The sequence below is a fragment of the Pipistrellus kuhlii genome, unplaced genomic scaffold (genome assembly GCF_014108245.1).
Source record: "Pipistrellus kuhlii isolate mPipKuh1 unplaced genomic scaffold, mPipKuh1.p scaffold_m20_p_7, whole genome shotgun sequence".
Lineage (NCBI taxonomy): Eukaryota > Metazoa > Chordata > Mammalia > Chiroptera > Vespertilionidae > Pipistrellus > Pipistrellus kuhlii.
The window spans coordinates 55,886,852-56,153,924 of record NW_023425573.1 but is presented as its reverse complement, the minus strand read 5'-3'; the positions used below and the strand labels follow the sequence as shown (position 1 = coordinate 56,153,924).

General features: G+C 44.3%; 1 protein-coding gene across 3 annotated transcripts; it reads left to right on the top strand.

The window, feature by feature from the left end:
• Window positions 1-23,543: 23,543 nt before the first annotated feature.
• KIF5C (kinesin family member 5C) lies at window positions 23,544-174,008 on the top strand. 3 transcript variants are annotated; one of them, XM_036421239.2, is made up of 27 exons: window positions 23,544-24,051; window positions 73,974-74,064; window positions 81,696-81,769; window positions 88,118-88,222; window positions 92,696-92,744; window positions 93,025-93,080; window positions 93,794-93,881; window positions 98,201-98,325; window positions 101,502-101,606; window positions 101,979-102,127; window positions 111,338-111,486; window positions 121,746-121,933; window positions 126,700-126,768; window positions 129,516-129,722; window positions 132,098-132,244; window positions 138,928-139,116; window positions 142,501-142,618; window positions 144,886-144,962; window positions 145,861-145,970; window positions 148,090-148,191; window positions 148,429-148,489; window positions 151,635-151,706; window positions 152,995-153,099; window positions 154,648-154,864; window positions 155,867-155,973; window positions 167,217-167,223; window positions 170,268-174,008. In XM_036421239.2, the coding sequence occupies exons 1-25, from the start codon at window positions 23,926-23,928 to the stop codon at window positions 155,971-155,973; spliced, it is 2,886 nt and encodes a 961-aa protein (XP_036277132.1). In that variant the 5' UTR covers window positions 23,544-23,925; the 3' UTR covers window positions 167,217-167,223; window positions 170,268-174,008. The 3 variants fall into 3 exon arrangements, with proteins under 3 accessions (XP_036277132.1, XP_036277131.1, XP_036277130.1); XM_036421238.2 differs by lacking the exon at window positions 167,217-167,223; XM_036421237.2 differs by lacking the exon at window positions 167,217-167,223 and having other exon boundaries at window positions 155,867-155,977.
• Window positions 174,009-267,073: the final 93,065 nt, after the last annotated feature.

The window sequence follows — 267,073 nt, the reverse complement described above, 5'->3', positions numbered from 1 at the left end:
CCTTGACCGGAATCGAACCTGGGACCCTTTAGTCTGCAGGCTGATGCTCTATCCACTGAGCCAAACCGGTTTTGGCAAATATGAGTGTCGATAGTGAGGGTCTGGAATCTTCAGGGCAAGGAGAAAGCCACCCACCTCCCAGCCCCAGAAACTCCTCACTGAAGAATGCCCCTTCAGAGCATTGGGGAAGTCAGAGGCTGGTTGGCTTGGAGGCGCAGTCAGTGCTCTGGGAAAGCAGATATGGTTCCCTCCCTCCTGGCCTTCTGTATCACCAATCTGATTCTCAGTGACACAGACAACCAAATGCTCACTCTGATCTTCTTCCAATTCGTGAACACTCGGAGTATGGAGATTTGCTCTGGCCAGTGTGGCTCAGTTGGATGGGCATTGTCCCATACACCAAAAGGTGACAGGTTTGATTCCAGGTCAGGACACATATGTAGGTTACAGGATCAATCCCTAGTTGGGGCACTTATGGGAGGTAACCAATCAATCTCTCTCTTTCTTTCTCTCTCTCTCTCTCTCTCTCTCTCTCTCTCTCTCTCTCTCTCTCTCAAATAAATAAGCATAGCCTTGGGTGAGAATTAAAAAAAAATATTTTAAGATTATGGAGATTTGCTGAAACCTATAATTTGGAATTTGAGATTCATACCCTGAAATGGCCAGTTTGGTTTTCATGAAAAAGATCCATGAGATGCTAAGGAACCGTTAGTTTGATTTTTTTCCTTCAAAGAAATATTTCAAAGTCATAGCAATTTAGTTTACTTCTTTGGGCATCAAAATTTAGATTAGACTAACTCTTTTTAAAAAGCTTTACTAAGATATAATGGGCAAGCAGTAACCTGAACATATTTAAAATTTGGTACATTTTGACATATACCTACTTGTGAAACTATTACAACAGCTAGGCTGACTTTTTATAAAAAATTAAAGTGTAGTAACTGCCCCTTTAAACATTTGCTCACAAATACACACACACACATAACATGGGCATACTTAAATGTTTTTATATGGTAGGAAGGACTACCCTGATCAGAATTCACCTTTAGGTACATAGGACATGCAGTACTCAAAATTTATTGGTTTACTACAATAGTTTTTGTTTGTTTTAAAATATATTTTTGTTGATTTCAGAGAGGAAGGGTGAGTGGGAGAGAGATAGAAACATCAATGATGAGAGAGAATCATTGATCAGCTGCTTCCTGCATGCCCCCTATTAGGAACCGAGCCCACAACCCAGGCATGTGCCCTTGACTGGAATTCTAACCCAGGATCTTTCAGTCTGTAGTCTCTATCCGTTGAGCCAAACCAGCTAGTGTGGCTTTCTGGTTTTTATTATAAAAACTTTTACTATTACAGTGGTTTTAGATTTACTGAAAAGTTGCAAAGACAGTGCAGGGAGTTCCTGTGTCCCCTGTTGGTAACATCTTATATTACTACTAGTAGCCCTGCGAATCTGTGTGCGAGTAGCTCGTCGATAGCTCATAGCTCGATGCTGCCCTCCAGTAGCTCTCTGCCCACTTCCCCATCCTCTTGTACCTTCCCCAAACCCCTCATAGCTTGCTGCCCTGTCTCCTCCTGTAGCTCGCCACCGCCTGCTTGTAGCAAGCTGCCCCACCCTCCTGCTGATTTGTGATCTGGTCGTTATATGGTCGTCCTTACACTTCACGGTGTAATGACCATTTGTATATTACATCTTTACTAGATAGGATGGCATATCCGTCAGAGCTAGTGAACCAGTATTTGAAACATTATTATTAACTAAAGTCCATATTCAGATGTCCTTAGTTTTTACCTAGTGTCGTTTTTTTCTGTTTCAAGATCCCGTCGAGGAAACTGCATGATACTTTGGCATCATAGTTTGTTACACCCTTCTTGGCTTCTTTTTTTTTTTAATATATATTTTATTGATTTTTGTACAGAGAGGAAGAGAGTTAGAGAGTAAGAAACATCGATGAGAGAGAGTCATCGATCAGCTGCCTCTTGCACACCCCCTACTGGGGATGTGCTCACAACCAAAGTACATGCCCTTGACCGGAATCAAACCCGGGACCTTTCAGTCCCCAAGCTGATGCTCTATCCATTGAACCAAACTGGTTTCGGCCCTCTTGGCTTCTTTGAGCGGGTCTTGACAGTTTGAGGATATTGATCAAGTATTTTGTAGAATGTCCCATTCCTTGGGCTTGTGTAGTGCTGTTGTCATGATTAGACTGGGATTACAGGTCTTTGAGGCAGACCATGGGGAAGTGCCATTCTCATCATGCTGTATCAAGGGTACACACTATCAGCACAGTGACTTACCACAAAGATGTTAAACTTGATTGTCAGTGGTGTTTTATGTCATCCAAAATGTCCAGAATATGTTTCCAAAAGAGATTCTTAAAAATGTCTACAAGTAGAGTGTAGCACCTTTTTTTTTAAAGACAAGATAAAGTAAATCAATATTTCATTAAGTCTGGTGGTTACAAGGCTTTGTGGCCTCACTGAGCCTTGTAAGACACAGGAGAGCAAAGGGCCTGCTGGGGTGGGAATTGTGTCCCTTAAATACCTGCCCTGACCGAGCTACTTCCTGCAAGTGTGTGTTCTCTTCTCCCTTAGCTCACAGAATCCTCCAGAGCGGGGACTGTGTCTTTGGATTGGTTTGTCTGCACTCAGCACCAGCCCTGAGCTGCCCAGTGCTCCACACAGCAGGTGCCAATACATGCTTGCTAAGTAGCAGAGCAGGTGCTGCATGGTTGGGGATGAGAGAGGACCTGCCTCCTGGCCTCGCCTTCTCCTGGCTTTTCCTTCCTTCCTAAGCCTCAGGAACCTCTCTGCTGGCAGGAAGAGGGCGAGAAGGAACCTGGGATAGGACGCCAGCTTTCGTTGGGTTCTTCAGGGGAGGGTCAAGGATGTGGGGCTTTGGAAAGAAGCAGCAATCATTTTTGCAGGGAAAGGAATGGGGAGAAGGACACAGGTAGGTGTTTAGTATCTTGTGGGTTGCACAGTGACCTTGCTTTTGTCCCACTTTATCATAGTATCAGGGTGTTCTGTGAGATCACCCAGGTCCTGACCTTGGTGTTCCATGCTATCCTTCAGGTCCTCATGCTGGTGTTCTGAGACGGTTTCTGTGCAGCAGGATAACAACACGCCTTAGCTGTGAGCATCAGAAGTCAGGAGTCAGGGGCTGCCTTTTCCTTTCTCAGTCACTTGGGTCTTCTTTTATTTCTCTTCCAAGAGCTTTGCCTAGGTTTTCTCCTTTTGTCCTCACGAGGAAGGCATCTGTCTCAGTTTGGCTTCTCTGGAATGCAGAGCCTGAGACAAGGATGTGGTTGGAGCTTATCTCAGGAAGCAGGAGGGAGAAGGCAGGGACAGTGGAAGAGAAGGAGGGAAAGTCACCCCAGAGGATGTTATAGAGATTGCCACTCTAGGCAAGAGAGCCTCTACTCCCCAGAATCTCCAGGAGCACGCAAAACACTCCCCCCCAGAGCTTCTGCCCAAGCCGGAGAAGCCAATTGTCCCCCAGCTAGGCCACGGGCCCACTGGCTCCCAGCTGCCTTTGGTTGAGGGTTGCTGAAGGGGACACTGACTTCCCTGACTTCCCAATCAGGGAGCCTGCTTCTTCAGAGAAGGGCCTGAGGCACCGAGATTGAGGCCTGAGGCTTGGGAGCACCTAACCTGCTTCTCAACTGCACAATGTTAGCAGGAGAGAGAGCCCCCAAAGAACCTTCGCCCCAGCTGAGGCTGAAAACAGAGGCAGCGCTGAAAGCATGTGTGAGAGGCTCCAGCATCCCTCCTAATGCACAGGTGAGGGGAGGGAGGCGTGGGGAGGTGAATTCACATGTCCGAGGTCACACAGCCACGATGGCACAGGCAAGGTTGTCACTCAGGCAGTGTCTTTAATTCATCTCGTACCTTTTAACCATTATGCTTTTCTGCCCACTGTTTGGTTGTGACTTGCTCATGACTTATAGATTCCATTCAGTACTCTAATCCTGATGCACTTGCTCCTGGCCCTGTGCCGGAACCCATCATTTTTTACTTGGCGAGGCCCTCCTAGTTCATTTGTCTCCCTTTCCCACTTTCCTCTGAGCCTTGTCACGACAGGCCCATGTCCTGAAGTGCTCCTTCCCACCTCTCCCCCTCAGCCAGTGCTGTCTCCTAGCAAGTGAGTAATTGCTGATATTCCCGCTTGTGCTGTGAAGTGTGCCCGGATTGGGGTGGGGGTGGGGGGGGGAGAATGTTAAGCCTGTGGTTGAGAGGAGCTCATGGCTCTCCTTCACCCACATCACATTGCATATGGAGCGCCCATGGCCTCACTTGCCGATGGTCCAGAGACTGGTCCCCATTCTCCCCCGCATGCCCACTGACCTGTCTGTGGTGTCAGACCTCATTAGCCACCTTAGTCTAACGGTTTCACCCAACCGGCCTTCATTAATCCTTCTATTTTAGGTCTTAAATCCCTAGAAGTTATGGACCATCTCAAGAGTAAAGTGGAAAGAGGCTTGCTGACTCACCCTGCAGCTGAGTCAAATTTTCTGGGTTGAGTAAAAAAAAAAAGAGTAGACAGAGACGCACAACAGCTGGGGCTGTGGTATCAGATTCTACATAGGACTGTACATGCCTATTTTATTAGCTCCTTGAGCTGAATAACCATGTATGTGTTCTTTCCTTTCTGTCCCCAAAATATGATCGCTAGTGAGGTCTGAGTAGACATGTGTCTGGGGATGTGTGGCTGCCTCCTGCGTCACTCACTGGCCGAGAAGTTGAACAGGGATGGATCATCCTCACGGGGCGTAGACGTGAGCAGTTAGGCCTGGATCCTGGGCCTGGGTCCTAGGGGGGTTGCTGTAGGAAAGCCTAGGAACTTAGACAATGATGGAGAAGCTCTGTAAGTTGAGGGAACTGAGTCCAGAATTTGAAATCAAAAAGGAGGCAAAAACAAACAAAAAACCAGGGTTCCAGCCAGCAGCTGGAGTCAGCATCCTGAGCATTCTAGAGATAGCCAACAAGAGCAGCAATAAGGAATGGGGCTAGACACGCAGGCAGAGCACCAAGGCCCCTCGCCGAGGCTCCCTCCTCTGCCGGCACATGCCTGCAGCCAGAGACAGAGCTTGGGGGCATTCATGACTCAGGCAGAGAAGAGGGTGGCTGGGCCTGTGGCTCTGCAGGCCTTTGGTCTTCTTGGCGTCTTCATCTCCTTGGACATTTTGGTCTGTCCTTCACTCCCCTGAGACCTCTCCTGGGGAGCTCACGGTCTGCTGGCTGTGCTGTTTTTTGTCTGGAGGTGGGCAGAGTTTGCAAGGAGGCAGCTGGTAGGTGCCAGCAGCAGGTGGAAGCAGAGCCTGGGGTCAGGAGATGGAGAGGGCTGGACACTGGTGTCCAGAAGGAATTTTTGCTGATCCTCTAGGACTCAGCTGCCCAATGTCCATTAGAGCTAGGGCCAAAGTGCCTTGGCAGTTTCAGCAGTATTAATGGTATCAGAGAGAAAATGGGGTCAATGTAAGAGAGTACAGTACTGGCACACTCACTAGCACTCCTGTTAAAGAATTTGGAAAAGTCCAAGCGTTGCTGAATTTGTAATAAATATTGAAGGTAGGTAAGTGGAAGAGCAAAACCAAGAGGAGGAAATGCCCCCAGGCAAATATTTCCTTTGTTTTCAGGTCACCATTTCTCGCTGGAGCCTCATTCCTTGCGTAAATCTCCCACCCACTAGCGTCAGTGACATCAACAAACAAGCATTGAGCACCTACTGTGTGCGCAGCATATAGGCAGGCACTTAAGACGCAAAGAAAGAAGTGGGAACATCCTGCCCTCCAGGGGCTCACAGTTGCGATAGGAAGGAGTCAGTGGAACTCTTACAAGGGGGCCTGGACTGGGTCTAGGTGAGGGACTGGGACGTTGCTGCCTGTGTAACAGATGGAACCGTGTTTTGCCTTTAATTTCAGTATTGTTCTTGGCTGACCGCTTCCATCCTGTGGCTACTTTTTCTGGCCACAGCAGCTGCTGGACAGGGTCCTTAGTGGCCCACACTGTTGTCAAAAGCATTGAGTCAGGAGCATTGGGCGACTGACTCATCCACTCTGACTTTCAGTTTGCTCATCTGTAAAGCAAGACAGTTGGACTTTGGAGTGGACTCTTATCAAAGGCCTTTTAAAGGCTAGTAGAGTGGTGCTTCTCATTCTCTGACATGCAGTTGACTCACCTGGGGTTCATGTTAAAATGCAAGTTCTGCCCAGGCCAGTGTTGCTCAGTGGTTGGCGCATCTACCCAAGCACCAGAGGGTGGCAGGTTCAATCCCCAGCCCCAACTGGGGTGCTTGCAGGAGGCAACCAATCTCTCTCTCTCTCTCTCTCTCTCTCTCTCTCTCTCTCTCTCTCTCTCTCTCTCTCTCTTCTTCCCTTCTATTCTCTTTAAAACTCAATGGGGGGAAAATATCCTCAGGTGAGGATTCACAGAGAAAAGACAAAGAGCAGTTTCTAGCTCGGTAGGTCTGGTTGGGCCTGAGAGTCGGTGCTATGGCTAAGGGGTTAAGGTCCCAGGCGATGCTGATGCTGCTGGTCCATGGGCTGCACTTTGAGCAGCAAGGAAGGTCACATCACATGATATAATGGGAAAATCCAAGGCTTCCCGTGAAATAGCCCTGAGTTTGAAGTCCGTGCTGCTCTGTGCGGTCCTGGACACATTCTGAAACGTCTCTGAACCTCAGTTTTCTCACCTGTTACATGGGGACAATACTACCCTCCCTGTTGGAGCCTCATTCCTTGTGCAAATCTCTCCTGCCCACCCTCCTGCGGTGGGGCCAATGAGATCAAGTTTGCAAAATGGGTCCCATAATGTTCCTCCGTAAAAGGCATCCAACAATCAACAGGCGCTCCCTGCCCCTCCCTCCCGGGAACCTCTCCACACCTTCGCCAGGACCACCATCACGGGACACACACAGAATCTTTTCATCGCTCAGGCCTCCGACGGGAAGTCACTGGGTCTGGGTGCCTGGTGTGGACTTTGCATGCATTTGGCTGCTACAAAGGAGCAGGATCTGCCCCGAGCTCTTTTGAATTAAACATTCCCTGTGGCAGCGAGGGCTGGCCTTAGGATGAGTAAATGTGCAGGTTGCCCTGGCGCTCTTGCAGGCGACCCTCACAGGCTGAGACTTCTGCCTGTACCCAGGGGACCTCTCACACGCCCTCACTTACTCCCTGACCCAATGTTTCCCAGTGGAGCTCCTGAGCGGCTTGAAGACTCAGTGATGTGGGAGAGATAGTTTGTCAATTTGGTATACAGGTCCTCTAGCCTGACCAATTTCTCAGCACTGCTTCACAGAAACAGAGGCAAAGCCCTGTGGCCTCAGCTGCCCGCCTTGCTGATGCTTGTCTCACCCAGTCCCCCTAGCCATGCAGAGGCTTCACTGATCGATCTGTTCCCTGTGCGATCCAGAACTGAAACTCGATTGGTCTTGGCAGTCCTAGAAAACTGCTCCTCAAGTGTGTTTCTGGCCAACAAATTCCTCTCTTTTTTGCAACCGGGTGTATCAGCAAATCCTTGTCAGCTCCGCTTTCAGAACGTAGCAGGAATCAGATCCTCTCTCACACCTCCCTGTCCACGGACCTGCCTCTCTCCTTCCCACCTCTGCACGAACCACCCAGCTGGTTTCCCTGTGTGTGAGTTTGCTAGGGCTGCTGTAAGGAAAGCACCACAAATGGGTGGCTTCACAGCTCTGGAGGCAAGAAGTCTGGAATTCAGGGGTCAGCCCTGCGCCTCTTTTGCCAGTGTCACTGTCTGATCACCCAGGTGTGGACGGTGGCCTGGCAGTGAAATGCCGGTCTGTGCCTCCACTGTCACAGGGCCGTCTTCCTCTGGGTGTCCCCGTGGCGTCACAGAGCCGTCTCCCTGTGTGTCTGTGGACACATTTCTTTCCTAAGGACACCCTAGTGACCTCATCATAACTTAATTATATTTGCAAAGACCTTATTTCCAAATAACGTCACAGACCCTAGCACTGGGGGCAGGACTTGTACAGATCTTCTTTTGGGGGGTCAGGGAGATAGCACAATTCAAGCCATAACACCCTGCTTCCAGATTTACCTAACCCCCTCATTGTCCACACATCTTTTTATAATTCGAATCAGATCATGACACTCCCTTGTTTAAGCCTTCCACGGCTCCCCATTCCATTTAAAATAGACTCAACACTGAATACTTGCTACGATGGCTTATGACCCTAAGGCTGCCCCTGCCCCCGCTGACCCCTTCAACTCCATCGCCTATGGCTCTTGGCCTGCTATTGCTCTGCGCCTAGCTCACTGCACCCCGGCACCTGGTCTTGCTGTTCCTCAAACTCTTGTGGTTGTTCAGCCTCAAACAGCCTCTGAGCCTGAGATGTTCTCCTTTCCCATAGTCACGGGGCCCACGCCTTTGCATCATCCAAGTCTCTACACCTCAAGCGCCACTTCCTCGGCGTCATCTGCTTTATTCATACCATCACTTATTCCCTTAACAGGCTTTTCCTTCACAGCACGCATCACTAGTAGATGTTCTACATCATAGCTTTGGGCACGGCAGTCTGCTCCCCTACTAGCCTGGGGGTTTCAGGAGGGCAAGGTCTCAAGCATGTCTGCATCCATAGAGCGTGGATCATGGCAGACGCTCAGTCAGTATTTGGTGAATGAATTCACGAACACGCGCCTCCGCTGGTGATCTTTCTGTTTCTTCACCAGGGCCATCTTTTCCTTTTCTTCATAATGCTCCACCTTCCCCATTTTCCCCAGTGCCCTTTCAGTGTTGCCATTTGCCGTGCAGTGATTTATTTTAAATGCATGGTGTGTATGTGTGTGTGTGTGTGTGTGTGTGTGTGTGTGTGTGTGTATCCTTGACATTTTCTTGTATTTCCAACATGACTTTTTTTTTTAAGCAGTCTCCAGGAAGCTTCTTATACTTCTTTGACCTTTAAAATGCTGCCAGAGAAGGATTTTTAAATTCTGCTATCTCGAAGATGCAGTGGTTCATCTTCTATTGCCCCAGGACCAACATCTGGTTCCTCCTCTAGACTTCCATTCTCATGCTGCCCTCCAGTTCAGATCCTCTGTCTCTTACTGGACCATTGCAATAGACTCCCCACTTCTAGATTCTCTCCTCCCATCAATTTTTTTTTAAAGAAATGGTTCTATTGAAATATAATTCACATACTATATATTTTATCTGTCAAACAGGTACAGTTTTAGTGGCTTTTAATATATTCACAAAGTTGTGAAACCATCATAGCAATCAATTTTAAAGTATTTTTATTCCCCCCCCCCCTCTGGGGAATCCCATTCCCTCCCCAGCCCTAGCCAGCCATTAATCCACTTTATGTCCCTATAGATTTGGCATATTATGGCATTTTATATAAATGAAGTCATACAACAGATGGTCCTTTGTGACTGGCTTTCTTTGCTTAACATAATGTGTTCAGGGTTTATCCATGTGCATTTATCACTAAATTCATCTCTTATAATTAAAAATATAAAAGATAATAATTCAGTTCTTATAATTGCTGAATAGTATTCTATTGTGTGGATACATGACAGATTTTAAAATTTTCTTCGTGGGTCAATTTCATTTGTTATCCAATTTATTGGCGTTCAGTTACTCATAGTATTCTCTTACATTCCTTTAACTTCTGTAAGCTCAGTAGTAATTTCCCCTATTTCATTTTTGATTGACCAAAAGATAGGTGCTACTGTGCTAAGAGATGCAGTTGACTGAAATTAATTGTAATTTACCAACTAAGTTTTCCCCTGGAAGTTACAGACTTTCAATAGATTCCAGAGTCCCAAAATAGCTGTATGTCCCTTAGCCTCAGTTCACTTTTCTTCAATCATTTTTTTTCTGTTCCTCAAACTCAATAATTTCTAATCCTCAGGTTTTCTTATTTTTTCTTCTGCATTATCTAATCTAATGATGTTTTTCACTTTAGTTATTATATTTTTCAGCTTCAGAATTTACATATATATATATATATATATATATATATATTTACATATATATATATTCATATATATATATATATATATATATGAAATTGATTTCAGAGAGGAAGGAAGAGGGAGAGAGAGATAGAAATATCAATGGTGAGAGAGAATTATTGATCACTGCCTCCTGCATGCACCTTGGTAAAGCCCACAACTAGGGCATGTGCCCTTCACCAGAACTGAACCTGGGACCCTTCAGTCTATAGGCCAATGTTCTACCCACTGAGCAAAACCAGCTAGGGCCAGAATTTCTTTTTGGATTCTTTTTTTTTTTTAAGTTTTGTATCTCTTAATTGGTATTTCTATTTTGCTGATACATTGTTTTCTTAACTTTCTCCACATTTTACTTTGGTTCTTTGAAAATCTTTAAGGCAGTCGTTTTAAAGTCTTTTTCTAGTGGATCTGCCACCAGGTTCTTTTTAGGGACAGTTTCTATATTCCCTTTGAATGGACCAAACTTTCTGTTTTTGTTTTTGTATGTATTGTGATTTCTTTTTTATTGTTGAAAACTGGACATTTGAATCAAACTATATGATAAGTCTGGAAGTCGGATTCTCTCCCTTCTCCAGGATTTGCTAAGCTTTGTTTTTGTCTTTGTAATTCTTGTAAGCTATCTCTGTGCTAAGGATCAGGCTGAGGTATAAACTTAAAGTCTTTTCAGGCATTTTCTGAGCCTATGCTTTTCTCTGGGCATGTGCTGTGAGTTTCTAATGTTCCCTGTATATGACTTTGCTTTTAAATGTGCTAGTCTTTGCCTTAGCTGGTTTGGCTCAGTGGACAGAGCATCAGCCTGTGCACCAAAGAGTCCCAGGTTCTATTCCAGTCAAGGGCATATACCTCTGTTGCATGCTCCTCCCTAGCCCAGGCCCTGGTCAAAACTCCTGCAAGAGGTAACCAATTGATGAGCCTCTCTCACTTTGTTATTTCTTTCTGTCTTTCCCTCTCTCTTCTACTCTCTCTAAACAATGGAAAAATATCCTCGTGTAAAGATTAAAAAATAAATAAGCAAATGTTCTAGTCTTCAATGATCTAGTTTTCAATGTCTGGCTCCAAAAATGAAACAACTGAAGAGGGAGGAGAGGCATTGGTCCTTTAAAATCACCTGGAAGTCATGCCAGCCAGAGGTGAATTGTTTACAACAATGGGCAGAGATGCAACAATGGTCATGGCCTCTTTGCACCTCTGTGATCAGAAGCAGCATTCAGTGTTCAGAGCACAGATCCCTAATCTTTGTCCAGCCTGGCTTCTCAAAGCTGTGTGCAAGCTGCTCCAGAAACATGCACATGGTAGCCTGCCCTTGGGGTGCGGGATGGAAGATGGATGGCTGCTACTATGCTAAGAGATACAGTTGACTGACATGAGCTGTAATTACCATCCAAGCCTTCACCTGGAAGTTGCAGACCTTCAGTAGACTCCAGAGTTCCAAAATAGCTGAATCACACAGCTTCTGCCTGGGCAATTGCTGTCCTGGGTGGGAGACACATTTCTGGTGCTGTCTAGTCTCCCATCTTCCCAGAAGCCTTCCAAGACTAGTTTGTGTTGTTTTTTCCGCCCAATATTTGAGGTTTGTTCTGACCCCAGAAGGGCTGTTTTTAACAATCCCTTTCCTTAGTCTTCTCTGCTGAACTAGCTAGCCGATGGTTTAGCTTATTGGCTCTTGATGAAAAGAAGCTCTTTTTTTTTCTAGAGAGCTTCCTGAATGATTGTACACTCTGCTACAAATAAAATGTGCTCCTTTAAAAAGAGAGAAAGAGAGAGAAAAGACTTTGGAGCTCTCTTTTCTTACACACTGCCTCTCCCCTTGGGCAAAACCTCTGAGCCACTGCTCTGAGCATGGGTTGTGTGGTAGCCTCCGGTCTTCTTGGCCTGCTTCTACCTTACAAATGAGCATGCGTGGGTGAGAGTGATTGAAGCCTCGGTGTTCTTGGTTTGTCATGCCTGGAGCATAACCTCTATCCTATGAGTTAGGCTGCATGGGAGAAGAGAGCTCTCCAGAAATGTAGCCTCTTTCATTTGGAGGTAGAGGGGAGGAGAAATGCTGGTGTCCTGCCTCTCTTAGTGAGACGCAGTAACCACCCATGAGGAGGTGAGGGGAGAGGAAGCCCTGTCTTCCTGTCCACACCTGCTTGGTGTAGCTTCCATGAAGCTGAGATGGTTGGGATAAGCAGAGGGAGGAAGTGGGTCGTGGCTCAAATGCCACAGGTGCTTGCTGTTCTTATCAAGTGTAATAGGTTTCCTTCAATAAATGTTTCTTCCTCTGTTGTATGCCCTTAGGACAATTTCCAGAGACTTCAAATGCTTGTTTTAAAAATAGTTTCACCAGCTTTGCTTGTTTTACTGGGGAATGGACTTCAGAGCTCCTCATGCTACCATCTCGAAAGTGGGACTCCAGTCCAATCCATTTCACACCACCCCCACCAGGTGGTTTTCTTTGGGGCATTGTAATTAACATCTTATTGTTTAAAAACTTTCAAAATGCCCATTTGAGGGACCACTAGTTGCGATTTAATATCCACTATCCCCTTCCCTCCTCAGACACTGAACCCCAGTGCTATTGTGGGCAGCAACCCACCCAGCTAAAAGGCTGCAGTAACAGGGTGCAGTTGTGTGTGTGAGTTCTGGCCAATGAGTTGTAAGTGGAAGTGTTACATAAAGGGAACTGTTTGGTCAGGATGGGACCCTTGGCCTTTCCTGTTTCCTAGAATATGGATTTGATGGCCGGCGGGCGTGCTGGCAGTCATCTTAGACAGTGAGGCAACCTCAAGAAGCCACACAGTGAGAATGGCAGAGTAGAAACATAGAAAACCTTTTTGCTCTGATCACTAGGTCTTTTGTCACCTCCTGGAGCTGCCATATCAGTTTTGGATTACCTTCTTACAAAAACTATAAATCCCTGAATGTTTAAGCCAGTATTGTTTTTGCTCAAGTGTCACCTCCCTAGGAAGTCTTGCTTGACCTTTTGACAGCTAGAAATGGCTTCTCTTTCCTTTGAATTCTTCTAACACCTGCTTCTAACTCCCCGTGGCGCTGAAACACGATGTAACAACCCTTGTTGTGCGGATGCTATTTGGGTTCATAGTGAAAGGAACCAGATGGCTAGCCTAATAAAATCTAGCCCAGATTCCCCAAGGCTGGCAGTGCGGTAGGGATCACCAAGTGAGAGGGCTGCTGGCTGGACCTCAAAGCTCTTATTCCTGCTCTGAGACCCACCCTTCTCCCGGGGCTCTCTCATTGATTGCTCCCATCGCCCACAGGCTGACTTCCGGAGCCTCTGCTTTACTTGTGAGGGTTCAGCCCACGTATGAGAACATACAACATACAACGCATCCCTTCATTCCATGTAGCACAGCTAAGAACACAGGCTAAAAGATTATTTTTTTTTAAGGTTCTTGAGTAACTGAGGGGAATTAAAGAAAAAGAGGAACGTAGCACTGTGTAATCTATCTAACTCCTCCCTCTTCAACCGGGGTCCCAGCTGCCCGCTTTGCTGCCTCCAGGCAGCAGATTCTTTCGGTTCCTTATCATCTTTAGGTCTAACAGCAAAACCATCCCACTCTACCCATCACGTTATCTTAAAACTGTTGAGCATGAAGGTATATTGGTCACTTGTATCCAACATGCTCAAACTGAGACCTGAATCCTAATATTTTTTGAAATCTCAATATTTAAGAAGATAAAAACAAACAGCTCTTGTTATTTGTAAGCTGCTTTTTAGAGACAATTCTTTTGGTCCTAGAATTACCTTCGAGTACACATTTTAGTAATGTAAATATAAAGCAAAGATCCTCTTCTCAATGAGACCAGTTCCAAGGAGCTAAACATTTTTAGAATTTAAGATAGTAAAAAGGTTGTTCTTGCTGGATGTTGAGTTGTGTTTCTGCAGATTTTTATTGCTTTTGGAGAAAATGTTATGAGCTAAGGAGGGTCATTAATAATGGAAAAGCTAACACAGTGCTGGAGTCTTGGACTTGCACCAAACCCCTATATTAATCAAAGAATGGAAGTTAGAAAATAATGGAATTGTTTTCATGGGAGAATACTTTAAATTTATATTATTGATGAGAGAGAGAGAGAGATGAAGAGAGGGAGGGAGGGAGAGAGACACAAAAAGAAACATCAATTTGTTGTTCACTTATTTATGCTTTCATTGGTTGATACTTGTATGTGCCCTGACTGGGGATCGAACCTGCAATCTCGCTATTTTGAGACAACGCTCTAACCAACTGAACTATCCAGCCAGGACCTCATGGAAGAATTTGTGAGATTCAGGGCTTAAGGCAAATTTTCAGGGCAAGTGACAAATTGTGACTAAGAGTTACTAATAATAATTAAAAACAATAATAGCAAGCAAGCCCTTAAGTAGTGCTTACTCTATGCCAGACACTGCTCTAAGTTTTCTGTGTATTATCTCCTTAATCTACATATACCTCTGAGGTAATACAATCATCATCTCCATTTTGCCATTTAGAAAATTCAGGCCAGAATGGTTAGGCAGCTTGTTCCACATGCTTCAAGAATGAAAAAGTGGTCCTCGCTGGTTTGGCTCAGTGCATAGAAAGTTGGCCTGGGGACCAAAGGGTTCCAGGTTCGATTCTGGTCAGAGGCTTGTACCTTGGTTGCAAGCGCCTACATGGCCCTGGCCCTGGCTGGGGCTCACGCAGGAGGCAACCAATGGATGTGTTTCTCTCACATCAAAGTTCCTCTTTGTCTTTCCCTCTCTCTTCCAGTTTCCCTAAAAATCAATGGAAAAATATCCTCCAGGGAGGATTACCAAAACAAACAAACAAACAAAAGGAATGAAAAATGAAATTGGGATGAAAACCCATGCAGTCGAGTGCTGGCACCGGGCCCTTCCTCTCCTCCCTGTGCACTGAGGGGAAGGTCCATTTCTCTCCACCAGCCCCTGCTCATGGCCTTTCACCTCCTTACGAAGCTCAATGTCCCTGATGGACAGAAAAATGGGGCATCTATTTATTTTTCATCTGGTCTCTTTACTGAAGAACTGTCATATTATTAAGTGTATTCGCTTTTTAGCTGTTATGATTTAGGACCGTGGTCGGCAAACTGCGGCTCACGAGCTACATGCGGTTCTTTGGCCCCTTGAGTGTGGCTCTTCCACAAAACACCACGGCCTGGGGGAGTCTATTTTGAAGAAGTGGCATTAGAAGAAGTTTAAGTTTAAAAAATTTGGCTCTCAAAAGAAATTTCAATCGTTGTACTGTTGATATTTGGCTTTGTTGACTAATGGGTTTGCCGGCACTGACTTAGGAGGACGGTAATCACCTTTCCTACAGTTATGTATAGTTTTGTTTCCACAGCTAGGCCTCCCATTTCTGTTTCTTGCCTTCCCACATTGGCTATAGTTTATGGAATAATAAAAATGGAATTAGGTTTTAGAGTGCCTATTGGAAGGATGAATATGAGATAAGAGTACGTGGGGCAGAGTGAGCAGCTAAGAAGCTACTGCAGTAATCCAGAGGTGATGTCATAAGGGCTTGATCTAGATGACATTAAGGACGTACAAAAATATATATATGGGAACTATATTTTAGACAAAGAATCCACTGGACTTAGTGATGTGGCTGAGCAACAAAATAAATACTTCCTACCTGAAATCTAACATTCTGCCCGCTGGTGACACAGATGTTAGTATCTACTGGAGACATGTCTGGCCATCTAAAAGGAGGTAAGAGGGAGGAAATGAATCGCAAGTCTGCGTTTTGGAAGAGCTTTTGTTTGTTAAATCTGTTCCTGAAGCTGGCCTGGCATTTGGAGATGGGGAGTAGGCTCTGCTGTGAGTCCTCCGGGCAGAACCAGAACCTTTCACACAACAATGTGCTTTGTCCCAAGCGAAGAAAATCCCCACACCATTTCTATTTGTTTTCGGAAGCAAGTGAGCGGGTCCCCGTCTCTATCTCCTCGATCCAAATCCTCCTCACCTTCCTGACTGCCTTCTGCTTGCAGATGGAGACTGCGGACAGTCACCACACACAGCCTGCTTTCAGATGAAGGAGAGTTGGAGTTTATTCATGTTCTTCAACAATCCACATTTTTTTTTCTTAATAGAGAAACCTTTTTCTCTTCCTCCCTTCCTTCTTGTGGTCATAAAAAGCCTCCATGTGCCCACCCCTGCCTTGAATCAGGCTTCCATAACAAAAAACCACCAGCTGGGAGGCTCACACAACAGAAATGTATTTCTCAGAGCTCTGGAAGCTGGAAAGTCCAAGATCAAGGTGCCAACAGGGGCAGGTTCTGATGACAGCTCTCTACCTGGCTGCAGCTGCAGCTGTCAGAGGGGCGGGGACAGGGGATACTGTGTGCAAAGGGTGAAAGGGTTAAGCAAAAAACAATAACCCCCAAAACAAACCCATAGATAGACAACACTAAGGTGATTACCAGAGGAAAAGGGGGTGGGGGAAAGTAGGAGAGGGTAAATGGGGGGTTAAACGGTGATGGAAGAAGACTTGACTTGGGGTGGTGAACACATAATACAATATACAGATGATGTATTCTAGAATTGTAGCCCTGAAACCTATGTAATTTCATTAACCAATGTCACCCCAATAAATTCCATGAAAAAAGAAAGTGCATGCACATTTTCACTTAATCTCTTGTATAGTTGGGCTTGCTCACTCTCCCACCTCTGCCTTGCCATGAGGATACGCCTGGGATTGTGCTGAGTCAGCCCGGAGAAGGGCAGGGGGCCTCCATGCCTTGTCATCTCCTGCACCTCCGTTCCCACCCACCCGGGCCTGGTGCCTGGAACCCACATGCTGCCCTGTGAATGCCAGTGCTCATTCCCAGGTACCCCTTCCCCACCCCCAGAACAGAGTCTGGCTTTTCTTTTTCCTCTCCTCTCCCTCCTTAGACTCAGTTGTTCTCCGCCTCATTTGTCAAGAGCCTGAATATTTTTCCGCATTTCCACTAAAGGTCTCATCCAGTAAAAGGAACCTCAGCCCATGGGTCAGCTCTCCTAGAAAAGAAAGGGCTCCCTTCGCCGGATCAGCTAATGCTGTGTCACAGGGTGTGATGGTCTTTGCTTCTCCCCACTGAGCTGGCTTACGGGGACATCTTGAACTGAGGAGATGCGTTTTAACAGACATCCAGATTTTCCATTCCATGGGCTAGATTATTTTTGCAGGTTTTAAAGGGATTTTTCAACATTTTAAAAAACATTTCATCTGTTCATTTGGTTTTTAATCTTCACTAGAGCCAGATATATATATATATATATATATATATATATATATATATATATATATATGTATATATATATATATATATATATATATATTTTTTTTTTTTTTTTTTTTTGACTTACAGGAATGGAGCTGGGCCCAGGCAATCAGAAATGATTAAACCCACACGGGACCTGCAGACCCCAGTGTTGGAGTTAAATGGCTGTCCCAGTGACTGCAGAAGACGGGGAGCTGATGTGAAAATTGAAGCAATTACCTAGATCACTCAGGCAGAAGAATTTCTGAGGCTTTTTTCCTTGAACAATCCAGATAATTGCATCAATTTACACTTTTTACTGGCAGTAGAGACTGTAGCAGAAACTGCTCTCTGGGAGAGGGCTGAAGGGAGAGAAAGCAGAGTGCTCAGAAAAATGATTCTGATCGCTCAGGGGAGAAAAATGGGATAATGGGGGGGAAATGAACGTGCTTTGGCCGTGATGCCTGCCAGTTGCCAGCAAGTCAACGTGAGACGGTTCATTGTTGCCTGAGTGATCCAGATAATTGTCCATTTTCTCTCTCATCTCAACAACGAAGCTTTGGGGCCATGCAAGGGTTGCTCGCTGAAGTGTAAGAAGAAACCTTGGCCAGGGAAGTTGGAGTCTGTTTGAGGCCCTTACCCTGTGCCTGGTGTGTAAATTCCTCAGTTCATTACTGCCCTCAGATGATGGTCAAATCCTGCTTGGAGGAGGCGCTGTCCTGGAAGAGCCGGTCACACTGTGAGCAACATGCTGGGCAGCAAGTGACTCCTTTCCCAAGGACCCTGAGAACTCATTTCTGGGATCGATAATCCACAGCTGGACAAATGAATGAATGATGCATGAAAGCATGAAACACATTTGTTGAGTTGCTATTTTGTGCTTGGCATTATGCCTGCCAGGCCTTGCAATAATTAACCCTAACATTTCTTTCTTTCTGTCATGCTTTTTTTTGGGAGGGGTGATTCCCTCAGTCTCTTTACAGCCGCTCCCAGATTTTATTTCCATAGTATTTTCTCACACATTTCTCTTCCAATTCTCACTTATCCAGAAGACGTAGTATTTTTAGCACCATGTCAACAGATGGGGTAAAAAGAAAATAATTCAGAGAAGTTAAATAAATTTTCCAAAGTCATAGAACTTGTTAGCAGCGGAGCTGGGATGAAATACGTAGGATTCTGAGCCCAAGGCTCCCTCAATAATGCAGTGTCATGATTTTCAGGATGATGTATTCACTGATTTGTCCTTGCCATTATCATGCTCATGATGGACATGGATTGATCATTCAGAAAATACTTACCAAGCATGAAGATAATACAGGATTCCCACAAAATGGGGAAAAGAGCAAGACATGCACACAAGACAGTTAGCATGAAGAAAAATACTGGGAAGAACTGGGGAACAGTGCTGGACGACAATAGGAATGTCATTGCAAGGCAGCAGGTGCTCATGTGCCAAATCTGAGGGACTGTTAGCCTAAGAAGGCACAGAGCCCCATGAACTAGGGCTGTGCAAGGAGGTGTTTTTGTTTTTTTTTAATGTAATTTCTTTTTCTTTCAATATTACATATTTTTAAAAATTGAGATATAATCGACATATAACATTGTATTAGTTTCAGGTGTACAACATAATAATTTGATATTTGTATATATTGTGAAAAGATGGATATTCATTCATCAACACACATGATTATAAAATGTTTTTTTAATGATGAGAACTTCCAAGTACTACTCTCTTTGCAATTTTCAAATATATAATGTACTGTTATTAATTATAGTCACCAAGCTTCTCATTACATCCTCATGGCTTATTTGTCTCATAACTGGAAGTTTTTACCTTTAACCACCTAAACCCATTTTGCCCTAACTCATCCTGACCTCTTCCAAATACCAGTCTGTTCTCTGTATCTACAAGCTTGGTTTGTATTTTTTTAGATTCCACATATGTGACATCATATGGTATATGTTTCTCTCTGACTTATTTCACTTAACATACTGCCCTTAACATCCATCCATGTTGTTGCAAATGATAGAATTTCATTCTATTTTATGGCTTAATAATATTTATATGTGTATATATATTCACATTATTATATAAGCATATATCATATATACTTAACAATATTCATATATGTGCATATCCTTATATGAATATACATTATGTATAAAATATCACATGTTATGATTCTCTCATCTGTCAATGAATACGTAGGTTGTTTCCATGTCTTGGCTATTGTAAACAATGATGCAGTGAACATGGGAATGCAGATAATTACATTTTTTATTGTAGTAAAATATACATATACATTTTTACTGTCTTAACCATCTTAATGTATACAGTTTAGTGGCATTAAGTACATTCACAGTGTTTTGCAACCATCATACTATCTAGTTTGAGAACTTTTTCATTACCAGAAATGGAAACCCTGTATTGGGAGGTTTTGGAAAGTCTTATAGACTCTTGAGGGATAGCTAGGATAAAGAGGCAGATGTGCTCTAGCCGGTTTGGCTAGTGGATAGAGCGTTGGCCTGTGGACTGAAGGGTCCTGGGTTTGATTCCGGTCAAGGGCATATGACTAGGTTATGGGCTCAGTCCACAGAGGGGGGCAAGCAGAAGGCAGCCAATCAATCAATGATTCTCTCTCAACATTGGTGTTTCTATCTGTCTCTTCCCTCTCCGAAAACAATAATATATATATATATATATATATATATATATATATATATATATGTGTGTGTGTGTGTGTGTGTGTGTGTGTGTGTGTGTGTGTGTATTCTATCTAATAAAAGAGCAATATGCAAATTGACCATACCTCTGCTATGCCCACCAGCCAATCAGGAGCAAGTTTGCAAATTAACCCAACCAAGATGGCTGCAGCCATGGAATGAGCAGGAGGCTTGGGTTTCCCTGGCAATGGAGGAAGCCAAGCTTTCCGCACACCCTGGCTGGCCCAGGCCTCCACCCCAGGCTACAAAGTTTCAATTATAGAAGATAAATAAACCCCAACAAAAATGGTGGCAGCCATGGAGCTGGAGAGAGTAGGAGGCTTGAGTTGCTCCTGGAGATGGAGGAAGCCAAGCTTCTGCAGCCCTGGCCTGCCTTGGCCTCCGCTCAAGGCTATAAAGTTTCAATTATGGAAGATAAATAAATCCCAGATACCAGGACCTCCGCTTGGGTCACTGGGAGGAGTGGCCAGACTGAAAACCACCACAGGCCCCTCACCCAGGCTGCCCCATGCCCCAAAGGAACTCCCACCCTGATCTGGGACACCCTTCAGGGCAAACCAGCTGGCCCCCACCTGTGCACCAGGCCTCTATCCTATCTAATCCTATCTAATAAAAGAATAGTATGCAAATTGACCATCACCCCAACACACAAGATGGCTTCCCCCATGTGGTCAAAGATGACTATCCCCATGTGGACACAAGATGGCCACCACAAGATGGCCAGCAGGGGAGGACAGTTAGTAGGGACTAGGTCTGCAAGGGAGGGCCGTTGGGGGCAATCAAGCCTGCAAGGGGGGGGGGCAGTTAGGGGTGACCAGGCCAGCAGAGGAGGGAAATTGGGGATGACTGGGCCTGCAGGGGAGAGCAGTTTGGGAGGAGCCTAGGCCTGCAGGGGAGAGCAGTTAGGGATGATCAGGTCTATAGGGGAGGGCAGTTAGGGTCAAACAGGCTAGCATGGGAGCTGTTAGTCATCAATCAGGCTGGCATGGGAGTGGTTAGGGGGTGATCAGGCTAGCAGGCAGAAGTGGTTAGGGGCAATCAGGAAGGCAGGCAGGTAAGCAGTTGGGAGAAAGCAGTCCTAGATTGTGAGAGGGCAGTCAGACATCCCTCGAGGGGTCCCAGATTGGAGAGGGTGCAGGCTGGACTCAAGGACACACACCACCGTGCACAAATTTCACGCACCAGGCCTCTAGTATGTGTGTGTGTGTGTGTGTGTGTATATATTATATATATATATATATATATATATATATATATATATATATATATATATATAATGTTTAAAGAGGCAGATGTGAGAGGAATCCACTGGGCATGTGTCGCAGCTGACAATGTGTCCAGTGAGAATGGTGAGGTGTGGAGGTTTATGAAGAACAGTACTAAGCAGTAAGGTTGGGTGACTCATGTGGCTCTTCCTTGTATAACAGCAGGATTTATCCTTCCTTTTTCCTTGTAGGGTCACCTTCCTCTAAGACCACCTCCCCTCCGTTGTTTGGCTCCTAAACTCCCTCTCAGCTCTGCTGTGGGGTCTCCACCCTCTCTGTTCTAGTCGCCACCTGCATCTCCAGGATTCTGGTCCACCTGCAGCATGCTGCTGCAGCTGTTCTAGTCAGCGGGCCTCAATCAGTGACTGGCGGAGCAGGTGGCTCTTTGTGTGCCCACCCTGGGCTGCAATTCCTCCTGGCACCATTGACACAAGACTGTGGAGCGTAGAAACTTCACCAATGGAGATTACAGGAGGGAACGGAATCCTCTTCATTTGGGAACCTTACGGCCATGGGATTTCCCTGTTCTTACAGAGTTCCTGCCTCCGGTTGAGTGGTCGAGGGCAGTGGTCGGCAAACTGCGGCTCGCGAGCTACATGTGGCTCTTTGGCCCCTTGAATTTTTAGCAAAGGCCGGCTTAGGAGTACTATAATTAAGTTAATAACAATGTACCTACCTATATAGTTTAGGTTTAAAAAATTTGGCTCTCAAAAGAAACTTCAATCATTGTACTGTTGATGTTTGGCTCTGTTGACTAATGTGTTTGCCGACCAACACTAGGTCTAGTGAGAAACACTAACCTAAGCCCAGGCCCATCACAGACTCCCTAGGATTTTAAAACTAAAACTCTGAAACAATAGCTCTTCTTATATAGTGATAGAAATTGAAGAATGAAACCCAGAGGTTGTTGGCAGCTGGGTTTCCTGACATTTGGAATGATGATCTAGAGCACATGTGTCAAACACAAGGCCCGAGGGCCAAATCCGTCCCGCCAGGCCTTGCAATGTGGCCCGCACCGCGCTGTCATCACTGCACTCCGCTGTGTTTCCATCACAATGACAGTTTATGACTGTTCAGTAAACCATTCAGCCCGCGATTTAGGCTGGATTTTAGATTTTGGCCCCTTCTCTGATTGAGTTCGACACCCCTAATCTAGAGTTAGAGTCAGTGAGGCCAACACAGAGAGAGAACAGGGACAAGAGAGAAAGAGAGAGAGGAAGGGAGGGAGGAAGGGAGGGAAGGAGAGAGAAATAGAGAGAGAGAGAAAAAAACAATGAGTCTCGGTAGCTTGCCCTTGCTGACTTGGCTGTTTCATAGTTTTGTGAACATGCAAGATAAATCTGTATTCTTCTGATGAGTACTCCTTTTGCCTCCATGGCTTCAGTTGGGTTTCTAGCACTTTCCACCATAAGAGCCCTAATCCTCGGTAAGAGGCATGAATGGGTGCCTCCAGGAGAGCAAAGGGCTTAAATAAGATATCAGAAGCAAGCAGAGCAAGAGGTGAATGTAGGAAGCCACACGGCATTTGTCAGAGTGTAAACACTCAGATAAGAGGTGGCAAGAAATGAGGCTACTAAGTAGGAAGAAATCTGATCATGCGATCTGGGTGTATTTTGTAAAAGATTTTGGACTTTATTTCGTATATATTCTGCATGTATTATAGGATTCTAAGTAGGCATTAGGCAGAGGTTCTTTAAACTGTACTATAATTAATAGTAATTAAGAGGTTCTTAACCTGGGAATCACAGGCAGGCTTACATTGTTCCCAAACCCTCTGAATAGTATAACAAATCTGTGGGTGTGTATGAGGCTGTCTCCATTGTTTTTTTTTTTGTTTGTTTTTTTTTTCCCTGCAATGGAAAAGGTAGCTAACTTCATCAGATATTAAAGAAATCCCTGACCTCAAATACAAAATATGTTATGAACCACTACTTATTTACAGGCATCTTCAGGAATAACTCGCTTAAAACACTCCTCCAAATTTCACTTTCACCCTGAATGTTCACTCTTGCACAACTGTTTAGCACAGAAAAAAAAAAAAATGCTCTATAACTGTTGTGTTGAGATGTAGAGATCATATAGACGTAGTTATTTATGGAGATTTTAACCGGGAGTATTGGATATGACCTCCATCCTGTGCTTGGCTTGGGCAGCCAGACCAGACCCGAAGGCTTTTGCAGGCTGCACCGAAGGTACCACCGCTGCCCTGGAAAAGCCAACTCCAAGCATCCTTGTCCTTGCACCTGCGGGTGGCACGACTACAGCTCCCAGGATGCCCCGCGCTCCGAGCGGGGCGGGTCCCAGCCTCGCGGCTCTGGCCCCGGGAGGCCCGGGGAGGCGGGCCGGGTGGAGGGCGGGCCGGAGTGCTGGTGCTGATGCGGGATGGCTGGGCGCACGGGGGCCCGGCAGCGCTGAGCCGGGCGAGCCTCGCAGCCTGCGCATCGCCTGCCGCCGGCCGCGTGGTCGCGGGCAGCGGGGCCGGGGCGCGGCGCGGGGCCGGGGCGGGCAGGTCTGCAGCCGGCGGGCCCGGAGGCCGGTAGGCTGCACCCACTCGGCCCCCGAGCGAGCGGCGGGAGCTGCCCACCTTCCGAATCCGCGGCGATGACCTGCTGAGGAGCTTCCCGGCGGCTGCGGGCGGCGGCCTGGCTGCGGGTGGCGGTGCGTGGCCTCCTCCCTCGTCGCCGATCCCGGCCCCCTCCCCGCCCCGCGCCCCCTCCCCGCCGCCGGCCGCGATGGCGGACCCCGCCGAATGCAGCATCAAGGTGATGTGCCGGTTCCGGCCCCTCAACGAAGCGGAGATCCTCCGCGGGGACAAATTCATCCCCAAATTCAAAGGCGACGAGACCGTGGTCATCGGGGTAAGTGGCCGGGGCGCCCGGCCTCCCCTCCTGCTCCGCGCGCCCATCGCCGGCTCCCCGACGCCCCAGGCCGAGCCCCGAGCTGCTCGGTCCGCCCCTCCGGACGTCCCCGCGGGGTGCTTTCCCTAGTGGACGGACGAGGGACCCCCCGCCCCTGCACCCAGGTTCCCTCCCGGGCGGGTGGCTGGAGGGGCGGCGGGGCGGGCCCCGGTGGAGAGGGTGGGGGCGGGGGGCGCGGACGGGCTCGGCGTCGCCATTGTGCGCGGGGTGGGGGCCCGAGTGGGCCTTTTGTTCCCCTCCCTGGTCGTGCCGCGTGGGCAGGGGGTTCAGGGCGCCCTCAGGCCGGGATGCCCAGGCTCCCTCCCCTTCAAAGTGTGAGCTCTGCAAACCCACCAGTGATCCCGGGGATCATCAGTTCGATTTATCGAACATTTTTTACCTTTTCTCACAATCTTAGCAAAAGAAGGAGAAAGGGTGGGGGTGGGGGGTGGGGGGAAAGGTCCTGAAAAAAAATCGTGGCCTCCACTTGGAACCTCCACGGCCGTGGAGATGTCCCTCTCCTCCCCGCGGCGTTTCACCTTGCTTTGCGCCCTGAAGGCGGGGTGCGGGAAGCACCGTGGCCCGGTGTCCTCCCCGGGAGGCCTGCTGTGCCTCCTGCTTTCCTCCACCCTGGCCGCCTGAGATGGACCTGGAGCCCGGGCCTGACCCCTCCCCAAATGGGGCGACTCCCCCAGATGATGCCCACCGCCCCTCGGATGTGTTTGCTGCTGAGCGCGGAGGACGGTGTACCCACCTCCGTGGGGTTCAGGCCCCCACCTCCCCCAACGCGGGCCAGCAGCCCCGCCGGGCGGAGAGCAGAAGTTACTCTGTGTGGCCGGGCCCCTTCCCTCTGCATCTCCCTCGCTCCCCCCTTCCCCCGCGACCCCCTTCCTCCCCTGCGGATGGGGCTGCTGGTGAGGGGGAGGGAATACCTTGAGTTTTTAGTTCTTAAAGGAATATGTCAACGGAAATAAACTAGCTTTGTTTCATCCCACCCTCCACTGTCCCCCGCGCGTGGGGCTGCGGGCGCCCCTCTTTGTATGCGAGCCGCGTGGAGAGAGACCGAGTGAATGGGAGCCTCGCGACCCCCCGCTGACACCCGTTCCTGGCAGCCCGCTGGCGGCTGCTGAGGCGGCCTTCCCGGCCCGGCATTGATTAAGTGATGTCATCCCGATCACTGAGCATGCTCCGCGAACCCCCTCCCTGCCAGTCCCCCAGTGGCTGGTGTATTTAGGTCAGGTGATGGACGGGTGACAATGTATGGAGGGGTCTCAGCCAGAGACTGCCAGGCCTTTCCCAAACCAAAGCAGGCCCCTGCATCATCGCCCAGGTTGTGTGCGGAAGCCCAGGGTCCCCCTGGGACCAGCAGGTGCTACATGGACCAGGAGGCCGGTCACTCTCCTCCCACAAGGCTCCACCTTGGCATCTGGGCTTCATGGACCTCCCTCAGGAAGGCAACTCCCCGTGATGACCTTTCCTCACGTCCCCATTCTCACATTCTCGGAGAAACTGACTTCCACATGCTCTGTGGCTAGGGGTTCTTTCTGAGAGTTGACCTATGAGGGGTGGAAAGAGGAATGTTCTCTGCTTCATGTTAAATTGAAGAGATCTATGCTGCAACTACAGATGAGGAGGAAGATTCTGCAATTAATGGCAGATATAGGAAATTGATCTATCTATGGCCAGTGCAGGGGGGAAATAGTAAGGTGTTTGGGTTACACACCCCTAAGCCGGGATCAGCCTACAGTCTGGGCTTGGAGTGGGAGATCCTGGGGACATTTAGTTCCTGCCCCTAGCCTTGTAACTGTTTTTTTAAACAAATAATTATGCAACACAAGAACATCTTCTGGTGACCCTATTTTTTTTCCCTTTCTTTCTCAGAAGTTTTAAAGAACAGCTTGGAGAAGTTTCTTTTTCTTCTCCTCCTCTTCCTCCTCCTCCTGCTCCTCCTCTTCCTCCTCCTTTTCTCCTCTCCTCCTCTTGTTTCTCTTTGTTTCTAAAATCAATAGACCAGGACTAACAAAGTGCAGTAATACAGGGTGTGGCAAAAGTAGGTTTACAGTTGTGAGTATTCAAAACAGAGTTTATTCTTGTATTATTATTATTTTCCATACAAAAAATTGTAAATCTACTTTTGTCCCACCCTGTATATCATCCTATTTAATTTTTGTGCAAGCCAGAGATTAAACAGATTCTTAATTTTAGGGTTATGTTTATTTAATATTATGACATTACTGTGAGGGTGTATTTCCTATCTAAAGGTAGATGTTATTAACCAAATCAGTGAAAGCAAATGATTAAAATGAATTTTACCATTAAAATGGTCACCATGTAAAATAAGTAATTTAAACAAAAACATTGTCTCTGTGAATACACACATAGCTCTTCAACTATAAAGTTAGATTTTTGTATTGATCCTTTAATATGACAGTTTTCAGATGAATTCCTATAGAAAGGTGTAATTATAATTGTACAGCTTGATGAATTTTTATAAAATAAACACTCCCTTGCACCTCTCAAACTAAGAAACAGACATTTTCCCAGGACCCCTTGTTCCCCTTCCTGGGCTAATCCCTCCTGCTTTAGGGCAACCATGGTTCTGACTTCTAATGCCATAGATTAGTGTTGCTTCCTTTTTTAAAAAAAACTTTATATACAGAAAACCAAACGATTTGTTCACTTTTGTGTGTGTCTTCTTGTGCTCCACATTATGCTTATCACATTCACCCATGCTGTGTGGCAGCCGTTTGCTCACCCTCATTGTTCTGTAGTATCCCATATGAATGGAGCACAGTTTGTTTGTTCATTAACTGTTGGTAGCCATCTGGATGGTTTCCAGTTTGGGGCTACTATAGACAGAGCTGCTACAAACATTCTCTTATACACCTCTTCGGTGGGTGTGGGTGCAGAACAGAAAACTGCTCCATACTGAAGGGTGTTGGGACTGGGGTTGGACCCATGTGCTAGGACCCTTGCCGTTCCTCATCCATAATGTGTAACTAAGGGAAGTGACAGTTCTGGCAGCCTGTCTCAGGTTGTGTTCACCAAGTAGAATAACTCCCCCGTCAGTTCAGTGGGAACCAGCCCCAGTAGCTCAGTTTCAGGTGGAGACTGCCCAAGGTGGGGTCCTCCCTTCCTTACTTGCAGGAATGTGTATGTGGGGATGACCGAAGAAGCCCAGAACCACCCAGAAATGCCAGTAACCTTCACCCCCAACACAGACCAGTAAAGAATGAATTTCTGTGGAGTTAGCGGTTAGTCTAAATTCAGAATCCCAGACATTCTGTTTTTGAAACTGGGGTAATTTGTTTTCCTCTTTCAAGTCCTGTTAAAATCATAGGGCAATGTATATTCACAGGGAGAATTTGCAGATAAGAGTTTCTAGATTCCTCCCTTTGAGAAAAATGTCCTGTCTTACAGGAATCATCTCTTTTCCTGCATTCCCCCCCCCCCCCCCCCCCCAGCTCCTGTGCAAGGCTTTCTTTCCCTGGTCTCCCCAGCCACTCTCTCTCCCCACTTTGAACTCATGTGGTATTTATTTTGTACATGGTCATATAATCTTCTGCCTTAGGTTATTATTAATTTTGATCATTTGTCTGATGGCACTGCAAGCCATCTGCAGAGAGAAACAAGGACCTTCTGTGTTTTGCTTCTTTGTACTCCCAGGCCCTTCTCCATAGAAGACATTGAACAAATGTTTATTGATCTCTTTGTTGAGTCTAGAAGTCTTTCCTTTGGCATATTTAACTTATTTTATGGACTTTTAATTGGCTGTAGACTGTGAGGGGTAGTTAAGAAACAATTTTAAAGTGAAGTGCTGTTCCTTTGAGCAGGGCAGGTAAGATAGCATACTGTCCTATACTTGAAATGGTGTGAGAAGGCTGGGAGAGAATGACGTTTAGTTTTGTTAAACAAGTAGGAGACCTAAGGGCACTGGTGGTGACCTAGATGTGGAGGGTGGGGTGGCCTAGAGATTAGCAAAGGGATGCCACACTAATTTTCCTGAGAAACATACTGGATTTATGGCATTTCTTGGAGGGCTCCTCCATTATCTGCTGAAAATTCTGGCACATCATCCATTACTTTGGTTTTGATGCATCTTTGTTGATGGAAACTGTCTTGGAGCGTACACGGTACGGCTCTTTGAAACGGACTTGCACACTTAAGTTTGGAGCTTTCCTTTCATTCTCTGGTTCAAAGTCCTGGGAAAGCAGTCTTGTTAAAGACGGGTGCTTCCTCCTGAGTCCGTAAGTCCCAGTCTGTTTGAGAGCCAAAGCGAAATATCAGCCACAAATCCTGCTCTGGGGTGTGGCGTGGAAAGTGGCTTGGAAAATGCAGGAGCTTGGATTAGATCTGGGCAGTGGATGAGCAAGGAGGCAGGAGTTGGGACAGAGACAAAGTTCCGAACCTCAGTTACATTGTGGTGATTGAGGACTGAAGAAGTGAGGAAATATGGCTTGACTTTTCTCTTGCCTATAGTAATGGTCTTTAAAAGCAAGAGCATTAAAATTTTTTTTTTGTAAATTTATGCACCGTCAGATCAACCTCTCTCGCTCTCTCTCCCTCTCTCCTCGTCTCTCTTCCCCTCTCTCTCGGTCTCCCCCCCTCTCTCTCCCTTCTCTCCCTCTTTCTTCCCCTTTCTCTCCCTTCCTCTCCCTCCCTCTCACTCCCCATTCTCTCCCTCTCTCTCTCTCTCTCCCTCTCTCCCCCCCTCTCTCATCCTCTTTCTCTTTCTCCTTTGGTTTGTATTTTGTAGGGAGTTTGACAAATACAGAGTTATGTAGTTAAGCTGTATTAGTTTTCTGTTGCTGCTGTAACAAATTACCACACACTTGAGGATTTAAGCAATGTGAGTTTATTATCTACAGTTTCTATGGGTCCGAAGTCCATCAGGTCAGCTGGTTTCTCTTTTAGAGTTGCACAAAGCCAAAGCCAGGTTGGTGTTGCAGGGCTGTGTTCTTTTCTGGAGGGACTCAGGGAGAATCCATGCTTTTGCTCAGTCAGGTTGGTGGCAGAATTCAGTCCTTAGTGGTTGTAGGTCTAAGGTCCCCGTTTCCATGCTGTCAGCCTGGGCTACTCTCAGGTTCTAGCCAATTTCTGCAACTTAAAAACCAGCTATGGTTGAGTCCCTCTCATGCTTCAAAGTATCTTTTTTTCAGTCTGGATTCTTATACGTATCAATAGTTCTTTTTTTTATTGCTTACTGGTATTCCATTAGATGGGTGTACCCCAGTTTGTTTATCCATTCATCTGTGGAAGGGCATTGGGGTTGTTTCCAGATTGGGATGATTATGCATAAAGATGCTGTATACCTATGAATATAGGTTTTTGTGTGAGAATACATTTTTAAAAAAATATATTTTTTATTGATTTTACACAGAGAGGAATTGAGAGGGATAGAGAGTTAGAAACGTCGATGAGAGAGAAACATCGACCAGCTGTCTCTTGCCCACCCCGGACTGGGGATGTGCCCGCAACCAATGTACATGCCCTTGACGGGAATTGAACCCGGGACCTTTCAGTCCACTGAGCCAAATCGGTTTGGGTGAGAATACATTTTTATATCTCTTAGATGAGTACCTGGGAGTGGGATTGCTAGGTAGATCATATCTTACCTCTATGTTTAATTGTAGGAAAGTGCCAATCAGCTCTGGCCGGGTAGCTCAGTTGGTTAGAGCGTCATCCTGATACTCCACTGTGGGTTGGATCCCTCCCTGGTCAGGGCACATACAAGAATCAATCTATGAACCCATAAATAAGTGGAACAACAAATTAATGTTTCTCTCTCTCTCAAATCAATCAATAAATATTAAAAAAAAAAAAGAAACTGCCGAACAGTTTTCCAAAGTGGTTGTACCATTTGCATTCCCACTTAAAAGCAGTAATAATTTAAGTTAGGGTTTAGAGAGTTTATTCAGCCACTTTGAGTATTAGTAGTGCTTAGAAGTGTTGAAATATATCAATCCTTCACTCCTCGGTGCCCTGAATCCAGAGATGTGTTCAGCACCTGAAACTGGATTAGTGGTTTCCTGTAAATACACCCTTTGAATTAGTGGTTTCCTGTAAATACACCCTGGAATGAGGGAACACATGAGAGTAGCCATAATCTGTCATGTGTCCCTGAAGGCTACTCACTGCGGTGCACACAGTCGGTGCTACATAAGTGGATGGAGTAGATGGAGGCATCAGGGAGAGTCAGACAGAAAGTATGGATTTACTAGCTGGCTGTAAGGCTTTTTAAAAGCTCCTTAGCTTCTCTGGGCCTCAATCCGCTCATTTAAAGTGGGGATACTTGCTTTGATCACAGGGTCATTTGGATGAAATTAAATGAAGTGGTCAAAACATAATCTGACACCGAGAAATGCTCAATACATTCTAATTACCTCCCATATTTCCTAATTCCCTCGTAATTTCCTTCATTTTCAGAATTATCTTTGTCCCTCAAATTATTGCCTTTAAGTCTTATTAGCCCCTGAAAACCCTCGTACATCCTCATCTCTTAGGCATTTGTCTGCCCAGCTCACTCCATCCTCCTGCTCAGAATAGCCGCTCTTCAGTTTATTTGTAGAATTTCTAACCATCCATGGGGGCAGAGCTCATTTCTCATGTCCTTATTTATAGACTTATCAGCTGTTCCTTTTCCTTACAATAGGAGTGTGTGTGTGTGTGTGTGTGTGTGTGTGTGTGTCCATGTCCTCCCCATGTAAATTATAAGTTTCTCAAGGACATAGAACTGTTTTTTTATTTTACTTTTTAACATCTTTGTCTCCTTTACTGTAGCTGTTTAGTAAGTACGGTATATCTTGATTATCGAGGGTTCCTTCCCCTCCAGTTTTCTACTTGGAATCAAGTCTCCGTAATTGCCAGTTTCTGAATTCCCTTAACTTGGGCATCGCTGGGGATTTTCCTCTGTCTCCACCTTGCTTGTCTGGCCAGACTCCCCTGTTTAATGACTATGTTTTCCACTCTCAGCTCTTCTCCTCCCTTCAAAATAGGAAGCCTCCCCCACCTTTGGGTCCCTTAGTCCCTGCCTCAGAATGATCACCTGTGTCTCCTTATTAAACAAGGAAAAAAAAAAACCACCTATCCCCTAATGCTTTCTCTCTAAAGAAAAAGTAGCCCCTTGACAGATCCAATTTCACCTTATTTCTCTCAGGTTTTTCATGAAGTCCTACTTTCTTTCTTTGTTTCTTTGTTTCTTTGTTTCTTCCTTCCTTCCTTTTTTTTTTCTTTTTTTTTTTTGGTGAAGAAAGCTCCTCCTTTAACCCATTTACTGCACATCAATCAAGTTCCTTTTAATAGGAATTGAGTTGTTGAGTCTGTGGTTATTTGCAAATATTAAGAGCCTGAGAGAAAATAGAGTTTTAGATTCACTATAATGTACCTTCCCAGCACCCAACCTGGACACCAGTCAGGTAGCCCAAGTCAAACTCCCAGCCCTGCTACTTCCTGGCTGTATGAACTTGGACAGGCTGCTAGGTCACACTGAGTTCCAGCTTCCTGGCCTGGGAAATGAGGAGAAGAACACTCTCCATGTTCTGGGGTTGTGAGATCCTGCTTGTAGAGTGCTGAGCACGGAGCTGGAATGTCGCAGGCCCCCAGAAAATGTGCTACTTAGGGCCCACTGGGGGGGATTTCTCTGTATTCTCCTCAGACTTACTAACCTGGGAAAGCCCAGACCCTTCAGTTTCCTCAGTCCCTCAGGTTGTGTTAAGAGAAAATTATTCTGACAGTTGTAAACATAGTAAGGAAGACATTGCCAGTGGTGTCAACACCGTTGCAATGGGAGATAAATCAGGTTCAATTACAAATGCAAATACAGGTGGAGCAGGATGAGGGGTTGGTGAGTGGACGGTTACTGAGAGGGACATATGGGATGGGGGGAATTCTTGTTGAACTGACCTAGCAGGATTCTTCCTGAAGGCAGGCCAGATAACCAAGGTATCAAGATGCTGATATTGAGGTTTCGAGGGTGATGAGATATTCTCTCTACACTGCCTTACCAGGGTTCTTGCTAAAACTACACTCTGCATGGACAGACCTGGAAGTCCAAGGTTGAGGCCCAGTTGAGAAGGCATTTTCAGAGGAGCCTGACTCAAGTTTGATCAAGGAGCGAGTCATTGTCAGATGGAATCCAGATGCTTCCATAGGAGCACTCAAGGTCCTCCATATTCTGGGCCTGCCTGCCTTCCTCACTCCACCCCATGTTCCATCTGTGCTGCCATTTTCTTAAAAGATTAGGCATAGTTGTACCTTCCTACCAACAGCGGCTCACACCCCGCATGGCAAGCACCCATTTACCCTTAGAATCTTATCCATGGTGCCCCCTGATTTTCTCCTGATGGGCTCCTCTTCCCTTCAATCCTGGCCAGGTTAGACCCTTCCTGCTGTGAACCCCTTGTACCATGCACAGCTCCTGGCTGGACTCCCCAAGAATTGCATTTCTTTGGGAATGTGTGTCCTTCCCTTCAATTAGACTGAGAATTGATATGATTTTCAGCTATTATTTATTCAGTTCCATTTATTCCATCTTCAAGGCCTGGAACAGTGCCCGGAACAGAGTAGGTGCTCAGTACATGATGTCTTTTGAAAGAGATGGAAGAATGCTGTCTCTTCCAGGCTGTCAGATGTCAGAGCCTGGAGATAGTTGGCATCTTTCCAGCTCTGGTGACTTGGTTTTCCTCCTTGGGCATTTCCATGGTTTTATTGTTACTGCTTTAAAAATAATAGCTTTTTCAGGGGTCCTGATAGATCGCAAGCTCATTGGGGGGGAGAAGGGAGGAAGCTTAAACCATTCAGAAAGCAAAAATCACTTTTATTTTATGAGTTAGAAAACACCATTGCTAACATCTTATCGTTTATTTCAGCTCTTTTCTATTCATAAAACCGTACATTTTGCTTTAAAACAAAGATGTGATTTTACAAAATCTGTTTTCAAACCTACAGTATACTCAGACATCCGCATTTTTAAAGGTTTAATGTCATTTCATCACATGTCTCCTCAATACTTCATTTAACCATTCCTTACAGATAGCTATTTGTGTTTTTCTTTTCTGTTACCATATAAGCAAAAGGGTGATAAACGTCAGTGGCCACATTTCTTTGTGCACTTGGCCTATTATTTTGTTAGAAAACATTTCTAGAATTGGGGTGGCTGGTCAAAGGATACAGATGATTTTAAGGCATCCATCGTTTTTGAGAGGGAGCAGTTCAGAGATGATGAATTGTCTTCTGTTTTATACTCTCACTTCTTTGCTTATTACCCCATAACATTGCTGCCTTTTTGTATCATAAGGCATCCATTCTTTCATACCTGAGTTAAACTAAATTCTTACAGAAAGTGTGTGTTGTTACACACTTTAACCCACAGATGCAGGACCTGGCAATGCCTCCAGACTTGTGATGTAAACCATAGGATTTTATAGGCTGTTTCATGTCTATATCCTGAATAATGTTATCTCTTGGTGGTGATCAAAGCTAATTCTGACTCTTGAGGCAGAGAGAGATAAGAGGCAAGATTGTAATCTTAAAGAAAAGGAGGGTAGCTATGCTTTCTTCTTGGCGCTGACATTGAATGGCCTGTGGTATCTTCTGGGTAGTTGTAAGTTGAGAAGGGATAGAATAGTCCCCCTCAAAATTGCCCTAGAAAGAGCTTTCCCCCCTGATTATTAGGTACTCTTTTAAAGAACGTACTATATAAAATTTCAAAATTATACCAAAATAGAAAGAATAAGAAAAATATACCCCCTCCCCCATGATGGTTTTAACCATCAATAAATTGTCCAAACTTATTTTATCTCTATTTTCCTAAACTTTCCCTCCAAAATCACTTGGTTGTTTTAAAGTGAAATTTCTTTTTAAAAATTGAATTTATTGGGGTGACATTGGTTAGAGTGAAATATCTCAAATTATTTTATTCCTAAATTATATATATATATATATATATATATATATATATATATATATATATATATTTATATCTTTAAAAGTTCAGGACTCTTAAAACCATACTAACATTATCAAATGGAAATATGAACAATTCCTTAATGCCAAATGTCCAAGCCCTCCTCTCCCCCAATTGCCTCATAAATTCTTCTACATTTGGTTTGCTCACATCAGAGTACCAGCTACTATCAATTGCAAGTGAGGAGAGAAAGAAATGCTCATACATTTACCTCTTGAAACAAGAAGGAGGCTTTCTTACAGAGTCACAAACACACAAAGCAATCAGGGCTAGTGAAGATTTCCAGCCCATCTCCCTTACCCCTAGGCACGTCCAGTTATCTTTTTTCTTCTTCTTCTTCTTTCTTCTTTCCTTTTCTTTTCTTTTCTTTTCTTTTCTTTTCTTTTCTTTTCTTTTCTTTTCTTTTCTTTTCTTTTCTTTTCTTTTCTTTTCTTTTCTTTTCTTTTCTTTTCTTTTCTTTCCTCTTTATTGATTAAGGTGTTACATGTGTGTCCTTATCCCCCCATTGCCCTCCCCCCACTCTCCTCACTCATGCCCTCACTCCCCTGTTGTCTCTGTCCATTGGTTAAGCTTAAGCATGCATACAAGTCCTTTGATTGATCTCTCCCCCTTACCCTCACCTTCCCCTGCCTTCCCTTTGAGGTTTGATGGTCTGATCGATGCAATTCTTTTAGGTGTTTATTACCTTTTTAGTCAATGAATAAATGAAATACCCACCCCTGATGTGAATTAAATACTGAAAATTAGTCCACAGAGCTGAAAGGAAAACATAGAGGTGTGTACAGAATTCGGTGCAACACAGTTCTTTAAGGAAGGAGGTTTGTAGTTCTGTTTTTATTTTTTCTTTCTTTACTCCCAGAAAAAGAACAAACTTTTGCCCAGCTGATGTGGCTCAGTCGTTGAGCACCGAACTATGAACCAAGAGGTCACATGATCTATTCCTGATCAGGGCACATGCCTGGGTTGCGGGATCGATCCCCAGTAGGGGACGAGCAGGAGGCAGCCTGTCAATGTTTCTATCTCGAACCTTCTCTCTCCTCTCTTTGAAATAAATAAAAACATTTTTTTAAAAAAAGAACAAACTTTTGAAGGAGAATGTGAGTGGAGAAAAAGTGCAAACATCCCAATAATTTATGTTCTCACTTCCTTGACTGCAGGATATGGTATTGTTGGAAGAGCTGCAGATCAATAATATCATCTTAGAAGCATTTTATTTAAGGATCTTGGCTACACACTTCTGGGTTGACAAGTCCCAGGGACTCTTCCTTTCCCGGGATCTCTCTTAGAGCGATCTCTCCCATTCTGACATCTCATCTTGCCTCATGAGAAAATGAAGAGCAGTCTGCTTCAGTTGTCTGAGGCTGTCATATCATAGTTTTTTGTTGTTATTGTCCCCCCCCCCCCCCCCAAACTGTCTGGCACCTCACTCCTTAAAGATTTTTGGTTTTCATCTGGGAACTTGGGGAAATAACTCCATCTGACATCAGAAACTTTGGCTTAGCCTTGGGGGGAGGGATTTGTATTTCTCTTTCATAGTCTGTCACCTCCTGCCCCACAGAGAGGAACAAATGCTAGTCTGATTGTCAGTGTCCAAACCTCTGTTGCCGGTGGGTGGGATTCCTCCCTGTGTCTGGCCCCTGTAAGCCAATCACAGCAGGATCTGGCTTCCTGGGCTGTCTTCCAGGGGCAATTTTTTGTTGTTTCTTTTAAAATCTTCTTTCTGTCCACTGCTGAGTGGACAAGAGAGGCTGGATCCACAGAGTCAGGCCCAGGTGAGCTGGTCTGCAGGTTCAGAAGAGGTTGGGCTGTGGGATGGTCTGGAGGTGAGGTGAGGAGGGTGGGAAGACCACGTAAGCCTTCTTACCTGAGGCACTGGCTAGCTTCAGTTTTGGGATGATTTGGGCTGGCACTCTACCCAGGAGGGGCCTTGTACCTGCTGTGTCACTGCGCCTGTGCAGAGCAAACTTGCCCACCCAGTGAAGAGGAGGGGTGACTGTTAGGGGAGTCTGGGTCCCTGGCCTTCTTGGGTCCCTGGTACTAATGGCATCATGGTGGCATCAAAACCTTCTCCTCACTACTAATAGTTTATTTACATATTTGTGGAAAGTAGACACTAGAAGTGTTTAGCTCTTCCGTAATAATTACTAAGCAACACAACCTACTAATTATCTGTTCAAACAAATGGGAGAGTCATGTGTGGCAGTAGAAGCACTCAGGACAATCATGGCTAATCAAGACTTCCAGCCCACCTCCCTTAACCATGGTCATGTACACCCGAAGTACTATATTCAATTGGGGTGCCCTAAGAATTTTTAAAACATGCAATGTTTGACTATTTATTCAGAGGCACTGACCTTTTCCCCCTTAGATTGTCAAATAAAAAATGATAACAGCCGAAACCGGTTTGGCTCAGCGGTAGAGCATCGGTCTGCGGACTGAAAGGTCCCAGGTTCGATTCAGGTCAAGGGCATGTACATTGGTTGCGGGCACATCCCCGGTAGGGGGTGTGCAAGAGGCAGCTGGTTGATGTTTCTCTCTCATTGACGTTTCTGGCTCTCTATCTCTCTCCTTTCCTCTCTGTAAGAAAAATCAATAAAATTTATTTTAAAAAATGATAACAGCCAACACAATAGTCATCCAATGTGAATAAATCAAAGATATACCTATTTTTTTATTTTTATTTTTTAGTCAGAGTGGCTAAAGATATATTTTGTGATATGCCGTAGAATTTTAGTAATTATTTTATGTGAGCCATAAGATGAAAGAAGTTGAAAATCACTGTTCTAGAGCAACAATGCTTGTTCATGTGTTTGTTAAATGTTCCTTAATAAATATGGCTTTTGATAAAGATTGGCTTGAAGATGTTTTGTAAGCATTATTTTCTGGTCTAGCCATTTATCCAAAAGAGCTTATAAAGGGGAAAATATACACCTATTTAGTACTTTGTTTCCTTAGTTCTATGAAACACAGATATGAAGAGGTAACATGCAGATTAACGGAAAGCTTAAAGTTCAGCGAGTTCGTTATTACTGAGGAGTGAGAGCTTCACCGAACACTGTGCTGTGATAGTGTCTAGGACAGTGGCCACTAGCACCTGGGACTGTGACCCGCCACATGTGTAATGCCCAAGTGTCATAAACCCCAAAGACTACCAGGGAGCCGAATCCGATGCAATTGCAGAAAGCCTGTATTTATTTCTGACTAGTCCGAGCCCAGTCTCACCCACACCAACGCGGGCATGGGCGAGAAAGAGGAAGAACTTAACATATCAATGGGTTTTATAGGGAGGGTGGTGCCACTACCTTGGCTGACCTGATTGGTTGGGTTAGGCCTAGGGTCCAGTTACCTGGAGCTGGACCCGCCCCAGCCTGCCCTCTCATTCCCCGCCCTGCCCCCTCACCCCACCCTGCCCTCTCACATGGTCTTTGAAAAATTAGTCCAAATTAGGATGTAAAGTAAATGTAAAATGTACAGTGGTTTTTGAAAACAATACAAAAGAAGGAATGTAAAGTATCTCAATTTTTCGTATTCATTGTATGTTGAAATGTTAATATTTTGGATATATTGGGTTAAAAACATAAGTAAAATTAGTTTTTCCTTTTTATGTTGATGTGACTACTAGAAAATTTAAAGTTACATATGTGAGTTGCATTTTTGGCTGTTATTATTATTTTTTATTGGACAGCATTGCTTTTACATTAAAGACACTGGCATTGTTGTCACATGTGTTAACTTCCATTCCATTTTGGTGTGTTGAGTGAGGGCTTACTAGGTATTAAGCTCAGTGCTAAGCATTTTACTAGTAGACTTACTGTATGTGCTAATGAGATGAGATCTCTGCCATCAGCAACCATATATATATATATATGTCAATGGAAGAAAGCGAGTGAAAAACATTGTTATGCTGAGTGTCTGAAGAAAAGGGAAACCAAGTCTTGTTGGAGTTAAAGAGAGAGCAAGTCTAGTTGTGTCCATGGAAACCAACCTCAGGCAGAGGGACCATTTGATCCTTACTTTGATGCACATGTAAAATGTGCTTTTTTTATCTTTAGTCACTTTGCATTTCTAGGGATCTGCTTTTGAATGTGGTTGAGAAAAGATGTGAGAAGGGATGTGTGCCACAGCCTCCTCTGTCTCTCTGGTTGCTCCCCTCTCCCCCTCACATATTTTGACATTGAGGATTGCCACTGAGAGCTCCTGGGAGGAGCAGAGCCCACCCCAGTCCTGTAATTAAGGACCAGCCATTTGCAGCAGCTGGTTTGTGAGGCATTTGTAGTGGATGACTTTGAAACACCAAGAGGTGACCCTGTGCACTGTCTTTGAAAAATGTCAGGATGCCTCCCTGCTGTCCAAGTCCTACCGCAGCCCGCCTGGGGGAGGACACCAGGCCCGCGGGCCCCTGCCCTGCTGGCCTGCAGCTCAGATCGGCCTTCCCCCGGCCGGGCCAGTGGTTTTTCATTTTTAGGCAAGGAGCACCTCTGTGATTGCAAATCTGCCACTTTCCTTCTGTCTCCATTCTGTCGCTAATGCTAGAATGACAACCCTAGTCCTGGGAATGCGTTGCCTTTAGCACAGGCTGCCTTCCCCTGAGGTCCCTCCACCCTCTCAACAAAGACGCCCATTAGGAGGACCTGTGGCGAGAGAGATGCTGTTGGAAACCTAGGAAACGCTGCCTTTGTAGCTCGCAGGTGCCTTTGTCCTGGCATCTGGGGGTGGGTGGGGAGGGGGAGGTTGCCTTGCAGGTGAAGGCCACACAGCTCTTTAGAGGAGCTGGTTCTGTGCTGGAAACTGCCTCCACCCCCACTCATGGCCCTGTTTGTGTTGATTGGCACAGAATTGATCTTTCCTCCTTTGTAAAAGGCAAAAACGCTATGGTGGTAGCACAAAGCCCAGCAACAGCAGAATCAGCCATCATCTCACCATCCTACATCATCCATTTTAATTGTTATACCTCCTCTTTCCTCTCTTTTTTGATACAAAAATAATTTTTAAAAATATTTATTGATTTTAGAGAGAGAGGAAGAGAGAGAAACAAGGACTTGTTGTTCCATTTATTTATGCATTCATTGGTTGGTTCTTGTATGTGCCCTGACAGGGATGGAATCTGCAACCTTGGTGTATGGGGACAACACACTTACCAGCTGAGCTACCTAGCCAGGGCCTGTTGGTTACTACATCACATTAAAAAAAAAAAAAAAAAAAAAAGTATAACTACAGACATACAGTTTCGCCTTTTTTCTTTTTACCTAAGTTTACTAAGGTTTTCCATGTTGTGTAGTCTCTTTATGGTTCTAATTTTAAGTGAGACTAAGTGTCTGTGGGGCTGATAGGTCACAACTTGCTAACCCACCCTGGGTGGTTGATCATTCAACTCTCCTTTCCCTTGCTCAGGGTGGCTTAGTGAACATCCTCATGCACAGAGCATTTTCTTTGTGGAGTTATTTCTGGTAGTTGACATACTGGATCCAATTCTGTGAACATTTTAATCGGTCTTGTTAGGTATTATCCTGTTGCTTTGTATACGGGTTTAGTAGTTCCTATGGCCTGCAGGGATGTGTGAGCATCCTGTTTGGCAGTGAATTTATTTTTGAAAAAAGAAGACGAATGAGTCATTCGAGAAGGTGATATGTAGAGCAGTGGTCTGAGATTCATGTGTGTTGGGTTTTGTTCTAGGCATTTCATTTGATTTCTATGAATTTTAAACTAATAGTATAACTATTTAATGATCTGCTTTAATTTGGAATATTGCTGTCAGTGGGCATTTCCAGGGTTAGGCTGGTGGGCAGGGGATCTCCTGGGCTATATAGAGGAAGGAGTTGGAAGGGTTGCTGTATTCTGCCCCCAACATCCATCAAAGGAATAGACTGGAGGTGATGATTTACACATGGGTTTCACTCAGGGCTCTTCTCACAGATACTAGTTTGTTTATTCTATTGCATTGGATGTCCCAAGAGCAGCACTCACAGGGATACACTTTGCTACATGCATCTGGCAGAACCCATTCTCCGGGAGTTGTGGTGACACCACACAAAAGGCATGACTTCATGCTTTGATGGTGATATACACTGCATGGCCAGATTATTATGATCTCTGAACGCAAATAATCTGGCCACTCAGTGTATATCCTATATAATAAAAGGCTAACATGCAAATTGGTCCCTCGACTGACCAGGAGTTCAACCAGTAGGTAGGCTGGCCAACTGTCCCCTCCCCCTGGCCAGGCTGGCCGGACCCCACCCATGCACAAATTCATGCACTGGGCCTCATTCTGGGGTAGCCCACCAACCAGGTTCAGCATCCTATGGGCATCACTGGCAATCCCAGGGCTAGGACAGAGAACCTGAGTAAGATAAACTAGAAGAAAGGTAATATGAAGAGGAAACCTGGGTCGGGCAGAAAAAGAGGAAAGCGTGCCACAGGTCCCCTTCCTTGGTGTCTTTGTTCTCTTGACTTACTATAGAAAACATGACACATTTACTTCCTTACACAATTTACTTTGAATACTGCTCTCTATTGCATAGTTTGTCACTCTTTTTTGATGCCTTAATAATTGTGTTGAGTACCATTTATTTAAGAAACTTATTGGTTTGTGAAAGTTTTACCTATGAGTCTGGTTAAATCATAGGTTTTAAAAATAGGATAAACTTGTGCACCCTCATGGTATAAAAACTAAAGAACACAGAAAGAGATAAAGAGAAAAGGAAGGATGGGATAGATTTTTTTTACCTGGGAGGAAAGATATGTAAAGTGATCACTGTGTGTTCGAGGGAGGGAGCAAGCCTGAGGGCCATGTTCAAGAGGCCTGAGCTTAGAGGGGGAATAGGGTGGTCAGATTAGACTTCACAGGAAGCAATCAGATGTGGAGAGACTTTATAGTGGGCCAGAGGAATTGAAATTTGATTTGGTTGACTTCATACTCTACTGTAGCCTATAGCTGGTTCAGAAATACTTGTACAAATCACTTATCCTTAAATGCCTCACACAAGCCTTTTCTGGGTCCCACAGAGGCAGGTACGATTGTAGTTTGCCTTTCGCAGTTCTGTACCTGGTAGTTCAATATGCAGTTCTTGTCCATTCCAAATGATCCACCTGTTTTGGGTTCTTGATTTATCACCCAAAAGGATTAATATCTTATATCTTGTTTAACCCCAATAGTTGGGAAGAAGTTTTCCTTGCTACTGGTTATCATATATGGATCACCAAATTTCAAGAATTTGATGCATAGTAAAGTAACATAACTTAAGTGGTATTTAACATGCTTTTCTGGTGATATAGCTGTTTCCTGGAAGACTTTTGCATTGCCCTTTATAACCATCCAGTTCTGAATATTGTGCATGTCAGAGGCTCCTCAGTGTACAGTAGTACTTTCATGTCTGTTGGTCTTGCTTATTTTAAACGTAGAGGTGATAAGAAACAACCATGTAAAGTGGCTGAATTCTGGGAGAAATTCTTTTTTTTAAAAAAATATATATATTTTATTGATTTTTTAAAGAAAGGAAGAGAGAGGGACAGAGAGCTAGAAACATCGATAAGAAAGAATCACCGATCAGCTACCTCTTGCACACCTCCTACTGGGGATGTGCCCGCAACCAAGGCACATGCCCTTGACCGGAATCGAACCTGGGACCTTTCAGTCTGCAGGCTGACGCTCTATCAACTGAGCCAAACCGGTTTCGGCTGGGAGAAATTCTTTAGCTCCACATTTCCTTCCTTAAGATAGAACTTACTCTGGAAAGTGAGTGTGAGAAGTTGCAGAGAGGTGCTTTTCAACTTAGATGCTTAGGGGGAGCATATTTGGAGATTTTGAGGGGGAGGGGAACAGAAAAAGAGAGAGAGAGAGAGAGAGAGAGAGAGAGAGAGAGAGAGAGAGAGAGAGACAGAGAGACAGAGAGAGAGACAGAGAGAGAGAGAGAGAGAGATCGAGATCGTTGTGAGAACAAAACATCAATCACCTCTGTCACCACCTTCTACCCTTCTATTGGGGATTGAGCCCACAAGACCACATGTGCCTGGATACCAGCAACCTTTCGGTGCATGGGAGGACACCCAACCAACTAAGCCATACTGGCCAGGGCTGTATTAATCTTTTTAAAGTTAAGGATAGCTTCTTTTTATTTTCTGTTTGCCTCACCCCACCCCAAAGACAGCTCCAGGCCTCAGTATGTTCAGTATAAATATTAGTTACTAGAGTGTCTTGATTAGCAAAACTACAGATAACATGTGTGTTACTGTTCTTCTCACAGACTATTTGATGAAGAGTAATTTCCTCCTCAAACCAATGAGGGTATATTCTTCCCTGATTGCTTGTAAAATGTAATTTTAACAGAGTAGTGATAGCATCTAATGAAATCTGCTTGACTTAACATTTATGTAAGTGCTTTACATATATTCACTCATTTATTTTAATCATACCATCTGATGAGGTAGCTACTATTGTCACAACCCCTCTCCCCATTCCACAGATGAGGAATCTGGAGAACAGAAAGGCTAAGTAAATTTCCCAAGGTCACACAAGAGTAAGTTGTGGATCTGGGATTCAAACCTAGGCAGTGTGGCCCCAGAGTCCTTGCTTTTAACTCCTTGCTGTGTGGCATCTACATGTTTGTTAACGCCAGGAGTTGAGAATGTTCGGGTGCATCACATTAGAGTTCTAAATTAGAGTTCCTCTGGGCCACTAGTCCTTTGAGTTTTCCCCAGGTACAAGGATTTGATGTCAGTTTAATGTAGGGAGTGGCTCAGATTCCCTGCCTCTTGGAGATTCCCTGCTGCATCAACAATTTTCCGGCAGATATGCAGTCCTAGCATTGTTTAACTTGGTGTTTGCCATCAGCAATCCATTGTGCTGAGACGTAGTTTGGGAACTGCTGTAGGAGAGGGAGCTGTAAACTTGGGCTGCAGGAAATGGAGGCTATTTTTCTCTCTGTTGATTGCCCTTGCATTGATATCAAATTACGTATGAAGGTCAATCAGCTTCTCTTGTTACTGCTATGATTTCCACATGAAAGACTCTTTAGGACACGGCATAGAACACAAAGCCAGTCCTCTCGGTGCGGTGCATTCACTAGGAACCTCGTAGGCTAGACTTCTGGATGGTGTAGGGCACTATAAACCTGCCTGACCTACCTGGATCTGTCCCCAAAGAAAAGGATTATGGTGCTTTTCTTATAAAAACCTGTTTTCTCCCTGTTCTCTGTGTCTGAAAAGGGGAGAGGTTTATGTCTGCTTCTTGGATTTCTAAGTCCATCTGTACATTCAGTCATGTTACTAAACTGTTTTCTAAAAAATTGTCAGTAGGTTTTAAAAGTTATATCATGAAGATAATTTTTATCAACTTCCAATATTGACAGTTTTGTTTTCTTCTTTCCAAAACATATACTACTTTTCAATTCTTATTTCTTTTCTTACTGTATTGAAAAATAAAAATGATGATAGCAGGAACCCTTGTCTTTTTCTTGCTCTTAAAGCAATATTTGATGTAGTGCTTAGATATTCATTATCAAGGTAAGGGAAGTACCATCTGTTTCCAGTTTTGTATGTTTGTTAAAATCATGAATAGGTGTTGAAGACCTTGATTGCTTCTTGCTTTGATTGTAGCCTTGTCTGCTGGCTCTCCACTCCCTCTAGTCTCTTGAACACTACAGCTAAAGTCTTCCTTCTGAAGTACTACTTGGGATATGTCAATTCTTTACTCAGACACTCCTTTGCTCACTAAAATAAATTTGAACTTTTCAACTTGGTTTCTGATATTCAGTAAAACCCTCCACAATATATTCCCTTGGTCCTTTGCCATGATCACTCTACTCCATTTCTCTGCCTTTCTCAAGCCTATCTGTATACTATATCCCAACATTAGTCCATACCTTCACTCTCAGCTTTTTATTCATGAGGTTCCCATCTCTTGGAGTGTCATTCCCATTTGTCTGTGACTCCTGAAATGCTCGCCCTCGAATCTCACTGTGAGCATTTCCTTTTGCCTTTAGCCTTCCCTTTTTGGATTGCCCCACTTAAGATATGAGTTCCTCTCTGGTAGGGGGTGTGGTTTTTCCTTCCTTCCTTCCTTCCTTCCTTCCTTCCTTCCTTCCTTCCTTCCTTCCTTCCTTCCTTCCTTCCTTCCTTCCTTCTTTCCTTCCTTCCTTTCTCTTCCTCTCATAACTTTTATTGAGCCATAATTGATCTACATTATTTTTTTACAAAAATTTTTGTTGTTGTTGACAGTATTAGATGTCTCCCATTTTCTCCCTTTTGCCTCCCATCCACCCACCCTGATATGCATTGTTTGATTTTTTTGCATATTGTCACCATATGGATAATAATGAGTACATAATACATGATGAAACAAATGAGTGACTAACTGAAAGAATATTCCTTGTGATTCTTTTTGCTCCTTTTTGTAATTATTTTTTGTTCCCTTGCCCCTCTCTCCCTCCCATCAGTTCTACCTGAGGACTAAGGGATCTGCTTGCTCACATATTTCTTTTGTGAAATTCATCATCATTGGACCAGATTGCATACAGGCATTCCTTATGGAGCACAATCCATTTATCCTGTCCTCAACCAAGTCACTATCTAGTAAGAGATAGACACACGCACAGACAAATAATGGCAGTATAGCTGATAAGTGATTAAGTAATACTGAAGGCTTATTGAGCATAAACACATTTAAAGTTGGGGGAAATTTTATAAAGTGGCTCCATTTCCAAAGGATAAAATTTATTTTGTATTGATTATCCAAAGTCTTTTTCATTCTACTCAGCTAGTAAGTTGGCCACACCAAAAAAGAAAGACATTAGAGATTCATTAAGTATAGAAAATGAGTGTGTTGAAATGATTTCCTCCTCTGCTAAAATGTAGAAGTCACACACAAAATACTTTTCTCTTGATTCATAACTTATAAAATTATTTCAATTTGAACTGAAAACTGGCATCACAAAGAAAGCCAAAATTAAAGACATTAATATAAATGAACCACACTTAAAATTCTATTGATAGTCCTCATTTCTGAAAGGGAAATGCCTTTACATTTAAGCAGATGTAATTGCCTAAATTGCCTTGAAAGGAAAAGAAGTAAGAGGCTTCCTTCCTTGGCTGTCTGTTTCCTGGTGTTTTCCTAATAATCAGGCTATAGAGTGATTGAATTATTATAACCCGATATGATTTTTATTTCAAAGGAGTATAGGTTAATTTTAGCTGAAGGTTACATGTCTAATACAGTAAGCATATATGTAAAATCCTATCTAATAAATATGGAATATGCAAACTGACCATCATGCCATCACAAATATGCCAGTGCCCATAGCCACAAGATGGTGGCACCCAGTCCCCTCAACCCCAGTGGAGTCCCCCAGTTCTTTCAGCCCCACCAGGGGGGTGGCAGGTGCGCAGTGAAGCTGGACCTGCCCTTAGCGCCCCAGCCACCTAGGGCAGGCCCAAGGTGCAGGCAAGCCTCAGATGGCGGCTGCCCAGCTGATGCCCAAGGTGCAAGCAAGCCCCAGATGGTGGCTGCCTAGCTGCCCAGGGCCAGCCAAGGCTCAGGTAACCAGGGCCGGCCAAGGTTTGTGATGCCGGCAGTGGCAGCACCAGAGGTGTGATGAGGGCGTTGCCTTCCCCTGATCGCTGCATCACCTCCAGCCCCTGAGGGCTCCTGGACTGTGAGATGGGCTAATTTTCATGCACCAGTCCTCTAGTATATAATAAATCAATATTGAGCCATTGGGTTTGAGGATCAGAATTATTTTAGATGAACCAATATATTTTTCATAAAGATGATCAAGAAAATGAAACAGGGAAGGGATGAATAAAACGACTGTAATCACAAATGTTCAGTAGCTTCTTTTTACTTCTCTTACTTTTTGACTTTTTATTCTAAATATAACTATTATGTATATACTTCAGGACAATCAATAAGATTTAAGGAGTCAAATTTGGAAAGTAAAAATGTCCCATATCCCCTCTCTCCAGAGTAACTGCTGTTAAGTGATAGGTGTTATATTATTCCAACTCCTTATTTTAATACATTCAATAGTAAAACATTTACTATACATAAAATAATATATATAACAGAATAAGTCGTGAGCGAAGCTAAGACAATTAATGCTCTGAGGTCACCGTCCACCTGATGGCATGTAACCCATGTGTGACTCTCCCTTGGGCCCTGCAGTTACCCTCTCATTCCAGGAGGAGCCTCTTAAGGTTTTACTGCAGACATTTTTTTTTAGTCCTCAATGATATATTGCTTAATTTTGCTTGGTCTTGAATCTATAAAATATTTATAAAAATATTGTGTATATTTTTCAGTAAGTAGCTCTTTTCTCTCAACATTTATGCTTCAAAATAACTACTTAAAGCCACTGTGAATTCTGATGGTAGCAAAAGATAGCTTGTTCAAATCCAGTTTTGTATAGATGGTGTATTAGACTGCTTGGATTGCCATAAGAAAATACCACACACAGAGTGGCTTAGCCAACAGAAATGTATTTTCTCATAGTTGTAGAGGCTGGAAGTCCAAGATCAAGGTGCCAGCAGACATGAGTTCTGGTGAGGTCTCTCTTGCTGGCTTGTGTATGGCACCTTCTCATTGTATCTATCCTCACCTGGCATTTTCTTTGTGCAAGCATGGAAGGAGAGGTTTCTGGTTTCTCTCCTTTTCTCACAAGGACACCAGTCCTACTGGATTAGGGCCCCACACTTATGACTTCATTTAACCTTAATGACTGCCTTGAAGGCCCTAGCTCCAAACGCTGCCACATTGGAGGTCAGGGCTTCAACATATGAATTGGGGGGGAGGCACTAAGGCCCTTTGAACACTGCAGGGAGTTCAGGGATGACGACACTCAGACCTTCCCTCTGGAGGTCATAGCCCATGGTGGGTTTCCTGGCTTTTTCCTAATTACAAGGCTAATGTTCCCCAGAACAGAGCTCTTGGGGAGCATGAAGACAGGGGGGTAAAGGGTGCAAGTAAGAGGATGCCAGCCTTTCCCAGAGCGGGCATTGTTGGGCTTTCAATCCCGAGTACTGGATGTGGCTTCCCTGACAGCCAGGCGCTGCTGTCAGTGAGGTGGATGGTGTGTGAAGCGTTCTGTGTGTTCAGCGTTTGGATAAGGAGAAACAGACATCAGGTGAAGTAAAGCATATTAAAGGGACTTATTTTATTGTCTTGAATGAGAAAATTCTAGGCATGCTTCTGCTTTGCATAAAAAATGAGGATTAATATTCCTCATTTACCGAGAGCACTGGTCAGCAATCTCATTAGTCAACAGAGCCAAATATCAACAGTACAACGATTGAAATTTCTTTTGAGAGCCAAATTTTTAAAACTTAAACTTCTTCTAACGCCACTTCTTCAAAATAGACTTGCCCAGGCCGTGGTATTTTAAAAAAAAAAAATATTTTATTGCTTTTGTACAGAGAGGAAGGGAGAGAGATAGAGAGTTAGAAACATCGATGAGAGAGAGTCACCGATCAGCTGCCTCTTGCACACCCCCTACTGGGGATATGCCCGCAACCAAGGTACATGCCCTTGACCGAATCGAACCCAGGACCCTTTAGTCCCCAAACCGATGCTCTATCCATTGAGCCAAATCGGTTTCAGCTCAGGCCGTGGTATTTTGTGGAAGAGCCACACTCAAGGGGCCAAAGAGCCGCATGTGGCTTGCAAGCTGCAGTTTGCCGACCACGGACCTAGAGATTCCTTAAAAACCGATTCAACAGATTTCCACCACCAAGTAGTAGGCATTTCTTCCTCCTGAATTCCGTGAGGTTGTGTCCTCACTTGTCCATTGTACCCTCGTGTCCAGCTCCTGAGTTATAAGATGGTCCTGGGGCAGGGAGGCAGCAGGATGAGTTCAGATCCCATAGAAAATGAGTGGTCCCGCCAGGCCCGGCGGCAAGCTTTGCGGAGGAGACCAGTACAGAGACAATGAAGGTTGGTAGCTGCCCCAGGATTTGGCTGCTCAGTCAGCTTTATTGAACCATTTCCTACTCTTCAGGTACCTTGTTTGTTCCTTGGAAGCTATTCTGCTGATTTGGTGATTTTTCCCATTTGCCTTCTCTGCAGCTCGATTTTCAGTATTCCCCAAAGTTCTCTACTTTGACAACACCTTCTACTTCTCAGACCTGGAAGCAGATGGTTTTCCTGATAATTTATCTCCTCTCAGTCCTCCCCCACATTATTATGGTCACTCTCTGTCCCATACCCCGCCTTGCCTCCCTTTTCTGTTTAAAATTTGTAGTCCAGTGATGGCGTGCGGGGGTGCTTCTCAGCGAACGTTTCATGCTAAGCCCAGTAAAGGCCTCTGATTTGTTTTCAAAACCTGGGGCATCAACTTTTAAATTATCCCTCATTCTTTCCTTCATCAGCAAAGGCAGATAATCGACCACAAGGTCTCGTCCCTGTAGCTAACCGAATCCTCTCCATCACAGGCTGGCCTGCCTTTGCCTCTTTACAAGCTTCCTGCCTCCTTTCTGACAGTCACTTTCACTGTGACAGGGAGTTTGCATTTAGTCACTTCCATAGCAACATGGGCCAGGGAATCGATACTTTAACTGTCTAATTACCATCTGCCGTGGGGAAAGGCTTTAACAAATATTTACTTGGTGCTTTCTCATTAGGTACCAGAGTGTCCCTGGTGACAAAGACTGAACCCCAATCTTACAGACAGGCGGGAAGAACAGTCATTTCAGAGGCCATTGAGCAGTGTTGGGGGCAGTGCAGGGGTGGGACCACAGGAAGGGCACCTTGTCCAGAATGGGACAGGGGTGGGGCAGGGAGCTGTATTGGAGGAGCCTTCACTGAGGGGTGAAATTCATCACTAGTCTCTAACAGGAACAGGCTATCATTATAGCGTTAGAACATGTATAAAAAGTCGCTCATCATGGTGACAAACCAAAAGGGAGGTTACTGAGGTGGGGGTGACAACCCGAATTTCTTTTATCTTATTTTAGGTCATGGTTAAATGATTTTCAAAATTATCTAGAATACTTTATATTTATGTAAATATGTAAATTAAAGAAAACTTACTATGCAAAAGTTCTCTATGTAGTAATAGATGGAAAGATCATCAAGATACATTAAATGATGAAAACAAGGTAGAGACAGGTATATATCACATGCCACTCTTTATGGCAGAAAGGCAGAAACTAAGAGTCTATGTCCATCTGCTTCTGTATGTACAGAGAACTCTGGGAAGATAGGTGTGGGACCAGCAGCAGTGGTTGGCTTGGGCAGCTGGGGGAAGGAGGACAGGGTTATAAGGGAGATTTCTCATTGTATACCCTGTTATGCTTTTGGTGGTTGAATCATATAAACATGTCTTACTCAAAAGATGAACAAGAAAACATTGAAATAGTACAAGGGAGGTTTTAAACTGAAGATATAAATGGTTTCGTCCTTAATAGCAGGTTATTTACCAATTAAATGTTTTTAAAGCGGCTTCCTCTCAGCACTGTCTGGCAACTAACCAGGCCTCTGTGCCACCCCCAAGCCGTGCACACCCACAGCCGGCTCCGGCATGCCTGTCCCCTGGGCCTTCCCAGCTCCCTTCGTGCCCCTGGAAACCTCCTCCCATCAATCTCTTGGGCACTTCACAGGAAACGTTATCTGTCCTCCCTTACGGGGTCTGGATAATGGCTTATGTGAAACATGGCCTCAGTCACAGCCTTTTCTTAATTGGCCTGTTTCCTCTACAGCTAGGGGTGTCGAACTCAATCAGAGAAGGGGCCAAAATCTAAAATCCAGCCTAAATCGCGGGCCCAATGGTTTACTGAACAGTCATAAACTGTCATTGTGATGGAAACGCAGCGGAGTGCAGTGATGACAGCGCGGTGCGGGCCACATTGCAAGGCCTGGCGGGACGGATTTGGCCCGCGGGCCTTGTGTTTGACACATGTGCGTCTACACGGACTAGAACACTTAGGACAAATGTGAACAAGGCATACTTTGAAAAAACTTTGTTTCGTTTCAGATATCTTTACTGAGATATAATTGACATACAGTAAACTACACATATTTGAAGTGTACAATTTGATAAATTTTGATATATGTGTGTGTATATATATATATATATATATATATATATATATATATATATTTATATATATGCAACCATCATGAGAGTTAAGATACTGAATAACATATCCATCCCTCCAAAAAGATTCTCAGTGTTCCTTTGTAATCATCCCCACTTCTCCCTCCCTCCCACCATTCCCAAACACACTAATCCTTCCTCAGTTACTAGAGATCAATTTGTTTTGTCTACAGTTTTATAAAAATGAAATCATATAGTATGAACATTTTTTTTACAATACACGAGTAGTGATTAGACATTTATATAACATATAAAGTGAGCATCCTGATAAATGTATTAATAGTACCAATGTGGCACCTTACATAATATTATAATATTATTGATTATATTCCTTCTGCTCTACTTTACATGCCCATGACTATTCTATAACTGCCAATTTGTATTTCTTAATCTGTCACCTTTTTCACTAATTCCCCTCGTATCTGGCAACTGTCAAAATGTTCTACCTATGGGTTTGCTTCTGTTTACTTATTTTTTTACATTTCTCATGTAAGTGAAATCGAATGCCATTTATCCTTCTCTGTCTGAACTATTTCACCCAGCACAATACCCTCTGGACCATCCATGTTGTTGCAGATGATAAGATTTTATTTTTATTTTTTTATGGCTGAGTTATATTCCATTGTACAATATATGTTTCACCTCTTCTTTATTCATTCATCTATTCATATGCCCAGGTAGTGTTCTGTGTGTGTGTGTGTGTGTATATATATATATACACACACACATGCATATATTAGCTCATCCAATCATCATAAAACCCTTTGTGATAATTACTATTACCTTTCTGGCTCAAGCTCAGAGAGGTTAAGTAACTTGCCTAAAGTCACACAGCTGCTAAGTGGTGAACCCAGGTTTTCAGCTTTAGGATCTGATCTTAACCTGTCTAATCAGTGAGTGAGGTACACTGAGCACTTGAGTAGGAGGCAGAGATTTGCATGTTCTTGGGAAGTTACTACCCTGGGCCCTAATTCCCCATCTTTAAAATACAGCATTGGGTACAATTGCTAAAACCCCTCCATGCCCTAGCTTATTTATTCTAAGTTACATATTGAAGACCTCTTCAAGCCACTCTCGTACTCACCAGTAATCTGCATGTGCAGGAGATGTAGACTGAAACAAAGACTTGAACGTTCTCTTAGCTCACACCAGAATTATAGCTTGTCAACGGAGAGAAACTTATTTTCCTAAACAATTAGGACACCCGTAATTATGTTTAATTACATATTGAACGGTTTTCCTGTTGTGCCAACCCATTGTCTTAATTGTGCTTAAAAGCAGCAGGCTGTTATTTTGAGGTTTGTGAGGTTTAAAATTGCTTTGTGCTTCAGCATCGGTGAGCAGAAGAGTTAGGAGCACGGGTCTGGAGTCAGACAGGCTTGGTGCAGATGCTGGATCTGCTGCTTCCTGGACATCTTCGGCAGGTTCCTCATCTCTGAATGTTGGTTTCCTAACATTGGGAGTAATAATGCCATCAACCTCATAAGGGTATTGTGCAGATTGAAGAGCACATATGTGAGGTGTGTGGTGCAGCATTTGGCATGTAAACCTTTCAGATATTGGCTGTCCTATTTGTTATTTGATTGATGAGACATATTTAGGGATGGACAGTCTCTGGACTCCTTGCCGACTCTAGTGCTGATGGGTAAACTCCATCTGGGGTGGATGGCTGATGTTCTGCACCAGTTCTGACATTCTGGGTGTTTGTTGTCTATTTTATATCAACTTATGTCTATAATCTCATTTTCTAAGGACATGTGGGTTAGAAAGGAAATATGGTTAGCCATCAAAGAAGTCACAATTGTAAGTCTCCTGAAGAGAACCACGGGGGTATGAGAACTAATCCTAGTACTTAGTCAGAAAATTATTTTCATAGCTGATAATTTTAGGCAGTACACAGACATGGTCTTAGATAGCATGGAGTCACACAATGAAAAGTTATTTTCTTTTCATTCTTTTTTCATTTCTTGTGATTCTGTCAGAGAAAGGCTCCATTTGGTGCTAGTTTTTAATCTCTAATACTATGGGGTTTTCCTTTTAACAAAAAGAAAGAGGAGGTCTTAGGTTTGGAGCCCCTGGTGGGCCCTGGTATCCAGTTAGAATTCATTAATATTGCTTTGGTTTCATTGTATTTATTTTTACTGCCTTCTATTTTAATATGTAATTTTTAAATGCATAATAGTAATATAAAAGATTTGTGGAAAGTATATTTAAGGAAAAATGAATCGATTTAAAGAAAAATGCTAAGTTACAGGCTTGCAGATGGTATGTGGCTGTGGCAGATTGTGATGGTAGCACACAAATCTCTGAGTGGGGAAGCAATGGTTTAGAGAGGGCAGGGGGACGAGAACTCTATTGTAGGGAGGGCCAGTGTTCAGAAAGAAGAGAAGTGAGAGGAGCTGAAGGATCACTGAGGGAACTGAGAGCTGCAGGAGCAATCTCTCTGCAAGAGGGAGGCAGGTGCAGGGCAGATGCTGCAGAGAAGGCCATAAGGTGACCCAGGGAGGCAGCTGGGCTTGCTGATGGGAGCACTGTGAGGCCTCTGTGGGTGCTGCTTTAGCAGAAGGGTTGGCACAGGCTGAGGAGTGAGTTAGAGGAAGGAAGCACGGAGCATGTTCTGCTTTTTTTCTGAGAGGCTTGGTGTGTGATGATGTGATGATGGCACAGGAAGATGAAAGAGACACAAGGTGGATGGGAAGTTTTTTTTGTTTGTTTGTTTTTCTTGTTTTTGTTTGTTTGTTTGTTTTTAGAATAGCAAGAACATGGGCCTGTTTTCAGCTGATGGAGGAAGAATTGGAGAATATGCGTGTGAGAGAGGATAGAGGGAGCCAGGTCAGGGAGGCAGGAAGGTGGGTTTACCTAGGATGGAGGGAGAATGAACAAGGCTTTGCCCATGCTGGAGGAAAGATGGAGATGGAGGAGAGAGGGAGAAGTTGCCTCTCCTACCAGTAAATTCTGCAAGTAAAATTTAGCCAATTCTTGATGTTTAAATAATTCAACAGAAAAGAAGGGAAGAAATAAGTATAAGTGCTGAGAGGGCAGCAAATGGCTGCAAAAGTGGAAACTGAGGGACGCTAGGCAAATACTGACTCACTGGATCCTTTGGAAGGCCCTGGGGAGGGGGTGTTTGGAACTGACTGCTTTGCTACAGGAAGGGCTTGGTGTTCAGGAAAACGTGAAAACAGATGGACAATGACTGTAGTAGCTGCTTTTCAGACTGACTGAAGGGGAAGTAGCCTGCAGTCTCCCTTTTGAACCCTCTGGCTCTCGTGAGGTTCCTTGTGAGGGGCTTGTCTGTACTCTGAGGGGAGCAGGGGAAGTCCCCACCTGTGTGGCCAGACCACCTCCTCAGTGTGGCCTGTGAGGACTGCCTGCTATTGCTGCACTCATGGCCTTGGCTGCCTGTTGTCAGGTCTTGGGCTTCAGTCACCGTGGCACTCAGGCACCAGGGTGGAGTGGTGGGCACGGAAAGGGCCCACTCACTGCACAACTGGGCCCCGAGCTTTGCCCATTAGCTCGGGAGGCGGTGGTCTCTTGCATCTTTTTCCTGGGTGAGGGGGACCTTGTGGCAGCAGAGTGAGCACTGCGGCTGTAAGTCACTTAATCTAGGGAGAACACATCTAATCAAGCGAGACAAGCAAGTCATTTTCTGTGCATGGCTCCATGCCCAGTGCTTCCTGACTCCATACCCAGGTCTGTGGGCACCCATGGAAGAACTGGAGACCAAGGGGAGGCGTGCGCTGGTGTGGAGCTGGCCTCTGTGGCTCAGGTGGGCCCGAAGGAGGAAGGTGGGGAAGTAGGGAGAGGAGAGCATCTGTATGCCCCTCCCCTGCTGTCTCACTATGGGGCTCAAGGCCTTTGGAGTGGATGGCGACCTAAAGGCATAAAAGCAGGGACTGGGGCCCTCATGGTAAAAGCGATTTCCTGTCTTTGGTTTGTTTGGAGATCCAGCCTGTAGTCTCCAGGTTGTAAGTCCCTGTGGGAGTCTCTTGGCCTGTTGTTGTGGCTCTGATCTTTCCTATCCACTCAGTTGTTATCGCTCTCATTTACATGAAAGTTGTGGCTGGCCTGGCTTTCTTTTATTTCAGCACTGCCCACTGTCACAGCTGTGGAACTGGTCTGGAAAAGGCATTCCAGTGTTGACCAGGATCGAAAGCAGACCTTTCCAGACTGCACCAATGACTGCTTTCAGGATCACCATCAATTTGCATTTCCCAGAGAAATGCATCCGAGACAGACGGGTAGGCAAGGCCTGGCTCCTTCTCTCCAGAGAGCTGCCATTCAGCTGGGGAGAAGACATAAAATATATTCTCACACAAAAGAAGCTCACCAGAGAAAAAAGGCTTCTCAGCTGGTGGGATTTGAAATAGTCCTTGCTTTTGTGGCTCAGCAGACAATTATGGGAGACAGCGGAGCTCCCCAGGGTCCAGCAAGACTCCCTCTGTCTGTACACATGGTACCTCTGTCCTCACCTGCCAGGCTGAGGGGGAGAGCCTTTCCTTCTGCCCTTGGGGGCATGGGATGCAGCTATCTCCATTTATTTTTAAAAAATATATATATTTTATTGCTTTTACAGAGAGAGGAAGGGAGAGGGATATAGGGTAAGAAACATCAATGAGAGAGAAACATCGATCAGCTGCCTCCTGTACACTCCCCACTGGGTATGTGCCTGCAACCAAGGTACATGCCCTTGACCAAAATCGAACCTGGGACCCTTGAGTCTGCAGGCCAACACTCTATCCACTGAGCCAAACCGGTTAGGGCTCAGTTTATTTAAAAAAATACCCTGAAATGTGATAATTAATCACTCTCCAAGATTTCTCCTCTCCGAACATAATGAAGCTGGGCCCATTAGACTACTTTCTTGTTCCTGACACCTCAGCCATCTTAAAGGCCCATCCTCAGTACCGTGGGTAGAGAAGCCTCGGTTTCTCTCCCCATGCTCGAACTTGGAGGTCAAAGGAGGGAAGACAATCTCTAAAGACTGAGAATAAGGAGAACTTAACATCTCTGGGCCACCTCATGCAAGTCATTTACCTGCCCTAAGCCTCAGGGTTTCTCTACCCGTAAAACCGGCATCCTAATGTTACCTATGTCCGGGGGTCGTTGAGGATCCAGTGAGACGGTTCTGCAGCATATCCCCGAGGTGCCTGGCTCAGGCAGCTAAGGGTTCTGTTACTATCATTCTTCTCATTGCACTTAGACTCCTCTCCGCTCTCTGTGAGGTGCTGATTAGCACTGCTGCTTAAAATAGAAAAAAGTTATTTACTTTGCATTTTTTTAAGCTGACACATTTTTTTATTTTATTACACAGTACTCTTAGAGTATAATAAAATGGAATTTATCTGTGAAGTTATCTACATAATGAGGCCAGTGTGGCACTAAAGAGGCCTCGTCCTTGAAAATAGCAGCCAAATTTCCCGTGTCAGTTTAACCTTAGCATTTATTGAGCTTTAAAGGACTTAGGAGGGAAAAGCCTCCTTCCCTTCCTGCGTCTTTGTCTCCCGCCTCAGACCCTGGGTTCTTGGTGCCTGGGGACTGTGTCCTCACGCTTGGCTCCCTAAGATCTATCGGGTTGCCTGAAACAAGGAAGCATCAATAATCATGTGCTAAATAAATGAAAGTATTCTTACTTAGAAAAATTTGGGGGGGGGAAATGGGGGAAACGGAAGTTATAAAGTAGAACCAGACTAGTTTCAGGAGTGAGTGTGATCAGCTCACGGTACTGCCGCCTCTGCGGTTTACTCTCCCTCTGGTGAAGTCTCTTGGGATCTTGTCCGAGGTTGGAGGAGCAGGTCGTCAGACAGACCAGGACTTGATTGTGGATCTGCCAACTACCAGTTAAGTGCCATTGGAGAGCCAGCGTGTTCTCCCTGTCATATCGGGTGGTGGTAGCACCAAATCTGTGGGATTGTTGATGGTATGCAAGATGTTGACATGAGGAATTGGTATCTCAGGCTCTCTCTTTGTCTTGATTTCTGGACCATCTGATGACTCCACAGTTGGCATGCTTGAACATGGAGGTCAAAGGAGGGAAGGCAATCTCTAAAGACTGTTTTGAGAATAAGGATGAATGGACCTTTCCGGCCTGTTGAGCCTTGAGGTGGGGCTGACTTCAGTGAGTGGTATGTGGCCTGTGACTGGCATGCAGATCAGTTTACCAGACTCATGGGTATTCACAAGAGTTCATCATGTGGTTTCTTAAAAATTATATTTTTTGGGTGACATTGGTTAACAAAATTGTTTAGGTTTCAGTGTACATTTCTATGACATGTGATCTGTATATTGTATTGTGTGCCCACCACTCAAAGTCAAATCATCTTCCATCACCTTTACCCTTTGCTATCCACCCACCCCCTTCCCTCTGGTAGCCACCGTACTGTTGTCTGTGAGTTTCATGTCCTATATATGAGTGAACGCATATTATTCTTAGCTTTTTCTGACTGACTTATTTCACTTAGCATAATATTCTCAAGGTCAATCCATACCGTCACAAATGGCAGCATTTTATCTTTTCTTATGGCTGAATAGTATATACTTGTAGTTTATATGTACCATATCTTCTTTGTCCAGTTCTCTATGGAGGGACACTTTGGTTGACTTCAATTCTTAGCCACTCTGAATGATGCTGCAGTGAATATAGGGGTGCATATATTTTTGCAAATAAATGTTTTTTAGTTTTTTTATAGATATTCAGAAGAGGGATTGTTTTGTCATATGGGGACTGTATTCTTAATTTTAAAAAAAATATATTTTATGATTTTTTACAGAGAGGAAGGGAGAGAGATAGAGAGCTAGAAACGTCAATGAGAGAGAAACATCGACCAGCTGCCTCTTGCACACCCCCTACCGGGGATATGCCCGCAACCAATGTACATGTCCTTGACCGGAATCGAACCTGGGACCTTTCAGTCTGCAGACCGATGCTCTACCACTGAGCCAAACCAGCTTCGGCACTGTATTCTTAATTTTTTGAAGAACTGCCGTGCTGTTTGTGGCTCTACCTGTGCATAGTCCAACCAGCAGTGAATTGCAGGTTCTTTTTCTCCACAACTTCTCCAACACTTGTTATTACTTGTTTTGTTGATAATAGCCTTTCTAATAGGTGTGAGGTGGTATCTCATTGTGGTTTTGATTTGCATTTCCATAATAGCTAGTGAAGTTGAGCATCTTTTCATATGTCTGTTGGCCATTTATGTGTCTTCTTGGGTAAAGTGTCTGTTCAGGTCCTCTGTCCATTGTTTGATTGGATTGTTTTTTTGGTGTTGAATTGTATGAGTTCTTTATGTTTTAGATAGTACCCTTTGTCAGAGCTGTTTTTTGCAAATATCTCCTCCCATTCAGTTGGTTGCCATTTTTTTGTTGTTTTGTTGTTGGTTTCTTTTGCTTTGCAGAGCTTTTTAGTTAATTTATTTATTTTTGCCTTTACTTCCCTTGGCTTTGGAATCAAATTTACAAAATGTTCTCTAAGTCCAAGACCCATAAGTTTATTAGTCTATATGTTTTGTTCTATGTAATTTATTGTTTCATATGTTATATTTAGGACTTTAATCCATTTGAATTAATTTTTGTACGTGGGGGGACACACTGTAATCTTGTTTCATTGTTTTGCATGTGGCTTTTCAGTTTTCCCAGCTCTACTTTTCTCCATTGTGTGTTTTTGGCTTCTTCATAAAGAATTATTTGACCATATACACGTGGTTTTATTTCTGGGCTCAATTCTGTTCCATTGATCTGTGTGTCTGCTTTTCTGTCAATATCATCCGGTTTTGATATCACAGCTTTGTAATATAATTTGAAGTCTGATAGTGTGATACCTCTAACTTTGTCCTTTTTTCTCAGGATTGCTTTGGCTATTCAGGGTCTTTTGTGGTTCCATACAAATCTAATGATTTTTGTTCTATTTCTTTAAAAATGACATTGGGATTTTGATGAGAATTGCATTAAATCTGTAGTAAGGCCATTTTAACTATGTTGATTCTTCCAATCCATGAACATGGAATATCTTTTCATTTCATGTTTCTTTTTTCAACTTCTTATTAATGCTTTGTAAGTTTTCAGTATACAGGTCCTTCACATCCTTTGTGAAGTTTTTTCATAGGAATTTTACATATGGTTCTTTTTCATTCCTGTTTGCAGCATGGGCCCACCTCCCAGCTGTACCCCAAATCTGCCTCTTCTTTCCATCCCCATTTCCCTCTCCTTAATCCAAGCTGCCTCATATCTTTTTGGACTTCTGAATGGTCTCCTAACTGGTCTTCATGCTTGTCTTACTTCACATTCCCTCCCCAAATACCAAGTCCCCACAGAGCAGCCAGAGAACCATTTTAAAGCAGAAGCCCAATTAGGTCATTCCTTTGCTTAAAAAAACGTTACAAGGATGTCCGACAGAGCTTTCCAGCACCAGACTTCTGCCTGGCTTTCCTGCATCATCTCTTGCTGCCCAGCTCCTTGCTCTCTCCCATTACATCTGATACTTTCCATACCTGCGAGCTTCCTAACCGGAGGCTGAACCTTTCTGGTGACCTCTACCTGGAGCACTCTGCCCTCCCTCTTCCGATGGCTGTAAAACTCCAAGCCCCTGCTCTGTGTCACATGCTCAGAGCCATCCTCCCCACCCTCTTTATTTTCATCTCATCCCAACACTAGGAAAAATCAGTTTCCTCATGATTTGGTTCCTTGCAGCCTGTCTCCTCCTACTCCGTTGGAATGAAAGCTCCATAAAAACGGGATTCGTCTCTCCTCACTGCTGTATTCCCAGCGTCCGGAGCAGCGCCTGGCACGTGAAGGATCCTGCCTGTATCTGTTAGTAAATCAGGGACAAGGGACGTTCTCCATCTGTAAGGATGTGTGAAGTGGCCCAGCTGTGGGGAAGGGGCGCTGGTTATGCCAGGTTTGTGAGGATGTGGAGCTGTTGAGTGGAATCGGAGAGGGAGCGCTTAGTGCTCGTGACTGTAAGAAGGGAAATGATTCTGTGCTTCTATGCGACAGGACTCCCCTCCAGTGCAGGGACATTGTTGGTTTCTGACAGCGTCTGGGTGAATTGGATCGCTGTGGTTGGAGTCCGCAGTGGTGGGAATCGTGAACTTTGACATTAGATCCTCCCACCCCTGCGCCTCATTAGTTGTGTGCCGGTTCCTCACTGAACTCTATTTCCCACATATCACCTGAGGACGGTGAGACAAACCCCTCAGCGTTGCTATGGAGACCAGAGATCGTCTGTGCCTGACACCTGCACCTGCAAAATAAATGGCAACCTTTGTTTTGGTGTGAAAATTATCAAAAATACTATTAATTCAGGACATGGCATCAGAAATTCAATTTAATTAAACAACGATTTAAACATTTAATAGTTATCACAAATGCTGCAATGAACCAAAAAAATGGGTAAGATAGAAAACATGTTCTTAACTAAACATCTATAAAAGGTTAATATAAGTTGTAGTGGTAACAAATATGTGTATAGTGCTTCGCAATTTGTAAAGTGATTTTTCTGTGCCTTTTATTCTTTGGTTCTCATTACCACCACTTTAAACAAATATAATATGGGTCTTGTGATCCTGCACAAGTCAGGAACCTCTCTGAACCTGACCTTGTCACTTGTGAAATGCCAAGAGTGACAGTCACATTATCAGAGGGAAGTTGTGAGACATCTGTGACCCAGGCACAGTGCAAGATATGGCAGGTGAGTCACTCAAATACATTATTCCTCTCCCCTAGTTTCTGACCTCAGTGGTGCTTCAGATGACTAATCTGTATTATGGCATAGTTTGTGATCATAGCCCTCCTGGAATTGTATCAGAGAGCTTGCAAGCTCAAAGGAGCAGGAAGGAGGGTGGGGGTGGAGGTAAAGGGGGAAGAGAGAGAGAGAATGAACCTGTGACGGGGGTGGGGGGTGGGGGGGGAGAGGAGGGAGGGAGGGAGGGAGGGAGGGAGAGAGAGCTCTTTAAGAAAGCAGCTGAATGCAGGCAAAAATTAAGTGGTGGGATATAAGGTGGAGGAGGGGTGAGGAAGGAGAGGCAAGAGAAGCAGACTTCCAAGTGGTTTGACAGCGGGCCCAGATGGGGCAGTAGTTTGAGGGAGGACAAAGAAAAAAAAAAATAGAAGAAGATAACACAGGCTTTTTCCTCCTCTTCTAAAACCATGCTGTGAAAGGGAGATGCTGGAAGGAATGAAAACTGATGGGGAGCCACAGTATACACAGGGCTCCCTTCTCAGGGAGAAGGTACCAGTAAGCGTCCTCAGGTATCTGAGTGTGGGCGTCTGTTAAACACTTACTGCCCTCGATCCTTGGGCCAAAAGCGCCGGAATAATAGGTTTAAAGGGTTGCCTGCTGGCCCATCCGGGGCTGGTTGTGAAGGAGATGGCATTTGCCTTTGGTGCTCCCCTTCCCCCCCATCCTGATGTTCTCTCTTGGTCTGGGGGAACTCCCCCCCCCCCACTCCCCCCCCCAGTCTACTCAGAAATGAACAATTGTTTTAAATCTCTGTTCTATTAACTAATGAATCTGGTAAGCTTAATTGCTGTTCCTGGCAAAAGAGTAGAGAACTATTTTTTATTTCTGATCATAGCCTTCTGAAACATTGGTCTCTCTTATTGTCTGTTGCATTCATGGTTCACTTGTCTGAACTTCAGGAGAGAGGGCAGAAAAAATATTGGGAGATTTTTGCTTTTTAAATTACACCTGTTGCTGGCCACCCAACCCTTCCAGTAGCTTAAGCACTAAACAAAATAGGATGCCATATCCTCCAAATAAAATTAAAAGTCTTTTTTTCTGATTACAAAATTGTGGCTTAATTTAGTAATACCAAATTTTTAAAGAATTTTTTATTTTTATTTTTATTTTTTGTGGGCCCAAGCACTTCATCTGCCAGTGGGAAAGCCACCTCTGCCTCTGGGTCAAATTTCTCTCCTCCTGGACGAGGGCAGTTTTCCCGGACTGGGATGTATGAGCGCGCAGCCCATCCATCCTGGACTTAGAGGCTGCGGAAGAGCTGTTTAGATTTGCCCCAGGAAGCTCCCCTTTCATAGCACTAACGCACTCTAATCGGATGGGGGAGCCACCTTTGACACTAATCATGACACAGCTACCCCAGACTTAATGGCCCTTGCTGGGTTTTGGTTAATGTAATTAATTACTCTGTCTTGTGGGCCATCTTTTTCTGTAATTTATGGGAGCCATTTTATCAGTAATATGTAAAAGCAAGTCATTGCGCTCTGGGTTATACTGTGTCATGTTCTAAACCCAAGTGCATGGCATTCTTTTTTTTTTCTTTTCTTCTTTTTTAAAAAAATATATTTTATTGATTTTTTTACAGAGAGGAAGGGAGAGGGATAGATAGTTAAAGACATCGATGAACGAGAAACATCGACCAGCTGCCTCCTGCACATTCCCCACTGGGGATGTGCCCACAACCAAGATACATGCCCTTGACCGGAATCGAACCCAGGACCATTGAGTCCTCAGGCTGATGCTCTATCCACTGAGTCAAACCAGTCTCGGCGTGTGGCATTCTTATACAACCTATAGTTGGGGGTTAAAAATGTTCCTGGAGGGTCATTGATAAGATGCAATATGGTGTCAAGGGTTCAAGGCTCAGCTGGGAACCAGATATTCTGGATCTTCTCGGTGCCTTTCGGCTGAAATCATTGCCTTTCACGTGGCATGACGTTATTCTTCATTCCCGGGAAGGGAAGCTAATACTCCTGCCCAGATTCTCCAGTCCTGAGAAACAAATGGAGACAAGGGGCCTGAACTTACCGTAAAAGCAAAATGCTATTCAATATATGGGGAAATTATAATTTTAAAAGATATTTCTGCAGAGTGAAAAAAACAAAAAAAACAAACCCCAATAGTTTTTCATTCTGTTTGTAATAAATATTTGCAATTTATCAGAAGCCTCTATAGGTATCATACTTAGCCAAGTGAAGTTCTGGGCAAAAGTTTTTCTATTTCATTTTTTAACTGAAGAGAGGAGAACTTTTATACGTGTGACCCTGTGGCTTCTGTGTTGGAGGCACCACCTGCGTCTCCGTGTGACGGGAGAGGCTTCAGAGTGACGGGTGGCCTGGGTGGCAGGGAGCTGAGCCGGGACGCTGCCCTGGGCGACATGCCCCCGGAACGGCTCAGTGTGGTCTGTGCTGAGTCCATCCTGTGTTCTCCTTTCAGTGACCCAGCTTTTCGGCCTCCTCCTCAGCGAGGAAGGTTTGATTTTTTTTATTTTTCTTTCTTCCTTTTCAGCCTTGACTTGGCAGGAAACCAGATCTGCTGAAATCACATAGCAGCAGTTTTCATTCATTTCCCTAAATATGCAGCACCCTGGGCTCAGTCCAGTTCACAGTTTACCTTCTCATGTGCTGTGTGTGTGGTCAAGATAGAAGCCACTCTTACGGGGAATAGCCAGGACCCGTGTGCTGCCCATTATTGCGGCATAGAAAGAGCCAATCCTTCACTTTACAGAGAGGGGAAGGCCCAGAAAATACAGGTCAATAGGCATGTGAGGGGCGAGGCTCTGGATTCGAACCAGTTCCCCTGACTGTACGCATCCCTGTATCTTGGTAGCTTAAGGAAAAGAGCAGTTCAAGGGCAAAGATGCGGGGTAGGAGAGATCATTGTATTTTGATAGGAGATGAAAGTCTTATCCAAATAAGAATCATGTTTTGAAACACAGATTCCATTTATTTCTTTAACTCTTCTGCCTTCACGTTGCCTATTAGCCAGGCAGTAATCCTGCCTTTCTTCATTATCGCTTGGGCGGGTTGCCTTTCCAGAGTGGTTTGTCACAGCTGTCTGTGGTCTTGACAGTGCTTGTGTGTCCCCACAGCAGGACTCTTGGCAGGAGGGGGAGAATTCTAGCCTGGTTTCCTCCGGTAAGGTTCAGTCCTCGGAGCTGCTTTTGTCCGTCCATTCTTGACTGCAGAGGTTGGCATCGCCGTGGCAACACCGCGGGAGCCAATTGCTGCTTTATGGACGTCAATGTCTCTTCTAGGAGCAGCCTTGGCTTTAGCCAGAACTGGCACCAGGGCCTTCCCTGGGGCACAGAGCCAGTACCGGCAATGGGATGGGAATGACTGGGTCCAGCTCTGGCTTAGCAGTCATAGACCCAGTCCCAGAGCCATCCCAGCGCTGCGGGGGGGCAGGCAGTGGAGGGTGAGAAGATGGAGCTGGAGTGGAGGGTTCAGCTGATGGGAGAGAGCAGGCTGCTTCACCATAGGGTTTCCTTGTGCAGCTCCGATTACAGATTGATGAACCTGGGAGAGGATGTCACAGTGACAGGAAGGAGCTGCTGGTCACTGTCAGGTCTGGAGTGCTTCCGCACGGCGGGCTCTGGGGGCTTGCAGGCCGGCTCCAGAGAAGTGGGAAGGTGGGGGTGGGGTAAGTAGTTGTGAAAGGGTTAGAAGAGAGGGCAGCTCTGTGACGGCTGAAATCATAGAGTGTGGGTGTGGGGAACGAGAACTGTCAGCTGGTAAAGTTTCAGACACACTAGAGAGATACTCTCCCTCCTCCAGCACCCAGCACCTGTTCACGCTGTCCTGTGTCTGATCTCCCAGGTGCTCCTCTGGCAGGTGTGAGTCCTCATCACCGTCCAGACTGTTCCCGAGAACCCACCCCACCCGTACGCAGGCGCTCTGTGAGGCCGGGGCCTGCAGCCGCCGGCAGCAGTCCTGTGTGATCTGGGCAGACGGGGCCCCCTGCGCCCAAGGTTTAGCAAGTGACCAGCGCCCTTTTATGAAGAAAAAGGTGCCCTTTTTTCTAGGCCAGTGTCCCAAGCTCACAGCTTGTTAAATTTTAACAAGGATTTCCATTTTCACTCACCCCCTTCTCTGGACATCAGCCAAATGTGATGGCTCCGTAAGTGATTCCACAATCCGGAATTTCTTAGGACCTGCTGAGTGAAACACTGGAAAGCACGTCTAAGGTTTTGCCCGATCCCGGAAGCAGATCCTGAGACCAGGATTCAAGTGCAAGCTTCCTTGGGAGGCCGATCCAGGGAACACTGAGGAAGGGTGATGTGAGGCAGGAAATTGAGGGAACCAAGGTGGGGCTGGCATCACACCACGTCCCACCCCGAGCAATGGGAGTTTTTCCCCGGTGGGGAACTCTGGGAGCCAGAATCACCCCCCTCTACTTCCACTCCTGGGTGAGGGAGCTAAAGTATTTACCCCAACTCCTGCCAGCCATTGGTTGAAGACTGCTGGGTCGGTGCTGGGAGGTCCTGGCCACCTGCAGGCCATACACTGGCTGCCAGCAGCCAGCGTTCAGGCAGAGAGATGCAGGTGTTGGAGGTGGGGCCGGCCTGTGAAGTATGGTGATGATTGAAAGGTCATGGTCAGGACCCGGGAAGCATCTATTTCAGGATTGTAGTTGGGGTTCACACGAAAGTTTCCAGGAAGCTCTAAAGCTGTACTAGCAAAGTGGGTGAGTCTCCGTGGACTCTATGGACTCAGCTCCTTGTATTTCTTGAACAAGCATTATGGCTGGATATAGACATTTTATTTGTTTTTAAAGCATGTATAGGATGGCCTTGGACCCTCAGAAATTAAATGACCCTGTGCTCCGTGGATCCAGGCTCATGAGTCACAGACCTGTGGGCCAGAAGCTGCCCGAGGTGTGCTTTGCTACTTGGATGTTGTAAGGGCACCAGCATGCCAACCTTCTGAGTCGATACATTATAACACAAGTACCTGGTTATAAATTGGTCCAGATTTCTTATTGCAAAAACAGTGCTGACCACATCTTGAGCATCTTCCGTAACACTATACTCTGCCCTAGATTCTTCATTTGCATGAGCATATCTAATCCTCACAGGAGGCCTGCATTGTGGGTATGATTGGCTCAGTTTTACAGATGGGGAAGCAGCCTCCAAGAGATGGGAATGATACCCAAGTGCCTTTGAATTCATTTCTGCTTTCCTTGGGCAACACTCAGAATTGGTTACTGCAGTGAGGGGCACAGAAACCCTACGGAAATCCCTTTTAAGTCACCTCCTCCTGGTTCACTGTTCTCTTTCATAAAGCACATGAATGTGTATAACTTCTACTTTCATAAGATGTTTCTCTCATGTTGGGCCATCTTATAAATGTTGAGATAATAGCACAACAGTGTGTTAAAATGGTTGGCGACATCTCTGTATCCATAATGTGTATGTAAAAATACATTTTATGGTATATTAAATTTCAATTTAAAAAAGTTCTCCCAAGATGTAAGTCAGCATCACAGAGAAATACCATTGCATACCTTAATAAGATTGTTATAATAAAGAAGACAGACAGTAACAAGTGTTGGCAAAGGATGTGGAGAAATTGGAGCCCTCATATACTGTTGGTGGCAACCTGAAATGGTACAGCCACTTTGGAAAACAATTTGTCAGTTCCTCAAAAAGTTAAACATAGAATTATCTTATGACCCCTCAAATTCCAATTCTAGATATAGACCCAGGAGAAAGGAAAACATGCATCCACATAAAAAACTTTTATATGACTGCAGCATTCTAGTAACCCCAAAGTAGAAACAACCCAAATGTCCATTAATTGATGAATGGACACATAATATGTGGTAAATGCATACAATGGAATATTCAGTCATAAATGGGAACGCAATACTGATTCATGATAGAATATGAACTTTGAAAATATTATGTTACGTGGAAGAAACCATTCACAAAAAGCTATATATTATATAATTCAATTTATATGAAATGTCCAGAATAGGCAAATATATAAAGGCAAAAAGTAGATTAGTGGTTGCCCACGGCTGGGGGAATTGGAGGTTGGGGAGTCATTGTTTGTGGGTACATACTTTCTGTTTGGGGTGATGAAAATGCTCTGGAATTGGTGGTGACATTTCCATAACTTTGTGAATATTCTGACAAGCACTGAACTGAACACTGTTATTAAAGGGGTGAAATTTCAATAAGCAAAACTTCTTGCAGGATATTTGTGTTGATAAAAATGAGTATCAACATTAACTGAAGGACTTCTACTTTTCAGTTAATGTTTTGGAAACTTTCTGTCAGCTTGTTACCAAAAAGCCCTTCACGGTCTCTAGTTTATCTTATTTAATTTCTTCTTGTGCAAATAAACATAATGCTTTACTGATGGCTTAACCTTAGACATCCTTGGAGTTCTTCAAGTTAAGACAAATCCATACAGCTTTTAGGAGGGAAATGCATTTGTCTTTCTCTTTCTCTTTTACCCTGTTTCCCTGAAAATAAGACAGTATCTTATATTAATTTTTGCTCCCAAAGATGCGCTAGGTCTTATTTTCAGGAGATGTCTTATTTTTCCATGAAGGAGAATACGGTACACATTTATTGTTAAATGAAAATAAAGGAAATTTATTACCTGTATACGGTACGGTAGTACGGTAGTTGTCCACACAAACCAGACAAACTGTGAATCCTACAGAATCAAGAATTTACTCATTTATTCAATGACAATCATGTCATCATCTTCTGGAACATCATCATAACAATCCAATTCCTGAATTTCCTGGTGAATCTCTGTGACTCCATTTCTTTCAGAATCAGTGGACCAAATCTCTCATGGTTAGCCTAGGGGGGGCCTTATTTTTGGGTGATGCCTTATATTTCACTTAGAAGGAAACCTGTAAGTAGGTTTTATTTTCGGAGGATGTCTTATTTTCGGGGAAACACGGTAGGTAAAATAAATTTGGCGGTTGAATACTTAGTTCTCTAAGTAAGACAAAGTTGCTATGTGGATGTAGGTAGGTCTTTGGTCCCGGGGTGTCTTGTTCTGGAGGACAATTCCAGGTCTAATGCTTCAGGGAGGCAGATCAACACAAGGACAAGCTCTCTGATACTTAGAGCTTGTTGAGTTTTGAGCACATTCACCGTCACCCATCAGGCCATGGAGTGAGGCGTGCATTGAGAGGAGGTTGGATGGGTTGACTCTAACCTTCCTATTAACTCTAGCAGCTGGGGTTCTAATGCTTCAGCTGTCCTACTCCAGTTCTCATAGCAAGGACTTCATTCATGGAATGAATCAGTTATATATTTGGAAATAATTTAGAATTGATTGGGAGGAAAGCAGAAAAAAAAGGACCAGAGACTTATGCTTGTTGTTTCCTTGATGTCTGGGGAGATTGCAACTGGTTCTAAAGCCAGAACTTCTGGAACCCCAGATAGGGAGCCAGGAGGTCAGGATTCTAGGCACAGATTTGTTAACTACTTAATTGGCTGGGTGACTTTTTGCAAACCATCTACCCTCTCCAGATTTTGTTTATTTGTAAAACATAATGTTTGTTTGGGATGGCCTTGAAGGACCTTTTGGCTCTTGAGAAATTCTAGAATTTTTCTTAATAACTTCAACTTTTAATAGCAAGTCTTTGGTCTGTTACCAGGAAGGCTTGCCATGTGCACAGCCACACTTTTCTTGCCATCCTTGTCCTTCTTCCCTAATGTTGGATTAAGCCCTTCCTTCCTCACTGGTTTCATGTCAGCGCCACCTTCATCATGGTTAACACTTGCTTGATCGCTATAGAGGCTACTAGGGTGGGTGTCTTTTGTTACCTCGTGAATCATTTGCTTTAATCTTTCATATTAGTCTTATGCTGTTCTGAATGCCTCCTATGATTACAATAAATCATAAGCCATTTAGGAAAACAGCAGAGTTTAAAGAAAGAACACTTGAAACCAGAGCCTTAAAATTATTTCCCAAAAGTAATAGAACTGATCATGTGAATGGGCCTTTGTTTTCCAGTGTGTGAAATGGGGATAATAATAGTTACCTCACAGAGTTACTATGAAAATTAAATTAAGACATAAAAGAGCTGAAACCGGTTTGGCTCAGTGGATAGAGCGTTGGCCTAGGAACTGAAAGGTCCCGGGGTCGATTCCGGTCAAGGGCATGTACCTTGGTTGTGGGCGCGTCCCCAGGGGGGCGTGTGCAGGAGGCAGCTGATCAATGTTTCTCTCTCATTGATGTTTCTAACTCTCTATCCCTCTGTCTTCCTCTCTGTAAAAAAAAAAAAAAAAAAAAAAAAGACATAAGTTTGGACCCACAGTGGTTGGTGATGGTGTGAGTGGACAGTTGGTGGCTAGAATAGGCTGAAAGAAGCTTTTCTCCTGTACTTTCAGGAATGAAGGTACACTAACACCTGGGCAGAGAGGTAATGATTGTTCTCAATAGTCAGTTCCTCTTCTGCATTCTCCACAGTGTCCAAAGGTAATTCCATGAAGTGAGTTTAAATCTTGCTGTGGAAATTTATGGTGCTCTCTCTTTTTTCTTTCTTAATAAAGATAGAAGTAAAGTCATTTACATCATTGGCCACCTTTGGCCACAACCCTTGGCTGGTCTTAGAGATTGTTATTAGATTTCGTCTTGATGATCTCTTCCTGCTGTTAACTCCTTTCTGCTTCCTCAACACCCGCCTGGCGCCCATCTCCTGAACCGTTAAGCGGGTCTTCTGCTTTCCTCCATCTCCCAGAGTAGCCTTCTGTCCTGGCGGGGGAACAACTGTGGGCTAACGGGTCAAATGTATTAATAGACAGGCCATATGGTTCACAGACAGTTTGCTCTCAACAGCCCTGATAGGAATTCTGGTAGTTTGATTTAAAAAAAAAAAATTTTTTTTTAAATTATAAAAATGTGAGAACCATCTGCTGTTAGTTTTTGTATGTGGTGAGTTCTTAGTTGCTCTGCCCCTCGCAGTTCTCACTGCTCCAGGTGGAGGCCTCCATGGCAAAGCTGGCTGACTGTGGTTTCCGTTGGGAAGTGTGTGTCCTTCATAAACTGCAGCAGGTTTGCCTACATGGAATTAGGTTTTGGAACTTGTGTAGCTTGTCTTAGTTGATTAAACGCTTTCATTATAGCAGTTCTTTTGATTGGTTGGGAATAGGTCACATACTAGTTGGAGCAAACTGAATAGGGGAATGTGATACAGAGTGATGGCAAGGTGGGTGGGCTGCTTTGGTTAGGATCATGGAAGCCGAAAAGGAAGAGAAACTGGAGTTGAGATCTGAAGGGTGTTAGAGAGCAGCCAAGTGAAGATCTGCAGTGCGAGAATGCTACAGGGAAGGAGAGTTAAGAGCAAGGTTTCTGAACCGAGGACTATGCAAGGTACGGAGGAAGTTCAGTGAGATGGAGGAGCATGCAGGAGCTGAGGGTGAAGAGGGGCTAGTTAGTATAACAGGAGGCACCTGCGGTTTTTATGGGAGGGGATACTGGCATCTGACTTACAGGTTTAGCGAGGTCCTTCTGACAACTCAGTGGGAATTGGATCGTCAGGAGCAAGGGTGGAGGCAGCAAGACCAGTGAGGAGGCTGTAGCTATTGTCCAGAGGAGAAACAATGGTGGCTTGGACTAAGGGTGTGTGGTATAGATGGTGAGATGTGGTAGAATTTGGGATATATTGTAGATGTGGGACCTGTGGAGCATACTGAATGATTTTAGTCTGAGTAACTGGGTGATTGGTGGTACAGTTCTTACTCAGATGTGGCGGGCTTGCTGGTTCATTTTAAGTTTGATATGGCTAATGGACATCTAAGTGAAATATGTCCACCAGGCAATTGAGTGCATGAATCTGGAGCTTAGATGGATATGTTCAATCAAGTTACGTGAATGTCAACAATGTAGACAGGAGGCTGCCTGTAGGACACACCATTAGCTAGAAGTTGGAAGGAGATACCAGCAAAGGACTCTGAGAGAGAGAGAGAGAGAGAGAGAGAGAGCGAGAGAGAGAGAGCAGCTAGAGAGATCGGAGAGAGCCCATCCTGAATAGGTAGCTGGAATGGAGTGTTCCCTCCTCATCAGTGTCGAGTGTTAGCACCAGCATTTGTATGCAGATGTCCTTCCAAAGATTATTTCCTAGCTATAAACTTAGTGACACCCAGAGCTAGCAAGCCCATTGGCAATGGCCTGCCCACAGAAACCTTCAGCTACAGCGGAGTCAGATATGAGTTTTGTCTGTCAGGATCTCTGAGACTTTTTAAAAAAATATATATATATTTTTATTGATTTTCCACAGAGAGGAAGGAAGAGTGATAGAGAGCTAGGAACGTCAATGAGAGAGAAACATCGACCAGCTGCCTCCTGCACACCCCCTGCCGGGGACGTGCCCGCAACCTCGAATTTGGCACCCTTCAGTCCGCAGACAGACGCTCCATCCACTGAGCCAAACTGGTTTCAGCAGGATCTCTCAGACTTTTAGACCATTACCAAAGAGTGATCAAATTTTTGCTGCTGTTTAATGCAATTCTCTATACAGTTGGCTATACCACAAATCAGTCTTTTGAAAATAATCATTCACTAAATTTTAATCCCAAGATTTTAAGACTCATCTAAAATAAAAGCATGTAACCAACTTAGTACACACATGGAAGGACAAATAAACATTCTTATATCTTTAACTATGGTACTTCATGTGTTAATCCTGGAAAGATAAGTCTTATAACAAACTATTTTTTCTAAATTTTATCTTTTCTTGACGTCAGCTTTTGTCGGGAGTTAATTTCAGTTCATGGGAGATTGTCGTACTATCTATTTTTCACTTGGTAAATGACATTTAAGTGAGTTAAATTTCACTTCCACCTCTTTTATAGTGAAACTATAATACACACTAATACACTTCTTAAGTCAAAGAACAATGTTGGGGAGTCCCATCTTTTTGTACTATATACTGTATTGTATAAGTCATTCTCCCCCCCTTCTGTATTCTGTGTGTTTTCTCTAAAACCCAGAGCAGAGTCATGCTGTAAACAAGATGGTTTATTTGCTGATTCTAATTAGGTTTGGAGACATAGTTGATTTGTTTTAAACTAAGCAAAGCTGCATTTCCTTTCCAGAAGGTTTTAAGGATGACAAATACTTAGGCAAACTCTGTGAGTGTTTTATTCTCACCTTCTACCCCACTGACATTTAGTTAAATGATAAAAATAGATAAAGCTAATAAGAATGTAGTGGGTAGATAGTTGGCAATAGATTGTGATGAGGAATAGTCTCTTGCTTATTCAACCAAGTAGTAATGAATGCAACTTGCTGGGAACAAAATATTAAAAAAATGATCCCTTTTCATAATCTATATATATAAAAACCTAAGTATCCTTTTGACCGGTAGCTATGATGCACACTGACCATCAGGGGGCAAATGCTTAATGCACAGACATGGAGACATGGGACAGACTGATGAATCTCAGAGGGAAGGGGGGAGGAGGAAGAGATTAACCAAAGATTTTATATGAATACTAGAGGCCTGGTGCAGGAATTCGTGCATGAGAGTGGGTGCACAGGAGGTTGGCTGATGGGGTTGGGGGAGAGGCCATGGGAAGTTGGCCACTGGCCCCCAAGGATGGAGTTGGCCTTCAGCCCCCTGGGAAAGGGGCCACATCTGCCACCACCCACCCCTGGTTTCCTATCCCAGCCTGGGCCTGAAGGTCCCAGTGGGGTCGGGAGAGGAGGCGATAGTTACCAGGCTGGGTGTGGAAGGAATGAATGCTGGATATGCTGGATGCCGCTGTTGGTGCCCCACCACCATGTGGTTCCTCCCCCTACTCACCCCCTTCCCATGTTGCTGCCACCACCTTGGTGAGTAGGTAGCCCCCAGGGAAGGGAAAAGGTGGGAATGAGACAAATCCTTGTGTCAAGGATCTGACTTTCAGTAGTTTGCAGCGAGGGAGCTGCTCTGCCATGTACGAAACCCCAACCCAGAAGCAGGTCTCTATGAATGGTTTAGCAGTGGTGGCTGATGGGGCTGGCTGGCTAGGGTAAGGAGCCATGGGAGGTTGGCTCTGGCAGTGCACTGACCACCAGGGGGCTGCTCTTGCATTGACCATCTGCCCCCTGGTGGTCAGTGCACTTCATAGTGACTGGTGAACTGATCATTTGGTTGTAATGGTCACTTAGGCTTTCATATATATATATATATATATATAGACTAGGGGCCTGGTGTATGGATTCATGCACCGGTGGGGTCCCTCACCCTGGCCTGCAAGGATTGGGCTGAAACCAGCAGTCCGGCATCCCCCAAGGGATCCCAGATTGCAAGAGGGTTTCACATAATAATTTCTATTGCTTTGTATAAAAACGGCAGGAGTTATTTGATGGCACCTTGAAATTCTTCATTAAAAAAAAATCTATATCTATATCTATATCTATATCTATATCTATATCCATATCTATCTCTATCTCTATCTCTATCTCTATCTATATATATCTTGATTTATTTCAGAGAGGAAGGCTGAGGGAAAGAGAGATAGAAACATCAATGATCAGAGAAAACCACTGATTGGCTGCCCACAACCCAGGCATGTGCCATTGACTGGAATCGAACTTGGCATCCTTCAGTCTGCTGACGCTCTATCCACTGAGCAAAACCAGCTAGGGCGAAATTCTTCATTTCCCCCCCCTCCAATTTGAAATAAGTTACTTCAAACTGGAAGTAGCTTACTTACCTGGTTGGCTCAATCCTATTTTCTAAGAATATAGCTAAAGCATAACACCTAAAGCCTGAGACCTTACCTGCCCTTGTCATAAGTAAGTAAAATGCTAAGCCAGTCTGACAGCTGTGTGCTTAGCTTTGCGTGAAGGTTATAGGATGTAACAAGCCTTGTCCCTGGGTCCCTCAGGAGGAGTTATCTTTTTGAGGTGTCAGACTTGTCCTTGGGTGGCTCCTAGTGTCCAGAGCATGTGTGGGAAGCACGGGGCAGGGGTGGGTGGAGGGGGGAGGGTGGCTCTGGATGCTCATCTTACCTCCTTTTCTGCCCTTCCCTCTGCCACGTGGGGAAAGTGAAGTTGAAGGGCCGCCTGTGGGTCAGGCTTGGGCAGCATTGGCACAGAAAAGGGAGAGACTGTGTCTGTCTTACCCACCTCCTGCCCTAGTGCCCAGCACGGTGCCTGGCATGTAAATGCCAAGAACTCCTGGTGGACGCCGAGTGATCGGGCGGCAGGGCTCATACAGTGCCAGGCGGTGCTTGTCCGCTTCCCCTCACAGTTACCTCCTGGAATCGCACACAGCCCAGCATCAAACCAAATCCCAAGACCCCACACCTGGGAAATCAATCACTGGGTCAGCTGTAAGGATGGCTTCCTTTGTCTCCAGAGCCTGACCCAGTGAAGGCACCACTGGGCATGTGAAGAAAACATTCGGGTTCTTGGGGACATGAAGCGGTGATGTCTTGCTAAGAAGAGCCGCTTCTTAGATCTGGTCTGTCCTCTTCCCATTGGGTCAAATCCATGCCCATCAGCCCATCACCTTAGGCTGGCTGTGCCCTGCAGGCACTGGCTCCCGCTTTCCTGGACCTGCCACCCTCCTGCATCTCCGCACACTGGGCCCCTCCTGCTTGCTTCGCCCTCTGTCTGGAATGTTCTTCCATCACCCTTCACTTGCCACAGTCTTTCTGATCCATTAAAGGTCCACTTCACAGGCACTTCCTCAGTGAGGCCTTCGGGCCCTCCCTGTCTTCCCTTTTGCCCCACACTTAGGCATTTTGCATTTCCCCTGTGCTTGCTTGCTTGCGTATTAGTTGTCTGCCACGCCTGATAGTGCTTCACACGGGCAGGACTGTTTTCTGGGCAGCATCCAGCCTAGCGCCCGGTTGAGCATAAGGTCTCAATAAACCAGCATTAGTTCAAATGAACAAATGATGGGTCAACCTTCTTTTCGTCAGAAAAAGTATTTTAAGTAAAAAAACCCCACCTTTTCTCCTCTCTGATCCTCAACACTGGACACATATTTCCTAGTCTTGGGAAAGAACTGCCTTAAAGATTAGGGCCAGGGATTTAGTGTCTGTTGTCTATATTAATATTAGTGCTTTTATTCCTAAACTTTTAACGTGTTTTCTCCCCTCCTCCCCCTTTTTTCTTCTGTCTTCCCTTTTTAGCAAGGGAAGCCGTATGTCTTCGACCGAGTCCTGCCTCCCAGCACGACCCAAGAGCAGGTTTACAGTGCGTGTGCAAAGCAAATTGTCAAAGGTAAGCACCATTCCTTTATTTTCTCCTGAGCCTTTCAGAGTAATTGAGAACATTAAGTGGTATTTGCAGCTTAAGAATCAATGTGCTTTGACTGTAAGCAGAGGCCTGCTAATTGGGCCCACCGAATGATAGCCCAGCCCGGGGTCTGGTCCTCATTTGCTGGGGATGTCATGCAAGTTATTTAACCTCCCTACACCCCCTTTCCAAGGAGATCTCTTTATTTCTTCCGCCACCTTCCTGGCAGAGCCATTTTATCACTTAGAAGCAAGGTGAGCTACGACCACACTTTTTCTCTGCTGGTTTTAAAATACTGCCGCAGGTGGCCGAGTTCTGTTTTCCTCCCAAGGAGAGATATATATATATTCCGGATGCTCCAATTGTATATTTTCGGTGGGTTTATTTTGTGCATCGGTCTCTTCAGAAAGATGCCTTAAATGTGGAAAAATTCTTGAGCGTCAAAGAATTTTTTCCAGCATCATAAAATCACACCACCTTGCTGGTTATTGAGCTGTTTTTTGCTACTCGGCTTTCCTTAATTATACTTCCCTCTAACCCACTTTCAGTCATCCCACTCCGATTCCAACATTGGTTCCTCCAGCGAGGCAGCCTGAAGCCTACATTTGTGTCCCGGAGATCCGTCTTTTTCCCTGGGATAAGCCGTGGCCCTGAGTGATTTGTGTCACAGGAACAGTAGGGAGCGGAAGCATTTGCCAGCCGTCCTCCCTCACCCTTTCCAACCAGGGGCAGGTCGGAGCTTGCCTTGCAGAGCTCACCATCTGCACTGAGCTGAGAGCCATCTCCTGCTACTTTGCTTTTCATCATTAAATCCTCGCTTTCAAATGCGAATGCTTCGGCATTTGTGCTTTCAAATGTCTTGATGCTGCCACCTTTATAGGCCGCTCTGGATTTAAAGAGCAAAAAATAAAAAACAAAGTAAGAAAAAAAAAAAACACCTTGTCCTGTTAGAGCTTATTTTTAGAAGCAGAGATGACTAACCTAATGCTTTGAACTCATGAAAATCAGCCCTGGGTACATCTGTTAGATTAATTTTGACCCTGGCCACCTGCGTGGGAGCCTGTCGGTATGCAGTGTTCCTGCTGAGGTGTATGGCTATTCACATTCCTTTTGCAAAAGTCAATTAATTTTGAAGATCTTCACAGTAACATTTTTAGAGAAAACTAAAAGGAAAAAAATGCCTGAATTTGAGCTCTTTTTGAATTAATAGGATAAGCCTACATGGATGGTAATTTTCATCTCCTCTTTATTTCTACTCTTTTGCTTCTCTTTCTACCTAAACATATTTTTTCCCCTCTGTTTTTTTTGGAGCATATAGTTCTAGTTTGTCCCTAGTCAGCCTTCCTTTCCCTCTATCATTATACTTGTTCATATCTTCCTTAAAGTAAATTTAATCACATATGAGCCAGAACCATCATCTTTTTCTCTCCTCTTCATTATCAGGACCAAATAGTATTTACCACATGCTGTGCTAAGCATGAGGGCCATCTGAATACATCCCCACCCTCCCTAAATTGTCATCATAATTAGAGATAAACTCCATTAAAAAAAAATCCTGTGATTAGCAAACAGCAATGATAATCTTTAAGTCTTTATTTACTAGAGAAACTCATGTCCCCCTTTCGGTGTGTGGATTTTTCTAAAGTAAGAAATGTTAGAAATAGCCTGGGAGCTCTCATGAAGATGTGACCTAACTGTGGATAACTTGAGACCCAATGTATGGTGAGCCACAAAGAAAACCATTTAGCATAAAATTAGGCCCTGATATGATATAATAAACACATTTTTCAGGCACCATAAATATTGCATAAACATAGTCATTTTGTAACAAGAAAGAGTACCTTAGTTTCCCTTGAAAGGAAATTAAGAAGGGAGTGATGAAGACCTGAGTTATCTTTTTTAACCCCAAATGAGGGGAAGTGGCCATGTATTTCGGCATCAGCCAGGTCAAACATAGATATGTAGGAAAGAATTCCTTGGGATAGATTGCAGTTACAACTAAGCTATCTCTTGCCATGACAAGCCCCGTTTAAATCGGGAAAGGGAGGTGGTGCTGTGGGGCCTTTTTTCTAGGGGCCGAGAATTAAATTAGATGACTGTGAAGGTCACCATAGTCTCTGTGATTCATGACAAGCTGGTGGACTCTGAGCTTTCCTTTCAAATCTGTCTAAACCCTTAATATTTTTGAGATCAAGAGGACTCCTTTTAACTGGCAACTTTATGCTCTCTCGGATTTTTTCATTTCCTTCGATGTCACTGGGTTTTTAAGTGTTTTACACATTTGATTCTAGAGCATGACATCTCCCACACTCTCATCTTTGTCTGGAGGTGCTTTTCAAAATGTTTTCTGAGAGAATATGTGGAATTTTCTTCTAGAAGAGGTTATAGGGTTTGTGACTACCAGCCTGGTATATAGGAAGATTCCCATAAATACCGAGGATTTAAAAACCAGGGTCAGTGGATACTGTTGTTGAGGTAGAGAAACTATGTCCCAGACTCCAGATGTCACTCAGGGCATTTGCCTTTCAAATAAACTAGATGTAGACTCTCCAGTGCTGGAGAAGGTGGTTTTCTAGATCTAGTTTCTTTAAACTTCATTCATTTGGTTGTTTCTTTCATCCATTCCTTATGCAAGTACTGCATATTAAATATCCACCATGTGGTAGATTCTGCTAGGGACTGGATAACAAAGATATGTAAGACTCTGAAAGAAGTTTTGAGTAAAAGAAAACAGACAGATGCAGCCATAATAATCATTCACATGGGTATTATGAGTTTTAAGGTGGTTGTGTGTGTAAATGCTATTGGAGCACAGAAGAAAGTCACCGGATACCAATTTTGATGGGTATGAAAGGGAATTGGAGAATTAAGGAAGGCTTCTTGGAAAGGTTGGACCCCCAGGACAGGAGAAAGGCTGTATAGGCAGAGGGAATAGCAAAAGCACAAAGACACAAATTATGTGGCGTGTTTGGGCAACTTATAGTGGAACAGGGTGCAGGGGGATGAGACTTAAAAAAAGTTTGGCAGGAACAGAGTTTGGTTGGAATTGGTGGCCTTTATCCTGTAGGCAATATAGGCCTATAAAGAATTTCAAGCTTAGAATATTTTCAAGTCTATTTTACTATTATGTTATTACATATGACTTTTAAGGAGATATGTTTACTTCTCTACTGTTATCTATTAGGCACCCTCTATGCACTTTACATATGTTATTGTATTTTAAATCTTAACAGGTCTATGGGATATAAGCATTATTTTCCCCATTGTACCAAAAAGGAATTTGAGGTGAAGCAATTGGACCAAGTCAATTAAGGGGTAGTGAGGCTGGGATTTGAGCCTGAGTTTGTCTGACTTACTTGGATTTTTCTGCACTGTCCTCACTTTTCTGGCAGGCCCATCCAAGCATTTAAATTTTTTTAATTTATTGATTGATTTTTAGAGAGGAAGAAGAAGGGGGAGGGAGGAGAGAGAGAGTGTGAGAGTGAGAAAGTGAGAGAGATTGATTTGTTCAAATCAATAATTTGTTCCATTGATTTATTTATGCTTTCATTGGTTGATTATTGTATGTACCCACAAACTTGGTGTATCCAGACAATGCTCTAACCAACTGAGCTAAGCTACAGGCCTGGGCAAATGAGCATTTAATAATAATTATTTTGTGAGTTGTTTCTTTCTATCAGCCATATGGACAGTTAACCCAGGCATTGAAATAAGATAGGGACAGGAATGGGGGTGGAAGGAAGGCAGAGGAGAAAGCATAGAGGTCACGGTTCTAGAACCTCCAGATGGCCCTGCCTGTTTGCCAGTAATGCATTTCAGTAGCCCAGCATTCTGGTTGGCCCTGGCATTCAGTGGGATCGCCTCCACATTCTCCGCACATGGGCTACTTGCATTCTTTGTTTGACTGGAGAGAGCCATAGGGTTCCAAGCTGGGATGACTTGTGTGTCAGCCACTGGTGCCAGAGGCCCTGGTGCCTCTGCCAGGCCATTTCACCTGGAACGCTGGGAGGAGGCCATGGCAGCCTCCGCGGGAACATGGTGTGTCGGTGTGATGTCGCCCTCCCCAAATTCTCACCAGACAACCGAACTAGCCCTTCTGCTCCAGGAAGGCCTGGGCTCAGAATTAGCGAAACCAGGACTGACAACTTGGCTTTTGAGGCTGCAGGAAGAGACAACAAGTATTATATATTCAAGTATCCCACTCCCCTCCTCCCTCCTCCTTGGAGAGGAGAAGTCCCTTCCTGCCTGCAGTGGACTCTCCGGGGTTTGCTCGGCCACCAGATGGACGTGTGCTGTGTTTGTGGGGTGCTGCTGGCCGGTGGTGTGAGCTGAGATTACATCACGCCAGAAACGGTTACAAAGGAAGGTTCTGTCTGGCTGAGCCGGTTCCCTGCTCTGTGGCTTTTGTCACGGTAGAGACTGAAACAAATGCTTTCCTCTGGCCCGGGAGCTGCCACTCACTGTGATGAAAGTGCCTTTTGTGGGCTGTTTCTGCTCGAGATGGTGGGTGGCTGTGTGGCTCCGCGTGGCGCTAGCTCAGGCCTCCAGCTCCTGTCCTCTCAGTGGTCCGTCTCCAAAGGCATTGTTTGTGCTTTCCCCCCCTCAGCCCTCCCCACTTCTCCTTCCCACCTGGAGGAAATGACCACACTTAGAATAAGCAAGTAAACAAACAAGCTCCCTCCCCAACGCAGAGTGGGGAGAAAATAGAGAACACTGGGTTCAGAGGGCCTTTTGTTTTCTTTCCTTTTCTCTTCTTTCCTTTTCTTTTTAATTTACCTTCTAATTCAGAATTCAATTGATAGAGAGCAGCCATCACTCCGTTCAACCTTGAGCACTAGGCAGTTTCTTCAACAATGAATTTATTGTAACATGATTGTAAAGACTTTAAGGCCAAGTGGAGTTTGTTCTGTTGGGCTTTTATTTTCTCTCTTTTTCCTAAAAAAAGAAAAGCACTGTGCTCAGTGTTGAAATAGCAGCAGCAAGCAATCAGGGATTCTCTAATATAGCTCCATGTGCTCGCCAGCTCCTCACTGCACAAGGTCACGTATGTGTCCCAGTTCTTACCCCGTGGGCACTCGGTGAGCCACAGCTGCCTGGGGTTGGCGGGGCTGCCTTCTGCTGAGCATGCGGGGAGTCAGGGAGGCGGACTGGCTGGGGCATCTGGGAGGCCCAGTCTGGTGTCCCGGCCCCATTGCTTTTCTGCAGGGGAAGAAGCCCGCGCAGGCTTTCTCCTGTCAGCGGGGCGCGGGCTCTGAGGTGTGGCGGGTTGCTCAGAGTCCCCGCCTGGGAACGTGGGCACTTGTAGGGTGGCCAGGGGCCCAATCCTGGGAGCAGAGGCAGCTGGACCCTCGGCCTTGGCTCCCTTAGCCCTGTCCTAATGCCTGAGCTAATGGGTCCCAGAATGCGTCCTACATGGAAGCCCTTTCAGGTTGGGGATGGGGGTGGGGGGGTGGGGGTGGGGGAAGGGATGTTTAATGTCTGCAAAACAGAAGCTTGCCCTAACCTGTTTGGCTCAGTGGATAGAGCATCAGTCTGTAGACTCAACCAAGGGTCCCAGGTTTGATTCCAGTCAAGGGCATGTACATTGCTTGTGGGCACATCTCCAGTAGGGGGTGTGCAGGAGACAGCTGATTGATGTTATTCTCTATCCCTCTCCCTTCCTCTCTGTAAAAAAAAAATCAATAAAATATTAAAAAAAGAAAAGAAATAGAAGTTTTAGTGCGGTGATGGAGCTAGAATTCTGGTTGCCTGGAGTTGTTTGTGCCATGAATATAGAATTTTAAAAATACAACCAAAGGAGCACACTCTCCCTCCCAGGAGCACATCACACCTTCCCCTTTCTCTCATTCTTCCCCCAGAGGCACATCTCTCTCTCCTCAGTTCCAAGGGACTCGCAGCCAGGGGAGCATGGGCAGCGTCAGTTAGTCCTGGGCTTACCCTGAAGCTGTTTTTCTCTGGCTTCCCAGGGAGATGACAGGAGCTGGGTCTGGGCTTATTTCTTTCCCATGTTTCCAGAGACAAAGCCCTAGGCTCTCTTGCCACTTCTTCTATCCCAGGCCTTTCCTTGTTCCCTGTCCCTAGCTTTAATCAATGCAATATCAAAATAAAATAAAATAAAATAAAATAAAATAAAATAAAATAAAAAAGTACAGCCAAATGCAGAACCTTTTTCCTGGGTCCTTCAAAGCTTATCACATTCGTGTATGTGTAGAGGCTCTCTGCTCTGGCCACTGATTTCAGCTCTGAGGAAATTTTTGTCTGACAAAGTTGGCATTTTCAGTGAAAACTGAAGCTTGAACCTCCAGCCCTTCCATCTTCTTCAAGTTTTTGCTTTCCCTGTTACCAGGGAAACCATTACCAGAAGTCTGATATGTGTGAACATTCTCTCAGTATAGCCTGATGAGAAATCTTGAGGGCTGCTACGATTTAACAAATCCTGCCACTTAATTTTCCCTTTCTTAGTTTCCTAAAGGACATCCCACTTCCTTTTCTGTTCAGACTTCAGTAACCTCAGATCAGTAAAATGTATATTAAATATTTTTTTTTTAGGAAATCCAACAAAACAACAAAAACCAGCTTGCATCACACAATTTAGAGAGACCCAACCATCAGCCACGAACACCTGATCAGGACCTGAGCTAGCTGGAGGGATTGCCTGGCTCCCTCCCTGAAGAGGACAGCTGGGTGGGGTCCTCTCCCTGCACCACCCTTTGGGGAATGAAGTCTCCTCCTCTTATGTAGAGAGGGTGGTCAAGGATATTCATTATGCACCATTCCCCTTTCCATGAGGTTTATGTGGATGCAGGAGGAAAACAAGCACACAATGTATTTTGATGACCTCTGCTGCTTTGAAAGAATTTCCCACAGATAATCTTCAGCACAGAGCAGGCTCCATCACACCCTCCTCATCCCCATGGGAGCCGGCTGCCTTGTGCGGGTGCCCAGTGCTCGCAGTGCATTAAAGGAACCCCGATGCTGATGGGTTCAGTCGCTAAAAACAGAGGCATTAACTTTGAGTCAGGGCTTTGGCGGTGTGGGGGCTGACTGGGTTGTTGCTGTGTGGCTCAGTTTACAGAGCGGGGCCTGCCCCCACGGCTCCTCTGCAGGGGCTCTGGTGCGGCCTTCACAAGAAACCTCCCCAAGGAGCTCGCCTGGGCCAGGGTTCAGACCAACCCAAATCAGACCTTCAGGAAAGAAATTCTGTTCTGAACCTCACTCCAGAGACTTAGGGAACAAATAATGATTCTTCCCCTGGCTGATCCCAAGAGAGCAACTTAGAGAAGAAAACCCAAGTATCTTTCTACTAAAAGGAAAATATAAGCTCCACATCTGTGGTAATTTTTTGATGTTCCTGGGAGAAGTGTGTGTGTCTGCTTCCCTCTACCCTAACAAGTTCTGGAGGAATGTGAGTCCATTTCTCTTGTTTGTGGAGCAAAAGAGACTCATTTCTGCCTTTCCCCTCACAATTCTATTATACTTAAAAATTTAATTTTAGCAAATGGAGTCGAAATATCAATTGTGTGAAAAATGAGATGGACCATTTGGAAAATGTAATTTAAAAATATGCATATGAGCAGAGTAATGGGTTAATTTCACTTGTTTTTTCTTGCTTGCAGATGTCCTTGAAGGTTACAATGGGACAATTTTCGCTTATGGACAGACTTCGTCAGGAAAAACGCACACCATGGAGGTACGATTGCAGCGGGCTGCGATGTCAGGCTCTGAGACTGAACACAACTTGAAGTGCATGTGGCTTTTACTGGGCAATAGAGATGGTTAAGGGATGGTTATGTTTAGCCAGTTCATTGTATCCTTAAGAGTTTAAAAATAATGGGGAGTAATAAAATCTCAGGAGTTCAGTATTAAAAAAAAATCCTTTGTTAATAGCTCTGTCATAGTAATAATAATTTTATTAAAATAATCATCAACAAGCTAAGCAGTGGTGTGAGTATTCGTATGGACTGAAGCCCAGTCTAACAGAAAATCTCTGTGAAAATCATTTACCCTAAGGAGGAACCCAGGAGAGGCGTCTCCTCAGAAATGCAAAAAACTGTAGGTCAGAGATGAAAGAAGTTAACTTGTGGACCAGATTCAGCCCACAGACGTATTTTTGTTTGGCCTGCACAGTGGTTTTGTTTTGTTTATAATTTTAGGCAATGTTTAAAATGAAATGACTTAACACAATTTTAAGTGTCCAAATTTGGTTTAAAATTCTGAAGATCTAGCAACACTAGGTAAGATTTCACCATACTGTTAAGGGTGAGCTTCAAAGCAGGGATCTTCATCGTCCTGGTCATGTTTCTATTCACATGTCTAGTGTGTGGGACTAGGAGAGGTTTGATGCTGTTAAAATGATACTCTTGTGGTGGCCCTAGCCTTGGCCGACCCATGTGAATGGGGCTGGGCTCTCTGGTCTGCTCTGGCCCACTCCATGCACACCATGAGTATGAGTTCATCTTCAGCTTCCTTCCTCATTCACTCACACACCTGGCCTCTGTGGGTGCGTGAGCGTGTGACCCCAGCTTGATTGTGGGCCACGGAGCTCTGTGGCTCAGGCTGTCCTCCAGACAAAGCACATTTGCTGACAGACTGGCCCCTGAACCTCTTCTTTCCCTGCTTTCCCCGTGGCCTCCTGGAGGCCTTCAGGGCCAGGTCTTTCTTCTGAGGCGGGGCCCACCTGGCATGTAGGAGAGGCGCAAGAGTGGTTATTATAAGAGACTGCACTGAGAAACTTTGGGGGAATTCAGTTTCTAAGAGGGGTAAGATGAATCCTTAATCCTTCAAGCTTAGGCTTTTCCATTTACGGTGCCCTCCTGGGAATATCGCGGAGACAGCTGCTGCAGAATCAGTTTAGCTTATGAATCATTCCTATTGAAGAGGAGATTTCAAAGGCACGAGGCTAAAATCCTCGGGGCGCTGATGTTCTGCTCACACTGATTTCAAGATGGGGTGTGACTCTGGGGATCTCATTTCTGTTGTGTGGACTCGCTTTCACCATTTTGCTGGAGACAAAGAGGTTCAGAGGCTGCAGAGATGAAAGGAAGCACGGGGCTTGTTTGCCACCTCCTCTTGGCAGGGCAGGATGCCTCCTGACCCCGGCCTCCTCCAGCAGCACAGCTTGGCATGCAGCCCCAGGGTCCCGTGCTGCTGCCCCAGCCCCTCGCCTGCCCCTCGTACTGGGTCCCAGACCCTTACCCTTCTAGATTCGAGAAGGGTTGTTGCTATGCATTTTCCAAGTCCCACCCACTCCAGTAGCCTGAGACTGAAGCTCCTTCCTAGGTCAGAAGGCATAGGAAAGAGAGAGGGCATCTCCTGAGGATATCAATTAATCTAGGTCTTGGGAAAATTACCAAATAATATACAAAACAGCAACAACCTCCCCCAAATGCATTATTTAAAATTCTATAAAATCTTAGAGAATGTTTACAAGAGCGACCTTTTTAGCTTTAGGGATTAAGCATTTTTGGAAAATGCAAGGCGTTCGCTAAATATCAGGTATTTACATTGTAAACCATTGAAGGAAAGATTCCAGAGTAAAATCTGGGAGTGGGAAGAGTAAGTGGGTGCACAATGCTGGCAAAGAGGTGTGTCGGCAAGTTAAAACTAAAATTGGAGGCATTTCGTTAATGAGAGCACCTCCAAGAGGGACTCGGGACCAAAAGGGAACTGGATTCTGTGCCGATCACGCTCACAGCCGCCTGAATCCCGTGGCCCTCCTCTCCGTGTGGGTTTTAACCGGCTGAGAGCATCTGAGAGTGACTTTTGTAAGTCACATCCTCATGCCGACAGGAGGAAGGAGTGGGGGACGTGAGGCCTTTCCTAGTGCCCCCACCCCATTTAATCTGGTTCTTTCTGGGGGTGATTATAAATTGGAGAAAAGGTAGGGGATATTTTAGAGGAAAAAAAGGAATCCCAAGCCAACGTCGTGGAGACTGCAGGAGACCGAGAAATCCAGGACCCTGGGACGCAATTAAATGGAAAGAAACCCTGCGGGCTTTGCACCGCCTGAAAGGAGCGATGTTGCCATTCGGAGTTACCCACTGTGATCCTTCAGAGGCTTTGGGCGGGGACGTGGACGCACTGAACGGACAGAGCTGTCACATTGTAAAGCTGTTTTCATGTTAATCCCCCCATTTTTGTTCTGACATCCAGTGGTGATTCCATTACCTTCTGTTGAGGGGAACAAACAGATAAGCCTACATAAAATTGGGAAAGATTAGCTTTTGAAGATGGAGCATTTAAGGCGGATTTTCAGTAAAAATATGAAACCCTTGAGAGTGCTGGTGCCGAGCGACAGGCCCAGCGGCCTGGCCTGGGCTGGGGCCCTGCACTGGAGGTGGTGCTGCTGGGTGCTGCCAGGGTGGGGGGAGAGGCTGCTGTGGTTCCGCCTGTGGTTCAGCCTTACCTCGTGGCCTTTAGCACACTGACATGGATGGAGGAGACACTGGTGTTTTTCCATCTGCCCAAAGGGACACCTGAGGCCAACGAAAGGGTATGGGCTTCCCTGCTGCCGAGAGAGCCCGCCAAGTGGTTTTAATGAGCCTGTCTGAGTGCATTGCGCTGGTGGTTGCCTGCTTTCCCATCTTAAGTGTTTCAGGAAACGTCCTCCTTGGGAGGTTGAGGAGGCAGCCGGGCCTGGAACAAAGAGAGTGTTGTTTTGTGGCCCTCGGCCTGGGTCTGGTTTCCTTTTTCATACTTGCTCCTAGAAGGCCATTCTGAGAAGTGGGGGACGTTTTTGAAGATTATACAGGATCAAATATTTTTAAAAAAACGTTCTTTTGCTCTCTTGGAGGGGCATGATGATGAAGTAATATGTTTCTTTGCTATTGAAGTCCATCCCTGATCCTCCTGCCAATTAAACTTGTTCTCTAAATGAGCATTGTTCTCTCTGGTTCATGTACCTTTGCTATGTTATTTCCATCTTATCCTCTCTGCCTGCATCCTCTCTGCCCGTCCCTAATCTTACTCGTCCCTCAGGAATCAGTTCCTCAAGGAAGCCATCCCACCCCTCCCCACCTGAAGGAACTTTCCCTTCTCTGGTAGCGGTCTGCTTCTTTACCACCTTTGATTGCCCGAGGTTAATATTTGTTGTATGTGTGTACATGTGTATTTCATTTGCAAGGTAATTAGCCAGAAGCAGTGAAGGTCTTCTTAATGGAACACCTCTGTCTCATTCCCCCCCCCCCCACACCACACATATTAACACATGTACACACCACTCACACCCAGACTTTGCCTACACACACCGCATACCACACATATACAGTACACACACACCACATACCACACATATGTACTACAGACACATACCACACACACAACACTTCACAAATCAAAACCTTCCTCCCCCTTCCCCTTCCCCACACACACAGATTGTTTGAGCAGGCTCAGTCCACTGAGCATAAAGGCCCCCACCATTCTTGGGCTTATGTGCTAGATCAAGCATCTCAGTCCTTAAGCTTGCAGTAGATTGGGGATCACTTCTGTCTCCAAATGAACATGTGCTTCCCTCTCATGTGTTGTTGGGGTGGAGGCTTCAGGGAAACTAAACGGGGAGCGTCCTAGATGGACCAATGGTTCTGCCTCGGTTCTTTCCCTGACAAAGGCAAGCAAAGGATGTCAGTACTGTATTAACGAGGAATCAATTGGAAGATGAATCCGTTGTAAGGGAAAGTGTCTAGGGAAACAGATTCGAGTCCATTACACATGATATTTGGATTATCAATCATTCTTCTTTGGTTGTGGATACTGAGGAGAAGCTAAAGGATTGTGATGAATTATTAAAGAGCTCTGGAGAGAGTGGGGGTGGGGGAACTTTTAGGCTCTGAGTCAAGATTGGCCCCATGGTGTCACAGCATGTGACTGGAGAGATCTGTGTTTTCACCGCAGGTGTCATTTCTGCCAATGCTTCCACAGTTCAGGGCAAATGAGGCCCAGTATTTGATTTGTTACATGTTTATGCAAATTAAAGTGACCAACATTTGAGCCGTTCAGTCTCTGTCATTTGATGTTGCTTCATAGGATACATATTAATGGTGTGGATAGAAATATGTTTCAGACCTCAGGTCAAATAAACTCCAACAACTGCTTAATGAGAGCCTGTTATGAACTGAATAATAGGATGCTAACGTTTATTGTCACTGATTTTATATATCACTGTTGCATTTCAATTCCACAATAATTCTCTGCAGTTGATGCTGTACCAAGTATAAGCAGTGGGTTAAGCACGTATGCATGGGTCACCTCTGCCTTTAGGGAGTGTACAAACTAAAAAGCAATCTAAACAGATCAAATTATTTAGGATCTTAGCAGAGGAGGACATTCCAAAGAGTGCCCAATTTCCCAGGTAAGAGAGCTTTGCCAGAGACTAGAACCAGTGCTGAATCACATGACTTCTTGCTTTTGGTAACTCAACTGTTGGCTTGGAAGTCAACCTTTAGCAAGGCACTATCAGGTGAACCCCTGAAGGAAATAGAGGGTTTGATTGAGAAAAACAAAGCAATTTTCCAGTTATTGGGTAGATTTGGAACAAGGATATGAGTCAAGATTGTAAAGGTTGTGAGGCTTCCCTGCAACACTGCAAAGCACGCTGGGTTTTGTGCTTGTCTTCCAGGTCCATTTGTTCCCAGAGTTTTAAAACTTTCAAAGGGTCTGAAAAAATTCTCTGGGAATATAGTTGCCAGTGACCACTTAGATGCAGGCCATTTGTTCACTGAAGGCTTTTTTAACATGTAACGGAACTAAGTGTTCATTTGAGTGTGGGCATAAATACAACTCTCTGGGCTCTGGCCGGTGGCTCACCAAAAGGTTGTGGGTTTGATTCCCTGTCAGGGCACATACCTGGTTTGCAGATTCAGTCCTCATTGGGGCATAAGCAGGATCGATATTTCTTTCTCACATTGATGTTTTTTTTTTTCCTCTCTCTCAAATCAATGAACTTATACTTGGGTGAGGATAAAGATCAATCAATCAGTCTCTCTGGGAGTTGTCTATCCAGGTCCATGCTAAGGCTATTGCTTTAAATCACATGTGTCAAACACAAGGCCTGCGGGCCAAATCCGTCCCGCCAGGCCTTGCAATGTGGCCCGCACCGCGCTGTCATCACTGCACTCCGCTGCGTTTCCATCACAATGACAGTTTATGACTGTTCAGTAAACCATTCGGCCCGCGATTTAGGCTGGATTTTAGATTTTGGCCCCTTCTCTGATTGAGTTCGACACCCCTACTTTAAATACTTGAGAACTCTTCTTTAGGAATTGCTTTCATAACCTGCTAGTATCTTTTTGAAAGTCTGGATCTTAAAAATTAATTTAGTGATAGTTCACATAGCAGAAGAATCAATCTATTCCTATACCCCTTAGATAAAATGAATAGAATTAGAAAAAAGAGGTAAAGAATAAGAGAATATCTTACATTTGGATTTATAGATTAGAAACTGCCAAACATTATTTGGAACAATTCAGGCTGGGAATTACAGATTTAAAAAAAATAAATTAATAAAATAGATTTTCTTGATTGGTTTGCAAAGTGATGAAGGTATTTTCTAACAAGGGTCTTAAGGAATATTTAAAAAAATAATGCTATTAATGAATCTGTCAGCTCTCAAGGCAACTACATTACAGCAGGTTAACTTGGGTTTGTAGGTTCTGGTCAGGTTGTAAAATTTCAAAAACAAAACCCACATTTTCGGTATATTATAGTCACCCATACATTTTCAGCCATTCTCCTTCCTTCCCCTCCTTCTTCCTACCCACTGACTCACATGCACCCTGACTTGAGTGGCAGCAGGAAGGAGCACTGTGGGCCTTCACAACCTCACAACCTCGCAGAACACGCTGTCCTCTGCTGGGAAAGAAACCAGACCTGTGGAGTTATTGGGCTAACTTTTGGTGAGCTGGCATGTGGGTGGCTCCGAGGGAGTAGTCATCCATGCGTGGGTGCTCTGTTCTGCAGAGTTCTGTTTAAGAAACCAGGTGTGGTTTTTTCTCACATGTTTTCCAGTGCTCTAACACCTGTGCTTGTGTTTTTCTCCCACTAGGGGAAGCTGCATGACCCTCAACTCATGGGGATCATCCCACGGATCGCACACGACATCTTTGACCATATATATTCCATGGATGAAAACCTGGAGTTTCACATCAAGGTAAGTGCCGTTGATTGAGACTTGAGAAAAGAAACAGAGTCCAAAATTATGTTTCTTGGCTTTCTTCTTATTGTGTACACATGAAAAAGATGGTCTTCTCTCATTTAAATGACATTCCTGTGCTAAAGCAGAGCCATATTTTTTATTTACTAATTAAGGTAATGCCTAGCCGTCTGGATGGTTTACTGAGATAATGAATTAAGATAAAAGCCCTCTTTTGGATGGAATCACCTTGAGAGCTGCCCGACTCCTGCCCTTTGCCCTGTGGGTTTCTACAGATATGATTGGAATAGGTCCACAAAGTGTGTTCCGTGGAACACAGCCCTCTTATTATTCATAGAAGTATGAATGCTATGTTTACCAGGGAAAATACTTATGTGGCCATATAGGCTGGGAACATGCCTCATCCCACAGTGTTACATTTATCACCTGCTTAGAGATGCTATTGTGTAATGCGAATCTGCAAAGGGGACATGGGGACTTATATTTGCCAGCTTGGCTGGGCATGCTTTTCCTCCCTGGCACCAGTGTGTTGAAGAGCACATGCTGAGAAATGTTGGGGAAGGGAATTCTCTTTCTCTCCCTTGTTTTGTTTGTTTGTGTGTTTAAACCAGTACTTACGTTTTTGCTTAAATTCATGTTGGTATTTGGGGTATATTCATTGGCACTTCTTTGTTTGCAAGTGACTGAAAGCCATTTGTTTAAGCAAACAGAGGAAGTGGTTCTAAGATAGAGAATCTGATAGCAGTCCTGGAGGGGACGAGTTGTGGAAAAGCAATAAATCCAGGTCCTAGCTTTTTAACTTAAAAAAATTGAGTTATAATTCACATACCATAAAATTCACTCTTTTAAAGTATACAATTTGATAGTTTTTAGTCTCTTTCCAAAATTGTACAACCATGATCACTACCTAATTCTGGTGTATTTTATGACCCCCCCCCCCCCAAAAAAAAAAACAACAACAAAAAAACACCACACTCATTACAGTCTATACATTTCTGCCTTCTTGCTTTCTTTGGTGTGTGTGGGTGTGTGGGTGTGTGGGTGTGTATGTGTATGTGTGTATGTGTGTGTGGTGCACCATGGCAGCCCCTGCTCCACATATTGCTAATTCCTAATTCCCCAGGAAGCTGGCCCACTGGCCCAGCCTGCAGTAGGTGCTCCCCAGTTCCAATTAGCTGTGTCCAAGATGCTCATGGCTGACTGGCCCCCACCATGGTGACTGGGGCAGGGTGGACAGGGTCGGGCAGTTCTAAGAAGATGTGGAGCTGAGCAGATCAGTCAAGAGGCTGATCATCCTTGAAAGCTGAGACCTTATTCCACTAGTCCCAGCATTTTAGAGTCGAGGAAACGGAAGTTCAAAGAAATAGATCCAGATGTCCAAAGTTACAGATCAAGTCATTGGCAGAGTTGAGATTAAGCTCGTGATCGGACCAGCACATGCAGTAACTTTTCCATTATATTAAAATTCTATCCTTTTTATTTCTGCCAAGCACCTTTCATAAATTATATAAAAACAAGGCAATGACTGCCCAATTATAAATTGCATCTGGCAAATCTTTTTCCCTTTGTTGGCTGAAGCAGCTTTTTGCAGGGTTCTTTATATCTAAGGACACAGATGCTTTTTGCTTTGATGAGATCAAGATTTAGGAGCTTAGTGTATCTTTAAGGCTGTTTGCATTTAAATACCTCCAACTACTGTGGGCTTCTTAAGGGATAATCCTGGAATAAGATGTTAAACCAATTACTGCCCTCAAAATAGGGTCTCCCATTAGAATGTTACTAAGGTAAGAGCAGCCCCAGCATGAAGGGGGAGGAGAGGAGGATCAACACCCACGTTTCTAGGGCTGAATTTTACTGCCCAGGTTCCTGTCCTCTGTTTGTAGTTATGCTTACTTATTTCATACATAAAAGTTAGCTATGGACTACTCTATATTTTGGACTGAGTAGTGACAGGCCTAATCAAGAAAAAGGGCCTTGATTAAAGCAATATTAAAAATCTGTCCCTTAAAGTAGGTCCCACAGTGATTTTAAACATTTCTGAATATGCATTTTTCTTTTTCTTTTTAAAAATATATTTTATTTTATTTTATTTTATTTTATTTTATTTTATTTTACTTTATTTTATTTTTACAGAGAGGAAGGGAGATGGATAGACAGTTAGAAACATCGATGAGAGAGAAACATCAATTGAGCTGCCTCCTGCACACTCCCTAGTAGGTATATGCCCTCAGCCAAGGTACATGCCCTGAGACACTTCAGTCCGTAGGTGGATGCTCTATCCACTGAGCCAAACTGGTTAGGGCTGAATATGTGTTTTCTTAATGCCAAACAATGCCTATTTATTTTTCTTTTACTTGGTCTCACAAAGTATTGGAAGTGACAAAAATGGCAAAATTAAAAGTCCCTGCCAAAAGTGGTCAGTATCTGCTGTGGTAAAAAGAAATGAATAACTCAGATTCTCTTTCTACTTGTATTAAATAGACAGGGTTCTGATGGCCAGATTTGCTAATATCTAGTTCAATGACTACATTTTATTTATTTATTTATTTTATTTTTTAAAAATATATTTTATTGATTTTTGTACAAAGAGGAAGGGAGAGAGATAGAGACTACAAAACATCAATGAGAGAGAATCACCGATCTGCTGCCTCTTGCACACCCCCTACTGGGGATATGCCCGCAACCAAGGTACATGCCCTCGACCGGAATCAAACCCGGGACTCTTCAGTCCCCAACCGACGCTCTATCCACTGAGCCAAACTGGTTTCGGCTCAATGACTGCATTTCAGATGTACTTAATGTTATCTATAATCTATGGAAATAAGGACACATGTTTAAGATCTCAAAGATACCAAAAATGTCTTATTGAAAATCAGACAATTCTGGAATACATAGTATGGGTTGAAGCCAAGGTTGAGTTAGCTGCAGCCAGGGCTAAGTGAGGGAGAGATATTTAAGAGTAGAAGCCACAGGCCTATAGGATGCCAGGAATGGGAGCAGTGGGTCTTTCAAAGGTCAGGTAAGTGTGTCCTTAGCAGACCCAGTCAGTGAAGTAGGAGTTTGACAGACATTTGAGCAAGCAGAGAATATCAGGGAGACAGACAACCTGGAGAGGATGCTCAGATATAGATTCCAGGGTTCGAAGTCAGGACTCCAGATCTCAGAGATACTAAGAAGTCATGAGATACAGACAAAAGATAATGAACCATTGCCAGTAATGAATTCTTTGCTTGTTGCCTGACTAGAGGCAAGACTGGTCCAGAGCTGGGATGTGGAGGTGAGGTTTCATCCCAACTTCACAACTATTTTTTCAACTTTATTTTTTAAAATAACTCCTTTAAAATTCTTTATTGTTGAAAGTTTTACATATCTATCCTTTTTCCCTTATTGACCTCTCCCCCCAACACATGCCCCCACCCTCCTATTGTCTGTGTACATTGGTCATGCTTGCATGCCTGGTTTAAAATAATTTTTTTGTCCATTCCTTTGTTTAGATTTCCAAAAATACCCTTGAACATAAAAGAGAACATTTGGTTTGGGAGGCAGAAGGCACGTTTAGGTAGAATGGAAAATCCTATAGGGACTTTTTGACATCATCAAGTCTAATGGCTTCATTTAATAGATGGGAAAGTTGAGGCCTAGGATCTTGGTTGCACGTGAATTAAATTTTCATGATCACATCTGGCTAAAGTTATTCTCAGACTTTAGCCATCGAGTGGAGTTGAGAAGCTGATTCCTGGGTCCTATTCTTTGAAATTTGGCTCCAGGAGGACTGCAGTCGGGTTTAGGCCTTTGCAGTTTAAACAAATGCTATGCGAGATGCTGGAGCTGAGAGTTGAGCGTGATTAATTGGAAGGCTTTCTTTCCCTTTTACAGGCTAGCTGACTTTCATTAAATCACATTTTGTTCAAATCTTTCCTGGACTCCCTAGACCTGCCACCATCATGATTTCTCTCCCAGTTACTTTTCTGAGCTCTTCTAGTTCTAAGGAAACTACCTTTACCACCTTCCCCACCTCCTTGAATGTTTGGGTCATGCTCCCACTCTAGTCAGATGAGGCTGTCATTAGGCATAAGCTAAGGCCTACTGGTTTTTGACAATTACTTGCAAAGAACGTTTTCTATTCCAGCTGTTGTCATCCCCAGAAGTCTCCTTGATGCTCATTTAAAGTAAAAGCTAGTGTCCTCCTATAAGTGATTGTCTAGCACACGATGTAAATAGCACCTGGCTCCAAGCATAGGGAGCTGTGATGGGCGAGGATGGCGAGTGGCCCATACTGAGCCGGCAAAGCGGCAAGCGGGGGATACAGGAGAGGGCAGGGCTCTGCATGCTCTGACTCTCAATCTTCACTCTGGACCCCTTCCTACTCTTGTTAGCTGATGCATGAAAAAAGCTCTTGTAAGTTCTAATAATGACATTTTGGTAATATAGTGAAGCATTTCTGTCTCAAACTTAATTTGCTTTTAACAGGTTTCCTATTTTGAGATCTACTTGGACAAAATCAGGGACTTACTCGATGGTAAGTAACCCAAATGCTTGTCCTTTATTTGTTCTGTAACTAAAGTGCAGGGAGATTGAATTGATGCATAGCATTTCTGCTTAAGGAATTAATGAAAGTGTATTAGAGGTGTTCTCTTGCCTTCAGACTGTCTGCTTATTCTCATCCAAGGCTTAAACTTTCATATGTATTGCAAAGAGATAGGTTTGCCTATCTTTTATAACAATTTCTACTTTTCCACCAATACAGGGTCTTTAACTTTTCTTTTCTTCTTTGCATGTCATCATTATTATCTCTATAGTATCCAAGACAAACTTGGCTGTTCATGAAGATAAAAACAGAGTCCCATATGTGAAGGTATGAGGAAAACTTGATTGATGTACAATTAATTTATCTCCAGTCACTGTCAAAATAATTAGCACATAAGATGTCCAGAATATTACATATATAAAGCACATACAGATATTTAATCATGTTTCTTACATTTAAAATTCACCTGGTTAGAAAATAGACATTTAATGTCTTCAATCATATCACCAATGTGAATGTATCACAGATGTCTAAGCCCATGCTGAAAATTGCAGAGTGAGCAGACATCTATTATTCACATTTATCGGGGCTTTGGTATTGAGTCTAGTCGTTCATACTTTGCTATTAAGGGAAGCCTATTATAGCATTGTGTAGCACTTCAAAGTGTCTAATTAAAGTTGGTGGCTAGATGGTAATAAATAAAGATAGAAGACAAAGCAAAACTTCATCTGTTTCTTTTTCTGTCATTGATTTTCTTCTTTATTTCCGTCTTCGCTGCTGTTGAGTTTGAATATGTACTAAAAAATCTAGGGAAATTCAGCTACTTTTCTGGTTTATTTCTGGGTTTCCTAGGGGTTGCTCAGCCTTCCTTTTTAATGTAGAATTCAAGCCTTAGGCAAGGGGAGGAAAGTTGTTGGATCAGCCTTGCAGCCCTTCTCTTTCTCTGCACATCTAGAGGAGAAATGGGAATATATTTAGCTGTTTTAAGCGTTGTGACTTTTCAGCATTTTCACAGGGAACCTGAACCGATTGTCTTGCAGGGGTGCACTGAGCGGTTTGTATCCAGCCCCGAGGAAGTCATGGATGTGATAGATGAAGGCAAAGCAAACCGGCACGTGGCTGTAACAAGTAAGCGTGGTGTGGTGTTTTCTCCCCGCTGACTTTGGATGCAAATGTCTGCCTACCCATCAGGAGATCCACATGAAATAACGCATGGGAAGGTGGATGAGTGCAGTGACCCAGATGAAAACAGTGTATCAGGGCAGGCTGTGAGAAACAGCGCCTCCTGCTGTCCAGGGTACTCTTGGAAATAATGGGTGGGACTCACTGGAACAGCCAAAGCCTGATTCCTGGGACAACCAACCAACCAACCAACCGACCGACCAACCAACCAACTTACCAATCAAAGTGGGGGGAAAGTAAACTTCTAAGTTTACTTACTTTAGCTTTGTTATTGTTCAGGTATTTTTATAAATCCAAACCAACAAATTCTACAGTCAGACACATGGAAATAAACCATCTTAGAGTCCTGCCCTCGGTGTAAAGGAAAAGGAAGGAGGAACTCAGAAAGTGGAGAGCATTATGGAAAACTTTTGATTCCTTGTTAATAACACATTCAGGCAGCTTGGTTACCTTTCCTTTCCTTCCGCGTGTGCACACATCAGGGAAGCAGGTCTGCAGTGTTTGAACGGCAGAGGTCCCATGAAAAACGGGGGCTGTCCGTCTTACTCAGAGGGAGATGGATGAATGAGAGTGACTGCCTATGAAGAGGAGCTGAAAGAGCTAAGGCTTTGTAACTCAGAAGAAATAAATAAATCTAGGGATGACTGTGGACAATGCAGTATTTCTAAACATATGTGAAGGACTGACATTAGGAAACAATCAACTTGCTTTGTTTGATCTGAATGGGTAGACCCCAGGACTGTCGAAGCTACAGGGCGGCAGATTTTGGCCTAGATACTACAGGGACTCTCATTCTGCTCCAGGTAAAGCCTGACATCCAGAGAAGATGCGAGTCCCTGTAAAAGGTAGAAGAGACAGATATTGGTTGGTTGACTGATCTAGCCTCTTTAAGTCTCTCCCACCCAAGGTTCTATTATTTTGTGATACAGCACTGTAATTCTTTATCTCAACAAATATATCATATCACATGTTATTCATATATGTGGTAAATTTCATAGGGGAGCCTAGACTTGTATACTTCTTTCTCTTCTGCTTAACACTCTCTCTCTCTCTCTCTCACACACACGCGCACACACACACACACACCAACACTGATGCACATACATGAAAGAATGTAAGCCTCATATTATAATAATAGTAGCATCGCTCATTTATAAATAAATTATTCACTTGGTTTCTTAAGCTGTTGTTAGTCATGAATTATTCAGGACAAGCCATCTTGGCCCCTTTGCTCAGAACATTACTATTTTCCATATCATTTCAGTAAAATGGTTTTTAAAATTATTGTGGTATAAAAAAAACCATAAAATTTACAATTTTAAGCATTTTAAATGTACAATGCAGTAAGTACATTCACAATGTTGTGCAGCCATCACCAGTATTTACAGAATTTTAAAACTTCATGCACCCATTGAACTCCCTAGTCCCTAGACTCTCTCCTCCCAACCCCTGGTATCCACCATTCTATTTTCTGTCTCAAAGATTTTGACAATGAGGTACCTCATATAAGTGGAATGATACAAGTTCTTTTATGACTTGCTTATTTCAGTTAGCGTAATGTCTTCAAGATTCATTCATGTATTCAATAGTATCATTTTGGAATTTATTCTTTTTAAGGCTGAACAACATTGCACTGAATGTATGTTCCACACTTTGTTTATCCATTCATTCATCCATAGATGAATACTTGTGTTGCTTCTATCTTTTGGCTACTGTGAATAGTGCTATTTTGAACATGGATGTATAAATACCTATCCAAGTTTCTGCTTTCCATCCTTTTGGGTATATACCCAGAGATGGAATTGCTGAATCATATGGTAATTCTATTTTTAAAGTTTCAAAAACTGCCATACTGTTCCCTATAGCAGCTGCATCATTTGCATTCATATCAATAGTACACAAGAGTTTCAGTTTCTCCACATCCTAGGTAACACTTAACTATTTTCTGTTTGTTTGATTTTGGTTTGCTTTAGTGTTCGTCCTAAAGGATGTGAAATGGCATCTCATTGTGGTTTTGATTAGTGATGTTGAGCATTTTTTCATTTGGTTATTGGCCATTTGTACATGTTTGGAGAAAATGTCTATTCAAGTCCTTTGCTCATTTTTAATTGGGTTGTTTATTTTTTGTTGTTGTTAATTTGTAGGAGTTTTTTTTTTATATATACATTGTGAATATTAATCCCTTATCAGATATATGATTTGCAAGTATTTTTTTCTCATTCTGTGGGTTGCCTTTTGACTCTGTTGATAATGTCCTTTGATGCATATAAGTTATTAAAAATGTTTTTTTATTGATTTCAGAGAGGAAAGGAGAGGGAGAGATAGAAACATCAGTGATAAGAGAGAATCACTGATTGTCTGCCTCTTGTATTATACTATGGGGGATCGAGCCCGAAACCCAGGCACGTGCACTTCCCCAGAATCAATCCCAGGACCCTTCAATCCGCAAGCCCATGTTCCATCCACTGAGCCAAACCAGCTAGGGAGATGCATAAAAGTTTAAATTTTGATAAAGTACAATTTATTTTTTTCTCTTAATGCTAGTGTTTTGTTGTCATTCCAAGAAACTATTGCCTATCCAGTATCATGAAACATTCCCCCTATGTTTTCTTCTAAGGGTTTATAGTTTTAGCTTTTACATTTGGGTCCTTGAACCTTTCTGACTTAATTTTTTGTATGACCCAAGGTAAGAGTCTGACTTTTTTTTTTTTTTTTTTTTTTTAATGTGGATAGCCAGTTTTCCCAGCACCATTTGGTAAAGAGATTGTACTCTCCCTACTGAATGATCTTGACACTCTTGTTGAAAATTATTTGACTGTATTATGTGAGGGTTTATTTCTGGGCTCTCTGTTGCATTGGTTTATATGTCTGTCTTTATGCCAACACCATACTGTTTTGATTACTGTAGTTTTGTAGTAAGCTTTGAAATCAGTAAGCGAGAGATTTCCAACTCTGTTCCTTTTCAAGATTATTTTGGCTCTTAGGGGTACCTTGAGATTCCATATGAATTAGGATAGACCTTTCTGTTTCTATAAAAAGAATCATTGATCCCACCTGGTGTGGCTCAAAGGTTGAGCATTGACCTGGAGACCAAGAGGCCATGGTGTGATTTCTGGTCAGGTCTCAATCCCCAGTGGGGTCATGCAGGAGGCAGCTGATCAATGATTCTATTTTTCTCCCCATCTCCTTTCCTCTCTGAAATCAACAAAAAATAAATTTGTATAAAAAAGAAAAGCATAATTGAGATTTTGATAGAGATTACATTGAATCTGAAGATCACTTTTGATAGTACTGACCACTTATCATTCCAGTAAAGTGGTTTTTAAAATTATTAAATCTTCTAATCCATAAACACAAATGTCTTTTCATTTTTTGCCTTTTTTAATTTCTTTAGCAACATTTTGTATTTTTCAGTGTACAAGTCTTTTGCTTCCTTGGTTATTTATTTCTAAGTATCTTCTTTTTTTTTTTTTTTTACTGCTATTTTAAATAGAATTATTTTCTTAAAGCCGTTTTTTGGGATGTTCATTGTTAGTATGTAGAAATGCAACTTACTTTCATGTGTTGCTTTTGTATCCTGCTAGTTTGTTGAATTTATTCTAACGTTTCTTTGTGTGTGGAATCTTCAGGGATTTTTTCCATATAATGTGGTGAGGTGGTTTTAAGAAATGATTGTGAGTAGGAGTTGAATAAGACAGTCACTGGGGTCTCTGCCTGCCTGGTGAACAGAGACCAGGGAACAAAAAGATTTTTAGTTCCAGTACTCAGTCCTAATGCAGCATATTTAATCTTTGCACCTAGCATGGGTTATAGAAGAGGTGTATGTTTTAATCCAAGGTACTTCCTAAAGAAAGTTTATGACACTGCTGATAAGGCAACACTACACGCATGAGGAAGATGGCGTACATAAGGGACTGATCATGATGATGAAGGCTGCGGAGTTCAGTGAGGCAGGGAAGGAGGCGGTGAGCTCCTCCAGGAGTGGGTCAGCTAGTGCTGGAAGTGGGTCTCTCGGCAAGAGCAGACAATCTGTTACCTTAAAACATCGGCTAAGTTTTAGATTAATTTCTTTGCCACTTAAAGGTATTTAACATCTTTCATTTCTGGAATGAGCATTGCTTTTAAGAAGAAATGGTCTCAGATCATTTTTAAAATTGTCTTGACTTTAAGAAATGGAGCTATTAGATGATTTGTTGTGCTTTTCAGATGAGAGGCTGGCTACCTAAGTGTGTTCTTTGTAGAGCAGTAACTATTTTCCTTTTTAGACATGAATGAACACAGCTCTAGAAGTCACAGTATCTTCCTGATTAATATTAAACAAGAGAATGTAGAAACCGAGAAAAAACTCAGTGGGAAGCTTTATCTGGTTGATTTGGCCGGGAGCGAAAAGGTAATTGGTTCTTTATTTGTATCAGCTATAATCTCCCCGTTATTTGCTTCACTGTGCAATGGTATAATTTTTATGCCTTTCTATTTCCTGGTTTTAAAGAGCTTTTAAAGTTTCTGATGTTGTGCCAAGATGTTATTAAATTTAACCTTTGCTTCCCTGCTCCTCTTTCCCGGCCCTGAAGTCCCCGTTCACGTCGCGGGGTGCTTTGAATGCCAACTCTGATTTATGCCTAATGGCCTCTGAAGATGACACGAGGCAAGTGTAGGGGTGAACTTAGCTTGGCGGTGAGCATTCTCAAATATGTCTTTGCCAAGCCCTTCTGAGAAAAGGGAAGCACTCCATGTTGTTCCAGACGCAAATAGGCCAGGGGAGGGCATTGCGTTGGAACGTGGCGGTCCTGCCTCGGCAGGTGTGCTGCTGATGGAAGATCGGGAGCCTGGGGCTCTCCCCGCTCCCCTGCTTCTCTCTGCAGTCGGTGGAGATGGTGCCTCACACGGGCAGCCTCACTTCTTCTTCTTCAGGCTATGGACTATGAGCCCCAGCCCTTCTCTGGTTTTGTCAGGGCTCTGGTTAGGCATCTGTATCCTGTCCCACGCTCTCCCAGGCCCTGACTGAGGCCATACTCCAGACCGAATAAGCTTCCAGAACCTTCTACCTGCCCCCACCAGCCTCATTTCCATGGAAGCTCCAGACACTCTTGCTGCCACACCCTGGCTTGGGGACTCTGCCCTACTTGGGGGACACCACCTGGCCTGTTCCTCATCACTGCCATTGTGCTCACTGTCCTCAATCAGGGCTGACCCGGAGCTCAGTCAGTCTCCTGGACTGTGTCATCCATCCCCACTTAACTGTACCCCACTACTGAGGGCCGGACGCCACATTATGGCTACTAATATCTCTGTAAGTGATGGTTACGTGCATTGTTCTCAGGTATGCCCATGTAAAGCCATGAGCAGAAAATCACCTGGATTTTCTTGGTTGGAAATCTAAAATCTTATTGGCATGTGTTTGTAACTTTAAACAAACCCACCAGAATGGGAATGCAGAGCAGCATTGCTTAGTTCCAAACTAACCATTGGCAGCCAGGATCCACTTTGTTGCCACATTAACTGTACGGGTCCCCACAAGGAGTCCAGTCCCCCTTCGCTCTTCCCAAGCTGGTCCTCTTCCCCTTTGGAGCAGAGGGCTGAGTACTTAGGGCCCATGTGCTGTCCTCTGATGATATTTACGAGACATTGGAGAGGTGGAGTCCCACGCCATTTCTCCTGCTCACACCCGTTTCCTTTGCCCTAGATGCGTCCACACGGATGTGCCAGTGTGATCTATTAATAGTAGAGCAGAACTCCGAGCTCTACTCCCTGATGCTCTAAGTGCTCTTCTTCCCTTAGGCTGGCGATTGCACAGCCCTGGAACATAAATCTCCCTTGTCTGGAAGAGGAGGGAGTTGTACCTGTCCTGCATATTTCATGGAGTTAAGATGCTCCAATATGAAAGCATCTTAAGCAATGCCATGTGAATGGACTGTATTTTTTGTGGCCCACCAGCTGTATTAGTTCTCTATCTGTGTGCCCACACACACAATTCCCAGAGAGATGCGAATCTATCCTATTTGAAAAAAATCTACCCCTGGACATGCATTCATTTCTGTTGGTAGGAGTTTCTCCTTTATACATAATTGAAACCCGTCTTTGTGCAGTTAAAAATTATTTCCCCACTTTTCTCTCTGTAGACAGCAGCTGCTGACCCGGCATCGTCCATCCAGTCAGCAGAGCTATGAATCATGTTGAGTTCCCCTTTTTTCTAGCATCTGTGAACTGCTCTCTCCCGACAGCAACTACTATAAATACTAAATCAGCAGCAATAACACAGCAGAGGAGGCACTGTGTGTGCTCCCTCTGGCTGCAGAGGGGACAAGACAACTCCTCGATGTACAATAATATACATTTTCTTGACTTTTCAAACCTAAACTAAACATGTTGATGACACAGTAGCCATTTTTGTAAAGAGCTCTAGTTGAGTGTTTCTAAGATGCTATTTTCAAGTCCACCAGAGAGTTGGAAGGTGGGATGCATGCTGCCTGCAGGTTTGTCCTCTGTGCTCGTCCCTCCCTCTTCCTGGTCTCCCGTGGCCCAAGCATCGCGCTGCCCCGGTCAGCGCGTTCCATCCAAGTGCAATAACACAAGCTGCAGAGATCCTGTTTTGGACTTCCGCTGGCCTGTTTTAATTCCTGTATGTAAAGGTGATTTTTCAGAGTTGATTTTAAACTCTTTTGATGCTCTTCATGTAAACTATTAATTTTAATTAAAGTTGTGTTAATGACTAGAAAAAAATAGTGTTTTTCCTTATTTTAAAATTTTATTGATTTTTTTTTTTTTGAGAGAGAGAGGAAGGGGGAGAGAGAGTGAAAGGGAGAGAGAGAAACATCAATGTGAGAGAAACATATCAGTCGGTTGCCTCTTGCACACATCCTGACCAGGGACGGAACCCACAACCTGGGTATGTGTCCTGACCGGGAATCGAACCTGCCACCTTCTGGTGTATGGGAGGACTTTCCAAGTAACTGAGCTACACTGGCCAGGGCAGTTTTTATTTATTTATTTATTTATTTATTTATTTATTTATTTATTTTTATTTTTTATAATTGTACCTTTCTTCCTTGCTATGGTTCAGTGAGAAAGGAACAGAGAGAGTCTGGACAACCATCCCCAGCCCTTGTCCTTTGCCTGAAGTTGGAGCTCATGGTAACACATTACTGACATGTCCGTTCACTGTGGCCCAGACAGCGTTTGCTCCTCCAGCCCCCCACCCCCCCCCCCCCCGGAGTGCAGGCTGCAGCTCAGTGTCCCAGCACCCGGCCTTCTCCCGGTGACAGCACTTCAGAGCCTGCTTTTCCTGGATGCTGTCCCCGGGGAAGCATCCGCAGCTCCACCACTGGAGGCTTTCCAGCCATTCCCCTAAAGCTAATCGAGAGGAAAATGACAAGCGAGAGAGCAAATCCCCAGCCTCTGGCACCAGGGAAGGTTTTATCAATGTGATCCTTACTTACTTTTCCTTCGCCTTGTATTTCAGGAGCCGAGAGGATTCACCGTCCCTGCCTGCCCCTTTGCCCTCCCGTGAATTGGAATTTTCTACTGTGCTTTCCTGTCCTGTGCAGCTTACTGCTCTCTCTCTCATAGGTCAGCAAAACTGGTGCCGAGGGAGCTGTTCTCGACGAAGCTAAAAATATCAATAAGTCTTTGTCTGCTCTTGGAAACGTGATCTCTGCCTTGGCAGAAGGGACAGTAAGTGATCATGGCCCCATCTATTAAATGATATTATGAGAAGTCGCCTTTTTGGGTCTGTGTGCTCTTTGCCACACACTCTAGAAATTTGCTTGTGTTGGTTTGGAAGGGACAGAGGGAATCTTGGTTGTGGACACACCTTGCTTGCTGCGGGATCTGGTCCATTAAAATGTGTGAATGGAAATGCTGATTTCCTGTGACCAGGGTCCCAGAATGGGCATGCTAAACTTTGGCAAGATCCAAAGACCAGGCAACAAGTTCTTATTTCACACGTGTTTCCAAGCCCAGTGTCCTCAAAACTAACTTGCTTGCCTCTTTGTTTTTTCTTTGAATGGGCTGTCACAACCAATCTTTTTTTCTTTTCCTAAATAGAAAACACACGTGCCCTACCGGGACAGCAAGATGACGCGGATTCTTCAGGACTCCCTGGGTGGGAACTGTAGAACTACTATTGTGATTTGCTGTTCTCCTTCTGTCTTCAATGAAGCCGAGACCAAATCTACATTGATGTTTGGACAAAGGTGGGTGTGGTCATGCTGGGACCTGGGTCATAGGAGTGGCAAGGGGCTAGTGTCGGAGAGGAAATAGAGAGAAGGGGGCAACAGGCTTGTTACTAAATTGCATCTAACAGGTGATCTGTAAACTGGAAGCCAAAGGGATAATCATGTTTTAAAATAATGGGCAGGAATATGCCAATCAAATGTATGATGCTAAAAACAACACACAGACTTATGATAGATGTGATGTTTGGTAATTCAGTGGAGTGCTGCTTTTGTTCTTCTTGGAATTAAGCCTGAATCCCAGGCTCCGGCCAGGTAGTTTAGTTTGTTAGAGCATCATCCTGATATGCCAAGGTTGTTGTGGTTTGATCTTCAATAAGAGCACATATAAGAATGCATAAATAAGTGGAACAACAAAAATCCATCTCTCCCTCTCTCTCTCTCTCTGTCTCTCCCCCGCTCCTTCCTCTCTCTCTAAAATCAATAGTAAAAAGAAAAAAATCTGCCTCTTAGGTTCACAGGTTTTCAAAGGTATACAACTCATGATTGTATACCTTTAACTCCAATATTTGAAATTCATTGCAGAGGTGCTGATTGCACACCAGAAACTTAAATGAATGTAGTGTAGTTGCATAAGTGTTAAAATGGGAGGAAGGAAGCCTCGTACTAACCCTGGGGTAGGAGGCGCAGAATATATGTTGAGGAAAGGGAAAGCAGCAGCCACCTTCTCAAATTCAAAATGCTCATTGAGATTTCCTAGATTTCTGGGCAATGGTAATAGGCAGGCAGCAGAGATACCTCAGTAATCCTGAAACAGCATTCAAGTGTGTGGATTGGTTCATACCATCCTTTCCTTTCTTGCCCGCCCCTAGGCCTAACCTGCAGTCATGGTCCCTCTGTTCTAGGTGTGAGTCCCAGGCTGCCAGCCAGTGCCCTCAGGTGCTAGTTCCCAGAATGCTTGGATGCTGTGGATTTGGGTGATCTGAGCATCTTTAGGGCTCAGTGGGTTGAGCCGGGACCTCCGGTTGGGAGATGTGAATTCCCCTGTTGGCATTCCCTTTAATTCAAAACACTTGTGTGATCTTGAGACTAGTGACCAGCTCCCTGTGGGCTTTAGCTGCTCCATTTTTAGATGGATGTACAGAGCACCCCCTCTACCTTCCTCCTGGAAGCACTTTGTTTAGTTATACTCAAGAAATAGTGTAAGGTCCCTAGAGAAAGGACAGATAGGGGTGGGCATTCTGTATGAGAAATTGTGGCTTGTTTAAACTGCATTAAACCCCAGTCATTTCCTGAGCCCTCAACAGAACATAGAATTACACAGTCATAGCACCTGTGGGATGTCTAAATAAATAATAATTACACTGAAATGTTGTAGAACTAATATATCTTTTTTTAACTGGGTTTGGAGTCCTTTACTTCCTCTCAGATCACTTCCTTGATTAGCCAAATGCTTATCTCACTGGGTGGCAGAAGGATAGCACTTTCTTCTATAAATGAGTGTTTGCTATGGGCAACCTAGAATTTATGCCGATCACCCTGTCTGCCCTGCTCCCCCAGCTTCTTAAACTGAAGCTTTAACAGTTTCCTCTGAAGACACGTGTGAGCAAACCAACACCAACTGCGTTTGGAAAGGAAACATCTCCACAAAAAGTCTTAACTGCAAAGCAAAAATCACTGCCCTGAGCCTTTGAAGCCGGAGCCGTGCTAGGGCCTTGGGCTGTCTCCCTCCAGGTTGCTGCTGTCAGTGGGCACTTGCAGCTGTCTGTAGGAAGAGTTAAAGGAACAAGTCCAAATGGTTAGTTCCTTTCTTCTGGTCTTAGTGAGATAGTCGTTATCATAGTCATCATCACCGGCACTTTTTTTTTTTTTTTTAAATATATTTTATTGATTTTGTACAGAGAGGAAGGGAGAGAGAGAGAGAGCTAGAAACATCGATGAGAGAGAGTCATCAATCAGCTGCCTCTTGCACACCCCCTACTGGGGATATGCCCGCAACCAAGGTACATGCCCTTGACCGGAATCGAACCCAGGTCCCTTCAGTCCCCAAGCCGATGCTCTATCCATTGAGCCAAACCGGTCTCGGCATCTGAGATCAGTGACTCCAGGTTTAAAGCTAAGTTCTGCTATCAGGGGCCCAAGGGCAGCCTACCAAGTCAGCGCTCTCTCTCTCTCTCTCTCTCTCTCTCCCTCCTTTGTCAGCCTCGCCTGTAGGAAGAACTGTAATAACACCCAGTTCTGAGAATTGTTGGGAGGATTAGATGAGTTGCTTCCGGTTTTACTTAGCACAGGGCAAGTAATCGGCACTCAGTGATCTCAAGTTCCCCTTTCCCTCCGTCTTAAACCATCTGCAACAATTGGATGTGCTGAGGCTTGGGAAAGGCACAGTACTGTACAGGATAGGACTGTAATATGACGGACAGGACCAAATGATGTGGACTTAGAGTTAAGTTTCCAGAAGGAATGATTAAGTAAGTACTGCTGATAATTTGGGATTCCAGGCATACCAATTATATTTTCAAATGAAATCAGTTGGCCTCTAGTCTTTTGTCAGGGTCACCTGGGTACTGAGCTCCGTGAGGGCAGGGACTAGGTTTATGGTTGACCTCAATTGTCCCAACAAGAGCCCAGCACCAGTAGCACACACTGGGTGGTCAGTGACTAGGTGTTTACCAAATGAATGAACAGATGAATCTAATGCGGACTGCGTAGGATTCATAGAACATAAGGGCACTGGCTGAACTGTGACACCATTGTGTCCTGAAGTTTGGCTGTGTTTAGATCTGTGTTTGTTTTCCAGCCTATAATTAGAAATGTATGAGGTTTTGTTCCATGCCCTCTATCTCCGAGGTGCTTAATGGATTCTTCAAGGACATCTAACTTCTCTGTGGGGCCAATACCTGCTTTATTGTTAAATATATGCATTGAACCCAATTACACAGCAGACACCAGTCTGAACATCGGATTAGACATGGCATCTGATAGCTAATGAGATTAAGCACTTTGAACTCAGACAGGACTGCCGGGCACATCTCAAATTCAGTGTAACGAGTGTTCATTATATTCTTGTTGCAGGGATGGCCCAACCTTAGGGCAGCATGAGGCGCCACAGTTACTCCTACGCAGTCTTTCAAGGACAGGAAGAAAGTCCATGCTTGTTGCTAGGCTATACTGCATTGATGCTCTGAATAAAGCAGGAGGATAGCCTTTGAAGCAGTAGGAACATGGGATGGTCCACAGGGGCCCGAGGGCAGCCTATCAAGTCAGCACTCTCCAGGATTCCAGATTAGGCCCTGGAATTTAAAGGGGAAAATTTCCTATGTTGGTTTCCTGCTTCCAGTGAGGAAGCCTGGCTCCTATATGGTCAGGCCTGTACCCTTCAGTCCCGGGACGCCCAGCATTGTGCTAGGTAAGCAGTAGAAGCTCTTCTCTGTGTCCTCCAAGAGCTTTGAATTTAGTGGAGGAGGCAACATGTGAATTTCACACAGCAGAGTGTCAAAAAGCTGGGCTCTGCGGGAAAGCTGAGCATTCCTGCTGGAGGGATAGGGCACTCAAATGAGAGCACTCCCATTGATCTTTCATTCTTCTGGCTCCCAGCCTTTTATTTTTCACTCTTCAATTACTCTTCCCACTTACTTTTATAGCACTATTCGAAAAGGATATTTATAAGTTTTAGGAGTATGAGGTGAGAGGGAAAAAGGAGACATATATAGTCCTTTAAACAATAAAGAATTAAAAAAAAAAAAAGATGAGCTGAAATCACCCAATTATCTGGGAAGCCTATTTAATGGACCTTGATTTGGGGTGGGAATGAGGGAAAAGGGAGCCCTGAAGGGACAGGCCAATCCGTTTAGAGAATTAGCACATCTTTTGCACCAAGAGTTCTGATTGATCCAGTATGAATAATTTAAAGGTTTATTTGTATGTGGACTGTGGAAGAATTGATAACTTAGGGAAAGCAATATTCTTTCTTCTTTTCCTGATGTGTTCTTTGTTGTTAATTGCATGCTCAGTTTAGTGGCAGCTGGATCAGGCAGAGCAAAAGCCTGAGTGGAGTGCATGCAAAATTCATGTCACCAGAGAGGGACCGCAGGTTCCCTGCAGGGCTGGTGTGAGCACATTGGCCAATGCAGACACTTGAATACACTTTTCACATAAAATGAAAGAAGACCTAAATCACCCCCTGCTGGGGGCCCTGACACCGAAGCACCATTAGGTTAATTACAGCTCTTGAAGGGACAGATACTGTGGATGACATGTTTGAGCAGAGACCAGATTCCCATCCAGGTTGGTCATTTTAAAATATATATATATTTTTTGTGTGTGTTTTTTACAGAGAGGAAGGGAGAGGGATAGAGAGTTAGAAACATCGATGAGGGAGAAACATTGATCAGCTGCTTCCTGCACAAACCTTACTGGGGATGTGTCCATAACCAAGGTATATGCCCTTGACCGGAATCAAACCAGGGACCCTTCAGACTGCAGGCTGACGCTTTATTCACTGAGCCAAATCAGTTTCAGCCATAGTGGTAATTTATTAATGTTTCTTGAAGACTAGAGCTTTTCAGAAGATAAAAGTTAAAGCTTTTAATTTCTCCTTCCCTATGTCCCCCACTTACAAGAAGGGAAATGGCCTTACCAGGAAATGGGAAGGCAACTTGTAGCAGTCACGTTTCCAGAAGAAGGCTAGGAGATTTATCTGGGAACTAGGACTCAGAGCAAACTGAAAGGTGTGACAGTTTTATAATATATGTTAGCCTGGCTAGGCTATAGTAGCTGATTATTTTTAAAAAGTCATGTGATTTCACTTATATGTGGAATATAAAACAAAAACAACAAACAACAAAAAATAATAAAAAACAAACAGGCAGATAAAAGATGGATGGTTATCAGTAAGGGTGCTGGAGGGAGGGTGAAATGGTAAAGGAGTCAGCTGTGTGGTAACCGGTGGAGGCAGTTGGTGTGGTGAGCACAGTACAGTGTGTACAGGTGTCAAATCATAATGTTGCATGCCTGAGACTTAGATAAATAATTCTGTAAAACTATCTGACCTCAATTTAAAAAAAAAAACAACTCCAAAAAAAAAAAATGTAAAGCACATTACCCTCCATTACCACCCAATCAGTCGAAGGGCTTAAGGACAAAATTGGGAGATTTCTCAGAGAAGAAGTTCTGCCCTGAGACTGCAGCATCCATTTCTGCCTGCACGTCCAGCCTGCTGGCCTGGCCTGTGGCTCTCAGACTTGCCAGTCCCACAATCATGTGAGCCCAGTTCTTTAGATAAGTAAACAAGTGTAAGAAATGGAAGCTATTGCTTATATATCACAGGGTATATGACATGTGTATGTTATTTATCTATAATACCTACCTACCCACCCATCCATCATCTCTCTCCAAATCTGTTGGTTCTGTTTCTCTTGAAAACCCTGACTGATTGAGAAGGCTGTTTCACCACCCTCTCCCACCCCACAGGGGGAGGATCTCAGTCTCTCTCATATATACAGGCACACCGTTCACAGTGGAGAATCACACGTTACAGATGTACCCTGTGCATTGCCCGTGTGGGCTTGTCTGGAGCTCCTTGTTCAAATGCCTGCACTGTCCTGAACATCTGGAGAAGGAAGGAGAATGCTGAGAACAAGGACAGGAAAAGTGCCAAGAACAAACATCTTCCTGGCTCCTCCACACAGGACAAGATGTTTAGAAGAAGCTAAACAATGATACATAGTCAGTATATTATTTAGGACTGACTATGGCCAGAAAGTATGGGCAATTTTTTGAGGAATTAGGTGGAGACAGGATAAATCAGGATGCAGAGGAATGTGAACCAAGTGGTTCTAGGACTTCCCTTTCTCCAGGGTTGATTCACGTGCCCAGCTGTGAGGATGCCTTTTGAGGGTCGTCATGTACAGGGACTTAACCTCGCTGGTGGAAGTGGACATGGTCAGCAGTTTTGGAAGCCTGGCCATGTGCTTCCGAACATGTGAACCATAAATTCAGTGAGAGAGAGACCCAGAAGTGCTGATGCGGAAATAACAGTGCTGCTCAGAGGCAGGGCGGCAAGGTCTCCCTTCTCCTGTTCCTTAGTTCCTTAGTGATCACGTCCGCAGAGACCTTTTCTGGCTTCACCGTCTCCGTACGGGGGTCTGGGTGGAAGATGTCCTGTGACCTCCGCCCTGCCTGCTGTGCTTGGCCCTCCTTCTCCAAAGGTGGTTAACATTCATTAGCTTTGAGGTCTTTTAAAAGTGGGGTCCTTGTTCTCTCCCTACTGGGAGAAGATATTTGGGGCAAACCTAGATTATCTATTACTTAAATGATGTTTCTGAAGCATGTTGAAACAAAGAAAATGACAAAACAGATCTCTGATCATTATACTTTCAAGAATTGGCTCATTTGTGCTTAGTCCTGCTGTTAGGTTGTAAACCTGAGACTAGTGAAGGTTCTTTTCCTGAGTGGCCTTTGGTTAGGCGCTGACTCAGTGTCTGCTGTGGTTATAACTGTGGAGCAGGCATTTATTTGTGCATCTTGGAGCCTCTGGTTGAAAACCTGAGGGCTTTGGAAATGAATACCTAGGAAACTGTTGTGCTCCTTTATGAGTGATCAGGTCACGTTGGATTAATCAGACGTCACAGTGGGACTGACCCATTGACGCATGAAAGGCATTCATTTCTTGCCTCTGTCCAGGCAGGGTCATTTTGGGTGGCTGTGTCCCCAGATTAAAGATTGTCACTGTTCTCTGTGAGCAGCTTGCTCCTCTTAGTTCTCTCCCGTTGAGTCCCCTCAGCCCAAGGATGGTAATGGCTCCCCATAATTAATGTGGGGTATGCGTCCTCTCTCATTATTTCCCAACACTCTCCCCATACCTTTGGTAAGCCTGTCTCAAATCTTGCAGTATTGGTGGGCCGTCAGATTCTTACCAGGACCGTGATTACTACAGGAGTGGAAGAAAAATAACTTAAAGAAGACCAGTGACACCAGGGATAGCCCTGCTGGTTCTGCTCACAGGCACCCCCTCTGGCTGGCCCTGCCTGAGTGTGGCTGAGAGGCTCTTCTCCTCTCGCTCTAGTGTCATTAGAAATCCTCAAGAGAACCTTTGTGATTTAAAAAGTAAGATTAGTCGCCTCACAGCGCTCCCTGCAATGTCCGCAAGCATTTTCAGCCACAGGTTGCTTTTTGCTCTGACTCACTAAGTGGATAATGGGTGATGGATGCTGCGGTGTGTGTGTCCTCGTGTCTGAGGAGCATCCACAGCACCGCCTGGGGCTGTTAGAGGGCGGGTGAGAGTGCGGCCGGGCACAGATTTTAATGTAGTCATACAACTGCTGCTGTTGGAAAGATCAGTTGAATCATGACTGGGGAACACAGCCTCAAGCTCAGTGAATGCAAGAGAGAATGATACTAATTCTTAAGTGGAGTCTTCCATTGAAATTGCTTAACTCCTCTTTTGACAGTTGGGTATTTAGTTATCTGCTGTAGGAATTAATCTTTGGAATGACATCGATAGTGCTGGTGAGCACCGCTGAATTTCCTTCACGGAAATAGAAATCCTGTCCAAAATGTCATTTGATGACAACAGTAATTAACCTGAATCACATCAGCTCGTGCCAGCAAGTATGACAGTACAAGAACTGGTGGGAGTTTAAAATAAAAAAGGCAATAGCAAATAAAACAGGATATCACATACTTTTAAATGAAATTTTTACTTTCTTAAAAAGTGAGTAACAAGTGGGATTCTGCATGGACAATATACTTTTTGACTAGACATGTCTGCTTATGTGTTCATTTACTTTTTTTTTTTTACTAGAGGCCTGATGCATGGAATTCGTGCAAGAGTAGGCCTTTCCTCTGGCTCTCTGCACTGGCTTCCCTGGCAGGGGGAGGCCCCGCCCACCCACTACAGCCCGCCAGTTGGGGCGATGGCTGGGCCCATGACCAATTGCATCACACCTGCCTTGGCTGACCTTTGCCAGTGGGTGTCAGTGTGGTCCTAGATGGTTGTTCGCTGTTCGGCCTTTTGGTCGATTTGCATATTACCCTTTTATTATATAGGATTATTATATAGGATTAATTCCAGAGAGGAAGGGAAAAGGAGAGAAAGAGAAACATCAATGATGAGAGAGACTCATCGATCAGCTGCGTCTTGCACACCCCTTACTGGGGATCAAGCTAGCAACCTGGGCATGTGCCTTGACTGGGATGCCAACCACGACTTCCTGGTTCATGAGTCAACACTTAACCACTGAGCCACACCAGCTGGCTTTATGTGTTCATTTCTACATGTAGCTAGTTGTCATGTTTGTTTATTTATTTATTTTTAATGTAGGCTAGTGCTGCCATTGCCTTTGCTCTCACCAGTTGCTCCCTTTAGTTATTGCCCCCATCCTGACCCCAGCCATATGTCTTAGGAGGTCTTTATATAAGGAATGGAAAATTGGTGGCTTTTAGACATGTTTGTCTCACACATTATTTTGAAAAATTGTTACAAACTGATAATCACAAATAAAAATCTTGATTTCTGACTTTGAAAAATGGGATGACCTGTGAATAGTGGCCCTCCTTCCTCTGTGGCAACAATTGGCTGTGATGGGGGCATGTGCCCCGCAGAGAGCCGTGGCTTCACCTGGCCAGCTGTGCTCCGTTAATGACCTGACTGGCCCCGGTGGTGTGTGTAGACATGTGTTCAGCACATCAGGATGACTTCAGGTAGTGTGAGGAAGAGAAAGAATTTGTGTTATTTCGGTCTGTATATTACTCGAAGAGAAAGTTGAGCTCTAAGAGGCAAGAGGCCTTGTCTCATTTGTCTTGGTACATGCCATGTTTCATACATGTTAACTTATTTGAAAGGAAGCTCTACTTAGGAAGAGGAATCTAGAGGTGGTATGAAGGTGTTTAAAGGAGAATATTGACTCTTTGAAAAAGGCTTTAACCGTAAGTCAGGGCTGAGAACACAGATCAAGATGGAGACAGGGAATAGAGAAAGGTGACCCTGAGAGACAATTGAAATGAAAATCCATTGGATTTGGAGGTTGACAGGAGGTAATGAGGAAAAGGAAAAGGTGCATTTGGAGCCTGAAGAGTCAGGAGTGCCATTAACACAGCCAGGTAAGAGGGCGGTAGGTGAAAGCCGCAGGGTCCTCCTGCTCCCGGTCCCAGTCTCTTGCCCTGAAAGGAACATGATTAGGCTGATGCTGATGGCCGTGCTTAGTCCTTCCCTTTCGTTTCTCACCCCAGGGCTAAGACCATCAAGAACACGGTCTCTGTGAACCTGGAGCTGACTGCTGAAGAATGGAAGAAGAAATACGAGAAGGAGAAAGAGAAAAACAAGACTTTGAAGAATGTTATCCAGCATCTGGAGGTGGAGCTGAACAGGTGGAGAAACGGTGAGGAGCGGAGAGGAAGAGCCAGGCGCAGTGTGTGCTGCTCTTCCCACAGCAGCTGGCCCCCAGGGCACCTGGGAGAGAGCGATGACGGTCCTGTCTTACAACAGCCTGTGTGACTGGCAGCTGTGTTCTCATTCCCAGCAGAGTCCCCCTCCCACCCTGTCACCTGGCAGATGAGTGTTCTTAGGCGGGCAAGTGACTGTGTGCAAGGTTGCCTTCCTCTGTTTCCAATGAGATGCCCCTCTGTCTGTGACTCTCATTCACCCACCGGAAGCCGTGTCTGAGGGTCAGAGGGCAGTGCCTGAGACTCCGTGGCCCAGATTGCTTTCACTAATGAAAACTGTCCTTCTCGCCTCTGCGAGTTCTAGAATTGATTTGAGGTTAAAGTCGCCGCTGGTCAGTATTTGCTTTTTTTCTTTGTCCTTTCCCCCCATTTCATTTTCATGCTCTGCCTCTTCAGAGCCAGAAATAGAAGGATCCTTCCTGAAAGCTTGGCGCTGAAGTGGAGTCTTAAAGGCTTGTTTCGTGACTCGTGTTTCTTTTTCCTCAAAACAGTCTCTTCGGTCTGTTCTGCTGGGAGAAAATATCTCGGGCAGCTGACGCGCATGGGTGGGTGGGCTGTGGGTGAGGCGTTGAAGAGGGGTTTTCAGCTCTAACTGCAGACAGATCACCGAAGACAAATGCTATGATTTTAGCATTGTGCTGGAAGTTCAAATGTAGAAGTTTATCGTTTTTTTAATTGCAATCAGGCAGGCAGGTGTGCATGGGGACAGCGGGTAGTTGGATTTTTGCTGCTGTGGGCCGTGTGTGTTCGGTGCTGCGCCAGACCTCCGTGTGGTGACTCAGCGTGGGACCTGCCTGTTGGTCACTGCAAAGTCAGCGGCAGATCGTCTTGCGATGATATGCTTTCTGCCTGGGAGGGTGGGGTGTCAGTGAGCTCCTGTTCAATGGAAAAGCAAAGCAGGATTCAAGAGCAGTTCAAGAAATGACCCAGTAGCCTAAATTACACGATTCTTTTCGTTTTTGGGAGATTTCCTAGCTGCACACGCATTTTGAAAGCTGCTAGAATAATTGAATAATTCAGCACCTGGGCTGGTGGATGCTTCCTTGTGCTTTGGCAGGAGCAGGAGAGTGGGAGGATGCTTGGCAGCGCAGGGAGCGGCTACACTAAATTTGGTTCTATTTCTGGGATGCTCTTGGGTCAGTTCTCTGCTGGGCGACTGGGATTTCAGAAAGCTTTTGGTACAGGGAGGAGGGCTGGCCTCGGACATATTGTGGAGAGGGCAACTGACTTGCGTTTTCTGTTCTTTCCTGTCGCTTGCCAAGCTCTAACCTTTCAGTTTGCCACCCTCAGGCAGCCTGTCCTCTGAGTCTGCCCACTGCCCTGCTTACCTGACCCGCCTCGCGCCTTGCTCGCTCCCCCTTCCTCTCCCCCTCGCCCCTGCTCTTGGGCTTTGCATGTGGCATCATTTTAGCTGTTTGTTCCACTATCTTGCCAGTCCACTTAGAAATTTACTGTTGTCCGTGCTCTGTAGGGTGAGATCCTACGTATGCCCTTAAGTTCCATAATTTGGGGAAACGGACGTATGGCTGATTGCTGGCACTTGGTGGGCTTTTATAAATGTATGTCAAGTAAACATAATGCAGTGCTGGAGGTCTCTGCCTTCACGAGCTTACAGTTTGAAGGGGGAGGAGATTCCAGCCAGAATCAGTAAACATGTTGGTAGTCCATGCCAAAAGGGAAAGTATAAGGTACTAAAAATTATCACAACAAGAGGCCCTGACATTGACAGAGAAGTCAGTGAAGATGTCCCCCAATAAGCAACACAGGGAATCAGATCCAAGAGTGACAGAGCAGTAAGCCAGGTGTAAGGAGGTGCAAGGAAGTGAGTTGAGGTGAAGGTGGAGGCAGCCGCGGTTACAGTGTCCCTGAGGGGCGGGGCAGGAAGGCCAGTGTGGAAAACTAAGGTGGGAGCACTGGCCTGAGCTGGGCGTGAGGGACAGGCAGGCCTGTCCTGTGCAGAGCGGGGCAGCTCTTGTCCAGAATGTTGGTCATTATCTTGGAATCAGCAAGAAGCCATTCAAGGATATTAAGCGGCAGATCATAAGGTAAGATTAGCCTTTTGAAGATCCATTGATTGTGAGAGAATGGACTGGAGAGGGTGGGAGGAGGGCCAGGAACCAGGGTGGTTGTCCAGGGGGGAGATTTCATTGGAAAGAGAGAGGCATTTGGGAGGTGAAATCACACAGCCTTGCGAAGAGTGGCTATGTAAGAGCACACCAAGTCTCTGGCTTGCTGAGTTTGGTGGAGGGCAGAACCGTGCACTGAGACAGAGAAAGAACAGGCTGTAGACTGGGGAGAGGAGTAGGGGACTGCAGGTGCCTGTGGAAGATGACAGGTCAAAATACCAAGTAATAAGTCAGGTCCGAGGGTCCGGAGCTGAGAGGGGCTACCTGGACTAGAGGAAGAAATTGGGGTGTCATCTGTCTCTAGGAAGTAACTGAAGGTCCCCTGTGGACTGGAGGGAGGGGAGAGGGAAGAAGAGCAGCGGAGACTCCTGCCTCCTGTTGCCATGGAATCCCTGCGTGGTTGTGGTGGGGGAAGGGAGCTCTGCAGAGCTCTCCTATCTGCCAGAGTTCACCAGGCATTTTAACGGCGATTTTTCTGAAAGCGAAAGTTCTTGAATGTAGACAACCAACGCTGATATTATAAATTCCAGGCTGGTGGAGTAGTCCCTTGTCCAGCTGTGAGTGAAGGGCCATCCCACAGATTAACTGCATCACACATGCAGCCAGCCCCCAGGCTTGTTGTTTCAGTCCTAGGCTGGCGTGTAAGCCTCAGGCAGCCCTTGTGCTTTTGACAGATTGAAAGACACGCCGAGGTGACTCTGTCCCTGGGAGAGCTGGGATCCGAGCGGAGGAGCTTGACTCCCAAGTTCATCCCCCTCCCACTGTGGGTGCCGCCTGCACACGGTCCTCAAGGTTTGTGTCTGAGCCAGCTGGATGGGCTGCCAGCAAGGAAGGGACTGCAGGGTGTCCCAGGCACAGCTCTAACGCCTCGTCATCATGAGGGCATGGCTGGTTTGAGTCAACGAGGGAACTGGGATTTTGAAAGTTGAATGCTTTCCATTAAAACCACAGTGATAGGAGAGTTCCAACGTCCTTTTGGTTCTGAACTTGTGGGAGCAGCCACGGAGTTACCTCATCGATTCCTGGCGCTGGCATATCCGCATTATGGTCCGAACAAGCATTGTCAGTAGCATGCGCCCTTCCCCGGGGAAGAGATTTCTTCCCTTGCGTGGTGTGTTTGTAATTTAAAAGATTGGCTGCCCTGCTGTCCTCCAGCTGTGGGGCAGTGAGAGAGATGGAGCATAGCAGAAAAGAGGGTGTGTGTGTGTGTGTGTGTGTGTGTGTGTGCATGTGCTTTGTCTGTAGAATGAGGCAGGAGCACAGAGGAGCAGGAAAGGTAAAATGCTGTGATGCCCCAACAGCAAAGCGGTTCCAGGCAGACAATGGAAGTAAGTGAAGGGAGGAAATAAGTTGGCAGCAATGGGACTGCGCTGTGCAAAGTCACTCAGAGGTTGAGAAATTCTGTCATACTGTCCTGTTACTGCCTATGGGCTGCCCCTTTCCCCAGCCTTTACCCCCTCCAGCCCCTCGAGGCTGAATGGGCCACTTCAGAAAGCAAGCCTGGCCGTCAGTTTCTCCCCTGGGCAGAGGAGAACAAGATTCTCCCAATGTGGCCTGTAATTGCGTGTGTATTTATGGCACCAGGCCTGAGGCATTTCTGCCGTTGCCATCAAGGCAGATGGTTCAGGGCAGGTGCATAGAGGCTTAAGGAAAGGCCACACCTTGTTTTTATAAAGAAGGAAGGACAAAGCCACCCACTCTCCTGGTGTCCTTCCCTCCACTGTGCCAGTGAGGGGCCTTGGGGTGCACTCTGGGGGCTTACACAGAAAGATAACGCATTTGAAGGCTCTGAATGACCCAGAACCAGAACAACAGCCGAGGAATTGGCCTCAAATGTGAAGCTGGGGCTGCTGCTGAGACACAGGCAACGGGGGGGGGGGGGAAACCGATAGGTTCATAAAAGGGTGCACGAGAGTGAATCCCCGGGAATGTCGTCTCCTCCTTTCATTCTCTGATCCAGACCCAGGGGCCCAAGAGAGGAGACAGAGCGGGTGGTACGGCGCTTGCCTGGGGGAGGCAGGGCACGTTCTGATTGCTGTCTGACCCAGGCCGCCGCCCTGGGGGGCTCTTCCTCAGGAGGAAGCCCAGGCGCTGTTATGAGAACGGGTGATGAGTGGCTGAAAAACAACGCACGTCCACCACTATCTGCTAGTGACATCTTGTGGGCTGAAATCTAGTGACAGCCTTCCCTCGCATCTGGAGGCTCTGGTGGCAGCTTCAGCGCACTGGGAATTTGTTCAGCCTCCCTGCGTAAGGACAGATAGATAGAGTGGGCAGCTATCAGAAATAAGATATCCCCCCCAGTTCCTGTTGTTTATTGATCATATGTATGGGAAGTGCTTGAACAATCCTAGAAATGGGGATAGATTTAGGTTAGGGGTGTCGAACTCAATCAGAGAAGGGGCCAAAATCTAAAATCCAGCCTAAATCGTGGGCCGAATGGTTTACTGAACAGTCATAAACTGTCATTGTGATGGAAACGCAGCGGAGTGCAGTGATGACAGCGCGGTGCGGGCCACATTGCAAGGCCTGGCGGGACGGATTTGGCCCGCGGGCCTTGTGTTTGACACATGTGATTTAGGTAGTTGGGTTCAGAGTGAATTTTGGCTCCCACTCCCCCCAACCCATCAAGAAGACCACATAGAATGGGGGGTATGGCTGGGGCTCGGGGTGGGGGGGGAGAGGTTCAAGGGCTGGGCGCTTGATGCTCAGAGGGTTGGGTGGATCTATAGCTCTCCCACTGAGAGCACTGCCATAGGCCCTCTTCTCAGACACGTCTTTGAATCTTGCCATTTGAAAAAAAGATAACGTAGGGGCTTATGTCAGAAAAGCAGGCCCTGAACTCCAGGTATCACAGAGCCGGGAAATGACCTGACAAGGTGGCATAACTGCAGTGTCTCTTGAGTAAAATATAACGTTAAACAACAGAGCAGATGCAGACCTCCCCATCTGCTGACATCCTGCAAAAATCATGTCATCACAGGCTGAGAAGGCATGGAAAGTCGGCAGTGTCCTGAGCAGATTTCTCCAGGTTTACAACCGGCCAGGCCAGCCGGCTCGGTTCCCTAACCAGCTAAATCCGTAACCTTGGGTCTGACTGGGGCTTCGGGAAACTGGCTGGCACACAATTAGCATTCACTGTGCGGGAAGGTGCCGGCCCCTTCCTGGGCTCCTGATTACCGCGGTGGATGCTCAGAAGATAGCATTTCACCGGAGAGGTCTCTTGTTAGCCCTCTTGCTCCTTTTGGGCACACGCAAACACTGACGGAAACCCTGACTACAAGAGAATAATGGAGCAGCCAATCTAGGAGTCAGGACTGTAAAGACGGTGCAGAGTCCTGGGTGACCAGCTTATTAGCAAATTTCTTTAGAAGGGATTAGAGAATGTCTTAAGCTGCTTACAATATTTTTAGGAACTAGGGTAAAAGATGCTATTTGCATGCAAAATAATCCCATAAAGGAATGATTTTTTTTTTTTTAAACCTCACATTTCTATAATGATATCTTGTGGCAAGCTGCTCTTACCTATCTGGCAACTTAAAGATTTCCTTTTCTTTCTATATCAAAGTTTCATTGACATAGAAATGACCTACCACTAGGTCTGCCACTGGCCCAGTTTAATTGGTCTTAAAAGAACACAGCCCCTCTGCAGGTCTCTATGGTTTCCCGGAGAAGCTGGGAGGGGCCCGCACGCCCTGCCCTGGAGTTTAGCGAGAGTGCAGTTACCTTCCTGTGTCCTTACCGGCTTCAGGGACTCGACCTATGAAAAGGACAACTAGCTTGTTGCCATTTCACGTGTGAAATTTTAATGAATTACCGGCAGTCTAATGGTGTTCTCTCTCTCTCTCTCTCTCTCTCTCTCTCTCTCTCTCTCTCTCTCTCTCTCTCTCTCTCTCTCTCTCTCATAAACACAAGATCAGAAAGCCTGTTTTGGAGGTTTTAAATAATAACCCTAACAAGAATTTTTGATTACTACTGTTATTCTTGTTTATTTCAATTGATGGATTTCTCCTTTTTTTTTTTGTAGAAATATTACCTGTGCCCTCTAGGGTTTTCATTTTATAATTAAAATGAAAATGCTCCAAGTCAGTGCTCTGTGTACACACAAATCCTTTTAGTCCTCCAAGGTCATTACAGCTGACAATAGGAAATGCCAGAGTGCTTCTTTAAAGAGGGAAGGGCTAGGGGGAGGGGGAGGGGAGCTGTCATTCTAAAAAATCAGGTGCTTTACCATATTACAAGGTTTTTCCCTGTAGACAGGTATGAAGCCTCGGGATAAACGGAGAGAAATTTGCTTTTGAGGCAAGGAAGGAGAATAAAAATAAAATAGATGCTAATCTTCACTTGGTAATCCTTGTCTGTTCTCCCGTCACCCGATTTTAGGGCCTCACTGCTCGGGGTTTGTTCGCAGCTGTCTTCCTGTTACAATCAGTTACTCCTTAATCACCTCTTGGGGGCTTCTGGGGAGAGCCGCGCTGCAGCGCCGGGATCTTCTCAATTACGGCGGCGAGATTGCCATGGAGACAGACTGCCTCGCGTCAGGCCGCGCACAGAGTTGGGAATTTATAATCCCCAGACGTGTTTGTGAGCCGGACAGTGTCGTTACCGGGGACGCTTCTGGAAGTCATTTTCTCGGCCCTTTGAAGGGCAGCGGCGCTGGGAACACCGGCTCCGGGTCCTCTCTGGGCAGGGGCTGTGGTGCCTGCTGCTTTTGTTCCTGCGTGCTGCTTTGTTCCTGGCTCGCACGGCTGCTGCAAAAAACAATCCCGCCTGCCTGACCTTTAGAAGGGCTCGTTGTGTAGATGCAGCTTTGTGTGGGGGACGTGTTGATGCTTCGATTCAGGGAATTTGTCAAGAGAAACCAGAAAGTCTGCTGTAGGTTTCAAATGTGTCTTAATAATAACAGTGAAAGTAAACCTGAAAGAGGCTTGCAAAGACATATTGCATTTTAATGTTGGAAATGAGCTCTAACCACAAAAGTATTATGAAGAGCCCAGAAACACTAATCTCAGAATAACTAAAAATAGTAATTTATCTGCAGAGCCTAAAAGAGTTGACAGTTTGTTGGGGAGAGGAGGGGTTAAGAGATGGACTTTAAACAATAATAATATCTTTGGGTTGTATAGATACTATTTTTAAAAATATATATTTTATTGATTTTACACATAGAGGAATTGAGAGACACAGAGAGTTAGAAACGTCGATGAGAGAGAAACATCGACCAGCTGCCTCCTGCACACCCCCCACTGGGGATGTGCCGGCACCAAGGTACATGCCCTTGACTGGAATGGAACCTGGGACCCTTTAGTCCGCAGGCCAACGCTCTATCCACTCAGCCAAACCGGTCCCGGCCAGATACTATTTTAATTAATCCTTAGGACAATGCTGTATTAGGGGCATTATCATTTCCTCTCCTTTGTAAAAAGCAAGCCAGGAGGTTAAGCGGGCGGTGGGCCGGTGATTCATTAGCCTGTGAAAGGAGCAGAGTGGCTCAGTGGCCCGCCAAGCGCTGGAAACATTTATGCCGTCGGCGATCACTTTCAGGGACCTGGTGTCGGCATGGCTGAACTTGGATCTCTGCCTCGAACAAACTGGCACTTGGTGTTGTCCTGATTCCACAGTGGGATATGGGAGCAGCTCCAGGGGGGTGAAACCTGGAGCTTGCTTGGAGCAGGTGCTTGCTGCTAGGCTGTGGGGTTTCCTTCCTGGCTCCTGCCTGCCCTGAGGAAGTGAATTGCGCCCAGGGCAGCTCCTTAGCTCACATCAGCCTGCTGAGAGCACTGCCATTATGGCTATTTGGAACCGAAGGACACAGGGAGATGTCTCTTCCAGATGTTTTTGTATCTTACTTCTGGACTTGGGGCGAGTTGGCCTGTGGGTACTATGACCAACACCCGACAGGTTTGTGGTCTAGTACAGTTAAGAATTCACCATCCTGTTTAAACCGGAAGATCAAATTCCTACTGCACTGGGTTGCCATGTTCACAAGTTTCATAAGCTGGAACTGAAGAATTAGAGATACAGTCATGAGCCAAGCAGAGAAAGGACATTTACCGAAGTGTTAGTGGTGACTTTGTCTGGAGAGGGAGAAATTGGGAGGTAGGGATATCAAGTTTTGGTGTATACTCTGGACTAGAAAAGATGTATTTGTGTGTGCAATTTTTTAAAGCAAAAATAATCCTTAAGAACTAAAACATGGTACTGCTTTTATGGCCTGGGATTTAGCAGGCTGTAGAGAATACAAAAGTCCTTTAATTGGGTGAAATTCAGTCTGCACCCTAAGGTTGTTGGTGGATGTTTTAAACCAGGAATTGAAACTGAATGAAATATTGATCTGGTTCAGGGTCAGTTCAAAGGCTAATCTGATATTCTGGTTTTGCTTTCTGGTCCAGAATTTTAGGAAAAGGTTTGGGTCTAGCTGAGGTTTAGAGGGAAAAAGGGTTGGCTCAGTTTTATATTCAACAAAAAGTAATACCATAGTTGATTCCAGGTTTTGCTTCAAGTTTCTACTTGAAACAGAGCTGTGATACAACTGAAATCATTTTGTGTTAATTTTATTTGGCATAAAGGCCGTTTGTGATGATCAGTTTGATAATGGAATCTTAAGCAACAAAACTCCCACATCACAAAGTGCTTTGTTTATAGTGAGACACATGTATACAGTGTTCAGGTGGGTTCCTGGAGGCATGACTTAAACTGTTTGTGAATCTACGGATTAGGATCTCAGTCCTGTGTTTTGTTTTGTTTTTGTGTGTGGGGGTTTTTTTTTTGTTTGTTTTTTTTTAAGGACTTTCCTCTGGCTCAGAGCAGTTTTCCTAGGGAATTTCCACAAAATGCATTTGATGGGCTAAGTGGAGTGAGGCTTGGAATGGTGCAGACACTCACTGATCGTAGCAAACTGAGTGTGAAGTTGATGGTAAACATTGTGATGGGGAAAGTATATTTGGTTTTGGTTTGCTTTCCAAGAAGATATTTGAGAGACTCAGTTGGGCCACATGGTTTTCACAGAATCATTTTTATGCAGAGCATCTCTGCAAGGTGATTTTCTTAGTGGGGATAGCCATTGGCCAGCTTGAGAGCTTCACCTTTTTCCTCAATTTGAATGGTCAGACTTGGTAATGCTTCTTTTGAAAGCCCAACACCACCATCTACAGACTGAGAAGTGGTATGTAAGGTCTCTGCAAGATACCCTAGATTGGCTGCTTTTTCTTTCCTAGGAAAACCTGGCATTGCAGGAAATTATTCTGTTTGAACTTTCCAGTAGAGCCAGTTAATTCCGACTTCGTGCAGGAGAGAGTGGCCGATGGTGGAATGTGTGATTGTGCAGTGCCAGCCAGGGTTCCTGGGTCCATGGTTACCCGGCTTCCTGCTTTGGATTCAGAGAGTTGAAAGTTTGAGAATTTGGGCTCTGCAATGTTCTTTTTTTTTTTTTTTAAATATATTTTTATTGATTTTGTACAGAGAGGAAGGGAGAGAGATAGAGAGTCAGAAACATCGATGAGAGAGAGTCATCGATCAGCCGCCTCTTGCACACCCCCTACTGGGGATATGCCCGCAACCAAGGTACATGCCCTTGACCGGAATCGAACCCGGGACCTTTTAGTCCCCAAGCTGATGCTCTATCCATTGAGCCAAACCCGTTTTGGCTGCAATGTTCTTTTAAACAGTGGCAAATTTGTTCCTTGATGTGGCTGTTTCCATTAATGAAATAGTAACCTAATTAATTGGTAATTAGGATGCCTCAGAGGTCTGTTTCCCTTTGAATCAGTCACTAGAGAGCGCATGATTCTAGTAAAGCCCCAGCATATTCTTCAGAAGTCAAGAGTAGCTGACAATTCTGAGCATTGCTGCAAGTTGTGTTAGTTAAGAGCTTCTATGGTAGGACCAGTTTTGGCCAATTAATTATGACCTTTCTCGTCCAATAGAAAGAACACGAACTATAGCTCTATGTATCAGCTCTTCATTATGTCCTTCCACCTTGTTCATGGGAGTGACTGGTTTTGGAACTCCCCCTGGAGGGTTTTGTGCTGCATTTCTTCAATCCCTGCCCCTTTCGGCTTGTTTTGCAGGAGAAGCTGTGCCTGAGGATGAGCAGATCAGTGCTAAGGACCAGAAGACCCTGGAGCCCTGCGATAACACCCCCATCATCGACAATATTGTTTCCGGGGTCGATGCTGTTGTTGCCAGTATCTCTGCTGAGGAGAAGGAGAAGTACGACGAGGAGCTTTCCAGTCTCTACAGACAACTGGATGATAAGGTCTGTAGCCAGAGACTCTAGTCTTTGCTCTGGGGCAAGGACTAATGGTGGCAGGTCCCAGCACTATTGACCAGAAGCCACTTCCAGCCCTGTGTTCTGAGGTAGGGCTGCAGACTGACGTTTATGTCTAGCTTCCCAGTGTTTGCCCAGCTCTTGACTGGACAGAGTTAGGGAATTTGACTCACATGGAATGGGACTTTCATGGAAATTTAATTGGAAGAGGGGAGTATTGGCCTGCATAGACAGATAGTCTTCATTTCTAGAAACTGGACTGGGGCTGGTCATGCATGAGAGAGGGGTAAGGGGTGAAAGTGTGCATGATCTTTGTTTAATTCTCCCTCCTTTTCTTCTCTGGGCATCCTCTTCACCTCTGTGGAACGCCCACAGTTGTTCTGTCCGTGGGGGCTCCCAAACCGCAAGTGTGTGCTTTAATCTGTAGCTCATGGTGATGGAGCCCCCAGTGGTGGTGTGTGGTCTGATTGCTCCTGTGTTATTGGCAGAGCTGTTTTCAGAGCATGCTCTTGAATGACGTAGCTTGAACGTGCTGATTAGGCAGCTTGAACGTACTGATTAGGGATGCCCGTTTTTTATGGCAAACTTTTTGGGACACAGTCATGTCAGTGCACAAGTTGGAACAGAGGAAAAGAGATGTCCGAGAACATTGTGTATCATTCATCCCAGTGGAGGTCAGGTTAGGGATCCCAGAGGCACAGGAAATTAAATTGATGTTTTACATGATCTTGGCATGCTGCCCTTGAAATATTCGAAATCCTTTCAGTTCATTTCATCAGGGTTGCTGATATTTTTAGTCTGATTTAATCTTTTCTGCTGTCTTTCAGCTCAGAGTGTTCAGGGACACCTCTGGCTTGAATGAAACAGCTTTGTTATGTTAACTTTGCCATTAATCTCCCAGGCCTCTCTTTAGAGTAAAGCTCAGCGTCTGGTGTCACCTTAACAAGGGACATGTGACTGACTGGTTGCCTTAAGGAAGTTTGTTCTGCTTTGTGTTGGTGACGCTGGGACTTGGCATTATAGCGACAGTGTTGAACTGGGGTCAACCTGCCTTCTGGTGACATGTTTAATAAGCTCTTCACACCCGTGAAAGCTGGGTTAATTGCCCGTTAGGCCCTTGACTTACCCTTCCATTTCTACCCAGGGATTTTGCACAAAACATCAAAGTAAAAAGGAGAAAACTGAGAACAATAACAAGTTACCAATATAGGCAATTTCTTGATGTCTCCAAAGAAATGCTATTGTTTAAACCTACTGTAGTGGTTCCCCCACCCCCTCATTTTAGAAATTTTGGTTTCATTTTAATAATCCCCAAATAATCTTAGATGAGAGACGATAACTTGGTTTCTATTCCCTTTTCTCTATGAATAGACACCTGCCATGGTTGGAATTGGGATCATTTACCTTTGCTGCTTGAGGTGCCTTCATTGATCTGAAAAAGTGTTTAGAGTTTTGATTGCAGCTTCCGACAGGGGATAATGCGAACTTATCTCAGAGTGATGCAAATGCCAATTCTTGGGGCATTCGGCAGGCAGCTGGCAGAGCTGGCCCTGGAGTGTGCCTCCTGATGACTGGCCTGGGATATTTTCTGTCACATTATTTCTTTTTAGCTCGTGCCTTGAAAACCCTATAGAATACACATTTTGAGGTTAGCATTTGCGGTCCATCACAGGGTGACGCTAAGAGGTCTTGGAGAGGACTGAGCCCTCAAGCCTCAGCCTTAGGTGGCACCGAAGCTGGTGGTTTGACCTCCATGGACTGCCTTCAAGGTTTTTAGAAAGTATTTCATGCATCTGATGGTGAAGGTGGCTTGATACTTTTGAGAATTCATGAGTTGGAATTACCAACAGAGATTATTGAGTGGTTGAATTGAAAGTATCTGGGTCCAGATGAGAAACTAGCCCAGGTTATTGCCATGTTTTACCCAAGTTGGCATCACCCGTAGGTGGCAGAGCTGCCATGAGATTACACAACTTCTGACTCCCAGCTCAGTACTCACCCCATGTTGACCTTGCCCTTTAAGTGAGGAACGTGCCAGCCCTAATGAACCCATGTAGACTGTGGTGGGAGAAAGGCTACCCAGTCTCCTCCCAGCTGCCCACCCTGCCCCACGGTGCTGTCCCTTCAGGGATTTGAGGACAGTGCTCACCCAAACAGGGCTGTGCGACGGCAATCTTGCTCTTAAGAGTTGGTCTGTGACTTAAAATACTGAGACCTGCGCTGGTGACCAGGCCTGTGGAAGATGTTTTCCTTGTCTGCAGCATGGGCCTCACATCTGCTACTTCAAAAGTTAGCGATGGGGAGTAAAAGTTCCTCGTGTATAGCAGATGCTTTTCTGTCTTCTCCCTTTCTGTTTGCTTATGGTAGGAGCCACGTCGTATGTGGTATCAGAGGGTGATGGTTTACAGGTGGGCTGACAGCGGAGTTATGAGGTGAGCAGACTGCTGTTGGCACTGTCTCTCTCATCCCCCATCACCTCTCCAGTGCTACTGTACTATTGGAGATATGTGAGAAGGAATAAAGTGTAAGTAGAAATACAAGTTGAACCTTATTTCACTGTTTACCATTGCAATGAAGGCATCTTCATAAATGACCTGTTGACAATTCACCTATTTCATGGATAAGAAAACTCAAGTACAAGAATGTTTTCTGAAAAGTGCTTTAAAATCTGGTGGACGAGATCTTAATAGCATCAGAGAGAGCATGCATAAACATGGTGTGCGAGATGTACTTATGATAGATATAGATGACATGGCACATCTTATTCTGAAAGTTTCAAGACTTTTTTTTTTTTTTTTAAAGATCACAACAGACTGTGAATTATTCTTCCTTAGAGCAGTTACCTTAATAAAGGGTAACTGTAGTTTTGGAGAAGTCTCTGGTACAGTGATTTATGTTCTCCTAGTGTGATCCCTGTTCTTCCTTCTTCCCAGATGGGGAGAGGAGCCTGTGGCTTCTCACTACACCCCAAGAATCACTTCATTGTCCCCCTGTCACCTGTCAGGCAGGAAGCCGGATCTTCAGGCTCTGAAATGGACACAGGATAAGAACAAAGAGCTTGTTGCACTATTTGTCTTCTCTCGTGATTTATATCACGTGTAGCTGGTGTTTATATGTCCCAGGGAAGATGGCAGCTCCTGATGTTAAACACCCTGAGTTTTTTATGTTGTTTAATATTTATGTGCTGAGGAACATAATTCAAAATTGTTCCTGGTACCCAACATTCTAAGTTTATAATGTACAAGAGAAGAAAAGGCCTATGAAATAGTTCCCCAGTTGTGGATGTACCATTTTTAGCACTTTCACTTTGGTGTAATTTGCCTAGTTCTCCTGCCAGAAATCAGGTTTGGGGAGGAAAGTCATGAGTGTTTTGTAGAAGCATTAAAGAAACATCAATGTAAACAATTCCATAGACAAGGGTCTCCTTGAGGAGAGAATTAAGGCCAAAAGACGTGCTACATGAAGGAAAAGGAGGTGCAGATGCTGTAACATTTATTTCAGAGTTGTCTCGCTCCATGGGAAGCATTAGCTGTGACAAACACTGAGCAAATCCGGTTTAAATGTATGCACAGACACGACCAGGAAGGCTGGAGCGTAGCCCGTGGAAAACTGAGCTTTTGCTAATAAGGTTTGCCAAGGAGGCCCTTGAATTTATCTCACCTCCCTTCCAGAAAAGGGAGAGAGCACAGTGTAGTTTTCTCCCCTCCCCTCCACCCCTCCCTTCTCCACTTCCCCTCCAGCTGTTGATGAAAACACCTGGACAGCACCTCATGGAGAGAGACCCCAAGACTGAACTAAATCTGTCTCTGCTTGGGGTCTCCGTGTGGGATCATCAGATAGGATTTCCTGCTGTTTCTGCGGGAGAGCCCCGTGGGTGTTCTCACAGGCTGTGCTTCGGATGTGCACTTGAACTCATGGACACATTCGCAGTGAACACTGAGCCGCCCGTAGCCGGGTGTCAGTGGCCAGCTGTGTGGCCCACACTGGGTGGAGGTGCCGAGGGAGAGAGAAAGACGATTGCCTGGGCAGCGAGGCTGGCAGCCCTGGCTTTGTGCAGCAACCTAGTGGCAGAACATGAGAGTGAGAACGGATTTGCCTATGGGGAGACCCTTTCCCACGTCAGTGACAGGCTGGAAAGTAAGAATTACTGTTGCTACATTTTTGTGTGTTTTTTTCAAACCGGTAAGAAAAGTACCTTCCAATCAAGAGGGAAATCTGCTCATGCTAAAGATTAGTTCTCCAGTAAATATTTTCCCAATCTCTCTAAGAGGCTTGAAGTAGAAATACTGGTCTCTCCCACATATCACGTGTACACATTCCTGGTCACTGATGTGTTTGACAAGATGTGGGGCATGAATACATTATAGTGCAGATGGTCAGACATTCCCTGCCTTGCTTTCTGAGCTAGGGAGTCCCTGTTAACATCTTTACATTGTGAGAGGGAGCTCCAGGTCCCTTTCAGTTCCCAAGCCCTGGAGCTCTGATTTCTGGAAGAGCAGGGCTGAGTTTAATGTGTAGGATATTACGTTTTCCATAATACCCAGATGTCTCATCTGCTGACAAAAGAGGGTGAGATACATTTTAACCAAATCAAAATCCCAGAGCCAGTCTCTCTTCTGTGGGGAAGCACCACACCATGCCACTCCCTTCATTTTATTAGGAAGCTCCCAGCTGGCACCCTGGTATCGAACTATCTCGAATATCAAAAATGACATAACTCACCGAAAAGAATTAAACATGATGTTTCATTTCAGGATGATGAAATTAACCAGCAGAGCCAGCTGGCTGAAAAGCTAAAGCAGCAGATGTTGGATCAGGATGAGGTAAAGTTCATAATAATAAATTTTTTCTTACAAAGTTCTTTTATTACTCTTTGTTGTTGATGTTTGTTCCAGAATTTTAATTTGCAAAGAATTTGTTCGAAATCACTGAATCATGTGGAAATTTCCTGGTAGACTTCTTTTCAAAGCCCGTTAAAAGCTGGTTTTGCCCGAATTTAGAAGATGAATGTCTGACTTGGTACAGCCCTGGGATTTGAGGGGGAGTAGCTGGTTGCTACACTTAGTGTTTGAAGAGCAGAGACAGGGGAACTGGATAAGTGGATAAGGCTGGTTTTAATTCCTCATACCCAGTGCTCAGCACTCTTGTTTTTTTTTTGTTTTGTTTTGTTTTTTGTTTTTTTGCCATTTTAGCTTTTTTCAGCTTTGCAAATCAGCTGGCTCAGGTATGCGATACACACCGTGTTCTCATGCTATCTTGTAGGAGAAACAAACAAATGAAAATTAGAAAGTAGAGGAGGGAACCCAGAGTGGAAAGGGGTCCAAAGGCCGCTTTCATATATTGATACATATATGTGATACCATAAAAAAGTGGCAAATTGTTTTCAGTCTCCCTGATGGCATTCAATTCTCCAGTAAGTGTCTTTATTGCATTGCGTTTTGCCAAGTATTTTACAAAACAGGGACCTAAGCAAAGACGAGACAATCTATCAAGTATAGATGGCTCATAATTCTCTTTCTGAGGACCATCTAAATACTTTTTTTTCTCTTTTGTGCTTTAGGGTGCTTCCTGCTTTGTTGCTAAAATGCTATGGATTGTGTCAGGCGATGCAATTATAGCAGGTGGCATGGGTTCATGTCCCCAGTCCCCACTTCCCATAGATATAGCTTTTCATAACCATTTCCTTCCTTTCCTCTTTGTTTCGCTTCATCTCTCTGGGACAAGGATTATACCCCTGCCCAAATGCTTTCCTTGGCAGGGAGATCATGCATGCCTTTGTGGTGAGATGGACCATATTTAATTGATTTTCCTCTGAACTGTAACTGAGCCTTCCATTTGCTTAGTGTTTCCTGCCTTTTTCCTCCCATTCTATCCCTTTGCATTTCCAAGTTGGTACAACTGCCTGTGGTAAACATTCTTTTTTTGTTACAGTTAAAATTCCTTTTTTTTGTTGTTGTTAATCCTCACTTGAGGATTTTTTTTTTTTTTTTTTTTTTTTTGCCATTGATTTTTAGAGAGAGTGGAAAGGAGGGGGAGAGACAGAGAGAAACATTGATGTGAGGGAGACACATCCATTGTTTGCCTTCTACACTCGCTCCGACTGGGCCAGGGTTTCAAGCCTGCAACCGAAGTATGAGCCCTTGTGGTTCGGTGAGCCAGTGGTTCAGTGAGCCTGAGGAGGAGCAGTGAAGGATTAAAGAAAAGACAGACAGAGAATATAGCTGGGGCTCGGTGGATCTCCTGTGCCTGGATGAAGGCCTTAAGTGGCCCACCAGCAGGACCTTCCCTACCCCTGCCAGAGAAGGATCCAGCCAGCAAGCTGAGGCTTTATTTTATAGTCAGAGAAAAATAAGGTAGTGGTTACCATAGTTACAATGTTCTTGTGAGTTTCACTTGTTGTGGCAGCACTTGCTGCACCTCCCATAGCCCATTAGCTACCCAGGAAGGATCTATTATAGGTAGTGTCATAAGGTCAAAATTAATAATGCTAAGAGGGCTCTGCCCTCTAAGCTGGGACTTGTTTGTGGCTCTGCCACAGGTCAATCTGAGGCCTAACTCTAGAGCCACTCCCTACATCCTTAACTGGAATCAAACCTCCCACCTTTCACTGGGCCAAACCAGCAAGGGCAGTTAAAACTTTTAAAACTTTTTCTGTAGCAGGGGTAGGGAAGGTCAGGCGGGTGCCATATAAGGCTTCAAAATCATTTGGTCCGGCTCTGCCGAGGCTTGAATGCTGAGTTAATTAGATGTTTGATCACATACAGAAGGCTACTTTTTAAGTTGATAATTGTGTATGGCTCGTAAGTGATGTTATAAATATCCTCGTGGCCTTTGGCAGAAGAAAGGTTCCCCACCTCTCTCCTATAGTATTAAGGCAATATGTCTTTACTCCAGGGAAAACACACACACACACACACACACACACACACACAATATGTCTTTACTCCAGGGAAAACACACACACACACACACACACACACACACACACACACATAAACAAAACAAAACACAGTAGGCACAGAGATAATGAAAGCATCTATATGCCCAGCCATTCACTTGTAAATTATTTCATTTTTGGGGTATGTGCTTCTCTACTTCCATGATGACTATTAAGGAAAATTGATGGTTGCCCTTTTATTCTGTCTTGGTTGACTCTGAAATTTACCAGTTTATAATGTGAAATAATGATAATATTAAGAAGCCATGTAAGTATTCGTGTCCTCAGAAATGATTCCCCCATACATTGTTAGTCATGGGGGATGGCCAGCCAGCTACAAAGTGTGGTAATATTTTATGTGTGATCAATTCTTCGAGGTAAGTCTATGCAGTTTTAAACAAAAATGAATAAAGAAAAAAAAAAGTTAGAAAGAAAAGAAAGAGGAAGAAGCAGATTTTTGAATAACATGCTGATTTTACATTTAACATCTGGATATACAGTAGGGGTTCTCGTCATCCTGCGCTTTTCCAACTAGTTTTTTTTGGGGGTCTGTTTTTTAAAATTATTTTACTTTGGATAGAGAAGAGAACACATACATTAGGTTCACCAGTCCTGTGCCAACTCATTTCCCAGCTTTTAGCATCTACAAGAAGAGACTATGAGAAGATCCAAGAGGAGCTGACACGGCTCCAGATTGAAAACGAGGCGGCCAAAGACGAGGTGAAAGAAGTCCTGCAGGCCCTGGAAGAGCTGGCTGTCAATTACGACCAGAAGTCCCAGGAGGTGGAGGACAAGATGAGGGCCAATGAGCAGCTGACTGATGAGCTGGCCCAGAAAACGGTGGGAGCATTTGTCCAGGGGGGACTCCTCGGTTGTCACTCTTGAATTTGTCCATGGTTGTTGACAGACTGTGTAAAGGAGAAGAAAGTTGGCTGAATGGTTTTTCAGTGTTAGATTTAAATGCATTCTCTGAAATCCTTCAATAATTGAAATATTTTGTGTAAGTGACTTTCGTCTATTCATCCTAGAACTGCGTAGCACAACTGTTTTCTGTTCAGTAGATTTATAACGTTAGCAGGGATGCCTTGCAGAATAGCCAAGAGAGTGCAGACTTTGGAGCCAGAAAAATTCTGGTTAAAAAGTTCTTTAAAAACTTAAAAAAAAAAAAATTTATTGGTATTTATTTATTTTACAGAGAGGAAAAAGTGGGGGAGAGGGGAGGGAGAAGCATTGATCAGTTGCTTCCCATATGAACCCCAACTGGAGATTGAACCCACAACTTGGGTATGTACCTTGACTGGGAATTGAGCCCACCACTTTTTGGTGTACGGGATGCCTCACCCGCCAGGACTCTGGTTAAACTTTTGACTTAGAACTGTTAAGCCTTAGTCAAAATATTTAAAAGCCTTGAGTATCCGTTCCCTTATTTGTAAAAATGGCAATAATAGCGTGCTTCTTTCAGGGTGTGAGAATGTGGCAGTTCACATAAAGCACTTAGCATGGACCTGTGCATTTGTTGTAGTTTCAATAAGCAAATCTCAAGTTGTTAAATCAGTAGGTGAGAGTGGGTGACCCTGGAAGGCAATGGTCTTCACTCTTCTTGTTATGTCCTTCTGAATGCAGTCCCTTCCCTCCCACACTCCTGTGCTAGCCCAGGCCTGGGCTGTTTGGTTGGTTTGTCGTCCTGTTTTCATCCAGTGCTTCAGTCGGCACATGTTCTCATTCTCAGATGCCCCCAGGGAAAGATGCTGCCGGTCCTGCACAGTGAGCTCATGGCATCAGGGCCAGTGAGCATTTGGCAAGGTGGCTGGTGGTGGGCTGTGTCCATTTTGTCCTTTTCTGTTTGGAAAATGGGTGGTAGGAAGCTGAATGGCTGCCCTTGACACCTCAGCCCAATGGTCTGGTATTGTGAGATTGTGCCCAGACTGCTCTGTGGAAAGGATCCAGTCCTCCTGGGCAAGGAGGAGCAGCAGATGGTAAAGGGAAGCTCTAGGCTACTGACCGTAAAGCAGATGGAAAAGGCTCCTTGTTCCATACATTCAACTGCAGGAGGTGGACTCTTTAAATGGCCTCCCAAGATGGGATCTACTGCCCCTGCAGATTTTAAAACACAGTGATACCCCTGGTGGTAATACCAAAACAAAGACAAAAACAAGGAAAGACAGACTGGCAGTCACTTAGGGAAGGAGGAGACTTCCATTTCCTCTGCTTGTTTTCTTCTACTGGGCCCTTAACTATTATAGTCCTCGGTATGTGCTTCTCAAAACAATGGAACATTTTTCACAATACGGTTCTTACTTTCTGTCAAACTGAAGTATTACTGGACTCATTTAGAGTACTATTTTTAGTAAGATCATTAAAAAGTGCTCTAATAAAATAGCTGCATGTGGAAGAATTGAATAAATGTCTTTGTATTAGCCTCCAGAGCTCCATAATTTAGGGGAATTATTTTTTTGTTATTGGCTGAGTTAATACCAAGACACCAAAAGATGACTATTGTTTTGATGCTGAGAGTTTTAGTTAGTTAGTTAGTTACTTGATTAGTTAGTTCAAAATACATATCTCTTGGTAGCACACATGAAAGATGGAAAAGTATGGGTTTGTTAATGTTTGGAAATAAAATGGAGCTTCTGTTATATATTAAGAAGGCCGATCTTGTTGAATTTGATTACTTTTGAAAGGAGGCGAAGAATGTTCAGATCAGCTTCACTGTGAAGATGAAAATTTCTCTAAGTTGTTTTCTAAACTCATTAATGCCCCTCTGGGCCTTCCAGCCTGGAGTCAGATGGGAATGTGGAAGTGGTCCAGGGAGCAGGTTTGTTTGGACATGGAGGGGGGCGGGGGGAGTGCCTGCAGGTATGTTTAGACCCTTGAGGATGTGAACTGACACAGAACATCTGGTAGGTAGGAAGATGTGAGTGCACGTTCTGAACCTCAGGGTTCCTTTGGGCTCTATTTATTTATAATAACTTATTTCACTAACCTGGAGATTGTCATCTGATATGTAGATATAACATAGCAGGGTAAGCCGGCTTTCTCTTCCTGTCAAAGAATTCAGTGGTATTCTATTGTTTGACTTAAAGGAACCCTTATATGGAATCACATAAAATGGTAACAGAACTCCACCTTACGTCATGTTTTTACTCATTGTGGTGGCTGAGTGTGTAAAATCGATGGGCAAGCCTTCTAATTTGTTGCGGAAATGCGTTTTTCAGACCACACTGACAACCACACAGCGAGAGCTGAGCCAGCTGCAAGAGTTTAGCAACCACCAGAAGAAGAGAGCCACAGAGATCCTGAACTTGCTGCTGAAGGACCTGGGGGAGATAGGCGGCATCATCGGCACCAACGACGTGAAGACCGTAAGTCAGCCCTCACCCTCTACCTGCTCTCCAACAGCGCGATCCCAGCAAGGGGGTCTGTGCTCGATTCTCCGGGAATCCGGTGCGGAGTGCAGTGCTTTGCATCTGCCACGTGCTTTGCAGTATTCGAGTAAGAATGATCAAAGGGCTGACGACTGACTAAGTGAATGATTGCTTGAGTAAGGAGGAGAAAAATAATTACCTTCAGATATAGGAAATGTCTTCAAGTATTGGTTGAACTAATGTGAATTGGTTTATTCCCCACACTTATTATACATGGTAGTGTCACAGAAATTGGGAATTAGATAGGTTAACCAACAGTTCTGGTCTCAGAATTGTGTTTCTCCTTTTCTATGAGAAACCAACAGAGCGAAAATTACCCCACCCATCAGCATGAATTAGGGGAGCTTTTAGCTGAGAGTAACGGGATTCTAACGGTGGCTTGAAAAGCAAAGCCACATTTACTGATTCACCGTATGAGACTAGAATCTTGCTATTCAGGGTATGATTTGTGTCACCTTGGAGCTTGTTGGGAATATAGACGCTCAGGCCTACCTCACACCCACTGAATCAGACTCTGCCTTTTAACAAGATTCCTCAGGCCATTCTTTAGCTTATTAAATTTTAGAAGCAAGTTCTGGTTTGGTGCAGTGCTTCTACATTGTCAGATAGCCAGGACTTTTCTCTGTTTTCTTTGTGTCTTCCTTAGCCTGTTCCTTTTTCGTGTCTGTAGGTTTTTGTCTCATAGTAGCAGGGTAGCAGCTAGAGCACCAGTCCGCATATCCTCCCACGACCACGTCCAAGGTGGCTGGGCTGAAACCCAGCCAACTTTCATCCAGGAGGGAACTGTCTCCCAAAAGTCCCCTTGACATCCCCCGTGCCTTACTGGCCAGAAATGGGGTGCATGTCCACCCCAAACTTCAAGGGAAGCTAGGAAAGTAGAGCATTATGGGGTTAAACTAACCATCAGTAATCCCCTGGGTTGTGCACATTGGTGCCATTGAAGGCGAGGAGTAAGGGAAGTGGGAAGGATAGGGGTGGTAAGCGTAGTCCATGAGCTAGGAATAGGGGGTGGGGAGAGAATAAACAAAGTTATCTGTCAAGAAAAATTAACAGCTTGCCACACACAATATGGAGATGCCATTGAAAAATAAGATAGACATATTTTAAAAATCGCTTTATTGAGATATAATTGATGTAAAGTTAGTCATACTTAATGTGTACAATTTGCGAAGTTTTAACATATATACATATATATATATATATATATGTATATGTATATGTATGTATATATATACATACACTTAAGAAGCCACAGTAAGATAAGGAACATATCGACCACTGTTTCTGGTCTCGTTTTGTTTCATTAATCTGACTTTTATGCCAATAACACACTTTTGATGGCAGTAGCTTTATAAGAATACAGTACCTTGTACAGAGAAGCCACTGATAAATGTGTATGTTTGTCAAGCCAGGAAATGGTGTTGTATTGCTCAGCTCCCAACCTCACAAGCCTCTAAAACAAAATCTTTGAATTTAGCCATTTGACATTTAAAAGGCTGAATTCTGCTTTGTGGGAACTCTCAGCTTTTTAGTTGGGATTGTACTAGAAAAGGGTCCCCAAATAATATTGTTTATAGACATTTCTGAAAACATAGAAAGCCCTTCTTGGATGATGTCACAGCTCTGGGTTTAGAAAATATGAGATTTAGAAAATATTAAATTTAGAATGTAAACCTATCATTCTTTCATTGAACCTCTATTGTAATTGAATATTTCATGAACTTTATGAATGAATCTAATTTTAACTAGAATTCTCAGGTACTATAGGGTGAACCCTATTAAGTTCCAGTTTGGTGATTTTACATTTGAGGATTGAGAAGAATTTTTAGAAGCATACATTGTCGTTGAGCTATAAACTTTTGATGTTTGGGTGATTGAATGGCCCTGGAATTATGAAGATGGAGTTGATTTATGGCAAGTTGGAGCCTGCTGCTGACAACGATAAAGGGAGATGGGTTTTTTTTTTTTGTTTGTTTGTTTTTTAAATATATTTTTATTGATTTTTGTACAGAGGGGAAGGGAAAGAGATAGAAAGTTAGAAACATCAATGGAGAGAGTCATCAATCAGCTGCTTCTTGCACACCTCCTACTGGGAATATGCCCGCAACCAAGGTACATGCCCTTGACCGGAATCGAACCCGGGACCCCTTCAGTTCCCAAGCAGACGCTCTATCCATTGAGCCAAATCGGTCCCAGCAAGGGAGATGTTTTTATGCTAAGTTCTAAAATAGAGCTGATGAGAAATGCTAATGAAATCAAGGAATGTCTTGGTGCTTCAGCATTTAAAAAAAGAGTCCTTACCTCTGGGAATCTGAAGTCTGAGATTATTTTAAAATAACTTTACTGGATGTTTTAAAGATATTTTTGGATTCCAGACATTGGATGCCCTGGTTAATTTCATTGATAACTCTCATTTGTAGAGCATCATACTCTTAATCATTTCATTCTTTTTCTTGTAATTCTGAATTAATTATTAGGACAGTGAGAGCTAAAGGGAGGAGTGATGTGACTTTAGACAAGCCACTTTGCTTCTCTGGAAGATGACAAGGTGAGCCAGATTATCTCAAAGGTTGTCAACTCAGAAATTACATGATGTATTCAAATATTGATTAGATATATCATTTTGCCCTTTAGCTTTTTTGAGATACAATGGACACATAACATTGTATAATTTAAGGTGTACAGTATCTTGATTTGATGCATTGTATGTTGTAAAAATAATTACAATTATAGTATTAGCTCCCACCTACATTTTATCACAGTTAGCATTTCTTTTTCCTGGTGAGGACATTTAAGATCTACCTCTTAGCAGCACTCAATTATATGACTCAGTATTACTAGCTATAATATTGGTCCCTGTTATGCTAATATTAGCTCTCCAAACTTGTTAATGTTATAACTGGAAATTTGTACCCTTTGTCCAATAACTCCCCCATGTACTTACCCCCAACCCCTGGTAAACACTGTTCCTCTGAGTTTGACATTCTTAGATTTTTTCTATCTATCACATATATGTGATATCATATAGTATTTGTCTTTCTCTGTATGATTTATTTTACTTGAGGGGTGAATTTTTAAAGTCCATCCATTTTATTGTATTAAATGGCAGGCCTTCCTTTTTTTTCTCGTGTCTGAATAACTTACCTTTGTGTAAACCGCCCCCCCCACCTCCCACCACGCACGCACACACACACACACACACACACACACACACACCTGTGTCCGTTTATCTGTTGACAGACACTTAGGTTGTTTCTATATTTTGGCTATTGTATGCAATGCAGCCAAGAATGTGGGAATACAGATATCCCTATGAGGTTCTGATTTTACTTCCTTTGTTTATAGACCCAGAAGTAGGGTGGCTGGATTATATGACAGTTCTACTTCTAAGGACTTTCATTTTTGAGGAACCTCCATACTGTTTTCCATAGTGGCTGCACCAATTTATAGTCCAGCCAACAGTGCATAAAGGTTCTTTTTTCTCCACAGCCTTGCCAACATTTGTTATCTCTCATCTTTTTTATGACAGCCATCCTAACAGGTGTGAGGTGATACCTTGTGGTTTTGATTTGCATTTCCCTGATGATTAGTGATGTTGAGCATCTTTTCATGTACCAGTTGGCCATCTGTATGTCTTTGGGAAAATGTTTGTTTAGATCCTCTGTCCATTTTTTAAATTAGATTGTTTGGGATTTGCTATTGAGTTGTATGAGTCCTTTATATATTTTGGATATCATGTATGTGACCTGCACATATTTTCTTCCATTCCTTATCATGTATGTGACTTGCACATATTTTCTCCCATTCCATAGGTTGCATTTTAATTTTGTTGTGCAGAAGCTTTTTAGTTTGATTAGGTCCTACTTATTACAGACACTTTCCTTATTGTTAGGACTACTCAGTTAATATAGTTATTTTGATCTAAGAAAATGAGCAAATCTAGGAAACCTTTTTCAGTGATCTTGTATTTTTGTTCCTAAAGTTCTTTCCATTCCCACGAGGTCCCTCCTGGTAGTACTGGTGTGAGGGAAAGGATGGCTGTGGGTATCTCCTCGTGTCAGTTCCAGAATACATCAGTCAGGCACCATATGGACACGGAAGGACACTTATATCTCCAGCTCTATCTGTTCTTGAAACAGAGTTCAGGCAATATTTTATTTAGTCAACAAAAGGATGAGACCAGCTCATGACAAGATGAGCCTGGTGTGGACTTCATCAGGTTTATTCACGAACTGCCTCTTTTTCTCATGTACCAACTGTGTCACTGGGTTTTCCCTAAAACAAAGATTTCTAGGAATCCAACCACAAACGAATAGGATGGAAGTAGAGTACGTGAAATGGATGGATTAGCTGCCTGACCCACACTGACTTCTTTCATCCTCCTTTGACTTTATGTCCTAGAAGCTGAACAGTCACCTTCCTTACCTTTCCTTGGCCTGGAAATGGCACCTGGCACAGCAACCCAGGCTCCTGGGCCGGTGGTGGGTGTTCGGGTGGTGGGTGTGTGGGTGACTCGTCCTCTGTAGGCAGAGTAGAGGAGAAGGCAGCCTTTCCCCTGGATTAGTCATTTGTACTAGATCACACAGTCTAGTGTCTACGGTTGGAGTCACTGTAGGACTCGGGAGAGTTATAAATAACATCTCAGCAGCAAACTTGGACTCTTCTTTTTGAAATAACAGTGCATTAGAATTACTTAAAACTAAGAATTCATGCGAATATGAATTCTTAAAGGTTGAGGAATCTTATAGTTAAAGTCATTTGTTTGAAACTGTTCCCCGCCCCCCCATCAGACATGGACTCAAATATCTTTTTAGATCTCCTAGGACAAGGGTAGGTAGGACAAGGGTGGGCTTCAGTGCTCTGGTTCTGGTTTGGGAGAAGAAACATCCAACTATTGTTTTGGAGGAAGCCCCTTATTGTATATACATTTCTTATCTTCCCAGTTCCCAGGGGATCTGGGCACAAGTAGAAAGTGTCCTTGTCTAAGGACAGACCAGGACAGAGGAGGGTTCGTCTCCTCCCAGGATGCCCTGCCTGTTGGTCCAGCGATGTTTACCCATCAGGCACTGGTGCAGATGGTGAATTCCACATAGAAGATATGGATGTTCCTGTCTCTTTCTCCTGAAACTGACAATATGCAGGACATATTCTCAGGCTAGAGAATGAGTTTCTTTTCTCTGCTCCACATTTTACCAGTCTTCAAAGGTAGAAGAACAAAAAAATTTTTAAGATTGCAGGCGTCTCTTACTCATTTTTTCCATGCTATAGGATGATAAAGGGAATGTGTAAGGAGTGGTGTTGGTAGACCTATTGTTGGCAGTCAGAAATATAACGGGCTTACGCAAGAACCTCCATTAATTTAAAATGGAGCCCAGAGTTGATACTTGTAGGTTTTCTTGCTGTTGATATAGATCTTAAGTTGTGTTGAGTGACACTGATGTCACTAATACTGTTGGGGAATTCTTAGGGGAAGGTTCACACCAAGTTACAGGAGCTCAGCCTGCTGTCCAGTTTGTGTCCTATCTGCTACCAATTTTCAGGGCTGATGCACAGTTCCTTTTCTCTCTCTTCAATGTTTACTGAAACAAGAGTCATATGTTGAACAAATGAAAACATCAGTAACAAAAGTGGGTCGATAGAGTATACTGTGGAACATCAAAAACATCAAGAATCATGGTCTTAAAAGGAGCTGAAGCCTCTATTCGCGGGCTGGTTCTGGACTGAGGTGCTAGAATGCCCTCTGGTGGTTAAACAAAATATGCACACAGTCACTTTGCTCATTTGGTCAACTTCCCTTCAAGAGCATGTTTGCGTCTCAGCAAGTGGGTTTCTGTCCCCAGTACCTTGTGTCAATTTTTGTTTGCAGGAGATCTCTGAAACTTAGAAACCAAACATGAGCTCATGCAGGCATGCTGGCTGTCAGATGCTTCTGTCTTAAAAGAGCACTTAGACTGTTATTCTCAGGTGATCTTAATAAGGTCGATTCAGGTCTGCCTGGAAGGGACAGGCAGGTAGAGACAAGGAGACGTGGATTTGGTAATGACACCTTCTTGTTCATTAGCTTTTGTTGTTGTTTAATTGAGGACTACCTAGAAAATCCTTTTTAGTTTTCAGTCCTTAGCTGTAGAAACATATTCAAGCCTTTAGACTACTCCTCTCGCTGAATAGCAAACTCTAGAGAACATAATTGAAATTCTGGTTGGAGTTCCTATAGGGGCTCAGAGTCACCCTTAGAAGCACTGGGCCTCTGGTGGTCTAGGAATATAAGATATAAGATGTTAAATGGAACACATCTTGAAAGCTACCTCTTGTTTTAATTTTTAGTGTATTTTTCTTTTGATATTATCTCTTCCACCCTAATAATGAATTAGAAAGGAAAGCCTGGTTAATTGAGGATTACATTTAGTAGAGGTTTTCAGTTAAAAGTTTCACCCGAGGTTTCCGAGATCTTGAGGTTGAACATAGAGTGCTTTTTAGGACCATTTTTCAGCTTGTGGTCCTATAAGTAGGGATTCTTAACCAGGAACCCACTGACTTCTTGAGGGCCCGTGGACGAATTTCAGGGGCCCCACGGACCTCTGGGAGTTTCAGGCAGTAGCTGTGTCCCCTCCTGTGCCCAGCTGGCAGATGTGAATGGCGTCATTGAGGAGGAGTTCACCATGGCCCGTCTGTACATCAGCAAGATGAAGTCAGAGGTCAAGTCCCTGGTGAACCGCAGCAAGCAGCTCGAGAGCGCCCAGATGGACTCCAACAGGAAGATGAATGCCAGTGAGCGGGAGCTGGCCGCCTGCCAGCTGCTCATCTCCCAGGTAGGCCACGCCTCCCCTCTCCCCTTCACACCTCTCCCCTTCACACCGTGCTCTGAAACCGCTTCCTCCTGCTCCAGTTGGGCTGATGGTGCGTGAGGGGGATTTGGATGAGCTTTGCGTTGTGTAGTAGTTGTCCATGGCCTCCCCAGGCAGTGGCTGTCCAGGCTTATTTAACCTAGGCAAGATTTTGTTGTGAGTTACTCAAATTACCTCCAGTTCCTTTTTAAAGGATATGCCTATATATCTCTAGCTAGCTCTCTGTGGATAATAAATAGGCAGGTAGGTTGGTAGATAGATAGATGTATAATAAATGGGTGAGATTGGAATCTAAATCTCCTGTCAGTTAAGGCAGTATTCCTTCATCGTTTACTCTCTATCACAGAACCAATGTGATGGGTGAGAACAGACACTACAGCTACCACCCCTGTGTGTTAGTGGCATTTTATTCAGTGTTGACAGTGGGCCAAATGCTGTGCTAAGCAATTTATATGCCTGTCCCACTTGATCTTTAAAAAAAATCAAGGGTTTTATTTTTGTTTCTGTTTTTCCGATGAGGAAACTGAGACTTAAGAATGATTAAACGTGGTGTCCAAAGTCATGGCGCCCGTGAAAGGCAGAGCTGGGACTCCCCACAGTGTGAACCCGAAGCCGGGGAGGGGCCTCCAGGCCCCGGCACATTCCACTCCGCAGGGAGTGGGGCTGCTCTGTTCCCACTGGAGTGGCGTTTTCATTTCGGCAAGGCGGTCTCAGAAAACGGCCTGGTTTCTGGCCTACCGCTGCCACCAGGGCTTGGTGTGGGGATTCTGTGGCCGCTGGAATGGTCTGGTGTGTGCTGCCCCTGTCTGATGCCAGGCATGAAGTCTGCGGGAGTGGTTTGGGGAAAACAGATGCACATCAGCATGAGTGATGCCTCCGATGACCCCAAGAGACAGACAGACAGACACATTCCTTGTCCTGCTGTGCTTTTTAATGTGATAATAACACGTCATCATAGAACCATCTCCAGCCTCCTTGTTTGCCACCACCATCCTCTAACAGACGCAATTAAAACATCAAGGTTCTATTTTACAACCCACATAATGAGCAGCAAGGCATTGAGAAGATTATTCCATGCTAGTGTGTGACGGTGAAATTTATCTACGTTGTTGAAAAAAGTATGATTTGGTCAGTCCTTCTGGAAAGCACTTGGGGAATATAAAGCCATGAAAAATGTAAGTGTACTTTGGTCCAATAATCTCACGTATGGTATTTTTCATTGGTAATAAAAAATGGAAAATTTATATTTTATATAGCATTATCATTTCGTGATTAAAACTATTAAGGCCTTATATGGAAGTTGTTGAATGCACTATTTCTTAAGGTAAAATACCCAAATATTTATTGATAGACTAATTACTTAATGTTATCTGGGAGAATGTTATGTAGCTCTCACCAAAAAATTATTAAGCCTAGCCATTTGAAAAGTATAATTACATGAAGGTAGTGAAAATAAAAATGCTGATTAGTTCTTGTGTTGTGCTTTGCAGCTTTGTAAAATATGTGTTCATATAGATAAAACCAGGAATAAAAGGCGGAAACGGTTGATAAGTTAGAGTGGTTTATGGGTGGAATTTATCTGGACTTGCTTTACTGTTTACTTTTTATAATTTTTAAGCATTAGGACACAGTGTCTCCCCGCCCTCGCGCTCCCCCCTCCCCACCACCAGTATGCTTCCCAGGTCCTCTGTGACACTGATGGCATGTGCTTTGGGGAGCCCTGAGCCTGTTATTAGAGGTCAAAACCAGAGTCCAAATAGAGGCCCCCGCAGCCTGCAGCCCACTGTCTTCTCTTCCCACCTGGAGGTGCCAGCCTCCACGTCTGAGTCCCTCCTGCACTCTGTGTGTGGGGGGAGCTCTGTCACTGCATCTGTGATCCATTTAAGTAAATTCTGCGAATAGCAGCACTGGGCGGTGGGGCTGTTGGAGGAGAGTGGATCTGCTTCCCCGACAGAAGGGGATGTGGCCCAGGTGGGCAGGCCCCCTTACCCGTGACCTCTGCTCACTGGAATGGGGCGCAGCAGCTCAGGGCCTCAGGGGTGTGCTGTAAAGTTTGGAGCCCACGACCAGGGTCCAGGTACGCAGGTCTTAGAGAATACCAGCTTTGGGAATATGAGAAGGGAGTCAAGAATATTAGGGCCTTGGCTGGTGTGGCTCAATGATTGAGCATCGACCCATGAACCAGGAGGCCATGGTTCGATTCCCAGTCAGGGCACATGCCTGGATTGTAAGCTCCATCCTCAGTAGGGGATGTGCAGGAGGCAGCCAGTCAGTGATTATCTCTTATCATTGATGTTTCTCTCTCTCTCTCCCTCTCCTTTCCTCTCTCTGAAATTAATAAAAACATATTGAAAAAGGGATATTAGGATGTTTGGGGTTAAAGAATCCCTGTGTCAGGCAGGATTTCCTTCATTAGCAATAGTTTTCCATTAGGTGCTGTTTTGTACTCTGCTACAATTTACACAGAGCTGAAGATTCCATCATTATTTCCTGGGTTTCAAATGTAAGAGAAACCTTGGTTGTCTGGTTTTCGACATGATCCAGGGAATCTGACAAGATATTGCCAGCTAAAATGCTGTTATCTTCCTTGTTTACACTCATCCTCTTCACCAAAAGCTATACTTATAAATTCACTGTTCCAACTGAGTCCTTCCCCCAGCGGTCATTTTGTTAGATCCGAGCTCAGTCTCCTGGGTCTTCCTGCCTAAATGGGATCCCTATAGACCTGGGGGTGTGGGGTGGGTTGGGGGGAGTCTGCCCATTTCCATCTGCCTAGAAGTGACAGTGAACTCCCATTCATGCATTCATCCCACTAATAGTTACTAAGCATGTACTCTGCCCTCATGAGCTAACAAGTAAGAAAGTGGATAAGTCATGTAGAAATTCAGGGCCATAAGAAAATGATGGGGTCTGCCTGATAAGGTCCATGTCTGGGAGGGATGGGGGAGAGCTTACCAAGGAGGAAAATGTAAAATGTAAAGTCCATGAGACAGGAATTGGTGAATCTGAGAGACAGAAAAAGAAAAGACATAATATTTGATTTGTAGAGATGTAATCCACAGGTGTGGGTTCAAAGAATGAAGCCCTTAGCCCCAGACCCTTCCCCACCCCTTTCTCTCCAGCGTTCTATTCTTTGCGAGGAGAAAACCAGCCTGGGTGTTGGTGTCTCACCACTGTGGATGGGAGGAGGGGCGTGGCCCTGAGGGGTGTCTGTGGGAAGCGGAGAAGCACAGGGGAAAACAGAGGACCCTGCCAGTTTTTCCATGGCATTTTCCCATTGGACAGTCCCAGGCAAGTGGGGCGACCACTTCTAGGCGTTCATTCTTTTTATCTATTTGCTGTTTCAAGCACGAGGCCAAGATCAAATCCCTGACGGACTACATGCAGAACATGGAACAGAAGAGGAGGCAGCTGGAAGAGTCCCAAGACTCGCTCAATGAGGAGCTGGCCAAGCTCCGAGCCCAAGGTAAATGAGCGACCACTTTGCAGGTGTCAAACTCTCAGCCTAAGCAGGCACTGTCTGCATTGCTGAACCCAGGATGTCCACTTTTGCTCAATTAAAGCATTTCCAGGTCTACTGATGACAGTGGCATCATGGGGGAGGGGGGATAATCTAGAATACTGCCTTCACACTCTATCTGCTCCACTGCCCACTTTCCCTGAGCCCACCCTGCTGCCCACGTCAGAATCCCCTCTTCCCTACTCCTGCTTCAGTCTATCAAAGGCCTGTCCATTCCACCTGCTCATCTCCATCTTCACTGTCACTGCCTTAACCTAAGAATTGCGAGGAGGTCTATTTACCGAGGGTCCTGCCCCATTCTGCTCCAGGCCAGCCACAGGCTGTAGCCCCGGGGACTGCTCTAAAGTCAAATCTGTCTTGTGCCCAACCCCAGGCTCTGACATTGTTGCTCTTGAGGTCAAGTGTGAACTTCCGCCAGTGGCTCGCTGTGTCCTCCGTCCTGGGACAGCCCCTCCCTTTGTCAGGCAGCCTCCTGGTGCCTTCACTGAGGGAAGTACCATCGCAGAGGAAGCGTTCCGTAATCTGAGTAAACAGAAGGAAGTTGAGAGGAGGCTGACTAGACGTGCAGAGATCAGACAGGCTTAAAATATACGCACCGAGATGAAACCGAGCACCCGTATTATGGTCACAATGAAAATTGTTAGAGGCCTTTTGGAAACCATTTTGAAAAACATATTAATAATCATAGCATTTTTCTTACTTTGGGTTCTTTTTTTTATTTATTTTTTATTGATTTTGTACAGAGAGGAAGGGAGAGAGATAGAGAGTCAGAAACATCGATGAGGGAGAGTCATCGATCAGCTGCCTCTTGCACACCCCCCAATGGGGATATGCCCGCAACCAAGGTACATGCCCTTGACTGGAATCGAACCTGGGACCCTTCAGTCCCCAAGCTGACGCTCTATCCATTGAGCCAAACCGGTTTCGGCTTACTTTGGGTTCTTAAATCTCAAATACTCATTACAGATTTACTCATATTAGTGAAAAAAAGGAAGTCACCTAAATGTCCAACATTAACTGTGGTATCTTGTTCAGCAGAACATTATTTTCACATTGGAGATGAAGTAGGCCAAGGCTGCTCAATGCCTACAATGTAGGCATTACTTAGATTAAAAATCATAAAGTGTATCTTATTTTTACTGTGGTTATAGCATTTAGAAATCAATGGATGCTTGTGTTTCAAGGCCTACACACTAATGTTTGAAATGAAAATGGCTTTGATTGCAAAAAAAGGATTGGTGATAAAACTATCCTTTTTAAATTTCCTTTATTATTATGTAGTTGTTTGTTCAGTAGGTACATTTTGTTTCAAAAGCCAAGGCAGATTTTAAAAAGAAAGAGAATATACCCACCCCCTCAGTGACCTTGTCATATTTTCTTTATGTGATAACGGATGAACGTTAGGAATAGAGTGCTCCACCCGAGAGCTGGCACTGAAGAGAACGTTTCCCGCCCACAAAGGGCTTCTGCGGTGGAAAGGGCTGCCCGAGTGGAAATAAAATAGAAGCAAGAAAACCTGAAATGAGGGAAACAGACCAGAGAGGCAGCTTGATGGCCTGAGTGCTGCTGTCTTAAATCACTTGCTCCCCCGACCCAACTCCGGCTGCCCATTGCACCCTGTGCTCAAGGGCCACTGACCCAGGGAGGCTGGGCCTGCCCTCCCCTCCTCCCGCCCCAAATAGAAGCCCTTCCCACACAGGGGGCCTTCCTATTGAATTTGGAGAGTATTTTATATTTCTCATTTCTTTGTACTTATCCTTACATTGTTTTCTACCCCAGAACCTTAGCGAGTAGGCAGCGTGCCCATGGGAGGTAAATTGGATCTGGGCAGCGGCATTGGTATAGATGCCGTTCAGCTTGGCAGAGTGCTATGTGATCGACGCAGCCTGTTTATAACCACAAAGCACGTGTTTGCCTGGGGGGAGGGGGGTCACTCACTAGGCCAAGTGGGGGCCAGTGCTCAGAGGCCCGCTCCAAATGAGCACCTGGCCCTGTACGACCCGCCTCCCCACCCAGGACAGAGGCAATGTCCCAAGGCCTTGCTTCGGCCAGAAGTCCTACCCTGACAGGCGTTCCTCTGTGCCGGGCTTATAATTAGTGATATAGCTGATGTTCCTACCATTGCTGTTCTTCTGGTTTTGTTTTTTAATTTTTATAATTGGGTGTGAGACCTTCCAGTTAAGTCTGAAACCGTCATTTAAAAATTAAAACAGAAAAAATGCACGAAGTCAGCTTCCAGGACAAGGAGAAGGAACATCTGACGCGGCTGCAGGATGCTGAGGAGATGAAGGTGAGCATGCGCCTGGCCTGGGCCGTCTTGTCCTAGGGAGACTGTCTCCTTCAGAGATGTCATGGCGGGGGAGGGGGGGCTGGGGGAGGGGGGAGTCCAGCAACCCTGAGATGTCTGTAGATAGTTAGGTTGTATCCATACATTATTCTCTCCCATTCCAGATGAAGGAGGAGAGAGTAGCCGTTGCCTGGGCCACGGTGCCAGGTTAACCCCTGAAGAAAAATGCTTATCCTTCCTTAGAACAGAAGAACCCCCCCCCCACACACACACCTCCACACCTTTTTAAAGAAACACCCCGAATTTGAATTTCCATCTTAAACATAGTGATCTTTATTTTTGGTCACATTTTAAACAGTAAAGAAACATGCGGGAAATATGATTAGCAAATAAGGTTTTTGGTGACTAAGATGAGATATGAGAACATATATAATTTTGGTTAGTTTTAGGCAATCCATGAGCCCCATTGGGATAAGCCCATAGTGAAAGCAATGGTCCAAGGCAGGACCCTGCTCCACAAACAGCACGCCCTGCTCACCAACGGCCCCTCCTGATTCTACATCGCTTTGCAGGAAAGGTCTCCTTTGAGCATCACCACTAACTGGTGCAGCGGGCGAGGAAGTGTAGCTCACACAGGGGTCATCCGGGCAGTAGGAGGTCTGTGCCCGCCCTCTGACTGACCTGGCTGGAGACGTCATGTAGCTCGGGGGAGCTGGACTAAGATCCCCTCGGTTTTGTAACAGATCCTTGGGTTTTGTTGTCTCAGTAAAGCACGGCGGGTTCTGGGGCCCAGCTTTGAGGTCTGATGGCGAGGGCCCGGGGGAGGGGCGGAAGGATCCAGGACTCGTCTCGGTGCGGGCTGAGAGCCAGCCCGATGACACACTCTCGGCCCGGCTTGCAGAAGGCGCTGGAGCAGCAGATGGAGAGCCACCGGGAGGCTCACCAGAAGCAGCTGTCCAGACTTCGCGATGAAATTGAGGAGAAGCAGAAAATCATTGATGAGATTCGGGAGTGAGTTGGCACGGGGCTCGGGGACCTGGGGTGGGCCTGGTGCGTGGGCCAGCCTGGAAGGACGTGGCTGTCGGCCAGATCCTCTGCTTTTCTGACCTGCGGGCTCTGTGCCTGCTCTGGGCCACAGCGGCTAGACGTGCGGCTCCCCAGGTCTGCTCCCCCATCTGGAGCTGAGCTTCAGGGGGTGCTGGTGGGGCAGGTGGCAGGCGAATCCCCCCGGAACAGGGTCATATTGGTGACTCATGCAGGCAGACACATGTCCCAGTAGGTGGGGAATCTATGAAAGTACACAAAAAAACAAAAACAAAAAAAAACCCTAAATTGGTCTCAGGAGTTAAGTTAAAAAATACTCCAGGCCCTGGACAGTGGCTCATGCGGTTGGAGCACCGTCCTGTGTACCGGTTGCTGGTTTGATTCCTGATCAGGACACGTACCTGGGATTCAGGTTTGATCCCCAGTCGGGGCACGTATGAAAGGCAACCAATCGATGTTCTCTCTCACATTGATGTTTCTCTCTTTCTCCCACCTGTCTCCTCTCTCTCAGATCAATAACCATATCCTTGGGTGAGGATTAAAAAACACTCCAGCGAAGGCAGCTCAGCTGCCTCCTCATCCAGCACCCGCAGGCACACAGCACAACTCCAAGGCCCCCAACTGCACACGCACACCTCTCGGCCCTGGTGCCGGTGTCTGAGCTGTGTTTCCCTGGCACCCACCAGGATGGCATCCTGGCAGCTTGTCTTGGTGATGCCTCTCACAGCCATTCTCCTGTGACGGCCAGCCATTGAGGAGCCCTGCTCCCTCCTGTCCTCTCCCTCTTCTCTTAACGTCCACCTCACCTTACAGGTCGCCATGTTCGTGGGGCCTTCAGGATCCTCTCCTGGGGGTTCTTAACGTTTTTTGCACAGTGAGCTCCTTGCTAATTTTTGAACTCTATAGATTAATATTTTTATATGCCCCCAATAAAAAGCAAAGAAAACCAACTCCGTTGAAATACAGTCCCCTCCACTGCCAGCTCCCGGCCCCCGGATGTAGACAGAGGTTCCGTCCCCTCCCGTTTCTGTAAATGAAGAGCCGTGTCTATGTGGGAAGCTCAGGGAAATGATGAACTCAGGGTCATGCTGTTAAGTAGGAATCAACCTGGAGTTAGAGTTTAATTCTCCAGACCACTGATCCAGATCTCCTCTCAGTGTGCCCGAGCTGCCCACACACACATTTTGCATTTGAAGAGAGGAGAGAGGCAGCACAAGCAAGTGTCAGCGATGTGATGGGCTGCACACCTCCACCTGAGGAGAGTTCTAATGGGCTGCACACCTGGGAGAGCAGGTAGCGGGACTGCGCTGGGCCACGGCCAGGCCAGCATGCATGCCGTCCTTTTCCAGGCGCCTCATGTTCATCATCCTGGTTACACACCCTCACACTGCTCAGCGAAGAGAAAGAGGAAAGCGAGAAAGAGGGAGGGTTGGGACGTTTCCTGGGCCTGCTCCTCTGGGTCTTCCTCAGAGGGCGTAGGATCTGCCCAGTGCAGACTGAGGGCCACATGGAAGGGTTTGCCAGTGCCGGCTGCTGTCAGTGTCGGCCAGATGCCCCAACAGATGGCGAGTTTCTTTTTTGCAGAGATCCAAGACTCGATTTGTTCCCTCCCTCTGTCCCCCTCCAAGAGGACCTCTCACAGTGGAACTGTCACAGTGTGAGCCAGGAATTTGGATTTAGAAGATGCTTTCAGAACATGGGACCAGAGAGGAAGAAAAAGTTGAAATGGCCACATAAAGTCCCTGAGTGGTGCATGCTGTCTGTAGAATTCTGACAGGCGCTCTGTCTCTGTTTCAAAATATCGGCCCTTTCCCCGTCTCATTATTTTCCCCTTGAAGCTCTCGCCCAAGCCAACTATAAATATATCTTCAAGGCCGAGTGTTTCCTGCCTCAGGCGCTCCCAGAAATTCGTTTTCGCTTGGGCAGGGAGGGAGCTGGGAAATTGTTCTCCGTCCCTCAAAATCCTCCAGAATTGCCTCCGTTATTGCACAGGACTAATGGGGCTGGGAAAGAACCACGTTTTCAGCTGGAGGACTCGGGGTTTCAGATCGACGGAATACATATTGCTTTTTCCTCCCCATTTCAGTTTGAATCAGAAACTGCAACTGGAACAAGAGAAGCTCAGTTCTGACTATAACAAGCTGAAGATCGAGGACCGGGAGAGGGAGATGAAGCTGGAGAAGCTCCTGTGAGTGCGCCGTACTCGTTTCCTCTGTTTCCTCTCTCCCCAGCACAGCCCCGCGGAGTCTGCTTTTGTGATTCCGGTACTCACATATCCGGGCCAGGTCCGGCCAGTTTAGAGCAGACAATGGCTGTGTGTGAGTTGGTTCGTTTTGTTGACTTGTCTGCAGGTGCCAGTGGTGTCTACGGAGATCTCTGATGCCCCCTTGGTGGTTCGTGCTTTCTTTTCATTTTTGTTTTTTAGGTTGCTCAACGACAAAAGGGAACAAGCCAGGGAGGACCTCAAAGGGCTGGAGGAGACGGTGGTATGTCCACAAGTTTGCCAACTCATTTTCGGCTTAAAGACCAGATTAGTTTATGATGTGTTGACTTAATTTATTCTAGTTTTATCTGTGCATGCCTTTAGTGTATCGTTTTAGACATAAAATATGCTGTGGAAAAGTGAGAGTTGTAGAATTTATTCTCTGGCTCTTGACAGAATGATTAAACATCCATCCGTCCATCCGTTCTTAGTACTGTAACCCTGGGACCCCTGTGTAAGAATTGAACTACCGTATTTTTCGGACCATAAGACGCTCCGGACCATAAGACGCACCAGTTTTTAGAGAAGGGAAATGAAGAAAAAAAGATTCTGAAACAAATAGTGTCCTAAAATATTTTATGTGCATTAAAACCCAACATCACAGTCATAAACACATGTAATCAACCCTGTAAAGTAAACAGCAGCATTTAGAACCATTTTAGAGCCGGGCAAGCACAGAGACCACACAGAGCCGGGCAAGTAAAAAAACTTTTTTTTTAAAAGTATATGTGTAGGCTATATTTGGACCATAAGATGCAGGGACTTTTTCCCCCCACTTCTGGGGGGGAAAAAGTGCGTCTTATGGTCCGAAAAATACGGTAAGTTGCAAATCACTACCTGCAGCTTTATAGCTTCTGCACCCTGTGGCTTACATCCACTCAACCTTCAGCAGAGATCAGTGGAGCACCTACTAAGGGCTGGCATTAGGTGCTGGGCTGCATGATAAACAGTAGATACGACCCTGGCTCTCGTGAAGTGTACTTTCACCTGGAGGAGACAGACAGCACACAATAGGAAATAAAAGATGGACTCCACTGGACGGTGATAGGAAGCGTGGGGCACGGCTGTGGGAGGCTCCAGGAGGAGGCAGTGTTTGAGCAGGGACTTGAAGCAGTGGGCTGGGGGATGTCTGGACAGACAGCCTTCCAGGCAGAGGCAACAGAGAGAAGTGGCTGTGGTCAAATGGAAAAGGGGGCAGGAGGTGGCACCAAGAGGTCAAGGTCCAGTCACTCAAGGCCTGTCAGCTCCCTGAGTATTTGCGCCGGGCGGGGGATGGGACCTGTGACCAGGGTGGGACTCTGAAGCCCACTGCAGGGAAGATGCCAGAAAGGCTGCACTGGCACCCAGGCAGCCCTCTAGCTTTAATAGGACACTCTCTGGGCTTTGGGGCTGGACCCTCCTCCTGCCCCATCCATGGGCCTCCTGTTTCTACCATCACTGTCCACGGTGACAGGACGCTGAGCCCTGAGCTTTCACACAAGGGCAGTGGCCTGTGCGGGGGGCGGGGAAGATCTGAGGGGAGCAGTTTGGGGCCGGTGGGGAATGATGACGAATACGATGGAGGAAAAGCTGTTGCCAAGGCAGCTGACTGATAGTTGCCCAAGCACACAAGTGCGCAAGCATAACTTCTAAATGGCTTGAAGGTCTTTAGCTGCTCCCCGCAAACTGCTGAATTCACCGAAGACCAGCAGAGGAAACGTCACGGCACCCTGGGTTCAGTGTCACTGCACTTAAGCCCCTGGAGATGCTCTCCCGGCCCCGGCCGTCCCTTCTCATTTCCCATTGATGTGGTGGCGGTTCTCATGGAAAATACTTTCTGTGATTACAGTTCAGTCAGTAAAGTCCCTGTGGTGGGAGGGAGGGTGTGCCTGGCGGGGCTGTGGGCTCGCTCCTGGGGCAGGACTGGGGAGTCCGCCTGCCTGGGCCCTGCACCTGCCCGGCGGTGGCTAAGCCTGGGACAGGTAGTCACCAGGTCAGACCCGTTGGCTTCCTGCGGAAAGCAATTTGCTTCATCGGAGGAAGCAATTGACTTCAGGTGCTTCTTATTTCAACACAGAATGGCAAAGGCCTATATTAACGCAGAACCTTTATTCCAAGGAACTTAGTGTTTCCATGGCTTTTTAGCTGGTCTCCTTTTTTCTGTGAGCGTGAATGAGCTTCATCCCTTGACATTTTTGTCAAAGTAGATCAACTTAGACAAACAGAAGAATATAAATGAGAGTTTATCTTTCTTCTCCTCTTTTATGGGAAAGTATTTTGCAAGGAACTAATCACAATGCATGGAGACGTGAATGGAAGGAAGTATTTTCTGATCTTAACAAAGATCACCAGGTTCGACTCAGGCTCTTGTCTCAGCGATCAAAGTCCTAAGGGTTCATTTGTAGAAAATAATCCAAAATGCCCCTAAGAAGTTAGTTACACTGAAAATTATAAGAAGAACCAGCACAATGAAAGGAAACAATGAGAGCTTAATGAGGAAATGGCTGTCAAGTACAGGGCATCAATATATTAATACTAGCTACTGTCTTCGGTGAATTCAGCAGTTTGCAGGGAGCAGCTAAAGGCCTTCAAGCTGTTTAGAAGTTATGCTTGTGCACTTGTGTGCTTGGGCAACTATCATTCAGCTTCTGTGGCAACAGCTTTTCCTCCATCGTATTCGTCATTATTCCCCACCGCCCCGACCTACTGTGTGCTCAACACTGTTCTAAGTTTTAGAAAGATCATCTCATTTCATCTTGATCACAACAGCTATGAAGTGGCTACTGTTTTGTCCTCACAGTACAAATAAGAAAACTTGAGAAACTAAGGCACAGAGGGGTTAGATACGTTCCCCGGGATCACCTGGTAGACTTTCCTCATCCATACACTCAGAGATGCAAAGCCAACAGACCAGGGACAGGGGGAGGGGGAGGGTGGAGTGGGTGCAGAAACACGAAGATGGTCGGTAAGGGTGGGAGGATGAGTGGCTAACTTTTCATTTAACCTTGTTGACATTATATATAATGTGCACGTGAGAAATTAAGAAGGAAAAGGGAATGCATTCCGGTGACGTAGCCCCTAGGAATTTTGGTGAGAAAATTTTTGAATTTTTGTGGTTGAGGGAAAGAAAGGTTCCAGTTAGAACACAGCAAGTGAATTGGCGTTGCTCTAGTTTGCGGTTCACTGTGCGAGTTCCCGGTGTTTGCACCATGGGGTGCTGAGGAGATAACGTCAGGACAGTGGGGTGGGTGTGTGTGGCGGGCAAGTCAGAGGAGTGCAGGGACACTGTGGCCCGAGGACCGTGGGCTGGCAGAGCGGTGGCCTGGAGCCGGTGTGCTGCATGTCAGTGCATCCCCCACTCACATGGCTTCTTCCAACTTTTCTTCTAGTCTCGGGAGTTGCAGACACTGCATAACCTCCGCAAACTCTTCGTCCAGGACCTGACTGCCCGAGTTAAAAAGGTGAGTTCTGCTTTGTGTGAACAGGACCCAGAAGAAAATATGCTGGGAGGATCCTTTTCAGATGAAATAGCATTGCTTAAACTGGGGCTGCTTATGCTTAAACATTCACCACGTCATGGCAGTGAGGGTTATTAAAAGAAAGTGCTAGAGGCAGAAACCACTGGGGAACGCTTTGCCATCTGATTTTTCCTCCTTGGTAGCAGGAAGTTGTAATCCTTTCCCTGGCCTTCATTTCAAGCGAGCGCCTGTTCATCTGGCTGCGGTGGAAAGCCATGTGCAGGCTGCAGGGACAGCGCAGAGGCCTCGGACGCCTGCTGGGCAGTGCCAGACGCCCGGAGGTGGCAGAGGCCCCTGGGGGCTGGTCAGAGTGTCTAAAGCACCGTAACACCCGGTGGCTCATGTGCTCCTCACAGCAGCCACGTACGTGGTGCTTAGTGCTCTGAGTTGCAGATGTGGAGGTAGGCTCAGAGGTTAAATGCCTCACCCAAGATCGCGCAGCTGGGGAGAGCCAGAGCAGAGCTGGAATGCATGACTGTGTGCCTTCTGAGTCTGAGCTTCGGCCTTCGTGCCACACACACTGATCTCGGGGAGTTGCCACATGGAGAACCCCAAGAGCAACTGGAAGAGGCTTAAGCAGGGAGGAGAGTGGAAGCAGTAATGGGGGTGTTCTTTAAGATGTTTAAAAGCGATGGACAAGGGGCCATATCCAGAGGCCTCATAGGATGGAAGGAAGCTATACTTCAGAAAGTGTGTGCATGCATGTACCTGTGCAGGCACATGTGTGCATGTATGTGTGCATGCATGTCTCTGTGAAGGAGCCAAGGGAAAGAAGCGGAATACATAGAGAAGAAGAGGTCATTGGTAGAGTCTGAATTCTTAGCATAGATGGATGTGTTAAGGGGAAGGGACACATTCTCCCAGAGGGAAATGGAGAAGCCACAGTGGAGACATTTGCAGGAAGTAGTAACAGTAGAAAGCGATGCTCTGACAGCTTTGATCTCGGTTCATATATCTATAATACAGAGAATTAATCCGTGTCTTTCAATAGCAGATTTGAAGTTTTTTTTCCAGACCTCTAAAAAATAACACTTTGACACCAACCAAGGAACTGATTTGGGAGGCTGTTGAGTCTAAACTTTAAGAACCTTTGCTGGTTTTCATTTTCAGAACAGCCTTCAGGGACTGGGAGTTCTTAAAGGGAGGTTTAGGAAGCCTGGCCTGCACCACGCTGGGCAGAGGGTGGGCAGTGCCAGGCACGTCTTGCTGATCCTTGGTGGTGTTGATGCAGAGTGTGGAACTGGACAGCGACGACGGCGGGGGCAGCGCTGCCCAGAAGCAGAAAATCTCCTTCCTGGAGAACAACCTGGAGCAGCTCACGAAGGTCCACAAACAGGTAGGAGAGCTATGCTGGTCCCTCTGCGGCCCCCTGGGGGAGCCCGCTGCGTGGGGCCACACTGCAGCTGAAGAGCCAGAAGGCTGTGAAATCCTCCCGTCCTCCATGGCTTCCCTTCTGTCTAAGATACTATATCTCACTAAAGCCAATGTGAGGAGCGGAGTTCGAACTCTCTGGGTGTGGGGAGTGGGATGTTCAGTCCTGTCTTTTCCTGCCACCTGCAGCCCCAACCTTGGTCCCCCTCGGGCTTTGGTGTCTCCCGGGGTGCCCTAAGCTCCACAGAAGGCACCACAGGCACCCCCAGCTGGCCCGGGCCATTGCTTTCACAGGCCAGGTGGCGGGCTGGCCCAGGCGGGGAGCTGGGAGCAGCACTGGCCCCTCTGCCCAGTTGCTGTCGCTTGGGCACCCTCTTCTGGTCCTTGCGACAACCTGGGTCCGTTTGGAGTTGCCAAAGCAATGGTGATTTAGGGCTTAGCTGCCTCCTCTCTGTCGAATGCTGGAATGTTCCTGCAGGTTATGGCCATGAGGAGGTTATGGTCATGAGGAGGTTGTGGCCATGAGGAGGTTATGGTCATGAGGAGGTTGTGGCCATGAAGAGGTTATGGCCATGAGGAGGTTGTGGCCATGAGGAGGTTGTGGTCATGAGGAAGTTATGGTCATGAGGAGGTTGTGGCCATGAGGAGATTATGGCCATGAGGAGGTGGTGGCCATGAGGAGGTTGTGGCCATGAGGAGATTATGGTCATGAGGAGGTTGTGGTCATGAGGAGGTTGTGGCCATGAGGAGATTATGGTCATGAGGAGGTTGTGGCCATGAGGAGGTTATGGCCATGAGGAGGTTATGGCCATGAGGAGGTTGTGGCCATGAGGAGGTGGTGGCCATGAGGAGGTTGTGACCATGAGGAGGTTGTGACCATGAGGAGGTTGTGGTCATGAGGAGGTTATGGTCATGAGGAGGTTGTGGCCATGAGGAGATTATGGCCATGAGGAGGTGGTGGCCATGAGGAGGTTGTGGCCATGAGGCGGTTATGGCCATGAGGAGGTTGTGGCCATGAGGAGGTTGTGGCCGTGAGGAGGTTGTGGCCATGAGGAGGTGGTGACCATGAGGAGGTGGTGGCCATGAGGAGGTTGTGGCCATGAGGAGGTTATGGTCATGAGGAGGTTGTGGCCATGAGGAGGTGATGGCCATGAGGAGGTTATGGCCATGAGGAGGTGGTGACCATGAGGAGGTTATGGCCATGAGGAGGTTGTGACCATGAGGAGGTTGTGGCCATGAGGAGGTTGTGGCCATGAGGAGGTGGTGGCCATGAGGAGGTGGTGGCCATGAGGAGGTTATGGTCATGAGGAGGTTATGGTCATGAGGAGGTTATGGCCATGAGGAGGTTATGGTCATGAGGAGATTGTGATGTGGACTTGCCGTCCGGCAGGGGTGGTCGCTCAGCTGCTGAGTCTGCTTCTAGCTGCTCCCGTCACAGTCCTTGTCCCCCGAGGTGGGTGCTTCCCTTGCTGGCCTGGTAGCCCCCTGGTGACTGCCCCTCCCTCCACCCCAGCTGGTCCGGGACAACGCGGACCTGCGCTGTGAGCTGCCCAAGCTGGAGAAGCGGCTGCGGGCCACGGCCGAGCGCGTCAAGGCCCTGGAGAGCGCGCTGAAGGAGGCCAAGGAGAACGCCATGCGGGACCGCAAGCGCTACCAGCAGGAGGTGGACCGCATCAAGGAGGCTGTGCGCGCCAAGAACATGGCCCGGAGGGCCCACTCGGCCCAGATTGGTACGTGCCTCTCCCAGTCCCACGCTGCTGCGCCTCCCGGCACCTGCGCCCAGCCTGGAGGAGGGGATGTCCTCACACTGAGATCCCAGCAGACATTGTGGTCTTCAGAACGGCTGAGCTGAGAGGCCCCAGGCCTGGACTATAGGCAGACGTGTCGGGCTGTAAAAGGACACGCTGTCAGATACACCAGAATGCACAGCTATTTCTCAGTGAGGCCTGAAGGCCCCTGTCCTGGTGGAACCACGAGGAGTAAGGAGCCTGGGGCCTCAGCGGAGCTGCTTGCAGATGCAGGTCCTGGCTCCCAGGCCTGGCGACAGTGAGCTCCTGATTCTAAACACCAGGCCTGGGGTGGGGCATCCTCCCTACATAGGGAAGGAGTGTAGCTGCTGAGTCATGATCCCAGGATGGAGCTGTAGGAATAACGGGTTTTAAGGGCGATCTCTGAGGGCTTTTTAGAAAACTGAGGCATGTGCTGTTATTGCCCATCAGGTTGTGCTGTGCAAAGGTTTTCTATCCTGCACCTTCCTATTTCTAGCTTTCAGGTTATACTTCTGATGAGTGGCTCATTTTTCACCCTTTGTATTTATTGGATTTTATACCCTTAGAAAACCTTCTGAAAACGATGGACCCTCTCCCTAGAAAAGTGATAGCAGGCAGAATTCCACATCCAACTTCAGGGGCTTGAGAGATGTCCTGGGAACTCCTGGGAACCTGTGGGTCAGCCTCAGACCACAACTGAAAGTCCTTTGTTCCTAACTCTCCACAATCTGAATAAAAATATTTGCTACCTAACTTCTTTCTGTCTCCTGAACGCTGGATGTCTTTGGTTAGCTCCCTGCACTCATAGGAGAGCAAACCTGCTAGGGACTCCGGTGGCTGAGAATGGTGATGTTTACAAGAATTCTGCCTTGGTCTTTACCTGTGGCCTGAGGGTATCTGGGCATTGATTGCTCTTTGAGTCCCTTCTGACTGCCTCTTCTCTCCTTTCTCTTGGTGACACAGCCAAGCCTATCCGCCCCGGACACTACCCAGCATCATCTCCAACAGCCGTTCATGCCATCCGAGGGGGAGGAGGCGGCTCATCGAACTCCACTCATTACCAGAAATAGGTAAGTCAGTCCCTGGTGCTGGGTGGCTTCTGTCTGGGGCAGAGCCCTGCCCCCACCTGATTTCCTCCCTTCCTCCCATGTGTGGGTGGACCTGCAGCAGACAGGAGACAGCTCTGTTCCCACAGGCCCTGGGGCTCAGGCATCAGGGACCGAGGCCTATCCTCAACTCAATCTAGTGCCCCGGGGTCTTCCAGCTGGGCCACCTGGCGCCAGGTCCCCGGAGGCAGGCGAGGGTGTGGTGGATGAGTCACAGAAGCTTGCTTTTGTCTGTGGGACTCCCCGCCAGAGCGGGAGCTGGCGTCCAAAAGGGCATTACCTGTTTGTCAACTGCTTTTACCCAGAACAGACAGACATGGGTGATTAAGTCTCAGGAACTGAATGTAAAGTAAGAGCCAGATAATGAAAGTCATATTTTTACAGTTACTATCTGAGCTCAACAAATGGAGTGTTTAAGAATTATGCTAATTTATATCTAGGTGGATCCAGGTCAGCTTTTCCTTTGAGATAGTGGGCTGTAGACTTCTCTTTCCACAACCTACATGCCCAGTATTATTCTACAGCAAAAAAATAAAAAAATAAATAAATAAATAAATAAATAAATAAAAAAAGGGGGGGTGGAGGTGCAGGGGGAAGAAAGGAAATATACTCTGGAAGAGAGAAAAGAGCACAAGCCTGTCCTTTTGTACACGGAGATGGAGAAAAGGGGCTGCCAGTTAGTAGGACAGACAGACAACTGGGTGGCCAGAAAACTGACTTTGAACCAGTAACGTGTGGAGGGAGGAGTTGGCTCCGAATGCTGGCCTTGACCTCTGAGCCCTCTCTGAGGAAGCCAGTGTGCAAGAGGGCGGGTTTGCACAGCAACCTCAGTGATGGCTCCTCAGGAGAGCAGCAGCTCCTCAGCCCTTTGTGCAGCAGGGAAGGACGGTGAACGGCGGGAGGCTGGAGCCCTCACTTGGGAGGCGCAGGCTAAAACTCCCAAGGAGGAAGCTTGGCGCCCCACCCAGGTACCATTCGAGGAGCAGGGCAGCAGCAGCAGGGAAGGCCGAGGCAGCGTGAGCAGGCAGCGTGCCCACCACCATCTGCCGTGTCCGAGAAGGTTGGGTAGGACATGAATTTGGCAATAGCCCATCCCATTCAGATCTGTCCTCCACTTCCAATTGGAAGCAAATAAAACTGGATGTTTTAAAATTGCTTTGTCTGCCATGTGGTCAGTGTCAGGGTTAACAGTGGAAGGGAACGGGAAGGTCAAGTTGGGCTGCTTAGCCCAGAATAGCCTACGGCACTGGTTCTTGAACTCCGGGGGGTGTTGGCATCATCTGGCACCCAGGGACCCAGGCTCGTCCAAGTAGCATAGTGACCTTGGTATTTTCACCCAGGTGTTTTGTTTGCCACCAAAGCTTGAGAACTACTATCCTAAAGTTACTGTGACTTAAATAAGAGGGGAGTTTATTTCCATTACATAAGGAATTTGAAGTGGTCTGTCACAACAGAAAGCTAGCCTCTTAAATTTAGACTTGTTATCCTCAGCAAGTACCTTTCTCCCTTTCTCAGTGTCATCTCAAGGCCACCGAAATGACTGCTACAATTTACGTTCCAAGTGTAGTAAGCAGAAAGGAAGCAGAGACGAGGCAAAAACAGCCTTCCCAGAGTCCCAAACAGTCCTCATGCCCACGTCCCTCTGGTAGGACAGAGGCACACAGCGATGCCTAGCTGCAAGGGAGGCTGGGAAAGGTGGATGTTTAGCTGGGTGCTCACTGCCCCGAATAAGAGCCGTGTTTCTGTGCTGAGGACGGGAAGATGAATGGTTGTGGGCACCCAGCACTCAGCATTGCTGAACACCGAGCGTGCAGCAGAGCTGTGCTGGGTGTGGTACGTGCCTCACCCACTTGAGGTGAGCTTGCAGACAGGTGTCTGTGCTCGGCTCCCAGCAAGAGACTGTGCAGTGCTCACTTCACTAGGGCTGCCCCACGGAGGCCTTCCGGACCCACAGTGTGTGAGGTACGTGCGGCGCATGTTGGCCATTCATTGCCTGGATATCCTCTTCTCACCCTGAAGATTGAAAATCAGTAGGTCAGGGGAGACTTACAAAGTAACAGAATGCCCTCACCCACCAAGGTGATTTGTTTCTTTACTTTAAGTAAAGAAACAAAATTTGTTACTTTAAGTAAAGAAACTAATGAGTGGTTTTGAGGATTTTATCTGAAATTGGACCTTCCTCGACCTCCTTCATACACACGTACATCTCTTATAGCTGGTGCTTTTCTCACCACGGCATGAGCAGGCCTTTTCCCGCTGCCAGGAGGTGGTATAGTTGCGGGTCTGGCCTTGGACTCCTGGTTAGTGTCAGGTCCTCTGCTTCCTTCAAGTTATTTCACCTCAGAGTTGGTGTCCTCTTCTGTGGAGGGGGGAATCCTTTCCCTGGGCTGTCGCCACTGATGTGAGGACTAACTGAGGTCATGCTTCTAAGCTGCTTGGCATGTAACAAGTGCTCAATTAAAGCACCAGCTTCTACCATTCAGGAGCAGTGCAGTTCTGGGTACATGTAGGTAGCTGGTAAATGTTGGTATATAATCTCCTTTATTTCACACAGTTGTTACAAAATAATTTTTAGTCTCTGTAGCAGTGGCTTATAATCACTAAGTGCGGAAGGAAGGCCCATGTCTGAGTAGCCTGTTTGCTGCTATGAGTATTTAAGGATACTATCATTTATATGAAAATCATGAATAAGAACATTGACCTTATTTATTTTTTTAAAAAATATTTTTTTTCATTTCAGAGAGAGGAAGGAAGAGAGAGAGAGAAATATCAATGATGAGAGAGTCATTGATGGGCTGCCTCCCACAACCCCCTCACACTTCTCCTTCATTGGGGATTGAGCCCACAACCCAGGCATGTGCCCTGACTGGGAATTGAACCATGACCTCCTGATTGATGCATCAACAGTTCAACCACTGAGCCACATCAGCTGGGCAAGAACATCGACTATTTTTAAGGAAAGAACATTTGTAAGAAAAGACTAGCATTTGATAGGAGAGGTTAAAAAAAGGATAATATCCAGTGGAGTGGAGAATTATAATTGAAAGTGAGGAAATGCTATGTCATTTTTAAAGAAATCATTGGAAATATGAAATTCGTTGTTTAGATGAGCTCACTTTGCAATGGCCTTTCGGATCCTTGGGATTCTTGCTCTGAAACGTGTGTGGGCTAGGTGGAGTGATTTCACCTGCTGCCTCTCCCCAGCCCTGTGGGGCCAGGACAGCACGTGGATGGCTCTAGGTATCTCTGGGAGTTTCTTCTGCTTCATGTTAGGGTTTAAGAACTAGAATCACAATAAGTATTTTGGCTGATTTTCAAGGTTTCAGAGGAACTGCAGATGTAGAAATCAAAGTATAGAAAACAAAAAACCCCTGGGTAATGCTGGCTTTTATCTGATCAAACTTAGATCTCGGGGATGAGGAACGATCAAAAGCTGGACATGGGCAGTCCATGTGGCAAGTTAAGGACATGGGACATGGCCAGATGTGGATTCCAAGTCTGGCCCTGACTTTACTCCCATGTGACATTGAGGCTGATTTTTTTTTTCAGCCTCAGTTTCCTCATCCAAAGAATGGGAACGGGCATAGAGAGCCTGCTCTGTTCTTGGCTTAACACTGAGTGAGACACAGAGGGCTCCGTGTGTGTGTAGTGATATGCTTTTTTGGGGACACACAGCACATAAACAACGGAACTTCAATAGTGGTTATTGCACTGAAGAAAGTAAGGAACAGGGTAATAGCATAGAGATGGAGGATGCTTATGTAGAAAGAGGGGCTGGCATTTGAGCTGAGAACTGAACGATGAAAAGCCAGCCACCCCGTGGCCTGGGGCAGAGCGACACAGACACTAGTGGAAGGTGGGGAGACGGCATATCTGAGGAGCCAAGGAGGGCTGATCGAGCTAACGCCCAGAGAACAGTGGAGACCACGTTCATTCGGGCTGTTGGGAAGGGAGGTGGGGACGGGATAAAGGAGGCTTTGAGGCTCCGGTGAGCAGTTTAGAGTGGAATCTAGGTGTGCGGGGCTTTGGGATGGAAATGGTGGGACCTGGTTCATGACAGGAAAGGGCTGCCATGCGCTGGGCTGCGGAGAAAGGATGAGGCCTGAGAGTAAGAGTGGACTTTCCTAGTGGCTGCTGTCCACTTGGAAGGAGATAGCGTTGAGCCAACATGGTGGCAGCAAGTGCTTAGAGTCAGCCCATGTGTGAGAGCTGAGGGGGAGGAGAGAGGACTGTATGGTGGAACTCAAAAGTGGTTCCTAGGTTTGGGCTCTAGCAACCAGGTGACTGTTACCTTTAGCATGACTGGGGACATTGGGTGATCAGCAGTTTTTGTGGAAAAACTGAAAGTTTGGCTTTTATCATCCTGGTTAGAGATGCCACTTAGACATCAACCCAGCTCACCAACCACGAGGGTGTGTTGAGTAGGCTGCTGGATTGGTGAGTCTGCAGTGAGGAGAAAAGTCAGGGTTGAGATGGTGGAGATTGTGTGTAAAGCAGTGGGTCTGGAGGAGGCAACTGGGAGGAGGTAACAGAGGGCCGGGGGAGTTAGGCCCCGGGACCTGTGAGAAAAGGTAGGTGGCACCGCCAAAGGGGTCAGAGAAGGAGAATGTGACACCCCGTTTTTAGAAAAAGGGGGTCAGGTGTGTCAAAGGCCGCTCAGAGCTGGAGGAAGATGACGACGGAGACTGGATGGTTGGTAAAAGTCAGAGGGAGGTGACCTTGAGCTGCTCAGCAGAGGGGGATGTGGCCCAATTAGCTTGGACTTCAGAGGGGGGTGGTGGGGAGTCCAGTCATCAACTGCACCAGCTTCAAGTTTTACTTTTCATTTTCTAAAATACATTTTTATTGATTTCAGAGAGGAAGGGAGAGAGAGAAAAGCATCAGTGATGAGAATCATTGACCAGCTGCCTCCTGCACGCCCCACACTGGGGATTGAGCCCAAAATTCCGGCATGTGTCCTGACCTGGAATCCTACCAGGACCTCCTGGTTCATAGGTCAATGCTTAACCACTGAGCCACGCTGGCCAGGCAAGTTTTATTTGAATGGGCAGAGGAATGGAGGACTTGGAGTTAAGAGGGGGTTTGCATTTCTTTTTTTTTTTTTTTTTTTTTTTTTTTTTTTTTAATAAGTTTTTATTGTTCATATTATTACAAATGTTCCTTTCCCCCCCCCCCCCACCACCATTGCTCTCCTCCACCAGGTTCCCACCCCGCCCTCTGCCCTTTCCCCTCTCCCCATTGTCCTCATCCATAGGTGCACAGTTTATGTTCAGTCTCTTCCCACGCCCCCCTCTCCCCTTTACCCCAAGAATCGTCGGTTCACTCCCCTTCCATACCTCTGATTCTATTATATTCAACAGTTAATATTGTTCATCAGATTTTTTTAATTTCCTTGGTTTTTAGATTCACTTGTTGATAGTTATGTATTTGTTGTTCATAATTTTTATCTTTGTTTACTTTCTCTTCTGAAAGAACCCCCTTCAGCAATTCATATAATTCTGGTTTGGTGGTGATGAACTCCTTTAGCTTTTTTTTTATTAGTGAAGCTCTTTATCTGGCCTTCGATTCTGAGTGATAGCTTTGCTGGGTAGATTATTTTTGGCTGTAGGTTCTTGCTATTCATCACCTTGAATATTTCTTGCCATTCCCTTCTGGCCTGCATGGTTTCTGTTGAGAAGTCAGCTGACAATCGTATAGGTGCTCCTTTGTAGGTTACTACCTTCTTTGCTCTTGCTTCTTTTAATATTCTCTCTTTGTCTTTTGCTCTTGGAATTTTAATAATGATGTGTCTCGGTGTGGTCCTCTTTGGATTCCTTTTGTTTGGAGTTCTGTGCGCTTCCTGGACTTGTAAGTCTAATTCTTTCACCAGGTAGGGGAAGTTTTCTGTCACTATTTCTTTCAGTATGTTTTCGATATCTTGCTCTCTCTCATCTTCTGGGACCCCCATAATTCTGATGTTGGTTCGCTTGAAGTTGTCCCAGAGGTTTCTTACATTATCTTCAATTTTCTGGATTCTCTTGCCTTCTAGCTTCTGTGGAGGAGTGTCTTCTGGTTCTTTATGTTCCAAATCTTTGACTTGATTCTTGCGATCTTCCCTTCTGTTTTGAGGACTCAGTAAAATATTTTTTATTTCAGACAATGTATTCTTTATTTCTTGTTGATCCCTTATCATTTCTTGTTGACTCCTTATTAATTCTAGTTGATCTCTTATCATATCCTCATAGGCCTTATCCATCTTTTCTAGGAAATTCTTGAAAAACCTTATAAGCGTAGATTTGAACTCTATATCCAGACGCTTTTTGTCCTCCATTTCTTTCGTTTGTGATCTATTTTGTTGTCGCATTTCGCAGTTACAGATGGGACGGGGTTTCAGGGTGGAGCCTGCAGCTTTGGCTTGTCAGCCCCGCCCTGTGCGGGTCCTTCAGTGCTCGCTGCTGCCGGCGCCTCTGAGAGAAAGGTGCCCTCGATTTTCGCCCGCTGCCAAACAGTCTATGCTCTCCCCTAATGAGCCCGGTATTGGGGTTCAGTTCAGTTGGAAGTGGAGTTGGAGGTGGCGTTCAGAGCAGTCTGGAGCCCAGGTCTCCTTCCCGTCAGGGCAATCTCGCGGCACAGCCGATCGTCCCTTCTCTGTGCACAGTGTGCACGCCTCCGGGACCTCCTTTCGTCTCTCCCCGGGGTTCCGCCTTACAGCCCGGCTCCCTACGGCTGAGCCTGAGTCCCTGGGGTCTGGCCCAGAACCGGGTTCAGAGCAGTTGGGGGCCCAGCACAGTCGGAGCTTTTCTCTCCTTTCCGCTCGGGAACGCCCGCCAGGCACTCGGCCTCCCTCCTCTCTGGCTCCGTCCTCTCCGCGCACCACGTCTCCGTACCTTGGGCTTTTCCAGCTCCTCCGCGCCTCCTTCTGGTTTTCTCCTTGCTTCTCGCTGTAGAATTTCCAGTCAGTCAACCTTCCTGTAGTTCTGGGCAATGTCCGTTTTATATTTTAGTTGTATTTTATTGAAATTGTTGTGTGCGGCTGCGGCTAGGTGTTCACCTGGGCGCAGCCATCTTGGATCCTCTGTACCACCTGCATTTCTTTTTTTTAAAGATGGGAGCTATTACAGCTTATCTGTATGTGGATGGTGTTGATCCAGCTGAGAGGGGACATGGACAATGTAGGAGAATTACAGGTACAGAGTATTGGGTTCAGATCAGAGTGACACGCACCCAGGGTGCTGGATAAAGCCCACAGGGAGGTAAAAGGGCCCTCTGTTGTTGCAGGTAAGCCATGAGCTGCAAGCTGGAGAAGAGGTGGGAGATAGGCCTGTCAGGCTTTATTCGAGGCCCCACATTAATGAGGCAGCCCTTGAATACTTGTCTAGCTCCCTGGTTCTGAGGGCCCTGGAGTGAGTTGTCTTCCTTTCCTGGCCATGCTTTAGCTAGCCTGTGGGCACTTGTTCAAATGTGTCCACCAGGTGGCGCCAGTGGGGCATTGCTGAAACCACTTTTCTGAAAGATTTTTGTGGCAGAATGGTGTTCTTTCAGTTTTTCTATATTTGGACCATTATTTCTCAAACTTGAATAGTAAATATAGAGTACTTTTAAAGAACTAAAATTCTCACATAGCCCCTAGAGTTTTACTTTAGTACACCATGTAAATATTTGAAAATTTAAAGCACTATACACTCTCTATACTTACAGATCTTACACATCTGTCAAGTCAAAACAAATTTAGAAGTTATATTAAAATGAAACCACAAATCAAAACTCTCCATCACCAATGTTAATATAACTGAAAGAAAGCCGATCCTGCTGAGCGTGAAGAGCCAGGTGCAGCGCGGTGACTTTTAGCCTGGCACGCCTGCACTGCTTCCGTGTGTCATGATGTGACCCAACTCTCCCACCCCCTTTCACTGTTAAAGCCACCGCAGAATCAGAGCATGCCTGCAGGGCATTCTGTCTTCCGGGGCTGGAACACATCGTTTTCCCACAGAGTGCCGCTCTCCCCCTTTAGATGAAGACAGTTGAAGCAGTGAGGAGTAGCACCCACTTGGGCAGAGCAGAGGGCGAGTGTGGGCTTGCACAGGGTGCCAGCCACAAGGCAGTCGGTGGGGCCATCTGCAGTAGCACACAGCGATGCTTCAGATTTCTGTGTTAAGAAAAACACAGAAGTGAAAAATATTGTAAAATTAACCAAAGACCCAGGGTGCCTCTTACGGTGCTGATAGAGGAAGAGCCTGATTTGAGGACTGCATTTTTATTAAAACCATACATATGAAGTCTAGAAACATGTCCTATTTAATAAAGTTTTGATAAACTTTTATCAACATTTATTTGATAAAATCACAGCAGTAGAGTCAGAAGGGACCTATTGGGGCTCTTCTAGGACATTAGAAGAAGCAATTCACATTTGTAGACGGTGTTTTTCATGTTTTGAGGCATAAAGAAAACAGCCCTGGAAAAGGGCTTCTGCAGTTTATGGCAAAGCCACCCAGGGGGCATGACTCTGAAGGGCCATCGGAGGATCCTGGGTGTGCCGCTATGACCCATGTCTCTGATTTGTGTGCCTTTCCCAGGACCCAGGACAGTCTCTACAGGTTGCTCTGTCTGCTTCAGGTGTCACTGCTTCAGGCCTTTATTATGAACTAATGGCCCAGTTCATGGATTAGTAGTGCACATTGAAAGGAAATTAATTAGAAGAAATATTTTAATATCATTATCTGCCCTTTCTTTATAATAGAATTGTCAACTAAATTCATGATTGACAATGACAGATGGGAACATGTGTGTGATTGGCACCAGTGAGAACTTTATATGTATCATGCATGTGGGAGTAACTTAGCCTTTTATATATATAGAACTAGAGGCCCAGTGCACGAAACCCATGCACTGGTAGAGTCCCTAGCAGCTGCCAGCCGCTGTCTGGGGCCTCCCTTCCTTCCCCCAGTCGGCTCTGCCCGCTGTCAAACTCCTAGATGAACTCCCAGTCAAGGGGACAATTAACATACTACGCTTTTATTATACAGTAGGTCCTTGGGTTACCTCGGAGATCTGTTCCTATGGTGTGACGTAACTCAATATTTGCTGTAAGTTGGAACCCACTCATAAGCACCTACATCACTCACATGGAGCACATACACAGCAATAATGAAGAGAAACAGTAAAAAGAAAAAATTAAAAGAAAATTAACAATTCCTGATCTTTATTGTGGTAAATAAATAATAAAAACATAAAGCACATATGTACATACATTGAAATGACTGAACTTTTTTTTTTTTATAAATAAATGGGAGATGGCGACTCAACTACAAAACAATGTATATCGAGTCCGACGTAACCTGGGGACTGTATAGGATATACTTGCTTAATTAGACCTGCTTTCTGAGTTAGCTAAACTTTTTCCGCCCAGTGAAGCACCCCAACTCCTCTTTTAGGTAATTGTGAGCAACATAGCAGAAAATATCAACATGAAACAGATTATTATTGTAGCTCATTCAGGGAGAACAAAGGGTAAAATATTTAACTGCAGCAGAGATTGACTATTTTCTGCGCAGTGAGAAAACCTGAAGTAATTTTCAAGGTCCACCATTTCTTTTCCTTTGGGTCAAGTTTCCAAGCTTTTTAAATCTCTGTTTTCTGGCTAACGAAAAAAAAAATAGGATTCCAAAGAGTCTCCTATCTACCTACTCCAGGACTTCTGTGAGGATCAAATGAGATGAGGCACGGGAAAATGCTTCACAGACATTTGGTTAAAGTGTAAAATGTTTGCACCTGGTTATAAAGCAAGTCATGTTCCTGGTCTGAAGAAACTACAAGGAGGCTAGTTGCTAGGGAGAGGAAGCTAGGTGTTGCTGCATGACGTCATTATCTGATGCCCACAGCCACCATTTCTGGGCTGGATAGGGCTGGGCTGTGGGCATTTTGTGCCATGGGGTCTTGACAGCTTCAGCTGCGATTTGGTGGGCTGTCACTCCTGGGTGGTGGCAGGGCCTGTGTCCCACTTGTGGGAAGTTGAGGATTTCTTTGTTGACGCCAGGTCTGTGGTGCTGTTTCTCTATAAATGGCCAGTGTGTGTCACGGCAGCTCCTGCATTGAGCATCTGCCCCCTGGTTGTCAGTGCATGTCATAGTGACCGGTTGGACAGTCAGACACTTAGCATATTAGCCTTTTATGTATATAGATATAGATATACGTTTTTGTTAATAAAAGTAATGTCTTTAACTTCTTACATGATGGGATGAAGCAGACACATAGCAAAGATCTGTGGGCTTTTCTGCCCCACCAAGGGCCTGAGATCCTGATATGTTACTACTATTAACATAAATGCCATTTTTAAAAAAATATATTTTATTGATTTTTTACAGAGAGGAAGGGAGAAAGATAGAGAGCTAGAAACATCGACCAGCTGCCTCCTGCACACCCCTTTCCAGGGATGTGCCCGCAACCAATGTACATGCCCCCGACTGGGATCGAACCCGGGACCTTTCAGTCCACAGACCGATGCTCTACCACTGAGCCAAACCAGTTTCGGCATAAATGCCATTTTTTATGAAAAATAATTATTTTCTAAAACAAAAAACTCAGCAGAATGGCATTGTTTTACATGTTTTACAAATCTCTACAATTTGGCTTAAGAAATGGCAGCTGAGTGCTCCTGTCTGCTGCAGTGTTGTTTTGGTTGAATTACATGAAGAAAACGCAGCCTTGTCACTGCTGACAAGATCCTTGGCCATTTAACAAATAAGAAAACTATGACCTAGGAGAATTTTGCTCATAGTCCTGTCCTCACAGGTTTGCTTTGGATACTGAATGAGATGGAGTGAAGGAAAAGGGGAAGTCTCAGAGTCCCTGGCACAGGCTACCCCCCACAACATGAGCCAGTGTTTGGCTGTGGGACCGGCCTGGCGAGAACAGAGGAGGCAGGACTGTGGGAGGAGGACAGAAGTAGCTCAGGGTCACTGCTGCTGTGCGTGAGTTTGGCGCTGCAGATTCGGAGGCCTCAGGAGGACCCGGGGAGGGAAGTCCTTGTTTCATCCACAGGGCGGTGGGCTGCTCCATTTGAAATCTTCCCAATGCTGTGCTTCTCAGTTCTAAAGTCAGAGCAACTGAAATTGTTCCTCCCAGCAGATTGCACTAGTGCTCCTGTGGAATAAATCCACTTCTATTCAGTCCTGATACAGAAAGTACGATCAGTAATTCTTATAATGTGGGGTCGAATTGCAAAAAGGCAGAAGAGAAGTTAAGACTATGTACTGTTTGGATTAAGCGTAAATCCACTGCAAGCAATTGCAAAAGTCGAAGTGGGGGGGGGGGGGTTGTCTCTAAATACTATTGCAAAATCCTTATATAATTAGCTTCTCTCAGCCTTCCCCACCTCTTCTAAAGGAGGTGGTTTCACTTCCTTCTAAATCTAGTCACATGTTGCCATTCTGAATCACCATCTCTAGTTTGGCAGAGACCCAGGGACAGTCCACTCTGGTCACTTGGTCCAGTATGCTGCTATGAATGAATGAGTGAATGAATAAATGCATGCATGTAAGTGGATGATGATCTAAACCATTTCAGAGAGTTGGCAGAACAGGGTTTTAAGTGGCCTTAGGGTTCACCGGCCTGCCGTAATGGCCCCTCTTTGATGACAACAGTCAGAAACACCTTCCCGAGACTAACTGTTTACCTTTGTAAATTTTATCCATTTTTCTCCTAAGTTTACCTGAGGAGATGAGCATCCAGCTCGTTGGGAGAAGATGGGAGTATCCTCCCTGAGGGTTTCTTCCTTGGGCCGGAAAGGCCGCCTAAAGAGCTGTAACTCAGGGTGAAGGGTGGCCTCTTCCTAATAAAGGGCCTTGCATTGGTTGAGGTCCTGTGTTTCCCTCCAGGCAGCCCGTCACAAGCTCAGTTCTCCCTCTCGCCCTCCTGGAGGTGATTGAACTGAGCAGGTCGGGCCTCCTTTGTGGCCCCCCGTTTCTTCTGAGCTATTAGCCCAACGTGCTGAATCTTGCACATGGTGGGGAGTGGGGAGCCTCATGAAAGGCCTTCCAGAGGAAGCCATGCCCCTTCATGGTCTGCTGCAGTTACTGAGGCGCCCCGTTGAGTCTCCGTGTCTAACGTTTGGCTCTGTCAACATGGCTTGCCTGCCATCGTCACGTTAAGCCATAATCCTACAATTGGAGGTATGTGCTCATTACCTCCCTGCCTCCAGGCTTGCAGGAAGACCATCTCATGTGGTTCTGGGATAGTGTGGGAGAAAGGAACTAGGAGGGTGGCTGGGTGGGGGTGGGGGAGATGGGGCTTTCAGCGTGGTGCTCAGAAAGCATGGCTGGGCTACTGGGTTTCAGCTCCATGGATTTAAGTGACAACTATGGCCATGCTTTCAAAGGTTCCCATTTCTGGGCCTAACATGAACAAGTATACATCTCAGCAGAAAGGTTAGCCATTGAAGGTGCTCTTCCTAAGAAAAACCTCTTTCTGTGATTCTAAACACGGTGTGAGCATTACCCTACAAGGCTGTTCAAACCACTTTTAATTGAAAGCTTAATAATCATTATGATTATACTGTTGGAGCAAGAGAGGTACTTAACAGATAAGCTCCCCAGGTGTCTGTGAGGAGGTGATCTTCTTAAAAGGAATCTGTGTTCTCTCTCTCTCTCTCTCCTTCTCTCTCTCTCTCCTCTCTCTTCTTTTCTCTCCTCCTCTTCTTCTCTCCTCTTCTTCTTCTTCTTCTTCTTCTTCTTCTTCTTCTTCTTCTTCCTCCTCCTCCTCCTCCTCCTCCTCCTCCTCCTCTCCTCCTCCTCCTTCTCCTCCTCCTTCTTCTTCTTCTTCTCTTCTTCTTTCTCTCTCTCTCTCTCTCTCTCTCTCTCTCTCTCTCTCTCTCTCTCTCTCTCTCTCTTCTTCCTATTTAGTTTTTGTTCTATATTTCTTGAAGGTTTTTTTCTCTCTCTCTGCATTTTGATCTTATCTGCTTTTATAATCCCTTTCCGTGCCTTGATTCTTTCTCTTATTTATAATTTATATCCTGCTTATTTATACAAAATATGGGAGGTTGCTTACATTAGTATAAATCAGGAGAGAGGGGAGAAAGGTTAGAGAAGAAGCGAGCATTATCGCAGGAATCTGAGATAGTTATCACAGTTGAGCCAGGAATTCGGTTATCAGCCTTCTAGAGGCAAAAACAGAAAGCAGTATTTGTTAGGCTGTGGAGTTCTATTTAAACCTTTCCCCCCTTCTACACAATTTCCATTTGCTTTTGCTCTTGCTTATCCTAAGAGCAGTTGGGTTTCCTTAGTGTCTCGTATTTCCTGTGCCAGGTAATCCCCACAGGGAGGAGGCTCCCATCCCTCTCTCTTCCCTCTCAACCCTCCCAACAACCTCCACGAGTTCTGCCCAAAACTCACAGGCAAGATGACAGATAGTCCTGGCTCCCAGCCTGAGTGAGGAAGCTGACCTTTCCGTTTCTTCGTGAAAGCTGAGCTCACTGGCGTTGGCGCAAAGGGCTCTGGGTCGGGACCAGCCCAGGCTCTCATCCTGGAGACCTGACGAGCATCTGTGTGGTGGCCAGTGGAGGGAAAATCACAGGGTGCTCCACTGAGCCACCCTCATCCCAGGCAGGCAGAGCACCCTCGCAGGGCTGGGAACCTCTGTCTCGGCCAGAGAGCCTGAGGCTGGGGCTGTGTCTGACCTGCTTGGGATCCCCGGTGGTGGCAGGTGAGGAGTGGTGTGTGAGTTCCCCTGGGAATGAGAAAGTGAGTGCATCCTGTTTCTCTGAATATCTGCAGTTTCAGTAGAAGTGACTTTTAGAAGAGGATGTTTGAGGGCTACATACTTACATCCAGAGCAGTACGTAGGAGGCCGTGCTGTCCAAGCCATTGGCCACGCGTGACTGAGCACCTGCAATGTGGTCACGTCCACACGGAGGTGTGCTGTAAGGGTCAGGTACACAGAGGATTGCAAACCCTGGGAGGAGGACTGAAATATCTTCAGTGATATATCGTCATGTGCAACATCTCAACGTGGAATGCTGCTTACCCATTGATTGAAAGGATAATATAGTGAATGTATTGGGTTAAAGGAAATCTTACATAGTTAAAATTAATTTTACCCGTTTCTCTTTACTTTTTAATGTGGCCACTTGAAAATTTAAAATTGGGTGGCTCACATGGTATTTTTATTAGACATCTCTGGTCGATATGTCTAGAATTACAAACTTTCGTTTTCTTTTTGCTGAGGAGTGAATTTCCATTGTGTCTTCTAACACCTGTGTTCTCTCTTTTGTTCTCTTTCAACAGATCTGACTCTCCACGTAGCATGTCAAGGACGAAATTAATCACCAATTCCTCTCCCCCACCCCCTCCTACACACTTTTCTTTCCCACTTGCTTACCCAGCCATCTGCAGTGCACCCGTTTCAGGTGTTTGAGCTGTGTAGAAGTTCTGTGTGCAGACGTGTGCTCGGACCACTCTCTTCCTGAGAAACCTGAAGGAGTGATTACAGAAGACCCACTCACTCCCGGGAACCACCACTTCGGACTCCGCCTTGGGCCTCGGGCGGTCTCTGGGCAGCCCCTGCGCTGTCCAGCAAACGCCCTAACTTGCCTTTGGGGGGGGGGGTTTCCAGGGGGACAACCAAGTGCCGTGGAGGCAGGTGATCACGCTTTGCTGAAACTGTCTGGTTTCCTGTAAAATAGACACTTTATAATTTTAGAGAACAAAGTGCTGCTACAGTGTTCAAAATTTTCATTCTGAATACTTTTCCAAAAACAGATTACTCCTAGGAAGCCTTTTGAATATCCTGGTCACATCTTTGGATCTGTAAAGTACGCCTTTTAGTATGACATTCGTTAAAATGCAAAGCAAATTTCTTCAAGGCAGAAAAACAATCTGACAGCAGCAATGTAGAATTTGTTCACTCAAACACAGCTCTGCGAACATGAAAAATCATACAGTTCACCTCTGAGCTGTTTGCTATTGAACCTGCAACGACGAGTCTCAGCCAGCCCTACAGCATTGCTGGAAATGCCGCAGAGTTGGATGAGTGGAAGTGGGGTTGCCCCCTTCGCCCTGATCGCCTGGAGTGGCATCTGGATGGCCTCTTTCTCTTGGGAGCCATCTGGAGTCTCAAGGGGGTATTGCTGCCGAAATCCAGGATCATTCCAGCAATTGAAAGAGGAAGCCCTGGGGAGAAAGTAATGGACAAATTTTTGTGCCTATGAATAAGTTGCCATGAATAAGTTATTTAGCTCATCATTCTGACTATTTGGGTCCTCTTTTTGGCATCAAATACAGGTTTTATCTTCTTAGGCAGAATCAGAAGAAATCAATATGGATGGATTTTTAAAAAAATATTTACCTGTTGCTATATTCAAATATATGAATCTAAACTGAATCAACTCCCCATGGTGTACATATGAAAACGATTGATTTCCAAGTAGTGAAGTTTTTCAGGGAAAATGACAAAGATTCAATTAAGTTGTTCTGTGCTGCTACTGTTTTGACAGATTTGAGGATAAGTCCATGACAACCAAACCAAACTCTTCACCGGTCCTCCTACTACTGTGCCCGCCCAGAAGGAGCAAGCTGGCACTGCCCCCTGCTGTCACCGTTTGGCTTTCTAGTGGCTGTGTGGACAGAACATTGTTCAAGGTGCATGTGCGTGCGTGCGGGGGGTGTGTGTGTGTGTGTGTGGGTGTGTGTGTGTGTGTGTGGGTGTGTGTGTGTGTGTGTGTGTGAGAGAGAGAGAGAGAGAGAGAGAGAGAGAGAGAGAGAGAGAGAGAGAAAGAGAGAGAGAAGAAAGCACTAAGGACTGAATTAACCTCCAAAATCTTGTATAAAATTTCCTAACAAAGCAAAGCTGCTTTATTTAATTTATTTGCTAAATGTTGCTTTTTGTTTGGGTATGTTTTATTTTGAGGGCAAGAGGAGTAAGGAGAGAAGAGGATGAATTCTACCTGAAGTATTTATTTGAAAAAGATGACAATTTTGCATTTTAAAAATTCTTCTGTTTGATTTTCTTATGTGGTTGCCAGCACTCATGCAGTATAAATTGCCCAGTTGCCGTTTGCAATCTGATAGAAGGGTCCTTGTAGGACAGGTTCTGTAGCCCTTACCAGGTGATAACATGCCGGATTTATAACCTTGTCTCTGATTTTAGACGCTAAAACATTGGTCTTTGGGAAGATTACCAGTTACTAATGGTCATACCATGATTGTCTATGATGCAACTGTATTACTTTGTGTTTGGAAATTGAACCAAGGTCAATAATTTCTTTTTGGCTCTCTTGTTAATAGATTATTTTGGATTTTTTCCAAGGTGATTTTTTTCCCTGGGTACCCCTTTTTTACTTCTAAAGAATTGCATGGCCCTTTCATGTTTCAAAAAAGCAGTCACTTGTAGTTCCGTATTTCTTGATCTCCACAAGGGACTCACAGAATTCACTTTACTTTTATTCACAGAGAAAGTTGGCTTTGATGTCTCTTAAAGATACTTCTGCTAGTTGCTGATCAGCCAGTCAGTTCACCTAGCTTTGATCTTTATAGGACCTCAAAACTAAGTTTCCTCACTGTGACTAATAGACAGATTATTGGAATGGATAATACAGTACGTTCAAGTGGATTCCTAATATTACTCTGTGTAATAAGCTAATTTTGAGATCATATATTCTATACGCCAATTGTTTAGAAGGCCACATGTATGCAACTTTAATTTTTTTAGACTATTGCTCCATTACACTTGGATTCTAAATGTAAAAAGCCACATTTCTGAAGGCCAAGCCTATGGTTGTATATTGGTTGTATGCTGCTCTTTGCTAGCATGTGTGTGTTTGTGTATAAGTGGTGTGTTTGTGTGGTGTGTGGATGTGTGTGTGTGTGTGTGTGTGTGCATATATGTGCACATGTGCTTTTCTTCTCTAAATAATTTTATATTTCATGCTACTTCTTGAATGTTTACTTTGATTCTTGAAGGGAATACAGATAAACTACCTGCAGGATAGTAGATTGTTAATTTAGAGGAATGCTGTTGGGGATATCAGATATATAGTTGGAGACTAAACTATATTAATGCCAAATGTGTTCTGGTCACTTACCAGGAACTTCTGTACAAACGCATCATTTCTTTAAACAGTGTACAGTTGGCTTTTGTTGAATGGCGAGTGGTAAGAACATTAAGTGTAGATTAAGGGGTTTAAAGGAAATAGTATCATATGATTAAATTAGGATTCATAGAAATATCGGGATAAATGGAGAAATAAGAATGTCTGTCTAGAACGTAGCATCTAATGTATTTTGAAGCCCTAAATTTGAAGAACTTGATACTCCTGTCCAAGGCCAGACCAAGCCGTCAGCAGGACTCCTGAAGGAGCTGTGGATTCCCCTTTCCTGCAGGAGTAACTGAATCAAATCAAAGCTCTCACAGTCCCCCCTTTGCGGTGCCTGTTTTTAGCAGCGCAGAAGACATATTGGGGGAGTTTTTCATTGGCAAGGAGGGCGGCATTTTCTCTTCATTGTCTCACCCTGCATATCTTCAACAAGTTGAGGGAACCATCATAGACTACAACAGCTTCTTTTAACATTCAACTTAGACTTTTTAGAAGTATTGGGCAAGGGCCAGGAAGCACTGCTCTATGGAGTCCGACTGTACATGACAGGTTGTGTATCCGTTGTAACTACTTTCCATTGGGTGTGGAGGTGAGGGGAGGGCATCTGTAGAATTATTCATGTCTAGTTTGTACAGTGTGTCATGTGTACTGCAGATGTATGATTGCTGGGCTCTGTGTATCTGTACAGTAGCTTTCATTTTAAAAATTGTGGGCAAACTTGGTGATTTGGAGGGAAGAATGCATTTATATCAAGTAACGATCTGTAATATAATACATGTAACAAAAAAAATCTGGTAGTAACCCTCCTCTGGCCCGTGGAAAATTTGGGTATCTTCTGGGTTCTAAAATGAAGACGTATGGATACTCTGGCAGACTGCATGTTGTATAATTTGAAAAATACTAAAAGTGGAAAATAAACTTGACTTAAACTTTGGCTGGTCTGTTTTTCCTGATTTGAGTCCAAGGCCAACGTTTTTGTGAGCCATTTTCTGGCTTCAGAGGAATTCATTTCAGTGAGCTGGAGCTCACATTCAGCGCATGGCCAACGTCAACCTTGGCCTTTTTGCCTTTTGCTTAGACTGAATGTCTGGTTCTAATTCTTTTTTTTTTTAATTGTAAAACCAAGAAACCTGACACTTGTCCTTTCAGCACTCAAACGATAGCGACTGATATAAGTAAATGTGTTAACTTCGGGTTAAAATTCAGTAGACACACCAGTGTCTTAGCCAAACATCTTGCCCGAGAAGGGCACTTATTATAATAATATGTCTTGGAGCCTTGGCATTTTTCAGCTAATGCAGTGGAGTGCTGCCTATGTTGGAAGATTCCTGGCATCTTTGGAGATGGTGGGTGTTTGTATTTCTGTTTAACCTACTGATTATCAGCATTCATGTGCAGCGCTGAAAACTCTAGGGGATGCTGGGAGCCTTTGGAAAAAGAGCAAAAGGCAGGGCACAGGATTATGTTTACCTGCTCTCTGCAAGGGGACTTCCCCACCTCGGGTGTCTGAGTCACAGGGTTTCATGTATGGAAAACACCCTCATTCTCGTTCTTGATTTGGTTACTGTTGCATGCAAGGCAGGCAGTATACTGCTTCACCAATTGCAGTGGGAAGGATGGTGCCTGGTGAACATTTTATAAGTGGAATTGAGGGCGATGCACATCATGTGCTTTTCTGATGTTTTCTCCATCTTTCTAGAAACGGTTGTTTCCCAAAGCACTTGGAAGGGGCGGTTTCCAGATACCAAATCGTTAAAGGGACTTACATAGTAAAACTACAAATGGGATGGGTGAGTTTTTAGGCCCAAGCCTGTGTATTTAAAATGGGAAGACAGTCCTCGGCAAGAACCCAGTTACAAGGCAGATTTCAGTGTTGATGGGAAATGCCACAGTCTCCGGAGCTGCAGGCTTGTGCTGCTCCCGGAGCTCCATCAGCCGCTCTGCACCGCGCGGGGCTGGGGCCGGGGCTGGGGCCGGGGCCGGGGCCGGGGCTGCACCTCGGAAGTACAGGGCTGGGGCCTCTGGGAGAATGTGGAGCTGGAGCTGTAATCTGCCAAGGCAATTACCGGTGACATGTGCATTGGCAGGTTTAATGCTAGCCCTTGTGACAGGTTTCATCTTGTGATGTGTCTTATGTACATAATAACACAACAGGAGGAGGAGGAGGAATCCCTCAGGTGACACATCAGATGAAAATGTGGGCTCCCTTGGCAAAAGGCACCCTGAGCCACGGGACTTTTACTCTCCATTTGGCACAGGAAGCACCATCTTTTGTGCGGTTCGTCGGGCTCAGAAAAACAGGAGACTTGCAGGTCACCGCAGAGCTTCTGTGTGGGAGCTCCTCTTTGCTAGGCACCCTCCAGCCCTTCCCTTGGCCATGCTGAGACTGCAAGGGATTCCCACTGCGTGCCTCACACCCTCAGAGTGTAAACAGGAAATCAGAGCCATTGGCCAACTTGTTCTGAACGACATGCAGCAGCACCAGAACCTCCTCATGCTCAGAGAGCGGCAACCAGCAATTCATGCGAGACTGCTCTGGCTGGGTGCCAGACACTGTTTTAAGTGCTTTACATGCATTAATCCATCTAATCCTCCTAATAAACCCACGAGGTTGGTCGGCACCATTGTCTCCGCTTTGCCTGGGGGGAAACGGGCACAGAGAAGTTAAGTAACTTGCCCAAGGTCTCCCAGCTAGGAGGAGGGGGGAGGCAAGACTCAAAACCAGGTGGTCTGGTCCCGGTGCGCGCTCTGCAGGTAGTAACCACCTCAGAATGATGCGTGCGTGTGTGTGTGTGTGTGTGTGTGTGTGTGTGTGTAATAACATGCCTCAAAAATCCTTTTGTGAAGAATTGATACAAAGCTTTATAGAATCACAGCTTTTCTGTTTCCTGCTTTGATTGGACTCTGAGACATCACCATGTGAGCCCCTTTAAGCCATCAGATGTATCCAGGCAAGAATCATGGAACCGGTAATGAAAGAGGATGCCTCCTGGTGGGGGGCGGGGGCTTCTAAAGCAAGGCTGAGGAGATGCACGGTGGTCAGAAGCTTCTCCATAGCAACAGACACTTAGACAGGAGGCGGACACTTCCAACTGTGTGGTGAGAATTCTACTGGTCATGATCCATTTCGACTTTTTTCTCTTTAGGGCATCTTCTCTGGTTGCTTGTTTAAGTACATAGCCTATATCTCCCCCTACTTCTTAAGCCCGTGGTAGGCAAACCACAGCTCTCAAGTCACATGGGACTCATTGGCCCTTGAGTGTGGCTCTCCCACAAAATACCACGGCCTGGCCGAGTCTGTTTTGAAGAAGTGGCGTTAGAAAAAGTTTAAGTTAAAAAAAAATTTGGCTTTCAAAAGAAATTTTAATCATTGTACTGTTGACATTTGGCTCTGTTGACTAATGAGTTTGCCGACCACTGTCTTAGGTGAAAAGTAAAGTAGGGTTCTCCTGCCGCATCTCAGCTTGCTCCACCGGGGGTCTGAGGGGCACTGGTTGGGCTCTCTCACCCCCAGTCTGTGTGAGGCCAAGGAGGAAAGTGTTTAGGGAGCCCCGGTAATCACTGCCCTTCTCCCTGCCCCCTCCCTCCCCCCCATCGTGAAGATGAATAGGGGCTCATTTTGGTGCTGTGGGTTTGGAACAAGTGAACATGCCAGTCATACCACACCTGCACATGCAAGTCCAGCTACGGGAGGGATGGGACCAGCACAGGCGGCCTCTCCTGGGAGCCCTGCTCCGCTGGACTCCAGCGGCACCTCCCGTCCGAGGTTGCTGCTGATGCAGGCTGGGAGGCACAGGCTGATGGCAGAGTTTTCTGGGCCAAGGGATGCCAACCTTCAGCCAGTGCCTACAGGTGTCCTTGCCCCCCAACCCAGGTGTCCGTGCTGCCCTGCGAAGCCCCCTCCTGGGACCCCCTGCACACTGTCTGTGGGGCTGTGGCACCGCTGAGTACGATGCTCCTCGATCTCTTTACTAGGGGTCACGTCCCAATGAACACATCTGAAGCTGGGAATACCATAAGTCAAAAACACACGTATACACCTAACCTGCTGAGCACTCACTTCGATGTGCCCAGAGCACAGTGCCCTGCAGGCACCGGGTTCTTGTCCTCCGCGTTCTGTGCCCGACGAGCTGCCGCTTCTGCCATTGCCCAGCATCAGGGGAGAGCAGGTACCACGCGTCGCCAGCCCAGGAGAAGATCATGGCATGGCTTTTGCACCATCCGAAAGTCAAAAGATCCTAGTGTTGAACCTTTGTGAGTTGAAAAATAGTCTGTAATTCTGTAGAGGTAAGAAATGCCCAGTCAATTGCTGGGAAGCAAAATCTCAACGTATTGAGAAAATGCTCCGGAAAATGGCAGTTTCATCACTTATTTTATACACCGGAATGAAAATGGTGTAAGGGGGTTACCCAAAATCCATTGGTGATAGATTAGGGAGGCACAGAAAGCAAAGTGAGGAAGCCTCTGGGGTTGGGTAAAACGTAAAAGGGAAAGACACACACTGCTTCTACATTGGTGGGCACAGGAGAGTTACTAATTAACACTTACAGCACAGAGAGCCGTCTGTGAGAGACCCAGGTACAGGGAGGGAGGGATTCTTGGGTCTCCTGCTCGGGTGGGAGTTGTGCCCGGGGGCGGGGCGGTCTGGGAAAAGGGGATTACTCTGACATTCCGAGGTCTGTTATTGGAGATGCAACAGAACAGTCCACAGGCTCAGTTATGGTAAGGATTGACCTTGGTCAAGGAAAACACCAGCCTAGGTCCATGGTCGGCAAACTGGCTCGTGAGCCACCTGCGGCTCTTTGGCCCTTTGAGTGTGGCTCTTCCACAAAGTACCACAGCCTGGGCGAGTCTATTTTGTAGATATGGTGTGAAAAGAAGTGCAAGTTTAAAAAATTTGGCTCTCAAAAGAAATTTCAATCATTGTACTGTTGATATGTGGCTCTGTTGACTAAGGAGTTTGCCAACCACTGGCCGAGGCCATGACTGCCCGCCAGGACTCACCTTTAGTGAGGAAGTGTTCCCCTCAGGCCGGCCTGTGTGGCACGTTAGGGCTCTGCGTGTGTAAGGCCTGCCCTGCAGGCCTCCCCTGGGCTTGTAAGGTGTACCGTGTGGCCCCTTTTCCATCCAACTCCCAAGTGGAAAGCATGATGAAGCTGGATCCTGGGTTCGACTGTAATTCCCGTTGAGCGGCTGGTGGAGAGTGAGCTGCACCGCATCCCAGGGCCTCTCTGCGCTGTGGAGCATGTTGGCCACTGCCTGTGCCACTGAATTTATGGTGAGGAGCAGCGGAGAAACTCTGTGCAAAGCGCGACTCAGGTGTCTGGGATCAAACCATCAAAAACGCCCCAGAGAAGATGTTTACGCCTCAGACCCGGGCTGGGCCTGCCCGTCAGTAGCTTTGCTTCCAGCAGGAGGAGGATGAACGTGCAGAGACAGGATCGCCTGCTTCTGCCCACAAGGCCAAGCCTCGCCGTAGCTCTCCATTTAGGGTTCTCCCTTTCCCACCACTTCACCCTCCTTCCTCTTGGAGAAAAGCCGTCTTAGGCTATTTCAGGGGTTGATCTCAGAATCCCTCATTGTTACCTTGTTCTCCCACATACCCCGCTGTTCAAATAACCCCTCTGGGGGGCTCTGGGGCCAGTGCCCATACTGTGTGCCCAAGGGCCATTCACACCGGGATTCCTGCGAGGCCCTGACATGGGATCCCAGGATCCTGAGTCAGGCCCGCTGGCTCCCCAGAAGCCACCGCTCCCCACCGCATCTCTGCAGCAGCTTAACAAGTTCCCCACAGAGAGATTAGGGGAGCTCACAGAATCACTTAGCCAAGCTGCCGCACAAAAGCACTCTCGGCTCGTGCCAGCCCAGCGTCTGGAAACAAGCTGTCTGCTCCCTCAGCTAGGCCTCCTCCTGGTGCTGTCCCTGGAGGCAGGGCTGTCCTCTGCCTGGGGCTGGCGCTCCTGAACACCAGGTGATCACGGCCTCTGCTTTGTACTCGGCTCTTTCCAGGCCTGAGACCAGGAGGAAACCAAAGTTCAAAGAGGTGAAGTCCTGGGTCTAAGGTCCCGAGACTGCTTTGCTTCTAGAACTCAGGTTCCTTCCATGACGGCCCTTGGCTTGCCCGGCTCAGTTTTTGCCATTCCCAGTTCCCCCTGTGAGTTGCTGAAGATAAATAGTGCCATATATATATAAAAAATCATATATATATATATATATATATATATATATATATATGATTTTTTACAGAGAGAAAGAGAGAGAGATAGAGAGTTAGAAACATCTATGAGAGAAACACTCATCAGCTGCCTCCCGCTTACTGCCTACTGGGGATGTGCCCGCAACCAAGGTACATGCCCTTGATTGGAATCGAACCTGGGACCCTTCAGTCCACAGGCCGACGCTCTATTCACTGAGCCAAACAAGTTTCAGTTAAATAGTGGTTTTTGCTTTACTGTATTGAATACATTAGGGAGTTCTTGAAGAAATAAAGAGTATGTCACCAATCTGTGGAGCAGCAGAGAAATGTGCAGGGACAGTGGGAATTGTCTGGATGTTAAGTGACCATCCTTATGTCACATGGGGAGACCAAGCCCGGAGCACCCTGCTCAAGTCAGGGTTCCCTCCGTTGTACCACCCTTCTGCCTGCAAACAGTGACCCTCCCATCGTAACCGGTAGCAGCGGAAGCCTCTCGGACATGTGGTCAAGCACTGCGTGCGATGAGCTGGGTGGACACATTTTGCCACAGCCCTTCGCTGTGTGTGCTATGTGCCGGGGCCCAGGAGAAGGGGACCATGGCAGGCACGGTGCCTCCGTGGAAATTCTGCTTGCTGGCCTGGTGTGTGAGACGTGAGCTGAATGCACTCTGGGCTATTTCCACTTTTTGCTACATCAGGATTCTGTGATTGGCGAGCATCAAAATCCCAATGAAACACACACTTCCTTGGCTGCCCTCACTCAGCTTGGAGAGAATTTTTCCGGTCCAAAAGAGAGGATGCTGGATTTGTCTGATAATGCTTGAGATGACACTTCTGGGCATCTCTGAAACAGGACTTTGATAACCACGCTTGCTGCAGCTGCTGCCTCCCTGGTTCCCTCAGACTCCGCTCTTGCCCAGATCTGCCAGGAGAGGAGCGCTCCCCACTGTGGGCCTCACACAACTAAATGGCATCAGGCTGAAGCAGGCTGTTCAGTATCTAATTAGCCTGTGGCTTCAGGAAGTAGAACAAAACCTCTACATGTTTGAAAGATGTCGCTGGAACGTGCTAGCTGAATAGCCTCAGCTGTTCAAACAGCAGAGCGAGACGAGAAGCAGGTGGGGCGTGGAGGGGGTGGGTGCTGCAGTGAGGTGTCAGGAGTCCTGGCAAAAAAGGTCTCGGCTTCTTTGGATTTAAAGGGCCGACACAAAGGTGGCCGTACATTTTATTTTCTTCTTTGCAAAGCCTGGCTTTATTTTTCGAGTGCCCCTATGGGAACTTGGGTTGTGGAAGGAACTACATTTTTCCTTTGTTCAGGTGGGATGAGGGATTCATGTAGAAGTGGGGGGGGGGGCTCCTTGCAGATGTGGGATGGCAGCTGCTTCAAATGGAACCATCTCTGGGCCTGTTTATTCACAGGAGAAAGCAGAAGGTGGGACAAGGTCAGCCTCCAGGCTGCCTGGAGGCAAGAGGCATCTGGGGTGCTTATTCTAAAACCTCCCGCCCTCCTGAGCCCGGATTCTCAGGGGCAGAGGGATCTGTTTGGAGCAAGCATCCCAGGTGCCCTTCTTCCCCAGGTGCCTGGGGACAGTGGTCTGCCCCATCTCCAGCCTTCCAGCTCGGAAACCCTTGGCTTAGTCTGGGAGACAGGGAATTCTAATTATGTTCCAGACCCAAACCTCTTTGCAAATCTGATGACAGCTGTGGATGCTCCCTTTAGAAAAAATGTATGCATACACAAAATATTAAATCTAGTTTCAAGGTCTCTGGCCCTTGATTAAGAATTCCTACTCTAAAGTCAGTTGGCAAAAGAGAGTCTAAGATGCCCAGCTGACATGGCTCAGTGGTCAAGCATCCATCTATGGACCAAGAGGTCAGGGTTCGATTCCTGGTCAGGGCATATGCCCAGGTTGCGGGCTTGATCCGCAGTGTGGGGCATTCAGGAGGCAGCCAATCAGTGATTCTCTCTCATCATTCATGTTTCTATCTTTCTCTCCCTCTTCCTTTCTCTCTGAAATCAATAAAAAATATATATTTTAAAAAAGAATCTAAGAACTTAGGACTGTGACTATTGCAAAGTAGTGGCTCACTGAAGATTATTCTATTATGTCTCTCAGCTTTCCTATGATATACTAGAATTCTTTTCATTTTACACATGAGCCAAGTGGGACATAGAGAGATGAACATACCTTGTGAGTGGTGGCTGGATTGAGCCCAAATAGTCTTATTCCAGAGCCAGTAAACTTAAAATTTTGGGTAACCTAATCACATAAGTAACAGATTTGCCTTCCGGAAGCCATAGCTCTTTCTGACTTTGATATTTATGGCCATTGCCCTACATTTCCCCCATATCAGTTATAATTAGTTGAGCAGTTACTGAGTAGCAGTGCCAGGAATGATCCTAGGAACTTTATGTGCATTGTTTTATTAAAAGATATGCCCAGAAAGGGAAATGCACTATTATTGTACACACTGAGTCCTAAGTAAATGTCGAAAAAAATTAGGGAGGGAGGAAAGCATTTCTTGAGGCTTAGAAACTTTCTGGATTATTTTCTCTTTGGATAATTTCTCTCTCATGATATTATCAGAGACCTAGAAACAGACAAGAAACTGAAGATCTTCTAGTTCCAACATTTCCTTAGGGACCAGCAGAGAATAATAAGACAGTTATTTGCAAGGATTAATTCATCCTAGATTCCTAAGAGTCCAGCAATGGTTTTTCTCTATGCTCAACGCTTTGGAGTCTACCAGACACCAGCTGGTCTCTGTGTGCTGCCAGTCGGAGCCACGTTAACCACAGTGAGAGCACAGCTGGGTGCCCAGGTGCTTTCTGCTTGCACTGAGCTCAGGCACTGCGCATGCGCGGTTCCACCGCACCTCACAGGTGTATCAGACCTCCACATGCAGGTGCCCCTTTCAAGCAAAGACCTTCGGGCAGAGATCTTGCCTGATGTGACGCCTGCACATTTCCCAAGTGGCAGAAATGCATGATTGAAGTACACAGCCAGGGATATGCAGAATCTGGAGACAGTTCCAGGCAGAAAAACCAGCAAGTGCAAAGGCCCCGAGGAAGCCTTTGCTTGGTGGGTTAATGGCAATAGAGCTCTGGTTTCATGCAAAGCACTCTCTCCACACTGGTATTTCAGTTCCTTTTTGACCTTGCAGATGAAAAAGATGGTACGTATGTTTGGGTTACCTTCAAAAGTAAGAAGTAAATTTGGGAGAATCAAGATCTTTCCTGGGGTTAGAAAGACATATCCGCAAAGCCATATGGACATTTTTGTAGCCGGTAATTTTGTAAGCAGACCCACAGGACTTGCTCTGAAACCCAGGCGGAAGGGGCCAGCACTGCCCAGCGGATGTCTTAGGCAGTCCGACAAACTCACCCCAGCGATGGAGAGCGTGGAGGACACTGAGGGATAAATCTGGAAAGGCTGGCGTGCGGCCCTGCTTCAGGGCCAAGCACAAGCCGAAGGGGCCACCTGCATCTTTTCATGGTCCTCTTTTCAGGATTGGGAGGCTGGAGTGGGTGGGAGGAGGAGGAGAGAAAGAGAGAGAGAGTCAGAGTCCATGTGTATGCCAGGGTGGAACTTGTGCCTTCCTGATGGTTCCCAGGCCAGTTTGGGTGGCATCACTCACCCACTTACCAGGCTGGCCCAGCCCAGATCACAGACAGCGGGAGGATCCTAAGTCACAGAGGATCACATGCTCCGCCGACTGAAACCAACACACAACAAGGGCTGGGCCACTTCACGTGGGTGAGTCGCAGAGGAGCTCACAGGCTTGGCCCCACCTGCTGCCAAGTGGCTGTCCCCGTGGGCAGCCCCACCCTGGCATGCCAGCCTCCGCACCTGCCACAGACGGAGGACAAGCGGAGCGGGGCACACCTAGGTGGGGCGCCCACTGCCACTTTTTCCCAGGTTGGCTTTGCCCAGGGTGATGTGCCCAGCCAGGCAACACCAGTTCTCAAACACCCATCCGCGCAGGACTCACTGGTGGAGGGGAATGGGGGCTCTGGGCCTGAGGGTGCTGGGCATACTGCTGGGGAAAGGAAGGAGCAAGCCGCTGGGCCATGACCTCATCTCGCAGTCTCTAATTATGGCCTCTGAGGTTAACACATGCAGCCACAGACGTCTCCTGCAGTAGTTATAAGAATGCTCTCCACTGCAGCTCTGAAGTTATGCAGCGTTCCCTGTACTGCTCTTGAAATGGACTTCTTTAATGAATCAGAACATTCGCAGCATCACAGGTTACCGTGTGTGTGTGTGTGTGTGTGTGTGTGTGTGTGTGGAGCCCATTCATTTGTTCAAAGGGACACACACACACACATACACACACAAACATCCCACACTCTTTTATCCTATTTTGGTATGTCTTTCCTTCTTTTTATTAAAAAATAATATATTGTTTTTATTGGAGAGAGGGAGGGACGAAGGGAGAGAGAGAGAGAGAGAGAGAGAGAGAGAGAGAGAGAGAGAGAGAGAGAGAGAGAGAAACATTTAAGTGAGAGAGGATCACCAGATGGAGCCTGAAACCCAGGCATGTGTCCGGACCGGGAACTGAACCGGTGACCTTTTGGTGCATGGGTCGATACTCAACCAACGGAACCACACCAGCCAGGGCTGATGTGTCTTTATGTTTGAAACTGTCAGGGACTCAGTGAATGCAAGTGATTTGGGCCAAACGACTCTGAGAGGCTTGGAAAGGCCACATATTTGAGACCTCCGCAGAGGACCAAAGCCAAGCGGAATCCCTGCACCAGTTCTGTCCCCACCAATCCTCCCCAGCTACAGTCGCACTAGCACCTCATACTACCAGCGCCGGGGTTTTGAAAAGTCAGTGGCCACAATGTTTCCACAGCAGGGCTGGCAGGATGGCACTGGAGTTCAGAGCCCTGCATGTGACAGGTCAGAAGTTCAAGATCTGCTGGACAGCGAACAAACTGGGCCTGGGGAGGGATGTCGGCAGTACTGGCAGTACGGAGGACGGGTGGGCTGTCGCTGCTGAAGTGGGACTGAGCACTCTGGCCAGAAGTGAATGGCCAGCACAAGGTGACAGCGGGAGGATTAAAAGACAGGGCCACATTGTGTGTGTGTTTGTTCATTAGGTATCAATGGAGCCCCTCCTCGGTGCTGGGTCCGTTCAAGGTTCTGGTGATTGAGCAGTGGACAGGCACGGCCCCTGCCCGTCGGGGGCTTACAGTCTAGGGGTGGGGAGGACAGCACCCTCGGAAATGATTTTATTTATAACCTAATGCCATTATTAAAACGTGTGTGTGTGTGTGTGTGTGTGTGTGTGTGTGTGTGTGTGTGTGATGTGGAATGGGATAGGGTGGAATGATCGCAAAGGTCTTTTGAGTTATTCCAGTTCTGAACTAACTCGTCTGTGCCCTTGGCCCAACCATCCCTCCCCTTCCCCCCAGGATCTCAGTTTCTATGTTTTGCAAAGAAAGGGGAGGCCTCCCTCCTCTTCGAGCTCCGCTGCGCCCAGCTCCCTCCCTCTGAGTTCATTTCCTGAGCGGCCAGGCGGGTGGGTGCAGCTTCCCAGGCGCTGAGCGACCCAGGTGTCACCCCACTTGGCTGCCCAGCAGTCCTTCCGCCTGCGGAGAACCGGCGAGGTTTGCCCGCGGAGCTGGAGCCGGGCTGCTCCCGTGCAGGGACCCCCCTGTCCGGCCTCGGCCCGCGGGATGTCCCAGGTGTCGCCGGGCGGGAGCAGCCAGTCCCGCCCCGCCCCGCCCCGCCCCGCCCCGCGCGCCGCAGCCACAGCGGCCCCGGCGGCGCTGCAGCCGAGGCGGGAGCCGGGAGCACGGGCGGCGCAGGTGAGCGGGCGGCGCTGCGGCCCGGGAGGGGTGATCGGTTGGTGCGGGGGCAGGAGGGGGAGGGACGAGGAGGGGACTGCGGAGCCCGCGCCGGGGTTCTGCGGGCGGGGGGTGGGAGCGCAGTGTAGGGCGACCCTCTCCAGCGCGCGGGGAGCGAAGCGCGCGGGGCCGCGGCACAGCCGGAGGGTCCGGTCCGGCCGCTGGCGTTCTGCGAAAAGCTGCGAACATCTGCACCGGCCGGGGCTGGGGCGGCGCAAGCACCCCAGCAGGTGGGGAGGGGATGGGGGTGCTGGCTGCCTAGAGGAGATCTGAGCTGGTTCGGGGGTTCAGGAAGGAGGAGCCGGGGAGCTCAGCCTCTCCGTCCCGGCGCTTCCCAGGCCCCGCGCCGGCGCTGCTGCCCTCCGCTGGCTCCTGACTCGACTCTCGGAGTTGGTGTGGAGTAGCCGCTCTGCAGCACCGTGTTCCAGGGGCTTCTGAGGCACGTGCGAAGCTGCTCTGACCCCAGGGGCCCCAGGTGGCAAGGTGCGGGTCTCTGCGCCCCGGGCGGTATGAGAGAGGGAGTGTGCTCACCACTTCCCCGGGCCTGGCCATCAGGGCGAAAATGTGGAAAGAGTCTGGAGTAGAAAGTATTTAAATTCCAGTTACTGGCTGTGTTGCCCTGAGCAAGTTACTTAACTTCGCAGGCCCCCAGTTTCCTTAAAGGTATTATAATCTTTTTATAAAGCACACAGCACAAGGCCTGGGGAAAAAGTTCCCTCCACTTTTGAGGTGTTCCTGAAACACACTACCTTCCAGAGGTCCCCACGCATTCCTGAGCAGAAGGCAGAGCCTGGAGGCTTAGATGGCCCTCCTTTAGGGGGGACCCTGCGGGTGGTGGCAGTGTGTTTTTTGAGAGGGAGTGGGCATTTTTTTTCCTTTCTTTCTTTTTATTTATTAATTTATTTGCTCTCATCCGAGGAGTGAGGATATTTTTTAATTGATTTTTTTTAGAGAGAGTGGAGGGGAGGGGAGAGGGAAGGGGGAAGAAGAGGAGAGAGAGACACAAGGATTGGTAGCCTCAGGGATTGAACCTGCAACTGAGATATGTGCACTTGACCGGGAATTGAACCTGTGACCCTTCGTTCTACCCTTGGGTCTGTGCAACACTCATTTTGCTTGCTCTAACCATCGAGCAGCAGGGCAGGGCTCTTTCTTTCTTTCTTCTTCTTTTTTTTTCTTTTCTTTTTTCTTTTTGTACCACTCTGACTTGTTCATGGCTAGGCCTCCTCCCAGCTGCTTCACTTCCTGACACGGTTCTAGAGGCCAAGATGGAGAGGTACGGGTGCTCGGGGCCTGCGGACAGAGGTGTCATCAGCCTGCTCTCATCACATTTGTCAGTATTCTTTGAGTTGTTTTCTTCACGTGGAAATTCCCTTGAATTTAGAAATCGACTGGCTCACAGGCCTGAAAGGCTGAGGGTTTTTGCTTCAGGCATCATTAGTCCCGGGAGCTCCTATCAGGTTGCAGGGCTGCTCTTCTCTCATTTGTATCTTGGCTCTTGCCCCTCCCTGTTGACTGGTTCTTACTGGAGTGATAAATAGCATGGCATCTTCAGGCTCATCTGCTCCTTCAGAGAGAGGGTGGGAGGGGCCAGTCTCTTCTTCCATCCCCTCCATTATTTAGCACATCTTACTTATATACTAGACCAAAACAGGCCAGGCCATCTCCATGGGCAGGGAGCAGGTTTCCACCATAGAAGTGGGTGCTTTTCCCAGGTCGCACCAGTGTTTGGGGAGATTAGTGTAGTTTAGCTACTAGGATAGTGCCACCCTGGTTGTGGGGATTGGGGAGGGGCAGTCCCCAAAGAGAAGACTGCATTCCGGGCAGTAATCATAGGACATGCCCATTGTACCATCTCTGCCTTTGCTTGCCACCATCTGAAGAAGTCTGTAGCAGAGTGCACACTGCCTGGATGCCCTATTCTGTCTGTCAGTCATCAAGTCTTTATCCAAGGCACGAAGGCATCGTGCATGTTCATCCTTTCATTCATTGTTTTGTTCATTCATTCATTCATTCATTCATCCATTCAGCATTTAATTAGTGCCCAACATGCTAAGGCCTCTGCCAAGGGTGAAACTGCTTGCTTTTTAGCTCAGAGTCTAGCTGGAAAGGCCGTGACTGGGACTGTTTTACTGGGGATAGAGTGAGGACTTCCCCAGGACATTGCAATTGTCCTTTAAACTGGAGATGAGTAGGAGAAACAGTTGGAGGGACTTCCCAGGCCATGGGTAGGGTATCATATAGAGCTTTCTATTGTAAGTAACGCTATTTAGGTGACTTTACCCTCTTGGGTAAGAAGTCTGGAGGCAGGCAGTTCAAAGTGGTCACAGCTCTAGGTTGGCTCCCGGAAGATGCCCTTGGTGTCCTCTGCCCTGGCACAGGGGCACGGGAGCTCCATGCTGCCTTCACGGGGTGACAGCCAGAGCAGAAAGGAAGGGACAGGGGTTGCTTCTCCTGTTTCTCTAGATCACAAAGGACAACATTTCCTAGAAGTTCCATGTGCCATTGGCAGGAATAGTCACATGGCCACCCTAAGCCAGTGCCTATGAATGTTTGGGCAAGCAATCTGGGGTTGGGGGAGGGCTCACCTCCCCTGAGCACATTGATGCTCCAGACCTGAACAAACTCAGAATTCTGTTAGCAACGAAGAAAGCGAGACTGCCCAGCGGGCTGTTAAGTAGGCTGTCCACTGTGTCTCCCACGGTGGTGACAGATGGGGAAAGGCACGGCCTCTATGGGCGACCGGAAGTTCAGTGCCATAACTGGGTATGGTGTGGCTGCTGGGAAGAAAGGAGCTGAGATTGGAGATGCGGGTAGAGGCAGGAGTCCCCAGCGTTAGGTACTACTCTGGGTGTCACTAAGAAGCATGCATCTTGGTCCCACTCTTCAAATAACTTACACCCAAAACCTGGAAAAGTTTTTCTACTTTTCATTAGTAACAGCAACAGTGTCTCGCTGTGTGTGGGTAACTCTCAGGGGGGGACTAGGGTGGTGGGATTTAGGGATGGGCCCTGTGTAGTTCGAAAAAGCTTCACAGATGGTTCTGCTGTGCCTCCCACTCCCCAGCCTTCCCTGGTGCCCCCGTTCACCTCCCCCATGCCCTCTCGTATCATGTCTTCGCTTCAGTATTGTTACCTGCCTTTAAACAAATGGGCTGGGACTTGCTGAAGATGCAGTTAGTGGTAGATCTTGGACTAGAAAACAGTTTTGCAGACAGTAAGTCCAGTGAGTGAATACTCCATAGGTGTGTTTCATAGGAAACCAGCCAGTCTATTGCTTTGGGAAAGTATTTAGCCTGTTTTCATTTGAGGTATGAGGTATGCTTTTTGTTTTCATTTGATATGGTGGACACTGCTGGACATTTGGGGTTAGAGTGGATAACCAGGAGTGCTACTGCTCATGATCCCCCATACTCAGTATCTAGTTAGCACAGACACTGGCAACAAGACCTGGTCGCTAATCCTGGTAGAAAGGAGGGAGTGACAGGGAGCATACTGTGTTGTTTCCATCAGCAGTACTGCCCTGGGTTAGCCAGGATCACTGGAAGAATGTGAGGGAATGAGGTGGGGAGATACCTTGGATAGTCATTCATTCCATAAATATTTGTTGAGCATCTACTGTGTGCCAGACACCTTTCTGGTGCTGCTGATAAAAGAGTGTATAAGAAAGACAAAGTCTCTTCTCATGGAGCTTACAATTTCCTGGAATGAGACATTTATTTATGTTTTATTTCATATGTCAAGTGGTGTGAAGTAATATAATGAAAAGTAAAAACAGATTAAGAGAAGAAACACGCTGGGCATAGCGTGATAATCTTAAAGGTTTATTGTCTTTCTCATTGCCAACAGAGAAATATAGTCTGAGCAGGCATGGCATTGGGGGAGGGGGGAGAGACACACACACACATTCACTTGGAAGAAGAAGGTTGCATATTGGATAACTTGATCTTAAAGGATTTCTTTCATGCAGAATCTGTTTGTTATACCTGACATTGTTCCCAAACATGATTTACAATGACTTACCAAACATGGTACCAGGTGATGAGAAATAAGTGAAGAAATATGAGCAAAGGGATAATAAGGGTCATTTCTGTCATCACTGCGTTCCAGAATTGTTTAATTTTCGTAGCAGAGGAAGGAGGAAGCAAGGTGATTAAAAAATGTGGTGATTCATGTTCAGAATTTGTTACTTAAAAGGTGAGAAAATGAATTTTGATGACTCAGAAAGTTATAACTTTTTTTTTTTTTTATTGTTGTTTAAAGCAGCAGTGGCCAACCTTTCATACCTCACGGACCACCGGAGGTCTGTGGACAATTGGTTGGCGACCCCTGGTTTAAAGAACCAATTTTATTTGATAGGAAAAGTAGTCTCTTTACTAAGGACTTATGTAAAATTTATCTCCTGAGTTAGAAAACATCAACAAACTAACAGATATATATATCAATCTAAAGTACATCAAAGGTTAACAGAAACCAAAGCCTCTTTTTCTTGCCGAAGAATATGGTACAAATGAAAATTGGTGAGAAGTTTGGACCTATAACTGACTGGAAAAAATGTACAAATTCATATAAAAATTTATAGCATAGAAATGTTATGAGGGATAATATTGATTACCTATTTTTTGGGTTTCTTATTGTCAAGTTTTGAGAGTTCTTTACATAATCTGGATATATATCCTTTGTTAGAAATGTGACTTACAAATAAATTCTCCCAGTCTGTGCCTTATCTTTTTATTCTTGTTACAGTATCTTTCTTAGGGCAGATTTTTTAAAATGTTGGTAAACCAATTTATCAATCATTTTATGAATCAAACTCTTGTTTTATCTAAGAATTCTTTGCCTAACCAAAAGTCTCTAAAATTTTCTATATTTTCTTCTGGAAGTTCATAGTTTTATATTTAAGTCTATGATCCATTTGAGACTCATCTATAATAATAATAAAAGCATAATATGCTAATTAGACCGGACAGCCTAGACCCTAGACCTTCTGGACGTCCTTCTGTATGTCCTCTGGATGAAGCTGCATTTATCCTTTCTGATTGGTGTTTCTAGTTTCTGGGTATATATTCCTAGAAGTAGGATCACTGGGTCAAATGGGAGTTCCATTGTTAGTTTTTTGAGGAAACTCCATACTGTTCTCCAAAGTGGCTACACCAGTATGCATTCCCACCAGCAGTGCACGAGAGTTCCTTTTTCTCTATATCCTTGCCAGCACTTGTTGTTTGCTGATGTGTTGATGGTTGCCATTCTGACAGGTGTGAGATGGTACCACATTGTCATTTTGATTTGCATCTCTTGGATGATTAGTGACTTTGAGCATGTTTTCATATGTCTCTTGGCCTTCCTTATGTCCTCCTTCGAAAAGTGTCACATATTTTAACCATCTGTTCTTAAGTGCATATACATTTAGGATTGTTATGTCCCAAGAAAGGGAGAATTGATCCCTTTCTCAGTGTAAAATATCCTCTTTATCCCTGGTAATATTCCTTATTCTGGAGTCTATTTTGTATGTTAATAGTGTAGGTATTCCAGCTATCTGTCTTTTAATTGGTGTGTTGATCACTCATACTTACTATGATATCGGTATGGTTTAATTAAATCTATTATTTTGCCATGCTGTTTTATTTTTTATTTTGTTCCATCTGTCCCTTTTTAAAAAAAATTCTCACCTGAGGATATATTTTTTAAATTTCTTTATTGATTATGGTATCACACAATTGTCCTCATCCCCCCATTTCCATCCCAAACCCTTTCCCACGTATGCCCTCCCCCCCGACCCCCTTCGCCCCTGTTGTCCATGACTAGTGGTTAGGCTTATATGCATGCACATAAGTCCTTTGGTTGACCTCTCCCCTTTGCCCCCACCCTCCCCTACCTTCCCTCTGAGATCTGACAGTCTGATTGGTGCTTCTCTGTCTCCTGGTTGGTTTCTGTTCATCAATTTATGTTGTTCATTATTTCCCCTAGATGTGTTAGATCATGTGATACAAGGAATTCCCTTATAAAAACCGAAATTGAGACAAGCCATAATGGTTATGCTGAGAGGCAAATGAATCAGTCTGTAGTGAGCTCCTTTCTGGGCCAACAGTTCTTTTGAGTCCCAATTTCAATGTCAAACAGTTCCTTATGTGTGCATATCAGCATGGTATTTTAGATCTGGTTGGTGGACAAATGGTGGTGATGCAGGTCCAACCATCTCTGGTTTGGTCCTGTGCATCCTACAGCTACGCACAGCTGCTTCTAGTATGGTAAGGTGTTGTCAATGTCTTTCATCACTGGACTGAGGATATTTTTAGAGAGAAGAGAGAGGAAGAGGGAGAGGAGAGGGAGAGAGAAAAGAGAGAAGAAACAGAGAGAGAGAGGGAAAGAAAGAGAGAGGGGGGAAGAGAGAGAGAGAGAAAGAGAGAGAGGGGTGGGGGGAGAGAAACATTGGCTATCTCCTGTACACTCCCTGACTGGGTATCAGATCTGCAAATTCTGCAATATTTTGGTTTTGGTCTATGGGATGGTGTCTAACCAATACCAGCCAGAGCTTGATTTTTTTTTTTTTCTATTGAAAAATTTTTATGATTCCCTTTTATCTTTACTATGGACTTCTTTATTATGCTTCTTTAACATTTTTAGTGAGACAGAGTTTATTTTCAAGTAAATTACTGTTTCATGTGTAAAGGACTTTTGCAGTATGTTCCCAATCCTTCTTTTTCATCCTTTGTGCTTTTGCTGTCTTTTTCCTTTTACACATAATGTGAAAAATACCTTACTACTGTTGTTACTTTAGACCAGGGGTCAACAAGCTTTTTCTGTAAAGAGTCAGAAAATAGTGTAGGCTTTGAGGCCACATTTGGTTTCTGTTGTATATTTTCTTTTAAAAACATTTTAAAAACATAAAACCATTCTTATCACATGGATCATACTAAAGTAGACTATGGGGCTGGATTTGGCTTTCAGGCCATAGTTTGCTGACTCTTGCTTTAAACATTTAATTAACTTGTAGAGCAATTAAAATGAGAAAAAGATGAATTCTGTTTGACTTTCATTTATTCCATTTCTAGCACTTCATGTCTTTGTATTGATCCAAATTCTTGTCTGGCATTTTATATTTTGCTTGAATAACTTCATTTGACATTTCTTATAGTGTAGTCTCCTGGCAATGAACTCTCTCAATTTTTGTTCGCCTACAAGAGTCCTTATTTCTCCTTCATTTTAAGAAGATATTTTCACTGGATATAGAATTCTGGGTTGGCAAAAAAAAAGAAAAAAAAAAGAATACAAAGATATTGTTTTCTTGTTCTCTTATTTGCCTAAAGTCTGGTAAGAAGTATCTTTGTAATTCTTATGTTTGTTTCATTGGTATTTGACCTGCTTGGTATTGTGGTTTGGTATTGAGATTGGATCTGTGATTTGGTATCTGTTATAAATTTTGGAAAATTCTGAGGTTATTTCTTTAGATATTTCTTCTGCCTTACTCTCTTTCTTTTTTTCTACAATTTTGATTACACCCAGGTTAGAATTTTTGTTATTATTCCACAGCTTGTGGACACTTTTTAAATTTGTTTGCTTTGTTTTATCCTTTTATTCCTACTTGTTTTTGTTTGGGTAATTTCTACTGACCTATTTTTAAGCTCACTAATTCTTTCCTTGGCTGTGTAAAATCTATTGAAGAATATATAGTTGAACGTATTCTTGATTTCTATTACTGTGTTTAGCCTTTCAAGCATTTACATTTTATTTTTATGATTTCTATTTCTCTGTTAAAATTATACGTTTACTCTTTTATTTTAATCATCTTTTCTGATAGGATCTTTTACAATTAATTATGCTTATTTTAATTTTCATGTCAGAGAGCTTCAATATCTGGATCTGGTTCTGTTAATTGCTATGTATTGGGGGCATTGTAGCTTTTCTTCTTTCTTTTTTCTTTTTGGTGTGGCCTGCCATGTTTTGTTGAGAATTGGACATTTTGTGTAGAACATTAGAGACTGAGACAAACAGTTTTTATGCCTAGAAATGGGTAAGCCTTTCTGTTTCTGCTAGGCCTTAGTGTGCAGATCAGTGTTTTCAGGAGTTGAACTGGATTTGAAGTTTGTTGTTGCTATGGTTACCCTCAGTGCACCACAGAGTCCAGACTCCTATTGAGTTACCTTGAGTTCAGAGTTGGGGCTGCTTTGCTGAAGGGCTTTCCTCAGTATCTGTTTCAGTGTCAGCTTTAGGTATTCCCCTGACACTGCGCTTCTGAGTGGTCTGCCTCCATGCGCTTTCAACTTTTCCAGAAGCATTCCATTATTATTTGTTACCTGATGCTTCTTAGCCAGTGTCCAGGTGTATTTGCCTCAGGTAAACCGTGCTCATGTCTTGTCTCTTCCGGCAGGTGCCTGGTTCTCTTAGATTTTGGGCTGGTGTGTTCCTCTGTGACCTCAGCTGTCTAAGGGGTTTAAGAACGTTGTGAGCTGGCAGTTTATCTGGCTTTTTATTTGGTGTGAGCACGGGAGTGATGCTCTTTTCAGCCCTGGGCGGAATTCAGCAGCCTTGATTTGATGCTTTCTACTCTTTCTTTTTACGATCAACTTGTAAAATCCTTGGGCTGTTTTCCTTCCCTGTGTGCTTAGTACAATGTTATGTATACGTTCTGTGCATGTAAATCAGTGGTTCTCAACTCTTACCTGGGGAACATTAAACAAAATAAAAATCTTGGGCTCCAGATTCAATTGATATATGTTGGGGTCCAGGCCTGGGTGTCTTTTAAAAGCTCCCCAGGCGAGTCTGATGTACATCGAGGAGGCTGAGAACCTCTGGTTTAAGTATCACTTACAACCTTTCCTTTCACCGCGGTGCTGTTGAACATAAACGACCAAATAAAATCCCAGGCTGTATACATTCACCCTCGTGACTTTGTGGAATTGTTTCCCTCCTAATGATGCTTTCAGTGGTAATCACCTGCCGTCGGCTGGTAGTCTCACAAAATGGGGACTTGGAGTGAGTTCTCATTTAACTTCCCATTACTTACGTGCGTACCCTCCACGACAGGCTATGGCTTTGGCACTGCTTGGCCGTCTTTCAGATGCTGGAAACTCTCTGCCATTCAAAATGACACACCCCATCGTGAGATAGTTTTACTTGCTAGAGGTGTTTTTCTTCCATGGAATTGAAATGTGCCCTTCCTTCTGTAGTCTACTGAGTAATTTGTCCACCTTGCAAATGGTTTTGAGAGAAATCCATTTGCATGACCTAGTGCACATGGGTGCACATAACTGTGTGTGCATGTGTGAACATACGCACCCACTCTCATACCCATAACAAGCATTTTAAGAAACGGCATTTATTGTGAGTCTTGTACTTGTAAATTGATTTCACACCCCACCAGTGGGTGGTTTCTTGCAGCATGAAAAATGCCTCCCTACGAGACAAGCTTTCTGAGGTTTAAAGACAGCTCCGCTGGCACTTCCAAGTGTTCTTGGGCTGCTGCAGTGCTGGTTCCTTCAGCGATTTCAGCTTCCTCACTGCTCTGGCCAGTGTCCTGCACAAGGTGAATTTCAGTCCTGCATATGAATGGCCTAGGCCAGTGGCCGAGGCTGTGCAGGCAGGCAGATCCATTCAGAGTAGAGGAAGGGTTCCTTGTCTTTTTCTAGACACCATTTCTAGTTCTGGCCCAAATTCAGAGGGATGGAACTTGAACCCATCTTTTGAGGGACATTGTTGATGGCTTTTTGGGGGCAATTTTTATGTGTCCCACCTTTTTCAAATAACATGTCCTAATTAGCTACATATGCATCTTTCTTTACCAAGAGACTGTGAACTCCTTAGATGTCCAGAAGAATAGTTCATTCTTTTTCTTCAGAGTGATCAGTGCAAAAATGTTAATTTGTTGAATTAATCTTGGAAAACTGTGTTCCCATTCAAGAAACTTTGGCCTTTAGCATGATTGCTTTGCTATCAGTTGTGCTTCTACATTCCCTATAACTTACCCACACAAGAGCTTGATAGCCCTGCATTTACTCAGGGAAGTGGACAAGCTGGGTAATGTACCGGTAGATGTCCTTGTCACCGTAGTACTCAGGCACATGACTCTGTGGCAGGTTCTGTGTGAGGTGCCAGTATTTCACAGCTTACAGCCTGCTTGGGAACACATGGCATGCAAGATGAATGTCAATGATTTGTATAGTGGGTATGTGTTCTTAGAGGTCACACAGGTGGTCAGGAAATAATTGATTTTGACTTTGAAGGTCAGCATCAGACATGGAGTGGAAGGTTATTTGTGGGTGAGGAAGATTTGGAAGGAGAAGAAAGCTATTTTCAGAGTCTCCCAAGTTGAATGAAATTGCAAGTTCTGCTCTCTCTAGGAGTGACTTGGATCCATAGGATCTGAGAGAAAATGCAGGTAAGATACAGAGGGAAATCAAATTTAAATTCTTTCTATAGCAGGATAGAGATCCACAGAAGGTAATAACCTCAATCCCCCCCTTCCCACTTACCCCCCCCCCCCACACACACACACACATTTGTACCTTCAGAGACTTTACCTCTGACAGGTGTAGTTTGTGTGCCATTCTGGCAGCTGCTTCTTGTCATGGGTTCAGCTGGCCAGGACCATTTCAAGGCTGGTAGCTCTGGCTCCATTGCTTTGTAGCTTTGTATTATAATTTCTATCAGATTTTAGAGCAATCAGGCTTAGCCATTGACCAAAATTTTTTTGTTTTATTATACATATATTTTCTGTTGTTGTTAATTTCAGAGAGGAAGGGAGAGGGAGAGAAAGATAGAAACATCAGTGATGAGAGAGAATCACTGATTGGCTGTCTCCTGTATGTCCCCTACTGGGGATTGAGCCTGCAACCCAGGCATGTGCCCTGACTGGAATTGAATCCAGGGCCCCTCAGTCAGCAGGCTGACACTCTATCCATAGAGTGAGACCAGCTAGGGCCCTAATTTTTCTTCTTTCTCTTCTCAGAGGGCTCTTAATTGGTTGCATTATTAAGAAATGTACATTCTCCAAGTATACCGCCTTGACTACTCTTCATGATCCACTTCATCTGCTAGACCATCTTCTGAGTGAGTCAGTGACATCATAAAAATATTGCATCATTGGTGTCTTACTGAAAACTAATCATTTATTTCAGGGCTTTCTTGCTCAACAGAGGTGGAAAAAATATGCACCCTTTGTGTGTTATTTGTCCATTAGCAAGGTATGAGGACCAGAGTTCTTAAAGGCTGCTACAAGAATAGCTGAAACAAAGATGAGAGCTGTGCTGCACTACAGGATAGGTGTTAGTGTTACTGAGAAACGGACTTCATGCTTTTTTCTTAGCATCTAGTGCCACAATGATCATTGATCTCCTGGGAGACCTAAATAATATTTTTTATATTTCTCCTTGTGCCATGCATGGCAGCCAGGAAGCCCAGAGCAAAATGTAAAAGTACTCAACTGTAGTGATAATTTTATTTCAAATTCTAAGTACAAAGATTTCCTTTCTTAAATCATATGATTTCATTTTCTAAAAACAATAATTTTTATTTTTCTTATTACCACAGTGATACAAGTTATTTATAGCAAATGTGGAAAAGAAGATATATCTCCCCAAGCAGACATTTTCCCATTATAGAGATAACCACTGTTTATGTTTTAATTGTTCTAATTTATTCTAGGCATAGATATGTGTGTGTGTGTGTGTGTGTGTGTGTGTATGTGTATGTGTATGTGAATATATATATATATATATATATATATATATATATATTACAAAAGTGAAATGACATTTTTTACACTCTATTAAAACTCTTTTTAAAAAAACATTTTTATTTGTTTCAGAAAGGAAGGGAGAGGGAGAGAGAGAAACATCAATGATGAGAGAGAATCATTGATTGGTTGCCTCCTGCATGCCCACTACAGGGGATTGGCCCACAACCTGGGCATGTGCCCTGACTGGGAATTGAATCATGACCTTCTGGTTCATAGGTTGATGTTCAACCATTGAGCCACACCAGCTGGGCCAAATCTCTCTCTCTTTCTCTTTTTTTTTTTTAATCCTCACATGTGGACATGCTTACAGAGTGGGGGGGAGAGGAGAGATAGAGATAGAGATAGAGATAGAGATAGAGATAGAGAGAGAGAGAGAGAGAGAGAGAGAGAGAGAGAGAGAGAGAGAGATTGGTTGTCTGGTTGTCTTCAGTATGTTCTCCAACTGGGGACCCAACCTGCAATCCAGATACATTCCCTGACTGGGATTTGAACTGGCAACCTTAGGTGCACTGGACAGTCCTCAATCAACTGCGCCACCCCAACTGGGCTAAACTCTCTTTCAAACTTCACCTTCACAGGCATTTTCCATGTCCTTAAATATTATCTTTAGTGGTTGGTATATTATTTCATCACGAAGCTGTATCTTGTTCTTTGAGCCTGAATCCAGCTCTTGCTGTCATAAACAATGCTGTCATGTATGTATATGCTTGTAGCTAGGTCTCTGAAGCGCATCCACAATTATTTCCTTAGAATAGAGTTTCTGGAAGTGACATAATTGAGCAAAGGGCTATAATATTTTCAAGGCTCTAGATATATATATATATATATATATATATATATATATTTCCTTTTTGTCCGCCAGAAAGCATAATCTATTTTAGAGCTTAAGATTGCCTCTTCCCCAGGCCTCCTGCAGCACCAAGATGATTATTTCTTAAAATCTGTATTAGGAGGCTTCTGGCTGTGGCCAAGTGAGGAGGCTGCAAATCCTTTCCCCAGAAAGCAACTATAAGTCTGGACAAAATGAGCAGAAATGTCATTTTATAACCCTGGTCATCCATCAAAGGCGTACAACAAACTGAGAAGCATTATTCTGGAAAAAGTGCTGCACTTAGCCAAAGCGCAGGGGAGCCTGTGGGTGCTCCCGCCCCTCACCACCCCCAGCTCAGCGGTGCAGCGTGATCTCAGCAAGGGAGGCTCTCAGGACCAGCCCTTGGCTGCCAAGGCCAAAGGGATTCACTCCATTTGCAGCAGTGGCCGGTGGCCGGGGCCTGCACCCAGGGAGTGTTTTCCCAGATCCCTCCTCCCTCCTTTAGGTTTACTTTGAATCTTTAAAAGATAGGAAATATTCTTCACTATAAGCATTAATATTTATTGTATAAAAAGGGGAGAATAAACATAAAGAGAAGAAAATTGAAGCCCACTGGGTATATATTCTTCTGTATCAGCTCATTTCATAGATCTTGCTGTGATGACGGAGGTGTTTGTGCTGTTGGGTACAGTAGCCTCTGCCTTCATTTGTTTATTGAGCACGTGGTCATGTGGCCAGTGCAACTGAGGATCTGAAACTTTACTAATTCTCATCAATTTAGATTTAAATATATACATGTGGCCAGTGCTATAGTGTTAGACCAGTTTGATTACTTCTGTAATATGGAGGCCTACACACATACCTACGTAGTTAAAAAACACAAAAATATGAACATATAACATATTGTATTTTATTTCCCCTTTTTCTGGTGAACAAGATGTCACAAACATAATTTTAATAGCTAAATGATGCACTTTCCATGGAATGAATGTACCGTAAGTTGTTTGATAAAATCTCTGTTGTGCTTTCAGGGTATTTCCAATATTTTGATATTATAAATGACAGATGATCTTTATAGCTAAAGTTATGACATTCATAGTTATTTACGGAGGAAAAAGTCTTAGAATTTGAGTGATCAAGTCAGCTTTGATAGCCATTTCCAAACTTCTCTTCCAAGAGGGCCTTCCTGAGAACAGGGGTGAAAGTATCTCACCATTATAACTGTTACTTAAAAGTGGAGATAACTACACTTGCCTTAAGAATTATCCTTTTAAAGTTTAGGACTCAGCCGGGACTGGTTTGGCTCAGTGGATGGAGCATCGGCCTGCGGACTGAAAGGTCCCGGGTTCGATTCCGGGCAAGGGCATGTACCTTGGTTGCGGGCACATCACCAGTAGGGGGTGTGCAAGAGGCAGCTGGTCGATGTATCTCTCTCATCGATGTTTCTAACTCTCTCTCTCTTTCTCTCTATGAAAAATCAATAAAATATATTAAAAAAATAAATAAATAAAATTTAGGACTCAGGGGTTTTTAGTCTATTCACAAAGTTGAGCAACCATCATCACTATCTAATTCCAGAATGTTTCCATGACTCCACAAAGAAATGTCATACTCATAAGCAGCCACTTCCCTTTCCCTCCTTCCCTCAGCCCCTGGCAGCAACTAATCTACTTTCTATCTTTATGGATTTGCCTCACCTGGACATTTCATATAAATGGAATCATTCATCATGCAACCTTTTGTGTCTGGCTTCTTTCACTTAACATAATACTTTCAAAATTTAAGATTCATAATGGTTTCAAGGTTATAGCATAAACCAGTACTTCATTTACTTTTATGTCTGAAAAATATTCTATTGTATCAATATGCCATCTTCTGTTTATCTGTTCATCTTGATGGAGATTTGGGTTGTTTCATTTTTGGGCTATGATGAATAATGCTTCTATGAACATTTATGTGCAACTTTTTTTTTCTCATGGATGTATTTTCTGTTCTCTTGGGTACATTCCTAGGCATGGGATTGCTGGATCACATGGTGACTCTATGTTCTTGAGCAAACTGTTTGAAATGCAGCTGCACCTCTTTCCACTCGCACAGCAAGCTCAAGGGCTGCAGTTTCCATCTTCACCAACACTTTTCACTGTCCATCTTTTTGCCCATAGATATCCTAGTGGGAGTGGCATAGTCTCTCTCTGTGGTTTTGATTGGCATGTTCCTAACAACTAATGACATTAAGCATCTCTTATGCACATATTGACCATTTGTGTATATTCTTTGGAGAAATGTCTGTTCAAATTATTTGTCCTTTTAAAAATTGGGTTACTTGTCTTTTTATTGTAGAGTTGTTAGAGTCTTTATGTATTCTGGATACCAGATCCTTATCAGATATATGATTTGCAAATGTTTTGTCTTATTCTAAAGGTTATCTTTTTACTCCCTTGATAGTTTTCTTTGAAACACAAAAGTTTTTTTTTAATTTTGATATCTTATCAATTTAAATTTTTTTACTTGTGCTTTTGGTGTCAGATCTAAGAAACCATTGACTAAGGTCATAAACATTGACACCAATGGTTTCCCTAAGAGTTTTATAGTTTTAGCTCTCCCATCTAGATGTTTATTTGATCTCTTTTGAGTTAATTTTTTGTATATGGTATGATTTAGGGCTCCAAATTTATTTCTTTTAAGCATAGCTATGCAGTTATACCAGCACCATTTGCTGAAAAGAGTATTATTTCCCCCATTGATTGTCATAGCACCCTTATCAAAAATTAATTGACCATTAATATATAGTTTACTTCTGAATTCTCAGTTTTATTCATTGGTCTATATGTCTATCCTTATGCCAGTACCACACAATTTTGAGTATTGTTGTTTTGTAGCAATTTTGAAATTTGGAAATATAAGTTTCCAACTTTGTTCTTTTTCAAGATTGTTTTGGCTATTCTGGATCCCTTATATAGCCATACAAATTTTAGGATTAGTTTGCTAATTGCTGCAAAAGAGCCAGCTGGGATTTTGATAGGCATTTTAATGACTGTAGATCAATTTGAGAATTATTAGTTTGAGAGGCATTTTTTCAGTTATTTAGGTCTTTAATTTTTTTCAATGATGTTTGATAATTTTTATTTTATTTATCAAGTCTTGTTTTATTAAAAAGGTTAAAGTTAAATTTTTAGAAGTTAAATTTATTATTAATCATTATATTATTTCTGATACAGTGCAAATAAAATTGTCTTAATTTTATTTTTGGACTGTCTAATGGTAGTGCATAGAAGTTTTATTGACTATTGTGGTTTGATTGTATATCCTGAAACTTTTCTGAACTCGGTTAGCTTTGGTCATTTTTGTAGTGAGCTCAATAGGGTTTTCTGTATTCATGATCATGACGTCTACACATGAAGAGAGTTTTACTTTCCTTTTCTTTTTTCTCCAATATGGATGCCTTTTATTCCTCTTTTTTGGCTAATTGCTTTGACAGCACAATGCTGAATAAAAGTGGTGAGAGCTCACATCCTTGTCTTTTTCCTCTCTGATGTTCTTGATTAATGAGATGGTCAGTATAATTTGGTCTATTTTTGATGACTGTTTTTATACTCTAAGAATCTGAGTGATGGAGCAGGAGTTGCTGACTGTTCCTCCTGGAAAGGGTTCAATCAAACAATAAAAATTCCCTTTGTCTTGTGCATTGGGAGGAAGCTTGGCATTGTAGTGACCAGAAAAGGAGAATTTTAAGGGAGATTCTATTCAGGTGACATCTAGGTGCCAAGGAGTTCGATGAACATTTTCTAAGACAGAAGCATTCATTATTTAGAAATAAAACTTCAATTTTCCCTACTAGTTTTCCATCCTGCCTTCCCATATTTCTGATTGCCCACTGATCGCTGCAGGGACCGAGCTGACTCAGAGAGATTAAATGCGAGCCTTGCCCTCAGGGTGCTCATGGAGAAGCCTTCTGGGGGAGACAGACCAGAGCAGGAAGTTGATTACTCTGGCAAGTGGCTCCCAGCAAAAGGTAACCTGTCAGAAGAGAACCGGTGCGGGATTGGGTTTCACCCTTGGAGTTTTTGGGTCTCAGTTTGCTGATGGAACATTTACTTTCTAACCCACGAATCAAAGAATTTTAGAAATGAAGCCTTGGAAAACCTTTATCAGTTTATCCAATCTCACATTTTTTGATAGGAGGAACCTCTTACCATGTGCTACAATCCCTGTTCTTTCTCATTAGGAACTCTTCTTTCTCTGAAATGCCATATATATATATATATATATATATATATATATATATACACACACACACACACACACACACACACACACACACACACACACACACTAGAGGCACATGCACAAAATTTGTGCAAGGAGCCCAGCCCTCGAAGCCCTGACTAGCCCTGGCAGCCCTGTTCGGATGGTTGTTCTGCTGTTTGGTCTAATTAGCATATTAGCTCTTTATTATATAGGATTACACACACATGTATCACCCCCCCCCCACACACACACACACATGAACTTTTCCATAGGGAGGCAATCCATGTTTAGCCTACTTCCTGGCTCCATTTGTTGTGTCTGGTTGGGGTAATATGACACCAGCCCCCGTGTTCATCTTTAGGGTGACCCGTGTGGGATTCCTGCCTCACCTTGCCTGCGAAGGCTGCTCAGCATTGTTTACCTGATGTGAACCTGACAAGGACTGCATGTCATCCAACTCCAAATCTGAGTGACCTAGAAAGCTTGTGGAAGGCTTTCTGTTCTGGTTTATTGAACTGTCAACTTTGTTCTTTTTGTCAGTCCTCACTTGATGATATTTTTTTACATTCAGAGAGAGAGGAAGGGAGGCAGGGAGGGAAAGAGGAAGGAGGGAGGGAGAGAGGGAGAGAGGAGAGAGAGGGAGAGAGAGGAGAGAGGAGAGAGAGAGAGAGAGAGAGAGAGAGAGAGAGAGAGAGAGAGAGAGAGAGAGAGAGAGGAGAGAGAGATAGCGCCTTACTGATTGTTTGCCTCCTGCAACCCAGGTACATGCCCTTGACTGGGAATTGAATTGAAACCGAGACCCTTTGGTGCAGGGGTTGATGCTCAAGCACTAAGCACTGGCCAGGGCTACGCAGTCAACTTTGTTTGTAAAGAGCACACTCAGTCCGGTTTAATCTTGTCGGTTCAGAGGATTAATTAGTCTTCATCTAAAGTCATACCTGTGTGCTTACTGTAGTCATTTGTCTAGAAGAGAATGAAAGAGGTATTAACAAAAGCAGTTAAATTATTGTATATCTCAAATGAGTGATAGAGTGATTTTTAAATAAGTCAATTCAGAATTATATGGTGTTTCCATTTTTTACTTTGCTATTTAAAAATAAACCCTTGATTCTGGCTTTATTATATGTTATTTATTATTATGATTAAAATAGCATTAGGTTACTGTTACTTTTTTTTGTTTTTTATCATTTCACTGGCAGATGGAACTGAAACCTTGTGGCCTTGAGCTATAAAAGAAAACGAATTGTCCCCACAAACCTTTCAAGTTTAATTAACTTTTAAACAAATATGAAGTCCTGGTTTCCTTTTCTCTTTTTTATTGCACTGCGTTTTCTCCTTCGATTATGTGAGGAGCCAGATAAGGATGCAGGGCTGCTTTCTGGTTCCCACTGTTTACTGCATATGATACAGTTGCCGATTCAATCAAAAGGGAAATGGGAAAACAGTTACTCTATTTGTGCCTTGTAAGCACTTTGCAAAGTCCTCTCTAGTCCCTGTGATTTAATGTTGCCTCCTCTCCTAGCAGACTTCTAAAATGAAATTAAAAAGTGGCACAAACAGCATTTTAGCATTTTAAAAGCAACCAACATTACTGTGTGGGGACCAACCCAGCAAATTGAAGAATCACAGTATGGCAGGCAGTCCTTTGGTGCAATGCTGCCCAGAATGCAACAGAGAAGGAAAGGGGGTGAGGACGAGATCCTGAGAAAGTTCTAGGTCTTTTAAAAGCCTCCAGTGGTTTACCCATTTTGGGGGCCAGTTGGGGTGGGGAGTGGAGAGGATGCACTGGTGTTTATAGCAGGGATTTCCCAAGTATGTGCAACAAATGCATTAGTAAAACATCTATTCTAGATTTTTCACTGAGTTATTCTTTCCCTCTGTCTACGCCCCAGAGTGGCCCCGGGACTTGACAGTCAGGAACCTGAGTCCTGTTCTTGGGCCTTCTGCCTCTCGGACCTTGCGACCTCGAAAGAGTCACCTTACCCCTCTGCAAAATGGGTTCCAAACTGCAAATTACGGGTTTGGACTGAGTCTGATTTCCCAGCCAAATCCCCAAGCCTCCATGAAGTCACCTCAGGGGTTGTCCCTGCACACACACTGGGGGTTCCTGGTCCCTGCCCCCCAAAGGGAGCAGCCTCAGTTTCCTGACCTGTCTATGCTTCTGCAAGCTGCTGTTGGGCCAGAGCAGCCACTAGCAAGTGCTTGAAAACTACTAGGAGGCCTGACCTCAGAGATCTTCCGGCTCTGACATTCCCGTTGTCTATAATGCTGACGCCCGGTCCATGCTGAAGGTGAGAGGGATCAAGGAACACCATGATCCCACCTCTCCCGTCTTTCTCAAGAAATACCAGACAGGTATGTCTTCAGCGTCAGAAATGCGCTCCCCTGTGAACCCGAAGTGGCAGCGGGGAAAGGAGTCTGGGTGTGTAGGACTTCAGCCTCTGGCTGCAGGAACATCTCCCTGAGTGGATGCAGTTTCTCTTGGCTCTGAGGTTAGGACCTGGCCATTGTCAGTGGCCTGGGAGCCATGTGGATGTGAGGGCACTGCGGCCTCGTCTGCTGTCTGGTGGCCGAGCCCCACACCCACACCGTGTGTCTCTGAGGTCCAGGCCTTAATCACCCCTTGTCTCTGCACGTGGGCGTTCTGAGAGCGGGGCCTGCCCAGGAGTCACCTGCTAGTTCCTATTAAATAAGGGTTATCTCCCATCTGTGCCCTGTCACGGGAGTCTTTCTTTCCCGCCTTAATAACATGCCTTCCTCTGCCACAGACTCTCCTCCATCTCTTTTGAAATCACAGTGCACATACTTTTGTGTTGTCAGGAGTGAACATTTAGGGAGTAGGCCTTCAATTTCCCGGCTGTTGCAAGCAAAATGGAATGCCTTTTGTTACTCGTCCCAGGATGCTCTGGTGAACACATAAGCCTGCGAGGAAAGGTTTGGCACAGGGAACCGTCATGAAAGAACTATTTTAATTGAAGAATATATAGCTGGAGACTCAGGGGTGTTGAGCAGTTTAATTAATACTTATTAGAAATGAAGACTTACCCTTTAAAATTGAAAATTCAAAACCTCCTGTCTCCGTATCCCTTTCTCCATCATGTCATTGTTCCCTTCACCCGCTTTTTAATTTAGCAAACATTTACTGCGTTCCCACAAGGAGACCAGACACCTTGTGAGTCACTGGGCTGACAAAGATGGGGCTGGTGGCCGGGCTCAGGAGGAAGCTCAGCAGATGCTAATGGTCCCAAGTGCCCTTTGGTGAGGGCCCTGCAAGCGAGGGGATGCCCAGGACGAGCTGGGTGCCCTCGGCTGGGTCAGCGAGTAGTTCTGACTCCTGAGGATGACCTGGAAGTGGCCCAAAAAGGAGGGATGGGCATCCTGGGTTCACTGGGGAGAGGGAGTTGGTGGGTTTGGCAAGTGTAGGAGCTCAGTGTGGTTGGAAGCAGACCATGAGGGAGGGGTGAGAATGGGCAGGGGTGAGGATGAGGGAGCAGAGGCCTTGACAGGGATGGGATTGTGAAGGGCCTTGGGTATGTTAGCAGTTTGGATTTCCCCCTGAAGGTATGGGAACCCACAGCAGAATTTTCAGCTGCCTGGGCTAGGTTTGTAAGATTGTTAAGCGTCGTAGCCAAGGGCTCTGGATCCAGGTGACTGGGGTTGAATCCTGCTATGGGCATGTTACTTACCTGGGCTGCCTCATCTTTAAAATAGGAATAAAAATTGTAACTCTCTTTTGGGATTCTTGTGAAGAATAAATATGTAAATTTACCTAAGGCTCTTATAGAAACATGTTCATAGGAAGCACTTATTGAAATGTAGTTATCCTTTTTGGGGAGGGGGCATATCCTGTTTTCCATGAGCAGTCTCCTTAGACTGCGGGTCAGTTATGGCCATAATTATGTCCAGGCCGGGGTGAAGGATGGCGGCCAGTCATGTGAGGTGCCATAGGCTGCACTGGTGTCTCCTATAAATGCAACTTTCCACCAGGGCAAAGCCAGCATTCAGCTTGCAAAAGCCTAAACCCCAGGCATCTGGCCTCAATTGTGACCTTCCTGCGCTTGTCCCAGTGTTGACCTTTAAACCTTGCAAATGCCTTTTCTACTGCTTCTCAGAGTCTTTGGGGGAGACTGCACATTTTAGGGGAAAACCTAGACTGTGGAATGAAATGGGGCAATACCCTCAGCTACTGCTTATGGGGAAGACTGGCGAGGAGCAGAGGCCGTGCCTGCAGGATGCTGGGTGGCCTCTCTCAGACTTACCAGGCTGCAGTGACATTCTTGAACGTGCCTTGTAGGAGGCGTGAACTGCTACAATAAGACTTATTGTATAATCCACAAGGGTAAAGTGTGTGTGTGTGTTTACATGTGTTTTCTAGATGCCTCTCTCCCAGTACAGTGGAAGGAATTGCCTTTTTTAATGTCCCCCCAATTCTTTCTCCCCCCCCCCCCCCCACCCCGGGCATTTGCCTTCTACTCTCTGATCTCCTGTGCCCAACTCTCCAGTGGACTCCCCTGAGCAAGGGCTGGGAGACAGGGAGGAAGAGGCAGCCCGGATAGTATTTACTGGTTTGTAATTTTATTCTCCTTCTCCCAGACTCCTTTGGGCTTGGGAGTAGATTGCGGACAGCGATGGGAGGAGTCAAATACAGTCGCTTTGCCAGCATGTAAGATAATCTCTCTCTTCTTCCCTGGCCACTTTATGCTGTTGACAAATGTAGCCATTCTTCTCCAACAGAGAAGAGAGAGCAGGGACAGGGGGGACATTCTTATAAGTTAGCCTTTCCTACTTTATGTACGAGACTAGAACAATATTATGAAATTAAATATCAGATTCCTAACATGCTAGTCATTTATTAGATTAAAAATTAAGCAAGAGCTCTAAAATTACTCTTAATAATTAAGTATACTATTAAATTGAGCAATTCTTTTGGAGAAAGAGAGGGAGTACATTCTAGAATTCTTTTGGTGACAAATACAGCACTGGAAATAACAAGTCAAACATGTATGTAAGCTGCTCAGGGAGCTGTAGCATCGATGAGGGTAGTGCTTTCTCTGGTTCATTTATTGGTGCAGGGGATTAGCACAGGGATTATAAGGCTGAGGACTCCCTCCGCTGCCTCACCCCTGACGACCCTCCCTCTGCCATTCCCTCCCCACAAGGAAAGCCACAGGAAAGGGAGCCCAGGAAAGCTCAGATTCTAAAAGCAAGCCATGGATATACCTAAGGAGTTACAAATCCCCCCCCCCCCCCCCCGCAAGTGGTTGCTTCTAAAAGGCACAATTCAAAATAGTCACAGCAAGAATAGACATGCCGAAATCCTAATGGTGCAATTCTACTTTGTTGAGTCAAAAACTAGGGCTGGGTAATGAGGAGTGGTAGCTATGCAAATGCGGAGACAGATCATCCCATCTAGTGCTTCAGGGTGTGAGTTGATGGCAGAAACCTGTCCATATGACTTAGGAGGGATGATTAATTCATATGAAAGCTTTCATATGATATATGTTTTTTTGCTTTTTCCTTAAGCATCCTTTATGGCTGAAATGCCAAATAGTTGATCCATTGGCAGCTTTTCCTGAGTGTTCACTGTGGGCAGGGCTTAGCCAAAAGGTTTGCAGTTGGGTCCCTCCCTCCCTCCCTCCCTCCCTCCCTCCCTCCCTCCCTCCCTCCCTCCCTCCTCCTTCCCTCCCTCCCTCCCTCCCTTCCCACTCTCCCTCCCTCCCTCCCTTCCCTCTCTCCCTCCCTTCTTTTCTTCCTTCCTTGATAAACACAGCTTTTGCTTTTCAGGAGCCTAAATCTTATTTTTATTTCTTACAGGAGGATATTTTTCCCATTGCTTTTCAGAGAGATTGGAAGGGAGGGAGTTAGGAGAGAAAGAGAGAGAGAAAGAGCGATGTGAGCACAGGGGCAGGGAGTGAACCCACAACCCAGGTACATGCCCTAGACTGGAAATCCAACCCAAGACCCTTTGGTGCGTGGGCCCATGATCTAATCACTGAGCCACATCAGCCAGGAGCAGAAGATTAAATCTTAATGGGAATGGCAAGATGCACACATTAGAAACTGAAATGCATACACACACACACACACACACACACACACACGTACGTGCACATTTATATATAGTACATATTGTGTGTGGTAGATTTCTAATATAGCTGAAGGGGAAAAAATAGAGTAAAAATGATGGTTCTAAAATTGATTAAATTAAACAATGAATTCTCAACTTCTTTTGCATTCAGACCGAGTGGGGCTATTTCCAGGCCTGTCAGGGTTAGAATAACATTGCCACCCAAGAAGTAACCCCTCCCCATGAAATGAGCAGAGAATCCAAATAGCAGTTGGTGACTCAGCTACCATATACTTATAAACCCTGCAATTACCTCCCCAGAGCCTTCTATTGAATAGGAAGACTGATTTTAAACAGGTATCATCGCTTACCTGCCTGGTGCCCCACTGAAGGTGAAATGAAATGGCTTGAGGAGGAGGATTTTATTTGTTCCATGGTTTTTTATTGAGATTTCTTACAGAAATATTATGTATTTTTGGGTTTTACTCTGAGGTTCTTGTACTTTAAAAAAGTGAATTGGAATTATTTCCTAACTACATATAACACAAAAGTGCTAAAGTTTCCAGAATAAGAAAACGTGGAGGAAAGATTTAATATATATTTAAATAAAATTTTTTTGGACATAGTATCATTTGGATCCATTAATATTATGGATATCAAACATATCATATCTCAAAGATAAACTCCAGAGAATTAAATATTGCAAATTAAATTACAGAAAAACTAGTAGAAAATATTTATTAGGTCTTCATAGGAATGAGAATTTTTATGGCTTTAAGATAAAGAAGCAGCCAATGAAGAAAAAAATGAACAGATTGAAATATGTTAGAATTTAACATTTCTATACAAATGAAGAGACAACAGACTGGGAAAATTTGCATTAGCTTGTGACACAAATTATTAATATGAGCTATAAGTTCAATATATAGCCTACTCAAATATATAAGGAATAGGCTGGGACCATAATAAGTAGAAATAAAATATAATAGCTACCATTTATTGAATATTTTGCTGTGCCCAAATAGATTTACAAAATCAGATTATACTGGTTGTCTTGTATATAGAATGTTTTTTATCACCAGTTTTTCTCACATGTCCAGAATATGTTACTAACTGGTCTTCTACAACATGGTTTTTAGTGGTTGCAAAGTATTTCATGGGTAAGGAAGGACAGTCCAATTTTACTTAACTAAGTTTTCAGTGCTGGAGGTTAAGGTTATAGAAATGTAATTTAAAGTGATTTCTAAAGCCAGGGTCTTTTGTTAGAAGTATGGGTATGAAAAATATATCCCATTGAATGAAACGGAATGATTTGCAAAGAACCACACTTGATACTCTTTATTTTTTCTCTATTTTTAGTGTTGACACTACAGATGTCCCCATTTCCTCCCCACCCCCTTCAATTTGCCCTCTTCCCCCAGCTCCCACCTCCTCTTCCCTCCGGCCACACTCTTGTCTGTGTCCATAGATTACTGTATGCACTTTCTTTCACCTAGTCCCCATCCCTTCTCCTCATACTGTTTTTTATCAGCAACTTTATAGATAGCAATTGCCATTGAAACCTGTTTAGCAAAAGAGGAAATATCATTTGAGAGCCCATGCTTTTCACAACATGTCATCAGTTATCTTTAAAGGCCTTAGTAGAGAGACATGTTAATTAGCATCCCCCGCAAGCATCTCTAGGATAGGGATGACTATGGTATTATATGAGGGCACTTTGTCAAGCATGTCATTCCCTTATCTTGTTTTCACGGCAGAGGAAATACAGGCACTCGAGAAATATCTTTGAGGTCGCACAACAAGTTAACAGCAGATAAACATTGGAACCGGCAGCTCCAGAATTCCCACTGTGTGTAATTAGTTCACCGTGGGCAGGAAATGACAGCATTGGGGATGAATGGCAAATGTGGTGCTTGGGGACCCGGAGGCTGGTGGGAATTCTGTGCTCTTCTGAATGGTTAATTAAGTTAGTTCTGTGTGTTCTCACTGCATAGACTTGGAGGCCTCTCGGCTGGGGACCTTCTTCCTTAGGAAACACACCATCACCTGAGGCATTCGATGGGCTGTCGTGTCGGGGTGGAGGAGATTGAGTGTGGCCCGTGCGGTGCCTTACTGAGCTTCTGTGGCATTTCTGAGTGTGGGTTTTGTCTTAAGCTCCCGACTGACCCCGAGAAGACTGGGAGTGAGAGGTTGAGTGAAAGGGTGGTAACTGTGTTGACTCTACAAGTTCACCTCCCTCCCTTGCACGCCTGTGTTCTCAGAGTCACCTGGCGGTGCTTGGTCAGCTCACCATTTGTTTTTGTCCCTTTATGACTGGAAGATACTGAATCCACAGACTGCCTCCGGTTTTTAGGCACCTCACAAAATTGTTGTGGCAAAAACAAAAAACAGGGTCTTTGAAAACTACTGCCAGGATATTTGATATGTTCATGGAAAATTCTAGGGAGTCCAGAAACAGCCTCCCAAGGCTGGTTCTGTCAGAATTCCCATTGCTAACAAACTCATTAGGTCCTAGAATCTGGATTATCTTCATTCCTTCTCCCTCCTTGTAAGGACAGGAGCACGTCTATAATCACCACGGGCTAGCTGGAGAGAAATGGATCGGTGCCCCTGCTTTAGAACGTTGAAGGAAGGTGGGATTCTGAGTTCCCTTTCTCTGCTGCCCAGTCTTGAGGAACTGGACATGCTTCCTGGGAGAACACAAGCTGGACTCAACTCCTTCTCCGTGGCATCACACCTGGCTGCTCCAGCCAGGGCCATTGCTTGGCGGCATCGCTGTCACCTGAGAGCTGTTTGGGAGAGCAGCTGCGCTGGTTCCCGAACCTGGGTTCTAAACCCCGCATCCCACCCCCTTGGTGGTTCCCATGCATGCTCGAGTTCCAGAAGCACTGGTGTCTGACAGGTAAAACAGTTACCGCCCTTTCACTCAACCTCTCCCTCCCAGTCTCCTGTGGAAGGAACTTGGTCAGTGGTGAACGCTTCTTTCAGATCCTATTTTGAAGTTATACACTTTTTTGAAGTTATACACTTATGACTTTTGAAGTTATACACTATTTTGAAGTTATACACTTATGACTCTTGATAAAAAATTTTTAGCCCGCTGACACTTTTATAATTTAAAACATCTTTTTAAAAGTGTTTTTTTAAGTATAAATTACTACATTATCATTATAAAAGCATCAGAAAATACAGAGAAGTGAAAATAAATAAAGAGCAATTTACCCCAGCAAGAGTACTTAATGGTAACATTATAAAGGCACCTTGTTTCTTTAGTTTTTCTTTTCTGTGTATAATTTTAAAAAAGGTTTTTTCTTGACTTATAGAAATTATATATTATTTTTTAGAAAATCAAGAAAAAGCATAAAACAGACAATGGAAACCATCCTATTTAATTAGGTTGGGGGTTTTAGAGAGTGCTATGAAGTGGGCCTTCGTGGTCTTTGCTTTGTAGAGGATCCTCTCAGATAGTCTTTGTCCTTAGCTTTTATGCTACTTGTAAGTCCTGTTTCTCCATTATTGTATGCAATTTAAAAAGATTCCTGGTATAATCATCCATGGCTCAAATAGTTATGTACAGTCAGAATGGAGACTTTATTAAGTTCTCTGTGGAACGGAAGAAATAATTGCCTACTCACCGGTGGGACAGATTCTGTGTTATGTCTGAATCCTCTTCAGCCAGAACCTTCCAGAGTGGAAAGCCTTTGCTTTTGAAGGTGCATGACCACGCTCCTTTTACTGTGACTGGGGGTTGTCCTCTGGAAGGTGAAGGGGGAGACTGGTTAGATTGAGGGTCCCAGGAGAAAGTCCTTTCTCTTTAGGTCAGTTGCTTCTAGATGTTGAGGAACACCACCTCCAGGAAGCTGGTTTTGTTTCTCGAGCTCTTTGCTGAGAAAATGCAAGGCAGAGTGAATCTTTCCCCCAATCTCTGCTTTTTGGGGTAAACTGACATGTGATTTGTAACATCCATAGAATGACTGGCTCCGATGTCCAGGACGGGTAGGGCAGCTGGGTGATTGCCCTGTCACTTCTCTGCCAGCCTTTGTTCTGGAATACATCATCGCCCTCCAGAACGGACTGCACCACGTCCAGGGCAGGATACTCTGTGTGTCTGTGCCATGGACGAGGCTCCCCGCTTCCAGGTGTTCCAAGAGGGCTTGTGGCATTTTACCAGTCAGGGGAACACAGCTCACAATCTCAAGTAACTAAGGACTAATTCCCACATTTCACACTTGATTTGTCTCCTTTAGAGAACATGAAGAGGGGAGGGGTTCAATGCACATTTCTAAACTTTCTAAGTAATCTCTCTAAAATTTCTCTCCCGCCTCACACTGTTCTGGATCTCCTCTCCTCAAAACGTGCGTTTACTCTTCCAATCCATATCTTTCTGAAGTTCTGGCACTTCTTCTCCCAAAGTTCTTCCTGTGTAAATAAATCACTGTAGCCCCATTGACTTCTTTTATTTATTTATTTATTTATTTATTTATTTATTTATTTATTTATTATTTTTATTTTATAATTTCCAACCCAGGAGAGCCATGAAATGACCCAGCAACAGCAATTTATTCATTTTTGTAGGACAGGCAGGGGGCGTAGCTCCAGTAGAACCTGATGGTCAAAGATGGTCACTACTTGGTCATTAATAATAATAGCTGTGTTTTGTTACACAGTCTTCAGGCCATTCCCGGTAGTCCATACTTGTCTTGGCAACACAGACTGTGTTCTTAAGAACAGTGCAGTCATCTTAGCTGGGTAGCTCATTTGGTTAGAGCATCGTTCCTATATACCAAGGTGTTGGGTTCAATCCTCAGGGCACATACAAGAAGCAATCAAGGAAACCATAAATAAGTGGAACAACAAATCCATGTTTCTCTCTCTCTCTCAAGTCAACAACAACAACAACAATAAAAAAGAACAGTGGAGTCACTAGTCAGTTGTTTAGAATTTGTTATGAGCATTGGTGAATTGGAAAACTATTTATGTGATGCACGAAACTGGTTGATCAGGATTGCATAGAGTTGGTAGAAAGCAGACCTTCAGGTGGCACCCCCAACCCCTGCTGTGTCTCAGATCTTGGCTGATAGCATCTTATTCATGTGGAGAAGCTGGTTGGGCAGGATGTATGTGTGGTCTGGATATTACATAAGCCAGCTTGCCATTTAAATTTGCCAAAGAGCTTAAGGCATTAAACATTTAAAAAATGCCTCTGTGATAAATTTCAGGCTCCAGAGTCCTGTAGTTCTGCACATTATTCATTTTAACCAGCATGACAGCTTTTTTATAGCATCATTGCATGTCCAGTTGCCCATGGTCCTGGTCTGACTTCTCTATGCCTGGTCCCAGCCTCATGTATGGAAGCTTGCACGCAAAACCAGTTTTCATTTTTATTAACAGAACTTAGGGTTTTCCCCCAGGTAAATATGCTGGCTTGCTGTATAACGTTTTTTTGGGTGGTGGGGACAGGTTGTTCACTTGAAATATGGAGACATAAATTCTTCGAGAAATACCACTGGAGAGTTTTGAGTAAATGAAAATTTGGTAAATGTTTGGTCTTTCTGTACTTGAAAAGGCATGTTTTGGAAGCAAGGTTCTGTATGGTCTTGCTCTTTGCTCCTCTCGGATCTTATTTCTTGCCTCTCTCCCTGTGAACATTAGGTTCCAGCCACATTGGCCTCCTCAGTGCTCCCCAACATGCCCGCCATGCTCTGCCACAGGACATTTGCACAGAAGTCTCCCCTGCCTGGAATGCTCTTTTCCATTTATCTTCAAGGCTGGCTCCAACTGTGAGATTCAAATATGAATGAATCTTCACTGAGGATGTCCTAGGTTACCCACATGTAACCTCACTCCCTCCCTTTAGCTCTATGACATTTCTTATTCTGCTTTCCTGTACTGTTTTTGCTTTATGTTTTTTTCTTCTTCTTAGCACTTACCAATACCTAACATAGAATACATTTTACTCAGATATTTTGTTGTTCTCTCTCTCAGTAAACTACAGCCTTCAGGAAGGCATGGTAGGGTTTATTTCCTCTTGTACTCCCAGTGCCTAGAATGGAGAACTTGGAGCATCATATAACTAACATGTCGCCATGTAAAATGCTCAATAAATAATGGCTGGAGGGGAGGAAGAAAGGTTGTGGATGACTCTTGTTTGGCTTCTACCTGTCCAATTAACCCCTACATCTTAGACAACCCTGTGAAAACTAGTGATTAGCGTACTCCCTGACCAGAGAATGGCCTGTGAGGTTGAGGGGGATTTTGAGGCTCTTGGGTTTTGGCAGGCTTTACTGTAGGTAATCACAGGAACTAAACTCTCCTTAGTATTTGGAGGCTTGTCTCATGAAACCAGTAAATTCCCCTCTCTCTACACAGTTCTACAGTTTCATACATTTCTAAGAAGTCAACAGGTAGTAGCAGATGCAGCCTGATTGATTTGTGGGAGGGGAGGGACAGAGCATATTTGCTGTGGGATAGGTAAATGCAGTCTCTGGCACCGAGATTCCATTATCTTTTGTCCAGGGCTAAAAGGTGTGTGACTGACTTATCATTTAATCCCACAGGCAGCATTAGCTGCAGTGATCAGTGAGGGTGTGAGGAGAGGGATTCTTACACAGTGATAAGACGGTGGGAATGTGAAACTCGGCTTGGCAGGGTCTGCCTGGGATTTTGCTGAGTCCATGGCAATATTTAATTAACTGTGCAAACATTCTATTCAAGATAAGACTATAACAGTTGCCTTGGGGAAAATTCTTTTGAGTCAATATTTGTTTGATCTTTTCCTTATGTAGTATTTTGGCTCTGCTATTCATGCTATAGCGAAGTTCCCATTATAAATGCCATTTTCAGAGATTTGCTGTGTTTGCACACCAGGTCAGTCCTGGAAGAGGTAAAGGATTGGAATCACTTCTAAATAGAGTTTCTAAAGGGTTTCAAATGAATCTTTAAAACAGAAATTCTGTGACTCAGTCACTTGACAAATAGTCATTAAAAACCTGTTAAGTACTCTGGGGGAACCCAAAATATCGGATAAATTCTTTGCCTTCAATTTGCTTATAATTTAGCTATAGAAATAAGATGTTAATCAGTACATGTGATAAAGATGCAGATACTAAATAATAACAATGGCTACACTTTAATGACCCGTAACAGAACTAAGCACCGTCCTAGTGCTTTTCTAAGCGGGAACTAACTCAGTAATCCTCTCAGTAAGGGGGTGATTAGCCCAGGGAGGTCAGTGTGAAGTTGGTCTAGAATAGACAGTGGGAGCGTGAAGACAGGGGAGACCGGGGAAGCGGAGAGACAAAAAGGAAAACTTTAAGGAGGGGGACTCTCACTCTAGATCTTGAAGATCAAGAAGCCAGTGGCTGTGCCATGGGAATAAGGAAAGGGACCTAATGGACATCCGTTGTTTCTGCCTATAATATCCCTTTCTCTCTCCGGAAGGTTGCTTTATCCTTCCTAGACTGTCCGCCCAGGTGCTTCTGGTGAAGGGGACAATATGCAAATACGTAAGTAAAACATACAGAATGTCAGTGTGATAAGTGCTTTGAGGGAAACAGGTATAAGGGAAGGAGAGTGCCAACCCAGATGGTAGAGGAGCTGACTGGCCATTTTAAATAAGGTGGTCAGGGAAGGCTAACTGAGACACGCGAGTGAATGAGGATTGCAGGGGGAGAGAGCCAGAGCTGTGGCGGTACCTGCAGGAAGAGCCTTCTAAGGCAGAAGGAAGGGCACATGCAAAGGCCTTGGGGTGGCGACTTGCATGGTTTGCTCAAGGAACATTAAAGAGCCAGAGAGGCTGAGAATGGTGAGCTGGGAGGAGAACCGTTGCAGGTCATGTCTTTAGAGGCAGTGCGTGCTCAGTCTCTGTTGGTTTTGGCGATGATGATGGCGGTGGTGCTGTTGTTGGAGGAGGAGTCACTGAGAGTGTTTGAGGGAATGGCATGGCAGTTTGGTAGCTGTCACTGCTTTCTCCAGCCCTGAGCAGCTGTAGCACCGCTTGGTTTTCACTGGCAGCCCCAGCTCAGTAGCTCTCCGATCTCGATCCATTTGTAATGTGAGCAAAGGCCCCTTGGCAGCCTCACACCCATCCCCGGGCAGGTAGGAAACTTGTGGTACAGCTCAAGCCCTGGGTGAGAGCAGGTGTGTGAAATGAATGAACCCTCACCTCAACCCTCACAGGATTTTCTTGGCCTGTAATTAAGTTCCTTCTATTGTATTTCCTGCTGGGACCGCTGCCCTCTTGCCTGGGTCCTTGGATCTGCTTGGTTCCCGTCGTCCTCCCTGCCATCCTCCCGCTTCGTTGGGAGTCGTTGCTGGTTCTGGGCTGTATCTTAGCTGTTTGGGAGAGTTAGGAAGATCCACTGAACTACTGGGCCTCCTTGCCTCGCCCCAAGTTTTTGCTTCTCTTCCTACTATGGCCGCAGCTCCTTGGGTAACAGACACGGAGACTGGAATTAGGCATGGTTGATTGTGCTTTTTCACACACATGGGCTGGACTGTTGCCAAAACTCCTCCGGGCTGTGCTATGCCGTGTGGATCCCTCTGGCTTGGGTTTCTCTGTCTCTGATCCTTAGCCCATGCAGCCCATCCACTCAGCTGTAAGCACAGGCTCTGCCACAGAGGGAGAGGATGGGAACCTGGGGGTGTGTGGGAGAGATGAACCCCAGCCAGGGCACCCCAGTGTGAGTTGAGGGGGGCAGAGTCTGAGGAAGGAAGCCTCAGCAGAATGTGGTGCAATCGGCTGTGGTGACTCAGTACTAAGCGGAACCAAACAAGCTGTTTAAAGGTTTGCACGTGAATGTTAATTCAGAAGTTGCAAATGCAACTAGTACTTTCAGAGTCTTACACCTGAGTCATGACTAAATTGTGTAAGAAGAATGTGTCTGCTGTGGAGACCCTGGGAGTGTCCAGGTGGGGCTGGGTCAGTATGGGTTAAGGTTAGGTCAGAGGGCTAAGCTAACGTTTACTCCAAGGGTCAGCTATGGGGTCCCTTAATAATGGCACACCCATGCACACACATCATGCACACACCCTTGCACACACATATACACACTATACACACATCCCATGCATACACACACCATGCCCATGCCCATGCACACACATACACACTATGTATGCATACACCATGCACACACACAGCATGCACACGCCCGTGCACACACATACACACTATGTATGCATACACCATGCACGCACACACCATGCACATGCCCATGCACACATATACACACCATGTAGGCATAGACCATGCACATGTGTACACACATATTCTTAACCAGTGCCTCCTTTGGTTTGCTTTCAGTTGCAGTTACTTAAGCATATGTAGATTTAAAACACCAACTTGAATGCCATTAATAGGAAAAATAAAAATGCAAATAGGCCAGGTTCCCAAATTTATGGACCAAAGGTTGAAATTACAGAAAGTCCCTTGCAGTTTCCTCCTGTTCCCAGCAGCTGGAGCCTGGCTTGTCACAGGGGCACATCGAAGCTCTTTCAAATTTCCTGTGCATCGAGATGTGCTGCTGGGCATTTCCATCCAGCACCAAAGAAGAGTAATTGTGCTGAAAATGTTATTATAAAATATAATATTGGATTGTATAAGGTGATGAAACTGAGATATTTCCTTTTTGAAGAAAGTGCTAATTTACTTAAGGTACTAAAGTAAGGCCTGCTACTTACTTTCCTGGGAAATGGATTAATTTGAATGAACATTTATTGAGTTTCCAGAATATCCTATGAAATGCTTTAAAATTTTAAAACGCCATTTATTTTTTGCATAGGTAATTCGCTCATGGGGTTCAATATTGGAAAGCTGAAAAAGGATGTTCAGTGGAAATCCTCCCTTTCCTCCTCCAGTTGGTCAGTTCTTTCCTCAAGGCAGCTCACTCATGTTACCAGCTTCTGATATATCCTGTTAATAGTCTATATTAGGGGTGTCGAACTCAATCAGAGAAGGGGCCAAAATCTAAAATCCAGCCTAAATCGCGGGCCGAATGGTTTACTGAACAGTCATAAACTGTCATTGTGATGGAAACACAGCGGAGTGCAGTGATGACAGCGCGGTGCGGGCCACATTGCAAGGCCTGGCGGGACGGATTTGGCCCGCGGGCCTTGTGTTTGACATATGTGGTCTATATTGACTCTTTTTGCTCAATCAGCGTGATGTGAAAACCAAGGTGTCTTTTCTCTCTTTAAAGATCTTGCATTTGGTTTAATAAAATAAATCTATCCAGTCAATCACTGATAGGTGCATTTGGGAAAATTTTGTTATAAATCCAGTGATAACAAAATCCCTAGATACTGAAGGTCATTTGATACACGGAGTTTGGTCCTCAGAACCAGGGGCTTGTTAGAATGCAGGGTCTCAGGGCCCCATGCCCCCTGGACCTCCTGAACCAGAATCAGCATTTCTCACATTCACAGGTGACTCAGAGGCACATGACAGCTTGAGAAAGTTTGAGAAGCCACTGGGTGTATCGTTGTCACAGCATTGGCTGCAGAGTAACCTGAGTGTATGTTCTGTAGTGTGCATGTACAGTTTATTACAAATTTTACATCTCTGAGCAGTTTAGGCTTAATATCTATCTATATCTATATCTATATCTATATCTATATCTATATCTATATCTATATCTACATCTATATCTATATCTATCTATATCTATATCTATATCTATATCTATATCTATATCTATATCATCTATCTATCTATAATTGCACTGGGCATCTTTTTAGTTAAGAAATTGGGAATTTAATAACGTAAAAATTGAAGTTATTCATGCTGGCTTCTAACTTTCGGTTGTCATCTGACTGAAAGTGAGCTGGTGTCATTGAGAAAGAAGGGGAGTTGAAGGCCATCAGGTCCCAGGGGGGTAGCTTTGGGTTAAAACCGGCTGCTGCTCCTTGAAGCAAACCCACTGCTGCAGGAAGGGCAGGCTTTGTTAAGGAGAAATCGCAGAATTCACATGAGGAATGTGACAGTTAGCATCATCACTTTGCCTGGGAGGCTGACCTGACAATGTCAGATCACAGTGCCACATGCCCGGCCAGAGGAGGGTCCTGAAAGGACTGCAGGGACCCTGTGTGTGGAGGTGCAGGGAATGCCGCCCTCCCCTTGCACCCCTGCCTGCCCTCGGGAAGGTGCCGCCATCCCTGGATAGAGGCCCGTTTCCTGCCATTACTGATTTTACTTTGAATCGGCCTTTGCTTCCCTCTCTGTTCATGAACTGCTTTCCCTTCATCACATCTGAGTGTGTGGGCGGGCACAGTTCCTTTCTGTGATCCAGTGAATTGAACGTGGGGTTGCCAGCAGGGATTGTAAGTACAGTGTGTTGAAGTCACCAGGTCCTTGGGGGAGGACATCAGCGACTTTGGCTTTCTCAGGCTACCTACCCACTAGGCTGCTTCGGAGGTTGGTGCTCACCCTCAGGGAGCACTCCTCCCTCCCTTACATTGTGCCTCTGAAGAGCCCAAAGCTCAGCCTCCGGTACTGATTTCAGTGGGAGTCATGGAGGCCCAGCTAATTTTCAAACTTGGAAGAACAACAATGAAATTTTTTGATTGTTGACACAAAAACTTTATGCTTTTAAGACAATAAGATATTACCACTGCATGAGTTACCCCTGAACTACAGGTTGTGAGCTGCCCTCTAAATGAACTGAGGGCAGGGCTAGTGTCTACTTGGCTCATTGAAGGATCTGACCTTCAGTGTGTGGCCTGCTAGCTGGTATGTGGTGGGCGCTCCATTCATATTTCTTAAGTGAGTAGAATTTCATTGCATAAAAATTCACTCCAGTCATATTTTTCCAGCTAATCTTAAAATTTAATCTAGTAGATGTTACTGATGTTTGCCATCATTTGGACCTTAGTCAAAGCTGGCACATATTGGAGATCAATTCAAAATCCCATCCTCGGGCTGATTGCTTTCAGAGGTTCATTTGTATTTTTTGTGGCTGCTTTGAAATAGACACTGTTGTGCTAAGTTTCTGCTGGACCTACGTTTTTGGAAGACAATGTACATTAATTCTACATTAAAGATCAGAAGTGATTCTGAACCATGAGCCTCCCTTGAAGTCTTATTACTTATTAAAATGCCATTTCTATTCACATTCTCTTTTTCTCCTGCATTATTTTCATAATCACATTCTTTGGAGCGGATTCAGGCCTTTGAAAAAAATAATTCATTTCTGCAGCTGGAGTTACCAGGCTAGGGGGAAGGTGTGCTGGAGCTGGCTTTGGGGACCTACATCAACCACCTTCCTCTTTCGATAGAACCATGCGAAGCCCTCCCAGATGGAGGCGTTAGCAGGCCTCCAGAGGAGAGAGTTTGCTGTTTCTTTCTTGCTTTTACCTCTCACAGCTTTTTGCAGCACACTTTTTATCGATTCCTGAATTCTAATCTCGGTTCAGGTCCCCTGCTCTGGGACATAAAGCAGTCTGCTTTATCTTTCTGCATTTGTTATTTCATCTCCAAGATGACACTGGAACTGCCGTGTTGACCAACACTGCCAGGCCCAGGCTATGTAAAGAAGCTATTTGCTAGGGCTGCCAGCACAAAGTAGCACAAACTGAGTGGCTTAAACAACAGAAGTGTATTTTCCAAGCCCAGAGGCAGGACCTGTTCCTTGAAGGCACTAAGGAAGGATGTGTTCCTGGCTCTCTCCCAGCTGCTGGACTTCTCTGGCTGGTGGCAGCATAGCTCCAGTCTTCACAGGGGGTTCTTCCTATGGGTGTGCACACAGTCCCTTTTTATAAGGACACCAGCCATGTTGGTGTAGGGGCCCGCCCTACCCCAGTATGACCTCATCTTAACTAATTGCCTCTGCAATGATGCTGTTGCTAAGTAAGGTCACATTCCAAAGTGCTGGGGGGTTAGGACTTTAACATGTGAATTCTGGGAGATACACAATTCAACCCAGAACAGTAGGCGAGAAGGTAAAATAGAATCAAGTGTTCTGAAGCAACAGGGGGTGCTATTTCTTTTAAGCTCTCTGTTCTTTCTTCCTTTTTAAGAATCCAGTATATGAGGAAAAATGCCAACCTGAGACAGGTAAAGTTGCTCTATTACTGGGATCCCGCTTACAAAGACCAGATAGAAATTAACTTACCTGGAGCCTTGATTTAGTTGTGATATTAATTTCAGGACACTATCGCACCTAGACCCTCTCCTGAATGTAGCCCTTCCCATGCAAAGGTGCAGGATCTGGCCCGGGTGCCAGTCAGAGCACTGCTGGGCCTCATTTGTTTCCTGGCCTCTTTGAGATCCCAGATAGAAGACATACTAGGAGATCAAAGGCCTTGGTAATTACTCCCCCCAGCAATTCTTGCTAATGCCTGCAGAGTTATTTGTATGCTATTCCAGGTACCATGTCTAATTTTACTTTACATATAGACATAGATGTTGGTTCCTAATTGCCTGGAGCCCTCATATTTCTTATATAACACCATTTCTGAAGTAAAGTTTCCAATGTAGAAGTTAGAGATCTCTTGGTGTAGAAGCATTAAATTAACTTCATATTTTAAATCAAACTTTTATGGAAGTATTACATACATGTAGAATAGTACACATGAATTTTCATACACTTAACATACCTGTGTAACCAGCATTGGCATTACCCAGAGACAATCCTTGCACTAGTTACTTTCTCCAAAAGTAACCATTATTCTGAATTCTAACAGCATTGGTTATTTTTGCTTAATTTCAATTTTATATACATTTTAAATATATTTAAAACTTTTTAAAATAAAAAATTTTAATGAACAAATTATACAAATACATTTTATATAGTCATAGCATGCACTGTTTAGTGTCTGACTTCTTTTGGTCAACATGTGAGATTTCATCCATGTCATTACCTGCAATAATATTCCTTCATTGTATTGAAGGAAAAATAACTCTTCTTGGTTAAGACCCCTATAAGAAAAGACAGATGAACAAGAGAAAAACAAGCAGTTGCTAAATGTGTACTTCATGTATACAAGAGAGATACCTAGGGGAAAATGTGTAGCTTTCTGGGATGGTTGGAATTCAGGCTTACATACCATCTTAATAGGGGACAGGAAGGGGGGGACTTTGGGGGGGAATTGACCCTTGAAGAATAGATGGGAGGTATGATAGTTTGTGACAGCTTTTCTGGGAGTGGTGTCGACTTCTAGAGTCTCCTGTTCTGTGATGGAAATGTCAGTCTCCCCTGGCTGATGAAACTCATAGGGAAGGGATTCATGACAGGTGAGTTCCTTTGGGAGGATCTGTCTTTCAGCAGATGGGGGAATTCAAAGACAGCCTCTCCCAGAATTTTCGTTTTTCAAGTAACTACAACTCAAAATAATCAGTATACCCAAGGTTTTCAGGTAACATGTCCTGAACTCTGACAGTCAGATTTTAGTCTGGCATATTCTGTTGCCCTCCAATATCAATTGCTTCAAGATAGTCCAGATATTTCTATTTTATGAATACAAATTGCCTTCTTTCATGTAGTTACTATGTAGTTAACTACCGGAGTCACCTGCTGAATGGTTTGCCACACTTCTTTGTTGTACATGTTCATGTAATTCAGCGGCTGTACTCCAAGATTCAAATGCCTGCCCGCCTTCCTTGTTGTTGGAAGGTCCCCTTTCCCTTAATTCTATCCCCACAGGATATTTGAAGCTTAATTTCCCCCTTAATAACTCCCCGAGGTAACGTTGAGGAGGGAAACATCTGCTCTAGTCTTTTGACTCCTCCAACACGAACGCGAAAAGAGCTGTGAGCAACAGCAGCGGCCGATTAGCATGGCCCGAGAGGCCCAACTGGATCAAGGTAATATATCTTCGCTTCTCCTGCTTTGATTGCCAGGGTAGACAGCTGGCGGCAAGCTGTGATTTTGATTGTGATACATTCTTTCTCATGATGAATGGTTGTGGATGCCTAGACATGCAAACATTTCATATTTTGCATTAATGGTTTTTCCGAGAGGAATAGTGAATCTCTCCCCTCCCCCAATACCAATTTCCATTTTTTTGAAACAATGACAACTTAGCCTTCTGAATATGAATCATATTACAAAGTACCTTTAGCCTTTAGTTACAGTGACTGTTTTCAGTCAGTGCTTTAGTGTAGAACTTAATGTGGTAAAGACTGACTGTGTCTGGAAATCCACACATTATGGTCCATGTGAGGCACTTGGAATGGTGTCTGGCACATAGTAAGTGCTCACAAACTGGGGTTGTCAGGGCTATTCTTTGAAATTGTTATTGGTGGAAGTGGGGTTCTTGGGGATACCTCTGGAATAAGCATTTCCAGAGGTCCCCATGAGAGGATGAGATATGGTAGACAACTTTATTTTCATAGAATTACATCCCTAGGTTTCTAAAGTCCCATTTTCCTTACTCCAATTGTAGAAGTATAGCTCCGGTTTCAGTAAAGCTGGAAGCAGAGCCAGAGTTCAGAGTTTCCATTGCATGTTGGAGCTTGGTCCAGTACAGCATCAGGCCAGTTACAGTCCATTGGTCCATTGTGTGTGGGCATCTGCATGGCCCTGGTCCACACGAGAGAGTGCCAGGAAGCCTGGTGGGAGCCATGAGCCACGCGTGCCAAGAGGAACCAAAAGCACAAGAAAGCAAACTTCTTTGTTCAGGGAATTAAGTATCCCAAATTGCTGTGCTTGCAGGAGCCAAGCCCATTCCGGCCAACCATCTCCATCCCTGGGTGTGACTGACAGCAAATAACTTGGCTACTCCCCCAATATTACTGGGCATGCGTCTCTCTTCCCTTGTTGGATCCCTGGAGAGGGTAAAGTTGTAGCTTCTTGGTGAAGCTGCCTCAATGACATGCCTGCAATATCTGGCCTTCCATTTGGTCCTTTCCTGTTGTTAATAACTAGCTAATTACAACGCATCATCATTATTCGGGATTTTCATTGTGCCGGCAGAGGGCCCAGGTTGGCTGGACTCCATTGCATGGTTAATAAATACCATAGAGTTAGGCAGCTGGAAAACACCTTGTCAACTGAAGGGGGCTGGGTAGAGCCATAATTCACATCTCCCTTTCTACCTCGTTGCCCATAGGAAATGAGGAATTCAGGGTGTAGAACAGCTTTCTCTGCTTGCCTGGGTGCTTCTGGGTCTGACTTCATAAAGGAAACCCAATGCCGCCCTGAGCAGATGTTCCTGCTGCAGGAAACGAAGCCAGTGCAGAAACCCGCATCTCCAGGTTAGAGTTTGGAGACATTAGACGAAGTACCCTTGAATGGGAAGAAAATGTGACAATCTGGCCCAATGGTAAAATTTAAGAATTTATGCATGCCATGCCAGGACACTGCACAGCGGACAATGAGCATTTTGCTCTATCTGCTATTCTTTCTCCCACACCTTTCAGACCTCAGAGCATTTCACCCCTTAGTAACATTATACCTAAAAAAATTGAAGATTATCGTTCTGTGATCTAATATCCAGTAGTTTCAATTTTTCCTCGTAGTTTTTTTCCAGCATTAGGATCCAGTCAAGGTTCGCATATTGCATTTGGTTGCTCTGTCTCCTTAGTTGAACTTGTCCTCCATAGCTTCTCTTTATTGTCTTGCAGAGTCTGGGCTTAGTTGTCTTGGAGGATTTTTCCCATATTCTGAGTTTCTTGATCATTTCCTCATGAGTCATTGGCTTAATCTCTTTTGTGTGTATATCCTGTAAACTGGAAGTTAGGTTTAGAAGTGTGAGTAGAATCATGTTTAATATTATCTTGGTCCCTTCAGGCTGCTATATAACAATGTACAGTAGACTATTTTAAAACAACTGAAATTTATTTCCCAGGGTTCTGGAGGCTAGAAGTCAGAGATCAGGGTTGCAGCATGGTTGGGTGAGGGCCCTCTTCTGGGTGCAGAGTTCTTCTTGCAGCCTCCTATGACCCAGGGACTAGGCAGCTTGGTGCGGTCTCTTATAAGGCACTAACCCCATTTATGTGGGCTTCACCCTCATGACCTAATCACCTATCAAAGGCTCCACCTCAGAGCATTTCCCATATTCTGAGTTAGGATATACCTTTGGGTTAGGATTTCAACATGTGAATTTGGGGGGGAAACAAACATTCAGACAATAGCCAACATTTTTGCCCAACTACCAGTATTTTATAGGTTACACTGTGAATTTCATGTCTCATAATATCCAGCTGTTTCAGTACTACTGATGCAGAGCTGATAACTGCCAGATCCCTCCCTTGCACAAGGACATTTTCCCTTTGCAGGCAGTGAGAATTTGTGAGGTGATTTCTGGCAAAGTGCTGTTTCCTAGCAACTTTTCAACCAAGTTTGATGCTTCCTTTGACCCCTCCCTGGATCAGCTATTACACTGGAGTTGCAGAATGGAGATGTAATTCTTTCATTGCTTCTTTGTTGAGCTGCTGGCATTTTTCTGTAGAGAATTTTCCTCACTCACCCATTTCCTGAGCATCGCTGCAGACTCATGGGTTTTTGTTTACTTAATACATTACAACAATTACGGCCATTAGTCTTTTTGATACTCTGGTTGTCCTTCATATTGAAGGACATGAGGGAATTGAATTGGTTTATTGACAAGTTCTCCTGGTAAAAATAGGGCAGATAAAGTAGTTTTTTAACTATAGGCAACTGGCTTAAAACCCAGTTATGTTCAGAAGTATTTAGAATGTGCCAGCAATGGAGGTGTATCTGTCAGGGAGTTAGTTCTCTTTCAGAATCAGCTCTTTTGGGGGGCAGTTATAAAATTGTAGAACCTAAGAAGGGGTTCTGAGTATTGCTAAAGCAGAGAGGAGAGGAAGGAGCTCATTAACTCTTCTTACTTTTTTGGCTGATTTGAAGCATTGTTCTATCTCCAATGTTCCTATCACTAGTATGGAAGGAAAATGAGGAAAGACTGCTGGGAGAGGGTAGGAAGGTAGCCCTATTCCGAAGGCTAGTCAGCGAGGATTGGAATGATCTGAAAAAGGAAGCTAAGCTACCAGTGCCTCTGGGTTAATGCAGACAGCAGGAGAAAGGTCCATTAAAAACAGCTCCATCAAAATCAAGACATTGCCAGGAAGCTGTTCTCGGCAGAGGGCCTGGGTCTTCTCAATGCTTGGATGCACCTTAAGTGAAGGGTTTTTATCAGGGCGGAACACAGCCAATTTTTTCTTCCAAAGGGACCATCCATTCTCTCCCTGATGAAAAAGCAAGGAGAAAGCCGGTTGGTTCGGGGATTGTGAATATTACCTTCTTCCTGCACAGCCCTCACCTCTCCAGTCCCCACCCTGCTCCTGTGGTGCTCCCAGGAGTTTCAAGGTATCCCAGAGTGGAACATTTAAAATCCAGTGCTTTTTTTCTCTCTATCCTTTTTCTCAGTCTGAGCCCAGAGTGTCATCTCTGAACAAGGCTGGCCTTCTTTCAGAGCTGGGATAAGGCACTCTGTCTTGAGGAAGGTATCAGATAAAATTGGATTGCCTTGCTTTTTATTTGGAGAAATGCATTCGTTTTCAAAGGCTGCCATAAGAAAATACCACAGACTGGATGGCCCAAAGAACAGAAACATTTTTCCCCTCACAGTTCTGGAGGCTAGATGTTCAGGATCAAGGTGTCAGCAGGGCTGGTTTTCCTGAGGTCTCTCTCCTTGGACTGTAGATGGCTTCCTTTGTCTGCACATTATATTCTCTGTGAGCACCTCTTCTTAAAAGGACACCAGTCATATTGGATTAGGACCTTCCCTCCTGAGCTCATTTTAATGTAATTACCTCTTTAAAGGTCCTATTTCCAAATATAGTCACATTCTAAGATCCTGGATATTTGGACTTCAAAAATAAATGAATATGTATATGAGTGTTATATCTCCTAACAGATGTAGTGTCTGATTTCAGTATTGAAAATCATTAATATATTTGTAACTTAATCTCTTAAAAGCACACTTCCTGAATGCTGCTCTGGTGTGCAATTTATTCTCTCACCTGACAAAATAAAATAAAATAAAATAAAAATACCAGAAATAAGAGCAAGGGCACAGTTAAGGTGTCTATAATGACTGAATTTAGTCAGAGAAAATATTTAATTGGTGGTTTCCTTTTCTTCTGCATCTGTTACTCTATATTTGATTTGGAATATAGGAAAGGAGAACTCAGTTATGGGTATACTATTCTTTAAGAGTTATAATATACTGCTCTGACTCACAGATTGTGGATTTGTTGTATAGTCCCCATACCTGTGGAGAGACTTGCTGGGGGGTGGAGTGGGGGACCTTGCTAATCCACTAAACTGCATTGTTACATTTCTGTGAGTGTCACGTGTCTTCTGGGTTTATGCATCTCTGTGGGTAACTTCTAGAACCTTCTGAGACATCTAGAAAACAGACTAATCATATATCTTTCAGAGGATTTCTTTGAAATACCCAGGTTATTTGGGGACATTTTTCTAATTACTTGTGGTCTGTGGCGACTACATGATAACATCCAAGAATATGGTTATCCTAGCAGGGGGAGTAAAATATCAATATGAACAGATAAATTAATATAATAAACGTTCTTTGGTCTAAAGTTGGTCTGTTAGCTTCAGAATTTAATTATGTGAGCATGTTGTCTTTTGGGCTTGATCATTTGTTTCTTTGGACTATTGGTTATTTGGAAATTCTAATGCCCAGGAGCAAATCCGAGACACATTGCCATCTCTCTTGCTTCTGGTGGTGATCCCATTCCACTTCCTACAGCCTAGGATCACCATGTACAGCTCTACACACTGACACCCCCTTTGAAGTTTATCTGCTAGTGAAGAAATTCTAAGCAGTATTCCATTTGAGACAGTACATACAAGAATATTCATAAGATTTAAACGGCATGTTCAGTGTGTAGTGTTAGGACCATGTGCAATGGTTAAACAAAGTGTGGAGTTGAGAGTTTAAGGAATTTTCACTGTAGTCATTAACTTTGTCAGGGCCAAGCCTCCAGGGCAAAGTGTGTGAAATCCTTCTGATAAACATAATTAGTTGTATTCAATAGTTGAGAAGAACAGAGGAGATAGTACTGTGCAGTGGCGAAGAGCACAATTTTAGAAGTGAGAACTGACAGACCTTCCACATACTTCCTGGGCGTCTTTAGAGGAATGGTTTAACCTTCCAAAGGCTCAATTTCTTCTCCTTAAAATGGCGATAACAGTACATAACATAGTGAGGATCAAAAGATAGAACATGCCTGGACTGGTGGCTCAAAGGTTGAGCATTGCCATATGAACCAGGAGGTCATGGTTTGATTCTCCGTCAGGGCACACGCCTGGGTTGTGGGCTCAATCCCCAGTGCGGAACGTGCAGAAGGAAGCCAGTCAATGATTCTCTCTTATCATTGATGTTTCTATCTCTCTCTCCCTCTCCTTTCCTCTCTTAAATCAATAAAAATATTTTTTAAAAGGTGGAAGAGATGTAGAGCATACCATATAGTGCCAAACATGGATAGAGAATATTCTAGGCAATTAGTTCATCTTCAGTTGTGTGTGTATATATATATATATATATATATAATTTCCATTATGAATTCAACTAGAGGTTGGTTAATATATTTAAGTTTGAAAGGGGTTGATTTGAAGCTGGTAGGATGGTGAGGCTGTATCTGGATACAATGGGAAGTGCTGGGGTTAAATGTTTCTATACAGGGAAGATTGATGACATATTGTCAATCCTTTATTATAGCTAATCTCTTTGGTCCAGTAATGTCTTCCATTTTTTATACTAAATATTAACAAATGATCTATAAGATAATTAAAATACTTCAATCTGATGTTAATGTTTTTCCTGGGTGATCATCCACACTATATTTATGGTTTGGATATATTGTGCTTCAGTGGATGTGCTAGAAAATTTAAGGGAAGCATCATTTTGAATAAGTCCAGGAAGTACATTACTGACTCATGCTGTCTATTAACAACTCCTGATTTTTCATTTGGTTAGTTTTAATTTTGAGAGATTTTTAAAATATGTATTTCAAAAATTTTAAGTGGTTCAATAAAAAAGAAAATGCATTTAAAAATCAAAATTGCATAATTGTGCAGAGGCTGGATGGGTGAGTTTATGACTCTGCTACTGCTGCCAGCTGCACTTATTTTTCAAAGCTGTGGTAGAAATCCCAGCGCTTCATGCTCAGATCCTACCCCACATTCTTTCTCTGCAATATGCACTTAAGTGTGTGATGGGGATGGAGATGACCTATTCTGGGAACCCCAAATTCATGACTCTGCATTGATTTTCATATTAGAGAGGTCAGGGAATTTGTGGCTCTCTCTGCATACACTCCCACCATTCCAGTGTGGTGAGGATTTTGTGTCATCGTAAGATGTTGAATCTTACCTAATAATAGAGAAACATGTAAATTGACCATACCTCCACTATGCCCACAGCCAATCAGAGTGAGTATGCAAATTAACCCAACAAAGATGGCAACTAATTTGCATACATACATACATGGGTCCTGGAAACCTCCTCGGCACCCAGGTCACTCCCAGCTGGCCACTGGGCAGAGCCTTTAGGCTTGGGAAGGGGCCTGAACCTGCGATTGGAGGTGTGGATGGGAGAACCCCTGCCCAAGCCTAAAGCCTGGGGTGGAGGCTTTAGGCTTGGGCAGGGGCCGAGCCTGGGATCAGAAGGAAGGGGATAAAAATCAATGGAACCATATCCTCAGGTGAGGATAAAAAGAAAAAGAAAAAAATGTCATATTCTATGATAGACACATCTTTAAAATGCTTAAAGAAAGTTGTCATTTTTTCATGGTGAAGGGACTGGAGTCCATGTTGATAAAAATAACTTGGTGGCTGCAATGACTGGCTGTGACTGCAGCAGTGGGGTGATGGGGCTAGTGCCTTCCCCTGATCAGCCTGGTCACCTTCTGCAAAGAGAGGCCAGACTGCGGCTTAGGTCCCCTCCCAACGGGGAGTGGGCCTAAGCCATCAGTAGGACATCCCCTCAGGGTCCCAGTCTGTGAGATGAGGCAGGCTGGGCTGAGGGACCCCTCCCCAGTGCACGAATTTTGTGTATAGGGCCCCTAGTTAATGATAATAGGTGATAGTATGATAAAATACTATATTTCAGAGATAAATGAATTCACCCTTTGGGGACATTAATATACCCTAAGATATTAACATAACATAGACTCACATGCAATTAGATAGACTTTTTAGGAGATGGACTTGTTTTCCTAGAATTAAAAGCAAAGTGAAATCAACATGCATTGAAATAATATGAATAAATCAATATATCTGGATGATTCCTCTCCATTTTAGACTTCGTTTCTTTTGACTCAAGCCAGAGATCAGAAGTATTCACAGAATGTTAGGAGTGGAAATTATCTTTATTGATATTGTCAGTACTCTTAGCTTCTTCAAATAGGATTGTTCATATAAACCAGATTTAACAAAATTCTCCACATAAGGCATAAGTGGAGATATTATACAAATCTTTTAGTTATTTTGAAAGAATACTCTATTTGTTAAAAAACTAATCTCAGGCCATTGGGGAGATAACTCAAACTGGGACCCAATGATATTGATTATGTAAAGCTAATGAAGGGGTATTAAATCTTTAAAACTTGATACAAAGCAATAAGAGCTTGTCTTTACTCATTTAATTATTTAGCTGATCTGTACTAAGAGCCTATTATATGACAGGCATTGATCATTTTGAAACTCTGAGGCTGTAAAATTATAGCATTAAGCAACATCAGAGTGGTAAGCATGGGAGCAAATGCATCGATTAAGATACAGGCCTTTCTCATGAGCTTTGTGAGGTTGCTTTTCTTTGAATATGTTCTGGTTGGTTCATTTTATTCTGAAAATATCTGGGTGCCCTGCATTAAGCACAGTGTTGAAGTGTGATTGCACACAGAATCAGGATTCATCTGATGCTTGATGTCTATAAGGTAGCATTAGCTTTGGGAGAGCTCTTCATTCAGACAGCTTTGCAATACAATTTTGTTTGTTCTGTTTTACCTCTGCATCTGTGAAGTTGGGGTTTTGTATCTAAGGAAAGAATCTAAATGAAATGAAGGCTTATATTTGTCCTTATTTAAACACACACACACAAAAACATACATAGGGAATATGTATTCCCTATGTTTTTTTTTTTGTGTGTGTTTATGTATATATGAAATTGATTGATTCTAGTCTATCAAGAGCCTTTGGCTATTGTTTTTGGCATATCATACTTATTTTATTTATTCTTTTGGCTTCAAGCCTTTGGTATTTTTAATAATCATGCTAGCTATGTCCTCATTCATTTTGAACAGAACAAGCCCAAGGATAAAAGTTTCAACTATGCCTTTCATGAGCTTCCCTTTGGCTTATGTTCATTATAATTGGCATCTTTGTTTCTCTAACTGGCTACAAATCTATCTATGTTTACTATATCCCAGTATATATTTTTATTATCATCAAGTCATTTATCTGTCCATTATGCTACCCATAATTAATTGACATTTACCAGGGGACTCCTGTGAATCACATCCTGTGCCACTTCTGCAACTATTGATAAAATACAGAGAAGGCAGAGGGCATAATCTAGTAGAGGGGGATCTACAAAAGGACATTTTAAACCTATGTGACAATTTAAGCAATTTTGAGGATTATTGTTTTGGAAATAATTTATTCAGGATAGAGGTTTGCCAGGAAGATAGGTAGATAGTTCATGTGAACAACTATGGTGTCCATATTGGTGAAGGGAAGGAAAGGAAGAAAGATTGAGAGGGAGAAAGAGAGATTTACTGAGGGAGATTGAGAAAACCTGACTGACTGGGAAAAACGTGGCTCTGAGGGGACTAGTAGTCTTCATGTTTGACAGAATAGGAAAGTAAGAAAGCTGGAATGATAGGAAATTGGGATAGTGGGGTAGAGGGTTGAGTTTAAGATGTCAAAGATCAAGTATATTGGTGGGAGAGGGATAGCAGAGTTGGAGGAAAGGTGAAAGTGTTGGCATTGAGGAAGTAAAATAATTGTGATGGTATCTATATATGCATAAAAATCATTTTTAGATGCTAGGAAGACTTGGGATGTAATGAAGACCATGAGCCAGGTGAAACTGAGAATGTGGAAACGACTAAGCAATCTCTGTAAACCAGGACAGGCAAACAGTTCTGAAAGTGGCCCTAGAATCAAAGATTTAGATCCAAAGCAGATATTGTGAGATGACCCCCCATATCTGTTCTTCCTTGACAACATAATCATGAATTTTATGTGATCATATGGCCTATGTGTGGTCACATGACCAAGTTCTGACCAATAGAATATAAGGGGAGGTGGTGTTGATAACTGACACAAAACTTTCTTAGAGAGAAAAGAGCCTTCTGTGGTCTGACTAACTTTAACCTGTTAACCGAGAGGGACGTATAAATATGTCAAACATAAACAATATCGGGTACGGGTAGGACATATGAATACGTCCTTGAAATATATGTTGCGCCCTGAAACGGGTGGGACGTATATTTCCGAACAACAAAGGTATTAGTCATCCATACATGTCTCGACATGAATTTAAGACACGGAGGGAATCAGTATAATTTCGCTATTGAGAGTGGTGGATGTGTTCTGGGTGAGCAGTGACGGGTTCGTACTTACACTTACCAACCTATTTTCGTATTATATATTATTTACTTATATTTTTTATATCTCCAACCTTTATATAATAGAAAAACACATAAAATTGATCCAATCATCAATAATTTGTCAGAAAAGTTTAAAAGTTTTTATGTATGTGAATGAGAAATATGCATAGATGAATCTCTTTTATTATGGAAAGGGAATTTATCTTGGAAACAATATATCGATATATCTACAAAAAGAGCTAGATTTGGAATGAAGTTGTTTATTTTGAGTGAAAGCCAATTTGGATACGTACAAAATATAATTTTAAACACAGGCAAGGACACAAATTATGGTTCGAACTACCCACAAGAAAAACAATCAACAAGAATTGTTTTGGAGTTAACACATGACTTACTGAATAAAGGGTATAGGATTTACTTAGATAATTTCTATACGTCAATTCATTTGGCTGAACTCTTGTGTCAAAACAATACAGACATTGTTGGAACAATGAGGATAAACAGAGTCAGAATCCCCAGTGAAATAAAAACAAAAAAATTACAGAAAAATGAACATATAGTAAGAATCAAAGACAAACTTATGGTTTTAAAATAGAAGGATAAAAAAGACATATTGATGCTCAGTTCTATTTATAATGACGGAAAGACAATGATTGAAAAGAGAGGAAGAAGGCAAGAAAAACCGAATGTTGTCCTGGATTTTAACAAGAATATGGGCGGCGTAGATTTGGGAGATGGAGTTATGGTGGCCTACACGGCTGCCCGTAATAGGGTAAAAAAATTTTATAAAAAAATTTTTCTACGATTAATTGATATGTGCTGCTTTAATGCATATATTATATACACAAAAGATAAAGGTCATTTGGATCGATTACACTTTTTGATAGAGTGTGTAGAGAAATTCGTAGATAACAAAATAGTGAAAACCCACCCAAAGACATCAACAAGCAGCTCTACATCTAAACCATCACACTTAGTTGAAAGGTATTTTCCAGAACAAATGAAAAGCGATATAGGAAAAACTAAATCCAGGAAATGCAGAGTTTGCTACAAAAAAGGTGTTAGGAAAGAATCTACATACTGGTGTCTGGATTGCAAGGTAGCACTATGTATCAACAATTGTTTTAAAATATATCACATGGAAGTTGATATATTTTGAATTTTTACATCTATATTTCAATTTTTTAAACTCAATATTTCTATTTTATTTGTGTGCTTTTGTTTATTGTTCTGTAATTGTTAACTTTTTTATATTTTTTATTGTGTATAGAAATAAAAAATATGTATTTTTTGTAATCTTTATAATTGTTTGTAAAATTTATAATTTTTTAATTCGGTTTCCATTTTTTTGTTGGTATTCTTTTCTATTTGTTTGTAATTTTGTATTTTCCTTTGTGCTTTATATATAAATAAACGAAAAAATATATATTTCATTTATATTAATTAAGTATAAATAAAAAAATAATAATATAAAATTACATCCACTGGGCGTGACGTACTGACACGTCCTAGTGAAAGAGTATGCTCTTGTTGTACGTTGCATAATTAAAAAGGAAACTCCCCGGTTAACAGGTTAATATACTTATGCTCTCTTGTGAAATTAACAGCCCTCTTGTACTAGTAGTCTGAGGCAAAAGCTGTTGTTCAGGGTGCTGGAACAATAAGATAAGAAATAACCTGATTCTTTCTGATGAGAAGCCTACCTCTAGATATTTCTTATGTGTAAGAGAAATATACTGTTTTATCTTCTAAAGTCATTGATTTCTTGGCGTTCTGGGTTTCTGTCATTCATGGCCCAGTAAATACACCACCATAGTTTAGGATTGGGAAGAAGCAGTACTCTAAGAGAAAGCCTGATTTTAATTTTTTTTTTGTTTGTTTTTTGCTAATCCTCACATGAGGAAATTTCCCCCCATTGATTCCTAAAGAGAAGGAAAAGTGGTAGATGGGTGGGGGGTTTCACAGAGAGAAACATTGATGGGAGAGAGACACATCAACTGGTTGCCTTCCCCACATGCCTAACCTAGGGCTGGGTTTGAGCCTGCAACCGAGGTAAGAGCCCTTGACTGGAATTGAATCTGTGACCCTTCAGTCTGTCAGCTGTCAGCCAACACTCTAACCACTGAGCAGAACTGGCTAGGGTATCTGATTTCAATTTAAGCCAGGAAGTTAGATTCTGAAAAGAGCTATGGATGCTGAAGGACTGTTTTTCTTGGAAACAAAATTGTCAGAAGGTATAGCTGAAAGCTTTAAGGGGCAGGGAGCAGCAAAAGATGGCTGCTAAGGAGAACAAGGTAGGGAAGAGAGTTTGAGAATCCATAGGTAGGAATTTACATTTGGCAGAGATCAAAGAGGTTAAGAATGTGAGGTATGGTCATAGAATTCCAGTAGATGTTTGATGTGGTCTATGTTGGTCCACATGCAACTTAGATTGGTCTATAAACTCAAAAGGTAGGGGGCCGGATGAACATAGCAATAGAGAGTGAAGTCTGTTGGTGCCTATCCTGGACCTCTGGTCTAATGAGATCCCAGGATAGACTCTCTAAATATCCTATTATCATTTCCATGAGTAAGATTCAGAGCAGTATTCAAAAAGGAAGTAAGGGTAATCTACTGTTTATTGTTCTGGGACAATCCCTGCTAGTTCCTGACCTCTAGTCTTTCACTAAGTGCTCATGGGCCAGCTCTTTAAAGATGAAGTTCAGGTACTTTCCTTTGAATTTGACATTTTCAGCTGTATGTGGTTCACTGTTCATTTTCTAGACAGCACTGGGTGTCTTTATTCTCTCTTTCCACAGTATGTTCTAAAATCACATTTTCCCCCCATTAACTATAGCTTTTATAATTTGTAATTTTCTCTTTCCACAAGAATTTTCTTTTACATCTTTTGCATATACCAGTATTAGGAATTTGCATTTTGTTTTACTTCTTTAGCTCATGTCAGGGAACAATTTCCCCCCCCCCCCCCCCCCCCCCCCCGCCCGGAATATTACTTTGGTATTGTGGAGTCAGTATAGATGGTGGAGCAATAAGTGGGTAAAATAAGAAAATAATTATTTAATTTTTGACACTGATTTATTAGTTATTTGTGATCCCTGTGAGTGAATGAACAGACATAATAAATAGTACATAGAGTAAAAATCTTTTGTTCCTTTCTTTTTAAATGCTCAAGCAAGGATTTGAATGCCAGCTACAATTTCACTAAATAAATGTAAATGAACTTTTGACATAGGAATGTTTGGATTCTTGTTCTCATAAGGAAAATTGAATAAAGTCTTATAAGTTCACTTTTGGAATTCCAGGGACATGATATAATCCTGGAGACATATTTTGGCACGGGAAGATCATAATTAGACTTGCTGAACCAAATAGTCAAAGGATTGTCTGAAAGATGCTACTGAACCCCAGGCAGGTGGAAATGAATAGTTAGGAGACTGTTCTCCTGGGGTTAACCACTTGGGATTAAGTTCTGGACATAGTGCCTTATGAGAGCCAGGAGAGTAATTGCACATTTCCTCTAAGACTGGAATTGTTGACAGCATTCATTAACTCTAAGATGGATTCCGTTTTGTAGGGAAGAATGATTTAATTAGATTTTATTTTAAACAAATTATTTAAGACAAAACCACATATATAGACAATAAGAATGTAAGCACCATTTCCAATTCTTGTGTTCATGTCTGATCCTTGTCAGTAAACAACAGCTAACTTGTTATTACAAGGGGCTTCCAACCAACATATTATTGCATCTTTGCTTAGTCATTTGTCAAAGGACTTTTAAGGAGGAAGGGCACCAAAAATATCAATAGCTATCAAAGTGATAAAAATTATTAACATGTGTGCTTTTATTCTGGCTTGTGTGACAATGCTTAGGAATTTTTGTTTTAAAAGGATTATAGGATGAATACCATAGCTGGTGTAATAAAATAAAGAGAAAAGTTGACTTTTCTCTTTTTCAAAGGATGGCATGCTGTCCCACGTGATACTATGCTTCCAGATGAAGACATTTTGTTCTCGAGGTGAAAATTAGTGTATCTGACTGAAGTCGGTTTGGCTCAGTGGATAGAGCATCGACCTGTGGACTGAAAGGTCCCAGGTTCAATTCCAGTCAAGGGCATGTACCTTGGTTGTGGGCGCATCCCCAGTGGGGAGTGTGCAGGAGGCAGCTGATCGATGTCTCTCTCTCATCAATGTTTCTAACTCTCTATCCCTCTACCTTCCTCTCTGTAAAAAAATCAATAAAATATATATTTTTTAAAAAAAGAAAGAAAATGAGTGTATCTGGCTGGGCTCTCCCCACCCACAATGGGAGTTTGTTAAAGCATAGCAGTGCTTAGTGGTTTGTATGCATTTGAGCAGAACAATAAAAATCATTTACACTTAGCTGATCTGGTTAACTATTGCTCTATGGTGTTGAAGCCATCAAATTGGAGGAGGTCAGGGAGAGGGAAATGGGAGGTACAGAGTCAAGTCCGAGGAGGCCTTGTGTCTGCTGGGCCCCTAGTAACGGCCAGAATTCCTTTTGTGAGCTATCATGGAGCAAATGTCAGTAAGTTTGTTGTATGCCAGTTAAGGAACGGAAAATCATTTGAGAAACAAGTAGCACATTTATCCTTATGGGTTAAAAATCTGTATTTCTACTTAGTCCAGGCTTTCAGATATCGAGCTTGGGTCCTGAGCTGTGTTAATCATTACTTAATATTAATATGGAAATGAGCTTACCCTGTTGCAAGTCCCAGTTTCAATCAGTGAGTAATTATGAAAATTAGCCTTAAATATGCCACGAAAGGGTGCTGCTCTGCAGGCAATAATTAAGCCTCTCAGCCATCTCTGGGTGGTTGACGTTTTTTTTTCTTCTTAAGTTGTTTATTTTCCTAAACTTATTTTCTGCAGGTGAGGAAAGATGTCGAATTCCTGCTGACTGAGGGATTCGTTAGTTGAGGTGGGCAAGGTTCCATCAAAAAAAGAAGAGAGTGAGCGGAATGTGTTAGAGCTGCTTTCTTCTGGTCTGAAGCAAAGGTGATTATTTTTTTTAAGTGGGAAGAGAACCTTTAAAACTCTAGTTATTTTCATAGGAATATTTTGGAGTCAGATCTCAAAATGTGGAGCTAAATCTCCATCCTCAGTGGAGCCAGACAAACATGCTTGCCAATTTCAGTTTCTGGCAGTTAGTAAAAGATGCTCAAAAATCGCAACTCATAATAATAATAATAATAATAATAATAATTATTATTATTATTATTATCATCTATACAGTGCCAAGGGAGCATGAGCATCACTACGGAAGTGGAGGAAGGTCTGTAGGCACACTGCTCTGGTGGCACTGCGCACCATTGTCCTTGTGCTCCCCACTTCCTTTCCCCTCAAAGGAAGCCTCTTTAAACTAACAGAACAGGGCAAAGCCACTCTGAAAGTCCTTCAAGTATGAAGGCTTCACAGACATGGTGCATATGTAGGCACTGTCCTTAAAATTTTTTTTAAATTGATTTGAGAGAGAGAGAGAGAGAGAGAGAGAGAGAGAGAGAGAGAGAGAAACATCAATGATGAGAGAATTAAGGGCTGCCTCCTGCATGCCCCCCACTGGGGATCAAGCCTGCAACCCGGGCATGTGCCCTGACTGGGAATCGAACTGTGACCTCCTGATTCCTGGGTGGACGCTCAACCCCCTGAGTCATACCAGCCAGGCTGTTCTTCAATTTTATATCTGCAAAAATTGCAGTCTCAACAGGATGTTAGAAAGGAGTCACTTCAAACCATACACAGGAGCTCATTGTGGAGGGAGGTAGGGTTGCCATATAAAACACAAGATACCCAGTTACACTTGGGTTTCAGATAAGCAATGAGTAAAGCATTATTTGTTGAAATTCAAATTGAACCAAGCCTCCTGTATTTTTATTTGCTAATATGGCAACCCAGGTTGCATCGTCTCTTTTGGGGGGTACCAGACCCGAACAATCTCGGCTGGGCAGTGAGTGAGTCTTTCATTCCCAGGGCTGTGATGTGTTCAGATGTTCAGGGACTCTGGTACCTTCTTCCCAAAAGTAATTTCAGAGTAACTGAGAATAACTGTTAAAGGAGGAGGCAGAATTTTTGGGTTAGCTATCATTAGAGATTTAAATGAGACAGAGTAGGCAATAAAACAAGTCTCTTAAGTAAATTAGGTTGTTTTACTGACTTTGGGAAAAGTCATTGGCTCTTGATGTGTCAGTGAAAAATACAAGTGGGGTTGAATCTAAACATCAGCAGTTTTCTTGGATTATTTTGTCCTTTCATCATGAACTCTTCATGATTTTTAAGGCACAGACACAAGACTTATTTAATGAGGAAATAAAAGGGAGTATAAATTTTAAAAGTCATTGGGTCAAATATTGTACTTTTGATCACTTTTAGAAAGTGTTTTAAAGATCTTGCAAATAAAAATTATAAAGAATTGCTTACTTATTATAATGTTGCCTTCTGTTTGCCTTTTGAGGGAGTTAGCCTAGAGTGATGGCAGACCCTAGGAGTTAAAAGACCCAGTCCCAGTGCTCTCCCTGAATGGGTGAATGGGTGCCAGTGTGGGTACACCCCCAGTTTCATTGTGAATTCCTGAGACTTGAGTTTTCTGGGGCTATCTTAACTTTTATGTTCTGACCTGCTTTGGATCCATGTGGTCAAAATCAGTCGTCCTGTATGAGTTGCGTAGGGCATGGCCATAGAGATTTAAAAATGGGTTTGCTTTTTGCAGTGCTTCTGTAAGTTAAGCTTATCTATTAAATGAGCACTTTGTAATGTTGATGTTACAGACACAGATACAGATTTCCCATACTGCTTTCACAGTGGGAAGTTAAGATAGATGTGTGATGACGGGATTGTGATGCTCAGCCACGTCCTGCATTTTTACAAGAATCCCAAATGCCTTTCCCACACTCAACTGTCACAGCAATGGCCGAACGCCTCCTGAATTCCTGACTGGCTGCCAAAACAATTGCATAAGTGAATGTTTCCTGATGTCCAGTGCCCATTAATGCCCCTCATATACAACTGGTGATGAGCTGAGTTTTTTCCGCCCATTTTTTTTTTTTGTTTATTGTGGAAAGTATTACAGATATCCCTCCTTTCCCCCCCATTGATGCCCTCCACCCTGCACCCATCCCCCCCCAGGCCTTCACCACTCCATTGTCTGTGTCCATATGTGCATATAAATTCCCCGGTTAATCTTTCCCATCCACCCAGCCTTCCCTCTGAAATTCATCAGTCTGTTCCATGCTTCTGTGCCTCTGGATCTGTTTTGTTCATCAGTTTATTTTGTTCATTAGATTCCACATATGAGTGAGATCATTTGATTCTTATCTTTTTCTGACTGGCTTATTTTGCTTAGCGTGATACTCTCCATGTCCATCCATGTGAGCTGAGTTTTTGAAAGGGTGCTGCCTATACTGCAGTGAAATCTATAAGAGAGCTTTGCCTTTGTGGCCCACTGGACTAGGGAGGGCAGGCAAAGCCCTTCAGAGGGACAGAAACTCTTCTCTTTCATCTGTTTCTGCAGGGGCCAGAGTGGGTCTCTGAGCTGCCTGATAGGATTCCAGGAGTGCCAGCAGGAGGCAGTCCATGTTGCACGATCCCCCAAGTGTGGAGCCCAATAGAACTCTGACTGTTGAATATGCTGAATAATGAGGTAAATCCCAGTCACCAGGATGGAGCTAGCCCCTCCCCGGGCTTCTCAGAGTTCTCCAAAGCTCCTTGACTAGGGGAATGCCAAGTCCAGGATTGAATGTCTCCTTTTACAATGGCCTATCATCAGGAATTACAAGTCTTAAACTGAGGGACTTCTAAAGCCCCCTTCCCAAAGACTGAGAGGAGAGCAGGCCCTCAAGGTGAGAGAGACCATGCCTGCTTGCCCAGCCTAAGGTTAGACCCCTTGTAAGTGTGTTGGCACAGCAGTGTTATGTTTAATAAGTAGGTGGCCCAGGGCTTTGGTCAGAGTCATTTCCTGGACTCACACAGGCTGCACAGAGCTATTCTCAGCAGCAGTGGCCCCTCCGCTGTTCTCAATGAGCAGTTGGTCCTCATTCTGTTTAGTCTGAGGAATGTCACACTTTTGTTCTAAGGTGGACCATTTTATACCAACTTATTTCCTGTTGGGAGACGATTGATTATTGATGTCTGCCTGGGATTGCTGGAGAGGCACAAGGAATGGTGGAGTCCGTGATAAGTATACTGGATCACACTGTATTTTAAAACCATTATACACTTATAGCTTCTTTTCCTTTGAGCTAGTGTGACCCCCAAAATGTTTCTTGACTCAGTGTTCAAGCAATCATTGCTGGCCAGTTGGCATTGATTGACACATTGGTGGCAGCTTACCACTTGTGGTTTTGCTGGATTGCCTTCTGCACTTCTTTCTCCAGAAATTTGTGTTCAAAAGCAGTGGGTCTCCCCCAGGTCCCCCTGTTCTGTCACCAATGGGCAGAGGTCCTTGGACTGGCCTAGAGGACCCAGTAGAGCCTCATCTTCAATGAGAGCTAAAGGGCTAATATTCCTTCTTGGAAAGTTTCAGTTCCTCCTTACTACCCTCTCCTGCAGGCTTTATGAACCAAGTCTGTCTTATTCATGTGGACTTTTAAAATGGTGGCTTCATGTAATTATAGTAAAAGCCTAAATGAATCCATCCTTGAAATGACTAACATTGAGGATTCTCCTTTAAAAATTTTCATGTAGACTAGGCTGTGAGTTACCCCGAATTTGAAGCACAAAGACCAAACCAAATGGAAATCTGCTTCCTGTTTGTGCTAAAGGAACCCCAGACCCTCATCCTGCTGCCCAGTTCTTTGTGGCATTTTTAATTGCCACTCATGTTGCTTGAACTAACCCTTGTCAGAGTTCAAATCTTGCAGGGAGAGCTGTGTCTTCAGACAGTCAGAACCCATGTGCTTAAACAATAGGCTCTCTTTTCCTCAGTTCTGCTGCTTTCAATAAGTTACCTGGACTCGATGCTCATTAGTGCGTGCCTTTGGCAAAAGGGGCATGCCTCCAAACCCAGCTAATTGCTCAGCTATCCAGTACCAACAGGACTGACCGCAGACCAGCCACCTCATCAGGGCGCTTCTCGGCCAGAGCCAAGTGTAGCAGCGGTGGGGACAGGGCGGAGGTGATGATAAAACCAGAGGCGATTAGGACCTCTCCAGGGAACTGTTAGTGCTTCTGTTTGTTCCAACATGTTTCCCCAATGGAGGTACTCCCAGGCCACTGCACTGCCCAAAGGCTAGACATTAAAAAGAGCTGGGAGCCAAAACCGGTTTGGCTCAGTGGGTAGAGCGTGGCCTGCGGACTGAGAGGTCCCAGGTTCAATTCTGGTCAAGGGTGTGTACCTTGGTTGCAGGCACATTTCCAGGGCATGCAAGAAGCAGCTGATCGATGATTCGCTCTCATCAATGTTTCTAACTCTCTATTCCTCTCTGTAAAAAAAATCAATAAAATAAAATTAAAAAAAGAGCTGGGAATTGGGGGGGTAGGGGTTTGGTTGGTGGTGGCACAGATAGCCTTAGAAGGTCAGCCACTGGATAATGAATTTGGTACTAACTAGTGGACATGCCGAAGCTCAGGTAATCCTTGGCAAACCCTCTAATACAGTTGTGCTTATTGTTCACCGCACAAGGGCACCAAGCCAGGGGGTTGAGTGAGGCCAAAATCCAACCCGTTGTCTGTCTGCCAGAAGGCTACTGGTATGTTGGCCTGGACAGAGGGATGCCTCTTCAAATGCTCATACAGACACCATCCCCTCACCAAGCCCTGTGCACACGTAGCTCCCATCTGCCAGAGTGGGGGCCTTTGCCTAATTTCCCCAAAGGTGCCATATGGGCTAGTAGAGGCTCTCATGCTTCTCCCAGGTCCTCAGAGTAGGCCATACTTGTGTGTGAACTCTGAGTCTACCTTGGCCTCCTGGCTCGGGACGGGCTCTCGGAGATCTCAGAGGGCCAGGACTGCCTGGCACAAGGTGAGTTCAGGGACACACACAACACAGGCATGAAGTTGTTCCCTTTCAACTCTTTCAGTCCTACTTGTTCATCAAGAAGAAAGTATCAGCCCTGGCCAGGTAGCTCAGTTTGTTAGAGCATCATCCCCATACACCAAGGTTGTGAGTTTGATACCTAGTCAGGGCACATACAAAAATCAACCAATGAATGCATAAATAAATGGAACAACAAAATCAATCTCTCTCTCTCTCTCTCTCTCTCTCTCTCTCTCTCTCTCTCTCTCTCTCTCTCATTCTCTCTCTCTCTCTCTCCCCCCCCCCTCTCAAAAATCAATCAATAAAAATTTAAAAGAGAAGCAAATATCAGTTTTGTTAAAACAAGATAACGGCAAGTGCTAGAGTTGCCTTTGTCAGCCACATCAGCCCAAAGAGAGAACTGACTGAGACCCCGAGGTTTCTGCAGGGAACGATTGCAGGCATTTCCTGACATTTTTAGTGCTCATTGTATTTATGTTTGAGATTATCTTCTGCCTTTGCCAAGGGATACTGATTTTCTATTCAAAGCAGCGAAGTAACATTTAAAATATAACTATATAAAAGAGATGAGTTGATTTCTTCCCTCTTTCAGTCAAATCCAAGTTGTCACTAGCTAGGACTGCATTAAGGAAATACTGATTTAGTATAAAGGAACCAAATGTAAGATGGAATTGTGGAATTGTTTGAGCAAGGAAGGCCTTCCCAGAAATGCAGGTTTTTGATAACTTCTGCTAAGAAGAGAATAAAAAGGAACATTTACACTGTTGGAGGAATTTGGGTTCCAATGTGCATGTGTGCACGTGTGTCCCTGTGTTTGGGTGTACTTGTTCCAGAGATGAAGGCGGAGAAATTGTTGACGCCCTGAATTCCTGAAGGTGGGGCAAGAAGGTGTAGGAGAGACTAGAGCTATTTAGAATTCAAGCAATTGAACCACTTTTTTTTGTTTTTTGTTTTAATCCAGCAACTGGCTGGATTAAAGCCAAAAAGTTCCAGAAGGACAACACATCTATTGATACTTGACTCAAGGTCTACCTTCATATATCCCTCTGTGTGTGTCTGTCTCCTCCATTCTCTCTCAGTCTCTTTAATACACGAGTACCTCCTTACTCCCCCCCCCCCCCACATACACACACAATCCACCAGTGACTCAGATTTGCTCTCTCCCTTGTAGAAATCCCTGCAGAAACCACCATGTAAAGTAACACAGGACACAGGGAACTCAGGACACTGTTCTCAGACATTTTCGGGTGACATAACACATTCAGCTGTTGGTATGCACAAGGTTGAGCTTACTGCAATAGAGGCATTCTTTGGGATCCAGTGGCAGCATTAGTTTATGTTTACACAAAGACAAAAAGTGCCCTCTGATATAATCTCGGAAAACTGCTGCCACAGGCCTTTGAAACAATTAGTTTAGACGATTTCACAGAGCATTAAGCTTAACAATGTCAGTCTGTTCCTAAATGCTCTGCAAGAGAATTTTTGCAGTGAGGCCAAAATTTAAGTTGGCAAGAGGGCAACCTCAAATGGGCAATCTCATCCTTTTTTAAATGGCTTTTTTGAGATATAATTGACCTACAACAAACCGTGTGCAATTTATTATGTTTGACATGTATATATCTGTGAAACAATCACCATAATGAAGATAATGAGCACACTCCTCACCCTAAAGTGCTCCCTTGTGCGCCTTGGTGCTCCCCACCTCCCACCACTCTGTGCCACCCTCTTCCCCCGGTGGGGACATGCCTCTGTCACTAGAGATCACTTTGTATTTTCTAGAGGTTTCATGTTAAGAGTACAGTATGAACCCATTTTCATCTGGCTTCTTTTACTCAGCATAATTATTGGGAGATTCATATAGGTTGTATATGTCATTAATTTATTCCATTTTAATGCTGAATAACATTCCATTGTTATGGTTATGCTTCAGCTCTGTATCCTATTCACCTCTTGATGGCTATTTGGGTTGCTAATAACGCTGGGCTTTTACAAATAAAGTTACTATGAACATTTCTATACAAGTGCCTTTATGGATGTCTTTTTTCTTTTCTCTTGGATAATCACCTAGGAGTGCAATGGCTGGGTCATAAGGTAGCTGTATGTTTAACTGATAAACCATCACACTGTTTTCCAAAAAAGTTATTCCATTTTAAGTACCCACTAGCAGAGCATGAGCTTCAGTTTCTCCACATCCTCGCCAACATGTGATATGTAAGCCATTTAATCTCATTGTGGTTATTAGCATTTTCTAACTGAGTACTGATATGGAATACTGCTAACGTGCTATTTGCCATTCATATATGATCTTTGATGTGGAATCTACTCATTCACAAAGTTAGACTATTTTCTCGTTATTTTTTTACCATTCTTATATTCTGGATGCAAGTCCTTTATCAGATACATGCTTTGCAAATAACTTTCTTCTAGTCTGTGGCTTATCTTTTCTACTTATTTAGTCTTTCAAGGAAATGAAATTTTCATTTTGACGAAACCCAATTTATCAATTTTTTCTTTTATGATGATGAGAAGGAGGGGTTGAGGGAGGGAGAATGAAATTAACAAGGTTTGTTGTTGTTAGTTTCTGCAGCCCCCACTCTTTCTCCCATTCCACAATAAGAAAAATAAAGTTGCTTTTTATTGGGATGGAGAAAACTGGGAGAAGAGACGCAAGAGTTCAGTTTTTACTTATTAAGTTAGAGTCTCTATAAGGTGGACATACAGGTCTGGACCTGAGAGAAGTCTGGACTGTAGTCTGGGTTAAGAGTCATCAACATACAGCAGGCATTTAAAGCACAGGCCTGGTGAGGCCACCAAAGGGAGTAAGTATAGATGGAGAAGGACAGAGGGGTGAGGGTTGGACAGAGGGGGTATAGGAGAAAGCTCAGTTGGTACCTGCCATCTGAAAAATCAGCTGGAGAAAATGTAATGCATCAGCAAAAAAGGCTAATGAAAAGGTGATTTCATTTATACATAGCCTTCAAGGCTTGAATCTCCTGCCTAACTTGAAGTCTACTTGTGATTCTTGTAACTGTTTTCCTGGTGTCAGTACTTAAAGAGTCCCCTCTTTCTCTTCCAGAAGTGTCCCAGTTTGGAGGATATATTATGTAATTCCCTACTTAAGGGATATAGAACTCTTAAAAGTTATCACAGGATCCAGAAACACTCTTGGATAGTTTTTGCTTTGTATATCAGGACTAGAGGCCCATTGCACGAAGAGATTCATGCAATAGGCCTTCCTTCCCTTGGCTTCTAGCACTGTTTTTCCTCCAGCACCTGGGACCCAGGCCTTCACTCCAGCCTGAGTCTGCCTTCTTCGCTGCAGACACCGGAGTCTGCAGTCTTGTCTTCGCTGTGGCACTTTGCTCCGGTAGATCCCTTCACCCTTTGCCCTCCCTCTCATAGCAGATGTCCCTACCCTGCCTGGCCACTCTGCGCCTAGAGCAGCTGGGCAGCTACCATCTTTGGCCTTCTAATTTGCATACTCATTCTGATTGGCTGTGGGCATAGCTGAGGTATGGTCAATTTACATGTTTGTCTATTATTAGGTAAGATGGAGAATATGGTTTAGTTTAATGGGCCAATGACATTAAAAGGTCAACTACCAGATTTAAGTTCTGTGATGAAGTTGAGAAAAATAAACAACATTCAGGAGGGAAGATAGATTCCACAGTAAAATTTTCTGTCTTTGCTGGTTGGGCAGTATAAGTATGGGTTCTTAATATAGACCAGGGGGAGCAATATTAAGTAAAATATGTTGAAACCATAAGGCTCTATTAAAATATAGAGTGCTTTTATTTGGATCATTCCATTTGTGTCTATCATGTTCTCTATTTTTTAATAGATTTGAGACTAGCCAGTAATTGATTGATCTGGGGATAAAATTAATGTCTTCTCATGCTCTTCCATTATAACACACATCTGAGAGTCTTTTTCACACTTTCCAGGTGAGGCTTTTTCTGACCAGGACAAAGAGTGAGCATTGGTGGCTTCCTGAAGTAAACTGCCTGGTTACTTGTCCAGAAAGCTGAGTTATCTTCACCAGGTAAGGTGTCTTTGCTACAGAAGGTATTGAGAAGGTATAGTCTTGCACTGAAAAAATCTTTGTCTGTTTCCAAGATGGAATAGTTGGTTGGCTACTATTGGATTTGGGTATGTGTCATTTATCTCGACATTGGAAATTTCACCCCTTTCCCTTTCCCTTGCAAAGCCCAGTAAAGGGAAGTAAAACTATGGATGGTACAGTCCATAAGGGGTTGTTGACCTGATACCATTTTATTTGGTGCTTTACTCACAAACCAACTCTTAAATTAAGGATTACCATTTGGAATTTAAGGGCCGAAAGAAAAAAATAAGAGCTTATAGCTAATAGCTCCTTCAACTCTTTCTGAATACACAATCTTTGGAGAAAAGTCTTACCATTGTAAGTCATGCTTTTATCTCAGTGCCAAGTGATATTTCATTTTGATCTAGGAATGCAAGGTTTGGATATATTGTATATTTCTTTTTGAAAAACAATTTTAGCATTTTGTGCTACTAAAGTAACTGCTGATAAAGAAAACCCCCAATACAGCTCTTCCCTGCTGTCCTAAAACCATATCAAGACCCCACATAGCTGAGAGAAGGAAATTGTATCTTAAGGCTGGCCTTTGTTAAAGCTGGCTGTCAGTGGTCTATAAATTGGAACTGTAGGAAATGTTGAAACTCAAAGTTCATCTTTAACATGAAGAGGGTTCACACATGCTCTTCTGTGGGCTAATCTTTAGTGACAGATGCAGAGAAAGGAAACTCAAGTGTTATGAGGAAAACCCAAGCCTTCCATTTTAAGCCCTTTTAGCTTTCATTTTAGGCATCAGCCAGTCACTGCCAGAAATATGTCTGAAGGGATTGATCCCAGCTATTGCAAAGGGCCTTCTTTTGTACAAAATTCTTAGGGAATCATGCAGTATTCTACTCTGTGGCATATTTTATATATACCAGTCATTTGTAATTACTATAAATACCAGTAGTCCTAATGAATTTTCCCCAAGTTAATGGCAGTATGGACGTGTGTGTGTGTGTGTGTGTGTGTGTGTGTGTGTGTTGGGGGAGTGGAGAATTCATAGAGTTGGGAGGCAATTCTTACAACCACAATTTAAATTAGATATTACCACTAATTAGATAAGTTAAACTTTTTTATCTCAATTTTTACATCTGTAAGTGAAGATTCTAATAACTTCTCTACTTACCTTATTGGGACATTTTATGGGCAAATGGATGATTAGATGTCAGATATTTTGAAAAATACAACCTGATTGTGGTAGAGTGTGCATCTTCATGGGAAGATTTCCTGGTTTCCCTTCCAGTTGGGCAGGTCATGTGACTCTTTCTGCCAAAAGGATTGTGGTTGAACATGAGTCACTTCTGGCCAGATTCTTTAATTGCTGGCGCGAGACCCTTTAGAGCTCGCATCTCTTGCTGTGGTGATGGTGTGTTTCTACATTTAGAGTTGTCTGGAATGCTGAGACAACACATGGAAGATAGCTATCTGGGAGAGGTGCCCACCATGGGCTTTAGTCAGCAAGAAATAGACATAGATTGTGTCAGATCACTGAGATTGAGGGGTTGTTTATTGCGGCAGCATAACCTAACCTATCCAGACTGCTCTAGGTACAAAGATGTCATAAAACTTTTATTGCAATTCATAGTCAGAAGTCTCCCAGATCCCTCCTAATATTTACCAATTATTTACTGGTATGCCATTTTTTTTTGACATCTAATGGATTAAAATCTGATTATTTTTACTTTTCTCCCATTTCTCTACTTCCCAAGAATCTCTAACATCCTTTTGAGTGTAACCTGAAAAAACAACTATTTTGGCAGTCATAACATACTGGCTACATAAAAGGAGCTAAATTCAAGAAGTACTGTACCTAGCATATAATGGGCACTCAATAAACATTTGTTTGACAATAAGAAGATAAATCAGATGATATGGCTGTTACCAGTCATTCCATATTGCAAAATCTAGTAGTCAACCTGCAATTCTCATCTTAGTTGATCCCGCAAGCAGGGTTTGACACATCTTATCACACCTTATTTCTTGAAAAACTTTTTGATCCTTGGCTTCCCAGACACCAGAATCTTCTAGTTTTTCTCCTGCTGGAATGGCTATTCCTTTGTTTTCTTTGCTGAAACCTCTTCTTCCCGACAGGTAAAATACTAGAGTGCTCCAGAGCTCAGTCTTCGTTTGCACCTCTTTTATTTGAATCTCTCAGTCATACCCGCTTTCTGTTTTACAACGAGTGATTTTAATTTATAAGTTTTCTTTTATATAGAGCATTAACACTCTGTCTATTCTACATTGTCTATTTTAATTTTTCTCATTTGCCATTAGATTTTTTACTTTATAGTTTTTCCATATAGACATTTTACATTTTTATATATCAAATATGTCAGTTTTAAAGGCTTCTAGAATTAGTGGGGGTTTGGGAGCTCAGTTAATGTGTGATGTGATAATGCTTAAAATATGAAAGTGGTCCTATATTAAAACCACTTTCTTCAGCATAGCAGGGCTATGTTGGCCATCAGTCATTGTTTAGATATGTCCTTTGGGTTATGTAGCTATATGGTGAGGGGTCATGTCATTTTAGTCCACATTCTTGCCAGATTACCCTGGTCACTGTAATAATAGTCTATCTCTATGTAACAAAGCACTCCCAAATTTAGTTGCTTAAAGCACCCAGCATTATTTATTATCTCTCATGGTTTCTGTGGGTCAGGAATTGAGATGTGTCTTGCTGAGGCTAGGAGGATCAGGGTTTCTCATGAGTTGTAGTCAGATATGACCAGGGCTGCACTTATCTGAAGGCTCATCTGGGGCTGGAAAATTTATGTCTATGGTGACTCATGTGGTGGCAAGTTGGTTCCTCTTCACTTAGACCTCTGAATGGGACTGCTTGGATATCCCCATGACATGGGGCTTGACTTTCCCCAGAGCAAGTGATCTGAGAGACCAAGGCAGAAATTACCAAGTCTTTTATGACTTAGCTTCAGAAGTCACACATCATTATTTCCATCTAACTCTATTGCTTGCATCATAGACCAGCTCTGCTTCAATGTGTGTGTTGGGGATGAGGAGGGCAATACCAAGGTTTTGGCAATGAGGAGAGGAAACCATTAGGGATCATTGTGGAGGGACCACAGTAACCAAAGAATATTAATTGTTTGAGATACTTTAAAAACTTAGAATGCAAGGATGTTAACTGATGGGTACTGGAGTTTATCCAAAGCATTACAACCCTTACACGCTACTCAAGTAGGAAAGAGATGGGTGAGTTTTTACAGACTGTTTGCTTGATACTGGGCCTCTGGTACACTTTCTGAGGTTAACACTGTTATTCTTGATTTTCTACTTCCTCTATACCTCTCTGAATTCAAATATTTTGAATAATATAAATAATGTGGGGCAAGGACAATGTTTAAGACAGAATAAAATAGCTGCCAATAATGGTACTTTTTACTTATTGCGCTTTCTGTGTGCCAGATGTATAACTGACCTTTTTCATAAGTTACATTTGATTTAGTACTTCTGTAGCCATTGATGGAAAATAATACTATCCTCATTTTAAATAGAACAAAACTGAAGCTTATAGTAATTTGTCCAAGGTCTTGCCATAAGTGGTTGAGCCTTCAAAGGTCATGGTCATTCTGCTATCTCTGACTATATCCAGCTGATAGACAACATATGCATATAAAATGTTTCGGTGTCAGAAAGTTGAAGAACTGTAGAGCTGTGTGTTATCTGGAAGGATCTTTCAAAAATAAAAGACCCAGGAAATTGTATTCCCAGGTACAAAAGCACTTTGCAAATGAAAAGTGCTTTATACATGTTAGGTGGCAGTGTGATTAATATCATTCAGCTCAGAGAACTAATTAAATGAATCATGTATAATCCCTGTATTTCTTCTTCAGTCATATTATAGCCGAATACCTGCCCATTAATCCTTCCCCTGTTAAAACATAAAATGCCTATCCAGGTAATACATTGGGATTAATGTGTAATTAAAGAAAATGATCATCCACTCGGCTATGACATAGGGACGGCAATATTTCAAGTTAATATACATTCTAGACCAATACATGTTTGAGATTAGGAAACTCTGCTAAAATCTATAATTTAGGGAGCTATCAAATCATCAGTTTAAAGTGAAAGCACAAAAGCCTGTGAAAGCATTTTGTTGTAATATCGATATGGTGTCATATTTGTCTTCCATGGGAAGACATTGTCTTTCTGAAAACTACTGTTTACAGAAAATAAGCCTTGGGGGTGGGGAAGCATTTTTCTCTGGGATTTCCCCTCTTTTGACATGATTGTTGGTGGCATTAGCGCATTACCAGGGAATTAAGATGATGGTCTTGAGGTGACATGTGTCCCTCATTACAGTGACTTGGCACCTGGCCCACAGACACCAGCAGCAAGAGCCTTGATTTCATTTTAAAAGGAGTTAGAAGAATGTGAGGAAGGTCACGGCCATCAATCTGTTATCACTCTGCTAGATATGATCTCTTAAGGAGGAGCATGAAACATATTTTAAAACCTCCAATGAAAGCCCCAAATGACGATGTTCATCTTACCACTTTCTAATGAAAGTGCTCAGTCTATGAAAGAGAACTCACAAGCACTATGCCAGAAAAATGTATCTAAGAAAATGCCAGAGTCAGCATATACTGTCAGTATTTACAAAGAGGCAAATATATGAAAGCAACAAAATATTTCGCAATCCTCTTTGGTTTCATTAACTTCACATTCTTGTGAGAGGGACGGTACCCAGGCTATTACAGAAGAAAGCAATGTAGATCGAAGCTAAATGTCCTGATGAGGGCAGCTTATCGACTGGAGGGTATAGCAAAGTCTGGAGGAGCCCTAATCTCCCAGAGTGCACCTCTCCCATCATTAGCTGTAGCCATGTGGTCTCTGGATATTATGCTCTTTGTTTTATTTTTAGAAATACTTTAGAAAAGAAACATGTACTTAGAATTTGAGTCCTTAACATGGGATTTAGTTTTGTGAAAGTTTATCTGATGTTTTAGGTGCATGCATTTTTATTTTTACTTAATTAAAATTTTAATATATGTTCAAATATCTATCCAAATATCCATTTCATTTACCATTATTATTATTATTATTATTATTATTATTATTATTATTATAAAATGTGGTTTTGCTGCTATAAAAATCTTTCTAATATTTCATGGTAGCATCAAAGTCCATCAAGTTGATGTGTCCTGATTTAATTATTGCCTTACTACTGGACATCAAGATTATTTCTGAAATTTCCTCTGCTATAGCTGATAATGTAATACACTTCTTCATAAATACAGCTCTTTTATTTCTTAAGGTTTTTTAAAAAATTCTCACAGAATATGTTTTCCAGTAATTTTTAGAGAGAGTGGAAGGGAAGGAGAGGAAGGAAAGAGAAATGTGGGGTGGAGGAAGAGAGAGAGAGAGAGAGAGAGAGAGAGAGAGAGAGAGAGAGAGAGAGAGAGAGAGAGAGAGAGAGGAGACAAGGGACACATCAATTAGTTGCCTCTTGCACATACCCCAACTGGGGTGGGGATTGAACCTTCAACCTAGGTATGTGCCCTTGACTGGGAATCAAACCTGAGACTTAGATCTGTAGGCCAACACTCTAACCATTGAGCAAATGGGCCAGGGCGGTGTTATTTCTTTAAGCTAAAAATTTCACTAATGCACTTGCAGGGTCAATGCCACTTTTGTCATTTATATGATTATCTTCGTGGGTTTGCTTCCCTGATAGGTGGTGATGGTGATTCTCCCCCTCCTCCTTCTCCTCCTCTTCCTCCTTCTCCTTTCCCTTCTCCCTTCTTCACCTCCTCCTCCTCTTCTTCATATTGTTAATTTTTGAGAGTCTAATCTGCACCTAGGAGTTCACATAGTAGGGATTTTCCTGGTCAGTTTGATGGTTGTATCAGTAATAGTCCCAGTGGTTCAAATGAAAAGAATCCAGGTAAGGGATTCCCACAGAAGTGTGTGCAGGGTGAGGGAACAAACAAGGTACACTCAGTGGAAAGTTACGGCCAGCCGTGGGCTGAGAAGAAAGTAGTGTTTTATGAGTGTTCATGGTCAGCCCTAGACTGGAAGTTCAAGTGTAGAAAACAGTGTTTCGTGAGCACTTAGAGCTGTAGTGGAGGGAGCAGTGCCTGCTGGGTCTGGGTCTGGTTCTGAGGGGTCCAACTCCGCCAGGGATGCTGAGCTCAACCATGTGGTGAGTGGGATGAAACATCTCCTGCCTCCCTTCAGTCTCCTGCCCATGCTCTATTGGTCAGACCCAACCAGAAGTCAGCTGGCCCTCCAACCTGGGTGACATGGTCTGTGGGGTCACCCTCCTGGGGCACAGAGCAGGACAGACAGCTGATCTTGGGTTGGTGGGGATGGAGATGCAAATGACAGAGAGACTGGCACCTTGATGATAGGAAGCCTGTTTCAACAGAGTACAGTCTTATTTTGTAGAATCACATCTGTCTGGACTGTAGTCTCTGAGAAAGGCCTTCCATATTGCACATCCTTTATGATGAAAACCAGGTCACAGTGAGAGAGCAGGGGACTCAGCGAGAGTGCTCTGCACTGATATGTCCCAGGTCTGCCGGGCCCTGTGTTTACTTCTTGGCAGTCTTTATAGCTCTTTGTCAACTTTGATTTTATTCCTCACAGGAGCTGTTCCACATCTCCTCTAGCTCCTAAACTCATCCCTCAAAATTTTAATAAAAATACAAGTATTTTTCTGGTTTCAAGGCCACTCCAAGGGCAGATTGTCTATTAAGAATCTGGTCACTGACAGCATTCCACAGGCAGTTTCTCACACTAAAATCTAAGGGCCTCTAAGCCTTTGAGGACACTGTGGGATTGTGAATCTTGTCTACGAATGTTAAAATGTTCTTTCATTCAGATTACAATGAAAATTTAATGTGCTCATACACTGAATCTTTGGATGACTTTTCTTGCAACTGAGCACTTCGACATGATTTCAATGTCTGCACCTGAATTCTGGTTTGTGTTTAGGTTAGTGTCAAGTAATCCAATTTCAATGTAGAGGGTGCTTAAGAAAAATCAGGGAAGAATCAATTTGTTGCCTAAACAATATTTAAAGGCCAAATGCTCCAGGGCAAGCTGATGAACACAGGTGTCACAGTAGTTTCAGCAGGGGAACTGGTGGGAGAATCCAGTCATTACAGAGACCATGGAAGTCCATGCCAACCTAAAAGGACCCAGTGACCAGCACCACCTATATCCTCATTTGGGCAGCAGCGTAGTTTCAACAGAACATCATCTATCTTGTAATATTAATGTTATTAGTTTGAATGCTATTTGATGTATAGTTTGGGTTGCATTTATCTGTACATGTGCTTTGGTTTGTGTAGATCAAGGGCAATACTTCTAAGGATGTTGTATTTGGTTTGAAGTGGTGTTTTCTAAGGAACATTAAAAACGATAAAGATAACACTAAGGGATGTGAGGGAACATTTTCCTTAAAGAAAGGTCTGCATGTCTGCATATGTATAATTCAAGATGGACAATTGCTGTGTGGAGTTAAGAATACCAGACTGCTAATCTCAGCCTCTGTGAACTGATTGAGGGCGATGGAAGGAGGGAGGGAAGAAGGGAAGGAATTTTAAAAATATCTTTTGGTTCTAAAAAAAACTTTGTGAATACTTGCCCCAATAATTCATGAGGTTTGGATGATTTAGTGGCACATATTTAGGAAACACTCCTGGTACTAGCTGGCAGGATTCCCCTGGCTTGTTTGTTTCATGTTTCTCAGGACTCTGTCCCATAGAATTCAAGGGTGGTTTTACCTTTTCTTCCAGAACCAAGGAGCATGGTGAAACCTCATAAATATTTGCTCACTGATTTTATGAAGTGTTAATTTCATTGGTCACAAATATTAAAGAATGTTCCTTCCTTTTAATTCCTCACTGTGCTACCCCTCCAATAATGTGGATTTTGAATGTAACACTTCTTAGGAGATACCAATAGATACTACTATTTCTCTTTGGGGCTGGGGAAGACTCCCTAGTAATGATCAATGACAATTTTCCCATTGGATATTGTCTCTTCTGTGCATACAGCAGGTAATTCATGTCAACACTCAGGTAGTTGCATGCCTCTGGGAAAACTGGTGTGTTTGGTATTACATGCATAAGTCTGTTCTTTCAGCAGAGGTTATAAAACACATTATGTAACTGAGGGATCATGTGATACTGGGAACAGGTGTGCATGGTGGAGTGGTCCGTTATTCTCAACTAGGCAACACCTTTTGTCCTTAGCAACTCTTGAGAGTAGAACCATTCATTTCTAATGCTTCTAACGTGGTGAGAACAGGGTGGTTATCAACTATTGCCACTGCTGACTAATTCTTCTAATGGAGTTCATCAGAGGGAGCTTTTATCCAAATAATAGATCGTTTGTAAATAATTTGTCACTGGAGCTGAAATGTGTCCTGCAGTTTCTCCTTTGCCAGTAGACCTTTCTAGTGTTTGCTTTCGGATTATGTTTGAAGGAGCCTGCATCCCATACGTTTGGATCCCATTTGCAGTCCTGCCCTTCCCCAGCTCCCTTCCGACCTCCTTCTCCCCATACCAACCCCATTGTTGTGAAAGGTGATGAAGAAAAGTTCACTGGAAGTTTCTTTGGGTAATTTTCTAGGTGGCCAACCCCAACAATCAAGAAGACCTAGGCTCAGCCACAGGTTGAAAGGAAGCCTTTGAAGAAGGAAGGGCGTGGCCGTGACTTTTGTTTTCCTAAGAGGAAAGTTGATGTGGGTTGATGAGGTCAGACTGCCTCTAACAGAATAATTCCAGGAGGAAATTGGACTTCCTCAGCCAAACATAAACCTTTCACACCATTTCTCCTCCACCCCAGACCGCTCGATTGGCAAAGCCCAGGAACTCAACACACCCTCACCTGCCAGTCCATGCAGTGGCTTCACCAGTCACCACGCGCTAAGCCTGTTTGCTAAAGTCAAACAAGGCCCAGCCCCAACAAAGCCCTCTGCAAACCAAGCCTTGCCTGGCCTGCCAGTTAGGAGAAGCAGATTACTTTCTAGACGCAACTGAAAGTTTGGCCGTGTTTCCTCTTCCTCCAGGCCTTGGATTTGCTCAGAGCTTCTCCTCCTTCCAGCAGCCACTCTGCCTCCAGGGATCCGGAGCCCAGGTAGGAATCTCATTCTGTCAGGAAACATCAAATTTGTTAATCTCTCCCCAAACCCTGCTTCTGGCCTGGTTTACAGCGGGGGAGGGGCAGGTGTAGGGTGGGAGGGAAAATGGTGAGGTATGGTATAGCCCAAGCAGATTAAGGCCAATGTGATGTTTTCTCCCACTGAGGGTGAAGTGAATCAGTATCTTAACCCTTTTCTAAACCACACAGCACCAGTACTTTAATCATCCTCTCTCTCTTTTTTTCTTTTTGAGATATGTAACACTATATTTATTTCAGGTACGTATACAACATAATGATTCAATATTTGTCTAAATTGCGAAATGATCACCCTAGTAAAGTCTTGTTACCATCCGTCACCATATATCGTTACAAGATTTTTCCTTGTGATGAAAACTTTTAAGATTTAACCTCTTAGCAACTTTTAAATATATTGTACAATGCAGTATTAATTGTAGTTATAAGGCTGTACCTTACATTTCCATGACTGACTTGTTTTATAACTGGAAGTTTGTACCTTTTGACTCTCTCACCTCTTTTTTGCCCAGCATCCACCCCCACCTCTGGCAACCACCAATCTGTTCTCTGTATCTATGAGTTTGGTTTTTTGTTTGCTTGGTTTTTTAGATACTACCTGTTAGTGAGATCATAGGGTATTTGTCTTTCTCTGTCTGACTTATTTCACTTAGAATGATGTCCACAGAGTCCATCCACAGCGAGATTTTATTTTTTTTATGGCTGAACAATGTTCCATTGTGTGTATATGTATGTGTATATACATACATATGCACACATACACACATTTTCTTTATCCATGTGTCTATCGATGGACACTTAGGTTGCTTTTTTTTTTTTTTTTTTTTTTTGTAAATAATGCTGTAATGACATGGGAGGGAAACTACCTTTTTGAGTTAGTGGTTTTGTTTTGTTTGGATAAATATCCAGAAGAATTGCTGGATCCTATCATAATTATATTTTTACCCTCTCTTCATTTACATGCTACTGTTGTCTAATATTTAATTCTGACCTTTTGCTATCACAAGTTTTAATATTTATTAATTTTATTATTATTATTTTACAGAAATAGTTTAAAATATCTATATGCAGTTACCTACATATTTACCAACATTTTTGCTCACTACTTCTTGCATGCCAGATATTCCTTTGGTTTTATTTTCTTTTTTTCTGAATTACATCCTTTAGACATTTCTTTAGTAAAGTTCTATTGTTAGTAAACTCTATCCATTTTTATTTTTAAGAATGTGTATTTATTTAATATTCATTCTTTAAAAACAGCTTCATTGATTGTTCTAGTTAATAGTTTCTCCTAGCATTAGGTAATTTCTGTCTTCCTCGGATTACTTCACTTTGTCACTGTTTTCAGTCTAATTGTTGGTCTCTTCTGTGGCTGCTCTTGTAATATTGTCATAGTATCACGTCAGTGTATCTCGATGTGGAATCCTTTTTATTTGTTCTGCTCACTGTGTAATGTGTTTTCTGCATCTTTGGATTGGTGTTATTCATTAGCTCAAGAAAAACTTGGGCCACTATGTCCTTATACTGTTTCTCCTCTTGTCTCACATATCTCTATGACTTACATTGGACTTATGTTCAACCTTCTTATTCTCTGCTTTGTGCTTTTTAATATACATTAATGTTTTTGACTTTATCTCTGCTGCATTCTGATCAGCTTTTTTCAGACTTCTTATCAGGTGAATGATTCTATCTTCCACTGTGTCAATCTGACCTAACCTAGCCATTGAGTTCTTAATCTCAGTGATTTCATGTTGTTTTTTCTAAAAATTCTCTTAGGCTAATTTGTAAATCTTTTTAGTTATTTAAAAAGTCTCCATTTTCTTTATATTTTATTACAGGAAATATTTCATATACAGTATTCTGTATCTGAGAATGTTAAATATTTGATAGTTGAGGGTACACCTATCTATTGTTTATTGTTTCTGGAAATTCTCATTTATGCTGCTTTGTTTCTTTGTGTTTTAAATATATATATTTTTTTTAGTTTATACTTGATTAAATTTAATTTAAAGCAATATTAAGGGCTTTCATTGATAGATGTGTCCTGGAGCTTGGAGCTACATTAGCAACCTGACTAGGGCTACATTAGCAGTGTTCAGGGTTCTTTGTATTTTTGTCACACCAGCCTCAGGTTCACCTTCCTCACCAGGTGAGGGATCTGGTGCCGGTCTGAGCAGCATCTGCTTCCAAGGCAACCTGACTTGTGCATATTCTAGCCACTTACACTTTTCATTTTATCTTACACATTTCTTCCCTTCCCCTCCCTTTCCTCCATTTCTTCCTCTCCCTTCTCCACTTCTCCCTCCTCTTCCTTCTTTCTCTCCCTCTCTGTTTATATACTCCTTTGAAATATTTTTGGTTCAAAATGCATTCTAGAGTTTGTTTGTTCTATTACTTAGGAAGCTGTTATGGTGCAGCAAGAAGGCCTCTCAGAATGTGGGCTAGAAGCAGCAAATGTGACTGACACCTTTAGAGGATGCCCCAGTTCCTTGTCTCCCCTCAGGCACAGTTAGGTACACCTAATTTGTGCCTGTGTGTAGGCTGATCTTGGAAGTATTTTTGGCTCATGGGTAGAATGGTGCCCTAATCACCTATCATTTCACATATTTCCTCATGGTCTTTTTACTGATTACCCTGTTCAGAGGAGTGTCTTCAAAATATAATACAGCATAGGCTAATGGCTCTTTTCAAAGAAAAAAAAAACAACTTGACCCTACATTTGGGTATTTAATTCCTTTAAAAGATACATTTTCAACAAACATATGTCATTTAACTGATTTCTTAACTTAAAAGAAAAAAACACATAACCTATTATTCAAATGACTTTTTATACTTGGATATGATATTGCCATTCCTTGCTTCTAGAAAGTCAGGTTTGTGTCTTATTTTCCCTTTTTAATACACCTACCGTGTGATATACTTTTCTGGAACTGAAAATCCTTCATTTTTTGACTCCAGAGGGTTTGACAGGGATTTGCATATGGCATTTAGGGATGTGCCTTCAGATAGCATTTGAAATCTCCTGATAGGCCAGCCTTAAGTAGTAGAGCAGGTCATCTGGATCACCATGGACTTCAGGGATATTTTCTGAAAACGGATCCCTTGTCCTGGTTCTGGTCATTGGTACCACACCTTTCCCATCACCGATGAGCAGCTGCTGCAGTTACAGGAGAGAGACCCTCAAGGACAGAAAGCGAAGACAGAGCTGGGTTTTACTTGGTGTTTATCAAGGCTGTCTTCAGTGTGGCTGCCTCATCTGGATGGAGGCTGTTGAAAGCAATGTGTAAGGTTCTCAGAGCTCCTGATGAATAGTGGCAAGAGGGTCTTTGTACATGAAACATTTCCTAAATTTCTCTTTTCAAAAATAACCTCTCAAAACAAGCCAGAACGACTTAGGCAATTACAGAGCCATTTGTATTAAGAAAATGGAAGCAGGATGCATTGTAGATGGTTATGTATCTGTTCGCAGCCCAGATGCTTATGGATGTGTTCATGAAGAACACACCGCCTTGCCTTTTATGCTCTTTTGAGAGACCTCTCTATTTCAAATCCTGCCTACTGTTCCCATCCCCTTGATTGCACATCAGTAGACAATCTGATGAAAATGAGGCAGGCCACCTGCCTTAACCTCACAGATGAGAGAAATGGAGAACTCACCTGGGAAATCTCAACTCTTTTCTGATGCAAAATGATGAATAATTCCTGATTGGGTGAGATGTAATGCTGAGGGGGTGAATAGCAAAGGGCATATGGGTTTTTGGGGTCCATTGAATGCTTCCTAGTACTCAGCATATAGGAGATACCCTTCAAACACAAGAAGGACCAGTACTGGTTATCTGATGGGGACGTGCAAGGCAAGAGTCAAAAGGGTTTTGAAAAAGCCACCTCTAAGATACTAATAAGAGAAGAAAAAAGATTTAAGTGTCATAGCATGTGAGATTGCTAGAGCATGAATGATTTTCCAAACTTGAGAATATACAAAATACATATTGCAGCATATTTCTTGGAAGTGGGACTTGAAGAAATGTGGACAAGTGTTAGGCCTGGCTGCTCTCTGCATATATTTCCTACTTTTAGGGCCCTGGTCTGCAAACGATGTGAAAACCTTCTCTTTGAGAAGGATATAATTAACTCCTTCATATGGAGGTATAGATTATTAATAAGCTTCACGGATGTCCTCCTCCTGTTTTTTAACTGGAGATAATCTTTCATTCAAGGCACTGCAGCTCCAGTTTATGGGTGTTGGTATGTACCTTTTTAAGGGGTGGGGGATGCTAAGTATTTTTTAGAATCACAAGGCTTTTCTTGTCATGAGGGGCAGCACCCGCAGCTGCTGGTGCTCATAAGGAAATAGACATGATTCATAGTGGACTTGATCGAGATTTCTTGATGGGGCTTCGTATCACCAGAGCAGAGACCTATCAGAGCTCATCTTTGCATCCTTCGTTTCTAACTCAATGCCTGGTGCAAGGTAGGAGCTCTATGAATATTGACTATTGAATGGATGTGAGCGCAGGATCTGCCAATGGGCTGAGGGTATCTGGGGAGGAGAAAGAGAGGCACATAGATAGGCAGCCAACACAAAAGGCTGAACAACATTGTCTCACTCTTTCTCTTGCCATGGTCCCAGTCCTTCTTAATTCTGTCATGTGTGTGTGTGTGTGTGTGTGTGTGTGTGTGTGTGTGAAAATGGCCTTTTTCTTTCTTTCTACTTCCCCAGACTTCTGCTTCTGCTCCATCCCAGGCCCTGACCTTTAGTCCAGAAGCCTGGGTGCAGTTGGCCTTGTGTTCAAGTACAGTGATGGCATCCCCCTCTTCCCTGCATGCCCTTGAGAGGCCTACTGGGCCAGGTGTCCTAACAGCAGCTCTTCTCCCTTCACATCTTAGGACAAGCCTTGCCTTCCCCTGCTTTAGATTCATCTAAAGACATAGCCAGGGGTTTCATGCCACTCATGAAACTCTCGCTGAAGACATAGTTTTGCCATTCTGTTGATCAGTTCTCCAGCCCCTGCAACAGAAGTGGCAAATGTCCAAGCTCTGGCTGCTGTGGCTCCGTTGGTTGGGCATCATCCCGGTCACAAATTCGATTGCTGGTCAGGGCACATACGCAGGTTGTAGGTTCGATCCCCGGTCAGGGTGCATACAGGAGGCAGCCAATTTGTGTTTCTCTCTCACATGGGGATTTCTCATCCTCTCTCTCTAAAATCAATAAAAAAAAAAACCCCCCAAAAAAAACCCCCAAACATGTGCTGAAGTGAGAATGGCCAATTTCCAGATGTATTGCATTGATATTGTTCTACGGGGAAAGAAAAAAAAAACAACTTTTAAATGGCTTTTGAAGGGAAAGAACAGGGGGGAAAGTCAACTATGTTAATTTGAACATAGAGTGGTTTGGCTCCTGTTCTGTAGCTACTTTGTAACGAGTCTTTATTTAGGCACACATCCATGGAGTGATTAATCCAGGAGAGACAAAAGGTAGCCATCCATCTTAGGGACCTGGAAAATTCTGTTTTACAGCTGGAGGGAAAGTTTATGGTGCTTTTTTTTGTTTTGTTTTTTAAAAAGGTTTTTGTGTCTGAAAGAGGAAGGTAGGCCTAGTCCCACTGAATTGCAGCCCAGCCGGATTAGTGATTCTCCATGACTGGGGAGGGGAGCAGTGACACTATTCCTGCTGCTTCTGAAAATCTTTATCTGCTCCACCTACTTCCCACCAGATCTTTCTAGCTGGGGACAGAAGAACACGGTCTGACGTCTGCGCCTTCCCTGTACCTGTTTGTGCCTGGGAAAGGCTGTTGTGCCTAAGGACCTCTATAAGACTTGTCCGCTGCCTAAAACCTCCTACTTACTGGAAAAGCCTTTTATCCCAAATGTCTACAACACCAGCCGTAATGATACCTTCCCGTGTTCATTTGCTTAGATGTGCCGCACCTCTGCCTGCCGTTGGCAGCCCTCCTGGACAAGGTTGCTTCTGTTAATCGCATGGCTGTTGAGTGTATTATGTTCACAAGTGGATGGAGAGAAGATATTTTTATTGAACTACAAATCCTCACCGCACGAGCTACTCATGCTTAGCAGAAATGTATTAAACGGTTGTGATCTGGAGTTGCATTAATCTCAGCGATTATGCTGTTCGCACACTGGTTAGATACTGTGGTTTCTGGATCCTCCCCTAATCATATTGACGTTTTACAAAAGACCTTTGAACACAAAGCTGTATCTTAGAATGTTTCCAGAATAAGATAGTTATTGACCTTCACTGGCGATTGTGCATTCATTTCCACTCACGTGGTTTTGCGTTGCAGCTTTCTTAACGCTGTCAGCAGAAGCCCCTTCACTTAGCTCTCCATCCTAATCTTCTGTTCTGTTCACTGCAGATAAGCAGCAGTTTCTTATTCACTTTTATTTTTCTGTGGGTTACCGGTGGGTCTAAATAATCCCTTTAGTGTGCTGACTGGACCAGCTGAGAAGAGATGAAAAAGGGAGAGAATAAAAAGAGTGAAAAAGTATAAGAAGTATAAAGGAAATGGAAAGAAGAGAGAATTATGTTGGAAAGGTGATATAGGCCACTCACGCCTTCAGGGCTGCAAGCCTCCTGCATGACAAGGGTATAAGCCAAGAGTTAGAAAGGACATGTGTGGGCCTGGGTGGGCAGTCGGCCACTTCTCTCCTCCCCATCGGATGATGAATGGACGGGAGCTGAGGTCAGTTTCCTATGGCCATGGTCGGCAAACCTTGGCTCGCATGCTACATGTGGCTCTTTGGCCCCTTGAGTGTGGTTATTCCACAAAATACCCCGTACGGGTGTGCACGTACAGTGCGATTGAAACTTCGTGGCCCATGCGCAGAAGTCGGTTTTCGGCTCTCAAAATAAATTTCATTTTTAAAAATATATATTTTATTGATTTTTTTACAGAGAGGAAGGGGGAAGGATAGAGAGTTAGAAACATCGATCAGCTGCCTCCTGCACATCTCCTACTGGGAATGTGCCTGCAACCAAGGTACGTGCCCTTGACCGGAACCCAGGACCCTTTAGTCTCAGGCCAACGCTCTGTCCACTGAGCCAAAGAAATTTCAATCATTGTACTGTTGATATTTGGCTCTGTTGACTAAAGAGTTTGCCGACCACTGTCCTATGGGATTTGAAGAGGCTCACAGAAAATTCTCTAGCAGAGGGCAAAGGCACCTGACCAGCAAAGTCTGTAGGAATAAATAAGAGGACAAATAAGAGCTAAAAACAGAGTGATAGGTCAGAAAGAATTGATGGTGAAAATACTTCTTTCAAAGAGAGATACATCTCAGAAAAGTCCACAGAACCAGAGACTGGAAGAGTAGACATATTTTGTTTTAGCCTCATCTTTGAGCTTTATCGATGGGGAAACCAAGACCAAGTGAGGGAAAGTGATGTGCCCAACGCTATACAGTTAGTGGCTGATCAAAGCTGGGCACCGTGGGTCCTTCCCTTACATCAGTGTTGCCTTTTTTTAGAATCGGAATCAAAGGCAAGTCAGAGCTGTGTTGCATAGAATAACATAAAACGGGACAGACAAGGGTTTGACTCATTACACAAAAAAAGAGCATACCTATAATGGAGTTCATCTTTCTGCAGTCTTGAAAACTCATCTTTTCTAAGGCTGAGCCAGATTTCTAGTGTGCAGCTAATAGAAGCATTCTAGATGAAGAGCAGGCTGCCTGCTACAGACTCATACTCAAAAGGCTGCTGTAGAAATGGGTCCATCTTTCATGTATCATGATTTGATTTCCACTGGGCAATAGGACAGGACCTTAGAAAAGGCATATAGGTCAATAACCAATAGAACATGATTCCATGGATTTTTTTTTTTTCCTGCAGAGAAGGTTTCGTGTGTAGCTCAAATTCTTCATCTGTGGCAGTTCCAGTAGGTACCAGGCAAAGGCCCCACATTCTGGCAGCCTCATCTCCCCCTCCCCCCGCTGCAGATAAATATGAAATCATTGGCAGCTACACAAAAAGAAGAAGAAGGGCTCTTTTAGAGCTATTTAGTGAGGAGAGTAACTGATGATGAGGAGGACACCTTATTTCCATCTTACAGATGTACAGTAGTCCAGTTTGTTAACTGCCCTTGGTCCTGCCCCATTCAATCAGCCTTTAGCTCTCAGCGGCTTGTTGAAAGACTTGATAGGCTCTGCTTCTTTGCTCCTTGGCAGGCAGTTTCGTAGAACACTTTGGTTGCAAATGTCAAGACAGAATTCTGAGACATAGAATTAAGGTTTGTTTAAAGTCCCTTAGCTTATGTGGCCTGATGCTTTTATTTAATTTACCCATTCTTAATGTTTTTTTGTTTTTGTTTTTTAAAGAGTATGTTCCCTTGTACAGAACCAAGAGCAGTGATGAATCAGACACTTTGTTGCTTCTTTAGTTGTATTTTATGGTTCTTGTTTTACTGAGTTCTAGATCTCCTGTGATTTAAGTGACTCACGGGCCTTTCATGTCTTCACCTACCTGGATTGTTTCCTCTTTAGCTAAACTTAAGACTTAACAGGTCTTACAGATGCATATTCAGGAAGGTTAATGTTTTTGGCTACAGAGATTCTGAAGTGTGAAGTAGCCTGGGTGTCCTGGGGCAGCATGGTCAAGTTAATGAGGCTCTTGAATGTGCAATGTTGTTGCTGATCTCTGGTCTGAATACCTCTCTCCTACCCCCTACTCTTAACTTTAGCTGCTGGAAAGTCAGTCAGGAGAGCCAGTGTAAATCTGTTTTATTTCAAGGGTGTACCCAGATATTCTGCTTGATCAGGGAACATTTTGGGGAACCATGCAGAGTAGGCAGGTCCCAAGAATGTCAGAGCCCCTGAGTCAGAATGCATTCCGTTGTTGGGCCCTGTGGTATAGTTCTAGATGTATCGCTGTACAATGAACAGAACTGGGGGTATTTGCTCCAATCAACTGACTTTTTTTGGGTAAAGATGCATGGATGGAATGTGAGTGAGTTATTAGAGTAAAATAGAAAAACACACACATTAATCCAGCAAATATTTATTAAATGCCTATTTGGTGCAGATGTTGGAAATACAGTAATGAGCAAAGCACAGCCACTGATCTCTAGGGCATATGTTAATTATATTGAAGGAAGAGGGAAAACAAATGAACAAATATGTTTCTGTAGTGATAAGAAACAAAGGAAGGAAGGAAGAAAGGAAGGAAGGAAGGAAGGAAGGGAGAAAGGATGGAAGAAAGGAAAGAAGGGAGGGAGGAAGAAAAAAAGGAAGGAAGGAAAGAAGGAAGAAAGGAAAGACGGAAGGAAGGAAGGAAGGAAGGAAGGAAAGAAGGAAGGAAGGAAAGAAGGAAGGAAGGAAAGAAGGAAGAAAGGAAAGACGGAAGGAAGGAAGGAAGGAAGGAAGGAAGGAAGGAAGGAAGGAAGGAAGGAAAGAAGGAAGGAAGGAAGGAAGAAAGGGATAGGAGAAAGGACAGACCAAAGAACACAATTATAAAAGAACCAAAGAAAAGCAAGCAAGCAAAAGAGGGGGCTAAGGAAAGCTGAGGCCTATTTTAGAGAAGTGTCATGAGGAAAGGCCTTTCTGATCAGAAGACCTTTGGTAGACAGCTGAAGAAAGGGTGGGGAGGAGGAGGCCATGTGGATGTCAGTTGGAGAAAGATCTCAGCAGAGATACCTTGAGGATCGAGTCCACTCCTCCCTGCATGCTCCTCTGAAAGGCACACCTTGCTGATTCTGATTTATAAGCTGAATATGATTGTTTTTACCATAGGGGTTTTGAAGTAGTTATTATTAAGTGAAAATTATGCATACAATGTCTTTTATTAAAGCAGTTGTTGTTGTTATTAAGCATCAACTTCATCATATTTCTACTGCAGGGAATTCTGGTTTTTTTTTTTTTTTTTTTTTTTTTTTTTTTTTTTTTTTTTTCCAGAAAGCCACAGAAAAGACTCTAATCCACTAACCTCATTCTTGCTTCTAAGATATTTGTAGGCATATAACACTATTCCTTAGGGGATGGGAATGCTACATAAATGTAGAATTGTTTTACTGCCCCTGCAATTCAGATCGCTAGAGTGTTCTTCTGAAATAAAAGCTGGTTTGCTTGGGGATAGATTCAAATCAATGATATAACTTGAAATGTTGCCAGCAACCCCATTCTCTCACAGTGCATGATGTGGTGGAGGGAAATGTAGGTATAGGAGGAGGCAGAGGAATGCACTGGCTTTGAATTAGCCAAATCTGGAAGTAAGCCAAGATCCATCAAGAAATCATGTCGTTAATCTGTGTTGTCAGTCACTGTCTACCAGTCCAGAGCTCTGGGTCAAGGTCTTTGGGTTTGGCATGCTGGAATAAGCAGGAGTGAAGCAGACAAGGTTAAGACTGTGCTAAATTAATAAGAAGATGCCTTAATATTTTAAAACCAAAGTTATTTTGGAATCCTGGAAAACATTCATGGCAAGGATCAACTCTTCAAAGCAGATTACTTCTAGTTATGTCTGATTTTCATAGAGTCCCTTATAATACCCCATTGTAAGCTTTATTTTATAAAATCTGAGGATTCCTTTAGGTCAAAAGGATATTGTTTAGGAAGTTTTGTGTGCATATGTATGAATAAATAAATAAATATGTATTTTTTCCCAGCTACTTCTAAGAAAGTTTGAAATTTTACAGAAAGAACCAGAAATATCAAAAATCAAATGAGAGATAATTTACCAAAACCCACAAATGATATATAGAGTGTCCCACTAAAAATTTAGACACACTCTGAATGATTACAAAGTCAGTGTTTACGAACATACAGTTCATTTTCAAAATTTAAAAAGAATATACAGAAATGAGTAATTTTTTTTCCAATACCTGTTTTCAAACTGATGACTGTTCTGGTCCAGGCAGTGCTGATAACACAAAGCAATGGAATCACAAACATCAAGAGTCATTTGGTTTGGTATTTGTGTGTCCTCAATTCATCAAGTGTTGCAAGTTTTATACTGTAAACTTTACCTTTTATGAGCCCCCCATAAAAAAGTATAGTGGATAAATGTTTCTTTGTTCAAAGCTCAGTCTGGCTTCACCCATTGTTTCAAATCAGTGAAGCCTGAAAAGGAGAGAAAATTGAGTTATCACCCTATGTCTCTCCCTCCCCTTCCCAAAATGTATACACACTTTGAATAATTATAACCACAGCGTTTGTACTTCAACTCCATTTTCAAACTTCCAATAGCATTTAGGATGAATTTCCTTTGTTCAAAGCTTAGTCTGGCTGAAAAGAAACATCACTTGAGCTATCAGCTGTTAAAGAGTGTATGCGTGTTTTTGTTATCCAATGGTTGGC

What these genes read in the sequence shown, in the direction of transcription:
- KIF5C (XM_036421238.2), top strand. Translation starts at nt 23,926, where the DNA reads ATGGCGGACCCCGCCGAATGCAGCATCAAGGTGATGTGCCGGTTCCGG. An exon ending in GCTGAACAGGTGGAGAAACG is followed by an intron (nt 111,487 to 121,745) that starts GTGAGGAGCGGA and finishes CTTGTTTTGCAG; the next exon opens with GAGAAGCTGTGCCTGAGGAT. An exon ending in AGGATGCTGAGGAGATGAAG is followed by an intron (nt 144,963 to 145,860) that starts GTGAGCATGCGC and finishes CCCGGCTTGCAG; the next exon opens with AAGGCGCTGGAGCAGCAGAT.